Source organism: Pinus tabuliformis, chromosome J (genome assembly GCF_031772625.1).
Source record: "Pinus tabuliformis cultivar Carrire ecotype Pingquan chromosome J, CPIR1, whole genome shotgun sequence".
NCBI classification, from domain to species: Eukaryota; Viridiplantae; Streptophyta; class Pinopsida; order Pinales; family Pinaceae; genus Pinus; species Pinus tabuliformis.
The window spans coordinates 1,320,966,339-1,321,254,696 of record NC_142295.1 but is presented as its reverse complement, the minus strand read 5'-3'; the positions used below and the strand labels follow the sequence as shown (position 1 = coordinate 1,321,254,696).

Genomic DNA, 288,358 nt, shown 5'->3' with positions numbered 1-288,358 from the left:
CATAACTTCCATTATTTTTGAAATAAATTGATATAAATTCACATCATACCTCATTGGTAGCTCGTCAATAAGGTACATTTGCAATCTTGTTCGCTTCCTATCACAACAAGTAAAACTAGCGTATTTGACCAAGTCAGCATATATAAAGATATCACATTAGGTTACTCAAAACATAACCATCAAAATCATAAATTACATGTAACCATCATAAATCAAAATCATAGATCACATGTAATCATCATATACCATAATCGCAAATCACATGCATAATAAAATTGAAAGAATATATTGATACTTATCCTTTAATCAATCCTTAGGTTCTTCCTTTGTTTGTATCTCGTACACACTTTGGATCGGTTGCCACACTAGACAAACACTCAGTTCCTTCTCCTCAACCGTATGTCCATACCCATAGTGTGCATCACACACATACAACCACACAGCATACCACACCATGCAATACATGCATCTACACCTGACATACAACACATACACCTACACCCAGTGTACAACACAGTGCATCCATCTATGCCCGATGTGCAATACCACCCAATACATGTACCTACGCGAAGTACAACATAACGAGTACGCACGCCGCAATACCACGCTACATGATGCACATACATAATACCACATGCCCTCAACACAACATGTATGACATGCACATAATACCACACATGCACCAATACCATATGTACAACATGTACACAGTACCACCGATACATTGCACCACCTGCACAACGTGTGCACAACATCACATGTACACGGCGCCACCTGCACAACACCACATGTACACCACACCACATGTACACAACAACACATGAAAGACATGTACACAACACCACCTGCACAAAGTGCCACTTGTACAACATGTACACAACACCATATGCACACAACACCACTCGTATAATCATGCACACCACACCATATGTAGATAGAACCACATGTACAACATGCACACAACACCACTTGTACATAACATTTCATTCCCAACATGTACATAACATTATTTGTACACAACACTGCGTATCCAACATGCACAAAGCACCTTATGCACAAACGCCGCATATACATCATGAAGACAATACAATATGTATACAACACCCCATATGAAATATTCACACAACCTTATTTGTACCATCTTGTACATAACATTGCATAAATAACATATACACGTGCTATGTATATACAACACTACAAGTGCACACATCATAGATGCAACATGTACAACATATACAATGTATGCACAACAATAGTACCACACATCCAAGACCAAATTGTTCTTACCAAGAAACCTTTCTTCTGGTATCTCATTCATGCTTATCCTAGTATGCCGCAAACCACACTGCTTTCACTTTTCTGATGTATCCCTTGGTATAACCTGTCCATAAAATAGACATAATATAATCACATAATATCAACTCATAACCACATGATACTCACCTCGTATATTTTTCATGACTACTCTTCCCACTTGTTTCCTCATGAACCAGGAACCTTTTCATGCCATTTAGTTGTGTAAGCAATTATTCCTTCACAAGAATGATCCCTGACAATCCCTATCATACAGTGACATAGATACATACATACATACATACATAATCATTAGCATAAAACAATCATCATCTTGTCATAAACAACATACATACATTCATGTATACATATATAAACATCAACATAATCATGATCATAACATAATTACCAGATAACATAAGGTCTAGGTTAAGAGAAATTTATTTATTCATGAAACACATGCACAACATTGAGAACAATAGTTCACAACATAGCCAAGGCATATGATGCCTCAAATCCATTTACTTTACCTTTTCATGTTACCATTCTCATGACTATACGACCACCGTCAATTTACCACAATGGACCCAGCCAGTCCAACTGACTATCATAGTCTTACCTTCCATTGCACTTACTCATGCACTGATCTTCATCTGAACCTTACATTACCTTTCGGGTACGACATAGCTCTCCTCGAGCTCCATCAAATTTCCTCTTTCCCAACCAATTCCCAAGACTCAAAACAATAAAAGACAAGACAAGAAAAAAAACCAAGAAGAAGACCACGAAAGCCCATAACGATATGACACTACAAAAAAGTGGCAAGGCCTTGCACCAGACATAAACAAATCCAAAAATCAAGCTCAAAAGACCAAAAGTACAAGACTGACACCATGACTCAATCCCCATGGTTCCCAAGGAAAGCTCAACCTAAGCCATCTTCAAGATTTCATGGTAACCTATCTTGCCATGCAACGCCTGCATCATGCTGCCATAAACACATAACTATCAATGTATAATTAAGCATAATAATACACCAGTTACCTCATCTAATTGTGCCAAGCATGCTTCTTGCAACTGAATACATCCACGCCATCTCTCAAGGGACTCCAATCCTTTAACAGATCCACCTGTAGTTAAAGACTAGCTAATATACCTGTCAAGTGCATGTTCATGAATATAGCAGATATCCAAATAATGTCAAACAAAATCAAGGTTAAGAAGACTTCTTGTGCACAAAGCACTCATTCGTTCGAAATTATGGTTTCCAAACATAGCCAAAGGAAATCTTGCCCAATTCCTTTCTTTTACCTGTTTACCTTGTTGGAATTGAGGCTTACTATATGTTGTCACACCACCCAACTGTTAGTTATATAGACACATAAACTATTACCTTGTCATGCCAATACCAAGCTTGTTACCTTGCAACTGCTCACACATGTCAACCACATGTTCCAAATATCAAGACAATCATATCTATTAATTTGAAATCAATCATTACCAAGACTAAAAATCATGTCATAATCCATATTCAACTCATAGTCATCAATCATAATACTACAACTATCACCTATTATACTCAATTACATATCAACTGTCTCAACACATATATTTTAGTACAATCATCTTAAAACAAGATCATTTGAACACATACTCATATTATGCAATTCATCAAACATTCATACCATGTTAAATAAATCAACTAGATGACATAATCAACAATCAAGAACCAAATATATGACATAAGCAATTGATACCTTAATGTATCTCAGGAGAGGTGATCTTGTCTGCACAATCAATCTACTTAGCACGATATAAATTGACAACACATCAGCTCAAGCACTCATAAGATCATGATATCCATAACAATTTATAACTAACATGTTCACATCGTAAACTCATACACAATTATCATTCACACATGCAAAGTCAATCTAGATTAGTATGACACCATCTCACAAATATGTCGTTTCATACCTTAATATCGCAACCATAACCATCTGTTGGCATTATGATATAGGTGTTGTCCTTGATGGCAACTCACTCAGAGGTATGATACAGGTGTTGTCCTTGGTGGCAACTCAATCAGATGACAGATCATAGTATAGCAGGTCAAGAGAGAGGTATACGCAAGTTAACCTTGATGAAAGTGCATATACACGTGGCTGAGCAGAACAAAAGGCGCGTATACGTACACATGCAGGTTCACAGAAGGAAATGCGCGTACATGTTGGAAAACTAAGTTTTGGTTTGTGGTATTTGGTCCATGGTATTTTGGTATTGGTCCATGGTATTTGGTCCAAAGTGTTGTCCCCAGATATTGGGTCCAAGGTATTGGTTCTACATGGTTTTGGACCATGGTATTGAGAGAAGCATAAACCTATATAAGGAGAAGATCATTAGGCCAAGAGCGGCAAGTGAGGAAGTGATGGAGATCTGATATGTTGGTTATGGGTTTGTGATGCTTTGCTTGATCTGAACCAAGGATGCACTCGTGTGGATGATGGTGAATGATGGATCAGGATCTTAAGGCTTGGAATGTTTATCATTATATGGTTTGATTATGGATAGACTAGATCTGAATTATTAACGCATGTTTTATTGTATGAATGTTATGATCTGGGTATGACTGATGTCTAGAACAACTGCAAAGCTATGAGTAAATATTTGCAGATCTGTACGCGGGTTGGCTTTGGTGAAAGCGTGTATGTACACTGGTTTGGTTCTTCATAGTAGCGTATACATTATGAGATATGATATTTGAAGTTGCAGTTTGATCTGGTTATTGTTGCAAAGTTTTGTTGTCTGTTCTGTGTTATGGTTATTGTGTTGTTGCCAGGGTTTCAGTATTGGGTGATTCAGAGATTGATGATGCAGGTGTAGTTGATGGGTGTATTGTTGTGATGATTAATTTTGTGCTTCAATGTTGTTGATGGGTCCAGTATGAAAATTGGATGAAGTGTGGCCTTCAGATTATGGTGTTGCGCTTCAGGAGTATCGAGTCTAAAAATTTATGAAACGTGGTCCTTGGAGGAAGAGAGAAGATCGTAGAGTTCTGTAGGTCGGCGCCTACGTACTGGTAAACATATCGGCCAGTACAAGAGCCAGGGGGTTGTAGCTCCCTTCTAGGAGCAGCTGGAAAACGAGTGAAGGTTGGAGCCTTCAGTAGGCTGGCGCCTACGTACTAGTAAATGGATCGGCTAGTACAAGAGCTAAGGGGGTTGTAGCCCCCTTCCAGGAGAAACTGGAGAACGAGAGAAGGTTGTAGCCTTCTGTAAGTAGAAGCCTGCATACTGGTATAAGACTGCACCAGTACATAAATATTGTAAAAAGAAGTTTCTTATTAAAGGAAGATAGAGACGAATTCCAGCAGGTGGCTTTCACCCACATTGGTTTTCCACCTTATATTATGGTGTTCATGTGTGCTCCTTATGTGTGATGATCTATTCTGTTTTACTGCACCTGTTTACTGTTAATATGGTTAATAATGTTTAGATGCACTCATTGAAGATCAACTAACTGAATCATAAGTTTACTGGATATAAGCTAGTTGCATTAAACACAGTTGCATATATACGCGGGTATCCTTAATTGAAGTAGCGTATATGAATCTGAGTATGAAAAGAAAATATTATTGATTTGATAATACTGATTCACCCCCCTCTCAGTATTATTTCCAACAATTGGGATCAGAGCAGGTTCTTTGGTAGAAGCTTGATCGCTTGAACGAGATCCGTAGAACATGGGAAAGAAAGTGCGTCAAAAGAAGAAAACAACTCAAAGGAACAATGACAACCGGTCGTTGAGTGGAAGCAAGTATTCAGATCCTGAATCACCTCAGATTGAAGATGGACAAGCAAATGAAGCATCAAATAAAATCATAGATCAACAAGATCTACCTAGAAAAAGGGAGAGTGCCCTCAAAGAAGAAATTATCAGCTTAAAAGCTCAGCTGGAATGTACCTTCAGAGTTTTTCAAATGCTGCAGGCGCTGAATGAAGAACAAGAAAAGGAGATTCTCAAACTAAGGCAACAAATGGAAGAAGGAAGAAAGTCTGAGGAAATTTTGAAGAAGCAATGTTTGGAAAAGGAAGAACAACATCAGGTTGAGGTAAATATCTTGAAAGGTAAATTAAAATAAAAGGACAAACTATTACGATTTCAAGACAGTACTAAGATTTTAGATGATATTCTTAGAAGTCAAAGGTCGCCTGCTATCAAAACTGGTCTTGGTTTTTATGAATCTATTGAAGGTGAATCTAGCTCACAAGTTGAGGCAAGGAACTCTAATGAGAAATCTAAAATGATCAACAAGGAGATGAGAGGACAACCCCATCAATAGCCAAATAAAGAAATTCCTCAAAGAAAATATGTTGCTCCTAACTATGGAAGTGATAGACAATTATTTCCTCCGATGAATAATGTTGAATGTTATGTATGTCATAATCTTGGACATGTCGCAGCCAGATGCAGAAGTAGAATGGTTCGAGACCGTCACACAGAAAGATCATCACGTTCCAGGTACTTTAAGGGATATTGTTTTGCTTGCAATATGTTTGGTCACAAAGCCATTGACTATTTTAGGAGGAATATGAAACATATAAGATGTTATGCATGCAACAAGCCTGGACATATAGCAAAAGAATGCAGGAGAAGATTGTGGACACCATACCAAAAGGAGAAAACAACATCACAGTTGAAGATATGGAAGAAAAAGGAAGTACAGCCAGAAAGATGTGGCATAGCAGAGTACACAGACATGACAGACTCAGAGGAAGCTGAAAGTGTGGAACATCAGTGTTCTAAAACTCATACGCAGGTTTCATGAAGACAAGTTGTGTATATACGCGAGTTAGACGCTGCACAATCGTGTATATGATATTCTGAAGAAAAGCAGTAGTACAGAAGTCTGATATGGTTTAGTCATTGTTTGATGATGGCATGGCATAGGTTCAGGGGGAGCATATACTTCAAATAATGCATTGATGGCATTATGGTTAGAAGTCTTTGGTAATGATGCTTATGTAGCTAAATGATACATCTTGCTGGTTGATCAAAAGAATGGTATTGCAGGTTACAGAACTGGATGTTGATGCTTATGGTGCAGATCATATATGGTGTTTGATAGCTGCTAATGACTATCATGGTCTTGATTAGATTGTTGGTCTTTGATTTGTAACCCCACTATGCATGGGATGGATGATGTAATGTTTCTTATTTTTTAGTCATGTATAAACTTTTGGTATATCCCCACTTGGTTGGGTGGATGAGTAAAAAATGGTGTATTCCCACTTGGGTGGGAGATTGATGTATGTATAGAGTCATGTTATGCTTTTGCAGACCTTGCATATGCTCAGGGGGAGCATGGAGGGATTGGTACATCTTGGCATATACAAAGGGGGAGCTCAATCAGAGATTTCAGCAGGTACTCAGGGGGAGTATGGATAGTAGAAGGTATACCAAGGAAGAAAACATCTTGGTCTGCCCTTTGCCCTTGATGTCAAGGGGGAGAATGACTTGGAGTGGTGGTTGCCATCAAATCCAAAGGGCGAGATTGTTGGCATTATGATACAGGTGTTGTCCTTGATGGCAACTCACTCAGAGGTCTCATACAGTTATTGTCCTTGGTGGCAACTCAATCAGATGACAGATCATAGTACAGCAGGTCAAGAGAGAGGTATACGCAAGTTAACCATGATGAAAGTGCGTATACACGCGGCTGAGCAGAACAAAAGGTGCGTATACGTACACACGTAGGTTCACAGAAGGAAAGGCGCGTACATGTTGGAAAAATAAGTTTTGGTCCGTGATATTTGGTCCATGGTATTTTGGTATTGGTCCATGGTATTTGGTCCAAAGTGTTGTCCCCAGGTATTGGGTCCAAGGTATTGGTTCTACATGGTTTTGGACCATGGTATTGAGAGAAGACTAAACCTATATAAGGAGAAGATCATTAGGCCAAGAGCGGCAAGTGAGGAAGTGATGGAGATCTGATATGTTGGTTATGGATTTGTGATGCTTTGCTTGATTTGAACCAAGGATGCACTCATGTGGATGATGATGAACGATGGATCGGGATCTTAAGGCTTGGAATGTTTATCATTATATGGTTTGATTATGGATAGACTAGATCTGAATTATTGACGCATGTTTTATTGTATGAATGTTATGATCTGGGTATGACTGATGTCTGGAACAGCTGCAAAGCTATGAGTAAATATTTGTAGATCTATACGCGGGTTGGCTTTGGTGTTAGCGCGTATGTAGGTTGGTTTGGTTCTTCATAGTAGCGTATACATTATGAGATATGATATTTGAAGTTGCAGTTGGATCTGGTTATTGTTGCAGAGTTCTGTTGTTTGTTCTGGTGATTGTGTTGTTGCCAGGGTTTCAGTGTTTCAGTATTAGGTGATTCAGAGATTGATGATGCAGGTGTAGTTGATGGGTGTATTGTTGTGATGATTAATTTTGTGCTTCAATGTTGTTGATGGGTCTAGTATGAAAATAGGATGAAACGTGGCCTTCAGATTATGGTGTTGTGCTTCAAAAGTATCTAATCTGAAAATTTATGAAACGTGGTCCCATGAGGAAGAGAGAAGATCGTAGAGTTCTGTAGGCCGGCACCTACGCACTGGTAAACATATCGGCTAGTACAAGAGCCACGGGGTTGTAGCTCCCTTCCAGGAGCAGCTGGAAAACGAGTGAAGGTTGGAGCCTTCAGTAGGTTAGCGCCTACCTACTAGTAAATGGATCGGCTAGTACAAGAGCTAAGGGGGTTGTAGCCCCCTTCCAGGAGAAACTGGAGAACGAGAGAAGGTTGTAGCCTTCTACAGGTAGAAGCCTACATACTGGTATAAGACTGCACCAGTACATAAATATTGTAAAAAGAAGTTTCTTATTAAAGGAAGATAGAGACGAATTGCAGCAGGTGGCTTTCACCCACATTGGGTTTCCACCTTATATCATGGTGTTCATGTGTGCTCCTTATGTGTGATGATCTGTTCTGTTTTACTGCACCTGTTTACTGTTAATATGGTTAATAATGTTCTGATGCACTCATTGAAGATCAACTAACTGAATCATAAGTTTACTGGATATACGCTAGTTGCATTAAACACAGTTGCGTATATATGCGGGTATCCATAACTAAAGTAGCGTATATGAATCTGAGTATGAAAATAAAAGATTGTTGATTTGATAATACTGATTCACCCCCCCTCTCAGTATTATTTCCAACAATTGGGATCAGATCAAGTCCTTTGGTAGAAGCTTGATCGCTTGAATGACATCCGTAGAACATGGGAAAGAAAGCGCGTCAAAAGAAGAAGACAACTCAAAGGAACAATAACAGCTTGTCATTGAGTGGAAGCAAGTATTCAGATCCTGAATCATCTCAGATTGAAGATGGACAAGCAAATGAAGCATCAAATAAAATCATAGATCAGCAAGATCTACCTAGCAAAAGGGAGAGTGCCCTCAAAGAAGAAATTATCAGCTTAAAAGCTCAGCTGGAATGTGCCTTCAGAGTTTGTCAAATGCTGCAGGAGCTGAATGAAGAACAAGAAAAGGAGATTCTCAAACTAAGGCAACAAATGGAAGAAGGAAGAAAGTCTGAGGAAATTTTGAAGAAGCAATGTCTGGAAAAGGAAGAACAACATCAGTTTGAGGTAAATATCTTGAAAGGTAAATTAAAATAAAAGGACAAACTATTATGATTTCAAGACAGTACTAAGATTTTGGATGATATTCTTAGAAGTCAAAGGTCGCCTGCTATCAAAACTGGTCTTGGTTTTTATGAATCTGCTGAAGGTGAATCTAGCTCACAAGGTGAGGCAAGGAACTCTAATGAGAAATCTAAAATGATCAACAAGGAGATGAGAGGACAACCCCATCAACAGCCAAGGAAAGAAATTCCTCAAAGAAAATCTTTTGCTCCTAACTATGGAAGTGATAGACAATTATTTCCTCTGATGAATAATGTTGAATGTTATGTATGTCATAATATTGGACATGTCGCAGCCAGATGCAGAAGTAGAATGGTTCAAGACCGTCACACAGAAAGATCATCATGTTCCAGGTACTTTAAGGGATATTGTTTTGCTTGCAATATGTTTGGTCACAAAGCCATTGACTGTTTTAGGAGGAATATGAAACATGTAAGATGTTATGCATGCAACAAGCCTGGACATATAGCAAAAGAATGCAGGAGAAGATTGTGGACACCATACCAAAAGGAGAAAACATCATCACAGTTGAAGATATGGAAGAAAAAGGAAGTACAGCCAGAAAGATGTGGCATAACATAGTACACAGACATGACAGACTCGGAGGAAGCTGAAAGTGTGGAACATCAGTGTTCTAAAACTCATACGTAGGTTTCATGAAGACAAGTTGCGTATATACGCGATTTAGATGCTGCATGGTCGCGTATATGATGTTCTGAAGAAAATCAGCAGTACAGAAGTCTAATATGGTTCAGTCACTGTTTGATGATGGCATGGCATAGGTTCAGGGGAAGCATATACTTCAAATAATGCATTGATGGCATTATGGTTAGAAGTCTTTGTTGATGATGCTTATGTGGCTAAATGATACATCTTGTTGGTTGATCAAAAGAATGGTATTGCAGGTTATAGAACTGGATGTTGATGCTTATGGTGCAGATCATATATGGTGTATGATAGTTGCTAATGACTATCATGGTATTGATTAGATTGTTGGTCTTTGATTTGTAACCCTACTATGCATGGGATGGATGATGTAATGTTTCTTATTTTTGAGTCATGTATAAACTTTTGGTATATCCCCACTTGGTTGGTTGGATGAGTCAAAAATGGTGTATTCCCACTTGGGTGGGAGATTGATGTATGTATAGAGTCATGTTATGCTTTTGCAGACCTTGCATATGCTCAGGGGGAGCATGGATGGATTGGTACATCTTGGCATATACAAAGGGGGAGCTCAATCAGATATTTCAGCAGGTACTCAGGGGGAGTATGGATAGCAGAAGGTATACCAAGGAAGAAAACATCTTGGTCTGCCCTTTGCCCTTGATGTCAAAGGGGGAGAGTGACTTGGAGTGGTGGTTGCCATCAAGTCCAAAGGGGGAGATTGTTGGCATTATGATACAGGTGTTGTCCTTGATGGCAACTCACTCAGAGGTATGATACAGGTGTTGTCCTTGGTGGCAACTCAATCAGATGACAGATCATAGTACAGCAGGTCAAGAGAGAGGTATACGCAGGTTAACCTTGATGAAAGTGTGTATACATGCGGCAGAGCATAACAAAAGGCACGTATACGTACACACGCGGGTTCACAGAAGGAAAGGCGCGTACATGTTGGAAAACTAAGTTTTGGCCTGTGGTATTTGGTCCATGGTATTTTAGTATTGGTCCATGGTATTTGGTCCAAAGTGGTATTTGGTCCATGGTATTTCAGTAGGTACTCAGGGGGACTATGGACAGCAGAAGGTATACCAAGGAAGAAAACATCTTGGTCTGCCCTTTGCCCTTGATGTCAAAGGGGGAGAATGACTTGGAGTGGTGGTTGCCATCAAGTCCAAATGGGGAGATTGTTGGCATTATGATACAGGTGTTGTCCTTGATGGCAACTCACTCAGAGGTATGATACAGGTGTTGTCCTTGGTGGCAACTGACAATCAGATGACAGATCATAGTATAGCAGGTCAAGAGAGAGGTATACGCAGGTTAACCTTGATGAAAATGCATATACATGCGACAGAGCATAACAAAAGGCACGTATACGTACACACGCGGGTTCACAGAAGGAAAGGCACGTACATGTTGGAAAACTAAGTTTTGGCCTGTGGTATTTGGTCCATGGTATTTTGGTATTGGTCCATGGTATTTGGTCCAAAGTGTTGTCCCCAGGTATTGGGTCCAAGATATGGGTTCTACATGGTTTTGGACCATGGTATTGAGAGAAGCCTAAACCTATATAAGGAGAAGATCATTAGGCCAAGAGCGGCAAGTGAGGAAGTGATGAAGATCTGATATGTTGGTTATGGGTTTGTGATGCTTTGCTTGATCTGAACCAAGGATGCGCTCATGTGGATGATGATGAATGGTGGATCGGGATCTTAAGGCTTGGAATGTTTATCATTATATGGTTTGATTATGATAAATTCACCTTGTGAGCTAGATTCACCTAAGTTTTGGCCTGTGGTATTTGGTCCATGGTATTTCAGCAGGTACTCAGGGGGAGTATGGACAGCAGAAGGTATACCAAGGAAGAAAACATCTTGGTCTGCCCTTTGCCCTTGATGTCAAAGGGGGAGATTACTTGGAGTGGTGGTTGCCATCAAGTCCAAAGGGGGAGATTGTTGGCATTATGATACAGGTGTTGTCCTTGATGGCAACTCACTCAGAGGTATGATACAGGTGTTGTCCTTGGTGGCAACTGACAATCAGATGACAGATCATAGTATAGCAGGTCAAGAGAGAGGTATACGCAGGTTAACCTTGATGAAAGTGCATATACATGCGGTAGAGCATAACAAAAGGCACGTATACGTACACACGCGGGTTCACAGAAGGAAAGGCGCGTACATGTTGGAAAACTAAGTTTTGGCCTGTGGTATTTGGTCCATGGTATTTTGGTATTGGTCCATGGTATTTGGTCCAAAGTGTTGTCCCCAGGTATTGGGTCCAAGATATGGGTTCTACATGGTTTTGGACCATGGTATTGAGAGAAGCCTAAACCTATATAAGGAGAAGATCATTAGGCCAACAGCGGCAAGTGAGGAAGTGATGAAGATCTGATATGCTGGTTATGGGTTTGTGATGCTTTGCTTGATCTGAACCAAGGATGCACTCATGTGGATGATGATGAATGGTGGATCGGGATCTTAAGGCTTGGAATGTTTATCATTATATGGTTTGATTATGGATAGACTAGATCTGAATTATTAATGCATGTTTTATTGTATGAATGTTATGATCTGGGTATGACTAATGTCTGGAACAACTGCAAAGTTATGAGTAAATATTTGCAGATCTATACGCGGGTTGGCTTTGGTGAAAGCGTGTATGTACGCTGGTTTGGTTCTTCATAGTAGCGTATACATTATGAGATATGATATTTGAAGTTGCAGTTGGATCTGGTTATTGTTGCAGAGTTCTGTTGTCTGTTTTGTGTTCTGGTAACTGTGTTGTTGACAGGGTTTCGGTGTTTCAGTATTAGGTGATTCAGAGATTGATGATGCAGGTGTAGGGTGTACTGTTGTGATGATTACTTTTGTGCTTCAATGTTGTTGATGGGTCCAGTATGAAAATTGGATGAAACATGGCCTTCAAATTATGGTGTTGTGCTTCAGGAGTATCCAGTCTGAAAATTTATGAAATGTGGTCCCTGGAGGAAGAGAGAAGATTGTAGAATTCTGTATGCCGGCGCCTACGTACTGGTAAACATATCGGCCAGTATAAGAGCTAGGGGGTTGTAGCTCCCTTCCAGGTGCAGCTGGAAAACGAGTGAAGGTTGGAGCCTTCAGTAGGCCGGTGCCTACATACTAGTAAATGGATCGGCTAGTACAAGAGCTAAGGGGGTTGTAGCTCCCTTCCAGGAGAAACTAGAGAATGAGAGAAGGTTGTAGCCTTCTACAGGTAGAAGCCTACGTACTGGTATAAGACTGCACCAGTACATAAATATTGTAAAAAGAAGTTTCTTATTAAAGGAAGATAGAGACGAATTGCAGCAGGTGGTTTTCACCCACATTGGGTTTCCACCTTATATCATGGTGTTCATGTGTGCTCCTTATGTGTGATGATCTGTTCTGTTTTACTGCACCTGTTTACTGTTAATATGGTTAATAATGTTCTGATGCACTCATTGAAGATCAACTAACTGAATCATAAGTTTACTGGATATACACTAGTTGCATTAAACACAGTTGCATATATACGTCGGTATCCTTAACTGAAGTAGTGTATATGAATCTGAGTATGAAAAGAAAGATTATTGATTTGATAATACTGATTCACCCCCCCCCCCCCTCTCAGTATTATTTCCAACACCATCTGCATAGGTCAAACCAGGTTAACACAATACATATAACATCAAGATCTTCAAGGCAATGAACAAAACCATCACGCATATGACTAATCCAAATTATAACATCAATATCTCAATGAAATGACATGATCAAGTTAATAGCATATAACAAAGATACGCTATATACCATGCTCATCAACAACATACAACATAATCATCAGGTTATCTAATACAAAACAACAATAGCAGTGCATACAACTACAAGTTACTATCATTCTTGACTTTCTGACACGTGCATATAACCACACTAATCATCTAACATCTATCATGAATGTAACCATAATATCAAATACATGTTCATAAACCTAATGTATATAACCCTAATGCATATAATAATCCTTAACTTACATACATGCATGCCAAACATACACTACCTGTATGACGATATGCTCTTATCCCAAAGTCTAAAGATGTAACCTCATTATGATGATCTACATCCCTTGCTTTATCTCAACTAGCTCATTAGCATCATAACAACCAATAGCATCATGATGATCTAAATTGCATACAATGACTTCACAAGGCATGTTTGACCTACTATACATGCATAATGATGGCCACGACCATACATGCATAACAATAACCATTACTCCATTGTACACATTGCCACATGCAACCAACAATATGCATAAGCAATGCCAAACCAACTACCAATACACATAACCACATGTAGTCGAACATAATTGATCATTTCTTGTAATCAACCTACAAGACTAATGCATGTAATCAAAATATTCAAAAATGTACCTAACATACAAGGATGTAAGTAGGTATCATGAAATCAACATGTAAGCAACATATAATCCATATACAGTCAGTCACATTTTCCAAAAATTAAGACATCGTGTCTATTAATTTGAAATCAGCTTTCACCAAAACTAACAACCTATAAGCATAACCCCTTACTATCCATGGTCCACACTAAGGTAGAAGGAGGAAACTACTATAATGGCCCGATCTCCAATGTCCAATTATGGAAATGGGACCTCCAAAGCTCTACTAAATTTAAGCACACTTGAAAATAAATTGATTTTTATTTATCATACATTTGTATGAGACTAATTCAAAAACATTGCACTTATTCCACTTGTAACATAATAACTAAAAACATGCCACTTTTCCATTTCCTTAGATGCAACTTTTCAAATTCCTTGCATGCAACCTTTCAAATTCCCTACATGCAATTCTTAAAATTCTTTGCACGAAAAAAGGCATAGATCAGCTACATCCATATTATCATACTACATTACTATCCCATAAAAAAATTAACATTTTCTTCACAATTACCATACTTTTACATTTTCTTCAAACAATTACTATACTATTATATCTACATGTAAGCATTTCTTCAAACACTTTACATGCAAACTAATATAGCAAACTATTTGCATACAAGTAAGCATAAATCAACTATAAGAATTCTATTACACATCAATACCATCCCAACCACAAACAGCATACTCATTGGGGCATTTTATCAAATAGTTTTTATGCAATTAATCATTGAACTATTTAAGCATTGCATCAAACACTTTGCATGCAAACTAATATAGTGAATGATTCAATGCATATATCATAAAATACAGTAGTACAAGTTATAGAAACTGAACCACATGATCAATGGTATTTTACCTCACTATGGTTCAAGTTTCAACTTCTAAGATTTCATAAATGAAAAATTATAACAAAAATACCAACACAATCGTATTTGTTGCACAATTCTAGGAGTATCCAGAAAGTTCGACTTCCACTAGTCATATGTCTTAAAATATAGTGAATAAATGTCTGAAATTTTTATCGCAATATCTGTGGGATTTCCCCTCATTATAGACAAAATTTCAGCTTCTGAGGGTGCCCGGAAGAAAAGTTATGAAAAAAAATGTCAACGTGACTTGTTTGATGCCTAATTTTAGGATCATTCAGAAGGCTCGACTCTCTCTATTCATATCTCCTAAAATATTGCGACCCAATATCCGAAATTTCTACCACATAATCAGTGGTATGTTCCCTCAATGTGGAAGATTTTTCAGCTTCTGAAAGCCTACAGAAGATAAGATATTTCAGAAATTCCAACATGACCTGTTTAAAGGTGCAATAAGGAAGGTCATCTTCCTTAGATCATAATTCCTAAAGTATTGTGAATCAATATCTGAAATTTTTACCATGTTATTAGTGGTATTTACCTTCAATATGGACAAATTTTCAACTTCTAATATGCCACAGAAGAAAATTTATAACAGATACAACATAAATGTCTAAAATTTAAACTTTTGTTCTTCATTTCACCTATGATAAAGCCCATTGAGTCCAAGTGTTTGAACCTAGAAGCTCTGATACCACTCTGTAACACCCTTCGGGGTAAATTTGCATATAAAAAACATAACATGAACATAAATACAATAAACGTATCAGCCATCAAAATCCATATATACATAAGTACATTTGCACATGAAAATCAAGGGTAAGAATTTTTTCATTAATAAATGAAATGAACCAAACGGTGAAGGGACTACCATGTTCCACCCAACCATAGATTGGCTAATCCAAGTCTCTCTTCAGCCAAACACCCCCATGCCATATTCCAATCATGAATGTGGGATCTCAGAGAACAAATCAATCAAAAACTCATTCAGGGCTTCCAGAGGCCACCCACCTCAACCCATCAAACAATGATTCCACCTCACAGTCGGACATCATCAAAAACTATCATCAGATTGGTCTCCATCCAAACCTTCCAGGGCTTCCAGGATTTTTTTCCAACTAAGGCTTCTAGAACTAGTAACTCAACCCACAAGTTCTACAGGGCTTCCAGAGCGTTTGTCCAACCAAGGCTTTCAGAACTAGTAACTCAACCCATAATTTATACAAGGTTTCCAGAGTGTTTGTCCAACCAAGGCTTCTAGGACTAGTAACTCAACCCACCAAGGGCTTCGAGAGAATTTTTCCAACCAGGGCTTCCAAGACTAGTAACTCAACCCAAGCTGTTACAGGGTTTCTATAGCGTTTGTCCAACCAGGGCTTCTAGGACTAGTAACTCAACCCAAGCTGTTATAGGGCTTCCAGAGTTTTTGTTCAACCAGGGCTTCCAGGACTAATAACTCAACCCAAGATAAGGAAACATGAGGACCAACCAAAACAAAGCCATGAAAGCAAACCCACAATCACCATGGCTATCCAGGAAATGACAAGTCTAGGCAATCCACTGTCAATCCCAACCATCCTCCATGCCAATTATAGATCATAACCAAGAAGCCACATGCATGTGCCATGTATGCCAAAACTAGTGAAGAAATAATGCATGCAACTTGGTACTTGCAAGTAATATGATGTAGTTGCTGATGTCAATTCCCTCTTGTGCTTTCCTGCTCTTCCTTTTCCTTCTTGCTCCAAGAATCCAAGCATGCCACACCCACCAAGAGTGCTCCAGGAAAACTCTAAGTATCCAAGAGTATGAGAGAGAGAGAGAATAATGAGAGAGCTTTAAAACAGAACTGACAAAAGGCTCTAACTGAAAGGAAGAAGCTTGCCAACTAATCCTTAGAATCCTTTTTATGAATGAGGCCTCTATTTTCTTCATTTTCCATTATTTTCATAAATAAATGTGCCAAAATACCTTTTTACCTCGTTAATGCCTTAGCCATTTCCTTTGCCAATTTCCTTAGTCATAAACAACCAAATGAACACCAACTAGGATGTCCTGCCCACCATTCAGCTTGGAATATGTGTCCCATCATCTGTGGTATTTATATATTTTTACATGGAATTTTCACTAGGGTTGTTACATCCATGTTTTCCACTTCTCCGAAGACCACATTTTATGGTGGTTTTTTACCACCTGGATATCACTCTCTCGCAGAAGCTTATTCAGGAGCTTCTTCCTCAAACTCATCTTCAAACATTTCAACTTGTGTAATTAACCCTGCCAATGAAGGTTTAGCATCTGAACAAGTCATTAATATGATTGCTGGCAATGTTGGTAATCCACAAGCTAACCCAATAGGTGGTTATTATCTACTTGGGACAACCATCATATCCTCTGCCTGAAGGAAAACCTTTTGGTGGACCTTACCCTGCACCTGGGGGAAACCCCCCGCCGGAAACTACTTTAATTATTTTCAAATGCCTCAAACTAGTTTTGGTCAACCTGTTATGCCTCAACCCACTGTTGGAATGCCTTACCCTAGATTGAATACAATATGGAACCCTTCTCAATAGTTAATTCTTGTTGCTTCTCAAGTGCCTTTGTATCAACCTAACCAATCTCTTGGACAACCTATGCACCAACTTCCTTTTCAAGTCCAACCAACCCTCTAGGCTAACGCATCGACACCTGCCCATCAATCACTTCGCCCGCCTACCCCGAGTACTCATCAAAACATGGGGCAGTTATCTATGCCAACGACTGTTCAAAACCCAGGTTCAAATTTGCCTCAAACTCCCATTCCAAGAGTATCACAAATAATTGTCCCAATTATATCACATGTTACTATGCAACCACTTGTTCAATATTTACCTCAGGCATCTGGTGTTCAATCTATTCCTACAATTTCGTTAGGACCTCCAATACATGTTGTTCAACCTAGTGTCCCATATATTCAAGTACCTTTTCAAGGGCTACCTTTCCAAGGTTTACCCAGAGTCAGTTTGTTCAAGGTACACTTTTTCAAACTCAATTTCTCCAAGGTCAACCAAGGACAGTTTGTTCAAGGTCAAATGGTTCAGGGTCTCCCCTTCTAGAATCAACCGTACCCAGGTCATACGTTTCAACAACCTATTAAACTGCAATATGGTATGGCTCATCCTAGATACCTAGAAGGTATGCAGATTCCAACTGCTTAGGGTATCCCAAGATTTCCTGGATATATTCCTCCTAGTATGGGACTCATCCCTAAGGGTTATCAATATCCATCGCAGGACCCTATTCGACAGTTTCCCTTCAATGCAACTTTGGATTTGCGTGACCTCTCTCGGTTAACTAATGATCCACTTATTTATTTACCATACTGGTCAGCTATTCCTACTAAGTTGCCCAGTGATATTCCTAAGTTCTAATGTAATTCAGGTGAATATCCATCCAACCATGTCATGACCTACCATCTTTGGTGCGCATCCAACTCATTAAATGATGATTCTATTAGATTAAAACTTTTTCAACGAACCTTAACCAGTTCAGTAGCCAAATGTTATGTAGAATTGTCGCACGCTTCCTTCAACACGTTTAATGCCCTTGCTACAGCCTTCTTGACCCACTTTCAATTACCCATTCGGTGTGACAATGGAACTGAACTTTTGACTTCTTTGAAGCAGTCAACGTCAACCCATATCTCAAATCACATTTACAAATGGAGATAAATATGTCACCTAGTTAAAGTTTGCATTCCAGACCAGATTTTGGCCGAATGGTTCATAAAGTCGCTTTTACCAGTAATAACTGAATATGTGGCCAAAAGGGGTGTTGTAACTGAAGAGCATGTAATTGCCCGCGCTCAATATTTCGATCTTGTTTGTACTCAGTCAGGTACTTTGTATGAAAAGATCCCAAATTTATCCCGATCTACTCCAAATAATCCACCTCTTCCAGGATCACATGCCACAGATGGCATGATTGGTTATGTGAGCCAGAAATCTAAGAACAAAAAGAAAAATTCTAAGAATGTTCAGGTTTCGGCTCTATCTGATTCACCTGATGAAGATCCTTCTCTTGGAATTACTTCTGAAATTAACGTCGTAGATTCATCTACTGGCAAGGGTAAGTCATTCGGAAATAATAAAAAGGGAAAAGGAAAAACTAAACAAGACAACTGCTCTAAGGATAAATCAACCAAGAACAAACCATCTGACGAAAAGAGGAAACCTCGCTATCTTTGCTTAATTTTTTAGGAATATCATTACACTAAGGAGTGCCCTCATCGATCCAAAGTTTCTAAATTCATCAAAATTTCGCCCACACTCGCTATTTTGAAGGATCCTTTTCCTCCTCAAGACAGTAAAATGGTCTCTCATGACCAATCCTCCTCATCCCCATCAGTAGATATCATGATGATGTCTTCCAGAGTTATGGTAGCAATGAGATCCAAAGATTACATGTCAAAGAGTCCTGTTGAAAATGGAGATGACTCCAGTTCACCTGGTCAAACTTATGCGTCTACTCCTCCTTCTTTTGAACCATTACATATTTAAAAACCAAATCCTGATATGATAATTCATCCGCGTTTTAATGGTATGTTTTGTAAGTCAACCTTTAATCCTCATGCGAGGGCTACCCAAAATTATAGCATCGTCAAAGATCTGGCTATGTCACCTTCGGCCATGTCTGCCCTTGAAGTGCTACAAACTTGTCTAGCACAAAGGAAATTATTATTATCATCCATAGGAGATGTAGATCCTCAAGACTCCCATTTGATTGTTTTCGATCTTGAGAATCATGTCCCTCGTCTCCCACATCAACTAACTTTTGAGATACCAGTTCATGTCAAAACTCAACAAGTTTTTAAAAACAGTGATTGACGAAGGAGCGTTGACATGTATTATTTCCATTACTTGTTGGAAAGCCTTGGGTTCTCCAACAATCAATCAATCTCCCACAACTTTGAAATCCTTCGATGGAAGAACCTATTCTAAGTAAACAAAAATCAACACTCGAGTGGACAACATGGATGCAAAGCACTCGAGTGGATAGGTCCAATCTCCCACAACATTGAAAGCCTTCGATGGAAGTTGGTTGGATGAACATCTGACCGCTTGAGATATCAACGGGTGCTTCTTTAAACAGTTATGTTGGATTTATTGTGTATATTACTCTTCTTTCCCTTTCGCTAGGTGACCAATTAGCACCTTAAAATTCAATTTCTTGGTTATCTAAATGTTCTTATGAGGCCTGGCCACATCATGAAAAACTTAGCTCAAAATAACTAAATTTGGGTCGTGGTGGAGATAATATAGTAGACTATGCTACTACAGGTGTTGGTTTTGGAGTTTCAAGGAATTTTCTTCGATAAATGATAGGTGCCAACATTTGAAGGAATTGAAGAAATATATTCCATTCCCATATAGCCATCTTTTCTTGAGCATCCAATGCTTTCAGTTTTGCTATCTAAATGTTCTTATGAGGCCTAGCCACATCCTGAAAAACTTGGCTCAAAATAACTAAATTTGGGCCGTGGTGGAGACAAGATAGTAGACTATGCTACTGCAGGTGTTGGTGTTGGAGTTTCAGGGAATGTTCTTCAATAAATGATAGGTGCCAACATTTGAAGGCATTGAATAAATATATTCCATTCCCATGTAGCCATCTTTTCTTGAGCATCCAATGCTTTCAGTTTTGCTAAGTACCGTAATTTTTCGATTATGGATGTCTGTTATGGTAATCATTGATCAATTGATGTTTGTTGTTCCAATTGTTTCACTTGATTGAATATTCCTTGCAAATATTCAATGGAATTAGAAGCTTTTAGTTGTGCTTTTTTTCCTTTTCTAAGTGATTATATCTCTTCTTATAGTAACTAGGCATGATCTTTCTTCTCCAGTGAGATATGTTTATCGTGGGCCAACTTTGCTCGAAGTTCAATAACTTTCCCATAACACAATTATCGAATTAGCCCTTCCCGAGTCCTTATGCAAGTACATGTAAAATATAGGTATGTTGGCCAATTATTGAGGACTATGATGAGTGGTGTCCCATGTTCCAAAGTCATTTATAGCTCTTGCTTTGCTTGAACAAAATCCTTATGAGCATTTTGAATCACTCTAGACAATTCTTGATTTCCTTGATTTGATACCCTATTTTATAATTCATCTACTTGAGCAGTCAATTGCCTATTTGAATTGACCAGTTGATGTAGAAGTTGTTGAAATGAAAAAAGTGGATCATCATTCCAGTAGGAGTGTCAATGTTGAGATTTTTCATTGCCCAACTCTTGCATTCCTCCCAAATCTCCCTTTCTCTTTTTTATCTTTATCGAAGTGTTTTATTATCTGATTTATTTCTTTTGAATCTCTTCTGGAATGCTCTTACTAAATTTTATAGGGCTTCGAATAATTGTCTGTAGGAAGCATGCCCTAAGTCAGTTATTAGAGAGGTTGGTTATTGTTTTACCTCAGAAGCAGTATTTCCTGATGTAGTCAGATGGAATGATGGATTTTTTTGATTAGTAGCCGGTGAGGTTGAAGTATCCTAAGTTTCCAGATTAGTTTCCTTTGGCATTTGCTTTATTATATCATTTGACCTTGTATTTTTTGACAATACCTACTGTATATCATCTTGGTTAGTTGGATTATTATCTTTCTTCTCCATTTCTTCCATGACTTCTTTTGGAGGCATAGGAGGTGAATCAACGTTCAAGTCAATGTTTGGAGTTTGATCCTTTTGCTTGCTCATTTTGGCCAACTGACCTTGCTCTTATGTGAGTGTTGAATTTCCATTTAAATTAATTTTGGTTGGGGTTAACTATGGAAGATCCTCTATCTGTTGTTTCGCCATCATCTTCGTCTTAACAGTTTCAATAAACATTTTTGTGGCCTAACCCAAGAACTGAAAAATATCTAGTACTATGGATGAATCTAGGAATCATTGTGACTTCCTAGGCTTCTTGGATGGCTTACCCTTTGCTTGTGTGCTCTCGAGAACTTCTCGAGCAATTGAATCTATCTTTTGTTGTTAATGTGGATCATAGAGTCATATGCTATCAAAATGCCTTGCCATTTTATAAAAGAAGTTGATGTCTGAGTCAGAGTAGGACTTCATGGCTCTTTGAGTGGATTCTTCTTAGAAGACTCTATAACCACTGTTGAGAGATCAAATTTAAACAACCTAATATATAGTTTTGCTTATGTTTCCTATTCATGTTGATATTCCGAGAGGGGTAAAAATATGTCTGGAGGTGGTTCCCAAGACTATTAAGGTGAAATTTTAAAATTTGTGTTAGCCTATCGACTCAATTATGTTAATATCTCATCTATTATGGGCTAATATACTAATTCTTGGGGGTCTACATCCAAATAATTTACACACCATGTCTTGGTATTTTTTAGGCATAATTGAATGTGCGATGAAGGAGGTAACATTCTTCGGATGTGTTTTTCCAACTATTAGACATTGTTTTTACTTTTAGAAACCAATTTCAAATAAAGTCTAGGGGGCTTAGTAACTCAGGTTTTCCCAACCAACTATGACAAAAAAATTTCAAATTTTTCATTAAAGGAATTGACTTCTTAGCAAATTTTGTTTCCCAAACTAGTAATATTTCTTTCATTGCTAACCAAATCAACAAGGAGGGAAACTTAATAGCCTTATTGGAATTCTAACATTTATAATAGTTTTTTTGGACCATGTTAGCGGCGTACTCTGCCTACTTATAAACTTTGCCTGACTTGACCATCTTTCTAGTTGCTTCCAGCACAGAGAGCTTCACATCAGAGGGTTTCCTAGTAGGGTTGAGACACAGTGCAACAATAATGCATGTGCATTTGGTCACTGGATTCTGAACTTGATTAATTATTAATCCTTTAGAATTCTTAGCAGTCGTTCCTCCGATAAATTCCTGAAGCCAAGAATTGACATCAATGGTTTTTGGATTTTCTCTCCTTTATGAGGGAGATCTGTGATATTATATACAATAACTATAGAAATTGGAAGAGGCTTTTCCAGCTAGAGAAAGCCATTATGAAAGCAACTAACAAGGAATTTTGCAGCTTCCTCTTTAAGACCTTGCATGTTTGCAATTAAAGGAGCTTTAAGTATATGTCAAATACCAATTTTATTGAGTATTTTTGTTTCTAGAATCCATTGATCACCAATTTTACCCCAACTTCGAAAATATTCATTATGCTTCTCCCAAGAAGGTTCATATATCTTTGCTTGTTTTATGTTATGGAGTCATCTCCCAATTCTATTTCATATTTCAGTTCGAATCATGCTTTAGTTCTTGGTTCCACTATAACTTCTTCATCCTCGAATAGAACCTGTTTGTTAGTCAGTCAAGCAATTCAAAGTCTAAAATAATAAGACTTTGCAAGTCTGGTATTTCTGCAAGATAACAATCTATATTTGAGGAAATTTCCAGAAGAGTAATTGGAAAGTCTGACGGTTCGCTCTAGTTGATAGGAATCAAATTAATTATGTTATAATTTCTATCCATTGTCACCTTCCTCAAATGTCGCATCACATGTTGATTTAATTTTTCCATATCATTTGGTTTGTGTGAATCACATGGCCACCTTACTTTTGAAAATTCAATGGTTGATTTTGTTATAATTTTAGTTGATGGATGGCATGGTTTTGATTGTGATGTGACCCACAAGATTATGTGGTATGTGTTGATTGGACTTGTCCACTCAACTGCTTTGCTAGCATGTTTTCCATTATTATTTCCCATGACATAATCAGATGTGTTTTCTCTCTCCTCATTAATTCTCCTATTCGAGTAAGGTTTTTCTACTTCGTTTATTATTTTGTTGGTAAATGGAGTAAAAAATGGATTAGTTATTATTAATTTGTTAAGCCCATGGAAATCGATGCATAGTCTAAATCTATTGGGGTTGTTATTTTTCAATTGCATGACCATTGGACTTGCCCATTTTGACTTATCAATAGGGTATATGATACCAGCTGCTAACATCGCCTCTATCTCTTTATGTACTTTGGACTTGTATTGTAGCTAATAGTGTGCATTGATTACTAATAGAAAGGAGATAATATCTCATATGAACATATGCAGCATAAGAATAAAGGAAGAGACACAAAGTAATATACAACCAAAAAAGAAAGATATTATATTATGATCTCTTAAGAAGCAAATCGGAACCAATACATTGATACATCCATTATCATATATATACTCAGTTGATATGGTTACAACTATTTAAATATCATAACCGACTTAACCTATACGACTTAGGTTCTCAACTGACTAGAGAATCAATCAACTTTACAATGTAGATTGCCAACTCAACTGGGCTAGTCGACTAGCCTCTCCAACATGTTCATTTCTCTTTATATAATACATCAAAATTCATTTTTTAGTTATCAAGTAATTGTCAAACTATTAAATAGTATAACTGATTTTCACAAAAAGAGTTTAAAATATTTACATACAAAAAATTTCTGGTAAAAGAGAAATTAGAAATACTAATCTAAATACAGATAAAACTGAATATGATGTATCATAAACTAGCTTTTGGTTCCACTAGCTCCTAGCTCCACTACTACCACAACTAAAGGTGAGATCATCTTCTCGTATATTTTCCAAATTTCTTTGTCTGGATGGGGATAATTAATCATCTATTGGCAAGCTATCTTTAAGTTTGACTGCTTGGTATAATTTAGCTTTGTCATGAATAAGGTCTTCACCAACCAAAGACGTTGAAAGTCATGTTGCAAACAATTAACAATTGTTCGAACCTTAAAAGATTCAGATGATTCATGAGGCTTCCTAGCTTCATTTTTCAAATTCCTTAACTCCTTTTCATATGCTTCCCAAGAAAGCAATTTTCCATTTTGATCACAATAGTTGGGCAATCCAGTGCTTGTTCTTTGGTCAAATTTGTTATTAAACATTGAGATTTCATTCTAAAATTCTTTTTGTCGATTAGACGCTTGGATGCCAAGAAGGTTTTTCTGGACAGTTTTTTTTTACTTCTACAATGAAAGATGTTTTATCAACCACATTTAGTGCCCTGGGCTCATTTGGAGTTTTATCATTTAAATATTTTATCATTTTTTTTTTGCTTTTGAGACTTTGTCTTGCAACTCATTTTTAATTCTTTTGATGACTAGATCTAACTTTCCTAGTAGAGATATGTGTTCTTCCACAATGCATATATATTCCCAAACTGGGTGCATAATTTGTATGATTTTTTTCCAAACTATCCACTTTTCTTCCAATAGGGAAGCATTCCCTTTCAATTTGGCCTTCAGTTTATTGGTTTCTTCATGAGATTTTTTTTCATGTACCAATTTGTTGCTTCTTTCATTTTCTAAATTGAGACACATCTCTTTAATATTTAATCATTCTTTTTCTTTTTCTAGAGTGCCTTGTGTTTTCATAAATTCTACTTCATATACTATAAGATTTGATAATGCTTTGGACATTTGTTCTATAGGATCCCGAGTATCTATGACATTTGAATTGGAACTGACACAGACATGAGTCTTCTGAGACAGTTCTAAATGTTTAATCTTCTCTTTCAGTTTGGTAATTTCATTTTTTCTGCATATAGAATCTTCTAGTAGTTGCTCCTTTTATTTTTCTACCTGTAAAATTTTTGTTGTTTCGACATGTTCAATTCCCAACAGTTTGAGATTTTCCCTCAACAATTGCATTTATGTTTCTATGTTTTGTAAAAGAACCTTGATAGCCTCTTTATCTAACAGATCCGATCCCAACTTCATTATTAACCTATTATATTCTTCTAATTACATATGCTTTTCCCTTGAATTTTTTCTTTCTTGTTTTAATTGATCATTCATTTTCTGAAGTAACTTTTCTGCTTTAGTTCTAACCAAATTAGTTTTATTAAGATAATTATAAATCATTTCTCTTGATTGCCCATGCAAATTAATCTTATCTAGTAGAGGAACTTCATTCATATTAATAGGCACATTCATAGCTTTAAAATTTGGGCCTTTTGGAATAAAATGTGTAGTAGGATAAACAAATGATAATCCCAATTGATTCCTTTCAAGATCCATGGTTGAGGTATGATAATCATGGGTTGACTGCATCCATGTGTGTCTCTGCATATCCTTCTCCATCTTGTTGTTATTTTCTCTTATTTAGCTATACTCCTCTTGTAAGGCTTATGTTTCTTATGGAGCTTTTCCAACAAACTATTCTACTATTTTAGTTACACTCGAGAGAGGAAGTGACCATTCAGGATTTTGTAAATGCATTTCGATGCCAGGTTTTTGTGAAGGTAATTATCTCAACTGAATATCTGGGATTTATTCTTCGAGTTCTTATTATACTTTAGCCCTATTTTCAGATTGTTGATCTTTGATCTCAATATCGCATTGTTATGGAATTTATCTCTTCAAGAATTGTCCTTCAAAGAAGGGGTCTTAATAGAAATACTTTGTTTTTCTTCAGTTTAATCTGAGAATGGATCCCGCAAAAACTTATCACTAATCTAATCATATTGATTAGATAATTTTTCTAGCTCAGTTCTATTGTCATGCATGTAAGGTCTTGGACCCACCTTGAGTCTCATGTCTAAGATGGCATGGTGAGTATCATAACGCCATGTCTCTTTGATTGGAAAATTCATATTTTGCAACATGTCCTCCAGTTGCTTTAGAGCTTGTCTTATATTCACAGTAAATGATCCCACTGCTCTTTCAAGCTTGAAAATATGCTCTTTATGCTTGGAGACAAAATGTGTCTGGTCCACCATTAAACTTTGCCTTATAAACTCCAAAGAGAAGATCCTCATTGGCTAGAAAATTGGGAGTTGGTAGGGTTGAGTTTCTACACCATACAATATAATTTCTGTGTAATATTTGAAAAGAAATCAATCCCCTACCCTTGTATCAACACTGAGCTACAATAATTATTTCATTTGTGGCCAAATTCTAGGAGGAGGTTGATCATTTAGGAGAGTGAAGGAAATAGACATAAAAGAAGTGAGGAACTAAGAGAACACTTAACTTGTCCCCTTCTTTCTAATTACAATGGCTCAATCAACAACTAATTGGGTTTCATTTTGTACATTCAACATATTCAAGCTTATATGAGAAAACTTAGATGCATGTAGATATAGAAACAAGTGAACTAAATACAAAGGATATCTTAAACATCCAGTGTTGTGAAAGTGTTGCAACTGAAAATTACTTGACTTGGATACATAGGTGGGGAAATCCAAGGTAATTTATAGTTGTAACATCATAATAAGAAGGCTGAGGTATTTTTCATTGACCATCTTACTATTATCTTCCCCAAGAACATATAAAATAACTAACAGGGTTTGTTGAGCAACCTTAAAAAATGTATGAAGAGGGTAATAAGCATTTGGTTGGGGAACCAAGGTTTTTGAGGATAGAATAAATTTAGAAATATTTTGACTATCATCTTGAGACAAACACTTATACACCTATACCAACCCTTCATCAATGGTTTGCTGGATTTTTTCATCAACAAGGAATTAGAAATCATCTCAAACAAGGGTTAGAGTAGCTTGAAATACCTTATTGTCCATTCTAAAAATAATGACATCCTATTGAGGGACGTCAGCAGCTCCCAACCAACTAATAAACTAGAAAATCATAAATATTGGGGAAATTATGTGTTACAATCTTAACTGGATGAAATGAAAGAGGTTGTTTTATTGATTAAAATGACCTAGAGCTTCTTGACATTTAGTTAGAATATCAAGTGGACATTGAGAATCATAAATATCTGCTTCTCAATCTATAAGAGGGATTTTACTTATTGTGATTTAGAGCACTGGGGTTCTTTAATTTCCATCATTTTTTAATGCACTGAGGATTAAAAATTTGAAAATATGGGAAGAATTAAAACACTAGGTATGCGTTAAGAATCAGAACAAGATTGTAGCACAAAGAATAATGCAGCAATTCGAACCAAAGGCTCGGATACCCTTCAACCACTTGAAAATAATTTATATGTTCTTCTTAGCTTGAAATATCCTTTTGTGTTTAAAATTATAACGTCATTTCTCTAGGCTCACTTGACTAGTTGTTTTCTCAAAATTGTAAACCACTACGTGGGGACTAGCTCTGGTAGTTTCAAAAATAAAAGGTTTGGGGTGGGAGGGAGTCCCTATGTTCAATTTCAACCATCTATCTAATGATTAATGGTGTCAAAAAACCATTAGCATGGGGGTTCGACTTGTTTTAAACTCTAATACATATGAACCCCTGCTTGTCGTTCAACGATGGGCCTCGCACACATGTGGGGAAATGAGGGCTAGAACTTGCACACTTCTTAAGCTTTAGAATAATCAATATATTTTATTAATGTGATCCACAATGAATATGAAGCCAAAGTATTATAAAGTATTCTTATATTCCTGTTATTCCATTCTAAGCCAACTTGATGTCTACCACATTAGAGGGAAATTATGAAAATGTAATCTACTTTGCCTATTATTCTATGTAAGCTACAGGTGATGTGTGCCACGTCAAAGAATATTATATTGAGGTGGAAACAATCCATTTACATTACTTTTGATTTCCATCTTCGTGGAATTATATTAGTGTTGATGTTGTCTTGTCTTCATTTATGGCAGGTGACAACATTCCAACCCTCAGTGGAATTAATCATTTTATGATAATTATTGACAAAGATTATCAATGTCTCAGTTGAGTCATTGTTCATCTGGTGCCACCAAATTTCCATATGCAATGGGAAAATTAAATTAACAAGTAGAAATCATTCAACTTGTACATTGATACATATTTAGAGCTAATGAACATCGTTTTTACTTGCTAGTAATGATAATCCATGTCCCAATCGAATCACTTTTTGCGCCATGTCATTTATTCTATGTATTTGCAAAGTGCCTTTGCTTGTTTATTTGGATATGATTACGAATATTTAAAAAAAAAACTACATTTTTAATATAACCTATTCATTGAATCTTTATGTTTTTTCTTGTTTTTTAAATTTTAATTTAGCTAAATTTAAACAAAGCAGCAGGGAGTAGCTACTATGTAGCCCTTTTTTTGGGAATGTTTTTGTTATGAATGTTATCACTTAGAACTAAAATTGATATATGTAACTTTTCATCCTAGCCCGATGACAAAGGTCAGTGCTAGTTTATTTTTGTTTTAATTTTCTTCCCTTAGAATCTGAAGTTTTGAAGAGTTTTTGAGTCAAGTTATTCTCAGCTCCCATTGGTTCCCCTCCATCTACCATTGTTTTATATCCACCTGTTATCTTATGTCAGCCACCGTGTATTTTTGTAATTTCGCAGCGCAATCATGATTAGGCAGTTTCGTAGCGCATCATTCAAATTTAAAACTGACCGCGCTGCGAAATCATGGATTCGTACATTTCGCAGCGAATCTTTCCCGAAATGTCAAATCCGTTAGGTGAGTCATAGGCCGTGTTCTCTCATGTCAGCTCATGTACCCCTCTTATCACATTTCACCACTCATTGCCACTATCACCACCACTAGATCTGTTGATACGCATGAATCACCATTTCCAAGAAAGACCACCGTGCATAAAACTTAATGATGGTCGTAAGTCTTGCATGAAATGACAAATCTGCAAGATTGCAACTTGAAAGATTTTAAACGGAAAAGATTTAAAATTCAACTGCAAAGATAATCAAGCGAGGCTGAATTCAAAAAGAAGCTGAATCACAATTCCAACCGGAGCTGGTAGTCATTGTTTGCGAAGATTTGGAAGAATCAATGGAGAAAAAGGAGCACAGATCCGGCAAATGTCTAAGGACTGAGCCTGAAGGCTTAGATATAACGCTGAGAAATAAAGAGGTGGAGAAAGCATTTAAAAAGGCCAGGTGCTGGAATTTTTGCAAAAAGTTACAAGGAGGACACGCACAGGTAACTAAAGAATTTGCACTTAACTTCACAGGCTTGAATTCAAAAGTAGCCATGATAGAATTGCAGGTTTCGCCAGAAGTGATATCTACTGTGACAGAGATACCACGAGGACAAGAGCAATGGTTTAAAAATTTCAAGTTTGACATGAATCCTTGCAAGGAGTTTTTGAAAGATGAATTTGTAAATGAAGATTTAAGTAAGGCAGTGCCCAGGAGTTATGTCAAAGAATATTATGCTCATTTACTCACCTGCATACAGAAATATCTGACTTGTGAAGGAAGGTATAACAAGGTTTACTCTTACCATTTTAAACTCCTTTTGCATTTCACCGGGAAGGTCTCCATAGACTTACCTTTTTATCTTTTCCGTAGTTTGAGTAAAATGTGTGATAAGGTACAGCTGAGGAAAGAGGATTGTGAAACCTCTTTGTTTCATCATGGTTTGATCAAACTACTGGTTTTAGATGGGCTCCAAAAGATAGACAGAGATTGGAATTCATTCATTTTTATGGCTGGCTTCAAAAGCCAGACTGGCCTCACTCCTCTACCTGCTATAGATTCTACAATAGCTGAGCTCCAAACAGAAGCAAGAGCTAAAAGAGTTCCAAATTCACAAGTAGGAAAACAAGTGAAGCCACTCATCATCCAAGATCAACCTCAGCAATCAACTAAGGAAAAAGCTCATGGTAAAAAGACTGTACCTGAAACAAGCACATCTGAAGTAGTCTCAAGAATAAGAACAAGAAGCCAGATGAATAAGGAAAAAGGTAAAGTTGTAGCAGTCGAAGAAAGTCCAGTGTCCAAGCGAAGTTTAAATGCCTTATTACAGGCTATTGACTTTGAGCAGTCTCTACCAGTCCAAATTGAGTTGATACAGTCAGAACAACAAAGCACCAAGAAAGCCAAGGCCTCAAAAAGGCTTAAATTTGATGAGCCAGCTGAAGAGTTTGTTTTAAAACCTAGAAGACCTATGACAAGGAGATTCCAGCAAGTACAGGAAGCACTGTCAAGAACAGAGGAAACAGGGGAAGGGACACAACGTTGGCAAAAGAAAACCACAGGCAAAACAGTTATCACATCTAAAGAAGATAATATAGCAACTATAAAGAGCCAATTAGAATCAGCTAAGCATGAGATCGCCAAATTGAAGAAAGCTACTAGAAGACATGCAGTCATACACGCAAACTATTATAAAGCTCTATGGAAAGGGAATGAAACTGTAGAAGCCCAGTTGAATTCAGTGGTTGATGGCCATTCACAATTTCACACCTGGACAGTACCAGCAATCAAAGAAGCCAAGTACATCAGAAGGATCAATATGCAACTGAGAGTTGGGAATAAGGTTATGAAGAAACAAATTGAAGATCTGAAGGCACAACTAAGCCAGCTTAAAGGACCTGCTAAATGAGTTTTCATTTCAAGTAAGATTCCATTTCAAAATTTTGATAAGTTTGCTTGATCTTATCTTTCTGAAGAAATCTAAATCCCTATTCGGCCTTTGGAAAGTCTAAAGAAGTTTTTGGCAATCAAGCACTCGGTTAATAAAGGTCTCAGGTTAAAAACAAGCTGTTTTAAATAACTCAGCAGTTTCGTAGCGCGCTACGAAACTGCTGAAAGTGATGATTTCAACATAAATCAAACAGTTTTGAACTATAAGCGGGAATTTTGAAAGGGGAATGTCTACAAGGTATGCAAGGCATCAGCTGAAGCTATTAAGATTCAACCAGGTCAAGACACGTGGAGATAATATGCATTCGAATCCAACTTTAGATTTTTGTCATAAAGTGAGCATATTTCATATTTACCACACTTCAGGATATGTGAAACAGTTTGCAAGAATTTTGGCTTTCACGCATGAAAACGGTGGACAGCACATCAAGGACGTGGCAGTCTGCTCCATTTTGGGGTAATTAAAAGATAAAGGATATACTTCGTTGGATCCAGACATGTTAAGGCAAACTAAAGACCGGTACACAGGGGCAGTTTCCTATGTTTCAGGGTATTGGAAACATGTGACATTGAAGACAAACATGGAGCCTTGAAGACCCATCACAGCCAAACTAGAAGGGGAGCAGATGTCAAAGAACGAGAACCATTGTAATCAAGGCTATTATTAGCATAACACGGTGTTAGAATCCTACTTGATTTAGATCTCTAAAAACTCCAGTCAACACTTTGTTGTATTTATTAAGTAGTTAGAGTTTGAGAGTTGTCAGTAATAGAAGTAGTTTTCGAATTCCCCTCATACTGGAGGAGGAATCTCGATCAGTTAGAATAAGAGCTCTATATATAGCTGAAACAGCAATGTAATCAGGGTTGGAAATTTTATGAAAAAAGCTAGTATTTGGCCTATGTAAGACTCATTTTCAGTAATATACATGCTGGACTTTACTTCTCAGGATTCATGAAGGATTTTTTATGTTCAGAATATGTGATATTGTCCTTTTCTTAATTTTTACAGTGGTATGAATGTATAATCACTCAGAATTCACTGAATGTGCTCTGACTTCCTGTATACATTTATGAACTGTGGTCCCATATGAGTTTATGTTCTGAATGTTTAAATGCTGAATGCCCTGACTTCCATGTAAGGTTGAGTTCATTGTTATATTGAGGTGTTGTTGACTCCATAAGCCCAATGGATAGTTTTGTTTAATGTGTTTCCACCATTCATACTTTTCACAGTTGTTCTATAAGAGTTAGCCATCTTATCTTTAATCAAAATCATTAATCCATCAAGAGAGAGCCCTCTCAGGTTGAGGAGGCTAAGCCTCAGCCTAAAGTAGGTTGAAATAGTTACTTAGAGTCAACCTGACCAGCAGCCTATCAGGCCTGATTTTGAGATAACAATGAATATAAAATTGTTCATATATTTTTGGTTCTCACATTATATATTTGAAGAATTTTATTTTATTTTGACCAGAATTATTAGGTTGATATTAAGAATGTGCTTATATTCATCAGGAAAAAAAACACCTAGAGAGAATTACAATTTTCCATTTGATGCATATTAAAAAAAAGAGCATATGGACAGACACCTAAGACCTTCATCAAAAAACCTATTGTAAACATACAATCTGAGAGCTATATTTTTTTCAAGAATAAAAAAACCAACATCCTTTTATTAAAAAAAATGAGTGTTTACATGTAAAATAGATCATAGTTCCTCAAAAAATTGTCCACATAAAGCATGTTGAAATGATTTACATTTATATAAAAAAAACTTCCACATGTGCGACGAAATTTTCATTCTCGTCCCAATGCCCCCAAAGGAATATATCCTCTCTTTCATATGTCAATAATCATAGTACTTAGGTATGTGAAAATAATAATATGATATATAATGTCCTATAATATCCATTATGCTTATTTTATCTGTTGTACCATTTAATATATATCATGATATCCCCAAAAAAGGTAGAAGTTTAAAGAACAAAAATTAACCCATGAGAAAACCATACGAAGGCCACAGCAACTATACCATATGAGTTTTTCCCAGACCATGTAATTTGTCATTTATGAATGATTTGTAGTTGAATCTAAGAGCTATATAGAAACTATAAATTGGACAGAATTGGCCTCCCAAAAAGACAAATTTACAAAAAGAAACCACTCCTCATGCAGGGGGGTCAATTGACATGTTTGAGAGGGCTCCAAAACTGCCACTAACTAAAATTCATTTGTCTTATTGATTCTGTTGATCTTGGATATCAACAATCTGGTGATATAATGCTTCATTCTCATCTTCTAGCTGGTATACACGGGTTTTGAGTTACTGCACTTGGTATGTGAGGAAGTGAATTAAGTTATACAGCTACTGGATATGGTGATGGACATCATCATCTACTTCATGTTGGGAAACTGGAGGATGAGGAAAATATTCAAAAATATTGGAACCTCCTGGAATTATAGGGGCGGAGCTAAAACGGTCCATGTGTCTTGTTGCACTAAGGAGGGGGCACCGAGTCAAGGAGTGTGAGCTTCTAGAAAAAAAGGAGTGGGACTACAATTGCAAACAGAGGAGAGGGGAAGCTTGATCAGAAAAGTGTGTCACAAGGGAGGAGGATGACACAAGAGAAGTGTTAGAAACCAAGACTTTACTAAGAGGGGGTGAATCAGTATTGTAGTAATTTAAAAAAATTCTTTCACTAGTAAATATTTCTAGGACACGAATAATTACTTCAACAACAATTCATATGAGCATCACAAGAATCAACAATTAGAAACAAAAATAGAATACATAAATTCTTCAAACTTCTCTTCAATTTTTCCACAAAGGAAAGATTCTACTTGATGTTATAATGTTCTCTAGTTACAACCAAAAGGAATCCACTACTAAAAGGAGCTTCAACTCCTAAATATTTACCAACCACTACTGGAAGGAGCTACAACCCCTGATCTGCAAGCTACCACTTGCTTGACCTCAATGATTCATCTTTCATACAATTTTCAAACTCAAATCATGAAGGCCACTTCCTTTCATAAACAAATAAATTTATCACTTCAAACACTCACCACAAACACCATACAATCACCTTCAACAATCTTTTATTATTATCAGATCCACCATAAACATCAGTGACATCAATCCATGACCAAAATTTTCAACTACATTCATGCAAATTCAATTATGTTTATATAAAATTTGGACTAATATTTTAATTCTTGAGCTTTAGTCAACCTGCACTTAAATTTCAATTATCAGAGGTTTTGATCTCATTAAATTATTGTTTTTATACTTCTAGAATGTTCTCTTGATGTGTACAATAAGTCTTCAAACTCTAATCTTTTGTCTCTATAAGAAAAATTGAGCTTATTTGTCCAAATTTGTAATTTTAGAATTTTACAGGTTTTAGTAGGGATTTTATATGGAGTTCTAAATTTGGTAAACTGCCATATTTGGATGACTACTAATTTGCCTCCAAATATACCCATTCTTCCATCTAAGCTACCAACTCATTCATGCCTTGATTTACCAAATTTGAGTGCTCTACTAGTTTATTTCCAAACCCCCAAATATGGCACAAACACCAAATTTCAGTCTGCCGACCCATGCTTTCCTTAGTCTCCAAGTATGGTCTGTGGGTGCTTTGTTCTAGCCCCAAAGGGCTTTAATCATAACCATGGAATGGTTTTTGAGCCCAAGCATGAATACACAAAACCTTCACATATGATGTTCATTGGGGGCGCCTTTGTTCCAAGCCCCAAGGGCTTATTCACTGTTTATTCAACCTTTCACACCCTTGGTATTTATGTATGCACAAAACTAGTTGTTAGCCCAAACTTTAGCTCCTAACTTTCATTTGTTGTAAAAATACTCTCTCGGAAAACCTCAGTGGAGCACCCTTGATTATCATCAAAATCGTTTCTTCCGAGATTAGTTTCCTTCGGGGTCATTTCTTTTGTGATGATGTGTCCCTGGGGACCACCTTCCTGACACAAAGACCAATCATATTTCTACCATGATTACATGTCCACCACATACTCTCGGAATGGAAATATTGTTGTCATTTGTTGTCTTTCCTTTCCATCTCTCGCCTTAGTCATCTACTATCAATCTCATAACTTTTCTAATGGTGACTATCGGAAAAAACTTTCGAGGTTATTTCTTTAGCTATTGTTTCTTCCAAGGATAGTTTCTTCTGGGGTGATTTTTCCTTGCCACGATGATGCCACCTATGCTCTAGTGTGTCTTCCACATCTGCAAGGATGTCATGTGTTACTAGTTGAGTGGTGCTACATGTCACCCATTTTGGCCCACTTGTCCACCCAAAAATGTTGAGCCAACATGCGACATGTCACACTCCAATTCATCCATGTCATGATAACATCATAATGCTACTATGTCTCTTTCTGCCAATCAAATCATTTCATGTTGTCAAGTCCTTGTCACAAGTATCGCAGAAGGAGGGTCCTAGTCTTCAGTTTTTGATTAATTTTCTTTATAAAAATAAAACATTGAAAACAAGAATTACATGGTTTGGGGTTGGAGAGTTCAGTGAATATTAACTTTGTGCACCTACCCCTCTTTCAGACTCCCGACTAAGCCAAAGGCTTGAGTCCCAACTGGATCCAATTCCTTGTAGAAATTGATAGAAATTTTCTACTACTAATGAAATCAAACTAAAATCAAGAGATTACAAGTTTCCACTACTATTATGTGGAATGGAAGTCACAATTTAGAAACACATGCAATGACACGCAACCATTAAAACCACAAGAATACAATGATTTATAGGGGAACCCAACAAGGAAAAACCCCTCCGTTGCTTTTCATTAATCAAATGAGAATGAGAAATTATTACAATATCTTGCTTCGATCCTGAAGCACGCCCTGCACTGTAAACATGTTCACCTACTGACTAACCTGATCCGACCAACACTTAGACAATTCAAGCTTAATCCAACCTCCTATTTCCTTGTGCAATCTTAGAGGAATCAAGCTCCTAAATAATAGGGAAATTCCTTGTTTCCTTGCGCAAATCCAAGAGGAATTGATCACCTGCTCATTGCAGAAGCATTGTACACTCAACAATATACAATTATAAATACAAATATTCCTTTCCCTCTACTCCAACTAGGCAATTCGAATTCCAAGCATGATTGGGTCTATTTTTAGTTGATTAACTAATTAACTAAGAGGTCAATGAGTTAACAATAGTGTTAACTACTCAACTGACCTTCACCTGACTCAACCAATGACTAGAGCTTAGTTAACTAAGTTCAACTAAAAATAACTCAACTAGATTTCTAAATCTTAGCAACCAATACATGCACAACTCTACTCTTAGCCTACAAACTCGAATTTACTGATTTAACTAGCAAAAAAGACCATGTCAGTCTAGCTAACTACAATTCAAGTCATCCTGCTCATGTGGAAAATCTAATTTCTCCATTTGACAAAGGCACAAGTCAGATGAAACCTTTTCTTACTACATTCTAACAGGCCCAACTAACTCCTTTCACCATTGACTACTATTAAGCCTTATCTATTAGTCTTTGCCCATAAGACCAAAAGTTGTGACCAAGCCTAAATAAGTTGAAAGGTTGGAGGAGGTTGGAGCTCTACACTTTACTATTTACAGCAGATGGTTTTGCGCAACATCCTCCTTAGTGGTTTCAAGGAAAATAGGGAGGAGGTCCCACTGCGATTTTTCCCGTCGATATTTTGATCAGTTGTTTTGGAATTACCGACCAATGTGGGGCTCCCCCTACAATTAAACCACCAGTGGGAATGGGCCCTTGCAATTTTTCCAATGGGTTAGGGTTGACGTGTGGTGCATGATCTAACTTTAAACTTTCACATACTTTAATACTACTCTGCTCCACCAACTATTCCACTGACTTTGGCCAAAATTCCAAACTAGCGCCAATCTAAGACCAAAACCATTTAATTAATTGCAACCTTTGACTTTAGGGCTTCTGATCTTTGACTAGCAATAAATTCTATTCCAAGGGGTCATTTTCAAACATATATATACCATTGGAAAGATATTTTAGAGCTTTATCCGTCTGAGTAATGTCCAACAACCCTTGAGATGATTTTTTCTACCCTAAATGGCTCTAAAGTCTATGTTCCTTTATCAATCTGGTTGCACCCATCAATGTTTTTACCATCATATTATTTTCCTTTTCCATCAATGGCAATATATTTCTAACATTCTCTCCATTTGGCATGTATGGCAACACCAAAACATAAGCATAAAAGTAAAGGGTACTTCTCATATTTCTCATACTTCTTACTTCTTGTTCTTCTCCCCTGTGGATGTTGTTCACCCTTTCATGCACTTCTCCTTTGGTGTACTTGTCCCTTAATGTAATTTTATCTGGTGTACTTCTTCCCCTTTGACATCAATGGAAAAGAAAACAACATGCTCCCCTTGCAACTTAGATCCCTTTGTGTCGTTGATCCTGTGGACCTAGAAACATTCTTTTGATATGTTAAGTGCTCATTGGTTGCCTTTCTTCCTCTTAATGAAGATATAGTGGAAAGAGTCAAGAGGGAATACTCCCAATATTTTCCTTAAATATTCGAATTGGTCTCTTGGGAGAGGTTTAGTGAATATATCAACTACCTTCTTTTTTGTAGGTACATACTCCAACTTGATAATCTAATTTATAACTTGATCTGAGAGGAAATGGTGCTTGATTGGAATATGCTTTGTCTTTGAATGGAAAACATGGTTGTTGGACATGTTGATGGCACTTGTATTATCACATATGATTGGGATATGTTAATCATAGAGTACTTGTACATCTTGTAAAGTCTACTTCATCCACAAGAGTTGAGTGTAACAAGAAGTTGTCACTATATATTTTGCTTCAGCATTAGAGAGAGGAATTAAAGCTTTCTTCTTGTTCAACCATGCAACAAGAAAGAAAGCATTACCACTAGTGCTATTTTGATCATCTACATCACCTACCCAATCAACATCTGTAAAAACAATTAGTGAAAAATATTTACCTCTGTGGTACCAAAATTCATAGTCCATTATGGCTCTTAAATAGTTGAGAATCCTCATGGCTACTAGGATATGACTTTGTCTAGGGGCTACTTGAAATATTCTAATAATACCAATTGTTTGCATGACATTTGGTCTTAAGGCTATTAAATATAGGAAGCTCCCAATAATATATATGTATGAAGTCTAATCCACCTTTGGTTATGTATCAGTCTTGATGAGCTTTCATCCAGTAACCATTGGAGTGCTTACTAAGGCACATTCCTCCATGCCAAATTTCTTCAAAAGTTCCTTGAGATAATTGCTTTGCGAGATAAATATTCCTTTGGAATACTATGCAATTTGCAAACCAAGGAACTAAGAAAGTTCTCCAAGCATAGACATATCAAATTCGACCTTCATATTGGTTGCAAACTGGCAAGTTAGTTGATTCGAATCACTGGAAAAAATGATATCATCAACATAGACAACCACCACTAGAAATTTTCCATTCAAATTTCACATACACATTGTTATCAATTGCGCCTATTTTAAAAGCCCATTTGAGAAAATAACCACCCAACTTGGAATAATAAGCCCAAGGGTCTTTCTTGAAACCATGCAATGCCTTTTTCATCTTGCAAACATAATCAAGCTAATTTGATAGCTAAAAACCATCTAGTTGCTCAATGTAGACTTCTTCCTACAATTATCCATTTATGAAAGTATATTTGGAATCCATATAATATATCTTGAATATCTTCAAACTAGAAAAATCCAAAAACATGTGTATTTCCTCTAATCGAGTAATAGGAGTAAAGATTTCATCAAAGTAGAAACCTTAAATTTGTGTATAGCCTTTGAAAATTAACCTTGCCTTGTTTCTTATCACTTCACCGCATTCATTTAATTTATTCTTGTAAACCCATTCTGTCCCAATCACATTTGTTATGCGGAATTTATGATTGCAGACAAAAGTATCTTCCCTAGACTTAGTGGACTAGTCTAGAACAACATAAAGCAAAGAATATAGAGTTTCCCTTAGAGAAATTGAAGAATGGGAAAGAGGCTTACTTTTCATCCATCGCAAGGGCTTGTAAGCTTCAATCGTAGCTCCAAATTTTATAATTAGAACCTGCACATAAAACAAAAAAAAAGGCAAGGATCCACAACATCTACATAGCATAATTAAATTAATCTATTCAATGAATCAATGAGGCATTTAAATACATGAATGTAAATGTAACACAACACATATGGGAAAACATGATACTCTTTGTATTAATAGAAATAGGAGAGAGTTTAATAAACTGCTGTTGCGCGGGCGCTTGAGCCTGCGACCGAGCCGTGGCCTGGGACCAACTGATCGAGCTGCATCATGGATCCTCCGGATCCGCCTGGTGGGGATCCGGAGCTGCAAAGAGCTTTCTCCAATCTGGTAAAGTCTCTCCCTCCGCAAAGACCTAGACCAACAACAACAAAGTTTGTGAAGAAGCTTGATGTATTACAGGAAGTCCAACTTCCTCCGACCATTCCACGCATGGCAGCCATTTCCTTAGCAGAGAAAGGGTTAATCCGGCAATTTACAGGACTATGGCCATCACCCAGAACAGTGCAAAGATGGGTTGAGCGAAACTGGTCGGACAAGATCCAGGGTAAAATATCCATCAGATTCTGTGGCAGAGGATATTTTACCTTTCATTTTGAAACCAAAGAGGATAAAGACCTAATATTCAGAAACGGGCCTTACTTTATGGACTCCAGGGGCCTCTACCTCAATAAATGGACTCCGGATTTTGATCCAGAACTTGATATACCAAATGCGGTTCCAGTCTGGGTTAGATTGCCTCATCTTCCTCTTCACTGCTGGGGGGACGATTCGGTTAAAGCAATAGGAAATGCGGTTGGAAAATACATAGACCGCAATGAACCTAAAGACAACATGCAGGCATGTGCGCGGATTTGTGTTGAAGTCGATCTGGGCCGAGGACTGCCGGAAGCGATCAAACTGAAAGTAGATGACTGGTGCCATATACAGTAGTTGGATTACGAGCAGATACCCTTCAAATGCAAGGTATGCCACGAGTACGAACACTTTGCAAATAGATGCCCTAAAATAGTTAATGTTGAATCTGATGAGCAAGATGGGCAATGGGAAACTGTAAAAAGGAAAAAATCATCTCCTCCCCTCAAATCTTTGGATCCTGAAGCCCCTGGTCCTTCCCTTCAACATCCTTCCCACCAGAAATCTTCCCATCAGCAACCTTCCTCCTCCTCCTAGCAGTCTTCCTTTCAACAACCCTCCTCTCCTCCTCGGATTCCCGATCCACCTATCCCTCCATCTTCTAATCCATTTGCGACCCTCTCTGAGGAAGATACTGGGCCTGAATTCCCCTCCTCTGATCCTCCTCTCCATCTCTCTCCCCCTCACATCTCTCAGCCCTCCCCTGATACCCCCTCTACTAGGATTACCAGAAGCTCTTCAAAGGAACATGGAGCGCCTAGCGATATCCAAAAAAAACATGGGCTTGGAAGGAAATCGGCCAAGCAACAGAGAGAAGAAAATGCTCAGAAAGACATTGCCATGGGCTCTCAGACTCCAATAGAGTCCTTCATTCTCGGACACTTGGATAAAGAAAATAATAACAAAGGCAAAGAGAGGCGAGCACCTCTCCATGTAACCAGTAAATCATGATGAAAATACTATCTTGGAACAGTAGGGGATTAGGGCACCCCTCCAAGCTAGTAGCCCTCAAGGATTTAATCCATAGTGAAAATCCTAAAATTGTTCTTATCCAAGAAACAAAGCAAGATCAAGCAGAAATTAATAAAGTCATAAGTCAGCAAAAGCGCTTCAGTGGATGTGCAAGCGAAGCAAGAGGAGCCTCAGGCGGCACTCTAACTATGTGGGATAACAATAAATGGAACTGTGATTCCACCAGAATTCATCAGAACTGGATCCGTGTCAAACTGGAAAGCAAAACTGGTGGCTCAAAGGTAACAATCTACAACATATATGCTCTGAACTAGTACAGAGAGAAAGAAGTGTGTTGGAACACATTGGAAGCAAGTATAGAAGAAGAGCAGGACAACAATCTCATTATAGCAGGAGCCTTAAATCTAGTGATGCACACTAATGAAAAAAGAGGGGGCAATTTCATCCCAGATACTTTTAGAAATCGACTTGAGAGCATTATGCAGGAGCAAGACCTTGTCGTTATCAGGCCCAAGAACCGTAGGTACACCTGGAGTAACAGAAGAATAGGAACCGGCAATATCATGGAGCGTCTTGACAGATTCCTTATAAGTATAGCATATCTGTCCACTTTCACTACAGGTCATTCAAATATTCTCAATGTTTCTGCCTCTGATCACTATCCAATAACACTCACTCTTCATAGTCAATGTCAGCTAGGACCAATTCCTTTCAAATACTGTTCCATTTGGAATCGTTCCCCTGCAGCAAAAGATGTGGTGCGGCAGGCTTGGATCCATCATGTAGAAGGTTCACCAACTTATATTTGGGAGACAAAATTAAAGAGAGTAAGACAGGCTCTAAAAAATTGGGCAAAGAACAATTACCAAGAGCCCGAGGTGAACAAAAAGAAAATTAAACAAGAGCTAGAGGAAGTGCAGCAAAGCATTGAAGCCTTTGGGCTGTCCCAGCAAGCCAAAGAGCAAGAAACAAGAATATACTCTCAGCTGAGTCAAACTATAAGGGATGAAGAAACAAAATGGAGATTGAAATCAAGGCAACTCTGGCTGCAGGAGGGAGATAAAAACACATCTTACTTTCATAAGCAGGCTACAGTTCGAAAGGCCAGAAATACTGTGAGTACAATTAGGGACAATGAAGGGAACAGCTACAATACTTAGGATTCTATAAAGGAAGCAGCCACCAAACACTTTAAAAACCTTCTGACTGAGGATAAAGATGAGGAGGATTACTCAAGTATGCTGCAGCACTTGTCTAAAGGAGTCACACAAGAAATGAACAGCAGTCTCAAGAAAGAAGTAGAAGAAGAAGAAATCCAAAAAGCAATTTGGAGTTTACACCCAGATAAAGCTCCAGGACCTGATGGGTTTCCAATCAGTTTTTATAGAGAGTATTGGCAGATGATCAAAAAAGATCTCTTAAAGATGATACGTTGGGTTTTAAAAAAAGGCAAAATGGGGGGATTTACCAACTCTACCTTCCTAGCCTTAATCCCTAAAGAGAATAGACCTTCCACTTTTTCAAGATTTCGGCCAATATCTTTACGCAACTCAGCATACAAAATAATATCAAAAATTTTGTCATCCAGGCTTAAGCCTCTCCTTTCTTCCCTGATCTCAGAAAACCAAGGGGGCTTTCTCCCCAATAGGCACATTACTGACTCCATCCTTCTTGTGCAAGAGGCCATCCACTCAAGCGTAAACAGAAAGGAGAAAGGGTTTGTCCTAAAGCTGGACCTTGCCAATGCTTTTGATAGGGTTAGGAATTCCTTCCTGTTCGTTGTTCTTCATAAAATGGGATTTGACCCCTCCTTCATCACAATGATCAAAACTTGTATATTGGACCCCTGGATTTCCCCTCTGATTAATGGGAGACCGTGTGTTGCTTTCCAATCCTCTCGAGGCCTTAGACAAGGATGTCCCCTGTCTCCTTACTTGTTTATCCTTATGGCCGAGTCACTCAGTCAAACCCTGGACTTCAACCGGAGAATTGGTCTAATCACAGGCATCAAAATTGAGCAAGGAACAAAGAACATCAACCACTCACAATTTGCAGATGATACTCTCCTAATAGGAGGAGCGTCCACCACTATAGCAAGGCGCTTTAAGAAGATCTTAGATCAATTCATGGATTGCTCAGGAGGGAAGGTCAATCAGTCAAAAAGTTGTATATACGGTTGGAACACATCAAACCATACCATCCATAGCATTGCAAGTATATTTGGAGTCTCCTGCAAACTGGTCTGGAACCATTTCTCCTACTTAGGGATGCCAGTAAGTATGGGACCGCTGAAAGCTGATACCTGGAGCGAAATCCTTGACAAAATAAAGAGAAAAATCCAACAATGGGGCACCATGTGGTTAAACCCAGCAGGACGACTTGTTCTTCTAAAATCAGGTTTGGCCTCTCTTCCCATATACCGTTTTTCTTTATATCAAGCCCCTGTTGTCTTCCATCAGAAAATGGAAAGAGCCCTCAGGCATTTTCTTTGGCAAGGAGGGAAAACGGAAAAAAGAAAATTCAATCTTGTAAGCTGGAAGAATGTTATTCAGTCTCAGGAAAAAGGAGGATTAGGAATAAGATCACCAAAATTGCTAAATTTAGCTCTTGGAGCTAAAATAATATGGAGGATGATCACAGGACCCACAGTGTGGTGGAAGAAGGTTTTAGAAGCAAAATACTTGAATAGCACAAGGCAACAACTTCTAGAGACTAATATACCCAATAGAGATAGTACAAAAATTTGGCAACTCTGCAAGAAGGCCATATCCTTTATGTCTCAGAATATTTCAAAGGTCCCAGGAGGGGGGAGCAGCATCAATTTCTCCACAGACAGAATTCTAGGGCAGCATCCCATTAGATCAAAAATGGAGGCAATCCCTGCCATAAACTGGCTCAATGGTAAAGGAATACTGTACTTGGCTCAAATATCACAATGGGACAATCACTCACAAGCATGGATAGGTTGGAAATTCTCGGACCACCCCAGGGAACTAGACACTAGTCTCACTGCCCTAAAGAATCTCCTACACAGCAAAGCTCCGATCCAAGAAGGCAAGCAAGATGGATACTGTTGGGACCCAACTGGAACCCAATACACGGCTAAAGCTGGACATCAACTTTTATGTGACAGCAATTTCCCACAGGACATATGGAACCAATGGAAACTGGTATGGAGAGCAGAAGCACCCCCCAAAGTCAAATTTTTCATTTGGCTGCTCCTGAAAGGGAAAACACTAACAGCGGAAAATTTAAAGAAAAGAGGCATAATGGGGCCATCCAGATGTCCAAACTGCTGTAGATCCGAGGAAACAATACAACACCTGTTTATAGATTGTCCGGTGGCTGATGAATGCTGGAGAAAGATGGCCTCAATAGGGGATGCTCCCTGGGAGCCTCAGGCAACTATTGCAAAAACGATTCATAAATGGAGGAAGAACTGTCCATGGAAAGAGAAAAGGAGTAAATTGACGCAAAGGATATGGAACACCATACCTCTAACCCTCTTATGGTGCATTTGGTTGGCAAGAAATGGAAAGGTCTTTCAGGAGAAAGGCTGCAACATTAGGGTTATGTGCCACAAGGCAAAGATGTTAGCGGTGGAGACAGTCACAAACCACACCAAAGGCAAGATCGAGGCAGCAAATTACAGCATGGAAGAGAGAAACCTGATCAGCTATGTCCTAGAGAATATTGCTAGCGCCCAGGAAACAAACCAAGGAAGAATACAAACGAAAGAAACAAACAGGGCATGGAAGCTGAGGTTAAAGGAAGAGGAATTTGCGAATTGGTTGAGAAACTGTAACAGGTTTTACTTATTTTTTGATGGTGCTTCTAAATCGAACCCAGGCCAAGCTGGTGCAGGGGGTCTCATTTGCAACGCTAATGGATAAAGAATACTTCAATTCGAATGGGGGCTGGGAGAGATCTCTAACAATAGGGCAAAGGGATTGGCATTGTATCAGGGCCTCACTCAGCTACTAAAGTTAGGGATAAGGAAGGCAGTGGTGTTTGGGGACTCAGCAATAGTTATCAGGCTTATGGTGCAGAGGCAGAGCACGCCGAATATCCTTCTCCAGCAGATAAACCATAGGAATCAGACCCTACACACTTCAATGGAAGAGGTCGTATACTACCACATCCTACGTGGATTGAACAAGGAGGCCGATAAGCATGCCAACAGGGCATGCGAGCGCTCCAAGGGCAGCTTGAGTTGTAACAACAATATCTCTTTCCAACCGTTACCATGAATATTCAATATCTAGTCAACAGCAGGTGTACCACAGGTGATAGAACCAATGACAATAGACAAGCAATCAGTGCCGATGACAGAGCAGGTAAGGCAGGCAGGATTTGGATCAGAAATAAGATTGGGAGATCGATTCAGTGCATGGGAATCAAGAGAAGTTCAGGGAAAAATCGTCCTTGCAAACAAATCTCATACGCAGTTCAAGATATGCATTTGACCATTTTGTGGAGTATTGGGAGATGTAAATGGGCACCTTCCCGCCCTCACAGCCTGCGAATGGACTCTATATATATCCCGGGTGGCATGATCCTTCATTACATAGAGAAAGCTTATTTCCGCGAGCATCAGAATACCATCGCTTCCGCCTATCTACAAGCAGCCCGAGGTAGCTACCATAGCGGCCAGCAGAATCATAACAACCCTGCGCGAGCTGTGGTTGTAGCCTGTTGTAAGCAAAGAGTTCAGAGGTCCCGCGCTAAAGAAGTCGGCACCGCAGACAGGGATTATCCAGCGTCAATGGATCGTTCAGAAGATTGCTTCCACTGCAGAGATCTGCAGGCAGAGTTCGAGGAGTTGCGAGCACAACAGCGGGCCCTGGAGGATCAAGTTCGAAGTCTGGAAGCGAGATTGGAAGACCAGTACAGAATTCTCAATGAGAAGTATCGGGCAGAGATCAATCTTTTCCTGCACAGAGTCAATTCCTTACATGAGCAGTTCAGCAACTTGGCCAACAGATGCAGCCATGCAGAAGAATCGATAGCTGTTCTCAAGTTCATGATGGACAAAAAGTTCAAGGATGCTCCTTCCTCCTCCAGTGCAAAACAGAATGAGCCAGACCCAGGCCCAGAAGAGTCCACAGCTAGGAAGATCAGTCATATAGAGATAGATTAATTATGTTTTGTAGTTGTAAATTTTGGTGTTTGCAGTATGTAAGGATTTACAGTAGCATTAGAAGCCTTAGAGGCAGGAATATTAGAGCAAGGATCAAGGAAGGGACCCTTTTTGTAATTCCTTGGATCCAGAATGCTCAGGAAGCACTATATGTATGGCGAACTGCCTCTTCCTTTTTTCAGATCAATATATAGCAACCGAAATTTGTCTCAAAAAAAAAAAAAAAAAAAGGAGAGAGTTTACAACCAAGAATAGTAGTTGATTTTGTAGAGATCTCCCCAAGTTGACTTGTCTTTCCTTGTCACAAAGCACACCTCAATGTCACCCTAATTCATGAAGATGATAACTCTATTAGATTCAAGGCAGGAGCATGAGGGCATGAATAGTCTCCAAAAGCCAACCCTGATGTTATGGATGGCAGTAAATTTATAAGAGGGATGGTAGTTTAGGATTTACCATAATGAGTTTGAGATCCATTTATGATGGGAGGATGAGCTCAAGGGATAAGAGGTGAAGTATCCAAGGTAGGATCAGATAGGATTCAAGCTTATTATCCATAGTAAATGGTTAAAAATACCCTTGGAATATTTTGGAATAGGAAGCTTCGAAAATATTTTAATTTTCCCTAATTTCTAGAATCAATGCACCCCCAACAAGGAGTAACTAGAGCTGACCAACACTAGTGTAGAAAGGGGAAAACAGTGTTGAACGTTGGTGGCTAAATGGGCAAGGTGCGATGGGGCTTAAAAGAATTGATTTTTGACAGTTAGACATAGAAACTCAGACATTTGGAAAGGTCATGCTTAGGTATTTGTGTAAGGATGATGACAACATGTTCATGGATGTGGATTGATATGGTTTGTAGGCCTATTTACTAGATGTGACAAAATGGCCTATAACAAATTGCCACCTAATGTGCATATGTAAAAATGGTAGTTGATGACTGAAGTGCTTTACCTTGTGACACGTTTAGGTCAAGAACAATTGGTCGTGACCATCATCTATTACAATACATTTTCATCATGATATTTTTGCTGAGGGAGGCATTCCCATGCTCAACACATAAGATAATATTACATGTAAAATAATCAAGAAATTTGTCCACTGATGACAGAGAGTGGACCCATGCTTGGATGACTATATTTATGATCAAGCCAATATTTTGTAATGTTGTATCAATCTTGAAAGCATATCCCAGATGGATGAAACTAGATCCATGGTCTTCTATCTTATTCACTCAATCGTCCAATGTACAAGTCTAACCATGCGAATAAAGGAGTTGGAGTTGAACATGGCATACACCATCTGATTTTCCGACCAATGATGTAATCTGTTAACAAACATGAGAAAAACCATTGATGATGTTAATGTCTCTCAAGGTACAACAATACAATCTGTATGGTGTGAATGAATGAATTGAAGTCGAACACCACACGAAATATTTTGGTTGAAGGCCAATGATGAAAACCTGTTGCCGAGAGTGAGGAAACTTGCCATTGATGTATGCAAGCTCCAAGGTACCAAATGGATTTTCTAGGTCAACTTCCTAGATAATGAGCTGATGTCGAAAAGGAGCGACTTGTCATAGGAGGGCCTTGATGTATCCCCCATCAACAACATGAAATGGGTGTCAATGTTTGAGACAGAATGATATTAACGTGGAACTAGTTCAGAACGAAAGACATGGAATGAAGGCTTAGGAGTATCATAGAAGATATCAAATGAATGAATTATCTTGAACATATCAGTGACACTGAATGGAGTTGGAATAGTTGACCCAAAACTGAATGCAGAGGCTTTGATATGAGGAACCAAAAAGACAGGCAAATTTCCCAACCCAACAACCATGGGGACTCATGTTCAAGAGCGAATCTCTATCATTAATGGGTAGAGTACCCTATTTTCCAAATTTCCCCAACCATTTTTGGTCAGTACCTCTTTATTTTTTAACAAACTTGAGGTGGGTAACATACGCTTTATTTGTAAGTTCATCCTTCAGATGAATTCTTATGAGTATCTTTAATGAACCTTGAGAAGGTGTGGTTTAGTCCCGTCATGTTTTACGAGTCCGTAATTGTTTGATGCTTTTACGAGTCCAACGAAGGTGAAATTTGACTCTTTTTTCATGTTTAGAGAGTTTGAAAAAGAGGTGAAAAGGAAAACTCCAAAGGCTCATTTTCATAAAGTTGTCTCTTAAGTCTGAAAAGGCAGAAAATGATACTTATGAGAATCTCTTAGCCATGTTCGACTAAGGTATTCCTTTTTCATAAATAGTCTATCCCAGTTTAGAAAAGGGTTAAACTTATACTTAGTAGACATATTTTCATTTACTTTAACAAGTTCGAAAAGACAAGTGCTTGAAAATATTTTCATGTTTAGGGAGTCTGAAAAGAGCTAAAAGAGGACTCCTCCTAGAGGAATGAGTGGTATAAAGGGTAGCAACTGGTTCCAATCATCATGGAACTACTCAAAACATGTATAGATGAAGAGGCTAGCTAAGAAGACAATTCATTGCCGCAGTTCCTTGGGAAAAGGGTAAAAACAAGTGAAAGTGAATAATCATCCAAGCAGATGGTGACGATGGATTGATAAAACTAAGGCTCATCTGGAGAAACAAGATGATAAAAAATGGAAATCACATGGGATAAGATGAGAATGGTTTCAATTTTACATAATCTTGACACATTGGAAACTATGCATGAGATTGGTTTCATTTTTACACAAGCTTGAAATAGAGGAAAAGTATGCTTGAATTGGGAAATTTACTTGTCTTTTTGGTTCCACATATCAAAGCATTTGCATTTGGTTTTGGGTCAATGCTTCCAACTCCATTAAATGTCACTAATATGTTCAAGATAATTCATTCAGTTGATATCTACTACAAGACTCCTAAGCCTTCATTTTATGTCTGACATTCCTAAACCAGTTCCACATCAATATGATTTTTTCTCAAATCTTGGTACCTGTTTCATGTCGTTGATGGGGGATACATCAAGGCCCTCATGTGACGGGTCGCTTCCTACTGACATCATCTCATTATCTAGGAAGTTGACCTAGAAAATTGCTTTGGTACCTTCGAGCTTGCATACATCAATGACCAGTTTCCTCTCTATCGGCAACAAGTTTTCATCATTGGCCTTCGACCAAAATATTTTGTGTGGTGTTTGACTTCAGCGCATTCATTCACACCATACAGATTGTAATGTTGTACCTTGAGGGCCATTAACATCATCGATTGTTTATCTCGCATCTGTTAATGGCTTATATCATTGGCCAATAATCAGATGGTGTTTTCCATGTTCGACTCCAACTCCTTTATTCACATGGTTAGAATCATTCATTGGATGATTGAGTGAACGAGATAGAAGGCCTTGGATCTAGTTTCATCCATCTGGGTTGTGCTTTTAGGATTAATACAAGATTACAAAGTATGATGGCTATGATCATACAGAAAGTCATCCAAGCATGGGTCCACTCTCTTTCATCAATGGTTAGACTTCTTGATAATTGTACATGTAATGTTAGCTTATGTGTTGAGCATGGGAATGCCTCCCTTAGAAAAATATCATGATGAAAATGTATTGTAATATATGATGGTATCGACAAATTGTTCTTGATCCAAACTTGTCATAAGGTAAAGCACTTTAATCATCAGTTACCATTGTTGACTTTTTGTTTTTGGGGGGAATTTGTTATAGGCCATTTTGTCACATCTGGTTAATAAGCCTACAAACCGGATCAATCCACATCCGTGAACATGTTGTCATAATCCCTACACAAATCATAAGCATGAACTTTCCAAATGTGTGATTTCATGGGTCTAACTGCTAAAGATTAATTTTTTTAATCCCCAGTGCACCCTACCCCTTTAGCCACCTACATTCAATGTTGGTTTCTCCTTTCTACACCAGCGCTGGTCAGCACTAGTTGCTCCTTGATGGGGGTGCGCTAATTCTAGAAATTCAGGGAAATTAAAAATATTTCTAAAGCGTCTACTTCGAAAATATTTCATGGGTTTTTTTACCATTTACTATGGATAAGAAGTCTGAGTCCTATCCGATTCTACCTTCGAGACTTCACCTCTTATCCCTTGAGCTCATCCTCCCATCATAAGTGGATCTCAAGCTCATTATGGTAAATCCTAAACTACCATCCCTCTCCTATAAATTTACTGCCATCCATAGCATCAAGGTTGGATCTTGGAGACTAATCATGCCCTCATGTTGCTGCCTTGAATCTAAGAGAGTCGTCATCTTCTTACATTAGGGTGACATTGAGGTGTGCTTTGTGACAATGAAGGACAAGTCAACTTGGGGAGATCTCTACAAGATCAACTACTATTCTTGGTTGTAAACTCTCCCCCATTTATATTAAAACAAAGAATATCATGTTTTCCCATATGTGTTGTATTACATTTGCATTCATGTATTTCAATGCCTCATTGATTCATTGAATAGAGTAATTTAATTATGCTACGTAGATTTTGGATCCTTGCTTTGTTTTGGTTGTATGCGTAGGTTCTAATTATAGCATTTGGAGCTACGATTGGAGCTTGTTAGGGTCGGTCTACTAGCCCTTCACCAGAGATCAAAGCTCTTTGCATTTCATGGTTAGGTGTCCCATCAGTGTGATCAGTTGCATTCTGTTAGGCATGCCATAACTCTGGTGGAGTAGTTTTGTGTCATTTATTCCCCTCGTGTTTGGCACTGCTGGTTTAGGTCTGTTTAAGTAAATAAAGTCTTCAAGGGTCATTCATCATCTTGTTTTAAATTTCGAGGTCTTAGGTCTAGGGTTGAGTCAATTTTGTCTTAAGAAGTCATAAAGGACCAGCAGGCCAGAGGGATGTCCTTCATAGAGCATCATTTCAATAATTCTCATCATTTTACAGCGAAATTTGGACTTTGTTTTCAAAACTCTGTTTTTGAAAAACACAAGTCACCATCTCGTTTTTGTAAAAAATTGTCAAAATTTCAAGTTCTCCAAATGTTGAAGCGCAGCCTTGGTTTCCTTTGCCAAAGCATTTCAGAGCTATCCCTACAAAAATCATCAGAAGAAATCATTATTTCAAACAATTTATTTTAAAAAGTGAAACCAAAAGTCAGAGCCTATTAATTCAAAAAAAGTGTCAATACTCAAACATTACAAAGTGGGTTTTGGTCAAGTAAAAATTAAAAAGGAGCCTATATAAGCACATTCCTCTTCATTAACACCTCATTCATCTCTTACAAGCAAAGTGGATCCTTGCAAAGGCGATTTCACAAATCAGTGAGCGAATCGGGCAGTTCCAAGGGCGCGCTACGCATCAGCAGAGGCGCGCTACGCACCCAGGGCGCGCTACGCATCAGTGCGATTTTCTTAGTGTAATTTTGTTCAGGCGCTATGCACCAGAGAGGCGCTACGCGTTGGGCAAGGTGCGCTATGCGTTGGGTTTTTCGCCCAGTGACTTGCCAGCAAGCTCTCAAATTCTCTCTTAACTCAAGAAAAATACAAGTAAGCTTCTTTTCCATGGCTAGTTTCAGTTTTCCAAGATGAATGTGAAAGAAATATGATAAAGATGCCATGAAAATTAGAAGTAAAAACCCTAAATTATTGTGTGAAATTTAAAGACCTAGTTTGTGCTAGGGTTTCAAGGTGTTATGTTGTCCAAGGTTTTCCCATTTTGATCCTTCTTTTTCCCCACATTCACCAGCATTCTCCTTAAATTTTCCCATAAAATTCTATAATATCCCTCCACAAAATCCCAAACCCTACATTATCATAATTTCCTATGCCCTTGCCCTTCCCTAAATTCCTTGTTTATTTTTATTGTCCCTAATTCCCTCATGTTTCCCTTTCCCTAACAATTCCCTTGTATTTATGTCCCCTTGGTAACAACATTTGAAAAAGTCAAACAGCAATCAATTGTGTGCACAGTCAGCATATACATTTCAGCCATCCTGTCTTCAAAAATATGTCAGAAACCGAATCAGATTATGAGCAGAGTTATGACAGTGATTCAACACCAGAGATAGAAGTGCCAAGGAGGCATCACAAGGGCGGTAAAGGTGGTCGGCATGTTAGGGAGGAGCCCACTTCTTTGGCTCATTTGCAAGCTTGTCCACTTGCAATGAACTGTTTTCAGTACCAATCATGTTTTGGATATTGTGAGCGGATCTCACAAATTCAACATCACAGAGAACTAGCTCGCTTGTTTGTCCTACATTTGCAGAATGGTCATGTGAACCTTGCAGGAGTGGACTTCACCCTATCACCCGAGATTGTTGCTCAAGCCACCGGGATACCAAATGTAGGGGAGGAATGGAATAAGCGCCAGCAGTTAGACAGATTTCACTATGAGCCATATATCAAACCCGGGTGTATGAGACACTTAACTGCTATTTTTCCTTTCAGATTCCTAAGGGATGAGTATGCACCGTTGATGAGACTCATTATTCGCTATTTCACTTGTGAGGGCAGATTTTCACGTCTCTATTCGTACCATATTTGTTTGTTGATGCATTTCACAAGGGTACGAATGATGAAAATTCCTTTTTTCATGTGTCGCAATATAGAAAGGATGGTGCCCTTGGTACAAAGGAAGAGCCCAGCACAGCAGCACAAGAGTATTTATCATTATGCACTGATTAAAATCATAGTGATGCATAAGTTGGCATAGCAGGGTATTTCTTGGGAGGATTTCATTTCTCGCGACTTTTTCACGGTACCAAGGCCACCTCCTGAGATTGTCCATGATGAGGGAGGGCTTTCACATCAGTTTGACATTCCAGAGCCCGAGCATGTCAGCACTCCAGCATGTATTACATATCAGAGAGGCCACAGGGCCTTATTTGCATCTGCACAGCGAGTGTTATCTCCACTTCGTGTAGAAGGGGGCTCGCTTTCGACAGCAGCACAGGTACAGGTACAGGACAGAGGCAAGCAACCCATGTTTGATGAGGGACCATCAGGAGATCCGGACATAGATATTATCGACCTTGATATCAGCTCTCCTAGCGCAGAGCTAAAGGAGATCATTCAGCAACAGAAGGCTGAAAATCGCTTGTTGCAACAGAAATTGGAAACGGCCAATTGGACAATCAACTACTTGGAGCAGCGTAACAAGCAGCTAGAAGATGAACACACTCTTGATGAGTTGCGGCGAATCCGAGAAGACCGAAACTTGGCCCGCAAGAGACCCGGTGATTTGACACCTATTGAGCAAGGGTCTATGCTCATCCGGGTGAACACTCATTTAGAGAAATTGTTATCCAAGGCAAACAGAGACAAAGATATGCTCTGCCATATGAAGAATCATTATTGGGCCCGCATGCATGTTTGCAAAGCGAAAATGAAGATCCTTAAGAGGCGATTGAGCAAGGCATTAAAACGGCCAAAAAGGCCCGATCCACTCCAAATTTTAGCCGAAGCCTCCTTGAAGGAGCATGGTACTTGATGATACACCCCCAGCTCAAATCTCAAAAAATTTGGAGAAGTTTTGGTCAATTTTGAAATTTTTGTATTGAAAACAAGTTTTTGCCCTCAACGCGTAGCGCGCCGCGCGCTACCCTGAAGATGGGGAAGCCCAATTCAAGAAAGGTTTGCATTTTTGGATTTTTCATGATAAAATACACCTTTTCAGCCACTTCCAAGACATTTCATCAAGTTTTGGGCCCCCAAAAGGTCAAAAAACATGCAAAAAATGACCTCACTGCCCCTTTTTGGACACACAGGAAGCAGTCTTGGGAGAATGCATTTTTGGAGGGGCAAATGGGCACCAAATTGAAAAATTCCACTTGGGTTGGAAATCAGACATCCAGACCTTTCCAACAAGCCCACCTGAGCCCAATTTGGATGCCGGGAAGTGCCCCAAAAGTGGGTGGAAAGGCGCGCTACGCGTAGGGTTTTGGCGCGCTACGCATCAGGATATTTTCCAAAATTTTCATCTTCAGCTCAGGAAAACGCAGCCAGTTTGACCAGTTTTGACTTGTGGTGGGATTTTTCACCCTCCTTGATGTAATTAATGAAATTTTATGTTGACATGACACTTATTTACCTATTCTAGAAGATTCATTCATAAAATAGCAAAAAATTAATGAATGAATTGGTTTCCTAGCTTATAGAGGCAAGTTGTTTTGATTGCCTAGATTGTAGTGCTTTGTTTAGAATTGGTTGAAACAGCTCCTAGGATGATGAGCTCGACCCCTAGAGGCAAGGAAATGTGTTAGCTTGCCTATATTATGTATCTTCTTAATCATTTTCATGGTTGGACTCTTGAGGGATAAGCTTAGACTGTATTACACATTGTATCTCTGCAATTTTGGCAAAGGAAAGACCAGGGTTTTGCAGCACTATTTGGGATTCCTGTGGTTGTTTGTGTTGATGGTGTGTTTCTCTCATGTACTTTTAAGTTTGTTATGTGTATCATTTTCCTACTATTCTCTTCTGCAAATTAAACAAATGAAGTGTTGAGGTAGAATTCATAATCTTGCATGCTCTGCCTTTAAGTTTGTTTAATATCTATGTTTTCATCTGTTTAAGGAGAACTCCTGAAAGTTTCTTGCTCTCCTTAGCTCCTCACCAGTCATATCTATCCATTCAATTCCTTTAAAGACATCAGGATGATTGCCTACCTTGCCCCAAAAAGACCTCTGCAAAAACTGTGTCACATCCCCGCACCCAAAATTGCCTTTCCCTGTTTTCCAAAAAAACCCTAAAAATCTTAAATCAAACTATCTTTATCAATTTACTAGCCTAAAATTAGTATTCATATCGGTCATCTCAGCCCTTTGAAGACCTTTTGCCGAGATAGACCCAGAGAGAGCCCTCTCCTGTCCTCGTAGGGCTAGCTACAAGGCTGAGCTTGGTTTGATGTTGCCTTGAGTTTCGCCTTCCTCAGCCTGAGGCAAATTCGAGCACTAACAGAGCTTACAAGCTAGGAGGAAAGTAAATCTTGTGATGAATTCCAAGCAATCCTCTTTCCCATTCTTCAGTTTCTCTAAACTTTATATTATTTGATTTTTGTTGTTCTAGGCCAATCCTCTATGTCTAGGGAATATATTTTTGTCTGCAATCATAAATTTTGCATAATATTCTTCTTTTTTGGTCTTGGAAAAAGTTCCAAAATCTATTGTTTCTTGATCTGGCCAAGTTCTTGATGCATAGATTTTAACCAATTATCATCCTGGCTAGCCTACACAACATCCTTTGGTTCCATCATCAATAAAAAGGATACATGTACTTGTCTAGGGGGATTTAACAGTCTTCTTCTTGTATGCACACCTAAATTTAAATCACCAACAATTTTTTGAGTTGTGTGGTTCTTTTGCACATATCTTGGAGGATCCTTAGTTTCAGGACTGAGAGATTCTTCATTGTCTTCATCTAAAATCGGCTCATCAAACTTCTCATCACTAAAAACTGAATCATTTGAGCTGATATTTACTGGCTAATTGTCTTCAAAATTGATATGCTCATCAACTTTGACATCAATGGAATCAACTATCCTCTTTGTATTGTTATTGTAGCATATATAGCCCTTGTTATTATGAGAATACCCATGAAAAATTCCTTCATTAAATCTTGCATCAAACTTACCAAGCTTTTCATCATTCCTTTTGATATATTACTTGCTTTCAAACACTCTGAAATGCTTGACTATAACAAGTTTTCCATACCAAAGCTCGTATGGATTTTTATCACTGTTTAGTCTGAAGTGTGCTTTATTTAGAATCACCACTATTGTGTGAATAACTTCAACCCAAAATATTTTTTGAATATCTCTTTCACCTATCATGTCTTTGGCTAACTGTTGAACTAATCTATTGGCTATCTTTATAGAAATTAATGTGTAGATTAGAAACTACTCACGAAATTTACTAAATCACAAGAACTAAAGCTACTCTTTTGATATGCGGAAGTTAATTCACTATCTAGAAAATAAATCATAGGCATGCAAAAGGAAAAACCACACATGCATATATATTTATCTACGGGAAAGCAACTACTCAAAACCCCTTACTATATATATATTGCATTAGTCATAGAATAGAGATGAAATACATATGCTTGCTCAAGCTTGAGCACACCCTGCAAGTGTATAGTTTATCCTTTTGCCTGCGTGACTGACTCTGGCCAACACTTAGCCAAATTTCAAGCCCTCCTAGATCTTATTTACTTGTATTGTTCCCTTGGGAAATTGGCCCCTATTATTTAGGAATTTCCCACTATTGAATTATGCAATTCCCTAGGGTCCTTACTTTATTGCATGCACAACCTATACACATTGGAATATGCTACAAATGATAGTACACTTCCTTGGAATATCCATCTCAATTGGGTAACTCGAATTATCTGCATGCAACAATTATTTTGGGTTGATTGATCAATTAACTAGTTGATCACTTTCTGTGGTTGAAGTTCCACTTCCACAACTTGACCTCCACTAGTTCTTATGATAGTTAGAACTATTTAAACTGACAATAACTCAAATTAACTAAAATAGATTGCTACAAATTACAAATCAAACATATTGAACCGAACTCAAGCTTCCCCAACTTGAATTAACTGAGTTAAATGAGTGACAAGTTCCATGTCACCTTGGTTAACTACCTCCAAGATTTTTGCTGAAATAGAAATTTGAATTTCTCTAGTTTGACCAAGGCAAAGTCAAACTAATATTTTCTTGCTGCATTTTCAACACTCCCTGTTAGCAAGAAAGGGATTATCAACCACCCCTATCTTTCACCTGTGGAACTCAAACTTCCCTCTTGACAAGGACTTTGTCAAAATATCATCTTCTTGTTCCTTTGTAGGAATTTAGTACAACAACATAATCCACCTCCACACACAATCCCATAGATGGTGATACTAGATATCAATATGCTTGGATTGATAATGAAAAACAAGATTTTCAAAGAGTTTGATACAACTCTGATTATAACAGTAAAGCACATTAGGATCCATCATCTAACCAAACAAACCAACAAGTATCTTTATCATCCAAATCACCTCACATGTTATTTGAATTGCAACCATGTATTCTGCTTCTATCGAGTTGAGTTCCACCTATATTTTCTTCTTGTTGTACCAAGAAATTGTTGTGAACCCAACACTGAAGACTCCACCTAATGTACTCTTCTGATCTGATGGACTTCCTGCCCATTCTACATTTGTAAAGCCACACAACTTCACTCCCTTTTTTCATCTGTACCATATTCCAAACTGGGTAGTGCCTTTGAGGTACCGTAGAACATGATTAGCTTCCCTTCAAAACAGTTTGGTTGGATTAAATATAGCTTGGCTCAAATGGTTGACTGCAAAGCACACATTTGGTCATGTGTTCACAAGATACATGAGTGAACCCACCAACTGTCAGTAAATAGTCGCATCCACTTCCTCACCTGAAGTGGCATCGTCTTTCCTCTAGTTGGTCGCTAGAGGAGTCTCCATGTGTTTGCATATGTCCATGCAAAACTTATGAAGTATCTCATTGGCATATTTTCCCTGAGAGACAAATAGTTCCCCATCACCTTTCCATACTTCCAATCCAAGGAAGTAGCGCATGTGACCCATGTCCTTCATTTGAAACTCTCTTGCAAGGTCCTCCTTGCAAGATTTGATCAACTGCTCATCGCAAATTAAGATTAAGTCATCAACATATAATAAAAAAATCAACAATTTACCTTCTACCAAAATACGATAGAGGTTTGCATCCACTTCACTTTTGGTGAAGCTCAAACTGGTGAGATAGTTATCAATCTTGGTGTACCAGGAATGGGATGCTTGCTTGAGACCATACAACACATGCTTTATTCTGCACACATGAGGCTCTCGATAAAAAGTCTCGAAGCCTTATGGTTTCTCAATATACACCTCCTCCTCAATGAATCAATTGAGGAATGTTGTTTTCACATCCATCTGGGGGATCTTCCACCTCATTTGTGTAGCCAGAGAAAGGATTGGTTTGATGGATCAGTACCTTGCTACAGGATAAAAGTTCTCCTCATAGTCAATCCCCTCAACTTGAGAGTACCCCATGGCCACAAATATGGCCTTGTAAATTTTTATGCTTCCGTCTGCTACATGCTTCACCTTGAAGATCCATCTCGAACCCACAATTTATTTGTTTATTGGTCTTGGGACCAATTCCCAAACATTGTTCTTTACAATGGATTCATACTCGTACACCATTGCATCAACTCATATTGGTTTCTCTACTGCTTCCTCGAAAGAGGATGTCTCATTCTCTACTAGATCAGTCATGAAATCCATGTAGCAAGTGTACCGATCTGGTGACCTTCTCTACCTGCGCTAATTTGAAGGAGCACCCACATTCTCCCTCACATCCTGCACAAGTCTCTCAATTTCTTTAGTCCTTTTCCTACATTCTCTTGATGGTTCTACTTGAGTGGCTATCTCCATCCTCTGCTCCTCAACTTGTGGTTGATCCTCATAATCTCGAGGCTCCTCCTTTAGAGCTAAAATATCCTCCTATGGTGGGATTTGAATCTCCCTCTTAAGAGAGCATCACATGGCTTTGTCTTCATAAAATTTTAGATCCCTTCGCACAACTATCATTTTGAGGGATGACAAATACACACGGTAGTTATGGGGAGTTTCTATGTAACCCAAAAATACCCCCAACTCGATTGTCGACTCTAGCTTCTTCCTTGATTCTTTGGAGACATGGTAGCAAACGTAGGATCCAAACATCCTGAAGTGTGACACATTCGGATTCCTCCTTGAGAAATCCACCTCCATTGTGATCATTCCAAGAATCCGATGAGGAATATTGTTCTGCAAATAGACTATTGTGTTGCATGCTTCAGCCCATAAGTGCAAAGGTAGGATTTGGTCATGCAAAATTGATCGTGCTTCTCCCACAATGCTACGGTACTTCCTCTCAACCACCCCATTCTATTGTGGGTTGTGGGGTGCTATCAACTCTCATCGAATGCCTTCTTTTGCACATAAATTTTTAATCTCATTCGACACATACTCACGTCCTTTACTGCTCCTAAGATCATTCACCTTCTTTCTTGTTTCTTTCTCCACCAATTCCTTGAACTCTAAGAACTTGGAGAGAGTCTAATCCTTCTTCCACATGAAGAATATCCAGCACTTCTGTGAGAAGTAATCAATAAAAAGAAAAAAATAATTGTGCCTAACAGTGGAGGCTATCAATAAAGGTCCAGATATATCAGAGTGGATCCTTTCAAGGGTTGCATATGACTATCCCGATCATGGAAAGTGTCTTGTATACTTCCCCAAGGTACAACCTTTGTATGTATCATGCTGCTCTAGTGCTCCTTTGGGGAGGCTTGTGGTAGTATGTTGCATGATATTCAAAGCGCCATGATGAAAATGGCCAAGTCTTCAATGTCAAATTTCACCAACATCGTGGCTTTTCACCTTCTTTTCCTTTGCGCTCAATGTATCATTATCCTCCATATATAGCTCATAGAGGTTCTTCACACAAACCCTGATCTACTTCATCTATCTCGTGGCTATGTGGCTCGGGAATTCCTTCCCTTTGCTAAAGATCACATCATAACCATGACCTTCAAAAACGCAACAAAGACAAGATTCTTCTTTAGACCTGGAACAAACATCACATCCTTGAGTCTGAGAGGGTGCCTGACTCCCTCTAAAAGTTGACCATACCAATCTCAGCCGCATTGTACCTTCCATCATCTCCCATCTCGATGTGCATCTGGAGATCCTCCCCTCCAAAATACTGAAAAAATCTCTATTACCTGTCATATGGAATGGGGCATTGTTGTCCAGGTACCACGAACTTCCCATCATTGTGCTTTCCATGCATGCATTGAGAGTGAAATTAAGCTCGAACTGTGAATCCAAAGCTTCACCTACCACTCATCCTGAGGTTTTCTTGTTTTCTTCTTGTATGGACACTTCGTGGCGTAGTGCTTGAATTCATGACAGTGAAAGCACTTGATTCTGGAAAAGTCTTTCTTATTTCCCCCTTGACTAAATTTTGCTTTAGATTTGGATTTCTTCGCTTTTCCTTTCTTTATCGTTCCATCCAAGGCATAATTCTCCTCATCCTCACCCTTGGATGAAATCTCGTCTCTGGTAGTCCACCTTATTTCCTCCTATACCAAATTGGACCATAGGTGTTCCCAATTTTGTAGTTTCTCCCTCCCATTCACCAAATCTTGGTAGTTGTGCCAACTCTTGGGAAGGCCTAGAAGAGTTAGGCTTACCAAATCATCCTATTCTATAGTAAGACCAACTTGACAAAGTTCATCAAAACATTGTGTGAACCAACTTAGGTACTGTGGAATGGTCTCGTTCCTCTGCATCTTGATATTTCAAAGTTTTTCCTTGAGCACTAGCTTCCTGTGGTCACTACTATTCTGGAACATATATGTAAATTCTTTCCACATTGCATACGAAGTATCTTTCCTGTGGAGATTTTATTTGAGACAATATGGTCTCGTACCCCCTCCAATATAATTATCCTTGCATTGGCTACACACTTCTTCTATTATGCTAGATCCTTAGCATCAGATGTTATTGGTTTCAGAATATCATTATCAATGAATTCCTTCAACCCATTATCTTCCAGTACCACCTCCATACAGTCCTTCCATGAAACATAATTCAAGCTTCTGTCAAGGTCATACTCAAGCCTTAGTCTATTGGAAGCCATGTTCTCATTCCAGAAGAAAACGTGCAACACTGATTTACAAATTCGAACCTCCTGCAATGACAACTTTGAAATATCTGCTCTACAGTGATTCCTTCTCAGATACCATGTAGAAATTAATGTGTAGATTCGAAACTTCTCATGAAATTTGCTAAATCACAAGACTCAAAGCTACTATATTAATCTGCGGAAGTTAATTCACCATCTAGAACACAAATCATAGACATGCAAAAGGAAACGTCACACATGCACAAATATTTATCTATGGGAAAGAAACTCCTCAAAATCCCTTACTATCTATATTGCATTAATCAGAGAGTAGAGATTAAATACATATGCTTTCTCAAGCTTGAGCACACCCTGCAAGTGTATAGTCTATCCCTCTACCTGACTCACTGACTCCATCCAATACTTAGCCAATTTTCAAGCCCTCCAAGATCCTATTTCTTTGCATTGTTCCCTTGGGAAATTGGACCCTATTATTAGGAATTTCCCACTATTGAATTGTGTAATTCGCTAGGGTCCTTCCTTTGACTGCATGCACCACCTGTACACATTGGAATACTCTACAACTAATAGTACACTAACCTGGAATCTCCATCTCAACTGGATAACTCTAATTCTCTACATGAAACAATTATTTTGGGTTGATTGATCAGTTAACTAGTTGATCACTGAGTGTGGTTGAAGTTCCACTTCCACAACTTGACCTCCACTAGTTCTTATGACAATTAGAACTAATTAAACTGACAGTAACTCAAATTAATTGAAATATATTGCTACAAATTAGCAATAAAACATATTGAACTAAATTCAAGCTTCCCCAACTCAAATTAACTGAGTTAAATGAGTGACAAGTGCCATGTCACCTCAATTAACTGCCTCCAATATTTTTCCTGAAATAGAAATTTGAATTTTCTTGATTCAAGGCAAAGTCAAACTGAGATTTTCTTACTTCATTTTCAATAATATTTGCTGCACCATTCTACTGTGGAGTCTCTGCTACGGTATACCGCCTTTTTATGCCATGTTACTTACAAAAATCATCAAATTAATTTGAAGTAAACTCATCTCCATTAATAAACCTTATGCATTTGAGTTTACAGTTCGCCTCATTTTTAGCCATGACATTAAAGTCTTTAAACTTCTCAAAAGCCTATGATTTTTCTCTTAAAATGTGATCCACATCATCTTGTTGGAATCATCGATGATTATCGTCAAATACAATTTACCTGTGGGTTTTGTAGGTTTTAACCCCGTACAGAAAATACATGCATATGAATTCTAAAACATAGAAAATAAACAATGCGAGAGCATAAAACATAAAACACATATACACAGAGATTTTCCCCTGGATCCTAAAACTGGGACTACTAGCTTGATTTTTCATTATGTTCCTTTCAATGTTATAATACATATTTATACATGCCGAAGCATCCAATAACATGGACCGAAAACCATTGCGTCCAATACCATGGACCGAAAACCATCGCGTCCAAAAAACATGTGCGAAAATCATACACAAAACCATAGGTGGGTTCGCCCAACCTAACATAGTGTCCAAAACCAAAATTTTCCGGGGCGCTGCCCCAGACCCCATAAAGTGGGATTACGGGTACACCTCAAACCCCCTATGACCCCCCCCCCCCCCATCGCTACACAATCGACGCAACAAAGGGGGTGCTCCGCCCCCCCCCCCCCCCCCCCCCCCCGATTAACTACGTGGGCTAGTCGTGGAAAGAATATAACACAACCCAACATTCTCCCACTTGTTGTTTTCTTTCCATAGGGGCCCACAAGAGAGCTTAGTCATTTTTCCAGCCCTAAAACAACCATTGTTTCTCTACACCAAGAGAACTTCTCAGAGCTCACAGATTTTGTTAATGCATCTGTAGTATTCTTCAAAGTGTCCACCTTTACCAGCAATACCTTTTTGTCTTCTATCATATCCCTCACAAAGTGATATTGAACATCAATGTGCTTTGTCTTTGAATGATATGCAGGGTTCTTTGCCAAGAAAATTGCACTTTGGCTGTCACAGTCTATCCTTATAGCTTCCTGTACTAACCCCATACTTGAACACAATCTTTGCAACCAAACTGCTTCCTTGCTTGCATGAGTGGCTGCCATGTATTCTGCCTCTGTAGTTGATAGTGCCACTACATATTGTTTCTTACTCATCCAACTGACTGCACCTCCAAATAAGTTAAACACACCCACTTGTAGATCTTCTCTGATCCATATCTCCATCCCAGTCTGCATCAACAAAGCCATGAATATCCAACACTCTGTCCAATATTGGTCTTCCTTGGTAGCACAAACCATAATCACTAGTGCCACGCAAATACCTGAAAACCCGCTTCACTGTTGTCCAGTGCTCCTTCCCTGGTTTTGATATAAACCTGCTCAATACTCCCACTGCATGTGCAATGTCTGGTCTAGTACAGACCATTGCATACATCAGGCTACCTACTGCACTTGCATATGGAACACGTGACATGTCCTCCTCCTCTTCTTGTGTCTTGGGACATTGTTCAACAGATAACCTCACACCTACAAGAATAGGAACCTTCACCGGTTTACTATCTTGCCTATTAAACCTCTACAGTATTGTCTCGACATACTTCATCTAGTTTAACCAGAGCTTCCTCTTTGTACGATCTCTTTTAATTTCCATGCCCAAAATATATTTTGCAGCACCAAGATCTTTCATGTCAAATTTGGAGGACAATTGGGTCTTCAAATCCTGGATAATTTCTTTTTCATTTCCAACCAGCAACATATCATCCACATACAAGACCAGATAAATAACACGGTCACCAATTAATTTAAAATACACACAGTGATCTGCTTTGCTTATGGTGAAGCCAAGTCCCCGTATAAATGTATCAAATTTTTGATACCACATCCTTGGTGACTGTTTTAACCCATACAGAGACTTCTTTAACTTGCATACCAATTCTTTCTTACCCTTCACCGCAAAGCCTTCAGGTTGCTTCATGTAGATCTCCTCTTCCAGATCCTCGTGAAGAAATGTTGTCTTCACATCCATCTGTTCTACCTCAAAATCAAAAGCAGCAGCAACAGATAAAAGTAATCTAATAGAAGTTACCTTGGCAACAGGAGAAAAAATATCACCAAAATCACTTCCTGACACCTGGGAATAACCTTTTGCTACCAACCGAGCTTTGTATTTCTCCACTTTTCCTTCTGCATTTGTCTTCTTTTTGAACACCCATTTGCTACCAATGGGTTTCCTTCCAGCCGACAACTCCACCAGATCCTAAGCCTCATTTTTGTGCAAAGATGCCATTTCATCAACCATGGCCTCTTTCCAGAGTTTTCCATCCTCTGAATCCACTGCTTCCTTCACAGTTCTTGGATCATCATCAGTAACAGACAAAGCAAAATTTGAACAAAAAGCAGATGGACTATACCTTTCTGGCTACCTTCTTTCTCGAACTAATTTTCTCACAGCCAGAGTTTGTGGCTCTTCATCTTCTGATTCCTCCTCTGCTACAGAGTCTGGTTCTTCCTCCTTTAGCTCAAACTCTATCTTCTCAGGTTACTTTGGTTGGACTTCATGTTTAATAACATCTTTCACCTCTCTGAACACCACATCTCGGTTGTACACAACCTTCCTTGTAACGGGGTTCCAAAGCTTATAACCCTTTAAACCATCTTTATACCCAATAAAGATGCACTTTTCAGATTTACTATCCAACTTGGTTCTTTTCTCCTTTGGAACATGTACATATGCATCACATCCAAATACCCTTAGATGTGAAAGAGAGGGTTTCTTACCAGTCCATACCTCTTGTGGAGTCTTATCCTCCAACGCTGATGAAGGTGACCTGTTGACTAGGTAACATGCAGTATCCACCGCCTCTGCCCAGAATTCTTGTCCTAACCTGGCACCACTGAGCATGCTTCTTGCCCTTTCCATCAACGTCTTGTTCATTCTTTCTACAACTCCATTTTGCTGAGGTGTATATGGAGTAGTCTTTTTCTGTGATATACCACAATTTTTACAAAATTATTCAAATTCCTTACTGCAAAACTCTCCACCATTATCTGTCCTCAGCACCTTTATCTTCTTCTCTGTCTGGTTTTCCACCAGAGCCTTACATTCTTTAAACCTGTCAAAGACTTCAGATTTCTTCTTAAGGAAATATATCCATGTATTCCTTGAGAAGTCATCTATAAATGATACATAGTACATAGACTTACCCAGTGATGGAACCTTCACAGGTTCAAACACATCACTATGCACAAGCTCTAATATCTGTTTCGCCCTCTTACCACCAGAGGGGAAACTCACCCGATTCTGCTTTCCATATACACAATTGTCACAAAAATCAAAATCCAGAGAGATATTACTCATACCTTCTACCATACCTTTACCATGAAGTATTTGAAGGCCCTTCTCTCCAATATGTCCAAGCCTTTGATTCCACAGCATGGTCTTCTCTCCAGAGACCACTAGATTTTCTGCTCCACTTTCAGGAACCATAGAACTATTGCACCCATCAATAACAGTGCTACCTTGCAGCTTGTACAAAGTTCCAATCCAAACTCCCTGCATCAATACTAGTGCTCCCTAAACCATTTTGCACGTATCCTTCTCGAACACTGTTTTTACACATGCATCATCCAGCTTGCTTACAGAAATTAGATTTCTGGCTAATGCAGGAATATGTAGAACACCTGGAAACATTCTAACCCTTCCACCTTGCAACTTCAACTTTACTTTTCCAGTACCAATGATTTTAGCCTTCCTGTCATCCCCCAATAAGACATCACCACCATCATATTTCTCCTACTCGCAGAACCACTCTCTATGGGGAGTGAAGTGAAAGGATGCACCTGAGTCAATCAACCATGCCTCGTGATCTACATGTGTACTTGAAGAAGCCAAGTACACATCCCCACCTTCATTTGAGGTGGTTTTCGCCTCTACAGATGGAGCCTCATCAGATCCCTTTCCTTTGTCAGGAGCTTTAGATTTACAGTCCCTTTTAAAGTGGCCTTCCTTTCCGCATTTCCAACACACCACCTTTACAGGTTTTCCTGGAGATTTAGATCTCCCTCTAGATTTAGATCTCCCACTCGATGACTTATTTTTGTTTATGTTCTGGGACCGTCCTCGTACAGACAAGGCATCACCATTCTGGCTCTCCATATTTTTCCATCTCATCTCCTCTGTCAACAAGGCTGAGACTATTTCATCAAACTGCAAGGCAGTTGCATTGCTACCTATTGCAATAACCAGACTATCCCACGCATCTGGTAGAGAACACAACAAACTGATGCACTTATCTTCACCTGAAATTTTAATATCAACAGATGCTAACTGACTTACCACAGTATTAAATGCGTTCAGATGCTCTGTCACTGAGTCTCCATCTTTCATCCTCAGGTTATACAGCTTTTTCCGCAGGAACAGTTTATTCACCAGAGACTTAGATTGGTACAAAGTCCCTAACTTGTCCCACAAAGCCTTCGTCGTAGCTTCTCCTAATACATTCAGCAATACTGAATCTGAGACACATAATCGTATTGTGTTGTTTGCCTTCCAATCCAACTTCTTCCATTCTTCATCAGACACTCCCGTTGGTTTAGTACCCGGATCTACCGCGATCCACTGATCTTTATCCACCAACAGATCCTCCATCTTGAGTTTCCACAACTCAAAACTCTGACCATTAAATTTCTCGATCTCTATCTTTCCACTGCTCGCCATCTTCTTTCACCACTAGAATCGATCTCGCAGATCTCCCACTGAACAGGGTCTACCACAAGCCCGAGCGAAACCCCTCAGCAACAAAGGCGTCCCTTTGAAGCCAAATCTTCTCTGATACCAAATGTAGGTTTTAACCCTATACAGAAATTACCTGCATACGAATTCTAAAACACGGAAAATAAACAATGCGAGAGCATAACACATAAAACACATATACACAGAGATTTTCCCCTGGATCCCAAAACCGGGACTACCAGCTTGATTTTTCATTATGTTCCTTTCAATGTTATAATACATATTTATACATGCCGAAGCATCCAATACCATGGACCAAAAACCATCGCGTCCAATACCATGGACCAAAAACCATCGCGTCCAAAAAAAATGTGTGAAAATCATGCACAAAACCATAGGTGGGTCCGACCAACCTAACATAGTGTCCAAAACCAAAATTTTCCAGGGCGCTGCCCCGGACCCCATAAAGTGGGGTTACAGGTACACCTCAAACCCCCTGTGACCCCCTCCCTCGCTACACAATCGGCGCAACGAAGGGGGTGCTCCGCCCCCCCCTCTAACCCCCCGGTTAACTACGTGGGCTAGTCATGGAAAGAATATAACACAACCCAACAGGTTTATGAGTTCTTGAAGGTCCACATAAATCCATATGTACAAATTACAATGGCTTGGCTAATGAGTTCTCCTTGGACATGAATGGTACTTGAACTTTCTCACCCAACTAACAAGACTTCCAAATAGTATTCTCAGGCTTTAAAAGGTTTGGCATATATCTAACAACGTTCTTCTTGCCCAACTTGACAATCTAATTAAAATTCATATTTCCATGTCTTCTATGCCACACAGATCTCATCAATATTTGACAAATAACATCTCTCTGTCTTCTCTTTTAGGACATAGACATTATAGTTTATTCTCATAGCTTCAACTACCATTTCTCTAGTTTCAACAAACTTGATTTGACATTTTTTAGCTTTGAAAATCACATCATAACCTCAGTCACACATCTAAGACACACTGAGTAAATTATGCTTCTGCCCGTTAACATATAACGTATTCTTGGATATACCTCTGCCATTTTCTAGGCTAACAATTCCTTTACCAACAATCTTAGCAATTGCATTATTTCCAAAAGTCACATTACCTTTCTCATATGGTTTCCATGAAAAAAACTTACTTTTGTCTCCTGAAATGTGCCTAGAATAGCCATTGTCAACATACTAATTGCTTCCTTCATTCTGAGCCTATAAAACAATATTGTGATTCCCTATTTTTTCTTTTTCCTTCCATACTTTGGGTTACTATCTCATTTTCTTTATAACTAAATCAAGATTTTTATTTTAAAGTTTGCATTCTACTACTATATGTTGGAAATATTCAGAGTGGGGTGAATCAATGTTGGCTTAGGGGGTCCTGACCCAGGTTCAGATTTAGTTGCGCTAACCAACAAAACCCTACACTACTAGCCCTCTCGGAAACAACCCGCATAGCACAGGCTGAAGTCTCACTCAAAGAAGTATGGGGGGATGCAAGAACCAAGTTTCTCAAAACTTTACTTAAAACAAGTGGCTAAGCCCCTTTGACGCTTATTCATCTACGCACTCCGCTTCCAGAAATCATAGAGACTTTACATGTTTTACAAAATTGTATACAAAAAATGACTAGTTAATTCCATTCTGCCCATAGGGACCCCATCCCAACAGGCCCCCAACACAAAGATCATGACTCGTCCTCGAGTCACTCAATTGGTTGTTCTACTTTCTGGCGGAATTCATTGAAGGCCTTGGCCAATGCTTGTAGCTCCGTTGTACTTTGTTCTGTTACATGTTGCACCTCCTGGACCAGTTTCTCTATGGTTTTCCCCTCCACTGCCAGCTGTGTAGTCCGTTGTGTCTGCTACATAGCCTTCAACTTCTCAAGAATGGTCTGTGAGAACTGGTTGGCTTCCTTTGTCCAGGGCTCAAGCCGTGCACTGAGCACATACTTCTTCTTCTGCAATTATTGAATGTGCAACAATTTTTCTTTACCTTCATGTAAGCGGTTGAGACGCTGGATAGGTGCCAACTTCCATGTTGTCGTGTTGATTTCATCGTACTATTGTTGCACTTCCCTAAGTTATGTGCTTAACTGTTGTAGTGTAGGATCCTCCTGCAATGTATCCTAGAGGCCCAGTGCCTGAGTGAAGAGCTTGTTGCACCCTTAAACAACGACATCTAGTCGAGCCATGGATTCTTTAATCGTCACATTCCTTTGTTCCCAAACCTTTGGCGATGTGGTCGGCTGCAAATTTAACTGCAACTTAGCTATCTGCATCCTGAAGTCGAAAGTCACCTTGTTGACCTTCTCCTTCGAAGCACGCACTGTAGCAGCCAATTTCCTTACCTTGGTTGAGGCCTCTACATCATTAGGGATACCTAACTAAGGTATAGATTTGTAGGCCTGCTCGATCAATGTGACCAGGTTTTGACGTTGTGTGTGCAACTCCTCCTGCTCCTTCATGGCCTGAGTCTTTTCTAAGAATAGTTTTTGATTGTTGACTTTGAACTCACTGACGATAGTGAGTTCTGCTGCTTGCTGCACCTTCTGGACCAGTTCCTCCGTGGTTGGCCCCTCTACTGCCAGCTGCGTAGTCCACTATGTCTACTGCATAGCCTTTAGCTTCTCAAGAATGGTCTGTGAGAATTGGCTAACTTCCTCTTTGTAGGCTTTAACCCTATACAGAAATTACCTGCATACGAATTCTAAAACACAGAAAATAAAGAATGCGAGAGCATAACACATAAAACACATATACATAGAGATTTTCCCTTGGATCCCAAAACCGGGACTACACGCTTGATTTTTCATTATGTTTCTTTCAATGTTACAATACATATTTATACATGCCGAAGCATCCAATACCATGGACCGAAAAACCATCACGTCCAAAACCATGGACCAAAAACCATCGTGTCCAAAACCATGTGCGAAAATCATGCACAAAACCATAGGTAGGTCCGCCCAACCTAATATAGGGTCCAAAAACAAAATTTTCCAGGGCGCTACCCCGGACCCCCTAGAGAGGGGCTACCTACATCCCTCAAATCCCCTATGACCCCCCCTCTAATCCCCCAGTTAACTACGTGGGCTAGTCGTGGAAAGAATATAACACAACCCAACATTCTCCCACTTGTTGTTTTCTTTCCATAGGGGGCCATAAAAGAGCTTAGTCATTTATCCAGCCCTGCAATGCCCATTGTTTCTCTACACCAAGAGAACTTATAAGAGCTCACAAATTTTGTCAATGCATCTGCAATATTCTTCAAAGTGTCCACCTTTACCAGCAACACCTTTTTTTCTTCTATCATATCCCTCACAAAGTGATACTGAACATTAATGTGCTTTGTCTTTGAATGATATGCAGGGTTATTTGCCAAGACAATTGCAGTTTGGTTGTCACAATATATCCTTATAGCTCCTTGTACTAACCCCATACTTGAACACAATCTATGCAACCAAACTGCTTCCTTGCTTGCATGAGTAGCTTCCATGTATTCTGCCACTGTAGTTGATAGTGCCACTACAGATTGTTTCTTACTCATCCAACTGACTGCACCTCCAAATAGGTTAAACACATACCCACTTGTAGATCTTCTCTGATCTAGATCTCCAACCCAGTCTGCATCAACAAAGCCACGAATATCCCACACTTTGTCCAATCCTGGTCTTCCTTGGTAGCACAAACAATAATCACTAGTGCCACACAAATACCTGAAAACCCGCTTCACTGTTGTCCAATGCTCCTTTCCTGGTTTTGACATAAACCTACTCAATACTCCCACTGCATGTGCAATGTCTGGTCTAGTACAGACCATTTCATACATCAGGCTACCAACTACACTTGCATATGGAACACGGGACATGTCCTCTTCCTCTTCTTATGTCTTGGGACACTATTCAGCAGATAACTTTACACCTACAGGAATAGGAACCTTCACCGGTTTACTATCCTGCATATTAAATCTGCAATATTGTCTCGACATACTTCGTCTGGTTTAACCAAAGATTCCTCTTTGGCTGATCTCTTTTAATTTCCATGCCCAAAATATAGTTTGCAGCACCAAGATATTTCACATCGAATTTGGAGGACAATTGGGTCTTCAAATCCTAGATAGTTTCTTTGTCATTTCCAACCAGCAACATATCATCCACATAAAAGACCAAATAAATAACACAGTCATCAATTAATTTAAGTTACACATAGTGATCTGCTTTGCTTCTGGTGAAGCCAAGTCCCTGTATAAATGTATCAAATTTTTGATACCACATCCTTGGTGACTGTTTTAACCCATACAGAGACTTCTTTAACTTGCATACCAGCTCTTTCTTACGCTTCACCGCAAAGCCTTCAGGTTGCTTCATGTAGATCTCCTCTTCCAGATCCCCGTGAAGAAATGTTGTCTTCACATCCATCTGTTCTACCTCAAAATCAAAAGCAGCAGCAACAGATAAAAGTAATCTAGTAAAAGCTACCTTGGAAGCAGGAGAAAAAATATCACCAACATCAATTCTCGGCACTTGGGAATAACCTTTTGCTACCAACCGAGCTTTGTATTTCTCCACCTTTCCTTCTGCATTTGTCTTCTTATTGAACACCCATTTGCTACCAATGGGTTTCCTTCCAGCTGGCAACTCCACCAGATCCCAAGCCTCATATTTGTCCAAAGATGCCTTTTCATCAACCATGGCCTCTTTCCAGAGTTTGCCATCCTCCGAATCTACTGCTTCCTTCATAGTTCTGGGATCATCGTCAGTAATAGATAAAGCAAAATTTGAACAGAAAGCAGATGGACTATACCTTTCTGGCTGCCTTCTTTCTCAAACTGATCTTCTCACACCCGGAGTTTGTGGCTCTTCATCTTCTAATTCCTCCTCTGTTGTAGAGTCTGATTCTTCCTCCTTAAGCTCAAACTCTATCTTCTCAGGTTCCTTTGGTTGGACTTCATGTTTAATAACATCTTTCACCTATCTAAACACCACATCTCGGCTATACACAACCTTCCTTGTTACTAGGTTCCAAAGATTATAACCCTTTAAACCATCCTTATACAATAAAGATGCACTTTTTAGATTTACTATCCAACTTGGTTCTTTTCTCCTTTGGAACATGTACATATGCATCACATCCAAATACTTTCAAATGTGAAAGAGAGGGTTTCTTACCAGTTCATACCTCTTGTGGAGTCTTATCCTCCAACGCTGATGAAGGTGATCTATTGACCAGGTAACATGTTGTCTCCACTGTCTCTGCCCAGAATTCATGTCCTAACCTGGCACCACTGAGAATGCTTCTTGCCCTTTCCATCAACATCTTGTTCATTCTTTCTGCAACTTCATTTTGCTTAAGTGTGTATGGAGTATTCTTCTATCGTGCTATACCACAATTCTTATAGAATTCTTCAAATTCCTTACTGCAAAACTCTCCACCGTTATTTGTCCTCAACACCTTTATCTTCTTATCTGTCTGGTTTTCCACCAGAGCCTTAAATTCTTTAAACCTATCAAAGACTATAGATTTATTCTTAAGGAAATATATCCATGTATTCCTTGAGAAGTCATCCATAAATGATACATAGTACACAGACTTACCCAGTGATGGAACCCTCACAGGTCCAAACACATCACTGTGCACAAGTTCTAATATCTGTTTCGCCCTTTTACCACTAGAGGGGAAACTCACCCGATTCTGCTTCCCATATACACAATTTTCACAGAAATCAAAATCCAGAGAGATATTACTCATACCTTCTACCATACCTTTACCATGAAGTATTTGAAGGCCCTTCTCTCCAATATTTCCAAGCCTTTGATGCCACAACATGGTCTTCTCTCCACAGACCACTAGATTTTCTGCTCCTCTTTCATGAACCACAAAATTGTTGCACCCATCAACAATAGTGCTACCTTGCAGCTTGTACAGAGTTCCAATATGAACTCCCCACATCAATACCAGTGCTCCCCGAACCATATTGCATGTATCCTTCTCGAACATTGTTTTTACACCTGCATCTTCTAGCTTGCTCAAGGAAATCAGATTTCTGGCCAAGGCAGGAATATGCAGAACACTCGGAAGTGTTCTAACCCTTCCACCTTGCAACTTCAACTTTACTTTTCCAGGACCAATGATTCTAGCGTTCCTGTCATCCCCCAAGAAGACATCACCACCATCATATTTCTCATACTCGCAAAACCACTCTCTATGGGGAGTGAAGTGAAAGGATGCACCTGAGTCAATCAACCATGCCTCATGATCTACATGTGTACTTGAAGAAGCCAAGTACACATCCCCACTTTCATCTGAGGTGGCTTTTGCCTCTACAGAAGGGGAATCATCATATCTCTTTCCTTTATCAGGAGCTTTAGATTTACAGTCCCTTTTGTAGTGTCATTCCTTTCTGCATTTCCAACACACCACATTTATAGGTTTTCCTAGAGATTTAGATCTCCCTCTAGATTTAGACCTCCCACTCGATGACTTATTTTTGTTTCTGTTCTGGGACCATCCTCGTACAGATAAGGCATCACCATTTTGGCTCTCCATATTTTTCCGTCTCATTTCCTCCGTTAGCAAGGATGAGACTATTTCATCAAACTACAAGGCAGTTGCATTGCTACTTATTGCAATAACCAAACTATCCCATGAATCTGGTAGACAACACAACAAGCTGATGCACTTATCTTCATCTAAAATTTTAATATCAACAGATAATAACTGACTTATCATAGTATTAAATGCATTCAGATGCTCTGTCACCAAGTCTCCATCTTTCATTCTTAGGTATACATCTTTTTCCGTAGGGATAGTTTATTCACTAGAGACTTAGATTGGTACAAAGTCCCTAACTTATCCCACAAAGCCTTCAGTATAGCTTCCCTTGATACATTTAGCAATATTGAATCTGAGACACACAATCGTATTGCGCTCTTTGCCTTCTGATCCAACTTCTTCCATTCTTCATCGGACACTCCCGTTGGTTTAGTACCTAGATCTACCGCAATCCACTGATCTTTATCCACCAATAGATCCTCCATCTTAAGTTTCCATAACTCAAAACTCTGACCATTAAATTTCTCGATCTCTATCTTTCCACTACTTGCCATCTTCTTTCACCACTAGAATCGATCCCGCAGATCTCCCATTGAACAGGGTCTACCACAGGTCCGAGTGAAACCCCTCAGCAACAAAGGTGTCCCCTTGAAGCCAAAGCAACTCTGATACCAAATGTAGGTTTTAACCCTATACAAAAATTACCTGCATATGAATTCTAAAATGCAGAAAATAAATAATGCGAGAGCATAACACATAAAACACATATACACAGAGATTTTCCCCTGGATCCCAAAACCAGGACTACCAGCTTGATTTTTCATTATGTTCCTTTCAATGTTACACTAGATATTTATACATGCCGAATCATCCAATACCATGGACCGAAAAACCATTGCGTCCAAAACCATGGACCGAAAACCATCACCTCCAAAACCATGTGCAAAAATCATGCACAAAACCATAGGTAGGTCCACCCAACCTTATATAGGGTCAAAAAAAAAAATCCAGGGCGCTGCCCTGGACCCCATAGAGGGGGGCTACCTGCACCCCTCAAACCCCCTGTTAGTGCTAGTCGAAACACTTGACTGGCGCTGAGCACATCCTGCACAATGTGTCTTTACCTGTTAGTGCGTGAAACACTTGACTGGCGCTAACATCCACATTGTCATGCTAATTTCATCGTATTGTTTTTGCACTTCCCTAAGTTCTGTGCTTAACTATTGCAACATAGGATCCTCCTGCAATGTATCCCAGAGGCCCAGTGCCTGAGTGAAGAGCTTGTTGTACCCTTGAACAACGACATCTAGCTGAGCCATGGATTCTTTAATCGTCATGTTACTTTGTTCCCGAACCTCTAGCGGTGTGGTCGGCTGCAACTTTAACAGTAACTCAGTTATCTACATCTTGAGGTCGAAAGTCACCTTGTCGACCTTCTCCTTCGAAGCACACACTGTTGTAACCAATTTCCTTACCTTAGATGATGCCTCTGCATCATCAGGGATACCCAACTCAGGTACAGATTTTCAAGCCTGCTCGATCGATGTGACCAGGTTCTAACGTTGTGTGCATAACTCCTCCTACTCCTTCAGGGCCTGGGTCTTTTCTACGAACAGTTAATGATTGTTGACTTTGAAGTCACTAATGGTAGTGAGTGCACGATGTTCTCTGATTTGTGGCTCATCTGCAACCCCATGATGTAGTGCATGAAGGGGCTTTAAGTGGTAGCGCGACAAGGTTCAGTCCCATTTCTTTCACTTCGTGAAGCATCACATGATGCTCATCCGACTCCATGCGAACTGACCCTTCAGCTAAAGGAAAGACTCTAACATCATGCGACTAGTCAATCTCTGATACTACACTCCTTCCCTGTGTCAGAATTTCTTGCGCATTGCTCGCCTTCCCTACATCTACCCGAATTCTATTTGCTTGGATATGTAGCTCGTGCAGATCCTTCTAGATGCTCCTAACCGTCTGCATGTATTGATGCTCGAATTGTTGCATCACATTTGTTGTTGTGTCTCAAATTTTGTCGCTGATATCTTTGAGATTGCCCTCTGTCAGCATCATGGGATCAACATGCAGCTTCTTATTATACTTTTGTTTCTTTCGCTACCCACCTTACTGCTCTTGCGCGCACTTCTTCAGGATGAAAGGAGTGGTTTACTCCTCACTGCCACCTCCTCCTTGCCTTGACAACTCTTATTCATCAGTGTGGTGAGAAGCAGACTTCTTGTTGTCCTCTGCGTCCTTCTTTTTGCGTTATTCATGTGCTTTGTCATCGTGCTCCTTCTCCATGCGGGCCTTCTCTGCAGTTGACATAGCAACCTCCTTCTTCTTTTGCACAGCCAAGGTGCACACAGCTTGCTTCGCAACATCCTTCCGCTTCTGCGTAGTAGAGCTTTCTATGCTTATGCTTGTTCTTGCATCTAACTTCGCACGCGTGCACCATTCCTACGGCCAAAGCCCCACAACTTCCTTGAGATCTATATCTGTCACCATATAAGGCAATGGGTGCCATTTCTACTTAGATTCTTTGCACGCTTTGATAGAGACCCCATGCAAATAGGCTTTGAATTCTGCATAAGCCGATAGCTGCACGCACAAGGTGGGAGACAACCTCGGTCGCTAGTTAACCTCCATATGCATATCCATCTCCATAAGAACCCGAAAGATCTTTGTCTCCTTAATGCGCTCTGGATATTTTGAGGCCCATAACGAGGCAAACCACGTTGCCTCAGGTAATTCTTACTAGCTATCCTCTAGTAACTTCCAGGCAACCAAAAAAATCGACGACAACAGCTGGGCGTAATGAAATGGACTCTCATCCTGGGCCTCATGGCAATTCATGAGGAACTCCTAACATAGATACTTGGCCTAGTTGTACTGAACCCCCTTCGCACAATGAGATGCGAGCGATATGACCGGCATCGAAACTTCATCCACGCAAAATTTTCTCTTTAATTTTCCTGCTAGAATCTGGGCAGCCAATTGTACTATAGGGTTTTATATGGAGGTGATAGAGTACCTGCGCAATATTTTTATTAGACCAAACTCCTTCATTTTATTTGCCAACTCTTTCTCTTCAATTTTTCCTCCAAGCTCCTTGGCAGAGTTTGCACCTTTGTAGGGTAACTTAGTGATCCTATGGATCAACATGTTGGTGATAGGGATAGGCTCTCATAGCCATAGGCACCCATCATGCACCAGAGCAAGGAGTTGTTGCACACAAACCGTATTAATGGGGTTGCGGTGATAATGCGACACCAACAACAGATTGAGAAACCCTGATTGCTCAACACCGCGCACCCACTTCGTGGGCTCCAAAATTGTAACCCCCATGTCATCAAAGTAGGTTTTCTGTATATACTTGTGAGTTGCCAAGTCCGGAAACTTTTTGTGGTTTGTGAGGTCCCAATATTCCACTTTAAGAAATGGACTGTGCACTAGCCTAGGACCCTTGAACACAACTTGCTCAGGCAACAAAGGTGTTGATACTGAAAATTTCCCCGTATTAGGATCCTTCGTGACCTTAGCTTTTCCCTTCCACGGAGGAATTTACTCAAGTAGTCTCATCATAAGATCCACTACTTCGGTATCAATATCCTCAATTCCCTGGAATTATTCCTCCTCTAGGTCCACTACTTTTTCCGGTTGCTTATCTTTTTTCTGCTTTGCCTGTGTTTTGGTATGATTCCTTAGTGACGCGTTCACTGACACCGACTTCTTCAATTTTTCCTTCGCGGTTGGTTTCTTTTCCTTCATAACAGGCTACTTTTCACCGCAAGCGTAGCCTCTACACTAGACACTTCCAATCCTAGCGCGTCGGACACAACTTCTCCCGAACTCAGGGCTTTGGCGAGGTTAGTGGCTGTCATTTTCTCCATAAATAACTCTCGGGCTACGGGAGAATAGTTCTCTAGTGACAGAAATTCTTCCAGAATGTCGACTCATATGCGACAGATAACAAAATTCACCAACAAGTCTTAGAGCGCAAAGTGTTCTCTGTTGGACCGGCACATGTAATTTATAGGGGATTTTGAATTCAAATCCGACCATTCCCCCCAAATTATGATAATAAATGTTGTTTTGGCGACAGATCTTCAAATAAATTTTGCCTTAATTTCCACCACTCCGCTCCTCCTAACTGCTTTCGGGTCATCCCATCATGAATAGTAACTCTAACGATCATATTCCTGTCAGGCTGTGCGATATCTTCCCCCATGGCACAATTTCCTGAGCGCGGATTCATTTGTTGTATCTTCGTCACTCTCCACGCAATCTGCTTCCTTCCTTGTCCTTCAAGCCGGACAGTGTAGTTTATAGTCCCGCACTCCCTTGCAACTACCTGAAACCCTAAGACTATCCTGCTGTCATATAGTCATTGCGCAGGATCCCCTGTATACAACTTCAACCTACTTCCATTCACTCTTCCTAGGAAGGGTTCCCCATTCAGCTGCGCGAGCTGAATTGTGATGCCATCTGTAATTTCTTTGATAATATATGGCCCTAACCAATTTATCTGAAATTTACCTTGAAATTTATTGAACTTACTATCATATAACAAGACAATATCGTTTACCTTGAATGTGTGAAGCTTGATATGGCGATCATGCCATGCTTTTTTGTGTTCCTTCTGTACTTGTTGATGGAATCCTACCAAAAATTGGTCTTCTTTGAGCTCCATGAGCTGCACGAGCCGTTCTTCCAAGGCCTCACGATCCGCCATATCTGTCAAAGCTGTTATGCACAGATTAGGCACAATGTATTCCATCGGCATTATGGCTTCGACCCCATAGACCAATCTGAACGATGTTTGTCCTGTCAGCTTCTTACAAGTAGTCCTATAAGCCCATAGCAATGCAGGTACGCATACATCCCAGTCATTCCGCTACGCGTTGCAGATCTTTGTCAACGCGTTCTCCAAAATCTTGTTAAAGGCTTCGACAGTTCCATTTGCCTGCGGGTGATATGGTGTACTCTTCTGATGGTAGACCTGGAACTCCTCAGTTAACGCGTTGATTGTTTCATTCATAAAGTTCATACCCCTATCACTCATCAACACTTTCGGGTAGCCAAACCTTGTTAAGACATACTCAAACAAGAATTTTGCAGTCGTAGCCCTTATACAATCCTTGACGGGCTGTGCTTCCGCCCACTTGGTTAGATATTTCGCATGCGCCTGTTTTCTTTCTAGGGGGCATTGATAATGGATCACACACCTTACAGTATGCTCTGGAATCCTTATGCAATGTTGGCCACCATAGAACTGCATGCAACATCTTCTACGCAGTTGCTTTGCCTGCATAATGGCCTCTCGCAGCTTCCTCATGAGCCTCGAAGAGAATACTATCACACTCAAAGTCCGACACATATCTTCGTAATATTTCATCAACACCCATTTTGTACAAATATCCTGCAATGACTGAAAATTTGGCTGTGCGTACTACTAATTCCTTCCTATGTTGACTTGTGTATCCTTCCAGCACCATCCCCATAGTTAAGAAGTGAATAATGTCTACAAAATGGTCATCCGCTACGCGCACCGCAAAGAGTTGTGCATCTGGCAACCCTTACTCCAAATTACTAGGTTCTTCACCTATTTCAATTCGTAACAGATGGTCAGGGCCCGGATTCAGCCTCCCTGGCTTGACAATGAATTGAAAGTCATACTCTTGAAAGGTAGAATGATATGTATACATCTTGAAATGTCCTCCTAAAAGATAGTGCTTGAATTTTTACAGCATGTAGACCATGGCCAACCCTTCGCACTCAGTCGTTGAATATTTTTTCTCGACCTTCAATAACTTCCTACTTGCGAAGGCTATAGGATGGTCCAGTTCTCCTTCATCGGCCTTTGTTAGCACTGCACCCAACGCAATGCAAGAAGCATCCACATGAACATGAAACTCCTTTTTCCAATCGAGGAATATCAAGATCAACATAGTGACCATATTTTCTTTCAACACATCTAAGTTGCATTGATACTCTTTGTCCCAACAGAATGTCACATCCTTCATTAGCAGTTTCTCCATGGGCGCAGTAATTTGAGCATAAGCTTTGATAAATTTTCTATATTATCCTATATGTCCCAGCGTTGCGCGCAGCTACATGACATTCCTAGGGGTCTCCAAGTTCACAATTACTGCAATCTTTGTAGGGTCCACCATCAATCCTTGCTTTCACACTACATGACCCATCAAGATCCCGATAGGAATGTGGAATATGCATTTTTCAAATTCAGTGCTATCTGGTATCTACGACATGTATCCAGCATCAGGCGTAGACTTCCTACATGGTGCTTCACTTATCCAAACATCGTCCAGTTATTAAAGTACACTTTCAAAAACTGATGAATGAACTCCTTGAACGTTGTTATGACTACGCAAGAAAAGACTGTATGCACATTCTTTAGTCCAAATGGCATCACAATGTACTGAAAACAACCCCACTCCATCGTGAAGGTCATTTTTCTCCTATCCTCTAGCGCGATCTTGATTTGATGATACCCTGAAAACCCGTCAATAAAGGAATATGCCTCCTACCCTCCAACATTGTTTAACACTTCGTCTGTAAACGACGTTGGAAATGGATTGTGGACACATGCATCGTTAATATTTCGCAGATCTACACGAATCCTTATTTCGCCTTTTTTTTCTTCTCTTGAACCACCATTGATCTCACCCAATCAGATTCTTCAACGGGTTCTATGATGCCTTCCTCTAGCATCTTATCTAGCTCTTGGCAAACCTTTTCCTTATACTTAGGATTAAGGTGATAAGGCCTCTATTTAACAGGCTTCGTGCTCATCTTTAATGTGATCTTCATAACACCCAAATCACGAATTATTCCCTTTAAATCTGAAAACTTAGTGGAGAAGCGATCCTAGTATTCACGAAGTAATTCCGCAACTTTATCTACCGTGGTGTCATCCCAATAATCTCTGATTTTTGTGAACTTCATTCTTCTTCAGTGCCAATGTTTACTTGCTTAGTTTTCAAAGGTGCAGAGATGTCCGGGTTTTCTATTTGTGGGACATCAATTTTGCGATGCCCTTCTACCTCTAGAATGTTGATTTTCCGTGGGTCTTATTCTTCCTCTTTAGCACTCATGTTATAGCATTCCAAGGCATGGAGAAACTAGGTGCTCTAGTCTAGTTGGGTCCATTCCATACGTTCCTTTGGTGCTCTGAAGATAACCTCTTTAATCTCTTGTAGTGCTTCATCGATGCTTGCAAACCCGTCTTCAAAACTGAAAGTCAATAAGAACCCTCCCTTTAAGACATCCCATTCTGTAGTGCCATGGCGGAGTTCCGTTTCAAGATACCAGTTCATGGGGATTGTACCTAAGGTATGTGCACCCATTCAGGCTGCGGTTCAGTCCCCCATGCCTTAGTCCACTTTTCCAGGTGGTCGCGAATCATCCTTTCCGTTATACTCCTCAGTCATTCTGGTATTGGCATGCCAAAACCGTAGCTTCATCATTCTTCTGTAATCTCGCCATCCATCAAAACTATCCTTATGCATACCCCACCATCATGCAAGCATAGCGCGTAGCACCAACTCTAATTCTTGGAAGATGTGGTCTGCAAGGACTTCATGCTCCAATTCATCAAAAAACAAATCTACGTTAGTTAAACCATCATAATAAGGTAATTTTCTTACCTCCAAAGAAACATAGCACAGCGAATTCGTCATCATATTGCATCGCAATGTAGAAACTTCATGTAAGTGATTCTGCCAATGATCTAACTCCTTGTTTGAATGAGAGGTATAGGAACTCTCACGGTACCATGCAATCCACCCATCTGCTGTCAGATTGATCTAGTCCCGATCTCGTGTTGTTATCTTGTAAATTTTATCCATTTCATCGTCACTTTCTTCATAATCGTGAACTGGTTCAGTATAGCGTGCCCCTTTTGCAGGGACTAGTCGCATTATAACCCTAAGCAACTTTCTTTCAAATGACATCGTTCTTTTCTTGAAATTAATGACCCCATTCATATCAATAACCCAATCGATTCCCAAGAGTGCAGGGTAAGGATTACTGTCATCGAAAATTTCTATAACTTCAAAGTCTGCCACTACACTCGCACCTTCAATATCCACCGTTACCCCATATAATCGTCCCATGAGGATGATTTTCTATTGGTTTTCCATCCTGAGCTGAATCGGAGACCATTGCAGCGCAAGTCTCCCCATCCTTTCCCATGTATGTTTTAGTAAAACATTCGCATCAGACCCTAAATCCAAGATGACTTGGTCCATCTCATAATCACCTATATACGTTGTTAGCCTCATCTCTTTCCCTGTTCATGCCTTTTGCTTGCCAATATTTCTGATTGCGTGGTGTTCATCAGGTGCATTTTCCTTACTGGCACATTTATTAATTAATTCCTGCAGGTCTTCTACATCCTTGCTATCATGCAACGGTTTCATGTAGGTCTCTATTGATGCCCCGAAAATCGTTGTATCAACATTGGGGGATAACCACCCGGTCCGGACCTTAATACAGCTCCTTTTCCGTTTGGAATGGTGGCTTCGACTGGGGATAATGGGACCAGTTTCCCAGTAATGAAAAAGGGGTGGATGAATGATTGATTATCAAATCTAATGATAGGCGAATAACTTAATCTATCAGCAAAATAAAAGAATTACTACTAATCCCAGGAACTATTGTACTTTGAAATGTAGCGCTTGATGATCTATGTCTATTGACAGGCATATAGATGACTCTATCTAATAAACATAGACATTTATTCATTCAATGATTACTTTGTTTAAATAGTTAAACAAAGTGATTAACACAATATCGCTACACTTATCATTTATATCATCGATACATATATGATCAAAAGAAAAGCATAATATAAACATCCAATAGTGGAAAGAATAAAGAATGTTGTTAAAACACATACATATATTCGATGATAGCAAAAGCGATCAAATGACAATTCATATAAAAATAATGAATTCAGACATAGATAATAGTACCATATGAGCTGCTTAGCACTCCCAATATCAATCGCTATTTGAAATTCTTCTTCCAACGCAGAAATACTTTCAAACAAAGACAGTAGTGCACATTCGCATAAAAGCTTCTTTGTCAAAATCAGAATAATTGGTCCAGTTTTATAAAAGAATATGCTTGAAGTAAAGTAGTGCAACTTCAGGCTTTAAGTCATGTACAAAACTTACGACCCTTTCCAAATACAATGAAAGGGTCTATAAATACTTAATTAAGCTAACTATCTATGAAACTGAAATCCTACTTAATTGGTATCAATTTGATCTTGAATATCTCCTTCACAGCAATCTGGCAGTCGGCGGCATGAATCATCATTCAGGTTATTTTCCTTTAAACCTGAGCTGACATATCGCAAGCATTGGCTCCACTTCGGGCGGTCTGTTGAGGCGAGAGTTGAGTTGGACGGCATAGGTGGCATCCTGAATATCGGGAATGATATACCCGATTGCATCTGTAAGGCATTTAAGGGCGGCTCTCTGGCTGTGTGGTTTGACTAAGAAGAACCAATAGGCGTCCCATGTCAAACTGTTAATTCCTGTGATTAATCTCCCATTTTTCTCTAGTTCTGGATAACATGACTGCTCCAATGTTTTCGCCGCTGTCAATTTACCTGGAGTACATTGGGAAATCATGTTAGACAAGTAGAGAGTATTATTAACCAATTCAACCAAATTACTTGTGGTTGATTTGCATCTTGAAATTGCTCTCTCTGCTTTCATTAATTGGGACTTCCATTCTGTAAATAATATTTCCTTATGTGATTCTAAAATCTTTGGTAAATTAGCCGCCTGTCCCTGATCGGTATCTTGCCACTCAAGAAAATTAGTTAATGTTTCATCGGCTTGATCCAAGTCTGTTCTAGCTTTTTCTGATTTTTCACTTATTGATGTCGTCAAATCGCATAATGGTTCTGCCTGGGCGATTTGTTGACATATAAGCTTCATCTGTGTTATCAATGCCTTGTTTATCTGTAATGCCTCTACTTTGAATTCGGCTATCTGTGGAAGATTCTTTGTTTTCTCTAGCTGGGCTGATAGTTGAGCAATCTGCTCATCTTTTGACTTCAGCATTTGTTCATTCGCTGCTTTCAATTGTGCCAATGCCTCAGACAACTCTTTCTGCTTTTGGACTGCACTGTGATCAATCCTCTGTTTCTCTTCCTGCAATTGTTGAGTTAATTGATTATTTATTTGCTGTTGTGTTAACAATTGTCGTTCTGCCTGTTCCACCTTCTGCTGTGCTTCTGATAGTTGCGCTTGCAATGAAAAGATCTCCTGGTCTTTTGTTTTTAATAAAAGACTCACCTCTGATGCCTTATCTATTGTTGCTGCCGAATAGGCTCCAGCATATTGTGATAGTTTTGTTAGGTCGTCAGAGGGGTCAAATTCCTCCTTCCAAACCACGTTGCCCGTCACCGTTTGTTCTGGGAATAGGGAAGGTTGATCAGTCCTTCTCCTCTTCCTCTGTCGTTTTACCACAGCTTTGTGTCTTGGGCTATAGAAGACATCCAAGGGAGGAATTTCTTCTATTTGCAAAATAATCTGATCGGAGGGATCCTTTGGGATTATCTCTACTTCTTTCGAACTGGGTAGGCCGCTGGTTCCACTTGGAACCTGTTTTGAAGTGGTCTCCTGTGTATCTGTTGCTTTTGATGTCTCGGCATCTTTAGAGCATTCAAGATTACTGATAATTGAATCGAATTGCTGCCATTCCTGGAGCAATTTCAGGTCAATTTGAGTATCTACATTCACCTCTATGCTACTCTGTTCCTGCTCTTTCGTTTGGGTTTCCTCTTGTCTTTTCATATGCACTTCCTCCTGTTCTTTTGATGTAACAGGAGGTTCCTTAGTATGTCGCTGTTTAGGCTCGCTTGATTCTGTTGTTGGGGTTGTCGCTAACAGATCTAGAGGCAGAGTTTGCAACCTATGTTCTCTAAGTCTGTTGAATTCAACTAACCCTTCATCTTTGTATTCCATTATGGCTAGCAATCTAACTTGGGACATCGACTCAGCTGAGGAGAACAGGTCATCAAACTTATCTTCTTTATGGTCAAACTTTGTCAATTTGGCCTGTTCAAGTGCATTATAGGCGACTTTTTTGGGATCAAATCGCCTATTAGGGAGAGTTGCTAGAGTTAATGACTTCATCTTTGTAGATTCTTTCTCTGCATGTTTGAAATCATGCAAAGTGTAGACACCACATCTCAGAGGAAAAGAGGGCCAGACTTGCTTCTTATTTTTCTTTAGAGTTTGTGTAACTCCTTCGGAGATAATCTGATAGGCTATCTCCCTTGCCAACAGTTTATCAGGTATGTACAAAGGAAGGACATGAGGTTCGGGTTGGCTGCTGAAAATTCTTATATAAGTAAATTTTTCCTCTCCGAACCATCTTCCTATTGATGTCAAATCAATCCCTGCTTGGTAGGAAATCTTGGGAGCGGGTTTATCAAAAATAGAGTAATGAATGGGTAACATAAAGCCATTGCAGACTTGGTATAAATGGTGCTTATAGGAAGTTTTCCACAATTTCTGATGGTATATGTGAATAGGCATGGGGTCTTGTGAAGTCCACCTCCAGCCGAGCACGGGAAATTCAGAATTAAAATGCAGGGTGTCTACTATATAAGCACTGTAGTAGAATGGGGGAATAAGCCTTTCAGTGACGCGGGTTTTGGTTCTAAAATCAAGAACTGTTGTTGCTAGCTTATCTGACAGTATAGTTGCCCAATCCATTATTTCACTATTACACGCCGCTTCCATCAAGGGAACCATTTCTATAGTGAAATTAGCGGAATCGTGCAACCCCCACAATCTACACATCATTATCCCAGCATAACAATAAGGAGAACATAGGGAATCAACAGAGTACTTACCAGAAGATTCATGCTTCTGTTTTGCCGGATTTTTCCTCCAATCCTGAATGGGTTCGGATTCAGTTTCGTTCTCATTTCGGAATTTCTCCAGAAATGCCTTGTTGTACTTCTTCTCTGGCATTAGCAAATGATACATTTGCCTCAAATCATTAGCCTAAAATGAACTGAAGATTCTCCCATCTCTGGTGCAGAAGGTTCTGTCTGTGATTGGGATTTCCTCAATTGCCCACCTCACTACATCCGTATATGGGATAATTTGTTCCCGAGCTGCTATCCGATGAAGGAAAGAGTCGGCTAAGTCCTTTAAAGTAGCATCAGATTTTCGATTGGTATCTGCTGTGGCTTGTACTGCTGTCACCTCTGGTTCTTCGGCCTCAATCAAATTATAGGTACTTTGCCAAGTAGTTCTGCCGAGTCCTGAACATGTAGTATCAGATATCAATCCCTTTTTTTAGGTTCCTGGATCGGTGACGAGTTGTCCTGTGGCTGGTGAAGCGGAAGCGATTGCAGTTTTCTTAGACTTCTTCCCCATTCTGCTTGAATCTATTACTTCGGAAGAGTTCTGCACAGGAGTGAAAATGAACGTAATACAGAGAATTGGTAGCGAAAACCAAATACGAGCGAGATATATTGATTAATGCACGATGAAGGATTAACTTAAAGTGGCCTTGGATACAATCTGTGAAAATATTTTTAAGCCTATTATTTCATTAAATGGCCGTTAAAACCTGCCAATCCTTTAAATGCCCATCATATCGTTTATTGGCCGAATGATTTGTTTAAGCGTGCCTTGGATATTTTGGCGGTTGCTTGCAGGTGAATCATTGTTTGGAAGATAAGGCCTTTAATACGAATTAATCGTAATATCCCCGCTTTAACAATTCTTTGAAATTCGCGCTTTTGGCTTTATCGCAATCGGGTGTCGGGAGAAAACTTAAATTGTTATGTTGGTTCCTTTTGGAATCCCCGATTGCCGATAGCGATATCGCATCGCATCGGGAGTATTAATTGAGCACTTTGAAAAGCATGCATGGTACATCCCCGATCGCCGATAGCGATATCACATCGCATCGGAGCGAAAGGGACTTTATCGCATCGCATCGGAGCGAAAGGGACTTTATCGCATCGCATCGAAGCGAAAGGTACTTTTGCTATGGTAACTTATTATTGCCGATATCCTATAGCCTATTGCATGTTGTCACGTCGGAGAAAACCAACGGGTCTTTAAATTATGCCTCCTTTGTCATTGCGACATGCGATCTTGCGATCGCTTTATCGCAATGATAAAAGATTAATCATTTATATTATAAGACCAAATAATTGGTTTATCAAAAAGGTTTTATAATGTTTTCATTTTGTTTTCGGACCTTTTTGAATAATACAAAGTTGATACTAATTAAAATAAAAAGGGACCCATTTCATATTATAGTATTGTGAATAAAAATGATATGAAATGGGGGGTTGTTGTAGAGCACAACAATTGACGATTCGCTGGAAGAAACAGTTATCTCTGAAAAGTACGGAAATACTTAAACTTTTTCAAAATAGAGTTCTCATCAAAGGGGAAAATTCTAATATAACTAGGTATATATGCATTCCAAATAAAATGAAACTATCTTTGCTAATTTCCTCTCTTGTTTAAAATTAGATACATTCTAAGTTTTAAATTGGCCTCTATTGGTTGATAATGATAAAACAGAAAACTTTTCCAAATCAGCTTTTAGAATTGACTCCTTTGTCATAGGTAGAGCCTCTGCTACCAGCAAACGTTCATAGTTTCGATAGGGATACCTTTTAACCATGTTATTGTCCATTGTCCCATTCATTTCAGAGTATGATTAACAGAATGAATTCAAAACATGCTTTTCACATTTTGCATTTCTTTTCTACATTTCTGTTATTTTGTAAGATAAAAAGCCATTGCCCTGGTTTGGTGACCAGCTGAGTGACAATGCCATTCACTGGTAGTAATTTAACCGAACAAGCTGGCTCGTGATGAGACCCCTTGTCTTATAATTCTAAGCCATTACCCTGTTTTGGTATGCAGTATTGGTAATGTCGGTTAAACTATTTCCCTATGATCATGGTAAGCAGGCTTGTAATAAGACCTCTTATCTTTTATATCAAATATTTTAGAATTACACTCTGAGTAATCATAAGCTTTGGTGAGTGGGATGGACAATTTTCTCCTTAAGAGTAAATGGATGACAAGGTAAGAGTTAAAGATGTTGAAGTTGGATTAGTTCCTATTTGATATTGTTAACCTTTTTAGTGACCAATCTGAAAACATAAAATGATTTACAATATTTCTAAACTTTGAGAAGCGTTCACAAAAATTGAAGTGTGGTTTCAGAATGCAATTACACCTAGTTTCCTAGAAATTATCCCTTTTGTTTAAGACTTCTATTATTTTAAAAGTAAATATCAACCCTACTTGTTTTGAGCAACTTTCAAGTACAGCAAAGGTCAATGGAAGATACCTCACAACTTTATTTTCTAATGATCCTACAAACTACAAAATTAAAGAAAAAAAAGTAGAAGGGGTTACCTCCTCAATTGAAGAATTTTTTTAAGAGAAGGCCATTAACAGGGAGAGAATCTCTCAAACCTGATAAATCTTGTAATATGAAGGTCGAATGGCCTATCTTCTCACAGATCTGAAATGGCCCAAGCCACATCTTCTGGAACTTGGTGTGTTTTCCCTTGTCCTCATGGGCTTTGTCCCATTTCAGAACTAAATCACCGACTTGAAATTGTTTTAAACCGGATGAGACTGAATCAAAGGATGACTTAATGATTTGCTGATGTTTTGCATGAATAACCTTGGCTTTTTCTCTTTCCTCTTCTAATTTTAAAATTTGGTCATGTCTAAGTTGAATAGAAGAAGAAGGGCTTTCCTCAATAAACTGAACTAGGGCTAGAGAAGGAAGGACAAGATTTGTTGGTAGCACTGCTTCTTTTCCATATACGAGGTTGAACGGAGAAGAACCTATGGAAGCTTTCTGTGTTATCCTATCAGCCCATAGTGCAAATATTAAGGGTTTGTGCCATTTTTTATGATTCTGTTCGATAGTTCGCTTAATAATTTTAATCAGATTTTTATTTGTAGACTCTGCTAAACCATTACCCTGGGGATAGTAATTAGCAGAATATTTTAATTTAAATCCTCTTTTAATAGCGAAATCAATCATAGCATTGCCTGAGAAATAAGATGCACTATAAAAAACAAGAGCATTTGGGACACCAAACCTGGTAATGATGAATTGATCTATGAATTCAATAATTGCCTCAAAATTTGTTGTCTTTAAAGGAATTGCTTCAACCCACTTAGTAAAATAATCAGTAGCGGTAAGGATATACTTATGTTGTTTGGAAGAATGTGGAGTAATTTCTCCAATGATATCCAATCCCCATTGCTCAAATGGTTGTTCAATGTTGATTGGTTGCAAAGGGAAAGTCGGTTTTCTTTGTCTTCCACTAGAAGTTTGACAATTTCAGCATTTCCTTACATATTCATGAGCATCTCTAAACAGAGTGGGCCAGTAATATCCAGCATGAATGATTTTGTGGGCTGTTGTATCAGCTCCAAAATGTCCTCCTGCTGGTCCTTCATGTAATTCCTGCAAAACCTTTTGTGCTTCAGGTTTTTCTAGGCATCTTAATAAGATTGAATCATAATTTTGCCTAAAAAGCACATCATCAATAATTGTGAAATTTTTTGCTTTTAATCTAATGGCCCTTTTGTTTTTATAAGACAGGTTAGGAGGTGCATATCCATTTTTCAAATAAAAGATTAAGTCAGCATATTGTGATTCAGAATCAGTAATACTTATCTGGTTGATTTCTTCGGTTTGATCTGTATCACCTGATTCTGGAATGTTGGATGCTCCTGCCAATAACCTGCAAAAACCTTGGCCTCTAACAATCTTTGCTGGTTTAATTTCTAAGTCATATTCTTGAAGTGTTGTAACCCAATTTGCCCTTTTTTCACCTAGTTCCCTTTGGATTAATAGTTGCCTTACTGCAGGGAAAGGAACTATAACTTTTGTATGGGCTTTTAAAAGGAAGGGTCTGTAATGTTTGACAACTTTATATACAGCAAAGGCTTGTTTTTCTACTTCGGAGTAATTCAATTCAGCACCCTGAAGATTTGAACTATAGAATGAAATGGGTGCTTCCAAATTGTGATTGTTAATCTGTGTGAGTACTGTTGCATAAGACAAATCGGATGCGATAGTATACAATGTGAAATGATTAGAAAATTTAGGAGTATTTAAGGCGGGGGCATTAATTATTGATTGTTTGATTAAATCAAACGCTTCCTTTTCTGCTGATCCCCACCTAAAGACTGAATTTTTCTTAATCATAGTTTGAAGTGGCAAAATGATTTGAGAAAAGTCTGGAACGAATCTTTTGACAAAATTGATTTGGCCTAACAATGACTGCATGGATTTTTTATTATGAGGGAAAGGGATTTCAGAGATTTCTTTGATCCTGTCGGGATCAATATAAATGCCATCTTTAGAAACAATAAAGCCTAAGAGCTTTCCTTGGTCAAGAGCGAAGAAGGATTTATTAGGGTTAAGTGAAATACCGTACCTTTTGCAGCGTTGAAAGATTTGATTTGAATCATGCAAATGATTGGATTTCTCTTTAGAGAATACAGTAATATCGTCTAAGTAGACAACTACTGTTTTGTTAATCAACCCTTTAAAAGCTATATCCATCGCTCTTTTGAACGAGGCTCCTGCATTAATAAGTCCGAAAGGAATTTTTTGATACGCATATGTTCCCCATTTTGTTCTGAATGTGGTTTTGAGTCGGTCATCAAGGTGGACCAAAACTTGGTTATATCCTGAAAAACCGTCTAAAAAGGACATTAACTCAGAGCCTGCCACTGATTGGAGTATCTGCTCCATAGTAGGTAATGGGAAATTATCTTTTAGGCTCGCCTTATTCAAATTTCTGAAATCTGTACAAATCCTGATGTCGCCATTTTTCTTTCTGACTGGCACCATATTGGAGACCCAGTTTGAGTGCCGAACGGGAAAAATAATCTTAGCTTTCAAGAGTTTATTGAGTTCAGATTTTGTTTGACTCTCTAAGTTCGGATGTATTTTCCTCAACTTCTGCTGAATTGGTTTCTGTTCGGGAAGCATTGGAATGGTATGCTGGATGATGGATGTATCATATGTCTTTAAATCGTCATATTTCCAAGCAAAAACATGTTTATTTTTCTGTAACAGTCTAATGAATGCTTCCTTCTCTTCCACGGAAAGTCCTAATCCTAAATTAATGTTTTGAGGAGTTCGCTCAGTGCCAAGGTTTATCAATTCAAACCTTAAGGTAGAACTTTGGAGCTTTGTATTGGTCACAGGTTTAAACCTGTCTTTAATATCATAAATATCCTCAAGCTTCACCACAGGCTTTGGGATTGAATTTTCCTCCTGTCTACCTCTCATTTGAAGGTCATGCTCGTTTTCCTCAATGATTTGATCATTATAGGACTTTTCGGAAGTTAAAAACTGTAAAATGTCTTCATCGTGGTTGAATACTCTCCAATTAGTGATATTGTCAGGAATTGATGGCCTAAAAATTAATTCTACTGAAAATCTATCTGGGCTATAATCTTCGGAAGGTAGGAGCTTGGAAGCAACATTGGCTAGCAGGTCGGCTGCTGAATTTTGAGACCTGGGAATGGAAGAAATATTGAATGCCAAAAAGTGGGAGGTGAGTTCCTGTACCAACGACTGATAATGTTTGAGATGGCTAGAAAGACAATGAATTGTATTTCTTACCTGTTTAATAATAATTTCAGAATCTCCAAACACTTTCAAATATTGGACCTTGAGGCCAATAGCTTTATATAGTCCTTGGACTAAGGCTTCGTACTTTGCTGTATTATTCGTGCATTCAAACTCTAACCTACAGGACAGCATTGTTTTTTCTCCCTGTGGGCTAATCAAAATACATCCTGCTCCTGAGCCCTCGCTAGACTTGGACCCATCGAAATATAATGACCAAAATAAAGAAGTATTAACAATTTTATTTACAGTTTCCTCAGTATCATTAAAACATCTTGACCTATCTGTTTGTGAATAATTTTCGATCTGAGATGTAGAATTGTTTACTGAGAAAGGAGATGGTTGGGCAGCGAAGTTGCTAAAGAATGACTCTGATGAATAATTCCCCAAAATGTTGTTATTAAATGCTATTGGTTGGTTTTCTTGTTCAAATTCTGTAACTGTATGGGTCATGTGTTTTTCCCGATCGATTTTTATTTGATTTGGCTTACCCTTATAGGGAAGCCACATATGGGACCAATCGGTAGGAATATACCCATGGAGTTTTTCAGACCAATCCCTACTCAAGATCAAACCATAAAATTCAGGTATATCAACGATTAAGATATCAATTCTTTGAACTACTCTAGGATCAGCTGATAGCCTGATAGTTACTGAGTTGATTTCTCCTAAAACCTGTACTTTAGTCCTGTCCAACTGCACAATATGAATAGCAGACTTTTGGGGTTCAATGTTCAGTTTGGAACAAACTAAAGTTGACATTATATTAGAGGATGCCCCTGAGTCAATCAAACAGTTGTGCAGGTTTCTATTGTAGATCTCGTAGGTTAGAAGGAAAGGTGGAGTATGAGAATTTGACCTATCTCCTATCAGAACTGCATCAGTAGCTTCGACCATACCAGAAGGTGGTTGACCTGTATCATTTGCAGCTTTAGCACTGGGAAGGGGTGAAGTAGGAACAACATTTAATTCTTTGAGAAGCAATTTTTGCTGATGTTTCAATTTACTAAGTTCAAACATGGTAATGTTTGCCTTAGTCCTTTTCATGTCATCAACAATATTGTAATCCATTGAATCGTATACTACCAATGTCTTAGATGTTGATGGGATAGTTGAGGTTGAAGGTTGGTTTTGTGGAACTGTTACAGGTGGCTTCTTCGGGGTACCTTTTCCTTTGTTGTAGTAGCACCTGCACTCCTTTTCTTCAAAATTCTCTGAACAGGTTCGGAGGTACCTTTACTCCTGGTAGTGACAGGAAACGCTTCTTCTTCATTTTCCATATCGGAGTTAGGCAATATAAAATCCCACATTCCATGACATTCAACAACTTCCTCTTCTTCATAAATTGGTGAAGCTGTTTCTTCTTCTCCTTCTTCAAGATCTGAATCTGCATTAGATATAACATTCGGTGGTTTTGATTCAGTTTTCTTGTAATTCCTAAAGGGTCTTTTGGTTGAGGTTTCAGCTACCTGTTTTTTGATTTCAACCATTTCATTTGACATAGTTTTGAGGACCTTTTGTAGACCCTCCATGTCATATGGATCTTTAGGGGTTTTCTTCTTTGAATCATCTTTAAAAGAAACTTTTTTGGTTTTTCTATCTTCAAGAGCAACTTTCTTCTCTAGAGCATTAATACGTTTCTCCACAGCAAGTGCTTCTTTCATGTTTTCAGCTAAAGTTGGTTTTCCAGCCCTGTCTACAAAAATAGCTATATTGGTAGGTAGGGCAGTTATATACCACTCGCTTCAGATTTGCTCACTTGGTTTGGAGGCCGTTGGGATTTTATTCAAGAGTTTATTGAATCGTGCATTAAATTCTTTAATTGGTTCCCTATGCTCTATCCTAAGATTGGAGAGATCATTTATTAGTGTAGCCAAAGACCTATCATCACCATACTTAGTAAGAAACTGTTCTTGGCAAGTCGTCCAACTGGCAATGGAACCAGAAGGTAAGGAAAAATACCAGGATCCTGCTGATCCTTGCAAAGTGTAAGGGAAAAGTCTAACGACAACATCTTGCTCCGTTACTCCCTTCAAATTAACTGCCAACATGAAGTTATTAATATGTTCCTCAGCTTGTGTTCCATCATCTGGATTAAACTTGGGTAGCCATTTCTCAGGTGCATCAGGTAATGCATGCAATGGAGCAGGCATATTGACTGCACCAGGTCTGGTCCATGGATCTGCCATTATAACAGCAGTAGTGGATGATATTACTGTTTAACTTCCAGAAGTCTGGGAAGGAGTTGATATTAAGGATTGTGCAAGTTGGGATGTTGAAGTTGCTAATCCCTGATGAACAACAATGTGTAATGAGGGAGTGGATGGTTGACTTCGCACTGGGGAAGGTGAGATGGAGGATGTGGATGAAAGTTCTTCACGGTCAGATCCTTCAGTGTTTTTCTTCGCCTTTTTCCTTTTGGGTAAAGGGAACTCAGTAGGTTCAATACCGAGCTTTCCACTTCGAAGTCTGGTGAGAGGGTGAGGTAAATTGAACTGCGAAGTCGCACTGCTTTGAGATACCTCAGATTTCTGTGGTGATATCGAGAAACTCTGAAGTTTGTGGATAAGAGACTGGACTTCAGGAGATTCAAGACTTAGTTGTTCTGGAGTATGATGGGCTTGAGCAGTGGTAGTTGATTCCTCTTCTTCTTGTTTGGATACTGGAGAACCAACATGCAATTGGGAAGTATGAGGTGATGCGGAGGGAGAATTACTCTTAGAATGGTCTGTAGATTTGGGTTTGCTTGCCATTCACAGTTGATGGCCCTCCTTCTAGCGCCAAAAATGTTGATGCCCCGAAAATCGTTGTATCAACATTGGGGGATAACCACCCGGTCCGGACCTTAATACAACTCCTTTTCCGTTTGGAATGGTGGCTCCGACTGGGGATAATGGGACCAGTTTCCCAGTAATGAAAAAGGGGTGGATGAATGATTGATTATCTAATCTAATGATAGGCGAATAACTTAATATATCAGCAAAATAAAAGAATTACTACTAATCCCGGGAACTATTGTACTTTGAAATGTAGCGCTTGATGATCTATGTCTATTGACAGGCATATAGATGACTCTATCTAATAAACATAGACATTTATTCATTCAATGATTACTTTGTTTAAATAGTTAAACAAAGTGATTAACACAATATTGCTACACTTATCATTTATATCATCGATACATATATGATCAAAAGAAAAGCATAATATAAACATCCAATAGTGGAAAGAATAAAGAATGTTGTTAAAACACATACATATATTCGATGATAGCAAAAGCGATCAAATGACAATTCATATAAAAAGAATGAATTCAGACATAGATAATAGTACCATATGAGCTGCTTAGCACTCCCAATATCAATCGCTATTTGAAATTCTTCTTCCAACGCAGAAATACTTTCAAACAAAGGCAGTAGTGCACATTCGCATAAAAGCTTCTTTGTCAAAATCAAAATAATTGGTCCAGTTTTATAAAAGAATATGCCTGAAGTACAGTAGTGCAACTTCAGGCTTTAAGTCATGTACAAAACTTACGACCCTTTCCAAATACAATGAAAGGGTCTATAAATACTTAATTAAGCTAACTATCTATGAAACTGAAATCCTACTTAATTAGTATCAATTTGATCTTGAATATCTCCTTCACAGCAATCTGGCAGTCGGCGGCATGAATCATCATTTAGGTTGTTTGCCTTTAAACCTGAGCTGACATATCGCAAGCATTGGCTCCACTTCGGGCGGTCTGTTGAGGCGAAAGTTGAGTTGGGCGGCATAGGTGGCATCCCGAATATCGGGAATGATATACCCGATTGCATCTGTAAGGAATTTGAGGGCGGCTCTCTGGCTGTGTGGTTTGACTAAGAAGAACCAATAGGCGTCCCATGTCAAACTGTTAATTCCTGCGATTAATCTCCCATTTTTCTCTAGTTCCGGATAACATGACTGCTCCAATGTTTTCGCCGCTGTCAATTTACCTGGAGTACATTGGGAAATCATGTTAGACAAGTAGAGAGTATTATTAACCAATTCAACCGAATTACTTGTGGTTGATTTGCATCTTGAAATTGCTCTCTCTGCTTTCATTAATTGGGACTTCCATTCTGTAAATAATATTTCCTTATGTGATTCTAAAATCTTTGGTAAATTAGCCGCCTGTCCCTGATCGGTATCTTTCCACTCAAGAAAATTAGTTACTGTTTCATCGGCTTGATCCAAGTCTGTTCTAGCTTTTTCTGATTTTTCACTTATTGATGTCGTCAAATCGCATAATGGTTCCGCCTGGGCGATTTGTTGACATAAAAGCTTCATCTGTGTTATCAATGCCTTGTTTATCTGTAATGCCTCTACTTTGAATTCGGCTATCTGTGGAAGATTCTTTGTTTTCTCTAGCTGGGCTGATAGTTGAGCAATATGCTATTTTTTGACTTCAGTATTTGTTCATTCGCCACTTTCAATTGTGCCAATGCCTCAGACAACTCTTTCTGCTTTTGGACTGCACTGTGATCAATCCTCTGTTTCTCTTCCTGCAATTGTTGAGTTAATTGATTATTTATTTGCTGTTGTGTTAACAATTGTCGTTCTGCCTATTCCGCCTTCTGCTGTGCTTCTGATAATTGCGCTTGTAATGAAAAGATCTCATGGTCTTTTGTTTTTAATAAAAGACTCACCTCTGATGCCTTATCTATTGTTGCTGCCGAATAGGTTCCAGCATATTGTGATAGTTTTGTTAGGTCGTCAGAGGGGTCAAATTCCTCCTTCCAAACCACGTTGCCCGTCACCGTTTGTTCTGGGAATAGGGAAGGTTGATCAGTCCTTCTCCTCTTCCTCTGTCGTTTTACCACAGCTTTGTGTCTTGGGCTATAGAAGATATCCAAGGGAGGAATTTCTTCTATTTGCAAAATAATCTGATCTGAGGGATCCTTTGGGATTATCTCTACTTCTTTCGAACTGGGTAGGCCGTTGGTTCCACTTGGAACCTGTTTTGAAGTGGTCTCCTGTGTATCTGCTGCTTTTGATGTCTCGGCATCTTTAGAGCATTCAAGATTACTGATAATTGAATCGAATTGCTGCCATTCCTGGAGTAATTTCGGGTCAATTTGAGTATCTACATTCACCTCTATGCTGCTCTGTTCCTGCTCTTTCGTTTGGGTTTCCTCTTGCCTTTTCATATGCACTTCTTCTTGTTCTTAAATTAACAGGAGGTTCCTTAGTATGTCGTTGTTCAGGCTCGCTTGATTCTGTTGTTGGGGTTGTCGTTAACAGATCTAGAGGCAGAGTTTGCAACCTCTGTTCTCTAAGTCTGTTGAATTCAACTAACCCTTCATCTTTGTATTCCATTATGGCCAGCGATCTAACTTGGGACATCGACTCAACTGAGGAGAACAGGTCATCAAACTTATCTTCTTTATGGTCAAACTTTGTCAATTTGGCCTGTTCAAGTGCATTATAGGCGACTTTGTTGGGATCAAATCGCCTATTAGGGAGAGTTGCTAGAGTTAATGACTTCATCTTTGTAGATTCTTTCTCTGCATGTTTGAAATCATGCAAAGTGTAGACACCACATCTCAGAGGAAAAGAGGGACAGACCTGCTTCTTATTTTTCTTTAGAGTTTGTGTAACTCCTTCGGAGATAATCTGATAGGCTATCTCCCTTACCAGCAGTTTATCAGGTATGTACAAAGGAAGGACATGAGGTTCGGCTTGGCTGCCGAAAATTCTTATATAAGTAAATTTTTCCTCTCCGAACCATCTTCCTATTGATGTCAAATCAATCCCTGCTTGGTAGGAAATCTTGGGAGCAGGTTTATCAAAAATAGAGTAATGAATGGGTAACATAAAGCCATTGCAGACTTGGTATAAATGGTGCTTATAGGAAGTTTTCCACAATTTCTGATGGTATATGTGAATAGGCATGGGGTCTTGTGAAGTCCACCTCCAGCCGAGCACGGGAAATTCAGAATTAAAACAGAGGGTGTCTAGTATATAAGCACTGTAGTAGAATGGGGGAATAAGCCTTTCAGTGACGCGGGTTTTGGTTCTAAAATCAAGAACTGTTGTTGCTAGCTTATCTGACAGTATAGTTTCCCAATCCATTATTTCACTATTACACGCCGCTTCCATCAAGGGAACCATTTCTATAGTGAAATTAGCGGAATCGTGCAACCCCCACAATCTACACATCATTATCCCAGCATAACAATAAGGAGAACATAGGGAATCAACAGAGTACTTACCGGAAGATTCATGCTTGTGTTTTGCCGGATTTTGCCTCCAATCCCGAATGGGTTCGGATTCAGTTTCGTTCTCATTTCGGAATTTCTCCAGAAATGCCTTGTTGTACTTCTTCTCTGGCATAGGCAAATGATACATTTGCCTCAAATCATTAGCTTGAAATGAACCGAAGATTCTCCCATCTCTGGTGCAGAAGGTTCTGTTTGTGATTGGGATTTCCTCAATTGCCCACCTCACTACATCCGTATATGGGAGAATTTTTTCCCGAGCTGCTATCCGATGAAGGAAAGAGTCGGCTAAGTCCTTTAAAGTAGCATCATATTTTCGATTGGTATCTGTTGTGGCTTGTACTGCTGTCACCTCTAGTTCTTCGGCCTCAATCAAATTATAGGTACTTTGCCAAGTAGTTTTGCCGAGTCCTGAACATGTAGTATCAGATATCAATCCCTTTTTTTTTAGTTCCTGGATCGACGACGAGTTGTCCTGTGGCTGGTGAAGCGGAAGCAATTGCAGTTTTCTTAGACTTCTTCCCCATTCTACTTGAATCTATTACTTCGGAAGAGTTCTGCACAGGAGTGAAAATGAACGTAATACAGAGAATTGGTAGCGAAAACCAAATACGAGCGAGATATATTGATTAATGCACGATGAAGGATTAACTTAAAGTGGCCTTGGATACAATCTGTGAAAAGATTTTTAAGCCTACTATTTCATTAAATGGCCGTTAAAACCTGCCAATCCTTTAAATGCCCATCATATCGTTTATTGGTCGAATGATTTGTTTAAGCGTGCCTTGGATATTTTGGCGGTTGCTTGCAGGTGAATCACTGTTTGGAAGATAAGGCCTTTAATACGAATTAGTCGTAATATCCCCGCTTTAACAATTCTTTGAAATTCGCGCTTTTGGCTTTATCGCAATCGGGTGTCGGGAGAAAACTTAAATCGTTTTGTTGGTTCCTTTTGGAATCCCCGATTGCCAATAGCGATATCGCATCGCATCAGGAATATTAATTGAGCACTTTGAAAAGCATGCATGGTACATCCCCGATCGCCGATAGCGATATCGCATCGCATCGGAGCGAAAGGGACTTTATCGCATCGCATCAGAGCGAAAGGCACTTTTGCTATGGTAACTTATTATTGCCTATATCCGATAGCCTATTGCATGTTGTCGCGTCGGAGAAAACCAACGGGTCTTTAAATTATGCCTCCTTTGTCATTGCGACATGCGATCTTGCGATCGCTTTATCGCAATGATAAAAGATTAATCATTTATATTATAAGACCAAATAATTGGTTTATCAAAAAGGTTTTATAATGTTTTCATTTTGTTTTCGGACCTTTTTGAATAATACAAAGTTGATACTAATTAAAATAAAAAGGGACCCATTTCATATTATAGTTTTGTGAATAAAAATGATATGAAATGGGGGGTTGTTGTAGAGCACAACAGTCTCCAAAAATGTAGTGAGCACAGAAGGATCAACCTCTGCGGGTGCGTTGAGTTCTTGCATCTTGCCCTAGCTTCCTGAGGTGGAGGCCTCTGCAAAGATCTTCTTGGATTCCATAAAAGTTTCCTTAGCACGATCTAGATCAAAGCTGACTTTTTTCTCTGAAGCTTTGCAGACCCATCCTTCTTCTTCAGGCCATTTACCTTTATCAGCACCAGTCCTCATTCCACTTCTTAGCACAATATTAATGCTTTGATCTTCTTTGTGAGGTTCAGCCCTCGTCATTTGTAAATTTTGTGTCGGCTGTTGAGGTTGTGTTTTCTTCTCTTGCATTTTAATTATTAACACCAGGCATTCTTCTATAATATGGTCAAACTATCTACAGTATTGACATGACAGGTGTGTAGGATTATGGCACTCTCACACATAGTGCCCCTACTGTCCGCAGTCATAGCAGATAATCTTACCACACCCTCTACGAAGTCCTCCTCCTCCTCGGCCCCGTCCTCGACCCTAATAACCTCCGCGCGCTCCTTCGAAATCTTGATCTGGAGGTCGAGTTTCTACTTGCATACGGTACGTAGGGGTTCTTTCCATCATCATCTCATAACTTCGATAGTGGTGCTCATTGTGGCCCACAGATTTGCAGAAATTACAGAACAACTGCTGGGGTGTCTGAACGAACTTCTGAAGTAAATGGAAATTATCCGTCGCATGTTTCCCAGTAACTTGACAAATGGTACACCATAGCACTGCCCCATGCTCGGCCCTCTGGCGAATTGGCCCCCCTCCTGTAATATAATTCACATACATAGGACAATGATCTTTATCGTGCCCATGGCCCTTGCACTTCAAACACCATACTTCTGCATGCATTTCTAGTTTAATCTCCTTGTCTTTTTTCAAACTTTGTAATTCTAGTTGTAATATTTCAAACTGTGAGTGGATCTGTTGTACCACTAGATTTGTATCCTGAATAGGTGATGCATGCAGCCTCATCGCGATCTCCAAGGCTTCTTCCTGTGTATCTATCTTTTGCTGTGACAGAGCGATTCTCAAATGGGGTAGAAGCAACGCGATAAACCAGTCATGATGCTAGCGATCTATGATCTGCATGTTAGCCTGTCTGATTTGGCACTTCAACCTCTGATCAAAGTCCCAAGGCATCTCCTCAACCTTCATCATGATCTCTTTAAATTCAATCACTGACTGTGAGTTATATTTAGGCTTACTAAACTCTTTGTTCAAAGTTGTCTTAGTCTCTGCTAGCGTCGCAAGAGGATTATCAATGCAATACTTAATGTACCAAGTTAGCGCGCGATCCTGAAAAGAAGTAACCAACTGCACCTTCTTTATATTATCATCAATGATCTGTTGTGATGTCCATACAACATTCACAACAAACCAAAACTACTCTAGGTCTTCACTTCCTATGCCCTTGAAGATCGACATCTTCATTACGTTCGCCATGTTGAAAAGTGGAGGCAGAGGTGGAGGTGTGGGTGAAGGTGTATGCGGTGGAGGTGGAGGTGGAGTAGATGGATGATTTTTTCCTAGGAATCCTGTGAGTGATTAGTTGATAAGCGCTTCGCGACGTAGTCTACCCTGCCCCTTCATCGTCACTTGAAGGGGGTCCAATCAATGAACTATACTTTGGTCCTGATCCTTCCCAATTTCTAAAGAATCTTCCACTTCGCGTAGCTCTAAACATCAAGGTAATGGCATCACCCGATTTTCACATAACAACATCTTAATCCAAGTATTCAATGATCCCACATTGGTGTGAATGAGATCATTCACTGAAGAGACCACTTGTCGACAAGACATCCATCTATAAGATGTTTGTAACACTTATCTTATCAACAAGCCTTGTCAAAAAGTACCACATTGATCAAAACCTTGTTGATGACATTTATGTTGACAAACCACTTGATAAGAAACTCGTCATTACCCTTTGATCCTTGATAGACTAGGTTAGTTGAAGGTAGGTTGATGATTGGATCTTAGGAGGAGTGTAACAAACAAGGTTTGTAATACGTAGTGGAATATTCAGAATATCTAAAATATGGAAATATCCATTATAAGACAATAATATTGTATATAAGAATATTGAATGTACAAGTGACATGATATTGATTACAAATGAGGGCCCACTTATATACCTATATTGGTTCCCCTTCATGAATGATCATGTCCTTTAAGACATGTCTTTTCAGTATACTAATCATTATTTGTGATTATTATTATTTATGTTATTTATATTATTTTTATATATTATATTCCTAACATTTCCTTCCTCTTCGAAAAAGCTTTGTCGTCAAAGCTTATCGCTGACAATGCGTGACATCTATTTCTTTGTCTTGTAGTCTATTCGTATCTTTCAAAGTTCTTCAAGTTGTCATCTTCGATGATACAATATGATAGGATCCTCTGAGTGATAAATAAAATTGTTTCACTAAGAAGGGATATGACCATCATAAATCAATCTTTTGTGGAAGTTATTATCGTAAGACTGGATTGTGTAGACATCAATATTCTTCAGAACATAAATTTTTTGTTTTATGTTATGAGCGATACAAATAAGCATATTATTTGAGATGTATGCTCTTGTGATTTGGATGCCGATAAGGAGTTCTTGTGATTTGATTTTCCCTTATCATGTGTGTGACAATTTCCTGATTTATTTGATGTATTGATGTTGTTGAGTTGGTTACATAATCTTCACTTGGAATTTTCATCATCTGAGATGCAACATCTGAATATGTTTTTACTTCAACTAATTTGTCATTTTCTTGAGTTGTGATATTAACTGGATCAATATTCATTCCTTTTTCTTTGCCTTGGACCATTATGTTTGAAGAATTCGATACTTATTTCATGATAAGTTCTTATAATTTATTTTTCAATGATTTCTTATCATTTTTAAGTTTCTTAATTTGAGCGAGTAGACTTTAATTATGATTTTTGAGATGTAAGAGTTCTTCAGTTTCTAATTCATCGAGCTTATTTTTAGTGTGTTGACATTCAAGCTTTTCATAATTTAAATCTCTAATTTGTTCTATTAACATTTGATTAAGGGTTTTTAAGTGCAATTTTTTTTCTTCCTTTTCTGATAGGTTCTCGTTGAATTTCTTCCTGAGACAATCATTTTCTTCTTCTATTTTTTCTTTGTATCTTTGGACCTCTTGACATTTGCAAGTAATTTTTTACTATGGTGCCTTAGATGCCAAATTTCTCTTTTACTTTCTATTGATTCTTTGTATGACTGATCTTTGAGATCTTTATATTTCTTTTCCAATGCTTCATTATTTTGTTGAAATTTTGTGAGTTCTTCCTTTAATCTTTTAATTCCGGTCTATGTATTACCTTGATATTCTTCCAAAGTAAACAATTTATGACATGTTGGACAAAATGTTGTACAATTTTTAAAAAACGATGAATATACAAATTCTGTTTTACAAAATGGACATCAGGTCCAAAACGTAGGATTATGACTCATTCTCTTTTTGTCAACAATTGACAACATTTTTTTCCTTTCGTCAAAACTATCGTAATATCTTACTCAAAACATTGATTTTTTTCCCTTATAACTCAGTACTTTAATCGAAAGTGTTTTAGTAACAATAACTTGACCCCTTCTTCTGATTTGAATTCAAACTTGGGAAACCTTCAATGGTTTGAACGTTAAATATATCCCTTTTAGTTTTAATCTTTTTAATAAAATTACTTTCAAAAGACACTTTAACTTTCTAGCCTCTCTCCTTAATTCAAATTGACCTTTTATAAAACTTTTAAATGCTTATATACATACCTTATAATTCTTTTAAGATAAATTCCCTTGAATTTTGATCATATTCACTGTATAACTCCGATGGATACCGCCTCATAGATATTTGATGGGTGATCTAAATACAATGTTTCTGGCATGCTACTTCGATGGGGCTGCACAAGGTGTATATTGTGGGTGTGGTGTGATCATTGATATTTCACAAGTTCACCAATATCATTTCTATTGGAGCAGTGGAGAAGAGACGAACAACAAAGCTGAAGTGGTTGCCTTCTAGGGACTCTTATACTACACAAAGAGGCTCTGTATTGAGTCTATACACATTTTTGGAGATTCTCAAGTCTTTATCGAGTGGATAAATGATAGATCCTCTTTTGCGATACGTAGGATTGATCAACAGAAGAAGTCATTTAAACACATCACCTTTGAACATGTTTATAGGGAATTAACTCTTCTGCAGACGTGTTATCAAAAAAGGGGCTTTCTGCATTGCCTAGAAGAATTTTCTTTAGTTTTCTTCATCACGAGGTGCAAAGGAGTGTTAGATCTTTTCCACTTGTTTGATTTTACAACATGCACTTTGGCTTTTTTGCCATTGGGTAGGCTATTTTTTGAATGGTTTTTGTGTTGACATTTCAATATACAAGTTTTTGTACTAGTCACTATAAAACAATATAGGCCTTTTATTATTAATATATGGATAACAAACTATTTAGATAAATCATTGACGATTGTCTTCATGTTGACAACCATCTCTTGGTGACAATGTTGTATCCTCTTTTTTTCCCTTTTCTAACTATCTCAAAGTTTTTTCTCCTGGATCCTCTTGATCAAATGTAATTGATTTTCTTATTAATATGATAACCTGTGATTTTTCTTCCCTCTACCCCGCGCCCTCCCCCTCTCCCCCCAAAAAAAGAAAAAGAAAAACTCAACTTCCCCTTCCCTCAAATTTCATAATGGTGATCACCAAATATATTAGAAGGAAATGATTGTAAAATTTATCATACTTATTTAATAATAAATTGTTAATTCAATTGGTAGTCAAATGTGTACGGGTTATTATAAAGTCATGACTTTTGAAATGTGGGTTGTCGTTGCATGAATAGTGTCATACGAACTTGTGAAATATGTATGTATAGGTACATATATGGACAATTTTGTTTAGTGTATGATGGTGTAGTCAATGTAAGAAACAAATGATTCTTGAAATGTATGACAATTTCAAAGTGGAAGAAGTGGGTGTGATTAATGTACGTCTAACAGTGGCAAAGTAAAAAAAATGATAGGGGACATGAACGGTGACTATGGAGATGTGGCAGTCAAGGTTTGATGGAAGAAAAACATCTGACGAAGACTGTCGTGGCAATGGCTGTGTGACGGTGGGGCATAGGCACAGAAGGCATCTGCAGATGAGGTAGTGATTGCTGCTGCAGATCGATGTTGAGGGCAGTAGATGGCGACAATGGTGGTAGTATGGTTCAACTGCGGTTGGTTGGGTGCCAATGACTTTGGAGTGTTGCGGTCAATTATTGCTTTGGGTGCCGACGACTGCAAACGTCAAGGTGGTAGGCTGTCCCCTCATTAATTTTTTTTGTTTTGTTTTCTACTTTTTTGTTTTGTTATTTATTTATTTTTTGGTTTAATTTTTTTAACTCTTTGTTTTTATTTTTTATTTTTTGTTTTTTTAATAATTTATTTATTTTTTATCTACAATTTTTATTTTATTATATTTATACACACACACACACATATTTTTAATGGGAGGGGCCATATTTTATTTATTTATTTATTATTATTATTTTTTAATGTAACAACTAAAGTCAATTTCAACTTTTGATGGCCGAAGGCCAAAACCAAACTGATTATCGAGCTATAAGAGAAACTCTGAAATCTTCGAGTATGTAGTAAAAGCTTGGCAAATGGTTGAGATCAGAGAACACAACTCTGATACCAATGTAACGAACATGGTTCAAAATACACAGTGGAATATTCATAATATCTGAAATATGGTAATATCCATTTATAGCACAATAATATTATATATAAGAATATTGAATGTACAAGTGATATGATATTGATTACAAACGAGGACCCACTTATATCCTTCATGAATGGTCATGTCCTTAGAGACATGCCTCTTTAGTATACTAATCATTATTTATGGTTATTATTATTATTTATTTTTATGAGGAAATATTTGGGCAGATCCACTTGAAGGGATCACATCCCACTGCCTTATTAACAAGGTCTAACCCTAAGGGCATCGAGGATAATTGAATCTGTGACCTCCCTTTAGCGAGGTTCTTTAATGACAGAAACTCAACCAATTGAACTAATTCTTCGGGCTATTTTACTTACGATTATTATTAGTTATTTGTATATATTATATTCATAACAAGGAGCTTAGGGGAACTTGAATTATTGAAGGATAAATGAATAAGAGAATGCCACATAGAGGAAATCTATTTGTACTCGATTTTAGCAACCAAGGGACAATTTGGAAAAGCCCATTAAACTGTAATAAATTATTGATTGAAGCATAAAAATAAGAAGTTCAACACTGAAGAAGGGTACTGATTTTTTGTCACAATTGTTATTGTTTTCAAAAAGAGGCTTATCACTAACATCTCGAGCAGAAGCTCATTAGCAATGACAATTAGAGACACACCCTCGGTAGAAAATTGATTATGTACAATGAAGAAGTTTGAAAGAGGAGAAAATGACTATTAAGATTGTGAAGAAACATTGAACGAAAGAGAGAGCCCAATGCAATGAAAAGTCATGCTAACTGTGTAGAGAAGCAAATAAGGTCTTTGAGAGGATAAACCACCTATTAAAGTAAAATAAATAGAGATAACCTTATAGAAGAAGACATAAGAAAATCCCGAGTCATTTCAGACCAAACAAGCCAAATCTAAGCAAGAGTTAGAGTTCAAGATGAAACCAAGAGTTGAGAGAGCTAGAGCCAAGAGCAAATACAGTTAGAGAGCAAGAACTAAGTATTGAGAGCCAAATCTAAGGCAAAGCCAAGCTTAGTAGGGTTATGGGTATTTATGGAAGAAATCAGTGTGTGGGTTAGAGAACATAGATGATACCCTGGTTAATAAAACATGTGAAAACTTCATGTTTCTTCTATGTATTATTCTTAATCAATATGGATTTTATTCCCTATGATGATTTTTCTAATTCAAACCCTCTTGTGTACAATGATCATATTGCTTTTGCTTATTGTTATGCACATACTTGAATAAATTTGCTAAACCAACTCATAATTTATATACATTAAGAACGCTGAATTTTAAAGGGTTATTTATTTTAAAGAATATGTATTTATTAATCTTAGGAGATTTTGATTCATCCATTAATATAAATCACCATAAAAAAACATTTTTTCATCTTCAATATTATTGTAATGCTTGTAAATAATTTAAATAACTTACAAGATATAATATGAATTAAACATGATTCATATCTCATTATGCTCTCTTTCTCAATCACCAATGAATCTTTGTGAAACATTGCTCTCTTTCTCAATAACCAATATTACTCTCTTTCTCAATCACCAATAAATCTTTGTGAAACATCCTAAGTTCATATAAAATAATAACCAATGTTACTCTCTTTCTCAATCACCAATAAATCTTTGTGAAACATTACTCTCTTTCTCAATAACCAATATTACTCTCTTTCTCCATCCCCAATAAATCTGTGTGAAACACCCTAATTCACATAGGATGGCTTTATAAAAATAGAAAAAAACAAAAATGAAAAACTTGAAATAGAATTTTGCATATAAACATTTAAGAAAAACTTCAAAAACATTTTAAGTTCCTTTGTTTGTCATTGTAATAATGCTAAGAATGCTGAAATATAAATGAATTTATATCAAGAATGTAATAGAAGTGGGTGATAGGCTTTAACGGGTAGTGGTAATATACACTGAAGTGTTTGGCATGATCGTGGCGTGGGAAGGAATGGAAGTGGGTTATGCACTTTAACGGCTGGTAAGATACGCTAGACTGTTTGGCATGATCGTGCCTTGAGTCTTTTTTTAATAGAATGTAGTTTTTCTTTACTTTTTCTTCTTTTTGGATGGTCGTAAACCTCATCACACAGGAGAGAAAGTCCTCTTTGTGCTTTGGGTGTGTTTTGCAATAGGTTTCTCGTCTCTCGTTGGCACCCGCTGCTGCACCTACATAGCCAATCCAATCCAATCGGAGCAGAAAAAATCAGAGCAGAAAGCGTAGCAAGAGGAAGAAGTGAAGGTGCCCATATACCTTCTGATCAACTTTGAATACCGAGCTCTGATCCGTGCAGACAGATCCGCAGTCCCCATATTCTCCGCACCTAAATTGTAAGTAGTAATCGTGCCAGTAACCGTGGTTCAGACTTTCCTTTTGTGTGGCATCTCTGATGATTATTTCTCTATGTTGCCTACAGCATTTTGTAAGGGCTTATCATCCACCAAGTGCCAAAAATGTCGAAAAAAGGGTTAATGGAGCAGGACCTGAACAAGCTGGATGTTACCAAGTTGCACCCTCTCTCTCCAGAGGTCATTTCTCGTCAGGCTACAATAAACATAGGTAATTATTTTGGTGCCCTTTTGTCCAAATGGGATTCTTAAGGAAAAACACAGCGTCCAGTTCAATGACTAGTTATGCATTGGTGAGAGGCAATGGTATTTCTCTTTAAAATCTATCCCTTGTTCTAGTTCTCCTACTGTATCCTTTTAAATCTGTTTTTGACAAAACGAATTTCAGAATGAGCTTGTTCGTTATAGGAATACGTCCTTGAAGGGGGAATTGGTTCGGGGCCAAGGCCTGTGGATTGTCAACTCAAATGATGTGTGACTTGCGGTAGATTGGTGTGAGACTTTGTGGTCTTAAATTGGCCGATTGCCAATTCTTATTCTGCCGAAAGATTCTCCAACAATGATTTTATTAGTAGCATATGATTAGTTGAACATTTCATTATGGGTGTCCACCTCCCACCACTTGAGACAACATTTTCTTCATTCGTGACATATGTTCCCTTTGCGTTGCTAGAATACATATGCACTATGTAAGGCTGGCATGGACACACACTTTTGCAGATTTAATGCTAATCCAACTGTTTGTGGGGGTCACAACCATTTGTTAAAGAAACTGAACAGCGTAGGGTTTACTGCTAGCAAAGCTTAATAATTACTAAATCGCTGTTCTTGTGATTATTAATCAGATAATAAGAAATGCCAAGCAAACGAGTTGAACCTTTGTTTTAGGGTCCACAATTTCTTAGAATATGATGGCACTGAAAGAAAACTTGTCGGAAGGTTACTATTTTGTTAGATTTTGGCAAGCACGACTTGTTTGCAGTCCAAAGGTGGTTTTGGATACGTTATGTATATTTTGCAAAACAAGTGCTAGGAATGATTTTGAAATGAACAAATACTTGATATGATTTTGGAAATGTAACTAAAAAGATTGAGTTTAATTGAAGCATTGCAACTTGGCATGAAACAAGGCACCGAGGCTTTCTTTATATGTTACAGATGTAATGTCCATTTTTAATTGGGGCTCTAATTTTCTATATTTAGAAGTAGGGTCATGTTTAAGAATGTTTAATAAATTTAGAGGGGTAGTCCATTTTTGTTTGTAGGATGATACTCATCATCAACTGCCCATTTTTGGGACAACTTTTGGTTATAAACAAATGTTCATGCCATTCAAATTATACAAGTTTTTGGAAAAGTCTTGTCTTGTAAGTGCTCTGAAATGTCTAATGTGCTATTAGAGCAGTAAGAATGACCGTTGGCTTGTGGGAAGTTAACTCGACTTGAATGGGGGTTGCTGACCAAAGAGGAGAACACAAAACCTTGAGAATCATTGATTGGTTGGTGAGAACCTCTAATAAAGAGAAATGGGTTGAGAATAATGCCAAATTGAGGAAGTCACAATTGTCATTTCAAGGAAAATGCAATTGGAAATTTACCCCACATGCAATTGAATAAAAGTTGTTCCATGAAGTTCACTTCCTTTGAAGAAAAACAACCATCCAACTTTCAAGAAGAAGAAGTTGACATTGTTGCCCTTCTTATTGTGCTAAGAGGCGCTCTTTGGCCCAATATGGAAGAGATGTTGTAATTTCCTGTAATGTAATGTAAACATTTTGACTCAGTCAAATTACATAAAAAAGGAAGTTAATAATTAAAATAAAATTGAGGTAAAATAGTCAATTTATGTTTTTGGGCTTCCGGTTTTAACAACCCATGGTTTTTCCATGGTATTATTAACCAATGGTTTTTACCATGGTATTCTTCTCTAATGTATCCTATTTAAAGGCATATAATTCCAATGGATTTTTCTTTTTTCCGAAGGGAAAGATTTGGTTGGGGCTTTGAGTGCTATTTATCTCTACTCTATCCACGTCCAAAATGAGTTTTGTAAAATTTATACCCCGTTTACTTGGTACTGGGTTTGAATTTGATTGGTAATTTTTTCATAAAACTCAAGCTCATGCTAGATCGCTTAGCAATGATAATCTCAACAAATCCAAGGGTCATCCTCAAAAGATTATCTACGGGAAGCTCTCAATGATGAACATCTCATCGACCTAGAAACTCTTCCCACCATTATTTTCCATTGTGAGGGATCTCTGCCTTCAAATGCTACATAACTTCTCTAAGTAAGCATTCTTCATGCAAAACCCTAATTCTCAGAGTTCGGAAATTAATGTATTGTGTATCAATTCTTTCAAAATGATACTTACATTAGTGATAACGTTGACTTTTTTTTTTGAGTTCTATTTTCCACTGTGAGGGATCTCTACCTTCAAATGCTACATAACTTCTCTAAGTAAGCATTCTTCATGCAAAACCCTAATTCTTAGAGTTCGGAAATTAATGTATTGCGTATCAATTCTTTCAGAATGATACTTACATCAGTGATAACGTTGATTTCTTTTTTGAGTTGTTCAATTATGTTGGCTTAAAATTTTAACAAAGGTTGACCCTGGGTTCGGACACCGGGCACCAACAAAAGAGTCCGCAATAGTCTAGCATTGTGTCGACATTTTCACCTCACTTAAGAAGAAAGAGAGGCGTGCTGAGACTTAGCAAGGTAAGGGATTGCGTCATGGCATCAAAGATCAACACAACAGATAAACCATTTCATGCAGTTATATTATAAGTCTTTCATCTGTAATTGTCTAATACACATAAATAATAGATCCGCAACATAAATAGAAAGAGCAAAGAACATTCAGTTTCATACTAAAGATGATTTTTAAAGGGGCTCTAATCATTCCATCATCGTTCAAACACAAAATCATTCCTGTAACTCCCTTTTGTTAACATACAGATCATTACATCATTACATCCTTTCATCATATCAAGCTTTGTCACAAGCAAAACTGCCAACCATCGTTGGATCAAATTACACCACAAAACCTAGAAAGAGAGAGATAGAGAACAACATGGAGTTCTTCGAACAACATAGCAAAAACATTTTGGCACAGACTCCCGATCTCACTTTCCGCCATCTTCCCTTCAACTTTTATAGATTCGCTTGCTTGCTCTGATCCTTATCGCCTTGGGTTCCTTCAAGCTCCAACGCGCTTGTTCTTCCTTGGTGTCCTCTGTAGAACTCCATCTTGACTGCTCTTTTGCGCGCTTATCTTCCTTTGGCGGTCTTTGCGAACTTTGCCGTGACAACTCTTTTCGTCTACTTTTGTGCACCTTTTTCTCATCATCCTGTATGCGACAGTCTCGTGCGCCGCTGTTTTCTAGTCAAAGCCTGGTCAAAATTTGCCAAAATTTCATTCCCAAAAACGAAGGACCCAACGGGCCTTGACCACAATCTATTGACTCGTCCTCGAGTCAATCCCTTGCTGGCGCTTTTGCTCCCGCTTGCTGTTGTGGTGTCCCTTTCTGTGCTGCTTCTTCTTGTGTCGTGGGTTTGCCTTCAAACTAAGGACCCAACTCAGGCACTGAATGTATAACATCAACTTTGAAACAAGAATATTCATTTATCGCAGACCTCTAGGAATCCAATAGAACTATAGCTTGATCAAGAAATTACACAGTTCGTTAGTAGGGTGTTCCGGCGGTGCACTGATCACGACTTTCCATTGATTCTTTGCATCGGAATTGAGTTGCCTCAGCTTCTTAAAATAATTATGAGCAGGTGGCTTAAGGTCTTGCAACACAACTTTAATGACGTGCGAGTCCTCTTCGAAGTAGCGAATTTGTTTTTCCAATGAATCAACACGAGCAAATAAGTCCTGTTGCTGGCTAAGATCTTCCACGGCTAGAGCTTGATTGAAAAACTGCTGTGCTTTGCTTACGCAACTTGTATTCTCGCTGATGCTTCTTTGCAAGCAGTTTGACCCAGTCTTGGACTTGCCGAAAGACTTCTTGAGTATCTTCAGTATGTTGGCAGAGAGAATCTTTGAGAGAAGCAACATCTGCTATTTTCTTCTCAATCTTTGCGGTATATTGAGTGGCTGGGTCTGGGAGCGCTTTTTGAGTGGTTGCAACATTATTACGCAACTTTCAGTTGATGGCAGCGAGTTCAGTAAAAGCTACTCCAATATGTTCGCAACATTCAAAAAGGGAACAACTAGGAAAATCCTCTGGTGCATTAGGGACCACGTTAGTAATACCTGACCATAATTTTTGGAATTTGTCGCTAATATCTTTTATTCGGTGCTCCAATTCGTCCTTGTCATGAAGTAATTGATCCCGCTCAGTTGTAAGAGCAAGGATTTGCTGCTGTTGCTTAGAGACTAAAGTATTGTGCAGGCCTTTCGCTTGACGAGTAGCAACCTGAATGAAATTGAACAACTGTGAAGAGGCCTAACTTTGAAGATCACCATATGATATAGTACTGGGCAAAGGGAACCGTGCTTTCAGAGGCTGGCTACTAGCCACCGACTTTTTAGAATGACCCTGTGGGGAGGTCCCGTGTTTTTGACTCTGTTCCTTGTGGAATTGGGTATGAATCTCATCCATAGTCTATGATGGTAACAAAGAGAGGAGTTGGGAATTGTCGTGGATCTCCTCGTACTTGGTCTATTGCTGATTTAACTGAGCTACATAGGCTGGATACAAAATTGACAAGGGCTGTTGATTTCTGCGTACAAGCAACCCTAGAGAGTTACATTATTGAATTCACTGTAGAAGATCATTTATCCTTTTCCAAAGCTGAGGCTAAGTTTAGATACTGGTTGCGGTGAAGGTTTTTAAAGGAAATCCCCCTCTGGATTAAAGTTTTGATGGTGGAAGAAAATTTACTGCTGTTTTAGGGACAAAACATGGCAACTTAAAACTTTAAGTACTAGGGGCAAGATCTAGGGAGGGTGATGCTACCTGGTTGCGGAAAATGAAGTTGTTGTTGCAATGGATCCAAAAAAGTTGTGGTGGGCTCAAGATTTAAGGGCGCAAAAGAGGGCCCAGATAGTCGATGAATGGCGAGAGAAAGCTTTACGTGAAATCCGAAGGCGACAAAGGGAATTACACCGAATAGGTTAGGTGTGGAGTAGTCCAAGTGTGCGGATAGGTGGGCCAAGTCGCTTGGAGTTGCCACAGATGGAGGGGATTGATGAGGAAACTGTTCTCCGAAGATGAGGTGTCCCTTGTAAGTGACACTTCATTGCCTAGCAGATAGGTAGCACCTTCCCTAACCTCCCTTTGGTACCCTATCAGCATCTTGCTCATTTTATTTCAAAGCTAGCTAAAGTCATAAAAGTTCGGAAGGTTTATAGTACATATATAACAGGTACTTTTAGTGGCGGTAGTATTTTCCAATTAGGTTCTTCTAGGTCTTCACAACCTGGTTCGCAGGGGTTTATACTCATATCTCCTAGTCAATTTACAATGGCCGGTAACATAGCAGGTTCATTCACCCGATACCTTGAATTTTCAGGATGGGGGAATGAACATGTCAAACAACACTGGTATTTGTGCGAAACAATTTGGAGGGCTAGACAAACGCCTAACACTACTAATCTTATCGAGTTTCATACTACCACGAGAGAAAGGGCACTCAGGTGGTTTATTAAATGGTCTGCTATGCATCAAAATCCTACTATTGATGAGGTTTAGCGAGAATTTGTTCAAGAGTTCAAGCTTCCGCAAACAAATCAACAAGGATTTGTTGAGAAATCTAGGGCATAGAGATTAAGTGATTTCTCTTCTATTAGTAACTGCTTGTGAGTGCTTTTTACTTATTTAGATTAGGGTCTTCTTTTACTTAGGTTATTAGTGTTTTTCTTCATCAAACAACTACCAATGCGTAAGCCATAAATGAACGAGAGACACAGAATATAGGCTATCAGCCAGGGCCAAAGCCTCTCACTCTTTGAGAGGAAAACCCGAACAAATTCTTCTTCTTATAGAGATTCCAATTGACGAATACCAAGATTAAGACCAAGACCCTTGACCTACTTGCCACTCCAAGACCATGTCACAAGATCTCTTTCACTGCTTCTCTTCCATGCCCAAATCAATACTTGGTCAAACAGGCTTCAAGCAAGGTTAACTTCAGCTACTTCAACTTTTCGGCGTTCTACCACAGTCCTACAATTCTCGGTCCAACAGTACTTCTGCAATTCCCACCTGTGAACTGATTTGAGACAACTTGGAGACCTTTTCTTCTTCGCTTGACTTGGAGATTCCTCCTTGAGGCTTCGGCTAGCAAGAATGATGCTTGACAACTTCCTTAAAGGCTTCTCTAGAGACTGTCATATCCCTACTGCAGAAACCCTGTTTTTTTGCCACACGTGTGAGGAGAATTACCCAAAACAATGCTGAACCTCCTCGCTCTTCGTGCCCTTCACTTCGCTGGTTATGAGGCTACTCCTTATCCTCTTCGCACTTCATCCTATTGCTGATTACTTGACTGAAATCCTTGCTCTGAAATAAGGCCAAGCTGTCCTATTTATAGTTGTTTCCCAGTATAATGAGCGGACATGTCCTTTGGAGGAGATAATTAATTCCACTTTGAAGCCGACTTGAGGTTAATGCTTGTGCTTGGTCTTGGAAGGCTACTTGAAATTTTCATTGACTCATATACAAATATAATATGCCCAAGAAGGGTCCTTCATACATGACATAGACTCAAATTGACTTGTATGAATAGATGAGAAATCCTAAAGGCTCACAATGGGAGCCATCAATAAAAATAAAATTCCTTGCTCATGAAACCCATGAGACAAGCATTAATAATAATTTAATTTTTCTTCTTTTCATCAATTACATAAAATCATATTTCCACATGTCATTATGAAGACCGAACCTAGTTACACTTTTCAACACTCCCTCTTAACTAGGGAGGTATTCATAATGGTACTTGGTCATTCTCAATCTGAAGAATTTCTCATAAGAAGAGTCAGATTGGTAACCCATCTGTTTAACATCATATCAACCAACATTGTCACATAGCAAGGCCTTGACTAACAGCTCTATCTCTCCATGAGATCTGAGCACAATGCTGGCGAGACCAATGATGTATAGACGTCCTCATCGTTGTCTCTCTTCGAACATACCCCACCTGGGATCTCAGGGTGTGTTCCACTAGCGCTATTCTTATCTTGGATTCCCAGTCCTCAAAGAATATCGGTCCTCTACCACTACTCTCATCTTGGATGCCCTAACTCATTCTCAAAGAGTATCAAATGCCAGATGTTTACCCAATCCTCCATTCTATCTTCCCAAGTGAAGACAAGAATGATGTGTATCTCTCCCTCTTAATTAGGGAGGACATATCTATTCCAATAAAGGAATGTACTCATTCCTACGAAAGGAATGTACCTAAGCTCCCTCTTAGCTTAGGAATTTCCAAGTTTCTTCCCAGTAAGAAACTTGTTTCCAGGCTACCTCTTAATTAGGGACCTACAACAACCTCAGGTGGAGACGATGGGACAACCTTCTACTTGAAGAATTCCTCCTCATGATGTCATGAACTTTTTTTTCGTTATCTAGGAGTCTTCATGTTTGGGAACTTCTACATAGGGCACCGACAATCCATCACTTTCATTCATGAGTCAGCCATGTCATCATCGGAAAGTGATCCATCAATCCATATTTGTCCTTCCTTCATGCCATGCTGCTTTCTTCATGCCATGTTTACTTAAGGATCTTTCATCCTACTGCATTGGTGGTGGAAGACATCCATAGATCTTCCCTTGGCAGCTCTGCATAAACCCATCCAGATATTTGTTTCAAAAATAAACGAATGAACATTACCTTTGTGATGGTCTTTCATCATGACATCTTCTAGTTTGCATCAACATTCTGCATACATATCAACACATCTCCCAAAGATATATATTGTCAAGGGTCTCTTTTTTCAGACTCCATCAGAGTCTTCATATCTTCCACGGAGATATCCTAGTCAAATCTTCTTGGTCTTTTGGATGTTGATTGCCTTTACCATGGTTGCATATTCCATGATCTCTTCCTTCCTTTCTTCACACATTTCATTCCGAGAAGCTTTCAAGCAGAGTTCCTCAATTGTAGTCAACCACCTCATACTTCATATGATGACATATTATGTTGATTTCATTTAGTGAATGTGTGACCCATGCATTTCTGCATTCCCTTTGAGGGAGGAGATCCTTTCTTTTGGTCATGCTCTTAAGATAGAACATTGGTCCATGTTACATGCAATCATATGACATGACTCTTCAATATAGACTGTAAGCATACATACCTCATTTTCCTTTGGGTCGTCCATACTTCCTATAGCAACTTCCTTGATTGAAAGAGCTTCAATCCCTTGATCTGCTTCACTTTTATGTCATCATACCATCATCCCATGAATTCCACAAGTTTGAAATTCTTGATGAAACACTTGCTTTCACTCATGATTGATGAACCTTTCAATGAAGATTCCATCAGAGAATCTTGAGGATCTAAAGTATCCCCATCAACAGATGTTTCCATTTGACAAATGTATGATGAACCTTGTATTAGATGACCTTGCCACTTGTGTTTTCAATGAGATGCCCAAGGGCTATATCCTTGACTTCCATAAATTCTAGCCGTCTCTCATGCTTTTCTATGATGATGTCCCGAGCTCTCGCTTTCAATGCTTCTATGATGCCATGATGCATCCCATAATTTATTATAGCCATATCTTATAACAAAGACTTAGGAACTATGAAAAGAACTTCGGTGAGGAAGATTATCTCAGTCATAGTAGATATCTCTTACTTCATGTTGGCCACTTCTTCGGTGATATGAGCTTCTTCTCTTCCTCTTTTATTATCGTCCTTCTGGAACTTAGGACAATCTCTTTTGTAGTGTCCATATTCTTGACACCCATAGCATTGGATCTTAGCCATGTTCCTTTTTTTTTTTACTCGAGAATTAGACTTACCAAATTTTCCTTTTCTTCTTGTCATTGTAGCATAAGCTTGATTTTGCTCACCTGCTCCCACATCAGATTTGGCCTTTAGTCTAGACTCTTCAATCTTGCACAGTGACCATAGATCCTGGAATGGAGTAGCTTTTTTCTTCTCATAAATACTTGAAGTAAAGTTACCCCACTCTTTCGGTAGTGCATTTAATACAACTATAGTCATTTCTCTATTAGACATGACTTCTCCCAGATCTTGTAGTTGATCCCAGATCTCAGACATCCTCATAAAGTATTAGGTTATTCCATCTTCCCTTGACATCTTCAGCTTGTAGAGTTCTTGCCTTAATGAGATGACCTCTCCAGTGGAGCTTACAGAATACAACTCTACTAGTTTGTCATAGATTTCTTTTGAAATTTCGAGTTTAGATACATATGGGATGAGGGGATCCTTGATGGATTCTATGAGAATCCTTTGAGCCCTAACTTCCCCTTTCATATACTTGGCAAGAACTTGAGCATATTCCTTTCTTGGTTTAGTGATAAAACCTTTGACATGTTCCATAACCTTATTTTCAATGAGATTCAAATCTGTCCTTTTCTTCCATGCAAGATAGTTTGAAGTCCCAACCAATTTGTTGATTTCCTCGCAAAAATCCATTTTGACAGATTTAGATGTGGACATAAATATACTTACTTCTCCTTGCTGCTTCCTTGATGTTGATGATGATATAGAGGATATAAAACGTCTCCATGATGAAGGTAGTTTTCTTCAAGAACGAACCTTGATCCCACAAAGAGTGAGATGACACTGCCGTTTGATCTAGCTTCCTTTGGATGAATAATTGTCAAAACACTTTAACTCGAGTAGATGTAGGGTTTTGGCCTTCTCCCTATTGATGATGATCCCAATACTTCTTTGTAGACTTGTTTGATCTAGGGTTATGATGCTTCCTTTGACTTTAAGATGATCTTCGCTTTGATGCCTTCCTTGAGTTTTGATCCTTGAGTGTCCCTTGATAAGATGCCCTTCCTTGACTTAGTCACCTTAGCTCCGATACCATGTTGAGAAATCTAGGGCATAAAGATTAAGTGATTTCTCTTCTATTAGTAACTGCTTGTGAGTGCTTTTTACTTTTTAGATTAGGATCTTCTTTTACATAGGTTTGTTAGAAAATCAGAAAGGTAGAAATATTTTCTTATTCTTGATAATTACTTGTGATGTTTCTTGTTATTATGATTCTTTATATCTTCTTTCTTTTAGTTCATCAAGCAATTACCAAAGCAACAACACATAAACAATAAACACTAGATGTAGGCACTATGCCAGGGAAAAATGCCCCTCAAGGGGAAAACCCAGTCAAGAAATTCTTCCCTTCAATAGTATTCTTTGAGACTCTTCACCCTAGACCAAGACTAGACCTTCCCTCCACACCAAATCAGCGTCCCAAAATTTTGACCCCTTTCCAACAACTTCCACTAGGCAGCAACTTCCAGCAACAATGAAACTTGGAAGACTTCGATCTCCTAATCTAAGGCATGAAACAGAGAGAGAGGTACCAAAATTTTGATTTTCTTCTTCTCCTTAGGCTCCACCCAACTCGCACTTCCTTTTGACTTCCTGGCAACAGACTTCACAATTTTCCCAGCTACAAAAGATATCGAACTTCTTGTGAGACTGCGTGTTCCAAATGAATTCGATGTGTTTGTATTTATAGGCTCCATTTGAGGTCGAATAGGGTCCTTAGGTCGACTTGATCTCTTCTAGGCCGACTTGGTGTGGAGGATACATAAATCATATTTGACTCAATACTTAACCTTTTTACATGATTCAAAAGCCCAAGAAGGGTCTCTTTAAAAGTACAATGACTCTATTGACTCAAAATAAATCCTAGAAGTCCTCAATGGGGACTTTGACCTAAAACATGGTGGCCAAGCATGAAACCCATGCTTTAACAATTCACAATAATAATAATAAAAATTCTTTTCTTTATTCTTTTGACAAGTACATTACAAGATGACTCAAATACATTAAATGAAGACCGAACCTAGTTACATTTTCCAACACTCCCTCTTAACTAGGGAGGTATTCATCATATACAAGTATAATGGAAGATCTTAAACTATATGAACAATGCAGAACTTTAGACACGACAATGCCATGTACTAGATTCCTGATCAGGGCAATCTATCTGGTCTCTCAACAATTTAGGCACCGCAATGCCATAGACTAGATTCCTGACCAAGGCAATCTATCCAAGTGGGAATAAGGTGGACTCAAGCTTTCAACCTCTCTAGATACCAGTAGGCTTACTTGCTAACCACCAACCCAAAGATCCAAGTGTGTATCCAAAACAAAGCTCTATGATCAACACCACCTTTCCAACTTTGGGATCTAGACATCAACACAAAGTGTCGACCAGATGTCCTCCCAGGAAATGCTTCACTCACAAAGCCTCAACACTCCTTGATCCAGCGGATCAAAGATGACCAATCTCTCCCAATCAACTGATTGGTAACGAACATGCTATCAAATCATTCGAGAGATTCACCTATACAAACACAACCCCAATCAATAATATACTTTGACATGTACATAATCAAATACAAACCTTCGGGGTCTTGATGTTGATTCTCAACTTTTCATAGTAGGAGTAACAACCGAATCTCTGACAGAAGATTCCTTAATCATATACTTTCCTTTCCTACTTCTCATGCAACAACATATCCTCCAAAACTCATTCTTGAATCAAGACCAAGCTATGCCCTCCCTCTCAACCAGGGAGCATCTATTTATCCAGACTCCCTCTTAATCTTAGCGAGATCTCTTCTATTCAATCTTCCTCAGGGATATCATCTTCTTCTTTTCATCATCGAAGAATCTTTCATGGCTTCCAACCATTTCATCAGAGTTGTCATCATCCCCATCATGCTTATCACATCAACGAACAACAAACATCTTTATCATATTGAAGATTGTGTACCTGCACAACTTAGATAGCAAGTATACCCAAAACTATAGAAGCATGAAGTTAGCTATATCAGAATTCCGAAAGCATTTCAACTTTATACATATCAGATACCCAAACTTAATTACAAACAAGAGACATATACTCTTCAACATCTTGCTAGGGACTTTGTCATAAACCCTAGACTATTTCATAACAATTTTCATTCCATCTAGGGTTTCAATGTGTCTTTCAAAGATGTGACACACCCTACTACAACATATAGCAAACCCTAGAAACAACTCAAACAAGTATATATCTACAAGGCATCTAACAACTTTCAAAATTCATATGTTAGACTTTTCACTAAGGTTTCATACAAATCCTAGATTTCATACAAAAGAATCAACCAAAGTCAATCACAACTTAGTCATTAACATGACCAAATTCCACTAGGGTTAGTTGCAAACCCTAGATTTTCAATCAACCAGCGATTCTCAACCAAAACCCAGATTTCGACAATCTTACACAAATCTCAAATCATATTGTCATTAGAGATTTTAATTCTACTAAGGTTCAACTCCATAAGCCTGGAATTTCATTTTTACAATCTCAACAATCATTATATAAATAGATCTTAGATTGTTATATCACACATACTAGAGAATTTAATTCCTACTAGGGTTTAGTTGCAAAACCCTAGATTTCCAAATATCATCATCCTAGAATCTTAGACAAGGACCATCAATAACTAGGTCAACACACATATCTAGGAATTCATAATCATACATAAGCATATCATATGTTTGACAACATTAATACTGACCTAGACCAATCTAGGGTTTCGACCAAAAGGACATCTCTATAAATACTTAGGGTTTCATCATCTGCAAAGGTATTTCATATCATGTGATATTCAAACCCAACTTTACAAAATATCAATAAGAGTTATACAACAGGTTTGCTCAGATAAACACACACATACCAAGGAAACCATTTCTAAGACATTATAAGGGTCTTACTTACACATTCCACCAAACCCTAATGAGTTAGATTTTCAATATAGGAATGTAGTAAACCCAAAAATTACAAAAACTGCAAAGGTTTGGGATTTTAGACCTTATCATTCAACCCTAAGTTAGGTTTTCTTGATCATACCAAAATCCCAAACATGACATCATCAATGAAACAAGTAGTTTAGGGTTTCAGACATTCACATTAGCATACCCTTAGGTTAGGGTTTTCCGGAGAACCTATCTAGGGTTCTATAAAATCAGTTAAGAATAGGAGTGGGGTAGATTTATCAAGTGATGAATCACCCAAAATAAGAATCAATGTGATTCACTATAGCTAGACACAACAATGTTAGTAATAGATTTTCAAATGAATAAACATTTATTATAAAGAAATCAATGTTTTAAAGCATACCTTTGTTCCTCGACAAACCTTGTTTTGAGAGGTCCTCTTTCATACTCCATGAGAATATATCAGATGTTCTCCTAATCAAGACAATAGAGGGAGACTGATGATTAGTATTTAATATAATCAAAACTAAATAAGTACATGAAACGAAAAAAGGGAATGAGATACTTATCTTTGGGAGTTGTTGGGGGCTCCCTCCAAAGCTTGAGGGATACCTACAAACTTATAAAAACAATAAAAATGTCTTTTCCAAAATATGTTAAAAACCTATAAATTCTAAAACCTATAAAACAAGATATCTAATGCTAGAAGCAAAGGACTCAGTGGTGTAAGTCGCTAATGTCAGATTCTTCAGGCTTGCCTTTCTTTAGGTCTCCTTCTTTAGCAAAGTTGGCTTGTTCTCTTTCTCTCTTCTTGTTTCTTAGATTGTCACGACAATCACACCTATAGTGACTTTTCAGATGACATTGATCACATTCGACCTTAGACATGTCAACTTTTTTCCTTGGTCCTTTTGATTTCTTTCCTTTATGTTGAGCAATGTAGGCATTTGATACTCCTTCAGGATTGGCAACAAGAGAGATCCTCAATTCTTCTTGACTACAGGCAGTCCATAATTCTTCAAAAGTGGGAGCTTCCTTCCAACTGTTAAGTCTGCACCCCAAGTAGGTGACAATCCTAATAGAGCAGTGATCACGAGTTCTTTGTTTGGAACAATTTCATCAATGGCCAAAAGATCATCCCTGATTCTTGCTATCTTCACAAAGGAGGTCATTGTGTCTTCTTGAGTCATCTTTGTGGTCCTTAGCTCATTCATCAATCTTGCTACTTGACCAATGTCCTTAATAGTAAATAACTTTGGCAAGGCTTCATACATTTCCTGAGCATGATCGATGTTAGCTATGAATGAGACAAGGTTGTCCTTTATTCCTTCTACCATCAGAGTCATGGCCACCAATTCTAGTTCCTTGAATTTCACTTTGTCATCATCATTGGAATCCTCTGTAGGCTTCTTTACTTTTCCTTTGACCAAGTCTAGTACCTTGTTCTTTTCAAGGATGAGGTCAATCCTCTTCTTCCAGGACCTGTAGTTAGAGGCTCCTTCAAGTTTATTCTCTCCCTTGATTGTGTTAGACATCTTCCTTGAATATAGTAGATTCCTTCCTTGAGATAATCCTTTCGAATTGTTCACTGAGAAAGTGCTTGAGGCTACCTTTTTCTTCCTTTTTCACCAAAGCTCTGATACCATGTTAGAAAATTAGAAAGGCAGAAAGATTTTCTTATTCTTGATAATTACTTGTGATGTTTCTTGTTATTACGATTCTTTATATCTTCTTTCTTTTAGTTCATCAAACAATTACCAAAGCAACAACACATAAAACAATAGACACCAGATGTAGGCACTATGCCAGGGCAAAACCCCCCTCGAGGGGAAACCCCAGTCATGAAATTCTTCCTTTCAATAGCATTCTTTGAGACCCTTCACCCTAGACCAAGACCAGACCTCCCCTCCACACCAAGTCAGCCTTCCAGAATTTTGACCCCTTTCCAACAACTTCGACTAGGTAGTACCTTTCGGCAATTGGCAGCTTTAGGCAACAGTGAAACTTGGAAGACTCCAATCTCCCAATCTAGGGCACGAAACAAAGAGAGAGAGGTACCAAAATTTTGATTTTTTTCTTCTCCTTAGGCTCCACCCAACTCACACTTCCTTTGGCTTCCCGACAACAGACTTCAGACTTTTCCCAGCTACAAGAGATATCAAACATCTTGTGAAAGTGCGTGTTCCAAATGAATTTGATTTGCTTGTATTTATAGGCTCCATGTGAGGTTGAATAGGGTCCTTAGGCCACTTGATCTCTTCTAGGCCGACTTGGTGTGGAGGATACATAAATCATATTTGACTCAATACTTAACCTTTTTACATGATTCAAAAGCCCAAGAAGGGTCTCTTTAAAAGTACAATGACTCTATTGACTCAGAATAAATCCTAGAAGTCCTCAATGGGGACTTTGACCTAAAACATGGTGACTCAAGCATGAAACCCATGCTTTAATAAGTCACAATAATAATAATAAAAATTCTTTTTTTTTATTCCTTTGACAAGTACATTACAAGATGACTCAAATACATCAAATGAAGACCGAACCTAGTTACATTTTCCAACAAGGGTATTAGTTCTTCATTAAACAACTACCAATGCATAAACCATAAAGAGACAAGAGACATAGAATATAGGCTATCATCCAGGGCCAAAACCTCTCTCCCTTTAAGGGGAAAACCCGAACAAATTCTCCTTCTTATAGAGATTCCAATTGACAAATACCAAGACCAAGACCCTTGACCTACTTGCCACTGCAAGACCAAGTCACAAGATCTCTTTCATTGCTTCTCTTCCTCGCCCAAATCAATACTTGGTCAAACAGGCTTCAAGCAAGGTTAACTTCAACTACTTGAACTTTTCGGCCTTCTACCATAGTCTTGCAATTCTCGGTTCAACAGTACTTCTGCAATTCCCACGTGTGCACTGATTTGAGACAACTTGGAGACCCTTTCTTCTTCACTTGACTTGGAGATTCCTCCTTGAGGCTTCGACTAGCAAGAATGATGCTTGACAACTTCTATAAAGGCTTCTCTAGAGATTGTTATATCCCTGCTACAGAAACCTTGTTTTTCTGCCATACGTGTGAGGAGAAATTACCCAAAACAATGCTGAACCTTTGCGCTCTTCTTGCCCTTCACTTCGCCGGTTATGAGACTACTCCTTATCCTCTTCACACTTCTTCCTATTGCAGATTGCTTGATCGAAATCCTTGCTCTGATATAAGGCCGAGTTGCCCTATTTATAGTTGTTTCCCAGCATAATAAGCTGACATGTCCTCCGGAGGAGATAATTAATTCCACTTTGAAGTCGACTTGAGGTTAATGCTTGTGCTTGGTCATGGAGGGCTACTTGACATTTTCATCGACTTAGATACAAATATAATATGCCCAAGAAGGGTCCATCATACATGACATAGAATCAAATTGACTTGTATGACTAGATGAGAAATCCTAAAGGCTCACAAAGGGAGCCATCACTAAAAATAAAATTCCTTGCTCATGAAACCCATGAGACAAGCTTAATAATAATTTTATTTTTCTTCTTTTCATCAATTACATAAAATCATATTTCCACATGTCATTATGAAGACCGAACCTAGTTACACTTTTCAACATGATTGTCCAAGTTGTGGGATATTAAACAACATGAAGAGGAAACTGCATGGGAGACGATGCAACGATTCAAAGATGCTATTGGCAAATTAAGTTATCCTATTGATCCTAACCACCAGCGGGTCTGGTTTATTAAGGCCTTGTTGCCATTAACTCATACACCGGTAACTTAGCAAAATATCGATATGTTGCAAGATGCACTTGAACAAACCACGCGGATTGAACCCATGGCAAGGTATCTGCAAGAGCATCGAGGAGGATCTGTTTCCAATGATCCTGCCCTTATTGGATTACAACATCATATTGCCGACTTGACAAAAAAATTAAAAGATATGCATGCTGCATGACTTGTACGTCCTTAGGTGTGGTGCACCAATTGCCATGTTGAAGGACATCATGCTACGGAGTCCCTGGGACTGAGGGGTCTGGGGGCCTCCTCGATGCCTGTGGGTCCATCTCCACCCTTGTATACTGTTGGAGTTGTGCTAGTTGGCACAAATGGTTTATACCAAGGTCACACTCAGTTCCATGCTTTCTCCAATCAACAAAATACATCTCCGACTGAGTACTGTGAAATATGCCTTACGTATGGATACCTCCCCCTTTTCTGTCCTGTCTTACAAAAAATATTATTTGTAACATTTGAATATTTCTGTAAGACATGACAGAGATCGGGGAAGTGTCCATACGTACGACATATCTCATAGTACTCAGTCGGAGATGTATTTTGTTGATTAGGAAAGCATGGAACTGAGTGCGAGCTTGGTATAAGCCATTCGTGCTGACTTGCGCAACTCTAACAGTGGACAAGGGTGGAGTTGGACCCACAGGCATGGAGGATGCCCCCAAACCGCTCAGTCTCGGGTACTTCGTAGCATGATGTCCTTCAACATGGCAATTGGTACACCACACCTGAGGACGTACAGGTCGTACGACATGCGTATCTTTTAATTTTTCTGTCAAGTCAACAATTTGATGTTGTAATCCAATAAGGGCAGGATCATTGGAAACAAATCCTCCTCGTTGCTCATGCGGATACCCTGCCATGGCTTCAATCTGCATTGCTTGTTCAAGTGCCTCTTGCAACGTATCTATCTTTTGCTGAGTTAGAGGTGTCCGAGTTAATGGAAACAAGGCGTTAATGAACCAGTCTTGCTGGTGGTTGGGATCAATAGGATAACTTAATTTGCCAATAGCATCTTTCAATCGTTGCATCATCTCCCATGCAGTTCCCCATCACATTGTTTAATATCCCACAACTCGGACTATCCTTGCTGATTTGTCTGCGAAAGCTTGAAATCTTGAACAAATTCTCGCTGAACCTCATCAATAGTGGGATTGTCATGCATAGCGGACCATTTTAATAAACCACCTGAGTGCCCTTTCTCTTAGTGTAGTTTGAAATTCAATAAGCTTAGTAGTGTTAGGTGTTTGTCTAGCCCTCTGAATTGCTTCGCTAGAAGTACCTGTTATATATGTACTGTAAACCTTTCGAACTTTTATGACTTCAACTAGCTTTGAGATATAATGAGTAGGATCCTGATAGGGTAGCCAAGTGGAGGTTAGGGAAGGTGTTACCTGTGCTGCTGGGCAATGAAATGTCACTTACAGGGGACGCCTCATCTTCGGAGAACAATTTCCTCATCACAAAATGCATTTCTTGATCAGGACGGATATCCTGGTTCACTATTCCAACGGTAGGCCATAATCCTTTTGGCGTCTTTACTCCTTCTGGTGCATGGGGACTTCTGCTACTTCCTTCCATTTGTTTCCCGACAGGGGTTCCGACACTTCCCATTTGGCCAGAGCCCGCATTGTCATTCCCCTCCATCCACGACAACACCAAGCTACTTGGCTCTCCTATCCGCACCCTTGGACTACTCCACGCCTCCCCTATTCGGCATAATTCCCTTTGTCACCTTTGGATTTCACGTAAAGCTTTCTCTTGCCATTCATCGACTGTCTGGGCCCTATTTTGTGCCCTTAAATCTCTATCCCTTCGCAACTCCTCTGCATCCATCGCAACAACATCTTCATCTTCCATAACCAGGTAGCATCACCTCCCTAGATCCTACCCCCAATACTTGAAGTTTTAAGTTGCCATGTTCTGTCCCTGAAACAACAGTAAATTTTCTTCCACCATCAAAACTTTAATCCAGAGGGGGATTTCCTTTAGCAACCTTCCCCGCAACCCATATCTAAACACAACTTCAGCTTTGGAAAAGGATAAATGATCTTCTGTAGCGAATTCAATAATATAACTCTCTAGGGTTGCTTGTACCCAGAAATCAACAACCCTTGTCAATTATGTATCCAGTATATGTTGCTCAGCTAAATCAGCAGTAGACCAGGTATGGGGAGATCCACGACGATTCCCAACTCCTCCCTTGATCTGCAATCAACTTAACCAATTGTGAAGTTCTTCAAGGAACTTACACCAAAATATTTTGTATTGGTCGCCGATAAGTTCTGCGTACAAAACCTCCTCTCTTACCCACTCTAACTTCTTTTGGCATAATTGCGCCTATTGGAGAACAAATTGATCAACTTGTTGATGCCAAAAATCTTGAAGATCTCCTTTAAGGATCCTTGATACCATGTTCCAGACCCTTGAGAATACTCAGGATGCCGACAATGGAACCATTTGTTAGCTTAAAATTTGAGCAACGGTTGACCCTCGGTACGAACACAAGGCACAAACAAAAGAGTCTGCAATAGTCTAGCATTACACCGACATTTTCACCTCACTTAAGAAGAAAGAGAGGCGTCTCACTTGAGGCGTGTTGAGACTTAGCAAGGTAAGGGATTGCGGCATGGCATCAAAGATCAACACAACAGATAAACCATTTCATGTAGTCATATTATAAGTCTCTCATCTATAATTGTCTAATACACAGAAATAACATATCCACAACATAAATAGAAAGAGAAAAGAACAACCAGTCTCATACTAAAGAAATTTTTTAAAGGGGCCAATCATTCCATCATCGTTCAAACACAGAACGTTCCCGCAACTCCCTTTTATTAACATACAAATCATTACATCATTACATCCCTTTCATCATATCAAGCTTTGTCATAAGAAAAACTGCCAACCATCGTTGGATTAGATTACACCACAACACTCAAAAAGAGAGAGATAGAGAACATGGAGTTAACCTGGTAAAAATTTGCCAAAATTCATTCCCAAAAACGAAGAACCCAAGATATTAGCATATTGTTTAAGATATTATGATTCAAGGGGAAGTCAATATTGAGAAAAGTTTTATATAATTTTGTGTGTTTAGACATAAATTTAATTGTGATTTCGATTGGTTCCTACAATACTAACAATAAGTAAAATTAGTTAAAGAATATAGTCAAAAAAGGCTTTAAAATCTAGAAAAGTTAAATTACAATTCAATTACTACACAACCCCATATGAGAATATGTTCCACATTTTAAATCAATAAAAATGATTTAAAACATTTTTGAATATATATATTCTTTTAAATATAAAATGGAGAGCAATTTATGCACACATATCATAATAGGTTTAATAAAAACAAATAATTAAACCATCCTAGATCCATCTTAACTCTGGGATCAAATCTCTTTTCACTCTAAAAGAGGTTTGCACCTCAAGAGATTTGATCCCTCCTGGCGCTTAGTAGATCTGGAGTAAAGATGGATCTACATTGGTGTTTAAATACAATAAAGGAAAAAAGTGCCTCTAGTTTGACATAGCTATTCGGCATGTCTCATTGCTAAGTGGTGTTGTTGTAGTGTTCTTGAGCAAGATTCCGTTATAGGAAACTGAAGGTTATTTGCCTAGTTTGAATTGTTGAAGACGGTGTAACTAGGTTCGGTATTCATAAATGTACTTTTGATATTTCTATTTTTTCAAGAAAATAAATATTATTTTTGTTATATTTATCAATGAGTTTCTTGCTCATTGAAATAGGTCTAGCACATGTTAAAGTGCTATAGGAGAGTCAAATAGTCAAAAGAAAATGTTGAAGACCTTAAGGGAATGTTACACCATGTATATATTTGTATAAGAGTCAAAGAATATCTCTCCATGCAACGCCATCATCAGAGAAGCAATTCCGATGCAAAAGAAGTGAAGTCGGCCTAAAGGAGGGACAATCCTCTATATATAGAGGGTGTCCATTCCTCCAACGAAAAGCCTGCAATATCTCTGAAATTAGCAAGAAGAAATACGAGTTAAGGGTGAAGGGAAAGCGAGTTTAAGGAGCCTCTAGTGCAGTGAAGAAGGAGAATTCTAGCCGAAGTTGAAGGGACTGTTTTTAGGGTGAAAAACAGTCACACGTGCGAGAAAAGAAGGGGTGTTTGCGGTCATAATAACAACAAGATCACAGTCATACATATATTTTCGTTTGGGCTAGTAAATTAGGCCTATAAGGCCTCCTACTCAAGCAAAGAAGAGGGTCTCTCAAGTGAAGGAGAAAGGAGCCAAAAGTATAAGGGAAACCTCCCACACGTGCGAGAAACTAGGGCTGGAGTGTTGTCACATCAAGTTTGCAACTACACATCAAGTCTGCAACTACACATCAAGAAGAAGCTCAGTTGGACAAGAGAAGGAAAGTATCTTCATAGGTGAAGGATCTCACTAAGGATCAAAGATAAGTATCTCTTCTGGAACTCACATAACAAGGTCTATCACCAGTTGTCAGAAGAAGGAGGATGAAGTGTCAGGGAACGAAGTGCCGGGAGACAAAGTGCAGGAAGAAGGAAGGACTTGACTTGTGCTTGGAGGATATTCTTGTCAAGGGTCTAGGGTTTGGCATTGATCAATAAGAAGCTTCAATAAGAGAAATTTACGAAAGGGTTTTCCTCTCTAAGAGAGAGAGGTTTTGCCCTGGTAGAGAGCCAACATCTTGTGTTCTTGTTCTTATGTTTTTGGTAGCAGTTTGATGAAGTGAACACACATGCATTAATAAGAAGAAGAAGAAGATTAAGCTAATAAGATAAATTGTAAAAGAGCTTCACAAATTGTTATTACATCAAAAAGAATCCTACTATACCTAATTGCCCTAGACTCTTCAACATGGTATCAGAACTAAGGTGACATGTCAAGGAAAGGGCATCTCAAGAACACTCATAAGGTGACTCATCAAGGAAGAACATCTACAAGGTTGAAGCATCAAGCCAAGAAGTCTCAATCACATCAAGGACAAGAATGTCTACCATCTATCATTCATCAAGGAAGACTACAAAGCAAGAAGAAAAGCCTTATATAAAGGCACCTACAAGAAGAGAAAATCAAAGAGGGACCTACATCAAGCTACAAGTCATCAAGCAAATCTCATCATCAAGCAAGTCCACTTGGAGAAAGCAACTTGAAGAACATCAAGATCTAAGGAAGGCAAACCATCAAGTCTTCAAGAAGAGAGCAAGTCCACTACATCTCAAACTCTATCAAGTAAGTATATGCCCCCTTCTGAATATATCTCAATGTCTACAAGGAAAACAACAAATTGGTTGGGACCAATAACTTCCTTGCATGGAAGAAGAGGACTGATTTACTTCTCAAAGAGAATGAACTTCTAGATCACATCAAAGGGAATATCACTATCCCCGCTAAGGAACAAACTCAAGCCTTAGCCAAGTATAATAAGGATGAGACAAGAGCTCAAAGGATTCTAATAGAATCTATCAAGGACTCTCTCATTCCTTATGTCTCCAAACTTGAAACATCAAAAGAAATCTATGATAAACTAATAGAGCTATTCTCGGTAAGCACAGCTGGAGAAGTGATATCTCTACGAAATGATTTGTACAAGATGAAGATATCAAAGGAAGGAATAGCTCCATACATCATGAGGATCTCTGAGATGAGGGATCAACTTCAAGAGCTAGGTTAAGTCATGTCTGACAGAGAAATGACAACTGTAGTACTTGATGCTCTACCTGAGGATTGGGGCAACTTCACATCAAGCATATATGCCAAGAAGGAAGCTACCTCACTAAGTGAACTATGGTCTCTATGCAAGATAGAGGAAACTAGACTCAAAGCAAAGGATGATGTGGGATCAAAGGAGCAAGCATTTGCAACCATAGCCAAGAGAAAGGGAAAATTTGGCAAGTTTGTTCCACAAAGAACAAGCAATAGAGATATGTCCAAAGTCCAATGCTTTGGATGCCAAGAATACAACACTACAAAAGGGATTGTCCTAAACTTAAGAAGGACAACAACAACAAAAGAAAATGGGAAGAAGCTCATGTAACTCAAGAGGTGAAAGAAGAAGACAAGAAGCAAAAGAAGGAAGATCCTCCATATCTCTACTATGACTAAGTCAAACTCTTTACTTAAAGTCTTCTTTCAAAGTTTTGAGTTGTATAGGAGCATGTAGAAATAGAATAGAATGCATGGTTAAAAATATCTTCTAGAATATAGGAGCATGGTAGATATAGCTCAAGATATTCATGTAGAAGGAGCATACCTATTATAGGACCTCATCCACAATGAAAGAATAATTGATCATGATTAAGAATCTTATAATGCCTCTATCATCAAAAGGAAGAAACATTTGCAGGGTAAGGGTCTTCAAGATCCTCTGATGGAATCTTCAAAAGAAGATTCATAAACAAGAGCATATGTCTCATTGGGAGTCCCATTCATGGGATTCAAGAAAAGGATGATATGCAGGCAAGAAAAGATGAAGCAAGAAGGGCCACACCAAGGACAATCAAATGAAGTCAAGATGATCAAAGGAGAATCAAGATGAGGTATGTATGCATCAAAGTTAAGTCATGTCATCATATATATATTATTGAGTCATGGGAATAGCTCTATGACATGATCAAGTATAAAAGGATCTCTTTCACCAATGACATGCTCGAAGGCATGTACTACAATGCAATAAAGGTCAACATGAAGAAGTTCTTCCACAAGGACTATAAGGTGGTTGACTAATCTATCCAAGAAGAAGCAAATGAAAAAAGAGATCAAGCATGTGAAGAACACCATGGTCACAAAGAATCACTATTTGACTGTAGAAATTTCTCATTTCCCACCCTGGTTTTCAGTTTCACCTTATTTTTCCAAAATAGTTAAATGCCCTTTCCCATATCCATACATTCAACTACTGGAAAATAAATTTTGTTGAAAACACAAATTCTGGAAAAATTATAGAATGCTGGAAAATGCAGAAATAAATATCAGCACATACAAATAGCCATTCAACACATTTAAACACAGTGATTTTTGGTCAAGGTGACCCTGGAAAAACCCCCTACAACTCTTGGGGAAAACCAGTTTGAAAGCTCCTCCTTATTTATGGAAAATGCTTTTACAGTAAGAAAAATATTCAGCGAAAAATCAACAAGCAAACTTTTACAACTTATCTCGTTTTCCATTCCTCACAGCCAACTGGAAAAACTTGCAAACAGCAAAACAGAACAACAATAAATGCTGTACAGCCTCCTCGATTTTTGTGCCAAATTTCAGCATTAAATGCTGCTGTACGGCCTGCCTAGAAAAGCGTGCAAGCTGCCATAAATGCTGTTGTACGATTTTCTCGATTTCTGTGCAGAAAAAAACAGTAGTACAACGTACGGATTTCTGCCTAGAAATGTGTGCCAAGGTACAACCACTCGCTGTATGGCCTCCCTTGAAAAACGTGCCAGCAAATTTCAGACTTCTGCTCCTCGATTTCTGTGCTAACTTGCTGTATGGCCTCTTTGGAACCTGAGCCAAAACTGCTGTACGACCTTTCTAAAAAATTGTGCCCAAGACCTGCTTTTCACTGTGTGCTAACTCAGTTGTACGGACTCGCTGGAATGCTGCCTTGGAATGTGTGCCAAGCTGCTGCCTCCTTCTCTTCACTGTCCAGAAATCTCCCTTGCTCTCTTGCTCCCCCTCTCTCAATCTGCTCATGAAAGAATGAATGACCTTTTCCTCCTTTATTCTAACCCTAAGTGACTTTTGGGGAATCCCTAAATCCAATGGCTGAAATAGATTGAGATCTAGGGCTGAGATTAAATGCTCATTTAAATCTCACTTTCTATTTTTTAATTCACCCCACTTTAATAAAGACCCACGTAGTCATTTATTTCCAAAGTCACTTTTCCTTTCAAATTTTACATTGACTTTATTAAAGTCACTTTAAAATTAGGCTTTAGTAACTTTATCACTTAAAGTCACTTTTAAATTAGATTTGACTTTATAAAAATTATAAAGTCACTTTAGGAGAAAAATTAAATTCTTTTGGACACTTTTCCCTAGGCCAAAGATCAAAGCCTTAGGGAACCACCTGTCCTTCGGTACCAAATTTCAATACTCCCTCTTACTGAGGAAGGTGTTCCTCACCACACCCATCTTTTCTCTGAAGTAGACATACTTGCCCCGTGGTAAGGCTTTGGTAAGAATATCTGCAACCTGCTCATCAGTGGGAATATACTCAAGCTTCACAACTCCCTTCTGAACATAGTCTCTGATGAAATGATATTTGATCCCGATATGCTTTGACCTGTCATGAAATACTGGGTTCTCCGTGAGTTTAATGCAACTCTGATTATCACAGTAAATCACTGAAGGTCTCAACGGCTGACCAAATAAGCCAAACAACATCTTGCGAAGCCAGATGGCCTCAAAACTAGCTAGACTGGCTGCCATATACTTTGCTTCCACTGAACTCAATGCTACTGACTGCTGCTTCCGGCTAAACCATGACACTACTGCCGAACCCAACCCAAAACAGCACCCTGAAGTGCTCTTCCTATCAGAAGCACAACCTGCCCAATCAGAATCAGTATAACCTGCCAATCTCACTCCATCCCCCTGCCTGTAGTCCAGACCATAATCCACTGTCCCCTGCAAGTACTGCAAAATGTGTTTTGCAGCCACCCAGTGAACCTTCCTAGGCTCACACATAAACTGACTCATCGTGTTGACTGCAAAACAAATATCTGGTCTAGTGTTGACCAAATACATCAAGGAACCAATCAGCTGCCTGTACAATGTGGGATCCACCAACTCGGAATCCGAAGCATGAAGCTTCTTCTAGTGGGTGATCATCGGTGTCGACATGGGTTTACTATCCTCCATGTGGAATCTGCCATGGATGTCCACAATATACTTCCCTTGCCCCAGGAAGAAATGCCCCTCCTCCTGCCACACCTCCAAACCCAAAAAGTAATGCATCAAGCCGATGTCCTTCATCTCAAACTCCGCAGCAATATCTCTCTTGCAGTGCTCTATGAGTCTCTCTGCACCTGTAATGACCAAGTCATCCACATACAGCACCAGAATGAGAGGCTCCTCACCTATCACAATATAGTAAAGGTTCGGATCTGCCTCACTCTTTGTGAAACCCATCCCCTGCAAGTATGTATCTATCCTGGAGTACCAAGCTTTGGGAGCTTGCTTCAGGCCATAAAGGGCCTTCTTCAGTCTGCACACATGGGACTCCTTCCCATGCACCTCAAAGCCTTGTCGCTGCTCAATGTACACCTCCTCCTGTATGAAGCCATTGAAAAATGCAGTCTTCACATCCATCTGGTGGATCTTCCAACCCATCTCTGCTGATATCGTTATAATGGAGCGGATCGAAGTATATCGAGCCACGGGAGCGAAGGTCTCCTCATAATCAGCTCCCTCTACCTGGGAGAACCCTCGAGCCACAAACCTCGCTTTGAGTTTCTCAATGCTGCCATCTGCAGCATGCTTTACCTTGTAAAGCCATCTGGAAGTAACCACAGATTTGCCCTTAGGCCTCGGCACCACCTCCCAAACATCATTCTTCATGATAGAAGAATACTCCTCTTGCATGGCCTCTCTCCAGACCTGCTGGCTAGCCGCCTCCTCATAGCTAGAAGGCTTAGAGTCAAGGATGCTGGTAGCCATTGCCATATAGCTACAAAACCTCTCAGGTGGTCTACTCTCTCTGACCGGCCTCTTAGGCTCAGCAATAGATGTGGCATCTCTCAAGGTGTCCTGAAGCCACTTGGGCTTCCTCTTCCCTGAGCGTACTTCTCCCATTGGAGAATGAAACTCCTCCTCCTCATCATCATCAGGAGCCTGAACTCCTGACTGTCTGTCTGCTGTCCTCCTGCCTGCACCTGAACCTGTAGAAGCTGAGGTACCGTGTGAACTGTCCATCAGTGGACTCCCTAGTGAACTGCTCTGCATGCTGCCCGGAGCACCACCCCTCTGGCTCGGCGAGCCACTGCTCACTAACGGACTGACATCTTCATAGATGTACCTTCGGATCCTCCTGATCCCTGCCCACTGGATCCTTGCGACTGTCTCAACTGCTGCTGAGGGTCTGGCTGATCCAGATACTCTAACTCCCGTGACCTCCTAAAGGCCCTGTCCTCCTCGAACTTCACATCCCGCCTGACAACAACTTTCCTCTGTGCAGGAATGTAAATCCGAAAGGCCTTTGAGGTCTCACTGTAGCCCACAAAGATACCTTTCTCTGCGGTGGGCTCTAGTTTGGTCCTCTTCTCGTTGGGTATGTAGGAGTATGTAATGCACCCAAAGATACGAAGATGACCAATATCGGGCTTCTTCCCAGAAAAAGCCTCCTCCGGAGTCATGTGCCCCAAAGCACGATGCGGACTCCTGTTCTGCAAATAAACAGCTGTGTTGCAAGCCTCTGTCCACAAGAACAATGGCAACCCCTGATTATGTAACATGGCTTTGGCAGCCCCTCCGATGGATCTGTTCTTCCTCTCCGCAACCCCGTTCTGTTGGGGGTTGTAAGGAACAGTGAACTCCCTCCTAATGCCTGCCTCCGCACAATAGTCAACAAACTCTCCAAGGGTGTACTCTCCCCCATTGTCCGACCTCAGGGACTTGATCTTCCGACCTGTCTGTGTCTCCACAAGAGCTCTAAACTCCTGAAATCGCTTGAAGACCTCACTCTTGCTCTTCAAGAAATAAATCCAGGTCCTCCTGGAGTGATCATCAATGAATAAAACATAGTACTCATATCCACTCAAGGAAACATGAGACATTTGACCGCTCACATCGGAATGAATCAAATCAAGTATCCTAGTCGCTCTGCTGTCACTGCTGGGAAAAGGGGATTTGGAAAACTTGCCCATCGCACATCCTCTGCAAGTATCAAAGTGATCAGTATTGAAATCTGGCACACCTGTAGTGATCTCCCGCAAAGTCCTCAAGGATCCATGATACATATGCCCCATCCTGCGGTGCCAAATCTCACACAGCTCAAAACTGCTAGCTCTGCTGTCGGTACTACTGCTCAATGCCAAAAGGGGCTGGAATGCAAACTTGTACACCTTTGCATGGCGTACACCTATCACTTTAGCTGAAGCAGCTGGAGTGCCCCTGGGATACATCAACACCTGTCCTCCCCAACAGTACCTCATATCCTTTGTCCTCCAAAGCTGAGACGGGTATGAAGTTCTTCCTCATCCCTGGCACATAAAGAACATCTGACACCTTCAAGGGAGGTTTGGACTCCCTCTGAAATGTCAGTGTCCCCACACCGACTGCTCTAACAACTCTGTCATCACCGAGTACTACCTCTATATCAGTGCCACTCTCTGAAAGCTCTGAGAAGTACTCACGGACTCCTGTCATGTGACGTGAAGCCCCACTGTCCACATACCAGATACCCGAAGATGCTCCGCTAATCGAGGGAAAAGCATGCTCCCTCTGACCTTGTGTGGTAGGTGATCCTGCACTAGAGGACTCACATGCAGTGAACCCAAACTCCCGATCAAAACGATCTGCAAAGTCCTCAACCTCTGCTGAAGCTGCCATGCTCTGGTTCTTCCCCTTCTTCTTCTTCTTCTCCGGACACACAACTGCATAGTGTCCCATCTTTTGACAATTCCAACACTTCACCTTGGAATAGTCCTTCTGTGTGTTACCCTGTTTACCTTTACCTTTGCCTCCACCATTGCTTGTGGAAGTCAGCTTCTTCCCTTTGCCTTTCTTGCCTCCTGCCAACAGTGCTACATCCTCATCCTGCTCAACTGGCTTGGCTGCCCCAAGTTGACCTTTCCTGATCTCTGTCTGAATGCAATCATCCCAAAACCTCTCCCATGTGGGAAGGGTCTCACGTGCACAAACCCCATCAGCAAAGTTCATCCATGAACGGGGGAGGCCATTCACTGCAATCTGCACCAACTCAGTGGGTGGAATGACCTCTCCAACTGCTGCCAACTCATCTCTCACATTAGTAATCTTTGTGAGATATCCAGCTGCACTATCATTACCCATCTTAATGGTCTTCAGCTTCTCCTTCAGGACCATTTTCCGGTTCTCATTGGTACTCTGGTAGAGATTAGACAATGCTGTCCACATCTCATGGGCATTTCTCTTTCCTCTCACATGAGGAATGCAATGGTCTTTGACTCCGTCTAGAATTAGTCTCTTACCCTTGTTGTTCTTTCTATTATAAGCAGCCAACTGAGTAGCATCAGTAGGCACAACAACAGGGTTCTGTGTGGTATGCACCATAATGTCCCAGACTTCTGCCTCTTCAAAAATACTCTGCATTCTCTCCTTCCAAACGCTGTAATTGGTATGCCCATCCAACCTATCCTCCACCCTCAATCCCAATGACATCCTGCTGTCCTAAAACTGAAAAATAGCACTGCTGTAGTAAAGATAAAACTGCTGTTTGTGAAAAATCAGCTTGCTGGAATTTTCAGAGTGAAAAATCAGCAGGCTGTAATTTTCCTCCTCTCTGTCTCAAACTGCACTTCAGCACTCAAGCTCTGATACCATGTAGAAATTTCTCATTTCCCACCCCGGTTTTCAGTTTCACCTTATTTTTCCAAAATAGTTAAATGCCCTTTCCCATATCCATACATTCAACTACTGGAAAATAAATTTTGCTGAAAACACAAATTCTAGAAAAATTACAGAATGCTGGAAAATGCAGAAATAAATATCAGCACATACAAACAGCCATTTAACACATTGAAACACAGTGATTTTTGGTCAAGGTGACCCTAGAAAAACCCCCTACAACTCTTGGGGAAAACCAGTTTGAAAGCTCCTCCTTATTTATGGAAAATGCTTTTACAGTAAGAGAAATATTCAGCAAAAAATCAGCAAGCAAACTTTTACAACTTATCTCGTTTTCCGTGCCTCACAGCCAACTGGAAAAACTTGCAAACAGCAATAAACGCTGTACGGCCTCCTCGATTTTTGTGCCAAATTTCAGCGTTAAATGCTATTGTATGGCCTGCCTAGAAAAGCGTGCAAGCTGCCATAAATGCTGCTGTACGGTTTCCTCGATTTCTGTGCAGAAAAAAACAGCAGTACAGTGTATGGATTTCTGCCTAGAAATCCGTGCCAAGGTACAACCACTTGTTGTACGACCTCCCTGAAAAACGTGCCAGCAAATTTCATACTTTCTGCTCCTCGATTTCTGTGCTAACTTGCTGTACGGCCTCTTTGGAACTTGAGCCAACACTGTTGTACGGCTTTTCTAGAAAATCGTGCCCAAAACCTACCTTTCACTGTGTGCTAACTCAGCTGTACGGACTCGCTGGAATGCTGCCTTGGAATGTGTGCCAAGCTGCTGCCTCCTCCTCATTGTCCAGAAATCTCCTTTGCTCTCTTGCTCTCTCTCTCTCAATCTGCTCATGAAAGAATGAATGACTTTTTCCTCCTTTCCCTCCTTTAATCTAACCTTATGTGACTTTTGGGGAATCCCTAAATCCAATGGCTGAAATAGATTGAGATCTAGGGCTGTGATTAAATGCTCATTTAAATCTCACTTTCTATTTTTTAATTCACCCCACTTTAATAAAGACCCACTTAGTCATTTATTTCCAAAGTCACTTTTCCTTTCTAATTTTACATTGACTTTATTAAAGTCATTTTAAAATTAGACTTTAGTAACTTTATCACTTAAAGTCACTTATTAGATTTTACTTTATAAAAATTATAAAGTCACTTTAGGAGAAAAATTAAATTCTTTTGGACACTTTTCCCTAGGCCAAATATCAAAGCCTTAGGGAACCACCTGTCCTCTGGTACCAAATTTCAACATTGACAAGATCCATTAAAGACATCTCCCGAAAGAAGGCATGACAACTCTAACAAAGGAAGAAAACGATCAAAGGACCCTTGACACCTATGAAGGCCTTGGAGATATGAAGAAGCAGAGAACTGATTCATCTCTACAAAGATGTCATGATGAAGAAGCCATCTAGCAAAAACACCATTTGATGTTGAAGCAATATCAGGATGAATTCATAAAGGGCTACTAAATCAAAGTATGGGAGCAATCAAGTACAACTAAGCATCCATGTGATACGTATTCTGAAGCATAGACAAGATGACAGAGGAGTAGCCAGATGACAAAAGGACTTGATATATATCAGGAAGGCCACCTTCCATGAAGGGAGCAATGACATGACAAATTAGGAAGGAAAGTGATCGATGGCCGGTGCCCTACCAAGATGAAGTTCAAACAAAGACTTCATGACATCGAAGGAAAGGAGATCAAGCAGCTGAAGGACCCACGAAGAAGAAGTTGCTAATGAATGGACAAGTCCCTAGCTAATAGGGAGTTCTAACAAGTTCCCAACTACAAAGGAGCTTGGGCAAGTTCCTTATCAAAGGAAACTTGGGCACGTCCTCCTCAATTAAGAGGAAGAGATAGACACAACATTCGTGTCTTCACTTGGGAAGAAAGAATGGGAGGATTGGGTAATCATCTGGCATCCAATGCTCTTTGAGGATGTGTAGGGCATCCAAGACAAGAGTAGGCAAGAGGACCGATATTCTTTGAGGGTTGGGAACCCAAGACAAGAATAGTCCTAGAAGGTCATACTCAGTGAACACCTGGGTGGGTATGTACCTTGAGAGACAATGACTAAGGTGTCTATAAGCCATTGGTCTCGCCAACATTGTGCTCTGATCTTATGAGAGATAGAGCTGTTAGTCAAGGCCTTGCTATGAATAATGTTGGTTACTATGATGCTATAACAGATGGATTGCCAATCCGGTTTCTCTTATGTGAATTCTTCAAGATTGAAAAATAGCCAAACACCTTGTAATGATTTATGAATACCTCCCTAGTTAAAGGGGAGTGTTGAAGAAAGTGTAACTAGGTTTGGTCTTCATAAATGTACTTTTGGTATTTGTATTTATTCAAGAAAAGAAATATTATTTTTGTTGTATTTATGAATGAGTTTCTTGCTCATTGAAATAGGTCTAGCACATGTTAAAGTGCTATAGGTGAGTCAAAGAGTCAAAAGAAAATGTTGAAGACCTTAAGGGAATGTTACACCATGTATATATTTGTATAAGAGTCAAAGAATATCTCTCCAAGCAAAGTCAAAGTCCTCTCCATGCAACGACATCATCAAAGAAGCAATTCTGATGCAAAAGAAGTGAAGTCGGCCTACTGTCCTCAAGTTAGCCTCAAGTCGGCCTAAAGGAGGGACAATCCTCTATATATAGAGGCTGTCCACTCCTCCAACGAAAATCCTACAATACCTCTGAAACCAATGAGAAGAAAGACGAGTTAAGAATGGAGGGAAAGTGAGTTTAAGGAGCCTCTAGTGCAGCAAAGAAGGAGAATTCTAACTGAAGTTGAAGGGATTGTTTTTAGGGTGAAAAATAGTCACGTGCGAGAAAAGAGGGGCTGTCTACAGTCATAATAGTAGCAAAATCATAGTCATACATATCTTATCGTTTGGGCTAGTAAATTAGGCCTATAAGGCCTCCTACTCAAGCGAAGGAGAAAGGAGCCAAAAGTATAAGGGAAACCTCCCACACGTGCGAGAAACTAGGGATGGAGTGTTGTCACATCAAGTCTGCAACTACACATCAAGAAGAAGCTCGGTTGGACAAGAGAAGGAAAGTATCTTCATAGGTGAAGGATCTCACTAAGGATCAAAGATAAGTCTCTCTTCTAGAACTCACATAACAAGGTCTATCACCAGTTGTCGGAAGAAGGAGGATGAAGTGCCGGAAAGAGGAGGACGAAGTGCTGGGAGGCGGGGAAAGTATCTTCATAGGTGAAGGATCTCACTAAGGATCAAAGATAAGTCTCTCTTCTAGAACTCACATAACAAGGTCTATCACTAGTTGTCGAAAGAAGGAGAAGGATGAAGTGCCGGAAGGTGGAGGACGAAGTGTTAGGAGGCAAAGTGCAGGAAGAAGGAATGACTTGACTTGTGCTTGGAGGATATTCTTGTCAAGGGTCTAGGGTTTGGCATTGATCAATAAGAGAAATTTACGAAAGGGTTTTCCTCTCTAAGAGAGAGAGGTTTTGCCCTGGCAGAGAGCCAACATCTTGTGTTTTTGTTCTTATGTTTTTGGTAGCAGTTTGATGAAGTAAACACACATGCATTAATAATAATAAGAAGAAGATTAAGCTAACAAGATAAATTGTAAAAGAGCTTCGCAAATTGTTATCACATCAAGAAGAATCCTACTATACCTAATTTTCCTAGACTCTTCAACATGAATAGAACATTGAGAGTGGCTTTAGTAAAAGATGAAGATTTGAACATGGTAATGGTTGAAGTCTTTGATTTGGTAAATTTGTTTTTGTTACTAGATTTTTATAAGGAATAAGATTTTGAAAGAATATAAAGTTTGTCAAGGTGTATTAAAAAGTATGCCCTAAGTACACATTAACATTTCAATTAGAGTATTTTATTCTCAAGTTGAGCTTTCAAAAGAGATGTTCAGAGGGTCATTTTCAAAGTCAAATTTGTTAATTGAAAACACTTTTTTCTAATTTGTTGGTTTTTATTGAAAAATTAATTTGTTTAATTGCAAGAATTACTCTCCCATATGAATGCGAGTGTATTGAAAAAGCTTATGTTACTTGGAATCTTACGAAGTAAGAATATCCTAGACATTACTTGTGGATTATAATAGGGACTCAAAGAAAGCATGAAAAGAGAAGATTATTAATATCCAATAGTGACCAAAAATAGGTCAATGGTAGTAGTTTCTAGTTCGTGTGAGTTAATAAGTGTACAAACTCAACCTTTTTGGTGAGTTTATTTCTATTTGATGAGGTAAACTCAACCTTGATCTACTCATTTTTTTCAAAATTCCAATGATCTAGGCTGCCTTAAAAAGTGCCAAAACCCTTAAGGGTAAAGTTCCACTGAATCCAGAACTATACTTTCCAACAAAATTCCTATCTTGTTTGGGGAAGAATTTTAATGAAAAAGAGGTTGAATTTGTTTAGTAATTAACTTTCTTTTTCTAGCTTTCGTAGTAGGATGAGTTTGATTGCAATGGTTCAAGTATAAGTGCATTAAACGTTGTTTTATTGATGTTTTGGACCACATTTGGGTTGATTATGATGGTCAATCTATATGTGGTTTGAAATGCCTATACAAGAATGTCTAACATAGCTATACTTGAAACATTACAATAAAATAAAGTGGGAATGCTAAGGCCACTCCTATAAAAGCAAAAACATAACTAACCTAAAAGATCTAAGCTATAAGAGCACAAAGCAAAAGTGAAATTTAATGCTTTGGACGAGCGGTCAAGGAAAAGAGAGAAGTAAGCCTTGATAAGGCAGACATGTAAGCATTGGCAATCATTGCAATGTTAGTGTTAGAAAAAGTGACACAACACATTTGATGTGTGTTGCATGGGAAAAATTGAAGTCCTTGTACAAAATTCCCAATGTCACTAGGTTCCTTAATTTGAGGAACTAGTTATGCAATTCAAGGAAGGATAAGGGTGAGTCAATTATAGATCACTTACATAAATTTAAATAATTGAAAGATTAATTTATTAACATCGGGATAAATTGATAACAAGGTTTTAATCATTATTGTGCTTAACAATCTGCTTAGGTCCTTTGAAGTGATTGTTACAAGTCAGAATCCATCATATAGCGCTGAAGAGTTGACCTTTTATGAACTTGGAGGATTTCTTATGCACTAGGAACAAAGGAAAATCAAATAACTCTATAATAATAGTGGAAGTTTTGAACATTGCTTTGTAGTGAAGCACGAGCAATGAAGGAAATAAAGCCTTGGCTATTGAGGAGATAGAAATGGAGGTTAAGAGTAATGCACACTATAAAGCAAGAAGACTCGAAGAAAGGTAATAATAGTCTAGGTAAACCCAAGTGCTTTACTATTTATTGTGGTAAACCCTGTCATTGAAACAATGTCTAGAATTGAAAGAATGATTCAACATGGCAAAAGAAGAAAAGACATGCGAGTCATTGCGCTGAAGAAGAACAAGCTAGTAGTGGTGGAGCTGGTAAAGAGTATGAAGTGTTTACTATCTCACAAAAGAATGAGAATGCATTTGGAGATGCATGGCATGTAGGTCCAAATGCAACTACTCATATGGAACAAATATACGGAATCATTGCTAAATTGAATAAATGAAAAGGTTAGGGACAAAACGTTGCTTTGGTAAACAATAGTGTAGAATGCCAACATATTGCACCTATAGATATGCTTGATGGCTAAGTTGCAGGAAACGTGGGGGTAGGGGTCGTTTCCCCTTTGAAACGAAAACGAAACCAGGAAATGCGTACCGTACGACCTGGAAATGGAAACGTAGGAAACGTGGCAGTACGGCCGGAAACGCGTTTCCAGGCCGTACGAGCCACGTTCCCCTAATTTAATGTGTTGTTTTTTAATTTTTTTTTTTTTAATTGGTTTTTAATTTTTTTTAGGTTTCCGGAAAATTCTAGAAACCTATTCTAAAGTTATAAAAGAGCAGTTTGTCTCATTCTCTCATCACACTATTCAGCAAGCTCTTCATCAACAGAAAGGAATTGGAGCACTTATGGTTTTATTCATTCTGTGAAGCGCAATAGGTTGGGCTCATAGAAAGCAGAGGATCTTGTTTATGTGCACTCCAACCTTCGCCTTGCATCTCGTAGGGGTCCAGAATACAACAGTGGTCCTTCTAAAGAATGGGATGTGGATGCAGAAAATCCTGATTTGGATCTCTCTCTTGCTGCCCTGAATATTGAGGCCGAATCTGGAAGTGGAATTGGTGCATCATCTTCTTTAGCACCACCATCCACTGTTGAGCATTGTGCTGCTTCTATTTTTGATGAGGATTGTCATGATGAGGATTAGTCTTTTGTGACTTGTCTCTATAGTTCTTGTAGCCTTATAGTCTTTATTGTACTTGCATCCTCATATACTAATATAAATAAAGGCTGATTTTGGATTTTCCTATATTTTTATTTTCATTATTTGATCATTCATGACTCATGAGTAAATGTGATGTAAATTTAATCTTAATGTTTAAATGTAATAAATTATAATCATATAATGTAAATGTATCATTAATGCTTTATAATTGCACATATATATATATTAATAATTTTTAAATATTTTTAATATATATATATATTATATTTGCGTTTCCCCATTTCCAAAATTTGGGGAGGTCGCGTTTCGTATTGCTTCCCGTTTCGGAAACTCGTTTCCGTTTCCCCGTTTCGTGCAACTTAGCTTGATGGTGGATTTAAGGAGGTATAAGATGTGTTGTATGTGGTAGGATTGGCAAAGAATTTGCTTTTGCAAGCTAGAGCATAATTCAATAGTTTAAGGTGGAGCTTGATGAAGAAAAGTACTTTATAAGGGGCATAGGAACCATTATAAGGTGGTGGCTATATGTATCAAAGAAGGTGGTTTATATAAGTTTTCAAGTAAACCAATATGTCAACAAGCCTTGGTATTTGGAGACAATGCCAAAAGTCAACTTTGCTCTTAGAGATTTGGCCACATTATTTATTGCATCCTAATGTTTTTGAAGAAATTTCATATGGTTTGTGGTGTTGAAGAATTTTACTAGCTTCGGTCTTCATAATTGTACTTGTCAAAAAGAAAAATTATTATTAATGAAATAACTTATTAAAGCATGGGTTTCATGCTTGGGTCAAAGTTTTCTAGGTCAAAGCCTCCATTGAAGGCTTCTAGGTTTTGTCTTGAGTCATTAGAGTCCTTGTCATTTTTGTTAGACCCTTGTGCTTTTGTATCATGTAAAAATAATTATTTTTGAGTCGAAAAGGTAATTTGTCATCTCCACACCAAGTCGGCCCTATCCCCAAGAAATTGGCCTACATAAGGTAATTCAACCCAGCGAAAAGGCTATATAAGGAGAAGCGATTCGACCTATTTCACTCACTCACTCAATAAGTTCGATCTACAAGAAAGAAAAGCAGAAAAAGAGAGCGAAGAAGTTGGAGAAGGGCGAAATTTGCTGGGAAGACCTAAATCAAGTTTTGGGCTATCTTTCTCTCACATGTGCAAAGGTTTATGGGCAATTGCTGGGGCCGAAAATCTGTGTCTACTGTAGGTCCGAAATTCTGAAGCTGGGGGTCGAAGTTTTGCTATTGGGGGCCAAAATTCTGGATTGAAGCTACTGCTGGGAAGTTGTCACTTGGAGTATTTTGTCAAGATCATCTATTCCAGAGAAGGGCTGACTTGGTGGTTGGAGGAGGTCTTTGTCTAGGTCTAAGAAGTCTGGAAAGTGTCTCATCTTGATTTGAATCTACTAAAGGAAGAATTTGTAAATGGGTTTTACCCCTATATGTGTTTTGCCCTGGCTGAGTGCTTACATCTTGTGTCCCTTGTTCTTGTGATCTTCCTACACATATAATTTGGTAATTGCTTGATGAAAGATAAACTAATTAAGAAGTAAAATAAGCCAACATAATTCACAAGTAATTATCAAGAAAGAGGAATCAAACCCTAAATCCTACTAGTATTGATTTCTCAACATGGTATCAGAGCTAAGGTCGAAGAAGGTTGGAGATCACTTTGTTGGCTTGGAAGAAAAGGTTACTCCCTCTATGGCAAATTACTTGAAGATGGGATTCAATATCATAAGAATTGTAGGAAGTTGGATTGGAAGGATCATCTACAACACTTCTAGGAAAGTCAAGAGTGAAGGATTCTTGGCTGCACTTGCAAGTACTCTTGATGATGACAATACATGGATCATTGATAGTGGAGCATCAAGACATATGACGAGAGAAAGTGGACAACTTCATACTTTTTCGTAGGAACCATCATCTCATGCAGTGGTGCTAGGAGATAACAACAATTATGCAGTCAAGGGCCTTGGATCTACATCATTTTAGATGGAAAATGGAGCAAAGTTACACCTCAACAATATACTCTATATTCCAGGTTTGGCAAAGAATTTAATTTTAATTTCTTGTTTAGAAGATAAAGGAGATAGGGTTGCCTTTGTAGATGGTAAAGTTTTGGTTTGGAGAAAGGATTCAGGCATTGCTAAGGCAAAAGTTATTGGAGTTCGTGAAGGAAGGCTATATAGAGTTATAACACCATCCCCTCAAGCCCTAGTTCACATGGAGATCAATCCTATCGAATTATGGCATAGAAGATATGGGCATATTTATTACAAGATAATACCCTCTTATTCAAATGGTAAATGGCATCCCTAACATCGAAGAAGATCGTGAAGGAGTATGTAAGGGATGTGCCTTGGGAAAGAATACAAGAAAACCTTTTACAAGTAGTGACACAAGGTCTAAAGAAATATTAGACCTCATTCATTCTAATGTTTGTGGGCCAATGTCTAACAAATCTCTTGGAGGCCATCTTTATTATGTGACCTTCATTGATGATCATTCTAGAAAGACATGGCTCTACCTTCTCAAGACAAAGGATGAAGTATTTGAAAAGTTTAAGGAGTTTAGATTTGAAGTGGAGACCTTAACCGAAAGAAAGATAAAGACTTTGAGATCCGACAATGGTGGGGAATACACTTCAAAAGAACTAATTGCATATTGTAAAGAAGCAGGTATTAAGAGGGAGCTCATTGTTCCCTACAATCTCGAGTAGAATGGAGTTGCAGAAAGGAAAAATAGAACAATTGAAGAATGTATATGAACTATGATATTTGATCAAGATCTACCAAAGTTTCTATGGGGAGAAGCAACAATGACAATAGTATATATACAAAATAGAAGTCCTCATAGAATCCTTGAGAATATGACACCTGAAGAAGCATTCACAAGGAAGAAGCCATGTGTGGACCATCTCCGAACCTTTGGGTGTCCTGCATACATCCATGTTCCAAAGGACAAGCGAAAGAAATTTGTTTCTACAAGCATTAATGAGATCTTCCTTAGCTACAATCTTTCTTCAAAAGCATATAGAATCTACATCAAGGAAGGAAGATAAATGGAAGTGAGTAGGGATGTTATATTCGATGAAATTCATGCCTACAAAAGATCCAAGGATATTCCAATCGATTCCAACGACGAAGATATACCACTATTTGAAGAAGAAGATCACCATGGTTAGCCAACTACAAACCAAGAAGAAGAAGAAGAAGGACCAAGTGAGCCTATTCAACCTGTAATTATTCTCGAAACAAGGAAGAGGCCAAATTGGTTAAACGCTACACTTGAAGATGCCAAAGGACATGGAGCTACTAAAGGAACTTTTAGAGAAAGCAAAAGACCAAGAGATATTCAGGATATGTGACATATATGAAAAAAATAACGGACGTTGAACCAACTACATTTGAAGAAGGTAGCTGCTCATCAAGAAGAATGGAAGAAAGAAATGCAAGAAGAGTATCAATCCATCATGAAGAATGGAGTTTGGGAAATCGTTCCTAGGCCAAGTAACAAATCAGTTGTCACCTCAAAGTGGATTTACAAAATCAAACATGCTGTCGATGGAAGTATAGACAAATACAAAGCTAGATTCGTTACAAGGGGTTTCTCTCAAAAAGAAGGTATAAACTATGAAGAAACCTTTGCACCTACTGCAAGATATACTACTATAAGATCTTTAGTTTCGCTAGCTACTACAATGGGATGGAATATCCATCAAATGGACGTAAAAACAACGTTTCTGAATGGAACCATTGATGAAGAAGTATACATTGAACAACCGAAGGGGTTTGAAATAAATAGCAAGGAAACACATGTTTGCAAAATTAAGAAAGCCCTATATGGATTAAGACAAGGTCCTAGGGCATGGTATGCAAGGATGGATGCATATCTCTTAAGAATTTAGTTTGTCAAAAGTTCTGCAAATCCAAACCTCTACATCAAGGTGGTGAAAAATGAACCAATCATTATACTACCATATGTGGATGATTTGTTTATTACAGGTGTGGAACGTAGAATACAAGAATGCAAGAAAACGCTGGCAGCGAATTCAAAATGGAAGATCTGGGACTTATGCATTATTACTTGGGTTTGGATGTCTGGCAGAAACTTGGAGAAATATATCTGGGTCTAGGTAAATACATAATCGAGATATTGCATATATTCGATATGATGAATTCCAAGCCTATGACTACTCCCGTGATCACTAATCTCAAGAAGTTGAGAAGCTACGACTCTAGTCTTGTCGATCCTACTAGCTGTCATAAGTTGGTGGGTTCTCTGATGTACTTGGTAAATATGAGACCTGATATATGTTTTGCCGAAAATGTTCTCAGTCAATTCCAGTTGGAGCCTCGTCATGACCATTGGATAGCTACCAAACATATCTTGAGATATCTACGTGGCACAATACATCATTGCCTGAGGTATGATAGTAAGGAAGTTAAGTTAACAGGTTTTACAAATTTAGATTGGGGTGGCTGTGTGACTGATGGAAGAAGCACTACCGGTGGATGTTTCAATTTAGGATCTGCAATGATTTCATGGATGAGCAGAAAACAAGATCCCATTGCATTAAGTAGCGCTGAAGCCGAATATGTTATTGCATGTGAAGTAGGAAAGGAAGCTGTTTGGTTAAGAAAACTCTTGTTAGATTTGTTTGGAAAGCCTCTAGATCCTAGAGTGATAAATTGTGATAATCAAAGCAACATCAAGATGTCTGAAGACCTGTATTTCATGCAAGGATGAAACATATCAACAATAAGTACCACTACGTTAGGAGCCTGGTACAAGATGGGGTCGTGAAGCTACAATATATTCTGACAGATGAATAGGTAGCGGATGTGTTGACGAAGTCTCTTCCGAATAAGAAGTTTGAGTATTTTAGAAGCATGCTTGGGCTGGTTGATATTAGATGATGCATCTAATGGCGGATGCTTGGGAGGACGTTTGACGGACATTTGTGTTGATGTCTAGATCGTGAAGAGGGAGGGTGGCGTTGGTCTTGGAGCTCTGACCTTGGATACACACTTAGATCCTGGGTTGATGGTTAGCAAGTAAGCTTGATGGTACCTAGATTGGCTAGAAGCTTGAGTCCATCTTAGTCCCACCTGGATAGATTATCCTGGTCAGGAATCTAGTTCGTAGCACTGAGTGTGCTAAACTCTTCGTAGTTCATTTCATTTTGAAAACTTCCATGTACTCTTATATTTGTAATTATGAATACCTCCCTAGTTAAGAGAGAGTGTTGAAGAATGTAACTAGCTCCGGTCTTCGTAATTATGCTTGTCAAAAAGAAAAATTATTATTAAAGAAATGACTTACTAAAGCATGGGTTTCATGCTTGGGTTAAAGTTTTCTAGGTCAAAGCCTCCATTGAAGGCTTCTAGGTTTTGTCTTGAGTCATTAAAGTCATTGTCATTTTTATTAGATCCTTTTTGGGCTTTTGTATCATGTAAAAAGAATTATTTTTAAGTCAAAAAGGTAATTTGTCACCTCCACACCAAGTCGGCCCTATCCCCACGAAGTTGGCCTACATAAGGGTAATTCGACCCAACAGAAAGGCTATATAAGGAGAAGCAATTCGATCTATTTCACTCACTCACTCAACAAGTTCGATCTATAGGAAAGAAAAGCAGAAAAAGAGAGCGAAGAAGCTAGAGGAGGAAATTTGTTGGGAAGACCTAAACCAAATTTTGGGCTATCTTTCTCTCACATGTGCGAAGGTTTCTGGGCAGTTGTTGGGGCCGAAAATATGTGCCTATTCTGAAGCTGGGGGTCGAAGTTCTGCTGTTGGGGGCCTAAAATTCTAGATTGAAGTTGCTACTGGGAAGCTGTCACTTGGAGTATTTTTTCAAGATCATCTGTTGCAGGGAAGCGCTGACTTGGTGGTTGGAGGAGGTCTATGTCTAGTTCTAACAAGTTTGGAAAGTGTCTCATCTTGATTTGAATCCACTGAAGGAAGAGTTTGTGACTGGGTTTTCCCCTTATAGGCGTTTTGCCCTGGCTGAGCGCCTACATCTTGTGTCTCTTGTTCTTGTGATATTCATACACATATAATTTGGTAATTGCTTGATGATGGATAAACTAACAAAGAAGTAAAAGAAGCCAACATAATTCTCAAGTAATTATCAAGAAAGAGGAATCAAACCCTAAATCCTACTAGCATTGATTTCTCAACATGTGGGCTCCATCTTGTTCAATGAAATGAAGGTGCATGTGAAGCTTGTTTTCTAGGCTAGCAATTCAAGGAGAAAAGTGCAAAAAAAGGTGTATGGAGAGTAAGCAGGTAGTTAGAGTTAGTGCATAATTATGTGTGTGATTTGATGAGAACAACATCATTGGGTGGTGCAAAATATTTCATGATCTTTGTTGATGGTTTTTCTAGGAAAGTGTGGGCATACATTCCCAAGGATAAGTCAGATGCCCTTTAAACTTTCAAATAATTCAAGGATATGGTTGAAAATTAGAGTGGGAACACATTAGAGGTGAATACAAATCCAAGGATTCTTCACAAGTACTGTAAGTTTCATGGCATCCACAAACAACTTGCTATTGTACTCTTTAGCATAATGATGCTGCAACAAGGAAGTATATATTGATTGTGAAGATGACAAGAAGCATGCTCAAGGAAAATAATCTTACTCTAGTACTAGTGGAATGATGTTGTAGAGAGGAAAAATATAATGATGACAGAGACGACAAGAAGAATTCTTAAGAGTAGAAATATGACAAATGAGTTTCGACTTCAAACAATGAATACAATTGAATAATTATTGAAAAAAAGTTGAATCAACCAATTAGAACTACACTATGAGAGAAGCATAAAGTGATAAAATATCATAGGTGAATCATCTCAAAATATTTGGGTGTAATGCTTATGTTCATGTTAGAGGAAAAAATGACACAAGTTGGAGGACAAAAGCAATGAATATACTTTTATGGGCTATAGCAAAGAGTCTAAGGCATATAGGATCTTTGATTGGGATAAGAAAGATATAGTTATGAGTAGGGATGCATGATATTTGGTGAAGAACATAATTATGGACATTTAGATAGATTTATAGTGTCATAGCCTATTGAAGACAATAAGAAGATAACCGAAAATGGTGGTCGAAGTTAGGAAAGCAAAATTCTAGAGTTAAGTGATGAAATAATGATTGCAAGATTAGCTATGAAAAATTAACACCAATTTGTAAATGATACTTGAAGATGTTATAAGACTTAAAGCTACAAGAATTCTTGAAACTAATGAAAGAAACAAAAAACCAGGGAGACTATGACTCATTGCAACAGAGTATAATTTTGGTGACTATTGTTTTGAATTTAGACGAACCTCTTTCATTTGAGGATGAACATGGAAACGAGGATTTCGACAAAGTGTGTAGGTAGAGATTGATTCCACATAGCAAAAGGAATATAGGAGTTCATGTAATTGCTAGAGAACAAGTTGAGATTATTAGTAAAATATTTTACATAGAAAGAAGGCATTGATGATAAAGAAACCATTGCATGTTTAACAAAAATGTACACATCAATTTGGTGTTAGTCTTATTAGTGCAATTCAGGTGGACCATTCATTAGATGGATGTCAAGAGTGTTGTTTTATTTTTATATGGAGATTTGAAAGAGGAAATTTACATGGAGCAACTTAGAGGCTTCTTTCAAAAAGGGAACGAAAACATTGTGTGCAGGTTGAAAAAGGCATTATATTAACTTAGGTAGGTACCCAAAGCTTGATATGCGATGATTGATAATTAGTTGGAGGTAAGCTAATCTTGTAGCAAAGAGACCCTTTTTTCTGTTAACAAATTTGATAAAAATCAGGTGGAAAATTCGGGCATGAGTAAAGTTCTACCATGATCGAAGATTAATGCATGGTGGAATGATGTCCTTAAGGTTTTTTTCCCAATTTTGAATTGACCCAGGTTGTCAAAATTAGATTAGAATTTTGGATTGATTGGAAATTTAAGTTTTCAGATTATTCAATTTTGTTAACGAGAGGGACATTTGTTTGTATTTTGGGCATTTTGGCATGAATCATGGGGTTTCTTGGAAGATAGAAGGGTCTTGGCCATAGTCTTATTCCCTCACCTTAAACGGGGGGTTAATTTTCTCTTAGTCCACCGGGACTGCCCCTAATGGCCTATCACTTTAGGAAAGGGCACTACTTGGGAATCCATGATTGAGATAGTGTGTCCCATCTATCCCTTTTCCATGCTTATCATTTCTGTTCGTACATCACAAGCGCTTATTTCGGGTCAATTAACCATTGGTCTATTGGGATTTAGCACACCCCCTCCCTTTTTCGCATATCTGGGTTGGGCTTGGAAATTTTACCTCAGGAGGTTGATGCAACTAAAAGAAAAGGAAAGAACATATCGTGGCCACAAGAAAGAAACAAAAGAAGGAAAATTATAAAATGCAAAAGATGGCTGGGACAATAACATTAGCACGTGGGCAAAAGCCAAGCATGAGCTCTACCCTTTATCATTATGGCCACCACCTGGTTCCCGGGGCCAATGTTGCCTTACCACATCATGGAAAGGAACCCTTGCATATCTTGACCCTTGGTGGGTGATGAATTGCCCCACCACTAAGGGGGTAACCATTGCTACACATCATTCAAAACATGCTCTCATTTCCTAGAGCTTTAGACAATAATACAAAGATAAATAAAGAAAAGCAAAAGAGAATAAGAGGGGTGGAAAAACAAAGGTCGGGGTAACTCATGCATCCATGGTTGCTACCTCCTCACATTTGTACGCCCAAAATGTGGAATTCCTCATCATTGCTACCCCTTTGATAATGGCATTTGGCCCTGAGACCCCTTTTCCCCTCCATTCCATCATTATTTACATGACAACTATCGTTTGAAGGGAGGACTAAGGACATCTCACTTCTCTTTGGGGATTGGAAACGCCTAATAGGGTCGTCTATTAGTCCCTACCTAGGGTGGTAATGCCATTACACGACTAAGCCCCCAATTTTGGAAAAGGAACCTTGTATGAAGTGTCACATTGCCCATTACTTGCAAGCTTGGTTCACTTAGATGCAAAAATGATTAAATGTACTTGATGATATAAGTTGCAGCACTGGATATTGTGTGTGATTGGTAGGTGGTTTCATTATGGGTTGGGCAACTTAATTGGGGCCCAAGTTCACCAGAGGATCATATTGACACCCACAGGTGCTGCGTTGAGAGCCATGGGTCCTTAGACAGTCATAGAGCATCATTTGCATTCATGGGCACCTTCAACACCCCAGAGCTTTTGCACTTTGCCCTACATTATTCATGGGATGATGCACCTGGACTAGCATGTCCCAATCAGCTTAGCAGAGATCACATGGTTTGGTAGTTGATCCAGGGCCTAGATGAAGTTTGTCTCACCTTTGGAGACATGGGAGGGCTTGCACCATCTTCAGTGCCCTCAGCATTGGAGCAAACACAAAGATTTAGCCACATGGAGACCCATGAGACCTAGTTTTGTGCCCCAAACCATACTTGGGGGTCCACAGGATGATTTGCACCGAGACAGAGGGGCCAACCCCTCCATCATGATTTTAGAGACCCTCTACATCACACATGGCACCATTTGGCCTCAATGCCTACCCTTGGGAAGATTTATGATGCAACCATACGGCTGCTACACCTTCACACCTTATTGGGACTATTTCACCCTTAAAAAACTTTAAAGTTTCATGCCCTCATATACATATATTGGATGTGTAATTTTGGTGCTTTTTCCTTAAAATCGGGACCACTTTAACTATCGAAACCATTACAATATCGGGAATGGTTTATATCGCTTTTAGCCTTAAAAAAACCCCTCGCAACACTTTTATTTGAAATACACAGGAATGTGGAAAATACACGGGAAACCCCGCTCCACACAAATAACCGGATATCAAATATTTATAAGCCTGCTTCTATATATCGGCGGGTCTGTCCTTTGGTCCATCACCTTCCTATTGCGCGCTCTGATCACCGATCTCCGCCGTTCATTCCCTTTTCCAAATCAACGGTCAGCATTCACTTTGAACGTTTAAATAGACACGCCGATTCTCCACTGTCGATCTATGCAGAGTGGATCCGACGGGCCACATTTTATTTCCGGTGGACAACTAACATGGGGATTAACTGCCTGATAAAGCGGTTTCCCTGTTCACCCTCGTGCCACGTGTCAAATGGTGAATGGGATTGGGCGACTGTCATTCAATACCACTTACAGTCCTTCCGCCACCTGAAATACCATACACTGTTACAAAATCGCTTCCGCGATCCAACGACCACGGTTTATCGCGATCTGACGATTACGATTTAATTGCATGTCGCATAGTCGCAATCCTCCAAGCCAGGCTCTGTCTGCTCTAATGCGCCGATCCGATCAGTCTTTCGGACCCGGTATGAATATAAGCCACCCTTTATAAAATTTCAATTCCGGATTTCAAATCCGACTATGGTTTGCTCTCATTTTTAGTTAATTCGGGTTTTTAGCTTACGAGAGCAAAACTATGTAAAAAGACTTCGTCGACCCGCATCAAACAGTGATATTTAGAATAAAGCCCCTGACTTCTATCAATCATACATTTAGGCGTTAAACATAACAAAACTAAGGGATATTCACTGGCCTGAATACAAAGAAAACTAAAGCACAACGAGGGTTTTCGCAGGCCCGATAATCAATCATATACACAACAATCATTCATTCATACTAAGATAATTACAGAGTCTCGCCTTGGCTCGATTGCACAAATTAAAAGACCTCTGTTTCAATTACAATCCACACACTATTCTGCGCTCTTGAATCTTTCTTCTCTGGCCTGATTCTTCAATTAGTGGCCTCTGTTCCTAATCTGCCCATAGGCTTACAAGTTACAACTCCTTCGTGAATCCTCTCTCTCTGTTCCCTCTCGACTTCCCCTTACATATATGTTCCGTCTAACACTTTCCTTCCACAAATGAAGGAATTCACTATATTCTTAGAAATCAAATCCTACTCTAACTAATCAATATAGCTAATTGGCTTGATCTCCATGCAGGGAGGATCACTTGCCATTTTATTCCCAATTCTGTTCAGAATTAGGCAACAAATTAACCACTTACATAATTTGAAATTAATACAATTTAAATAACCAATTCTTCCTCCAAACTTTCATTAGCCACAACATGTGACCACACCATCACATTGCTGGCTAGGTCTAGATGCTCCTGCATCAGACTCCCAAGGTTAAAAATAATCATGATCTCCTGATCATGTGCTTCTGATCTGTGTCCTCCTGGATCCCATACTTTGTTCAGTAGTCTATCCTTGGTTACTGCTGTTGTTGGTTGTCCTTCAGATTTCCATACTTTATGCTGCATTGTCTCATTAGCTATGCTCTCACTGTCTGTTGCTGTTTTCTCCATATATGTTACTGCTTTTTGTTCATCATCATAATTTATGTCAAACTTCCACATTTTAATTTGCAGTTTATCATTACCTTCACCTGTATTATTCTTTCCAGCCAATCTTCCTTCCTTCTTTTGTCCTCCATTTAGTTTATTGGAATGTTGTTGTATGAGTCTCCACAACTCATGAATTTCTTTGTCCACTTCACTTCTCTGATGATGAATACTATCTTCCTGCAACTGGATGTGTTTTTGCATAAGAACATCATAATCCCTGTGCCAATATTGTTCCATATACATTTCTGAAATGTACAAATGCCTTCTCCACTGATCCCCTGCGATAATTCCAGTTCCTCCTTCTGGTTTCTCATTCATGGCTTCACCTCTTCTTACTTCAATGCTCAGTATACCTGCAACTCCACAAATTTCTTGAAAACTAAGAATTCTTCCTGCTTACTTAGGTACTTGGAATATGTCTTCTTCTAGTAACTTAATTTCTGCACCCTTAAGGATCATGGCATCATATTTGTCTGCTTCTGAAATGTCATCTTCAGCGTCTTCATCAATAACTCTTTGTGGTACAATAGTAATCCTGTTACTATTATCTCTTGAACTCATCTCCAGTTCAACAACTTCATTTTGTAAATTCAACATCATTCCATCTTTCTAAGACATTCTGATCTCATCATTCCTTACTTCGATCTGATCTTTAGAATCAACTCCTTGTTTCAATTTGACTTCACGTTGTCTTGTTCCTGCATACAAATATTCACCAGAATCAATCAATTCATCAAACGCAAATGCTTTACCTTGTTTCCTCATTATGCCAACATTTCTGACAACTTCTTTTCCATATAGTCCTTCTTTACTTTGGCTTTCTTCAAGGTCAATAATCTTCAATAACTGTTTAATATCTACAAAGTCTTCTATATCAACCTTCAGTAGCTGTTCTCCTTTGGCTTCAGTCTTCAATAGTTGTCTAATATCTGCATAATTCACTATAGCTATGTTTAACAACTGCTCTTTCCCCTGCATCACAAGATTATGTGAATTTCCTTCTTCTAACTTCTGAAAAATCATATCTTTGCTTTTCCCTTCACTTATGACAACACTAAACAATTGCCTTACTTTAGTGTATCCTGCATTTACACACAAAATATTAGCTTCAAAATTATGAAACACCAAGGTCTTCATAAGATTCTTCATTTGGTTTGTAATAGCTTCATCAATTCTCCTGAGAAAACTCTGTGTTCCATATTCATATGAATGAATCTCTCCCTTTCCAAACATTTCTTTGACCTCAATAATTCCTTTGCCATCCTCCTTTTGACTTATCCTTTGGATGTCATCTGACTGGACATCTTCCTTCGCTTGACTGTAACTTTTCTCCTTATTCTTCCTATGACTGTGAGTAGTCATCTCTTTACCTGTTAATATAACAGTTTCCAATAACTACTTGTCTTCCCTCAAGTTTACTTAACCTGCAAACACACAACAACTTTCAGTTTTCAAAATACAATACCTTTCATCCTCTTTTGATGCTTCAAGCGCCAATCTTCCATCATAGATCTTCCGGATTTCAGCAGATCCTTCTTGCCGTGACTCCATTCCTTTGAGTCTCTCGTTCTCTAACAAATCAATATGAACTTGTTCAAGGTCCCTGAACTCATTCACCAGCTTGTCATTCCACCTTTGTTGCAATAGCTTCCACTTGACCCTTTTCTTCATTCTCCATCTGTATCTTCGATCTTCACTTGTCTTTCTTTGTACTGCCAAACTAATCTTTTGTTCTTCATTCTGCTGCCAATTGCTATACTTCTGCAATCTAATGCCTTGCTCAAATTCATTCTCATGTTGCTGATCATCTCTTTTAAATCGTTGGTTCCTTCCATCTTTATCTTGCTGGATTAATTCTTTTGTTTCCTTAATGTCTCTGAGGACATAACTTCCTTGTTGCTCCTGATCTTCCATTTCACCTTCAAACAATCTTTGCTCAATTTCTCTGATTTCAACATCATATTTATTAATGCTGTCTTCCATACCTACAGTCACATCATTAATTGAAGAGTCTAAACATTTACTTAACTCTATAAATGTTAGAGACATTTCATCCTTATCATGCATAGTAACCATATCCTTTTCTTCATCAGGTTCTGAAAGCTTCATTTCTCCTTCAGGTTCCTTGAGCAATCTTTCCAAGAATTCTATTTCCATGTGAAATCTCTCCAGCAGTTCATCACAACTTTCATTCTCAACTTCATCCTTTTTTCTGGCAATCCTCCTGAGTTATCCTGTTTTCTGCACTATCATATTGCAAAGTTCTTTCATCAATTTCATCAAACAAATTCATTTGTTTACCTTCTTGGAATATCACTATGGCATTTTCATTAGACTTCTGGTCCATATCAGCTTCATCTGACTGTCTTACACCAAACAGAGTTTCATCTATGAACTTTCTATGCTGCAATAAATCAACACCTTCTTCCTCAAAAAGGCATTCTCCATCATACTTCACCTCAAGAGCTTCATTCTTGTTTGTGATAGTTTCATCAGACTATCCATCATCCTCTGCATATCCTGCAAACATACACAAACTATGAGAATTAAAATCACAAGGCTTCATTGCCTCATCTGCTTCCCTTGTCATCATATCTTCTAATTGTTCTAAACTATTCCAATAGTTCATGAGATCTTCAGCTGATCTCCCATTATCCTCTTCACCCAACATTTCACCCTGTTCTGGTCTACAAATGGAAACTTCCATTTTTGTTTCTGCTTCTCTGAGGTTTTTCATCAACCACTTTACCTGTTCTTGTTGCAGCCTTCTCTGCAACTTAGGCCACTTCATTGGCTTCCTCTTCAAGACCCAACCTTGTCTTTGGTTCTCCTCTAGCAGCATTTCTAACACATCGAGTTCTTCTCTTATCTCAGCCATTTCCTTGTCAATCTTTGCTTGACTCATCTGTTTCCTATGGATTGTTTGAGCACTCTTCTCCTCCATCTTGTAGCCTTCTTGTGAACCTTCCATATGACTTTCCATAGGCATCTTCATTTCTGTGTGAGCTTCCACACCTGCAACCAATCAACTTCCTTCTAAGTTGATCTTCTCCCCAAGCTTCTCCTCTGCCTGGTCTCCAAGTCCTCTTTCCTTAGAACTTGCACTGAGCAATCTTGCTCTCTCTCTGGTTGCTTCACTCACTTCTCTTAAGGACTCCTCTGTCCCTATCTATTCCAAACCTCAGTTGGAATGAGCTTCTGCTACGATCTCTAAGAACTTCCAAAAGTTCTTCTACAGTCTTACCACTGTAGTCCTGTGCCCAACATTGTCATTCATTCACCTGCTGCAACTTTCATACCTTTTGTATCATAAATATTCATAAGAAAAACATCCTTCTCGCAGGAAATTTTCTTCCTTTTTCCTGCTCTGATACCAAAAATTGATGCAACCATACGGCTGCTACACCCTCACACCTTATCAGGACTATTTCACCCTTAAAAACCTTTAAAGTTTCATGCCCTCATATACATATATTGGAAGCGTAATTTTGGTGCTTTTTCTTTAAAATCGGGACCACTTGAACTATCGGAACCATTACACTATCGGGAATGGTTTATATCGCTTTTAGCCTTAAAAAAAACCCCTAACAACACTTTTATTTGAAATACACAGGAATGTGGAAAATACACGGGAAACCCCGCTCCACACAAATAACTGGATCTGAATTGTTTATAAGCCCGCTTCTATATATCGGCGGGTCCGTCCTTTGGTCCATCACCTTCCTATTGTGCGCTCCGATCTCCGATCGGTTGATCTCCGCCATTCATTCCCTTTTCGAAATCAACGGTCAGCATTCACTCGGAACGTTTAAATAGACGCGCCGATTCTCCACCGTCGATCTACGCGGAGTGGATTTGACGACCCACATCTTATTTCGGGCGGACAATTAACATGGGGATTAACCGCCCGATAAAGCGGTTTCCCTGTTCGCCCTCGTGCCATGTTTCGAATGGTGAATGGGATTAGGCGATTGTCATTCAATACCACTTATAGTCCTTTTGCCACCCGAAATACCATACACTGTTACAAAACCGATTCCACGATCCAACGACCACGAAGCGCCGATCCGATCAATCTTTCAGACCCGATATGAATATAAGCCACCCTCTATAAAATTTCAATTCCGGATTTCAAATCCGACTATGGTTTGCGCTCATTTTTAGTTTAATTCGGGTTTTTAGCTTGCGAGACCAAAACTATGTAAAAAGACTTCGACCTGCATCAAGCAATGATATTTAAAATAAAGCCCCCGACTTCTATCAATCATACATTTAGGCGTTAAACATAACAAAACTAAGGGATATTCAACGGCCTGAATACAAAGAAAACTAAAGCACAACGAGGGTTTTCACAGGCCCGATAATCAATCATATACACAACAATCATTCATTCATACTTAAGAAGATAATTACAGAGTCTCGCCTTGGCCCGATTACACAAACTAAAAGACCTTTGTTTCAATTACAATCCACACACTATTCTGCGCTCCTAAATCTTTCCTCTCTGGCCTGATTCTTCAATTAGTGGCCTCTGTTCCTAATCTGCCCGTAGGCTTACAACACCCTCTTGAATCCTCTCTTTCTGTTCCCTCTCGACTTCCCCTCTCCAGAAAAGAAAGGAAATTACATATATGTTCCGTCTAACAGTTTCCTTCCAGAAATGAAGGAATTCACTATATTCTTAGAAATCAAATCCTACTCTAACTAATCAATATAGCTAATTGGCTTGATCTCCACACAGGGAGGATCACTTGCCATTTTAGGCAACAAATTAACCACTTACATAATTTGAAATTAATACAATTTAAATAACCAATTCTTCCTCCAAACTTTCATTAGCCACAACATGTGACCACACCATCACATCGCTGGCTAGGTCTAGATGCTCCTGCATCAATTTATCATTTATCACATTGGCTACTAGGTCGTCCTGTGACCTAGAGGTGTTTCTTGCCCATCACTTTATGTTTAGGGGTTTGTAGGCATAATAACACATGTTAGGACTCATATATATTGGATAGATGTCATTTCATCTCTCATCATCACTCAACTTGGGATTTTCGGTCTCCTTAGAGAGACTCACACTTCTTGTTCTGTTGGATCATTGGATGCATTTTGACATTTGAAGCTGATTCTTGGATATCTTTCGGAGCTATAACTTGGCACAATGGGTGTATTTCTTGCATAATTGTCTTGTAAGCACTTCTAATTGTTGAATGATCTATTTTCTATGTCTAATGTATGGAAATATTGATTCTAGATGATGATAAAATTGTGCCCTAATTTGTTGAAAACTTGTTAATTGGTTATCTAGATGAATTTTGCATGCATTACTCATACATGACATTGTAAGAATTATCCTAGTGGTGAAACTCTTGGAAGCTCTTCCCATAAAACTCCATTATTCCTAGAAGTGGGTAAATGCTTGAAATGTGTGCTAGGGCATCAAATTTTAGCCTCCTTAAGAACAAGATTGGCCTATTTTTGATATCCTTAGCTCCATATACCCAAGGGACAAGGCATTAGTCCAAGTCATTGGTGATCAATCATATTTTTCATCCATCTTTTCCCCTCTAAAATTTCGGTCCTTTCAAGGCTAAAGGAGCAATTAGGGCTTGGAGCGAAATTCTAGGGAGAAGGGTTTGATGATTTGAGAGCCTAAACACTTGGTTTGCCACAAAACCTATCAATTTAGTGAGCATCTGCTCAAGTTTCATCCATATATTCTTTTGCCCTAAGAGGGAAACCCTTGTCTTTGTTCTCTCAACTTAAGGACTTATTTGAAGGTTTCATGAACCTTGGCTTAGCTTATTTCATTATAAGAAACCTTTTCTCTTTGGTCTCGACGTTTGGGACCTTAGGTCTTGCACCTCCATTTTCTAGGTCTTTTCATTGAGAGCAAATTGCTTCCTTAAAATAGCCTTTGAATTTATATTGTGTCTCTATCTTGAATGAACCCTAGTGAGATCATCTCATTACCTTATCTATGGCTTATCTACTTTTAATTGATCTCTACCTCTCTTATCGGGATTCCTCCCATTGGTGAAAATCCGTAAAGAGTACGGGGTTTTGGCTGAGGTGACATTGGGCCTCTACCCCATTGTTGTCCCATTGTCTAGTTTACACCTTGTAATGTTTCCCTCTCCAAGGCTTGCTAGATTTTGTGGCAACAAGATGGAGTTCAAAGCATCATTGTATCTTCAACCTGAAGTCTCTATTTTTGGAGGGCAATTGATTGTTTGGGGCAAGAGAAAAACACTATCTTCTCGAAGTTATAATTATGCGAGGCCATTGATGAGGAGGGGCCTCTAATGTCATGCAAGTATCATAAACGCATGTCTTCTCTGCAAAATAGGTATGCTGGTTCAAAATTAGTAACGAACATTCTTTTTGGATGCCATGTTGTGTACATGAATTAAGTAATGCATTAAAAAAATGAGATATTATTCGATTCCCAAGTGAATTGAAAATGGACATAAAAAAATGACATATTATTATATTTAATATTTCATCATCACCAATCACATACAATTTACCATAGATTCACAACTGGAAGGTTGCTAAACCTACCTGATTTCATCTTTGCTTCATTTTCATCAACAATTGGGGAGGGGGGTGAAAGGGGTTTTATTGGTCACTAATACCAGTGACATGCGAGCATCATGGAGGCAATCTTAATAAGATGCTACACATAGGGTGAGACATAAGTTCTTGATGGGTATTTTTGGGATGATTCTAAATTTAAGGTTCAGTTCATTGTCCCAAGATGTGATATATATGTAGATAAAGTAGCCCATGTTTGGGAGAGATACATGAAAGCCTTCACTCTGTTTGGGAGGATCAGATCCATCACAAATAAGGGAGGTCCTAATTTATATTTACAAGTAGAATTATATATACATTGGAGGTAGAACAAGTTGAACACACCTGTTCATATGTCATATTCTGCCTTGAATAAAAAATAATATCATCCTAAAGTAACACAGAAGAGGCCTCATTCCAATGGGAAGAAGGTGATGAAAGGATTCATGAATGCGATTAAGACGATTTGTATCTAAAACTTAGTGAGTTGACCCAAGTTTTATTTTGGCAAGGTGAGTTTGGCTTGTATGAAGTTTTGTATTATAGGTGTATCTGTAGGGTTCTGATAAGCTAGTGGGCACCTCATGGTAGGCATGCCCTAGAGCTACAAGCATTTGGTATAGAATTATTCTCGCAAGTATCCATCTTCAATCCCTCAGAAAAATTAGAGTTCTTATGAGCGTACTCATGTAGTAAAGAGAAGTCATTTGGGATCAAACTTGAAAGAAGGTAGAAAATCTGGTTTACTTTCACTTGTGACTGCACCCTTTGGTTTCTTTCACAGAAAGACTGGGGGTATAGGTATGATCTTTCCAAGAAACAACACCAATTGATAGATGATACTCTATGGATAGATTAGGAGATTGAGCCAGATGGCCTTGTTTGGCCACACTTACAAACCCTGCAAATTAGCCAGAGCTCGAGAGCAATGAGGACACAGAGAACATGTTACTGAGAATACAGAGGATGCAGAAGACACTAACATCGACATTAGTAAATGTTAATTAGGCTCTTCTTGTTTTGATTGATTTGGATCATCTTATGTCCTTTGAATTCAACTGACCTTTCTTGGAGATGAAGCTGTAGTGCCTTTTTATATGGATTCTCCCTTGTATCCTGCTTTCCAATCCTCCCAGTCAGAAGATGCCACTGAGAAGCTGCCTTTTCCCCCTAGTGTTTGAGGAAAGAAAGTGCCCGAAAGAGTTGAAGTGAATGTCAGTGCCCATCCTCTTTCAGAAAATAGGATAAACCTTTGAAATTATGTTTAAGAATTATAAAATAAAGATAAAATCATTATAGTATTAGACAAAAGGCAGTTACTTGCACTCACCTTGTCAAACGTTATGAACTTTTCCTGTATCAATGAAACTTTAAGAATTATGAAATAAAGATGAAATCATTTATAGTATTAGACAAAAGCCAGTTACTTGCACTCATGTTGTCAAAAGTTATAAATTTTTCCTGTATCACTGAAACTAACTTCAGATTTGAAATGTTATTCCATTCATCTTCTCTAACTTATTCTTCAAAATGGTCAAGGAAGTTATAGATCAGTACCTATCATGTTTTCATTGTTTTTCTTTCCACATTTGTCGAAGGGGAATGCTAGATCTCAAAAGGAGGTTCTCAATGACAAGTATGATGACCTTTGCTTAGGTACAATTGGGCATGTGGCACATGGGAAATCAACAGTTGTTAAAGCAATATCTGGTGTCCAGGTAACTTTCATTCTATGCTTTTCCATTTCAGAATAGGTCTGTTTGAAGACTAGTATGGAATGAACTGAGTTATCATGTATGTTTTGTTGACCAATGAGGTCAAACGTATCTACTTCTACTTCTATTTGTATGTTATTTTTCCATTTGGGCAAATTTATGTTTTATTGTTCCGCTTTTTTTGTCCAAACACATGTTTCCATGTTTATATATTCTTCTAAACACTATATGTTTAAGCTTGAGTAACCATATTTGCCATCTGCCTTCAAATGTTCTTCTCAGCTTCCTTCCATGTTGCCAAATCTGAATTCCATTAACGTTGCCATTTCCTCTGTTCATATCTAATTTTAGAGTTCAGATTGCAAGAACATGTTCCCATCAAAATTATCTTTCTATGCTGTTTCGTGATGTTGTGTTCTTGCTGAAGATAATGTCTGCCTTCACTCTCATTTATACTTGATCCTTGCCTGCTTTTGGAATATAGCAGCAATACATTCTCAATAATTTTTTTTGTCTTATTTATTACCGTTTAATGCTGCTTTTCCCTTAGGAAAATTGTAGATTATTCAAAATGAAGAAAGATTACATTCTATATTGTTGAGAATTGTAGCTTGAGCAGGAACTTCTTGCACATGTTAGGCATGCACGTGCGAGAAGGGGTTCAAGACAACTTCTAGTGACCACTTAGTAAAAGTGGGAAATAATACCATCTTGTATTCTCATGTTTTAAATAAAAGTGATAGTTTAATTTCCCTAGATCTCCTAAATCTTAGAAATCTAAATGAAATATTCTAGAGATCTCCTGAATATATTTAATCTTAGTGGTATACCATGGAAGGGATATGATGGACAGCGCATCAGAATTCGAGAAATTAAGATTATCCAGAGCTAAACTTATCTAAATTTTCTTAAAAATTGTGTAACCTAAAGCTAGCTCCTGGATACATCAATAAGATCTGGAGAATATCTATTGACGCATCCCCTGATGATGGACTCACTTGGTAGTCCGAAATATTGGGTTCACAAAAACTCTATAACAGGTCATTCCTCCTCTATTAAAAACTATCCTCACTTGTATGGATTCATTATTTAACAACATCAAATCCTACCATGGAAGGAATATGATGGACAGCGCATCAGAATTCGAGAAATTAAGATTATCCAAAGCTAAACCTATCTAAATTTTCTTAAAATTGTATAACGTAAATCTAGCTCCTAGATACATCATTAAGATCTGGAGAATATCTATTGAAGCATCCCCTGATGATGGACTCACTTGACAGTCTGAAACGTTGGGTTCACAAAAACTCTATAACAGGTCATTCCTCCTATATTAAAAACTATCTTCACCTGTATGGATTCATTATTTAACAAGATTAAGAAGATTAGTATAAAGTAATTGCTAAGATAGGGGAGATTAGTTAAATTGAAGAGATCAGTTATCTCACTCAAAGCACAAATATGACAAGATGGAAGTTGTTACACACATTGTGGACATCAAGAAGACTTAGGAGATCAAAGAAAGATTGTTTGAGCAGATTCAGAGCATAGGAGAGGAGTCAAGGTCAGATCAGATCGAATAGTGTTGTACAACTCAATAAAGTGCAGATCTGAATATCCAACAGGTAGATCTAGTAGATCTGAGTGATTAGCAGGCAGATCTAGCAAATATGAGTATTCAGTAGGCAGATCTAGTAGACTTGAGTGACCAATAAGTAGATCTAGTGCAGATCTGAGTGTCTAGCAGGCTGAAGACTTCAGTTTTGAGGTGTCCTTGTAAGTTTTTATCATTAATGCTAAGCTGATTACTTGAAAAATTATTTTGATTCTCCTGTTTATGTTTTTCAGTTATATGTGTGACTGTTGCATTTTCAGAATTTTAATTCTGTTGTTAAAGTAATTCAAGGTTTGAGTTATTTGATAAAGAAACATAGGACAACAGCCATCTTGAGTTAGGAAAATTTTACATGGTACTAGAGCATTGTCTTTGATTGAGATCTTTGAGGGTTTACAATTGTGGATCAGCTGTCGGAATCAAGGACCAACAGTTAGAGGGTTTCATTAATGTTGCTTGAAGGACTCAGCACACTTGCAAGGCATTTTTTTTTGTTTTATTTTCAAGTCTGGGATGTTTGTGCATTTGATCTCAAAGATGGCAACAACTAACCTCACATTTGAGGATAGATTGGATGGTGCCTCCAATTTTTTTCCCAGGGAAGTCAAGGTGACATTGTTATTGGAAGAGAATGATCTTTGGGATATTGTCAAGGATGTGCTTCCAACTACAGATTCACAACAGTTGGCAGCACATAAAAAATAGAAAGTGAAGGCCAAGTGGATGATTTTGGATGCCATGAAGGACCACCTAACTCCTCACATATCCATGAATGATCACCTACTCTTGCTGTTTGGAAAAGCAATCTGGGCATTCTTTCTAAGTGCACACCCTCTGCACATGCCCCACTACTCAATGTTGAAATCTGGGAGACTAGTGACAATTTCCCTCAAGATTGGCAACATGCTATAGTGCAAGTGTCCCATGCCCCTAGGCCATAGCTCACACATGATGTCACTATCATGTACCAATGCATGAACAATTTTGCCCGTCAACTTGTATAAGTTGCTCTCTCTAACCCCAGTAACCACTGATGTGTCTAGTTTAGACTTCCTCGGACAAATGAGCACCTACCCATTCCTAAACATGGCTACATATCCTCTTTCATGGATCATCGAGTTTGAGAGCAAGTCCTTCTTTAGTCCTGGTATCAATAGCATGTCTTTGGCTTCCAATGTCCCTCCTAACTCTAGTTGCAACTTAATGGTTCGTACCCACTTCATTGCATACTTGGCATCATTATCAAGCTTCATAGATAAATCTAAGTCACTCTCCATCATACTATTAAATAGGTCCCATGCCTCTATCATATAACATGATGCACCACTATCCAAGTATTGATGGAACAAACAAAGTTCATTCTTCAAGTTATATACTCTAGAAGACTTGGAATATGAAGATATCCATTGAGGATAGAAATGTTATATATTAAATGTATGAATTAGAATGATGCTACAATTGAGAGTGAGGGGCTTGCTTATATACCCTAGGCAGGAGTCCCTTTATGAACGGTCATGCCTCCTTAGACATGCCTCTTTGTTTAACTAATTATTACTTTTATTACATATTATTGTGATTATTATTTATTATCTGTATTTATTACTTTTACATAGTTATATTCATAACATTGCTTTCCTCTTCAAAAAGCTTTGTCCTCGAAGCTTGTTGATGAAAGGGCTTGATATCTTTTTTTGCTATGAATGTTATGAATATAATTATATTCATAATGACTGAGCACTCCTTGTGATAGTATTGGTAGATAGACAAGAGACAAATGTTAAGTCATTCTAGAACTTCACTAGAAACTCATCAATCTTTACCTTTATTGATGCTGCTATTTGCCATGTCTTCGTCTTCCCTTTTTCTTTTCCTAACACTGTGATGCATAGTGCCCACTCTTGTGGCAAATGAAACACTTGAGATTGCTCAAGTCCTTCTTCCTAGCTGAGAGGTTCCCCCCTCATTATTACCCTTGGAATCCTTTCCTTTTCCCTTCTTGGCCATATCGGCCAGGTCCAGGTTCTCTTCTCCATCTTCATGCTTGTTGGCTTTTAGACTCCTCTAGAGTCTCTTCCTATAATTCTTTGAAGTCTTGTTTTATCCCACAAATAATTACCTTATGTTCTAAAAGCTCCAACTTCTTCCTCTTCTCCATAGGAACATGGATGTATACTAGACAACCAAAGATCCTCAAGTGTCCTTGTTGCCGCCTAATCCACACCTTCGGTTACGTAGAAGAAATCTTTAATCCATTAGGTGTGGCCTTGGGGAAAAGTCTCGAATCGAGTTGCTATCACTCAATTGCGACTCCTCCCTCCAGGCTAACTCCTAGTGAAGCCAAGGGGTTAGACCCTAAGAAAATAAGCTAAGGCTAAGTAAGCTATTAGCAATGTTAAACAAATTATTCTAGGAGTTCTATTGAATTACCAAAAGCATGAAATTAACAACATGTAACTTACAAGCATATAAATAAACAATTCATAAGCAAACAATATGAAATGACAATAAAGACTAGTGCTAGAAAAGTAATTCCGGACAAATGGTAATTGTGGCACAAAAGATATTCTCGCGAAAGGTTTTGAATTGTGCTCTTAGTTAATTAACTTAATTTTATTAAGTTTTCACTTGGATTATTAGTGGGTGCAATGAAAGGATGAATATGGGATCTATGTGATTGCATGAAAAATACCTTTATCCTTCAAATGAGATCAAGAAGGTTGTTTGGAGATCCAACGGGAAGAAGCTTAGCTTCAAGGCATTCCCCTGATTTCACAAGTCAACAATCCTTTCCCAAACTCACGATAAATGGCTAAAAAGGTTTTCCCTATTAAACTACTCAACCAACACGAGTCCTCTTTGAATCATGCCAAAGATCGAGCTTTTGCTTGCGATGGTTGAGAGCATAACAGGACCCGGTGGGAAGGTTCGCTGTTTTATGCGGAAAATAATCTAATCTAACACCAAAATGAAATCTAATTTATTAAATAAAATAAATCTAATCTAAGATGTTTTGCGGTGCATGGGTTGATTTTAATCCAAATAAGACACACCACAAAAATTGAGACAAAACACAAAAGACCCCCTTTGGGTAGGGGGAATGGGATGCCTAGGGGACTCCCCTAGCTCCCTTAACGTTACAATGGTTGTTATGAATGCTAGGTATCCCTTATGAAAATAGCAAAATAATGGTTTTTAATTTTCTTTTACAAGGAGGAAGATTATGGGTTTCTTTCGGGTTCTTTGGATGGTTCAAATTGGAGAAAATCCAGTAGCACGTCCCCTTGTATGTTCACGAACCTGCAAAAATCAGTGAAGAAAGACTTGTGAAAGATGCCCCAAAACATTTTGGGAACACCCACATTGTAGATGCCCCAAACACTTTGGGAACACCCGCATTGTTAGTAGAAAAATACCGGAAATTCCAAGTGAAATTTATTGAAGAAAAGAAGCAAATTCTACTCTAAAACAACTAAAGAAAAGCCAAAATAAATTAACCTTTCCTAGCTGCTTATTGTTGCTTCTAGGACAACAGCAAATTAGCACTTAATTTGTTGGATATGACAATGAAATTTCATAAAAATAAACAATGATTTTTGTGAGATTTTTCTAGAACTTGTAAGCAAGAAGAAAGGAAAGAGATTGAGTGGAATCTTTAGGCAAATGGAAACTATTGTTGGTGCTTAGTGGGAATGTAGCTCCTTATGTGTTGAAGGACAATGGATACTCTATCCAAAGAGGACCCAATCCTTCAATTTTGAGATACCTGCAATTTCTTAAAGACTTGCCAAGAAAATGGTTAAAATAGGTGCAATCTTACATATGAAACTTGGAAAACATGGCAATCAAAATAGAAGAACATGTAATCTTTAATTTCAAATGTAAGACAACAAGAAGATAAACAAATAACCAAATTTGTTTATCTACTCCTATGGGCAACAACACCCCTTTAGAGGCCTATATAACAAGAAATTCAAGACAATACATTATAAACAATATTACCTCATGTGAAAATCAAGCCACCACACAAGACAAATTCAAAGCCTTTCTTTCATTCCAATACAAATTGATAAAACAATGAACAACAACAATCTCTTCCCCACTCTTTCCAACCTCTAACCAATCACTCGCAATAGAGGATATTGCTTTGTTTTATAGACCAAGAGGGAGGAGTTTCCATAGAGTAGTGCGAATCTCGTCAAACAGTTAAACTTGCCACATGCCCACTTACTCCCCCTAACTTGTCACTTAACTCTTCCTGACTTGTCTCCAACTCATTATTAATTGATTGAATCTAAGTGAGACGGAGACAAGTTAAACATATCACTTAACTCCCCCCTAACTCGTGACTTATCTCCTATCTTGTCTCCAACTCGTTATTAACTGAATATGAGTCTTAGTAAGACTGGAGATTCTTTAAGAATAGGGAGCTAATTTATTCACCTTTTTTGAGTGAATAATAGATTTTCATGAGGAAAATTTAATATTTTTTCTCAAGAAGGGGGTACTAAAGTAAAGTGGGTACTCTGAGCTAGAAAAAAGGTACCTACATGTCATATGAAACCTCCTAGTACAACTTTTATTTGTTACATGAAACTTATTTAAAAATTTATGTTTTATAGGAAATTTTTAATTATTAAAAAATCCTATAAAAACCTAATGAAATTTCACAAGGCTCAATATAATGCCTAGCATGGTAATATAGATTGACCCTAGACTTAGATAACACCTTTAGGGCCTAGTTATTAAGACACACTCTAGCTTTGGAGAATATGAGTGAAAAAATTCAATTAATTATTAATCTCTAAAAAGCAAAAAATAATTAATTAAGGGAAAAAAACACTCTAGAGCAACTTCCTTAATAACCAAGTCCCAAGGGGCTAAGTCTTTTACGTAATTTCATCATGCTAGTAACATTTTTTGAAATTCCACCATGGGGTATGGAAATTGCATAGAGAAAGAAGAGAGCATAAGGGGACAAATTTCCCTGTAGGACTTCTGGACTTGAAACTTTGCCCAGTGCCTTGTTCAACTTCGATGGTTCTCTTCTTTCTCCGCTAGGTACATCTAGCAGGTAACAATCCTCTCTCTGGTTTCACCATTGTGAAAGCCTCCTCAAGAGTCTTGTCCCCCAATATCCTGTGAGGACTCCACTTCTACACATATATTGCATTGTTACACGCCTTTTCCCAAAGAAACATATGCAGCTCCCAGTCATGTAGCATAGCCTTGGCAGAATTGATGATGGATTGATTATTTCTCTTTGCAGCCCCATTCTGTTGGTTCTACGAGATTGTCATATCCCTCTTGATCCTTGCCTCCTTGCAGAAATGCTTGAAGTCATTGGAGGTGTACCCTCCCTCATTATTTGACCTCAAGACCTTGATCTTCTTGCTTGTTTGGTTCACATGCGCCTTGAACTCCCAAAAACAATTGAAGACCTCATCCTTGGTCGTCATGAAGAAGATTCTGTAATATCCCCAATTTTGATTTTTCATTTGAGGAGGTCAGCGAGGATCCTTAGGGTGGTGCTAAGCATAGCATAATTTTGCAATTCGAGCATTGGAGTCAATTTTGATATGGGATACATGAGGACTTAGGAGAATAGGAGAAATTACAACGTTAGTGGAATGTGGGGACCACAAAAAGGAGGTAATTTGACCTCTAGAGATAATTCACACTTGTGGAGGAACAAAGAGAAAGGAAAGAGGTGCGAGTTAGTGGAAAATGGAGTCCAACAAGGGAGAGAGGATCAACTTCTATAAATAAGACAAGGAGGCCTCCATTTGGGATCTTTTGACAATTTTACTTCTGAACACAAGTTTTCTTGAGCTGTTTAGCCAAGTCAACCAACACTGTTTAGCACAATGAATTCCCAAGCGGGAATTCCACCTCTACCTTCAGTGAACTTTGAGTGTCACCCTAGGAGAGTAGAGAGAATTCCATCCCGGGATTTTTTGAAGCCACATCGTAGATCATTTCAGTTGGTGTGTGCTTCTCCTTGGGCATAAAAGAGAAATTTGTGGGGCTGAGTAGAGCTAGCAAAAAGGGGTTGCTTAACAAGAGTTTTTGTAGCAAAAGTGCCTACTAGAAGAGCAGGCTTCCTTTGGTAATTTGCAGGGGTGAGGGTGTGGTATTTTGGAGAGCTGATTTGTCCCAATTTGGCATGCACGGGGGTTGCTGGGCATTTTCAGAGCATCCATTGAGAACAAGAGAAATTTTGAGGGAGTTGGCTAGGAGAGGTAAGGAAATTTGGGGGAGTTTGCAACTACAAGAGGAGAATTTCTAGCCAAGAATTTTGGGCTTCCTACAACATATTTTCTTTTTGCAGCTCACACTGGAAGCTAGTAGGGCCACACACACTTCTTGGGGTCACCGAGTGAAGTTGGAATCAACCCAAAGAATTCCTGAGTTTATTTAGAGAAGGCTCAAACTAATTTTATAGAATTTTCCAGGCGGTACTCGGGCCAAAATCCTACATTCTTATCTCAACGCGTATTGCTGGTTAGCTGGGTAATTCACATCACTTTGTAGGTTCAGTTTGGCTTGGAGTTGAGTGGAACCCTTTTCTAGGTATGGTATTTTTGGGTTTAGGATGAGGAGCTCGTGGCGGCAATTTTAGAGCATCCAGACATTATCTTGAGAAGAAAGTTCAGTTCCAATTGGCAGCTTGTAGCAATTTTTCTGGGTAGTGCGCATTATCAGTTTGGAGCCATTTCGACAATTAGGTCAGTGAGATTTCACCTGGGATTTGCCTAGCTTGCATAACAGTCCTAGGCTCTATCATTCTTTGCCATTTATTTACCCCAATTTCTGTATTCATAAAATGACTCCGTTGTTTGGCTTAGTTTCTTGTGTATTTTCATGTCATGCTTGGAATTTTTTTTATTGTCGTTGCTTCCTTGTACATATCTTTGTTATTTGCTGTAAATTTCAATTTGGTATATTACAGTGGTATTAGAGCATGATCTTGGCTAGCTATGGGGAAGCTAGCAAGATCATGGAATTGTTAGACATGCATGCACAATGATTGGTGAATTTATGGGCACTCCAATGACGCAAAAAGGGAGTATGCAGGAAATCCAGGATGGTATCCACAGGAAAAATGAGATGTTGGCCCAGTTGAGGAAGATAATGGACCAATGCCATATTCTTCCTTATGACAGAGACACTAGATGTGTGCATGTCACGGGGGTGCAGCCATTTACACCATGTGGGGAAATCAACAGAATCAGGGCAACAAAACTCCTCAAAAGGAGTGGAAAGGATAGGGGTAGTTAGAGGGTGAAACTGAGAGGCGCTTTGCCTGGTGGAGACCTGGCTTTAGATATCAGGAGCTTGAGGAGGAGGTTGAGCATGAGGCTGTTGGCACGCAAGAGGAGTACATAGATATACCTAGAGTGACGTAGGAGTCACCCTTGTTGGAGATTCCTTTGATGGCTCCGGTTGATAAGTTAGTTGAGAGAGTAGAGCTTACACTCAGAGGGCCATTTATTGATGAGGTGCCAACAGTTGATGAGGTACCTAGAGCTGTGACTGAGTTTTCAGACGATGGCCATCCGTTGTAGATTGATGAGGTGCCAGGGGACATATTCACCGTTGATGAGGTGGCAGGAGACACAGAGGTATCCAAAGCTGCGATCACGTTTACATATGATATCAACCCACAACAGTTTCATCAACTCTAGGCCAACCTTCTAGCATTGAAAAAGAAGGCCACGATAGTCCAAGGGACCATTCTGCAGTAGAACGAGGAGCTGGAGTGCATGAGAGTGGTTGGTGTCGAGGTAGCAACCAAGCTGACTCGCATTGGGGAGTGGTTGGATTACCTAATGGTATAGCTAGAGGAGTACACATTAGAGCATCGGAGCAGCCCTTTCCAGGCACACATATATGGGGCTAGAAACACTGTTAGGTTACCTCAACACATTGGAGAGAGGGAGGTAGAGTTACCTAGTTAGATCTCACGTGTTGACTAGGATAGTGAGATGGGGCGACATGAGTTGCATAGGGTGCAACATTTGCATGTTGAGGTTATTGTGCATGTGGGTACACGTGCATTGATCTTGCCCTTGGGGTTGGATGGCAAGAGATTTTGAGTTGGTACCCGGAGTCATGGGCTAGACTTATGGAGAGGTTGTAGTCGAGAGTGAAGCTCAATAGGAAGTCCCAGACATTGGGGATACTAGAGGCCTAGGTTGGCATTGGGATCTAGGTGGGGCTTCCTACCATATACTCTAGACGTTGGACGATGGATGTTGGGATCTAGGTGGGATTCCCCACCACATCATGGATTTGGCTGGCGGGGTTATTGGCAGTGTGGCAGATCCGGTGACTAGTCATCCACACACTTTCAGACCTCCATTAGCATTAGTGATGGGTTGGATTGTCAAGGGAGCATGCATACTTCGCTTGTTGGTTGTGTATGGAGTCACAGGATGATTAACATACTATGGCAAGAGCTTTTAAGAGGAGGTGACATCAACATGCCATCAGACAAGGCATTTTATGGAGACGATATTCTCCCATTGATGTATTGGGTATTAGAATCACTGAGGATTGACACAGTAACGATATTTACCCTATCATATGTGGAGTTAGGCTGCTTAGGTCTACCAGGACATATGTGGAGATATGACCCACATTATGGTGGGTTCACTAGCAGAGTGGCAAATACACTGGCACATGTGAGATGCCTCATGATGCGGGGTGGTACAATAGTAAGCAATGGTACCCAATGGGAGCACAAAGGTGTATGGTGGTGTACCTTGATGTGTGGGCTTGCCCTGTGGAGTAGGAGGAGCGATTCTCACCACTTTGAGTTTCTGCATGGAAAGACGATTGCTTCAACACCGAAGGGATGCTAATTGATTCAAGATGATAGGCCAGTTGGTAGCGGTATCCAACAGTGCACAGAGGGGTGCAATTGGGTGTAGTTGTGTGCCAAGGGGCACGAAGATACATGTTTGTATGCGGGGATGCTTGGCCGCGTGTAGTGCTGTGTGACTCTGCCCATTGGGATCTCGGAGCATTACCTCTAGGGAGACCACATGATAGGTATGACAGGTGTGCCATTGGGTGTAGCTCACCCAGGATTGATGAGGATGCAAATGAGTATCATTTGATGATATCCGTGGGGACTCTTGCGCTTGTCCCACTTCTACCTTGTTTGCAGACACACAGGAGTTGGAGGTTGCCTCTTGATGCCTCCATCATGAGCAGCAGGACGCGTGAGGCTCACTCGAGACAGTTAGTTGGGACACAAAGTATCTAGGGAGAGACTTCTCAGCGGATGTGTTTGGTCAGGGTACGAGCTAATAGGTACAGGCTTGGGGAGTGTGTGGCTTGCTGCAGAGGTAGTGTATGCTCTACCCCTGAGTTCTTATTTATGGAGGTGGGCATGAGGGAGCTGTATGGCGCACTTTTGGCAAGACCGTCTAAGGCGTTAGGTGGGCTTGAGGTACAGGGGATGGTAGACTTCGTCTACAGGAGGGTATCCAGATTCTAGGCAGTGACTGGGGGCATGATCAGGAGTTGGGGTAGTAGATTTCGCTGTGGTTTGGCAGGAGTGGAGTAGTTTGGCATATGTGGGACAAATTCTTGATGCTTGGTGCCTGCTTATTGGATACATACATGGGTCGGAGACAAGGCACAAGAGGGTCCCAATAGCTAGTAGTAGGTCACAACAGCAGGCAGGGAAGTTTGGGAGTTGTGGACCTCTAGTGTGGCTATGGGATCCAGGGATCTAGTTGATTGGTGGGACACTCCACTTATTGGTGACTACAACCATGATAACAGGGGATCCAGTTCATTCTCCGGTTGGCACATGGGGAATTGCTGAGGCTTTCATCTTATGCGAGGCAGGTTTTTTCTCATGACTGGGACTAGCCATGGAGTGGTAGTCTCTGGAATAACTGAGTTGCTTTGGTAGGCTGAGCAGAGCTTCCATCATTACGATATTATGGCTGAGAGTTACAGGAGAGAAAGCTCCAGTACACGCATGTTGGACAGTCAGTCATGACCAGGGTGTTGTGGTACCAGCAGGACAGTTTCACACTACAATGGGCATGGGATCTTGGCATCACAGGGCTTAGTAGGACAACTACCCTTAAGGATGAGCTGGTTCTTACAAGGGAAGATCATTTAGATCTTCGATTGGGTTTTAGTGGTTTGTTGTTGGCTTGGGGGACCTCACCAGCATGGCAAGATGATCAACAGAGGGAGATCACGGGGAGCTCATGTGGGTGAGGATTCATCTCCATAGGGGTTGTATTGTATCTTCAGGAGCCTACTCCTGAAGTGCATGATATCAACTACTCAGTAGGGAAACTTCATGTGGAGATGATCAAGATTTTATATTATCGTGATGCTCTACTCTTAGACAGTATGCAGAGGGCTTTTGTAGCTTATACTTGGTTGGGCATTGGGTGGAGCAAGGGGTGCTTCATGCTGATCAGGATGTCTTGGGATCTTGGTATCGAGGGATTCCTTTATGATAAGATAGTGCATGGGGTAGGGATGATTCAGTGGCACATTTGCGAACTCGGTATTGTTTGCAGTGATCGTTTGGGCTAGTAGATAGTGGGGGCGCTTGTTTAGGCATTGCTTGAGGACAAGCAATTTTTGGCAGGGAGGATTGTAATATCCCAATTTTGATTTTTCATTTGAGGAGGTTAGCAGGGATCCTTGGGGTGGTGCTAAGCGTAGCACAATTTTGCAATTCGGGCATTGGAGGCAATTTTGATATGGGAGACATGAGGACTTAGGAGAATAGGAGAAATTACAACCTTAGTGGAATGTGGGGACCACAAAAAGCAGGCAATTTGACCTCTAGAGATAATTCACACTTGTGGAGGAAAAGAGAGAAAGAAACCAGTGCGAACTAGTGGAAAATGGGGTCCACCAAGGGAGAGAGGATCAACTTCTATAAATAAGGAAAGGAGGCCTCCATTTGGGATCTTTTGACAAAATTTACTTCTGAACACAAGTTTTCTTGAGCTGTTTAGCGCAAGGAATTCCTAAGCGGGAAAGCCACCTCTACCTTTGGTGAACTTCAAGTGTCACCCAAGGAGAGTAGAGAGAAATACATCCCGGGCTTTTGTAGAGCCACATCGCAGATCATTTTAGCTAGTGCGTGCTTCTCCTTGAGTGCAAAAGAGAAATTCATGGGGTTGAGTGGAGCTAGCAAAAGGGGTTGCTTGACCAAAGTTTTTGCAGCAAAATTGCCTGCTAGAATAGCAGGCTTCCTTTTGTAATTTGCAGGGGTGAGGGCATGGTATTTGGAGAACTAATTTGTCCCAATTTGGGCCTGTGCAGGTGTTACTGGGCATCTTTAGAGCAACCATTGAGAATAGGAGAAATTTTGAGGGAGTTGGTTGGGAGATTTGGGGAAGAGAAGTGTTCAACTATAGGAGGAGAAATACTAGCCAAGAGTTTTGGGCTTCCTACAAATTTTCTTCTTACAGCTCACACTAGTAGCTAGTAGGGCCATACACACTTCTTGGGGTCACCGGGTGAAGTTGGAATTTGTTAAATTTGGCAATTAGGGCGAAACATCACTTTGGATAGCTCTTATGAGGCAATTGATATTTTTCTTGGATTCCTCTTTCCGAGATGTGTAGGATTGATCTAAAGATCATCCCATTTTGACATATACAAATGAAGTTATGAATTTATTTTGATTATAGACAAATTGTCAAGGTCGGCCAGCGAACTCATGTAGGCTCAAAGGCCCAATAGTCACGTCTATTCATCCTCAACGTTAGCCTATAAATACAAGGAGCCGCCTCTTCATTTTGGCATCACTCTCATTCATCTTTCTCTCTCTCATCTTGATTGGGTACAGATTTCTGGGCTTCTCTCTCTCTCCACACGTGCGAAGGAAGGTCTGATTTTCTAGCTGTTGCGTTGACCAGATTTGACTGAAATTTCAGGATGTCGATTTTGACCAACGTTGACTTCAGTTTTGTGAGGGAGACTTCTGTTTGGGTAGGCCATTGTTTTGGGCACAACAATCGAGGTAGTTTAACCCTTGCGTTGACCAGCGTTGACTTCCCTAGTTTTGGTTGCTGCGTTGACTTTAGTTGACCAAGTTTGACTGGTTAATTTCACACTGTTTTGGACTGCATTATCTCGCTGTTGGAGGCCGAGTTGACCAAGGTTGATCGAGCTGCTTTGGATGTCAATTTTAGCCTTGTTGACCAGTGTTGACTTTCTGGTTAGGGCTTTTTGTTTCTACTATTTTGACTGATCAGTTTGGGCAAGTGAATATTGTAAATTGTACTCTCTCTCTCTACTGAACTTTTGAAGAATTATAAGAAGAATTGATCAAGGGTTTCCCCAAATTGGGGTTTGTCCTTGGTTGGTGCCATATCTTGTGTCCTCTTGTGTTGGCTTGTCTTCTACTATTGTTGTTTATGTTCTATCTGCATTTTACTATCATGATGATGTGATTGCTGAATTGGATATTGATATTGGGCTAATAAAGAAATTGAAGTAAAATTGGTCTAAGCATAGAACATACCATTGTTATCTTAAAAGTAACATGGTATCAGAGTTGAGGTGAAGACAAAGCCCAAGCAAGAGTGAGAGAAGCAATCACTGATCAAAGACAAGATTCAATGGCTTCCACATCCTACTTCAAGTCTGATGATAAGCTTCATGATAAGTCTGATTATCATGCATGGAAGATGTCTCTTGATTTGACATTAGAAGAACAAGATGTGATGGATTATGTACAGGGAAAGATTTCAGAACCTCCTTCTAATGCACCGGCTACTGCTAAAACCAAATACAAGAAAGGTGAAGTCAAAGCCAAGAAGATCATCAGGGATTCTATTCATAAGCATTTAGTTGCTTACATTTCTGATTTGAACACATCAAAGGAGATATATGACAGGTTGGTTGGCATGTTCAAATTTGGCAATGCAAATCAAATTCTTTTCCTCAAGAACAAGTTGAAGGATATAAAGAAGGGAAAAGGTGACAATATTCAATTCTACTTCATGAGGATTACCGAGATAAAAAATGATCTTCTTTCGATTGGTGAAGTTATTACTGACAGGGAGTTCACTCTCATTGCCCTTCGAGGTCTTCCCCCTGAATGGAATGTGTTCAACGCTACTATTCTCAATAACGACAGAATTTTAGGTTTTGAAGAATTGTTGACTAGATGTTCTAAAGAAAAAATGAGGATGATGGAATTGGAGATGCGTTCGAATAGGAATAATCCTACTGCATTCTCCGCTCATGCCAAGAAGAAGAACAATGCAGGTTCAAAGAAGCAAAGTCAAGGAAGACCGAGATTCAAAAATGGAAGGAAGGGAAGATGCGTCGTTCGCAACAAGTTTGGTCACTATGCTAGGGAGTGTCCAAATAGAAGGGACACATCTCATGACGATGATCACAATCATCCCACGGGCAACATCAACAATTAAAGGAATGGCAGGTTCAACAACAAAGGGAAAATAAATGCTACCGTTACTCAACTTGGAAATGATCGAGCTTCTAAAAGAACAAGAAACTCCAGGTATGATGAGTCTAATGCTGTAAATTCTAAGCAAAAGGAATTTTATCTTATATATGCCCTCTCTACTACCCCTCCTTCGGATACTTTGGGAAATTGGTTGATTGGTAGTGGTGCCTCAAGGCACTTCACCAGGTATAAGGAAGCTCTTTCAAATCTGATAGAGAAGGATACAAATTTGGAAATTATCCTTGGAGACAATGCCACCTATCCCGTGAAGGGAGTTGGGAATGTTACTCTTCAATTGAATCAAGGCAACACCATTCATCTTCAAGAAGTACTATATGTACCTGATCTAAAGAAGAATCTTGTGTCTATCTTGACGATGGAAGACAAAGGATTCAAGGTGGCATTCATTGATGGAAAGGTACGTGTATGGAAAAGAAATTTCAAAGAAGCATTTACTCCTGGATTCACGGTTGACTGTTTATATCAAGTTGGAGGAAGTACACTAAAAGCTATGTCTTGCGACACATCTCTTCATTCGAACTATGGCACCAGAGGTTTGCTCATCTTCACTATAAGGCTCTACCCGATGCAAGGAAGGTGGTTACAAGTATGCCCGAATTCAAAATATAGCATGAAGGTGTATGTTAGGGATGTGTCGAGGGAAAACATACAAGGGGACCATTCCCCTCCAGTGATAGCAAGACCACAAACATTTTTCAATTGGTTCATTCTGATTTATCTGGTGCAATGCCCGTGAACTCAGTGGGAGGATACTTATATTATGCAACCTTTATAGATGATTTCTCTCGCAAGACTTGGATATATTTCTTGAAGAAGAAGGACGAAGTATTCTCATGGTTCCGTTCTTTCAAAGCTTTGGTCGAAAATCAAACCGGGAAGAAAATCAAAATATTGAGGATCGATAATGGAACCGAATACGAATCAAATGAGTTCAAAGATTATTGTAGAGAAGCTAGCATTAAGAGGGAGACTACTACCGCATATACTCCTGAGCAAAATGGTGTTGCTAAAAGGAAGAACCGTTCTATCGTAGAAGCCACTCGTGCCATGCTTCATGATCAAAGCCTTTCGAAGTTTTTATGGGCCGAAGCTGCAAACACCGCTGTTTATGTTCAAAATAGATGCCCTCATCAAGCGTTGGACTCCAACTGTCACGCCCACGAGTTGAGCGTGCACGATGTGCAACGGTGGGGCGCAGACATCTTCAGTTAAAGGCAACGAGTCGGTGTGTGACGAGTTGGGCAGTTGGTTAAACGCGCCTGAGTCACATGCAACGAAAGTTGCGATGACAGGACGAGTCGATGTGCGATGAAATGGGCAGTCGGTTAAACGTGCTCGAGACACGAGTTGCGACGAGTCAACACGGGGGTCGAAAACCAAAAGGTCGAAATTTGGCTAAGTGTGGGGAAGTGCGACGAGTTTATAGGAGGGTCGAAAAATTGAGTGGTTGGGTGAGCCGACGCATAGTTGGGGGCGAGCTGACATGACTTGGTGGTGCGACGACCGAATTACATGGTCGGCTTGGGTAGGCCTACCCACCATTAACCTTGGAGAGTTTGTATATATTGGATACGACTTCGAGGAGTTAAGCAACAAGTTCAATCACTCAAAGCAAGTTCAAGGTGTACTCAATACTTGGGCAAGCAAGAAGGGTGAGCGAACAAGAGGCCAAAAGTGCAGGCGGGCCAGGGGCCGCAGCACTTGGCCGAAAAACAGAGAACAGAACTAGGGTGGGGCGCGTCTGAACAGATGAGTTGCAGTTGGCGCGCGTCTAAACGGATGAGTTGAAGTGGGGTGCCTCTGCCCGGACGAGTTGCACGCGGGGCGTGTCTGCCCAGATGAGTTGCACGCGGGGTGCGTTTGAACGGACGAATTGCACGCGGGGCGCGTCTGAACGGACGAGTTGCACGTGGGGTGCGGCTGAACAGACGAGTTGCAGTGGGGTGCCTCTGCCCGAACGAGTTGCAAGCGAGGCGCATTTGAACGGACAAGTTGCAGTGGTGCGCCTTTTACCCAGACGAGTTGCAGGCAGGGGGCGTCTGCTAGGACAAGTTACAGTAGGGCGCAGCTGAACGGGGCGACCCTGAACGATAGAAGGGTTGGACTGAATGGGGCGACTCTAACCGACGGAAGGGTGCGGCTGAACGAGGGCCACCCTGAACGAACAAAAGGGCGAGGGTGAACGAAGGGCGACCTGGGGTGGGGCGACCTTGAATGACGACTCGAATTGAAAATTGGCAATTTTGTAAAGGTGAACTTAGGGTTGCCTGGCAAAGGCTATGATTGTAAAAATACTTGTAAAAGTTTATTATTATTATCATTATTTGGGCAGACTCTAACCAGGGAGTTGCCCCTCCCATTGAAAAAAGATTGTATCTGTTGTGCATATTTTTATAAATGATGATGATGAATGTATTTTCGCTGTGTTAAAAAAATGAATGCTTAGTAAAAGTTGAAAAATATTCTAAGTATTGAATGTTAGGCATAGTCCATACTTGAAAGTATTGGTGTAAAGAAATCGGGTAGCAGTGCCACACCTGCCTATGTGCGGTTGAAAGACCACCGCTAGGATAGGGGCGTGACACTAAGACTCCCAAAGAAGTTTTCACCAGTAAGAAACCTGATGTTTCTCACTTTAGAATTTTTGGTAGCCCCATATATTTTCATGTGCCGAAAGAAAAGGGAGGCAAATTGGATGCTTCTGGGAAGAAAGGAACATTTGTGGGCTACAATGAAACTTCTAAGGCATATAAAATCTATGTGCCTGGTCAAAGAGAAGTGGAGATAAGTCATGATGTCACTTTCGATGAGGATGCTGCTTGTGGGAAGATTAGTAACCTTCCTCTTCCAAGGAAGGACAAAGAAGGAGATTTCAGAAAGTAGGGAGAATCACAGGATGAGCACATGCCCGATGTTGAAGGACCAGTGGATCCCATTGATCCACCTCCTCACGAGCCCTCCTCGAAAAGAAGACCCTCGTGGCTTAGGGAGACTCTCAAAGATGCCGAGAGACATGTTGCACTTAGGGGGACATTTTGTGAAAGTAAGAAGCCGAATAGGTACTAAGGGTACTTAATTGCTATGAGCACCATTGTTCAATCTGAGCCTTGCACATTCAAAGAAGCTGCCAAATGCCAGGTGTGGAAGGATGCAATGAACGAAGAGTACGAGTCAATTATGAAAAATCATGTTTGGGGTGTGGTCCCTAGACCCAAGGAAAAATCCGTTGGCACTTCGAAATGGCTCTTCAAGATCAAGCATGGAGTTGATGGAAGTGCTGAAAAGTTCAAGGCCAGATTTTTTGCTCGAGTCTTCTCTCAAAAGGAAGGTGTAGATTATGATGAGGTATTTGCACTTGTTGCCTGCTACACCACCATTTGTTTGATTATATCCCTTGCTGCCTCGCAAGGATGGAATCTTCATTAGATGGATGTAAAGACTGCCTTCTTGCATGGTTCACTTAAGGAGGAAGTCTATGTAGAACAACCTGAGGGGTTCGAAGTTCAAGATCGTCAGTCACATGTATGCAAGTTGAAGAAAGCGCTCTATGGGTTGAAGCAAGCACCCCGAGCTTGGTATGAGAGGATCGATAACTATATAATGAAGTTGGGATTTACGAGAAGTGAAGCTGATCCAAACCTTTATTTTAAGGTTGAGAATGATAGACCTCTCATCTTGGTACTCTATGTGGACGATCTCTTTTTGATAGGTGCAAACCCTCTTATTCATCAATGTAAGAGGGAGTTGGTTTCCAAATTTGAGATGAAGAACCTAGGACAGATGCATTACTATCTAGGGTTGGAGGTCTGGCAAAAGCCAGGCGAGATTTTCCTTTCTCAAGGAAAATATATTGTGAAGATTCTTGAAAGATTTGGGATGGTCGACTGCAAGTCCGCGACTACTCCAATGGAACTTGACTTCAACAAGTTATGCGGAAGTGCTGTTGGGCCCGATTTGGGAAATCCTTCTGAGTATTGTCAACTCGTGGGGGCCTTGATGTTCTTGGTGAACTCTCGTCCAGACATATGTTTTGTACTGAGTACATTGAGCCAGTTTATGGTCGAGCCTCATCACATACATTGGATTGCTACCAAGAATCCCTTGAGATATCTTCGGGGCACAATCACTTATGGACTGAGATACATTGCCGAGAATGTAAGGCTCCATGGTTACTCTGATGCAAACTGGGTTGGCAGTGTGGTGGATTGTAAAAGCACATCTGGATGTTGCTTCTATCTAGGTTCTACTTCGATATCATGGATGAGTAGGAAGCAGAAGTCGGTTGCCTTGAGCACTGTTGAGCTTGAATATATTGCTACTAGTTTGGCCTCCTGTGAAGGTGTTTGGTTGAGGAAGCTCTTTAGTGAGTTGTTTGGACATTTGCTGGATACCACCGTGATCTTCTGTGACAATCAGAGTGGGATTCATCTTTCGGAGAATCCCGTGTTTCATGACCGCTCCAAGCATATTGATATCAGGTACCACTATATCCGAGATATGGTACAATGTGAAGCAATAAGGCTCCAACACATTGGGACTGATGATCAGGTCATCGATATTTTTACAAAGCCCTTGGGAAAGGTCAAATTCTTGACCTTCCATGAACGACTGGGAGTCGTGGAGAGACCCTCTTATGAGGGTCCCATATGAGATGGATGTTGAGCTCTGGGAGCTCTGGGGGGGCTTGGGGTACTTCTTGGAGCGATGAGCGACCATAGGGTGAGTGGTTCACCCTCCCCTATTGGTGTGCGATGTATAGAGTCCGTGGTTCACCTTCCCTTGTGATACCCCATGGTGGCATATGCATAGGATGAGGGGTTCACCTTCTCCTATGGCATATGAGTAGGATGAGTGGTTCACCTTCTCATGCTGGCATATCCTACCCATGCAGTCTGGGACTCATGGGAAGTACCACTCATCTGGCCAATGTGTAGGGAAATGAGGATAGGGACCATAGTACTATCGATGGACGTATCGTGTACTATCGTACTCCCTATGCTAGGATGTTGATATTGATATGGGATCAATGGAAACTGACTTCGGGTTAGTTAAGAGTGGTATGACACATTCTCTATTATTGGAGACTGACTTCAGGTTAGTGGAGAATGGTATGATACATTCTCGATCATTTCTTCTTTCTTCATGGTTCAACATAGTAGAGTAGAGCAGTGAAGGGATGGTATAGATTGTCAGACAGTTTGGCAGGTGATGTTCTCCCTAGTTGAGAGGGAGTGTTAAATTTGGCAACTAGGGCCAAACATCACTTTGGATAACTCTTATGAGGCAGCTGATATTTTTCTTGGATTCCTCTTTCCGAAAGGTGTAGGATTGATCTAAAGATCATCCCATTTTGACATGTACAAATGAAGTTATAATTTATTTTGATTATAGACAAACTGTCAAGGTCGGCCAACAAACTCATGTAGGCTCAGAAGCCTAATAGTCACGTCTATTCATCCTCAACGTTAACCTATAAATACAAGGAGCCTCCTCCTCATTTTGGCATCACTCTCATTCATCTTTCTCTCTCTCAATTTGATTGGGTACAAATTTATGGGCTTCTCTCTCTCTCTCTCCACACGTGCAGAGGAAGGTTTGATTTTCTAGCTGCTGCGTTGACAAGATTTGATTGAAATTTCAGGAGGCTGACTTTGACTAGCGTTGACTTTGGTTTTGTGAGGGAGACTTCTGTTTGGACAGGCCGTTGTTCTGGGCACAACAACTGAGGTAGTTTGACCCCTGCGAGGACCAGTGTTGATTGCCTTAGTTCTAGTTGTTGCCTTGACTTTAGTTGACTAGGTTTGACTGGTTAATTTCAGACTATTTTGGGTTGCATTATCTTGCTATTGGAGTCCGAGTTGACCAAGGTTGACCATGATGTTTTGGAGGTCAATTTCAGCCCTGTTGACCATTGTTGACTTTTTGTTTTTGTTGTTTTGACTGATTAGTTTGGGCAAGTGAATATTGTAAATTGTACTCTCTCTGCTAAACTTTTGAAGAATTATAAGAAGAATTGATCTAGGGTTTCCCCATATTGGGGTTTGTTCTTGGTTGGTGCCATATCTTGTGTCCTCTTGTGTTGGCTTGTCTTCTACTGTTGTTGTTTATGTTCTATCTGAATTTTACTATCATGATGATGTGATTGTTGAACTGGATATTGATATTGGGCTAATAAAGAAATTGAAGTAAAATTGCTCTAAGAATAGAACATACCGTTGTTATCCTAAAATTAACAGAATCAGCCCAAAGGATTCTTGGGTTTTTGTGGGTTTATTGAGAGAAGGCTCCAGTTAATTTAATAGAATTTTCCGGGCGGTACTCGGGCTAGAATCCTACATTCTTATAGCAGGGCGTATTGCTGGTTAGCTGGGTAATTCACATCACTTTATGGGTTCAATTTTGGCTTGGAGTTGAGCCAAACCCTTTTTGGGTATTTCTGGGTTTGAGGAGAGGAGCCAGTGGCTGCAATTTCAGATCATTCCGGGCATTATTTTGTGCAAAACATTTAGTTCCAATTGGCAGCTTATAACAATTTTTCTGGGTAGTGCTCATTATCAGTTTGGAGCCATTTCAACAATTGTGTTAGCAAGATTTCATTTGCAGTTTGCCTAGCTTACGTAACAGTTCCAGGTTCTATCATTCCTTGCCATTTATGTACCCCTATTTCTATATTAATAAAATGGCTCTATTGTTTGGCTTAGTTTCTTGTGTATTTTGATGTGCATGCTTGGAATTTGTTTATTGTTATTGATTCTTTGTACATGTCTCTGTTATTTGTTGTAAATTTAAATTTGGGATATTACAGATCCATGTTTCCTTGGAATAGTGTTAATTTTAGGTATGTTCTATGCTTAGAGCAATTTATTTCAAATTTCATAGTTAGCTCAATATCTTTTCCAGATTAGTAATCACATCAGCATTAAAGTAAACTGCAGATAGAATATAAACATAAATCGCAGAAGACAAGCCAAGACAAGTGGACACAAGATGTGGCGCTAGCCAGGGACAAACCCCAATGTTGGGAAACCCTTGATGAATTCTTCTTATATGTTCTTCAATAGTTCAACAGAGAGAGAGAGAGAGAGAGAGAGAGAGAGAGAGAGAGTACATTTACAACAGAAGTCAACACTTTGACCTATCTAGATAAGAGCATAGATCATCTCTAAGAAGATGATACATGAGATCTTGAAGACACGCTGCTTCCACTGATTCTCCAAGTTGACTCCTTCACCTATCATTGTGCTGCATCTCGTCATCATGCTGCACCTCGCTGTGCTGCACCATGCTGCACCCATCATCACAATGCTGGACCTCATGACGATGCTGTACACATCATACTGCTGCACCTTATGTTGCACTGCTATCCCATGTGCCATTGTTGCACCATGATAGCCACTGTTGTCCTATGTGGCATACTGTTGTCCCACTATTAGTGACATAGCCATTCCATGTTAGCTTGTTGTCCCATTGTTTTGCTGTTGTCCCATCACAACTTGCTATACCTTGCTGCTGTCCCAATAGCCTTGCCATACCTTGCTGTTGTCCCATGTGTCTTAGCAGCACCATGTAGCCCAACTGTCCCATTTACTAGCACTGCTGTCCCTTCAACACTGTTGTTCCAAGTCTGCCTACACTGCTGCTTATATTGTGACTGGTTAGGGTATCTGGCAGACCTCACACACCTATCTATCAGTCCACAAACAACCCTCAAGGATTGCAACACACCTTCATAGTACACCTCCCCTAGCACGCTGCTGTTCTGGGCATGTTTGAGCCCTCAAACTCTCCACGTTGTCCCTATTTTGAGGTGGTAGGGATTGCGGCCTACCACAGTCCCACGCTGTCACCTACAACCCACTCAAAACAGTGTTCCCTTACCTGTTCGCTGCCCCAAACATACCCACGTTCATCCTTCTTCAACTCGGCCTCCAAGCTCAGCTCCTCGGCCCTCTAACAACAGCTCAGTTAGCCCTTATCTCCCTTGCTATCCTAGCCTTCTTGCTGCGGCTTCCATATAGTTACCTTTCTCCCTTAGCCGAGTTCCTTGGGTTCCTTTGATGCTTGCTTGGACTGCGGCTAGGGCTGCTTTCTTAGGTTAGCGTTAGGGCTGCCTTAGGTTAGCGTTAGGGCTGCCTTAGGATAGCGTTAGGGTTGCCTTCTAGGATTGCGTTAGGGCCGCCTTAGGATAGCGTTAGCGCTACCTTCTAGGACTGCATTAGGGCTGCCTTAGGATAGCGTTAGGGCTGCCTTCTAGGACTGTGTTAGCGCTGCCTTAGGATAGTGTTAGGGCTGCCTTAGGATAGCGTTAGGGCTGCCTTCTAGGACTGCATTAGGGCTGCCTTCTTTTCCTCCAACGTCTAGGGCTTCCACTCCTAGATTTCTCTTCCACTAAAACCCAAGACAAGTGGAGAGAAATCAAGATAGAAGTGTGTGTGAAATGACTCTCAAGTCATCTCCTTTTATACTAAAACGTTGAGCACATGTGGGGTTTATTTGGTTGCTGGCCGACCTTAACGAATTGTCTTATAACACAAATAAATTCATAACTCCATGAATACTTATCGGAGTCGGATGATCTTTAGATCACCTCTCGATGAGAGGGATCCAAGAAAAATATCAGCTGCCATAAATAAGATGACCCACATGGAGTTTGGCCCTAGTTGCCAATTTTAACAAATAGTCATCAATGAACATGACATAGTATTGTGCTCTCTATATTGATGCCATTGACATCGATCCACATACATCTGAGTGAATGAGATCCAAGATCCCCTTGGACCTACTCTCATTGCTTGGAAAAGAATCCTTGGTCATTCTTTCCAAGAGCACATCCAGTGCACGCGCCATGTTGCTTAGTGTTGAAATCTGGGAGATCACTGACAATCTCCCTTAAGATCGGAATGCCCTATAGTGCAAGTGTTCGATCCTCCTATGCCATAGCTCACACAGGTTGTCATTGTCATGTACCAATTCCTTAATATATTTTTCCATCAACCTATATGAGTTACTTTCAAACCCTAATAACCACTGATTTATCTGGGATAGGTTCCTTTGGATGAATGACCACCTGCTCATTCCTGAACATGACTGCATATCCTCTTTCCTCAATCACTGAGACTGAGAGCAAGTTCTTTTCCAGCCTTGGTATAAATAGCACGTCTTTGGCCTCCAAATTTGCTCCTAACTCTAGTTGGAACTTAACAGTTCCAACTCCTTTGATCGCACACCTGACATCATTGTGAAGATGCACAAATAAATCTTAGTCACTCTCTATCTTACTACTAAATAAGTCTCATGCCTCTGTCATATGATGTGATGAACCACTATGCAAGTGCCAAGCACTCCTTTTGATGGTGCTGGTAGATAGACACGAGATAAATGAACATTAATTCTTGAACTTCACTGCAAACTCATCAAGCTGCACCTCTGCTAATGTTGCTATTTGTTGCGAGTTCCCTTTCCCATCCCCCTTCTTCTTCTCAAAACACTATGATGCATAGTTCTCACTCTTGTGGCAAATGAAGAACTTGAGCTTGCACAAGTCCTTCCCTAGCTAAGATGTTACCCCCTCATGGTTACCCTGTGAACCCTTCCCTTTTTCCTTCTTGGCCATACTGACCAAGGCCAAGTTCTCTTCGCCATCTACTTGTTTGCTGGCTTTAGACTCCTCCTAAGTCTCTTTTTGGATGCAGTCGTCCCAAAGCCTATTCCAATTGGGAAGGTGTTCTTGAGCACATATTTGCTTGACAAATGGTTCCCATGACTTGAAAACCATTTAGTGCCAATTTTACGAGCTTTATGTCCTCCACTTTTTCCTTAATCGCTGCAAGCTTATCTTGTGTCTAGGTGATCCTCGTTAAATAACTGGTAATGTTATCAAACCTTGACATCTGGATGCGTTTGAACCTTTTTTTTCAAGATCATCTTCCTGTTCATGTTGTCACTTTGGAATAGGTCCACTAGAGCCTTGAACATCTCCATGGCCAATTTTTTTTTGTCAACTATGGTATCAAATGACCCTTTACGACATCCATGATAATCCTCATGGCTTTGATGTCTTTCTTCACATGAGCCACCTTATTTGTTGGATTTGTCGGTTTAGGAACAACATTTTTTGCAAACTCCGAAAGTTCATGTTCCTTAAACAACAAGGTGACTCTTAGCTTCCAGGGTAGGAAGTTAGATGCTCCATCCAACTAGTTCTCAAATCTCAAACTGGTTGCTGCCATCTCTAGATCTGATAGTTACGCCTTGTGCTATGCCCTTTTAGCGCTCACAAGAAAATAAATGTCTTTGGTTTATAGATCTGCAATGATCTCCTATGGATCTGTGTTTCAATCTTTTGAAACAACCACAAAAAAGTATATTTTTTTTGCCAAAGAGTATTTATTATGCAAATCTACTAAATAAAGGCACGACTGGTATTTTAACATGTAAATAAACTAAACAATAGAATCAAATTAAATTACACACCAATCTCACTATGCACATAGATTTTTTGTGCTCTAAATCCATGCTTCATTCAAATAACTTCAGGATATACAAGGGCTTCCTTCCTGGAATAATGGCCCATACAACAATAAACCTAGAATTTGATCCAATTGATCAAACCCTTGAGTTGTCCTTTAGATTTGTTGGATGATCTTAATCCTTCCCTTGCTACTCCTTACACTCGACATCGAACCCTACACACTAATAGAAGTCCTTCTCTACCAAATCATTGAGATCTCACTCTTACTGTGTCTTGTGCTCAAGATGTGTCAGCTCCCTTAACCTAGCCTTCCTTTTATAAGTTCGAGCTATTGAATGAATCCACAACTATAATCTCAAGATGATTGATGGTTAAGATTAGATCTCAACATCATTTGAGATTGACAGTTGGGATTCGTCTAATTCACTAATGCAAATAACCTTTGCATTTTATTAGATTAACTCACTTTAACTTATGAAAGTTGATTATCTTAATTATTAAAGTAATTACTAAGTTCAAGGGTCAATTAAGAGAATTACATACACCTAGACTCCTAGGCCTATGCAGAAGTACCTGCCTTTGCTACTTCATCTATACTACCCCCCTCATTATCCCTCACCCAATTTTTGGCTAATGCATGAGCAATCAAAATGAAAGGAACTTTGAATATCCCAACCCCAATGGACAATAAATCGCCTCATCTTTAAGTGTTAAATGATGCATAAATGAAAACTTGTATGCCAAGCTATGCATTAAAAAGAAAATATATGAAGAAAAAGGCGCGCAAGAGGGGTGGTAAAATAGGTTGAGGAAAGGGGTAACTCAGGTCCCATGATTGCTCCCTCTTCACCTCATAGCGCTCAAGGATGATAGAATTTCATAGGTGGCACAAAGACTATGGCATCCTACTTGAATTAAAACTCCACCATGCCACTCACCACTTGCACCTACTGATTGATGGGTCAACTTATGAATTATTTCTCCCCTTATAAGGCCTTTGGATAACCTTCCCATATCTAAGCATGGTTACTTGTTTACAAACCCTAATCTAGGAAGACATTTGAAGATGATACTTGTTCGACCCACTTTGGTGACTTTTGCATAAGATATTGCCCATTGTGATGCTCTTATGGTTATTTTACCTAGGATGGTGATCCACTTGATTTTGGGAGTATGTTTCAGATGCTTACATCTAGTAACATTTTCCATCCCTTAAGAGATTGTTTGATGACTTCTTTAGCACTTTAGAAAGGATGTATAGCCCCACTAGATGACTCTTCTAGGCACCAGAGCTAGGGCATTGACCACTTTATGTCGCGCGTTGATCTTGGGATGTATCCCAAATTGATGATGACCTTCTGCTCTCCCTTTAGAGATTAGAATGCTAGACATTGAAGCCAAGATGATGCATAGAAGACAAATGTACCCCAAAGACCACATGACACCCCTAGGCTACCATTGTACCTTCGTGATGGACGTCTCCATGTTCCTCGACCAATTTGATAATGATGATGACTTGAGATCCCTCTTGAAGGGCTGACACACCTTTCTAGATGGTGGTGTCATGCCCTAGGCTTGTGACTTCACCCTCATTTGGCTTCGAGTGATGACATGGGTTTAGTTGATGATGATATGTAGTGAGGGTTTTGCTTAATAAGTGGACACCTTGTTGATGAGGAGATGGCCTTTGAGTGAAGAACACACTTTTGACCCATCCATGGATTTTAATGGAGATATTCACCTTTGGAGAATGATGTCACCCTTTGAGGACGTTTTCCTCACACGTGTGGGCAAGGAGATTTTTTGTTATGTTTTATCATTGAAATAGTTATATTTTAAGTTGGCTTATGACCTACTTAACTTGTAATCACATATTTTGTTATTTTTAGGGCTTTTAGCCATTTTAAGAGTTAAATCGACTTGGTTGCCCTCCTATAAATATGGGAAGTCAATCTAGGAGGATTCATTGTCACCACTCATTTTACTCATAGAGAGAAAAGGAGTGCACACTAATTCTTTGCTCTTATACGCAATGGAGTATTGATGTAGCAGATTGTTTTGGGAGGATATTATGCTTGGAGTGATTTTCTCTTGGATTATGAAGTGATTCTATGCTGATTTGTGCAACTTTATTACGAGTAATCTTCTTCCATTTTGCAATTGTTGTAGAATTAGGATTTCACTAAAATTTTCATCTTAATGTATTGAATCTTTTATGGCTTTAACATCTCCTTTTGCAAAATTTTCACCAAGTATCCATTAAGGAAACTTAATATAGCTTCCTTGGCCTTAAATCTTCAATTGATTGAAAATCACTAGGGTTTTGATGAAAAGATTGTCCTCTCTTAACTCTATCCAATTAAGTCTTCATCCCTAGACCACCCTTTGACTCCATTAGCCCATGGAATGAGGAAGGAATTTGTCTAATTTAGTGTATTGATCCTTAATTAAAAAAAATAAACCATCAATTTTTTATTCTCTTTTTTACTTTTTTAGGTAAATTTGGGTTAGGTGATTGCAAAATATGCATTTAATAGCATAAAATATCCTGGACCTCATAGTCATAGTGTCAGGCTTTGCGTCCACAAAATTGTAAAAGCAAAATATCATTTATATGCATTTTCAGCCACATTGTTAGGGCTGATGTCTATGGTTTTGTCGCTATTTATGCATTTTCAGCCATTGAAAAATTGTTGCAAACTTTTCCCTTGTTTACTCATCCAATAGCCTTTGCTTATTTATTGTTTATCATTAACTATAGGTTGTTTTGTTATTGCTGTCATAAGTTTTTGCATGCTATAAATTGTTATTATTAAAAATCCTAATTTATAACAACAATCATAAATTTAATGGTAACATGTGTTTGTGATCTATTTGAGTCTCTCCAAGACTATCTTAGCCCTCTAGAATTAGCCATAGGTGTTTTGAACTCGTTACCTCATTCATCCAGAGCCTTTCTTTATTGAACATTATCTTTGGGTGTTTTATTTAGTGGGATTGTTGGAGCATATTTAGCCTAGGAGTTCTTGTGTTACTTCATATCCAAGATTTGTTGGGGAAGCCTCCCTTATGGGGATACGATGCATCCACAAAACAACAAAAAACTACTAAGGTGGCATTGATGGCTGATCCCATTGTTGCCCTTAATATAGATTTCTTATTGAGGCTTTGCACTAAGGTGCTAGATTTTGTGGTAATAGACCCCTTTGTGAATATAGGCCAGAGAGCGACAATAAACTAGAATAGTTTCTATTATTGCCTTCACCAACATTAACCTTCCACCTACAGACAACCACCATTTACACCCCAAGTTAATCCTTTTTTGTACCTTTTTCCACAAGTCATCTCTAGTGATAAATTCCATGATCATTGGGCTTATTGTTAAAACCTAAGTACTTGAACACCCACACCCACCCCCCAACAAAATTAGACAATTGATGGGCAAAGAGTTGAAGGATTAGTTAACAAGGTTCTCATCTACCCCATTAAAACAAGTAGAGGATATTTGCAAAGCAAGTTTTGTATTAGTGGCTGTACAATAAAAATCTATGATCTTTTGAACTTAAATGCATCTTTCCATGAACCATCATAAAATAACAATACATCATCCACAAAAGGCAAATAGGTCAAAAAGAGAGATCTTCCATTCTTGGTACTTTTTTTGAACTATATCTTTTTGGTTCCATGATAACCTTGTTGAGACCTTCTACTATGATTAAAAACATCAAGGAAGCCAAAGGGCACCCTTGCCCAAGCCCTTTAAAAGGGTATATAGAAGCTAGAGGTTAATACATTGAGGAGGATTGCTAGGGAAATTGAGCTTAGATAGTTCATGATTTGATTAAGTAATGGACGTGAAAGCCAATGTATATTAACATTAATCTTAGGTAAAGCTAGTTTTCCCTTTTGTAGGCCTTTGTAAGGTCCAATTTCAACACCATGGTTGGGAGATTTTTTGTTGAATGTAGCCCCACTTGGGCCACCTCGATAGCATCATGAATTTTCCTTCCATTCAAAAATCCATATTGTTAAAAAAAATAGCTTAAAAAATAAAGTTCTTCACCCTTAAAGTAATGAATTTGGTAATGATCTTCAAATACAATTGCACAAGGACATGGGCCCTATTTGGGATTAAAGTAATGAACGTAGCATTGAAAGCTCCAAATGCTTTCCTTCTGCATTTTGACTCAACCATCCTTAACAGGTCCCCCTCTAGAAGTTCAAAGAAACCCAAGAACTGTTTTGTCCACCCACCTGAACTAGATTCTAGAAGCTATGGAGTACCACTTGTAGTTCTTCCTTGGAGACTTCCTCCATTAATCTTGCATTAGCTTCCTTATTTATAAAACTAGGGAAGTAGGAAGCCTTTCTGACCACTTTTGCTATATTAACTTTGGCCTCTTTATAAGTCCTTTAAAATTTGGCAACCCAAAGATTAGGTATCTCCTTAAATGTAGTAGCTTTAGATCAATCCTTTGTCCTCCTCCCAAATAATGTTTAAATTTTCCCTAGGATTAACAAATTGGTCGAAAATTTTGTATTTTTGTTTCCCTTGGCCACCATAAAGCTCAACTTTGTAGCCTCCATTGGGATTCAATTAGAATTGTCCCTTTCTTTTCTCTAGTTCACTTAGGTTGGCCCTGGCATTGTCATCTATATAACTTGCTAGGTCATTCTAATAAAGTTTATAAATATTTTGTTTAATTGAAACTAGATCTTGATCATCTTTCAACTTCAACGTGTGTCATCTCCCTTTCCAAAAGAATTTGTAACAGGCTTTGTCTCTACACAATTTTGGACAATTTTGCCAAGGAAAAGGACCCAAGCAGTTTCGACTTAGGGACTTAGGAGAAATACGACCATATTATTTTGCTAGTGGAAGGTGGGGGCCACCCACGTGGGAAAGCGTACTAGGCAATTCGAATTGCTTGGAGGGAATTCGTATAACTGTTGGAGGGGCCCACATGAGTCAAAGGGAAGCCCACAAAGTCATAAGGAGGAAGAGTTCCTCACTTGGGGATTCATTCACTCTTACATATCAAAATTCACTTGACTATTTGCTCGAGCTGCTTAGCCAAGTCAACTAGCTGTTTAGCCATGAATCCCTTAAGTGGGAGATTCAACCTTACCTTCGAGGGACTACCAGTGTCACCCTAGGAAGGTAGTTCCATAGCATTTCGAGGAGCACCAGGGAGTATTCACAGCCCATCCATTCAACCATCACCCAAAAGTGTGTATTTCTGGGCCAACAGGAAGAGAACACACAGTGGAGGGAAGAGCTTCATTGGGCCAGCCATTAGCCGGAGAAACCAGGGAATTCAAAGGACATCATTGGGTACTCAGGAGGAGTTTGGAGCAAGGGAGTGCAACAAACAGGCAGTTCGAATTCTAGTCTTGGAGGACAGTGTAGAGGGCCAGTCCAGGCAACACGTGGGTCTTGAGGGAAAGAGCTACAACCTAGAATCACAGTTGGGAAGCAAGGAAATTCATAGGAGGGCTCATCCCAGTGATTTGGTGTAGTTTTTGGGAGGTTTTCCAGCTTCATTCCAGTAGGCTGAGTTTTGCAGTTGCAGCAAAGGTTGGGCTCCTTGGGGGTCGAATTTCAGAAGTCTGAACTAGGCCAAACCCTTCCTGGGTTTTGGCTGAGGAGCCGGGAGCTGAAATATTATAATTTTCTAAGCACGGGAAGCAGTGATTCCAACCCTTTGATTCCAGCAGACAATGTAGTTTCTGGGCAACACAAATCAGTTTTGGTGCAACAGTTGGGCAGCCTTCAGATCAACATTTGCTCACCTGGGTTTTGTCACGCTTGTCCTTAGAGACAAGCCTAGGTGCACCATTCTATTTTATCATTGTATTTTCCCTTGAAGATTTAATAAAATGGCTCAGCAGTTCTCTATTTCCAGCGTTTTCATGGGTGCCTGATGTGTATTTCATTTTTCTGATTGTTGGACTGTTTGCTTGCTTTGTTTATCACTTAATTTCCTGTTTAGGAATGTTAGAACACGTCCCCAAGAAGAAACTGCATTTTTTACTTTCTTGAGTTTTGCAACAAACAAAACATTGGCAAACTCCCTTGAAGATATATGATAATGCTTCCAAATATATTTAACCAAATTAACAAAATCTTCCTTTCCAAACTGTTTAGAGCTGAACTTTAAAGGGCTCGAAGGCTTCCATCCCCCTTAGTAGTTGAAGAAAAACTGGAAAATGGTCCAAGTCCCCACATGCCTCTACCCAAGTTTTGATTTTAGCATGATCATACATGAAAAAATGAGAAACCATTAACCTATCTACTCTCTTTGATACTTTGGAATATTCAATCCCCAAATTCTTCCATGTAGCGATTGGTTTAAAAGGCTCGACGTTTACCACTCTAGCCTCCATTTTTGTCAGAAGAAAATCAGCTAAAGGACAAACTTTTGTAGCATTGCCCCATATTTTAGCTTTGCAGAAAGCAAAATTTAAATCCCTTTCTAAAATGACATTCTTCTACCTAATCAGATCATGAGCTAGTAAGAAAAAATCACCCTGTTCTCATATGGACCATAAATTTTGATAACATGGAAAGCATCACCCATCTCCTATGAGATGAACTCTGCTTTGATACCTGAATCAAAAATATATACAATTAAATCTTGTCCTTCTCCTATTGGATCATTGATGAATATGTATTATGTCACAATTGTATTTGTATGCATAATGTTACTTTGTAATTTTGTAAAACTTACATCTAGATGAAGATCTATGTTTGAATCAATGAATTTGTATCATGAATGAGAATTTGTGTAAGAAATATCTAATTTTTAATATATATATATATATATTTAATACAATAATATATAATGTGTCCTAATGTATCCTGTTCTGGGGGGTTTCGAATCCTCGTGTCCTTCGTGTCAGTTAATGCATTAAAGGTTCCTCATGAAGGATTTTTTTTTAATATGTTTAAAGCTAGCTGAATGCTTTAATGACACTATTGTGCATGGGCCTTAATAATGGTGTAGGATTTGGTCGTTAAATTCTACGAATATTAGAAGGGACACCTTTGCTCTGTACACTAAGGTTTTTCACATGTTGAATGTTGAATGCATGTTTTGGTAGAGAGCAATACTATTTATATGCATTTCAATGCAATGATGTTGAATTTAAGGTTTTTATGTTGTACTAGTCTTTACTGACATATCTCTGCTTTGGATTTTAAATTTAATGGGTCTGCAGTAGATAGATGGTTATATACTACCAATGTGTTGCAAACCACAATTTTATTCAAATATTGGATATGAAAACCCTTGCTTTTTACCTAATGAGCTGGACATTATCTACAACTACAGGCACCTGCAAGGTTGGGTTCTGTATAAGCTTCCATTTCTGTTTCATTTCCAGTCTATATGTAGTGACACATTTCTGCTTTGGTATTTCTGGGGAAGTAGTGAGTGTGTGTTTACATTATACGCGTATTACAGGAGAAATGCACAACATGTAATCATATTATACATCTATTCATTTATTCGTGAAAGTGGCTTTGATTGACAACTTTATTTACATTGTATCTTGTACACAGTTCAATTATTTCCTACTGTGAAGTTTCCTTGTTTAGTTGACAAGAGTCGCTGTTGGATTAATCACGTTGCTAAGAAATTTATTTGGCAGAAAATATGAACCGTGTTTACTCTCAATGAATAATTTGTGCTTCGTGAATCTACAGAATTAATTTTATTTCTATTCTGTCATTCAGTTAATGTACAATACTACAATCTGTCTTCTCTGCATCAGCAAATTGATGCTTGAAAATGTAAAAGAACAGTATGCATGATTTCTTCTTAGCATATACTTTAGCTTTTATTGAGTGTTTAATAGAGGTTTGGAGAGCCTTGGTTGATTTTAATGTTTATGTTTCTTGGTGTTATACACAGACAGTTCGTTTCAAGAATGAACTAGAGCGAAACATCACTATTAAGCTGGGATATGCTAACGCAAAAATATATAAATGTGAAGATGATCGCTGCCCTCGACCGATGGCCTACAAGTAAGATAATTTTCTGTTGAAGAATCTAGGGCAAATTAAGTTAACAAGTTTCTTCTTTCCATGATAACTGTTTGTGAGGTATTTTAAATTTTTCTTAATAGCACAATCTTCTCTTGATATTATTAGAGTGTGTTTTCTTAGTTCATCAAATAGTTACCAACACAAAAAGAGACAAGAACACAAAAAGTTGGCTTTCTGATAGGGCCAAAACATCTCACTCTTTGAGAGGGAAACCCGCACAAAATTCTTCTTATAGAGATTCCAATCGATGAATACCAAGACCATGACCCTCGACCTATTAGGCCACTCCAAGACCAAGACACCAATCCTCTCCTTTGTCACTGCTGAGATCATCATCATCACTGCTGCTATACCGAGGTCATCACTATTGAACCACTGAGGTCATTACAGCTGCACCATTGTTGCACCTTCACCGAGACGTTTACCATAACAACGAGATCTCTATACTGAGATCAATGTTTTAAAACTTCGACTCTGGTTCGGAAACGGACGAGGGTCGGCTCCGACTCGTCCAATTTGATTTCAATGACTTAGTCGTTGTAAAAAATACATTAATATTTTTTTATTTATAAAAAACATAATTTTAAAGATTTTCATTCATGTTTCCAAACACAAAGCTTTAGAATATAGAGAGAAGACAACATATGATCAAAGTAGGCTCATGAATATATCCATTATATCGAAATGGCACCCAGTGACAATATTGTTTAATACAAAGTTCATACTTAGCCACCAATGCCAGGATTCTTTTCTGCCTCAGCCTAAGGACAATCACTAGACTACAACAACAATAATACCAATTCTTTGCCCCTAATGAAGTCTCAAAACCCTTGATTTAATTCTGGTCAAGCTCCAGAACAATCAGAGGTAAATATGTATTTATTAGTCCATTGCCAGAACGTTTGCCTTTTTAAATCCATTGTATGGCTCAATGCATTGTTTCAGTTTTCTAATTCATGTCACTAGGATAACCATACTTCGGCCTTGTAATTTTCAAAACTTTCTCACAGTGATAGATTACTTTAGGGCTATAAATATGCAATAAACAACAACCCAACCATTGATATGTAGGAGGCGGAACAACTTTTGACAAATGTGCTTCAGGATTTTTGTCAAAGAGTCGTCGTTTTTTAAAACAATCACTGATATATATATATATGAGAGCTGCACCGTGATCTTCATCATGACCTTGTCTTCAACAAGACTATGACCAAGACCATGATTACCACAATGCCGAGATCATGACCGTGCCTAGTATGCTGAGAGTGTATTACTGTGGGATCACTGAGATCCTTCTCATCTCAACTATGCCGTTTTTTAAAACAATGACTGATATCTATATATATATATATGGGAGAGCTGCACCGAGATCTTCATCGTGACCTTGTCTTCATTAAGACTATGACTGAGACCATGATTACCACAATGTCGAGATCATGACCGTGCCTAGTATGCCAAGAGTGTATTACTGTGGGATCACTGAGATCCTTCTCATCTCAACTATGCCGAGACTGTGACTGTGTCCTCTCCCTGCACCGAGATCTTCATCATCACAACTATGCTGAGACTGTGATCATCATGATTGTGAGGATGCCGAGACTTCATCCCTGCTCTGTACCTATCCAAAAAACACAGAGATGTTGTCCATCCGAAAATTTGAACCTCACTGTAATGTGAAGAATCTCAGACCTGTACCCATCCAAAAATTACAGAGAATCCGAGTTCTATACCTTCTACTTTTGCGCAGACCCTAGCTGGGTATTTATAGTAGTTTTTCCTCCATAAATTAGCCAACCTGAGAGAGGGAACCGTTGTGTCTCTTTATATGAGCTGACATGACTTCTTTTTATCTTATTTGGAGGTCGACTTCTTCAAGAGGGATTGTGCTTGTCTTTGGAGGGCTTTTAGACATTTCTATAGACTTGTATACATTGAACATAGGCTCAAGAAGGACATTAATTCCAGACTCTAAATGACAAATCCTATTATTCTAAAATCACTTGCTCATGAAACCCATGAAGCAAGTTTACAATAATAATTTTGTTCTCTTTATTACATCATTTACATCAATCATAATTACATGTCATTATGAAGACCGAACCTAGTTACCCTTTCTTCAACACTTCCTCTTAACTAGGGAGGTATTAATAATGGTACTTGGTCATTCTCAATCTGAAGAATTTCTCATAAGAAGAATCGGATTGGTAACCCATCTGTATAACATCATAGTAACCAACATTGTTTCCACAGCAAGGCCTTGACTGACAACTCTATCTCTTTATCACATTAGAGCACAATGTTTGCGAGACCAATGACTATAGACACCTTCATCATTGTCTCTCAAGGTACATACCCACCCGGGTGTTCACTGAGTTTGACCTTCTAGGACTATTCTTATCTTGGGTTCCCAACGCTCAAAGAATATTGATCCTCTTGCCTACTCTTATCTTGGATGCCCTACACATCCTCAAAGAGCATCGGATGCCAGGTGGTTACCCAATCCTTCATTCTTTCTTCCCAAGTGTAGACAAGAATGTTGTGTCTATCTCTCCCTCTCAACTAGGGAAGATATGCCCATTCCTGTAAAGGAATGTACCCAAGCTCCTTCTAACCATGAACTTGCCCAAGCTCCCTCTTAACCAGGGACTCTCTTTTCATCAGCCTCTTCTTCTTCGTGGGTTCTTCAACTGCTTGATCAATTTCCATCCTTGATGTCATGAAATTTAGTCGAGGTTATTCCTTGTAGGGCAATAGCCATCATTCACTTTCCTCTTGGTTTGTCATGTCATTCTTTTCTTCATGGAAAGTGGCCTTCTTGATACATATCTAGAACCTTCGTCATATGGCTACTTCTTCCTCATCATGTTTCTTTCAGGAATTTCCATCCACCACATGAATGCTAGTTGTACTTGTACTTACAACTCTTGTTCTAGTAGCCTTGCATGAACTCATCCAGATATTATTCAAGAAATCAAAACATAACATTAAATCAAATAGTACCTTACGAGATGGCTCTTCATCATGACATCTTTCTGTAGGTATCAACATCTTGCATACATATTGACACATCTCCCAAAGATATCCATTGTCAAGGGTCTCCATCTTTTTCAGACTTTCATTAGAGTCTTCATATCTTTTCGGAGATTTCCTAGTCAAATCTTCTTGGTCTTTTGGATGTTGATTGCCTTTATCAGGGTTGAATATCTCACGATCTCTTCCTTCCTCACTCATTCCATTCCCATGAGCTTTCAATCAGAGTTCCTTAATTGTAGTCAACCACCTCGTTCTTCATATGAGGACATATTATGTTGATTTCATCTAGTGTGACTTATGCCTTCTTGCATCTTTTCAGAGGAGGATATCCTTTTTATCTTGATCATGCTTCTCGAGATAGAAGTAGTGATCCATGTTACCTGCAACCATACGGCATGACTTTATAATATTAAGCACATGCATACATAGGTCATCTAGGCTTCTTTCAACAACTTCCTTGATTGAAAAGATCTTCAATCCCTTGATCTGCTTCATCATACCATCATCCCATGAATTCCATAATTTGGAGTTCCTGATGAAACACTTGCTTCCTCTCTAGATTAGTGATCCTTCCAATGAGGATTCCATCAGAGAATCTTGAGGATCTCGCATATCCCCATCTGACAGATGTTTCCTTTTGACTTGATGTGATGACTTCATCCTTTCCTTCAATGTCCATTGAGGTTCACAAGAGCTATATCCTTCATGTTTGACTGCCATGGATTTTGTTCTTCATGATTCCCATGGTGATGTCATGAGCTCTTGTTTCTAATACTTCCATGATGCCACGATGCATCTTACTATCATGGCCATATCAAAATATTGAGGAGCTTATGATAAGACCCCTTTGTGAGGGATATCATCTCAATCATAGTAGAGATCTGTTACTCCCTCTTTCCTTGGCCCTTTTCTTCAACTTCCTCCATCTTTTCGGTGATATGAGCTTTCTTTCCATAATCTTTACATAGCATTGAATCTTAGCTATACTGTTTTGTCTTGTTTGAGGACCAAACTTCCCTTTCCTTTCTACAAATGTTTGAGTCCTTTAACCTTCAACACTTTTTCCCTCAACTTGTCTTTTTCTATCTAGCATAAAGACCACAAGTTGTCAAATGAAGCAACCTTCTTGTTCATGGACATTTGTTACCTTGCTTATCAGTTAGAACAATGATGATTATCTTCTTATCATCTCTCCCAGATCTCCCAATTGAGATCTCATGAAGATATTCCTTCATTCTTTGATATCTTCAATTTTGTGTAGATCAGGTCCAAGTGATATGACCTTCTTTATTGCATTTTTAAAAATACTTCCACACTGTCCCATAATCATTAATGAAAAGGAGATACTTGGCACTAGTGATGGATTCCATATTCGTTGGCTTACACACATCTCATGAACTAGCTGAAGGTCTCCCTTTGGTCTCCAAGCTCGTCCTTCATCAAAAGTAGCTTTATGTTGCTTCCTTGCCTAGCAAGTTCTGCAAGCACTGTATATCTGTTGTTGAAAATTGGGAAGTAGACCTACCAAATTCTCTCAAACTAACTATAAGAGAGATAGGTCAAATTTAGGCGCCCATACTGCTGATGCTAAAGTGTACCGATGTTTGATGCACTCTTGGTTACCAATGCATGATTCCTGACTTGTCATATGTCAACCAATCTAAATTGTCCATGATCTTTTACACCAAGAGAAGTAGTTTTCTTGGTCTCCTTGTCAGCTATGTAGCATCTGTGATTGCTAACGGTGACATCTAGATGGGGCAGTGCCTCAGAATCTGATTAACTAAGAGTAGATTAAGCTCCATTTCTAACACATAGTACACATTGAAGAAAATCAACATGTCCTTGCCAAAGGAAATCTGCACATCCCCTTTGCGTACTACTGTAAATTCTTCCTCACCACTGAAGATCACTGAATCCTTAGAGGAATTATAAGCAATGTGCTTTGTGAACTAGTCTTGCCTATTGGTGAAGTGTCACGATGCTTGTGAATATATGTGCAAAGTAGATAAGTTGGGCTGATTTGCTTGTCTCTTGGTAACAAATGCATAAAAAGCCGACTCCTCCTCTATATGCTCTACTACATGAACCTTTTGCTAAGTTTCTCCTTGGCTAGTTTTGTGATTGTCTAGCTTCTTTCTATAGTACCTCTTCATATGGCCCACATTGCCTTAGTAATGACATGTGATGTTCTTCAACGTTTAGACTCTTAGTTGTATCCTCACCATTGTGTTTCCCTATCTCTTTTGCCCACTTGCCTTTGTGCTTGACATTGGCTTCAAAGGCTTGTTCTATACCCTCTACCTCACTACTTCTACCAAATTGTTTCTTCCATTTGTCCTACTATAAGAGCTCATTGCACAACTCTTCAAACATTACATCAACATCGATAGTGGTGATGTTCAATGTCTCAATAAAATGCTTATAAGCACGTGGTAAACTTTTCAACACAGTTACTGCCATACCTCCTTCCATTGTCAATGGCCAACAACTATTATCTAATATCCTTGATCTTGAGTAAATGTTCTTGCGATGATTGATTCTCGTCCATTGTGATTGAAAACACGTTTTTCAGGAAGAAAGTTTTGACCTTGCACAATTCTTCAAACTTTAGGTCAACATTCATAGTGGTGATGTTCAAGGTCTCAATTAAGTGCTTATAAGCAAGTGGTAAGCTTTTCAATGCAATTACCACTGTTCCTCCTTCCATTGTCAATAACCAACCACTGTTCTCTAATATCCTTGATCTTGAGTAAATGCTCTTGCAATGATGCATTCTGATCCATCATGATTGAAAACAACATTATTTTCAGGATGAAGGTTTTGACCTTGCTCAAGGTCTCATGCAACTCTTGCAAATTCTTCCAAATTACTGCTAAAAACTTCCTTGTTTGGAATTCGGGAAGCATTTCATCTATTATGGACAACTTGATTAGCATTACTGCTTCTCTGTCTTGCTCAACATACTTGTCTTCGTCTTTGTCCACAGAATTTGGTTGGATATCTTTACCTAGGATGATATCAGTCAAACACATTTACACAAATATGGCCAACATATGCTGCTTCCACGTATTGTAATTCTTAGTAGAGAATCTCTGGCTCCTTTCAGCATGATGTTGGGTAAAGAGGCCATTGGTACAAGTCAAAAATGTAAAAATATATATTGGAATGGAGTAAAATATTGAAAATTCATGTTCTTCTCTCCCTCAATCTGCAGTCCTGGAGTAAGAACACCTAGATACTAGCTCTAAACAATTGTAGCAGTCACATATTGTTGAAAACACATATTTCTAGTATGTTAATCTCTGAACCCAACAACTTGGCAATTAATTCCTAGCCTAAGTTGCACGAAGCGCCAAAATGTTTCGGAGTTTCCAAAACGGATACGTTTAGAAACATCACCTCCCAAAACTGCTGAAAGCCTGAAACGTCATATATGTTTATATATATATAAATAAATTTATAAATAAGTGAATAACACAATATCTTGCAAGAAAAAAGGGAATGAGACCCATAGATGACAATTTAGAAGGAAAACCAAAGTCTATATTAACTCTCATAGATGATTACATTATGGTCGAGTTTCGACCGAGTTTCGGGGTTTCGGGTACGGGTAACGTCCTGAAACGCCGGGTTCCTAGAAGTTTCGTGCAACATAGTGAATACTAGCAGATTTATCACAGATCTACTGAATAAAACACACCCGGGTTCTTAACATAAACAAAACTTATTCAGTAGAAGCATAACCAATCTCAATCACACATGCATACACACAAATTTTTGCCCAATCAAATCAGTTATTCATTAATAATAATCAGAATCTAATTGAGCTCTTGTTCTGGTATAATGGCCAACCGAGGAAAATACATACAATAAATCTGGATTTGATCCAGCTGATCAAGCCCTAGCCATAGCTGATGTGGATCTTGCTGCACCCTTGCACCTTGGACCCAACATGTTGAGAAATCAATGTGGATGGAAATTAGGTTTTTGATTCCTCTTCACTTGATAATTACTTGTGATTATGTGTTGACCCTTACTTCTTTATTATACCTTCTGTTGGGCACCTAATCCTCGAAGGGTTGGTGTGGAAGTTGAACAACCAAAGGGAGTCCAACAGACCACTTGGAATATGAATCCAAGGGTCACACCATGTACTATAAATGTATATCATTGTCAATAATAGATGTACTCTCATGCTTATCATTCATATTCTGTTGCTGCCATGTATGTGTTTAACATGGTATCAGAGCCACGATGTGTGGCCTTCTCCCACCGTTAATTGTGTGGTCTTCTCCAAACTAGGTGCTTTGCCATTCAACCGATGCTTTGTGCACTATTTTAGTTGTCCTCTCTATCTTCTGCACTGTCCTTCCTGCAGAAACGTTACATTTACCTCAGAGTGAATCATGTCAGCTATTAATCCGTCACCTATCGCTGCACCTTATTATAGCCTGATATAATGCTCCGATGCACCATCCACCACAACAGTCGACTCCCCTCACATATCTTGGCAACCAATCAAAATGCGTAGGTCCTATTTTTAGCCAAAATGCCCTGTTCCTGCCTCATTACTGACTTGAGTAACGCTTAGTAAGTGAGTCATTGTAACGTTGATTCTCTGTCCCATACGCTGCTGAACTCTTCCAGGTCCAAATTTGGAAGGTGCCTGAATGCTGAAATCTTGCCATGATTTCTGTCTGTAAATTTTCAGCGAAATCTATGAGAATGTTTCTGTGGAGAATCTAGCGGATTTTGTAGGTTTTCTTCTTAAAAGAACAAAAAGAATTGGTATAGTGTAGATTATTTGTCTGATTTTTGGTGGATAGAAGAGCTTCCACGCTTAATGGAGGGAGTTCTTGTGGCGAATTTGTGAATTTGCGAGGTTCTCGTTTCAAGTTTTCCTTTATAGTGTCCGCGATCTAATTTCAGAGCTCAGACTCGCAATTCGCATCCTTCTTAAGAATACGTGGTTTGAAAATTTTATAGCATGCATCCAAGGTGAAGGATCTCCTGAGGCTACTAGGGTTTGGAGAAGTTGACCGCAGAATAGAATATGTAATTCTTCGTTTATGATATAAAAGCATTCGGTGATGTACAAGCAAAAGTCAACTGATTTGAGGATTTGTCGAAAAAAATAGTTTTGCAGACAAAAGTTTATGACCATCACTTCGGAGATATTAGAAGAATTATATTGCTTCCTGCGTTTCGAATGGGATTTATGATGCTTTTTCTGCTTCTTCTTGGGTAATGGGGAATGATTTGAATCTGAACTGAATTCTGCTCGGAGTTCATCCCTGGGGATGAACTTTACACTGCTCAACATTTCCTATAACTCGCAATCTTCAATTGACTGTTGATATATAATCTTGTTCAATTGAAATGATAACATCAAAGTTTATGAAAAAGCAATGTGTGCACTCATTGTATAGATATATGCTTCGCCGTCCTCCCTCACTTCAATATGTCTACATATTGTTTCGGGTGCGAGACAACCATTCCAATACACCAGTTTTCCCGCTTGCGCAGATGTCGCCCTAATTTCCATTGATTGGGTAAGAAATTCAAAGTTCCCCAGAGACCTATTTCATCAAACTCGTTACGCCGAAGGTGTTATTTTAATGGGAGGTTCCTCTAGAGCCCTTCGTTGTCTTTGCGGAACCTATGAGTGAGTGAGTGCACATATTTGTCTGTCTCTGGATCGATTCCCTGCTGGATTATCTTCCAGGAGCTCATAGACACAGCGATTCTGTTTCCAATTCCTATGAATCGATGGAATATTATAGCACTAGCTCCGGAATGTCGAGATAAAACACTGGAAGATAAAACACTCGTCGGCCTTCTCTATTGCTAAAACACTCTGTAAAGAACACTGCAACGCCATCAACTAGTATCGACACCTCCTGTACAGTAACTAATAATTAATTTGTGTGAGAGTGTGTGGTGGCTCACACTGTGCCCATGAACGACACTTAATTTGGCTGTAACATCTAAAGGTTCAAATTCGATATTCATTCAGATCTATCAATTACCGATTTGTAGATTTGAGATTCAGATTTGAGGTTTTCGGAGGGGTGAGGCACTCTATGTGTTATTTTAATATCTTCCTCTTCTTAGAATTATTACAACACTATTGAATTCGAGGAAAAATCATTGTTAAGAAGACAATAGTATAAAGGAACGAGCTGCAAAGGCATTTGGGCATGTTTGTGGTAGGGAAGCTAGCATGAACAACAAGAAGTTGTCCTCTCTCTCATGTTAAATGTTACAGGTGAGTGTGTTAAAATTGAAATGGCCCGTGGACTGTAAATGGTGTGTTGATTTTATATGCCATTGTTTTTGAAAGTTGAAATAGCAAGGAAGGAATTCGACCCAACTGTTCAAATCCTTTGAGGCCTTTATTTTTGTTGAGACAATGTCCAAAATTACTGAGGTATTAGAGTTCCTAATAACTCTGATACAGTCCACTGATCATGATACAGTAAAAATAAATAAGGACACACTTTTTAATATTCAAATATGTTTACAAGATGCACAGGAAATGATCGAGTTTCTGCAACTTGAATCTAAATTCCAGTGAGATGAGTTACAACAGCATAAGCATCATGACACCCATCAATAGCCAACAAGTGATCAAATCAATAACATTGAGACAAACTCCCATCAGCGACAAGAAATGGCAGATGTAGTACCCATTTCAGGAGCAGATGTGCAGAAAGATGCAAAGGTTCAATCTGCACTTCCCAAGCCAATCATCAGACTTTGGGAAGATCTTGTCCATAACAAACACAAAACCGGTCTTGGATATGAAAAGGACGTGTCCTTTCATATTCCAGATTATTCAATGCCCATTCAGTTTCAATGTTGGATTCTTCATGACAGTTCACCTTCAGCTGTTCCAGATTCTGCTCCTCTTCCACAACAACAACAACAGATTGTTAAATGCCAACATTGTGATCGAGTTGGCCATATGAAAGATCATTGTTTTGATCTTCATCCATGTAAGCACTGTCATAAAACTAGTCATTCTTCAAACAGATGCTTCAAAAACAAGCCTCCTGCAAGAACAAAGATTCATCTTGGATGGATCGCTTCTTGGCAATGGGCATCAACAGCCAAGAAGATATTTCAGTCATATGTCAGAACTTGTTCTAGAGTATTGAACAGTCTTGCAGTTGAGTTTTCTCCATCATCTCACCTTGTATCTAACAGGGGGGGAAGTGATGGTCATCTACAAGCTTCAAAGCCACATCAAGTGAGCCTGAGCCACAACCTGCCATACCAGATTCAGAGTTGTAGCCAGAGACAAAGATGCCCCTGAGCATGCCTTCAGTCGGTGATACCTCTTCAAAGAATTGGGGACACTTCCTCTAGCAGAAGACTTCAGCTTCTTGCCAGTTTTGGAAGAGTTCCAGGAATTGCATTAAGCATTCCAGAGTTGTTGGTCATCCTTAAACCATCACAGGTTGAGACCTCCCTTTTTAGGTTGAGGTTCTCCCTTTTATGCGGGGTGAGACCTCCCTTTCATGGTTGAAGGTTTCCCTCTTCAAAACATCAGGAGCACTTCCTCTAGTAGAAGACCTCAACTTCTTGCCAGACTTGGAAGAGTTCTGGGAACTGCACTAAGCATTCCAGTGTTGGTGGTCATCCTTAAACCACCTCCCTTTATACCAACATTTTAGAGAGCACATTCAACCTAGTGCTGCCATGCATTTTTTGCACGTTTTGTATTACAACTCTCTTCTTGGACTCATACATAACCCTTCGGATTAAGGGGGGGAATGTTGGACATCTAATCCTCTAAGGGTTGGTGTGAAGGCTGAACAGCCAAAGGGAGTCTAAGAGACCACTTGGAATATGAATCCAAGGGTCACACCATGTACTATAAATGTATATCATTGTCAATAATAGACGTACTCTCAAGCTTATCATTCATATTCTGTTGCTTCCATGTATGTGTTTAACATCTTCTTTCATCAAGCAATTACCAATTCATAAATGTGTGAAGATCACAAGAACAAAAAGACACAAGATATAGGTTCTCAGCCAGGGAAAAACCCCTCTCCTAGGGGAAAATCGAGTCAAACACTTCTCTATATAGAACCAAGTAAAAAATGAGACATCCAAGACCATCAAGGCTATCTGCCAAGGTACCAATCCAATAGGGGTCCAAGTGTCATCTAGGCTACCTGCCAAGACACCAACTCAACAAGGATCCAGGTGTCATTTAGGCTACCTGCCAAGACACCGAATCAACAAGGATCTAGGTGTCATCTAGGCTACCTGCCAAGACACCAACTCAGCAAGGATCCAGGTGTCATCTAGGCTACCTGCCAAGAGACCGACTCAATAGGGATCCAGGTATCATTTAGGCCACCCACCAAGGTACGAACCCAACAAACATCTAGGTATCATCTTGGCTACCTGCCAAGATACCAACAGGGATCTAGGTGTCATCTAGGCTACCTGCCAAGACACCAACCCACACAAGGATCTAAGGATCATCTAGGCTACTTGCCAAGATACCAACCCTAAGTACCATCATACGAGCTAATTAGCCTAAGTTACAATAATTCATCATCATGATCTGGTCAGTGCCTCAACCTTATGGTATACAGATTAGCACAAATCTGTCATTACCAAGATCAAACTTCTAGGAACATATATCCCCAAGGGGTACCAATCACAGATGCTTATACAATCCTCCACCATTCTCTCTCCAAGGCCTTCACTTAGACTTACGGCAGTTAGTCTTGGTCAAGTGCATGACACATGAAAAAGAGAATGCACACGTGATATTCATCATCATTCCCTCTCAACCGGAGAGGATATTCCATATTTATTTAAATTTGGGAAGTCCACACCACAAGCCTATGATAGCTTGTCTTCATAAGTGTATCAACTACCTGTTTTTCATAGCTACATGGATCCTCTTTCCTTCGCAATTCTTGAATCGAGCTTGCTTCCTTTCGAGGTATCATGGAGCCATTTAGGATCCAGGTCATCTATCTTGCATATCACTTTCATCTTGTCATCATCGATGAAGGCATTATATTGAGCCTTTTCAAGTTGATCATAACTTCCTTATGAAAGCAATCTCCTTGTTTGTTGAACTAGACCTTCAAGTTATCTTCTTGCATTGCTACCTCTTGAACATATCTTGACTTCATAATTGTCAAAATCATATGTTGAGCTTTCCTCAACATTCATCACATATTCCTTATTATGATGACCTTCTAATCAACACCTTCATTGCCCTCCTTCATGCAGCAGAGTGCCCAAGGATCGAACTTGATTACCAAGTTACACTTTTTCTTCCGGAGACTATACTTGATGTTGATCAATATTACTATATGCCATGTAATATAGTGAGAGAGCCTTGATCTCTATTCATTCCAAAGAATGTCAAACTTCTTTTGAGCATCATGTAGCCATATGGAAGACTTTGTTTTCATGTAATTATCTAGTCATCCTGAGATTGCTTCTTGCACCTGTCAAAGATAAGTTTCTCTTTTAATCATCAATGAACTTACAGTCCCCTCCTTCCATCATGCTCATCATTTTCACGAAGTCATCATCAAGCACGAGATCTGCTTTTGTTTTGTTCTTACATCTTTCTCATCTTGTTTCCATAATCATGTAACTGCAATTCTTATCAACAAGTACAACCAAGCAAAATATACACGTACAAGAGCATGATGTCAATTTTTGTCAATCTAGGGTTATCATGACTTCTAAAAAGTGTGCATCTAGGGTTTTGGTTATAAACCCGAGGTATCATGACCTAACGCTTATTAGGGTTTTATTTTTGGCAGAAGCATCTACATCTAGGGTTTAGACTTTCAAGCCCTAGGCTTCACTTTCACTTCAACCCTTATTAGGGTTTTACCACAAACCTTAGATTCTATTTGCAAACCCTAAAAATCAAGAGCTAGGGCTTTATTAGAGGAACAAATAGTTTATAGTTCATAGGGTTGATTCATTTTAGGGTTTAGAAACCCTAAATATCAAGAGTCTTTTACGACTCCTTGGATTATGCAAATTCTACAAACCCTAGATTCTAGGATAAAAAAATGTGATTTTCACACCATAACACTTTTATAGTTATTTAGACCTATCACAAAGAAACTGCAAGGACCTTCAAACATGCTGCAAAAAACCCTAACTATGGACATACTTTTAAATATCACTTTGTACGTACCTTGTATTACCTTTACTTGTCTTCCAAGATTACGTGGAGTTGCATTATTGAGTCGATCAACAAGTATTTTGCCCTTCACTTCTTGTCACGACTTCATGCCATCATATGCCTCTTCTTCATGCTTCCAAAAGATCATATTGTAGAGACATAACTTATTATACTTCACATTTTTCACAAAAGATCATTGCCACAAATGGCATCTTCTGTTGTGAATAGTAGGTTTCATTCTATGCGTACAAAACTTGAATTATATCCAAGTATCCTTCCATGATCAATAGAATCTCTACTAGTCACTGAATATATGATATACTACTTTGATGCAGTTGCAAATGCTTAAGACTTATCTAAGGATTTTATATCATCTTTGGTGTTCAACCTTGAATGCATAGGGACGAAATCAAAGTTCGGAATTCCCTGCCTGTAATATATACTTGAAGAAAAATTGCTCCAATCTTTATAAAATATGAGGTCACATCTTCCTCTTTTGGTTACCCATGCTTTGTAGAGTTGATTCCTGAGAGTTATCTTTTGTCCTGCAGTGGTGACTGAATCTTTCATAGATATCCAAATCTGCAGCAAATGGAATTAGCTTATCTTTGACAGATAAGAATATTTTGAGCTATAACTTCTACCTTGAGGCTTCGTCTTCGAATGGTTTTTCACCTTTCTTTTTGGCAAATGCCATTACTTCATTTTATGTTAACGCCAAGTCTATTCTCTTCTTTCATGCTTGGAAGTTTGATGATCCTTTCAACTTATTGCTTTCCTTAGAGTATGAGGCCATTTGATTTGAAGGCATAGAGATTAATTTATACATAAAATTGGCAACTAGGGCCAAACTCCATGTGGGTCATCTTATTTATGGCAGCTGATATTTTTTTTGGATTCCTCTCGTCAAGACGTGTAGGATTGATCTAACGATCATCCGATTCCGACATGCATTTATGGAGATATGAATTTATTTGTATATACTTGACAATTTGTCAAGGTCAATCAACAAGATAAAGTGGGTGGCACACCCCCAGCTTAACCTCAACGATTCATATAAAAGGAAGATACCTTGTGGCATTATTTCACATCATCTCAACACTCATCTTCTCTCTCCTCATCTCATTGGGCCAGCATAGGAGCAGTTTCTCTCACATGTGCAAGAGGAAGGGCGAATTTTCTGTTTAGGGCAGCGTTCACTGTTTCTAGGGCAGTGTTGACTTTCTGTGCAGCGTTGACTTTTTTTGGGCTGCGTTGACCAAGGTGCAGGGCTGTTAAATGATGCGTTGACCAAGCATTGACCTGCGCATGCTGTTTGGGTGCTGCGTTGACCAGCGTTGACCGAATTGTTGACCAATGTTGACTAGTTAGGGCTGACCGCAGGTTGCTGATTATTGACTGCTGTTTTGACCGTTGACTGAGGGTTGTTTTGGGTTGCCGAAGTTTGCTGTTGAAGACTGAGTTCTTCAAGGTTGACTAGAGGTCAATCCGGGGTTGTTTGACTAGCTTTGACTTTGCTGGTTGCTGATTTATTATTGCTGATATAAAATATTAGACTTGTGATATTGTACTATCTCTCTTTCTCTTTGTTGAATTATTGAAGATCATAGAAGAATTGATCAAAGGGTTCCCCACATTGGGGTTTGTTCCTGGCTAACCGCCACATCTAGTGTCTCTTGTCTTGGCTTGTCTTCTGTCGATTTATTTATGTTCTATCAACATTTTACTTTATGTTAATGTGATTGCTAAACAATGAAATTGACATTGGGCTAATAAGAAGAAATTGAAGTAAATTGCACTAAGCATAAACATACCATAACTTAACATGGTATCAACGCTGAGGTGAAGACAAAGCCCAAGCAAGAGCTAGCAAGAGCAAGAGAAAGAGCAAGAGCAAGAGCAATCACCGAAGACTATTGGAGAAAGTCAAAAGACTTCATGGGTTCCTCATCACACTTCCTCGCCGAAGACAAGCTCTGTGAGAAGTCTGACTATCACGGATGGAAGATGTCTCTCGATTTGGCATTAGAAGAGCAGGAAGTGTTGGACTATGTGAGAGGCAGAATTACAGAGCCTCCATCAAATGCACCGACTGCTACAAGGAACAAGTGGACTAAGGGTGAAGTCAAAGCGAAGAAGATTATCCGGGACTCTATTGACAAGTGCCTAGTGGCCTACGCTTTCGAGCTGAACACCTCCAAGGAGATCTACGATAAACTGGTAAGCTTGTTTAGAGTTAGTGATGCAAATCAAGTTTTGTTCCTCAAAAATAAGCTGAAGGAAATTAAGAAGGGCAAAGATGAGAATATGCAATCCTACTTCTTAAGGATCACCGAGATCAAGAATGATCTTGTTGATTTGGGGTAGCATCGGATGTGCTCTAGCCACGAAATTTGGTGGAGAGGTTGGGGCACATGAGATCTCCAATACCTAGAAAGGGTTTGGGCAAATTTTAAACAGATGAGGAGATATTAAAATAATTAAAAATTTTAATGGTGTCCCTAAGTCAAAACTTAGGGAAAATACAATATTAATGTGTATTAATATGAATCTGCGTTAAAGTGGTCCAAAAGACATGGATCAAGCCAGATCTAATCTTAGTCATTGATTAGGGACTTAATCTCGGTCGTTGATATGTCAACAGGAAAAGTATAAGAGGAGGCTTGAGGGTCACTTGGAGAAAACACCAGAGTGATCAGTCGTTCTATTCTTTAGAGCGAGGTTTGCTAAGAGAGATAGAATCAGTGATCGGGAGAGCAGCGGAGGGGCATCGAGTACAAAGAGACAGAGAGGCAGAGATAGTGCCGGGAGAGCAACAGAGCAGCCAAAGAGAGACGCAGGAGTAGCTAGTGCTCACGCAGGGCCACGCAGAGGCAGCTAAGTGCTGTGCAGAGCACCAGAGAGGCCAGCGTAGCTGACGCAGAGGCTTAGAGAGCTGACGCAGGGCCTCCTTGGGTTGACGCAGGCCAAGATAGGTTAATGCAAGGCCAATGCTGGGCTAGGAGAGGCTGACACAGTCCAAATTGGGCAGATGCTGGGGTTTCTGGGGCAGATTGGTGCTGAGTAGCTGCCGGAAAGATTATCCGGGGTTTCAGCCAGTAGATTTGTCAGAAACTGAGAGGTATTACTACCAAGGAAATTCTTTGTTGGGTAGGCTAGTTTCGGCACCCAGATTGTACTCTGATATTGCTTAATAAGAAAACCCTCAGATAGCTGCACTGGTTTTCCCGCATTGGGTTTTTCCGAGGACATTAGTCCAAAAATAATGGTGTCATATGGTGTGTTTGTTCTTGTTTCTTTTAGTTGCTGATCTGTAATATGTTGAGCATGCACTAGTGTTTATTTTTAGTATTTACATTGTAAATAACTTGTTAAGGAAAAATAACAAGTAGGTAGGAATAAATCAGATAAAGTGCATGGAGGGTTTCTAACTAAGTAAACTTAGAAACTTCAACAGATCTCCTATCAATTGGGGAAGTCATTCCTGACAGGGAACTGACTATCACAACTCTTGGAGGGCTCCCATCCGAATGGTATGTATTTAGAACCACTCTTCTCAACAATAATGTAATTCCGGGATTTGAGGAATTGATGGCGAGATGCATTCAAGAAGAGACTAAGGATGGAAGAGCAGGAAATGCCTTCATTTAAAGGCAACCCCACTGCTTTCTCCTCTCATGCTAAAAGGAGAAATAATTCTGGGTCTAAATCCAAAGGAAAGGCCAGATCAAAAGGTGGAAGGAAGGGAAGATGTTTCGTTTGCAATAAATTTGGCCACTATGCGAGGGAGTGTCCAAATAGAAAAGACACATCTCATGACGATGATCAAAATCACTCTCGGGGCAATTCCAACCACAATCAAAGGAATGACAGGTTTAATGGAAAAGGAAAGAGGAATGCCGGAAATCAAGGAAGTGGTCAACCCTCCAAGAAGGCAAGAAACTCCAATTATGAATCTAATGTTGTTAACAATAAGCAAGATGAATACTATCTGATATTGGCCCTCTCTACTACTTTTCCTTCGGACTTGTTGGGTAATTGGCTTATTGATAGTGGTGCCTCAAGGCACTTCACTGGTTACAAGGAAGCTCTCTCTAATTTGATAGAGAAGGAGACCAACCTGGAGATTATTCTTGGAGATAACTCTACCTATCCCATAAAGGGTGTAGGGAATGTTACTCTTCAATTAAATTAGGGCAACACAATTCTTTTGCAAGAAGTCCTATATTTACCTGATCTCAAGAACTTGGTGTCCATTTCGGCAATGGAAGACAAAGGCTACAAGGAGGCCTTCATCGATGGCAAGGTACTTGTATGAAAAAAGAATTTTAAAGATGCTTTCACTCTTGGGTTTCGAGTTGACTCTCTATATCAAGTTGGAGGAAGTCCGTTGGGAGTCATGTCTTGCGACACATCTCTTCAGTCCGAACTATGCCACTGGAGGTTTTCCCACCTTCATTATAAGGCTCTACTCGATGTGAGACAGATGGTGACCAGGATGCTCGAGTTTAAAGTAGAGCAAGAAGGTGTATGTCTGGGATGTGCCGTAGGAAAGCTCAAAAGGGGACCATTCCCCTCAAGCCATAGAAAGACCTCCGACATTTTGCAGTTGGTTCACTCCGACATATCTGGTATGATGCCTGTGAACTCTTTAGGAGGATATTTATATTATCTCACTTTTACAGATGACTATTCTCGCAAGACGTGGATATACTTCTTGAAAAAGAAGGATGAAGTGTTCTCTTGGTTTCGTCACTTCAAAGCCTTGATCGAGAATCAAACCGAGAAGAAGATCAAAATCTTAAGAACTGATAATGGGACTGAGTATGAATCCAATGAGTTCCATGACTTTTGCAAAGAGGTTGGCATTAAGAGGGAGACCACAACACCATACACTCCTAAGCAGAATGGTGTGGCGGAAAGGAAGAATCGTACGATTATGGACGCTATTTGTGCTATGCTCCATGATCAAAGGCTTCCAAAGTTTCTATGGGTTGGAGCTGCGAATACCGACGTATATGTTCAAAACCGATGCCCTCATCAAGCATTGGGTTCCAAGACTCCCGAAGAGATGTTCATTGGTAAGAAACTTGCCGTCTCTCATTTTAGAATTTTTGGAAGTCCTGTATATTTTCATGTGCCAAAAGAGAAAAAGAATAAATTGGGTGCATCTGGAAAGAAGGGAATCTTTGTGGGCTATAGCGAAAATTCTAAGGGCTATAGAATCTATGTGGCTGGTCAAAGGGAAGTTGAGATTAGTCATGATGTCATCTTTGACAAAGATATGGCTCTTAGCAAAGTTTACAATCTTCCTATACAAAGGAAAACTAAAGAAGCTGACACTAGGAAACCGGATGAAAAGGAAGATGAGGTGATGCTTGAAGTGGAAGAACCTATGGATCCTATTGATCCCCCTCCACAAGAGCCTTTCTCTTCTAGGAAGAGGCCCTCATGGCTTAGGGGGACACTTGATGATGCTGAAGGACACATTGCACCCAGAGGGACTTTCGTGCAAGTAAGAAGCCGACCAAGTATCAGGGATACTTGACCATTATCACGATCATTCAAAATGAGCCTTCATCGTTCGAAGAAGCCGTGGAGCATCAAATATGGAAGGATGCTATGAATGAGGAATACGAGTCCATCATGAAGAAAAATGTCTGGGATGTGGTCCCCAGATCCCAGGACAAAACAATTGTCACCTCGAAGTGAATTTACAAAATAAAGCATGGAGTTGATGGAAGTGCTGAAAAGTATAAGTCTCATTTTTTCGCTCATGGCTTCTCTCAAAAGGAAGGTATAGATTATGACGAGATATTTTCACCTGTTGCCCGATACACCACCATCTGCTCGATCATAGCCCTTGCTGCTTCGCAAGGATGGAACCTACATCAGATGGATGTCAAGACTGCGTTCTTGCATGGTTCGATTAAAGAGGAAGTCTATGTGGAACAACCCGAGGGGTTTGAGATTCATAATCGGGAATCTCACGTATGCAGGTTGAAGAAAGACCTCTATGGGCTGAAGCAAGCACCCCGAGCTTGGTAAGAGGAGATCGATAGCTACTTGATGAAGCTAGGATTCACTAAGAGTGAAGCCAATCCAAACCTTTACTTTAAGGTTGAGGATGATAAGCCTCTCATACTGGTGCTGTATGTTGACGACCTCTTTCTGACAGGTGCAGACTCTCTCATTCACAAATGTAAGAGGGAGTTGGCTTCCGAATTGGGGATGAAGGACCTAGGACTGATGCACTATTTCCTAGGGCTGGAAGTCTGGCAGAAGCCAGGGGAGATTTTCCTATCTCAAGTAAAATATGTGGTGAAGATATTGGAGAGATTCGGTATGGTGACTACCCCGATGGAGCTTGACTTCAAGAAGTTATGTGGTAGTGCTACCGGACCTGCTTTGGGAAATGTTACCGAGTATCATCAACTCATAGGAGCATTGATGTTCTTAGTGAACTCCTGTCCGAATATATGTTTTGCAGTCAACTCGTTGAGCCAACATATGGTTGAGCATCACCACTCACATTGGATTGGTGCCAAGAATCTTTTGAGATATCTTCGGGGCACAATCACTCATGGGTTGAGATACAATGCCGGAGATGTGAGGCTGCATGGATATACCGATGCTGATTGGGCAGGTAGTGTGGTGGACCATAAGAGCACCTCCGGGTGTTGTTTCTCTGGGTTTTGCCTCGATATCCTAGATGAGCAGGACGCAGAAGTCGGTGGCTTTGAGCACTCTTGAGGCATAGTATATTGCTGTGAGTATGGCCTCTTGTGAGGCTGTTTGGTTGCGGAAGCTTTTCAGTGAGCTGTTTGGATATACATTGGAGTGGTGGACCGTAAGAGCACCTCCGGGTGCTGCTTCTCTCTGGGTTTTGCCTCGATATCCTAGATGAGCAGGACGCAGAAGTCGGTGGCTTTGAGCATTGCTGAGGCAGAGTACATTGCTGCGAGTATGGCCTCTTGTGAGTTTGTCTGGTTGCGGAAGCTTTTCAATGAGTTGTTTGGATATACATTGGATACTACTGTGATCCTTTGTGACAACCAGAGTGGGATTCGATTATCCGAGAATCCCATATTTCATGATCGCTCCAAACATATCGATATCAGGTACCACTTTATCCGGGATATGGTACAACGAGGAGCAATAAGGCTCCATCATATCAGTATAGATGAGTAGGTCGCCAACATTCTGACGAAGCCCCTGGGAAAGGTCAAATTCTTGACTTTCTGAGAACGACTTGGAGTCGTTGAGAGACCCTCTTATGAGGGTCCTGTATGATGCATGCATTGAGCTCTGGGAGCTCTGGGGGGCTTGGGGTACTTCTTGGAGCGACAAGCGACCATAGGGCGACTCACCCTCCCCTAGTGGTGCGTTGTGTACAGGGTGAATGGTTCAACCTTCCCATGTGTTACCCCGTGGCGACTTATGGGCAGGATGAGTGGTTCTCCTGCCAAGGCATCCTACCCATGCAACTTGGGACTCATGGGAAGTACCTCTCATTTGGCCAATGAGTAGAGAACTGAGAATAGGGACCAGAGTAGTACCGATGGACGCGTCGTTTATTTATCATACTCACTATGCTAGGATGACCGACATTGATCTGGGATCATTTGGAATTGACTTCGGGTCAGCAAGAGTGATATAGCTCACTCTCTTTTGGAATTGACCTGGGATCAGTAAGAGTGGTATGACACTCTCTGGGATTGACTTCGGGTCAGTAAGAGCGCTATTGAGCGAGTACTCTCTTTTATCTAGGATTGAATTTGGGTCAGTAGAGGATGGTATGATACATCCTCGATCATTTCTTCTTCGTTCAGTAGAGCCGAGCAGTGCAGGGCAGTGCATTTGATGGCAGAGATAGTATCGACGGACAGATTGATTAGCATATGGAGTTCTCCCTAGTTGAGAGGGAGTGGTAAAATTGGCAACTAGGGCCAAAGTCCATGTGGGTCATCTTATTTATGGCAGTTGATATTTTTCTTGGATTCCTCTTGTCGAGAGGTGTAGGATTGATCTAACGATCATCCGATTCCAACATGTATTTATGGATATATGAATTTATTTGTATATACTTGACAGTTTGTCAAGGTCGGCTCGCAAGATAAAGTGTGTGGCACACCCCCAGCTTAACCTCAACAATTCATATAAAAGGAAGATACCTTGTGGCATTATTTCACATCATCTCAACACTCATCTTCTCTCTCCTCATCTCATTGGGCCAACGTAGGAGCAGTTTCTCTCACACGTGCAAGAGGAAGGACGAATTTTCTGTTTAGGGCAGCGTTGACCAAGCTGCAGGGCTTTTAAATGATCTATTGACCAAGTTCTGTTGTTTGGGTGCTACGTTGACCAACATTGACCGAATTGTTGACCAGCGTTGACTGGTTAGGACTAACTGCAGGCTGCTGATTATTCACTGCTGTTTTGACTGTTGAATGAGGGCTGTTTTGGGCTAACGAAGTTGAAGACCGAGTTCTTCAAGGTTGACTAGAGGTCAATCCGGGGCTGTTTGACTAGCTTTGACTTTGCTGGTTGCTGATTTATTATTGCTGATATAAAATATTAGACTTTTGATATTGTACTATCTCTCTCTCTCTATTGAATTATTGAAGATTATAGAAGAATTGATCAAAGAGTTTTTCCACATTGGGGTTTGTCCCTGGCTAGCCGCCACATCTGGTGTCTCTTGTCTTGGCTTGTCTTCTGTCGATTTATTTATGTTTTATCAGCATTTTACTTTATGTTAATGTGATTGCTAAATAGTGAAATTGACATTGGGCTAATAAGAAGAAATTGAAGTAAATTGCACTAAGCATAGAACATACCATAACTTAACATAACCAAATCTGCAACAAATGGAATTAGCTTATCTTTGACAGATAAGAATCTTTTGAGCTCTAACTTCTACCTTGAGGCTTCGTCTTCAAATGGTTTTTCACGTTTCTTTCTGACAAATGCCATTACTTCATTTTCTGTTAACACCAAGTCTATTCTCTTCTTTCATGCTTGGAAGTTTGATGATTCTTTCAACTTATTGCTTTCCTTACAGTATGAGGCCATTTGATTTGAAGGCATAGAGATTAGTGTATACATACTTGTCATGAGGGAGACATCCTTGTATCTGCAAATGGTGTTTTCAAAAGAAGTTCTTATCTTTCTTTTACCCCAATAAGGTGATCTTTCATCTGCCTTCTTCAACACTTTGTTACCTTAGATATAGTTCGTAGTTGACCACATTCTCCTATCATGTGTCTTGAGGCTCCATTATTAATTATCCATATGTCTTCATCATCAAAAGTACCTGGAAAAGAATCCTTTATCTATGATATCCTTAGATAGTCTTGAGATAAACTTGATCACACAATCTTTGGTAGATATCAAGAATCTTCCAATAGTCTTGATGTCTTGCTTCATATAGCTTAGCCATTGTAGATAATTGTTTCAAGGAATGCTTTAAGGGAGTCTTCAAAGAGATGGCCAATGAGGTGATATTCAAAGCGTTCTTCCTTGACCTTAGCTCTGATACCATGTTGAGAAATCGTTGTGGATGGAAATTAGGGTTTTGATTCCTCTTTACTTGATAATTACTTGTGATTATGTGTTGACCTTAATTCTTTATTATATGTTCTTTCATCAAGCAATTACCAATTCATAAATGTGTGAAGATTACAAGAGCAAAAAGACACAAGATATAGGCAATAAGCCTAGGCAAAACCCCTTTCCTAGGGGAAAGCCCAGTGAAACTCTTCTCTATATAGAACCAAGTAAAAAATGAATCACCCAAGGCCTCAAAACAAGACCAAGAACTTCAACCAAGCACCAAGTCAGCCCTCCAAAAGATCTCCTCCAAGGGAATCAAAGTCAACAAGAGTCAAAGTCCTTCCAATATGCAATAATCAAATTTTTGGCCTCTTGCTTTGGGTCTACAACTCGTCCTGCAATTTTCGGCCCTGCAACTCGCACAAATTCCCAAAAATTTCGCACGTGTGAGCTAATGTACGTCAGATTTCAGACTTGTCCTTCTTTGCTTGAATTCTCTTCTTGTTTTCTTGGCTTCACTCTTCTTTTGGTTCTTGTTTTTGGTGTAGATCGAACTTGCTTGTTCATGGATACCAAATAGGTCGAAGTCTCTTCCTATTTATACCTTCTTCATGTGAAAAATTTCCACTGCAGTGACTGATTAAGTTCCTTCTATTTGTTTATTACTGAACAAATTATTTACTGTTTTCTACAGTAAACACCGAAACTAATACACTGCAGTCTTCACCAATTAAATTATAAGCGGAAACAAGAAACCGAACAGGAAAGAAATACAACACAAATTACACTGTTGTGTTTGGACAAATGTCATTGGAAAAACCCAATGCAGGAAAACCGGTGCAACAACTCTGAGGGTTTTATTATTATGCAGTAGTAATTTATGAATACAATCTCTGGATGCCTTCCTGACAATCTTGTTACAAAGAATATCACTAACAGAGAGATTTGTGAGATTACATCAAACTATCACTAGATTTCTTCTAGAAATTACACCCATAGTTTAGATTAATACTCATTAATTATTTTAATTTCCTAAGTTTAGACTTAGGGTCCCATTAAAATTAATTAATTATTTTAATAAAATTGTCTCTGGGTGGAATTTCCCAAAACAATTTCTGGGTATTGGAGAATGCATGCGTGTAAGCCTGCCTGCAAATTTTGAGACTTAGAGCACATCAAATGCTACCAAAAATCAACACTCCCTCTTAGTGAGGAATGTGCTCTAACAATGCAACTTGTTGAGGCATCACTCTGTTCTGTAACATCTCCTTCTGCGCTGCTGATGTCTGACATCCTGTCCACCAATTACTGCACAAATGCTGCATCTATACCGCTGTTGACCCTGCCACTGTCAACACTGCATCCGTACTGCAACTCCCTCTGAGTTTTGCATCCATGTTGCTGCTGGCACTGCCACTGCCAACTGCATCTGCACTGCAATCTTCTCCAAGTGCTACTGCTACTGCATCAACAACGGAAAAGCATCCCAAATTACTGAACAAGTGTTCAACATGATGCATCTCGTTGCTAGAGTCTGACTGCTGCTAGTCTCTACGCTGACCCTCTAAAGCCTCTGCGTTGCTTGCTGATCTCTGCTTTGTGCCATTTGCACTGCTACCAACTCTGCTCTGCACTGCTTAGTCTCTGGCGCTACTAGCCACTACAACTATCACTCTGGCACTCCTTTGCACCAACTGATACTAGTCCATCCTGCTACTACTAATTTGTGCTCCCGTAGCAAGGAATTGATCCATGAGGTGGGCTCCTCAAGGATCCTGCCCATCTGTAGCTCTTCCGAACTACAACTCTAAATCTCCCGACCTCCCTCCTGGAGATGTTTGGGCTGTCATGGTGAACTCATCCTCCTCGATCTTCGCAGCTGCAACCTTCGGATCATGTTTCTCATGTCTTTCCTTCTTCCTAAGAGCACATTGTGTTGCGTAGTGACCGAGTTCACCACACCTGAAGCATTTGATCTTCGAAACATCTTTCTTCTTCTTCCGTTGCTTCTGCTGCCCCTTGGATGCGAGGGCTACATTCTCTTCCTCCTCCTTAGGCTTCAACCCACTGCTGTTGCTTTCGTCAAGTTTACACTTGACCAAGTCCCTCCTCAACTCCTCTTGCTTAAGAGTTGCCCACATCTCATCCCAGTTTCGTAGAGTCGCTCTGCCTAGGATGCTCTGGACAAAGGCTTGCCACCCCTCAGATACTGAATTTATGGCCAGTCTTACCATCCCGGAACCTTGAGGTGTTGATCCCACAACTACCAACTCATCTCGGGTCTGCTAAAGCTTTGCAAGGAACGGATCAATGTGTTCCCCCTTCTACATCTGCATATATCTCATCTTCTGCTCTAAGTACATCTTCCGTTGCTCATAAGATCCTTGATACATCGTCGACAATGCATCCCACATCTCTTTGGCAATGTTTCTTCCAATGATGTGACAAACTATATGATCCTTCACTCCGTTGAGGATCATTCTTTTTGTCTTCGCCATTTCTCCCTTGTACTTTTTGAGCGGATCTGGATCTGCGGGCTCAGCTACCATGCTGTCGACGTAGACTTTGAGAAAATGTTCATCCAGAAGGCATGGCATTCTTGCCTTCCAGATCACATAGTTAGATGCCCCATCCAACCTATCCTGATCTCTCAGTCCACTGGCTGCCATCTTTGCCAATCGAAAAAGTCGAATAGCCTCCTCTCTCCTTTGTGCAACACTAGGCTGGCCTACGCACTCCCCGTTAGAGCTTGTAGATCTGCCCCTCTCCGCTACTGCTAGAGAGAATTCAGAGTCCTTGGCTAGAAGTCCTCTGAGGAATAATCCCCTCACTCGTGTCTCCCTCTCACGTCTTTTTGCCCAACAACTGCCTGCAAAAACTGCGTCCCACCAGAAATCCCTCTTTGCTGAAGCTTCTGCTACGCTGCTCCCTTTGTTGCTAAAAAATCTCGATCTGGAAATCCTACCTCTCTGTCGACTCACTTAGAGAGAGATTTACCACGAAAATCTTGCTCTCTTAGCCTAACTGCGCAAACCCTCAGGGGATTCGATTTGTTGCCTCTGCAGGAATTTCGAACTGCCTTCCTCCTTAGTGCTGGGTTCTTCCGACGCTGTTTTCTTGTTTCACCTACACCTCTGATACCATGTGAAAATTTGGATGCCCAAATTTTTACTGCAACAACTGATTAAGTTCCTTCTATTTGTTAATTACTGAACAAATTATTTACTGTTTCCTACAGTAAACACCGAAACTAATATATTGCAGTGTTCACCAATTAAATTATAAGCGGAAACAAGACACTGAACAAGAAAGAAATACAACATGCATTACACCATTTTTTTTGGACAAATGTCTCGGGAAAAACCCAATGCGAGAAAAGGGTGCAACAGCTCTGAGGGTTTTATTATTATGTAGTAGTAATTTCTGAATACAATCTCTGGATGCCTTCCCGACAATCTAGTTACAGAGAATATCACTGGCAGAGAGATTTTTGAGATTACCTCACACTATCATTGGAAGTCCTGGCGGATCCAACCCTTGAATGAACAACCCCTGGCTGCCTTTGCGCTACCTTTGCGTCAGCCCAAAGTCACAGTCTCTAGGATCTGCGTCACTCTTCCCGGTTGATTGATTTGCCTTTGAGATTTTGACTTCTGTTCTCCTGGTCTCACACCCCGACTTCCAGCTACAGAAATCGAACCCTCCAGCGAATTTCAGACTCCCTCGAGGCTTTTGCGTTGCCTTTGCGTCAGCCTACGTTGCCTCTGTGTGGCCCTGCGTCAACCTCTTTTGGCTCTGTGCTGCCTCTCCTGGATATCTCTCTGGCTCCTCTATTGTGTATTCCCGGATCAGGAGAAATCTCCAACCAGAACTATCCCTGGCCCTCACTGCAAAAGCTCACTTCGAATTTCTCTCTGGCAGATGCTCTGCTTCAGAAATTCGATCTTCTGAACTCTACTCGATGTGTTTTCCAAGTGCCCCTCAAGCCTCTTCTTATATCTTTCTGTTGGACAACCAATGACCCAGATTAACTTCTAATCAATGGCTTAGATCATTTTGGCTTGATCCTCGTCTTGTTCTAGAAATTACACCCACAGTTTAGATTAATACTCATTAATTATTTTAATTTCCTAAGTTTAGACTTAGGGCCCCATTAAAAATAATTAACTATTTTAATAAAATTGTCTCTTGGGTGGAATTTCCCAAAACGATTTATAGGTATTGGAGAATGCATGTGTCTAAGCATGCCTGCAAATTTTGAGACTTAGAGCACATTTGATGCTACTAGAAATCAACACTTCAAGGGTCGAATGGTCCTCTTCTAGGCCGACTTCACTGGTAGGGCCGACTTCGTCTTGGGAGTCCAAAATTGACACTTTAAACTCAAAATTAATATTTCTTTCTTGATACAATTTTCCCATAAGGGTCTTAAACATATGACAATGACTCAATAAACCCTAGAAGCCTGAAGAACATGCTTGACTTATTTGATAAATAAAAGGAGCATGAAACCCATGCTTCATTTTTTTTGTTTTTTGTTTTACAATAAATATATAATGATACAAATACAATAACAATTATGAAGATTGAAGATAGGGACATTTCTCAACACGACACACTTGAATGGAAGTCCTCCACTCTATCACTGAGATCTCCTCTCAAGTCTTGTGCTCATTGTATGGTGTGTCTTCTCATATCCTTAGCCTTGCTTTTATAACTTCTCATTGAGCTAAATCCCTAACCCTAATATCCAAAGTGATTGACGTCTGAGATTAGATCTTGCCTCACTTGAGAACAACAATTGAGATTAAAACATAATTCACTAAAGTAAATACTTTTCTTTAGTTTCTTTGGCTTAATAGCCAATGTAATTAATTATGTGTTTTTTGTAAGTTAGACTCGGGGTAAATTACAAAAACAACTTACTCAATACTTGAGCAAGTATCCTAGAGAGACTTTGGATGACTTTTGTATGCCCAAGCTATAGTCACCAACATAGTAATGTGCCCAAAAACAACACCAGAACATGTTCTTGTTAATTTCTCCTTGGATCTGCTAGACATCACCAAAAGCGCTGCAAAATCTTCCAAATCTGCAAATCTGGGTAGCAAAAGAGGCAGGAACAACTTAATGTTCCTTCCAATTCGTTTTTTTTGTCAAGAAATTTGAGAAACTTTAAAGTATTGTTGATGAAATTATCAGCGAAGTGAAATGGAAACTAGTAATGAAATATTTCCTAAAACCTTTAGTAAATGTGTTTGTACACTATTTAAAATCAAAGGATCACTGGCAAGAAGAGATATTATAATCTTTACTAGTCCTACTGAAGAGAGTAACTATGTTAGTCCTAAATGTGCTACCAATTAGTGATTCCTGAATCAAATATAATTGAAACAAATTTTGTTGACACAAGTGTCAAACAATATGACATAAACAATCTACAACTAAGTATTGGAGATTATACTTTTATCTTGGAATTCACTGTGGAAACCTTATTTTTTGATAGTGACATTATTTTGGGCTCACCCTGGATGGAAACTCTAGTGTCCTTTATCCTAAATACGAAAAATAAGTTTTTAACATTTACCACAAAAAGAAAAAAATAACGTTACAATATGTTACTTTGAAGCCAGATTAAGTGTTGCCAAAAGACATACAAGATATCTCAAAAGTAATTCTTCAATAAAGTAAAAAGGCTATACACAATATGGAAAGAGAAGTTGACAAGATCACCACTGACAAAAATGAAGAAATTTCTCAGCTTAAAGACCATAGTGAAAAACTAGTGACGCAAATTAAGAAGCTTAAGAAGGACAGGAAGTCTAATCAATGAATGGATTGAATTGATTTACAATGAGCAATGAAGCTCAATATAGAAACAACAAATTTCTTCTAAGAAACTGCTAATAAGATCACATACGATCTTATCCGAATGAGCGTTAAACACTAAAATAGCATTTTTTCTAATACCCTCCTTTAATGCTCAATCTATTTACAACACCTATAGACCTCTAAATTTTACAAACTTATCAGTACCAAGGGGCTTGGTGAAGATGTTTGTTGGCTGCTCCGTTGTGGGAACATACAGCAACTGAATGGATCCGTCTTCAACAAGCTGTCGAATGTAGTGACAATGGGTTTCCACATGCTTTGTTCGTTCATGGAAGATTGGATTCTTGGCAAGTTTGAGCACTCCCTGATTATCACAGAACAAGGGAGTAGGACCTGCCTGGGAAACATGCATATCCGCAAGCATACGTCGAAGCCAAACTGCCTCACAAGATGCCTTAACTGCTCCCCGATACTCTGCTTCTGTCGAGGAGAGAGCCACTGCCTGCTGCTTCTTACTAGTCCATGTGACAGCACCGGATCCCAGACTAAACACATACCCAGCTGTAGATTTACGTTCATCAACCGAACCGGCCCAGTCGGAATCTGTGTAACCACTGAGTGTAGGATCAGAACTCCCGAGTGTATAGAAGTCCATATCAGGAGTGCCACACACATAACGGAGCACACGCTTCGCTGTTATCCAATGATTAGCCTTAGGAGCTGACATGAAGTGTGAAATGTAGCTCACTGCAAAACTGATGTCAGGTCTAGTGGCAGTAAGGTAGATGAGGCTGCCCACTAATTGCCTGAATAAAGTTTCATCCACAAGTGGTGAGCATGACTGAGTTGAAAGTTTGAGCCCTGGTTCCATAGGAGTCGTCGCAGGTTTGCAATCCTGCATTCTGAACCTGTCCACAAGATTTATGGCATACTTGGACTGAGAGAGAAAGATGTTGTTCTCAGTCTGCCAGACTTCAGCCCCCAAACAGTAATGAAGAAGTCCCAAATTTGTCATATCAAAAGCGCTGCACAAATCCTGTTTGATCCCATGGATCAAATGTGTTGAATTGCCAGTAATGATAAGGTCATCCACATAAACAACCACAAACAGAATATCATTACCAGTATGCTTGATATACAGGTTTGCATCAGATGGACTCTGCTGAAAGCCATGATCTGTGAGGTACTTATCAATTTTTATGTACCAAGCCCGAAGAGCTTGTTTCAGACCATAGAGTGCTTTGACTAATCTACAGACTTTCTGTTCTTGACCAACAACCTTGAATCCTGGAGGCTGCGTCATGTAGACTTCTTCCTGTAAGTCACCATTCAGAAAAGCACTCTTTACATCCATTTGATGGACTTTCCAATTGAACTGAGCTGCTAAGGCAAGGACGAGCCGTATGGTACTCATCTTGGCTGTAGGAGCAAAGGTCTCCTCATAGTCTATGCCTTCCTTCTGTGAGAACCCTCGAGCAACAAGGCGAGCCTTATACTTGTCTAGGGTTCCGTCAGCTTTGTATTTTACTTTATACACCCATTTGTAGCTAATGGGCTTCTTCCCTGTAGGAAGATCAGAGAGGGTCCAAGTGTGATTCTTTTGAAGACTCTGGAATTCAACTTCCATAGCCTGTTCCCACTCAGGTATACCCTTAGCCTCTGAATAGCTTTGAGGCTCAAAAACATTGTGTAGGTTAGCCATAAGAGAAAAATTGACGATAGGCTGTTGTTTGCTCTTATTTCTGGAAGTTCTACCTTCAAGGAGCTCATTATCCTGGAGATCACCAATAGTTTTAGCCCACCATTTAGGCCGGAGAGTAGAAGAACTAATATCAGGAGTAGGTGGAGGAGGCTCAGGAACAACAGGAGCAGCAAGAGGAGGATTATTTTCTGGAGGAAGCTCAGGTAGTGCATCATCAAATACTGATGCTGCATCATCCCTCCCATCAGGGGGACCTAGCGGAAGAAGAACACTGTGAGGCTGAGTTTCAGAACACTGCTCAGAAGGTGGAGACTGAAAGAACCCTCTGTCCTCATCAAATACTACGTCCCCACTGAAGCTAAGATGACCAATGTCTATATCTATCAGCCTATATAGGCCTTGTGGTGATCACTGTACCCTATCATCATGAGTTTTTGGCTTTTGGAATCCAACTTAGAGCGCTTAACAGCTAGAATTCAAACATATGCAACCGAGCCAAACACTTTGAGGTGACTGATCTTAGGCTTACGGCTAGACCAAACCTCTTCTGGAGTCTTCCCCTTAATAGCCTGAGTAGGTGTGATCGATTAAGAAGATAGACAACAGTAAACACTGCTTTAGCCCAAAATTTGTTCGGAACACTCCCGTGTTGTAACATGGAATGAGCCATTTCAACAACCGTATGGTTACGACGTTCGACAACACTGTTCTGTTGAGGAGTGTAGGGTGTAGTTAACGGGCGTTTGATGCCATGGGTATCATAGAAGTTGGAGAAAGCAGAAGAACAAAATTCCCCCCCGTTATCTATCCTAGGAGTTATGATATTACAGCCAGATTTGTTTTCAACTAAGGACTTAAACTTCTAAAAGATACTAATACATCAGATTTATGTTTTAGAAAGTACACCCACATCTTTCTACTGAAATCATCTACAATAAGCAAAAAATATTTGCAACCAGTAACTGAAGATGTATTCATAGGTCCACAAATATCAGCATGAAATAACTGGAGTACCTTAGATGCGCGCCAAGATTCTCCATCCTTGAATGAAGACCGATGTTGCTTGCCAGCTTGACAGGGGCCACACACTCCCAACTGCTGAGTCTGAATATCAGGTAACCCTGACACAAGCCCCTCCCGAGATAGCTGAGAGATATACTAAATGTTTAGATGCCCATATCTCTGATGCCACAGAGCGCTGATGGGAGAAACACGAGCTGCTAGAGCCACTTCTGGAGAATCACCAATGTCAAGAAGCCTGTATAGGCCATGATCTTCTAGGCCAACAACAATCATAAGACAAGTGTCTCTGTCAATAATGGAGCACTTGTGTGCACTGAACACCACATCGCGCTGAGGAGAGTTCCTCATAATCTGGCTGACAGACAGCAGATTAATTTCCATACCAGGAACATAATACACATTTAGGAAGATGAGTGTGCGCCCACCAGACTGGATCTGAACTGTACCTCTGCCAAGCACTGTGTACTCCTCACCTCCACTGAATACCACGAAATCACTGAAAGATGAGAAGTCAGTAAACCAGCCACGCCTGTGAGAGAAGTGACGTGATGCACCAGAGTCAATGTACCAGGCAGAAGACGGGGCATGATCTGAGGACCTCTTAGCCATAAAGGCATAAAAGGCAGATTCCTTCTACTCAGAATGTTCTGCAACATTCGCTGTCTGATGAGACCCTCCCTATTTCTTCTGTTCAGAAGAAATCCTCTGTCGGCAATCTTTCTTCATGTCGCCGAACTTGTGACAGTAATTGCACTGCACATTTTTCTTCTTAACGGGATCATAAGGCTGAGAAGAACCTTTCTTCCGAAAGGATTGAGGGGACTGATATTTGGCAGCAAAAGCATTTTCTGAGGAGGCTGATGAAGCACCACTACCAAACTGTTGTTTGCAATGATCTTGTTGCAGGAGTTTGGTGTTTGCAATGATCTTGTTGCAGGGGTTTGTTTCATAACTCCAGAAACTTCAGATCAACATTAGTGATGGTAATGTTGAGTGTTTCTATGAAGTGTTCATAAGGTTTCGATAGACTTTTCAGAGTGATGACTACCATATCTTCTTCCTCCATGGTCCGACCAATGGCTTCGAGCTAATCTCCAATGTCTTTAATCTTGTTAAGATGTTCCTGTAAAGACATATGTTCTTCCATCATGATGGAGAACAACTGATTCTTTAGAAAGAAAGCTCTGCTCTTGTCGGATGTCTCTTGCAGTTCCTTCAAATGTTGCTAGATTTCGGCAGCTGTCTTGCCAGAAGGAATCTGTGTTAACTAATCATTAGTCACAGAGAGTTTGAGAAGCATAACAACCTATCATAAATAATGATTAATTAGTGATTAGTTAATGAAGCGATATGTCCATAAGGGCATGACCTTTGATAAAGGGACACCTGCCTAGGGTATATAAGCATGCCCTCACTCATTTGTATCATCATCATTCTCATTCATACATTTTAATATATATTGTTGTATCTTCATATTCCAAGTCTTTTGGAGTCTTTAACCTGCTATAACGAACATTTTTTGTTACACTCTACGGTTTGGGGTTTTTTAAATATATTTTCTTCATTAAAACTTTAATATGTTATGTTCTTTATTAGTAAACTGACTCATAAAATTAAACCGGTTAGAATCTGAGGTTGATTATGAGTTTTAAAACATTGCCTCGTGCATCTGGACAACAAATCACTTGAACTTAAAATTTGTTCCTTTGAAATCAACAATATTTAATGTTGTTAAGAATCTACAAAAATTGTCAACTAGCTCCATTTTCCACTTTTAAAAATCATTGACATGCATGCAGCGCCCAATTTTAGTCACATGCTGTAGACTTGTAGTCATAAGCCAAGATCATACATCTTGGATTATAACGCTGCTTTGGTAGCCTTGCGGAAGGTTGATTGAGCCGAGAGGCTCATTCTTGTTGAAGAATCTAGGGAAAAATAAGTGTAGTGTGATTCTTCGTTACTTGATAACAATTTGTGGAGTCTTTTTACTTTTTCTTGTTAGTTTAATCTTCTTCTTCTTCTTATTAATGCATGTGTGTGTACTTCATCAAACTTCTACCAAAACATAAGAACAAGAACACAAGATGTTGGCTCTCTGCCAGGGCCAAAACCTCTCTTCTCTTGAGAGGAAAACCCTTTAGTAAGTTTCTCTTATTGAAGCTTCTTATTGATCAATGCCAAACCCTAGACCCCTGACTTGAATATCCTCCAAGCACAAGTCAAGTCCTTCCGACACTTTGTTTCCTCGACACTTTCTCCTTCTCCTTCTGGCACTTCGTCTTCCTTCTTTCAACTATTGATAGATCTTGTTTCACTTGCTCTAGAAGAGACACCTTTTGATAAGTCCCTTTTCTTGTGATGATCCCTTCCTTCTACTTGACCAAATGAGCTCTTTCTTCAAGGTGTAGGTGCAGACTTGATATGACTGTCTTGCAGCCCTAGATTTCTGCACGTGTGGTGACTTCCTTTATATGGTAAGCTCTTTTCTTCCTTTGCTTGAGTGTCCTTCTCCTTCTCTTGATTGGGAGACCTTATAGGTCTAGTTTCCTAGTCCAATTAGATAGATATGCCAACAATGAGTTTTTGCTGCTATGGCTGCAAGCAGACCCTTCCCCTTTCACATGTGTGGCTGTGTGTTCACCCTAGAGACAATCCTTAATATTCAGCTTCTTTCTCTCTTCCTTCGCTGCCCTAGAAGACCTCCTTTTCATCCTTTTTCTTAGCCTCTTCTTCTCTCGGATTTCAGAGCTCTTAATTGCATTGTAATGGAGTGGACAACCTCTATTTATAGAGGATTGTCCCTCCTTTTAGGCCGACTAGAAGGCCGACATGTTAACTGTTTGTAGGCCGACTTGTTGAGCAGACTTCGGATGGTTTCTATGGTGGTGTAACATGCTTGAAGGAGCTTCTTTGATGGTGCCTTTGCATAGGAGGAGACTTGACTTTGCTTGGAGGTATTCTCTTGACTTTAATACATAATCATACATGGTGTAACATGCCCTTAAGGCCTTCAACATTTCCTTTTGACTATTTGACTCACCTATAGCACTCAACATGTGTAGACCTATTTCAATGAGCAAGAAACTCATTGTCATATGTTATAAAAATAATATTTCTTTTCTTGAATAAGTACAAATATCAAAAGTACATTTATGAAGACCGAACCTAGTTACATTTCTTTCAACACTCCCTCTTAACTAGGGAGGTATTCATACGACATTACAAGGTGTTTGACTATTTATCAATCTTGAAGGATTCACATAAGAGAAACCAAATTTGCAATCCATCTGTTATAGCATCATATCCATCAACATTGTCACAGTGCAAGGCCTTGACTAATAACTCCATCTCTTCATGAGATCATGAGCTACAATGCTGGCGAGACCAATGATTTATAGACACCTTCATCATTGTCTCTCAAGGTACATACCCACTTAGGTGTTCACTGAGTATGACCTTTTAGGACTATTATTCTTGTCTTGGGTTCCCAACCCTCAAAGAATATCAGTGCTCTTGCCTACTCTTCTCTTGGATTCCCTACACATCCTCAAAGAGTATTGGATGTGAGATGATTACCCAATCCTCCCATTCTTTCTTCCCAAGTGAAGACAAGAATGTTGTGTCTATATTTCCATTCATGGCTTTCATCTAGACTTACGGCTTTAGTCCTGGTCTAGTGCATGACCCATGAGATGGAAAAACATAAATGTCACTCCTTTGTAATCAGGGGTGATCCAAAACTCCCTCTTGATTAGGGACTTGTTAGAGATCCCTCTTAACTAGAGACTCTTTCATTCATCAACAACTTCTTCTTCGTGGGTCCTTCAGCTACTTGATCTCCTTTCTTGCTTGATGTCATGAAGTCTTTGTTCGAACTTATTCTAGGCAGGGCACCATCCATTGATCACTTTCCTTCCTTGTTTTTCATGTCATTGCTTCCTTCGTGGAAAGTGTCTTTGTTACATCAGGTTTTCTTGTCATCTGGCTATTCCTTTGTCATCTTGTCCATGCTTCAGAATACTCTTCTCATGGATGCTTCACTGCACTTGCTTGTTTACATGCTTCGACCTAGTAGCCCATTATGACTTCATCCTGATATTGCTTCAACGTTGCGTTTTCTTTTGCTGGATGGCTTCTTCATCACAACATCTTTGTAGAGTAGAGTCGGTTATCTACATCTTTGATATCTCCAAGGCCTTCATAGGTGTTAAGGGTCCTTCCTTCCTTTGTCAGAGTTGTCCTGCCTTCTTTCGGGAGATATCTTCAGAGTATCTTGTCAGATAGTGATTCTCGGTGATCATGGTGTTCTTCACATGCTTGATCTCTTTCTTCATTCGCTTCTTCTTAGATAGATAGGTCAACCATCTTATGCTTCTTGTGAGAGCATTTCTTCATTGCTTGCTTCCTGGACTAGTCAGCATTTCTTCTTGCTTCGTAGTCAGCAATCTTATACTCCTTATGTGAGCATATTCTTTTGTTGACCTTCATTGCATTGTAGTACATGCCTTTGAGCATGTTCTTGGTGAAAGAGATTCTTTCATACTTGATCATGTTATAGAACTATTCCCATGACTCAATAATATACAAATGATAACATGACTAAACTTTGATGTATACATACCTCATCTTGATTCTCCTTTGATCATCTTAGCTTTTATTTGGTTGTCCTTGGTGTGGCCCTTCTTGCTTCCTCTTAGTTTGCCTGCATATCATCCTTTTCTTGAATCCCATGAATGGGATTCTCAATGAGACATATGCTTTGGTTTATGAACCTTCTTTTGAAGATTCCATCATAGCATCTTAAAGATCTTTGCCTTGCAAATGTTTATTTTCTTTTGATGATGGAGGTCTTCTAAGATTCTTTTTCATGATCAATTTTATTTCATAGTGGATGAGGTCCTATTCTAGGTATGCTCCTTCTTCATGAATATCTTGAGCTATGTTCATCATGCTCCTATATTCTAAAAGATATTTCTAACCATGCATTTTTGTTCTCATTATAAATGCTACATCTTCATGAGTATCTAGAACTCTATGTACTTCATGCTTCTAGATTCTAGAAGATGTTTCTAGCCATGCAATTTTATTTTATTCCTACATGCTCCTATCCTACTCAAAACTTTGAAAGAAGACTTGAAGTAAAGAGTTTGACCTAGTCATAGTAGATATCTGGAGGATCTTCCTTCTTTTGCTTCTTTTCTTCTTCTTTCACCTCTTGAGTCATGTGAGCTTCTTCCCTCTTTCTTTTGTTGTTGTTGTCCTTCTTAAGCTTAGGACAATTCCTTTTGTAGTGTCCATATTCTTGGCATCCAAAAAATTGGACTTTGGACATGACCTTGTTGTTTGTTCTTCGTGGACCAAATTTGCCAAATTTTCCCTTTCTCTTGGCCATGGTAGCAAATGCTTGCTCCTTTGATCCCACATCTTCCTTTGCTTTGAGTTTGGTTTCCTCTCTCCTGCATAGAGACCACATTTCACCGAGTGTGGTTGCTTCCTTCTTGGCATATATGCTTGGTGTGAAGTTGCCCCAATCCTCAGGTAGAGCATTGAGTACTAGAGTTGTCATCTCCATGTCAGACACGACTTCCCCAAGCTCTTGAAGTTGATCTCTCATTTTAGAGATTTTCATGAAGTAGGGAGCTATTCATTCCTTTGTTATCTTCATCTTGTACAATTCATTCCTTAGAGATATCACTTCTCCGATTGTGGATACCGAGAATATATCTACTAGCTTATCATAAATTTCTTTTGATGTTTCAAATTTGGAGACATAAGGAATGAGAGAGTCTTTGATTGACTCTATCAAAACCCTTTGAGCTCTTGTCTCATCCTTATTGTACTTAGCTAAGGCTTGAGTTTGTTCCTTAGCAGGGATAGTGATATTCCCTTTGACATGTTCTATGAGTTCATTTTCCTTGAGAAGTAAATTAGTCCTCTTCTTCCATGCAAGAAGTTATTGGTGCCTACCAATTTGTTGCTTTCCTTGCAAAAAGACATTGATGTATATTCAGAAGGGGACATTTTGTTGCTTTCCTTGCAAAAGACATTGATGTATATTTAGAAGGGGACATATAGTTGATAGATTTTGAGATGTAATGGATTTGCTTCCTCCTTGAAGACTTGATGGCTTGCCTTCCTTGGATCTTGATGTTCTTCAAGTTGCCTTCTCCAAGTGGACTTGCTTGGTGATGAGATTTGCTTGGTGACTTGTAGATGATGTAGGTCCCTCTTTGATCAACTCTTCTTTGTAGGTGCCTTTGTATAAGTCTCTTCTTCTTGCTATGTAGACTTTCTTGATGAATGATGGATTGTAAACCTTCTTGTCCTTGAAGTGATTGAGACTTCTAGGCTTGATGCTTCAACCTTGTAGATGTCCTTCCTTGATGAGTGTTCTTGAGTTGCCCTTTCCTTGATGTGTCACCTTATCTCTAATACCATGTTGAAGAATCTAGGGCAAAATCAGTGTAGTGTGATTCTTCGTTACTTGATAACAATTTGTGGAGTCTTTTTACTTTTTCTTATTAACTTAATATTCTTCTTCTTCTTATTAATGCATGTGTGCGTACTTCATCAAACTGCTACCAAAACATAAGAACAAGAACACAAGATGTTGACTCTCTGCCAGGGCCAAAACCTCTCTTCTCTAGAGAGGAAAACCTTTTAGTACGTTTCTCTTATTGAAGCTTCTTATTGATCAATGCCAAACCCTAGACCCCTGACTTGAATATCCTCCAAGCACAAGTCAAGTCCTTCCGGCACTTTGTTTCCTTGGCACTTTCTCCTTCTCCTTCTGGCACTTCATCTTCCTCTTTCAACTGTTGATAGATCTTGTTGCACTTGCTCTATAAGAGACACCTTTTGATAAGTCCCTTTTCTTGTGATGATCCCTTCTACTTGACCAAATGAGCTCTTTCTTCAAGGTGTAGGTGCAGACTTGATATGACTGTCCTGCAGTCCTAGATTTCCGCATGCGTGGTGACTTCCTTTATATGGTAAACTCTTTTCTTCCTTCGCTTGAGTGTCCTCCTTCACTTGATTGGGAGACCTTATAGGTCTAGTTTCTTAGTCCAATTAGATAGATATGCCAACAGTGAGTTTCTGCTGCTATGGCCGCAAGCAGACCCTTCCCCTTTCTCATGTGTGGCTGTGTGTTCATCCTAGAGACAGTCCTTAATCTTCGGCTTCTTTCTCTCTTCCTCGCTGCCCTAGAAGACCTCCTTTTTGTCTTTTTTCTTAGCCTCTTCTTCCCTCGGATTTCAGAGATCTTAATTGCATTGTAATGGAGTGGAAAACCTCTATTTATAGAGGACTGTCCCTCATTTTAGGCCGACTAGAAGGCCGACATGTTAACTGTTTGTAGGCCGACTTGTTGAGCAGACTTCAGATGGTTTCTATGGTGGTGTAACATGCTTGAAGGAGCTTCTTTTATGGTGCCTTTGCATAGGAGGAGACTTGACTTTGCTTGGAGGTATTCTCTTGACTTTAATACATAATCATACATGGTGTACCATGCCCTTAAGGCCTTCAACATTTCCTTTTGACTATTTGACTCACCTATAGCACTTAACTTGTGCTAGACCCTATTTAAATGAACAAGAAACGCATTGTCATTTATTATAAAAATAATATTTCTTTTCTTGAATAAGTACAAATATTAGAGTACATTTATGAAGAGTGAACCTAGTTACATTTCCTTCAATAATTCTACAGCCCAGTGTGAAGGCAATAAATAAGTATGTCCATCCCTCCTAAAATAAAAATAAAATATTCGCTAAATAAAAACAATGTCGACTATAATAAAAAAGAAAAAAGTCCGCTTGGGATAGCTCAATTGGCAATGGCCGTGGAAATGAAGTCTCACTGAATCGGAAGTCTTGGGTTTAAATCTTGTGCTATCCCCCCGATCGGGGTGAGAAGTTGGACATGATGAAGATGTAGTCTTACAAATAAAAAATAAAAAAGAAAAAAAATATGCTATGCATATTTAATTAGTTGTCCATGTAAACTAATATAATTTCATGTAAAATAATTAGAAGTAAAAATACTTTCCAAAAATATTTTAACACGTGATATCAACTTCATATATATCTATATAAAGAAAAAAATGTTAAAAAGGAAATATTTTAATGCTGTATAGAATAAAATATCCAATGTGGGTTATGAATTAAATATTTTAGTATGAATTAATATTGACATATACTTAAAAATATATTAATAACAAAAAAACAAGTTCAATGCACCTGTTATATAATCTCTATAACATTAGAAAATACAATTTAAATAATAAAAAATTACGCATTGTTTTTTGCACTCTAAAATAAGTTTGTACCTGAAGAAATTTGATCCCTCGGCTCATGTTAGATCTATGGTTACGATTGATCTATGTTGGTGTTATGTAATCTGAAGTTCTGTGGATAAAATTGTGATGTTTCGAGAAAATAGATCTGGGTTTCTTACAATTATGTGAGTCATTGATTTAATTTATTTGGAGATCTCAATCATGTTTCTCATTATCATGGTTAATTTTTCTGAGATTCAGTGATTTGAAACTCAACTCCTGATGCATTGTTATATCATCCCAATAGATAGTAAATCATGTATTGTGGTGGTTAAGTTTGGCTTCATCTCCTAATCAGTGTTGAGGCAGTAATTCTGAATTTGAATTTGGAATATTTGGAGTTTTTTAGTGATGTTGGCATGGTGAAAGGACATAATGAACTTGAATATATATATATATATAAGTTTTCACTTTTATGGCTTTTTTTTTCAACTAATATTGGGCTACGACAAGGAATATCAAGGTTTTTGTTTCTCTGATTCTGACATAAGTAATCACATTGATTGCTCTGTGCAGGGCATACGGAAGTGGGAAGGAAGATAGTCCTTTGTGTGATGTCGCTGGATTTGAAACCACTCGTATGAAGCTTTTAAGACATGTTTCTTTTGTTGATTGTCCGGTGAGAGTCAGTGGAAGAACAACTTCAATTTGTTTTGTAATTCATTTTTTTGAAATTCAAACATGATAGACTTGCATGCTTCCGGCTATGAATTACATTGTTATGGGTGAAATACAAAGTGTTGGAAAATCTTTATTGATGCCCAATGGGCATAAAATCAACATCTTTAACACCTTATTATTGCTTCGTTCTTTCTGTCTTTGTGAGGATGTAGATAGGTCATGATTGGGTGGGCAATTTTAAAAGAAAAAACGTTTTACAATTTACTTGAAATTGTGTTAATAGTGTTTTTTTACATGCATATTTGTTCTGAATTGTTCTAATTTCTCCTATTTTGATTTTCTGTGTCATTCTATATAATGTTGTCTTCATAATACATTCTTTTCCCAATCACTGTCTGACGGTATTTTCCCAATTACTATCTGACAGGGTCATGATATTCTCATGGCTACTATGCTCAATGGTGCGGCTATCATGGATGGGGCACTGCTTTTGATTGCTGGAAATGAGAGCTGTCCTCAACCTCAAACTTCAGAGCATCTTGCAGCGGTGGAGATCATGCGTCTTAAGCATATAATTATTTTACAAAACAAAATTGACCTTATCCAGGAGAGTGTAGCCATGAACCAGCATGAGGCAATTCAGAAGTTTATTCAGGTTCGTCAAGCTTTGTTGTTTCCATTATAGATTGTGTGTATTTTTTTCCTCAAAAGGAAAACCTTGTGGGACATGGGATCCCCTGGTTCTTCGGCAGAATGTCTGGATGTAGGGAGGCTCAACTGCAACCCTTGATAGTGGCTGGTGACCAAGGGATTCCATTGGATTTGATCTTGTGATGCCTCCCCATTGGCAGCATGCTTTGGGTGGATGGTTCAACTGATTGATCTAACACTTTGTCTGTTTATACATTATATGTGGTAGTGGTTTTTGCTTTCCACAAATTCCAAAGTATTTTTAATCTTGTTTTTCACATTTTTTTAATTCCATTATATTGGAAATGTTTAATTGCGAGTTTAGGGTACCATTGCGGATGGAGCACCTGTTGTACCGATCTCTGCACAGCTGAAATACAACATTGATGTTGTCTGTGAATACATAGTAAACAAGATTCCCATTCCAGAGCGGAATTTTGTTGATCCACCCAATATGATCGTAATCAGATCTTTTGATGTGAATAAGCCTGGTGCTGAAGTTGATGAAATAAAAGGAGGTGTCGCTGGTGGAAGTATACTGAAGGTATGGTTTCTTTTGGATTACCCAATTGATTTTTAAGGTTGGTTAAATATTTCATGTCTTGTATACTTTGCAAGTTTGCCTCAGCATGTTCCTGCTGCAAGTCATGAGAGGAAAATTATTCTTCCCAACTGATTTATGTGCTTGTTGTTTCTTAGGGTGTGTTGAAAGTGAATCAAAAAATTGAAGTTCGCCCTGGCATTGTTGTCAAAGATGAAAGTGGTAGCATCAAGTGTACACCTATCTTTTCAAGAATAATTTCACTTTATGCTGAGCAAAATGAGTTGCAGTTTGCTGTTCCTGGAGGCCTTATTGGTGTGGGTACAACAATAGACCCCACACTGACACGTGCTGACAGGCTTGTGGGGCAAGTCCTTGGAGAAGTTGGAGCACTACCCGATGTATTTGTTGAGCTTGAGGTATATTTATTCTTTAGAGCAGTGCATTGACTTGAGGGATAATGTTCATTTCAATACAATCTTTCTTGTGCTTTCAATCTTTTTTTAAAGCTTTAGGTGGTTTGCTGACGAGTGGTTTTCTTAGTGTTTTTTAAATATTTCTAATAGTGTATCGATCCTTCTTTCTATTCTCTTACCAGACCTGTCATCTTGTTTGTTACCTATCGACCATAAATTTGTCAATGGAGCTAGATTACAGTTCTGTCACCCATGATTATAATATTATACCATGTTTGTCTTGGTAAAGATCCAATTTAGGTTATGGTGCATCATTGAACAAGTTCTTGAGATTGTGGTGTATATGCTAGCCTAAAAATATTGGATAGACTCATTTTGCTTGTGTTTTTGAAACATCCGAGGTTTCTGCTTCTGGGCTTTTTTATATACATGCCACTGGTCTGTCCTTTTCAAGTATCATATTGCTTTATCTGCCTAGAATTTGTTTATGCTTTGCTTTTTGCCTCCTTTCTGAATACATCGGCTTGGTCAATAAATGATTGTGTGCTTCAGATATTATGTCTTCTGCTGTAGCTTAGCTATGAATTCTGCAATTTTCTGTGTTCCTCCTTGGATTCCAGAAGTTTCGTGCTGTCTTATCATCATTCTTCCAATTTTGAGGTGCCCTTTTAAATGGTGAATTAAAGTATACTTTTCCAAATTGACATGAAGAGTGTTTGACAGCATTGAAGCGCTGATCCTGTATCTTTTGTTTTTTCAGGTTAACTTTTTCCTCCTCCGCCGACTTCTCGGAGTTAGGACAAAAGGAACAGAGAAACAGGGGAAAGTTTCAAAGCTGGCCAAGGGAGAGGTCTTGATGCTTAATATTGGTTCAATGTCCACTGGAGCTCGGGTGCTTGCTGTCAAAAATGATCTTGCAAAGCTCCAGCTGACTTCTCCAGTCTGTACGAGTAAAGGGGAAAAGATGGCACTTAGTAGGCGAGTAGAAAAGCATTGGCGATTGATAGGATGGGGCCAAATTCAAGCTGGGGCAATACTGGAAATTCCCCAGGGGTCCATATAAGATAGTAAATAAACAAAGCAAGTTATATTTGAGAAAAGAAAAAGGGTACTTCAGTAAAAGGAAGAATGTGGATAGGGAGAGAATTACTAGGAACAATTTTTGTTAGATGGAGAAGAAAACCTATTGGGCTGAATGTTTTTTGGTATTTTGGTTGTTGTAAAATCATATTTATGAAAATTGAACACCTAGATTATATTTTTATCCTCGTCTTATTTTTTACCTGAGTTTTTAGATTGGTTTTAGAATGAGCTCATTTGCAGAACATTAGAATATTTTAGATTTCACTATAGTCATTGCTCATGTTTTACTACAGTCTAGAACTTACTGACCATTTTCTTAAGTCAATCCTTTTCCCTTTCTGAAAGTGGTTCCAAAAGCATGCCCCAAGGGCTAAGGGCTGCATCGCAAAGAGCCGACTTCCTTTATTTTAGTTGCCAGGTCTGAATGCTAGAGATTCTTCCAAAATTGCCTGGAACATGCGCCTGGCCACATTTCTTTGAGATTCATGCTATGTAGGTGGGAGAGAGTCACAGACCACATCAAGAAGGGAATCCTAGTAGATTGCTTAATGCTCTTTGTCTACATGAGCAATGAACGGACACCGTGTTTGCAGCATTTGTTAATTTCCAACTTGTTCAATACAAGGTCATTAAACATTCATCCACCAGGTTATCAATTTCCGTATAACCATTGGACATCTTGGGAGAAGCACGTGACTTCATTTGTATGTTAATGGTAAAAGAAATTGATTACACAACTTAAAAGGTCCTCTGATACTGCTGTCTTTATCTTGGCAAGACTTTTTCCATTCGTCAAAACCTGAAACTTCCAAGAATTCTTATATCTACCTTTCATGTAAAACTGACAAATCCATGGTCAAGAACTGAAAAGTCACGCTTAAGGGGCCAAGAAGAGACAAGTAGTGTTCACACAAGAGACGGAGGTCATTCCTTCCCAGAATTATGTTTTTTCTTTCTTTGAATGGAGAGATTTTGATTTCTCAATTGCGTCGTTTTAAATCACCGTTGATGGATCCTACCTTAGTAATGTCTCAAATATATTTTAGGTTGTGGTTTGACATTGCAGAAGAATAATTTGTTTTCTGTTTGGCTTAAAACTAACGCTCTAAAGAATGAAAGTTAATGTCAAAAGATACAAGACGACATTTGCTGATATCTTCACTTGCTATCCTACAAAACTCACCGGGTTTGTATTTGACCTGTCAATTTGTACTCACCAGCTGGGAGTCTGACTTACAAGCACTCTCAGGTTAGAGTTTTTCCGAAGTTCTTCCAGTCTAAGTTATTCCCAAGTTTTTCTCAAATGAAATTATATTATGTTATTTTATTTTTTAATTCGTATTTTGCACAGCCAAATTTTGTAACTGTTCCCGTGCACTGTGACCTAATTTATTGGACTGGATAATTGTTTTTGTGAAACCATCATAAAGGTCCATGATTAAGCCAGGAAACATGCTTTCTCATCTTTAGAAAGATGAATGCAATAAATATAGATTATTCCTTCCCCAAAGTTGAGAAGGATGTATCCAATAAACGTAGCTTACGTGCAATCATATTTCTGATTATATTCTTTTCATTATTTTATTTTGGTTGGGCTCGCTATTTAGCGAAGCATTGTTTGGAGATAATTTATGTTTGCTTTAGATTAAATTTATTTATTTTAAAAAATAGGGTAGTTTTTAATATTATAATAATAATAATAATAATAATTTATATCAAATTGGCCTATAATATTTTTTTATTGGTAAGATTTATTTGTGTAATAATTTAGCTGTTAAAGTTTATGGAGGTGTAAATACTTTATTTTTTTTGAACTATACTTTTTGAATTTAGACTCAGCGTATGCTTTTAACTATTGTGCTCACTAAATTTTGAAGTAGAGTAAAGTTGCACTTATCTCTGTCTTAGTTAAAATGAAATTGATTTTTTAAAATGTGAACTTTACCTTTTTGAATGTAGACCCAGCGTATGCTTTTAACTATTATGCTCACTAAATTTTTGAAGTAGAGCAAAGTTGCATTTATCTCTGTTTTAGTTAACATGAAATTGATTTTTTAAAATGTGGTTTCCAGATAAATTAAAAATAAAAATAAAAAAACCAAAATGCTCTCATTGTTATCACATAATTTATTATTTAATTACACGTAGTTTTTCTATATAATCCATAACAGTAATAGCTATCATATAAGTTAAAATTAATTATTATCCAATTACAATGCACTGCATAAACCTATATTAATCTATCTTTGTTTTAATATATTAATTAGAAAATGAAATTGATTTTAAAAAAAAACCAAAATGTTCAAAATGTTATCCCATAACTTATCATTTAATTACATGTAATTATTCTATATAATTCATATATAGTAATAACTATCATATAAGTTAAAATTAATTATTATCCAATGACAATGCACTGTATAAACCTATATTAATTTACCTACCTTCGTATTAATATATTAACTGATAAATTAATTATAGTTATAAAATTATTATATTAATATATTAACTAGAATGCGATAAATTAATTATACAAGTATAGTTATAAAATTACTAGTAAATATATAAAAATAGTGTTTGTATTATCAGTTAAATATTTAGATATATTTTTTATTAATAAGATGTTAAATAACATATCTAAATATAATATTATTATATTTAACTAATTATTTTATAAATATAATTATGTATTCTAGTTAGTATATTAATATAATCCTAAATTATCCTAAGTCAATATAGTCCAATGTAATTTAATAATAATTAATCTTATAGAGTTCAGGCTTTTGTGATCCATATCAAGTTTATTAATTATACAAGTATAGTTATAAAATTACTAGTAAATATATAAAAATAGTGTTTGTATTATCAGTTAAATATTTAGATATGTTTTTTATTAATAATATGTTAAATAACATATCTAAATATAATATTATTATATTTAACTAATTATTTTATAAATATAATTATATATTCTAGTTAGTATATTAATATAATCCTAAATTATCCTAAGTCAATATAGTCCAATGTAATTTAATAATAATTAATCTTATAGAGTTCAGGCTTTTGTGATCCATATCAAGTTTGTGAGAGATTTTTCGGCAAAAATCACATGGAATAATCTGTATGATAACTATTTTACTCTACATGGATTATATAGAATAATTATAGTATATGTATTATATAGAATAAATGTGCAATAAGTTATATTTGTAATTGTAATACTATGTTTTTATGAGTTTTTATTCACAAATGTTTTGTTTTTGATAAATAAGAAAATCATATACAAAGATTATATTTTATATTTTTATTTTCATTAATACAAATATATATAGTAAATGAAATTTTGATGATTACTGCATGTTATTATATGGAATGTGTTTTTGGATTATTTTGTGTATGGGAATGCTTGACCAATAGTATATTAACCAAATTTATTAGTTAAACTAATAACTAATACCTATATATTAAAATTTGTAATGAATTTTTCTTTTTAAATACGATTTTCTAACAATAACATAAACTAAATTATTTATTGAAATTATAAATTGAAAGGATATTTTAATATTATCAAAATGTGACCTAATAAATGAAAAATCTGTTAATTTTAATCTTATATACAGTGGTATTAGACTAGTTTATGATACTAAACTATAAAGCAATAAATTATTTATTGAAATTATAAATTGAAAGGATATTTTAATATTATCAAAATGTGACCTAATAAATGATAAATTTGTTAATTTTAATCTTATATACAGTGTATTAGACTAGTTTATGATACTAAACTATAAAGCAATTTCAAATTCTTGATATGCATGACTTTGATATCAAAATGTCATCAATGCTACAATATGACATGGTTATGATACACACTATTATAATAACACGAAGAATTGAGGATAATATTAATTTTAATTCATTGTATGTATGTAATATGAAACTATTATCAACAAACTTGTATGTAAAAGTTTTTCCAATTATTCATTAAGGGTGGATATGCAAACTTGCAAGCTTAATTGTCGATTCACATGAATTAATAAAATTGTATTCAATTCAAGCATACATAAAACTAGAAAGTTTATATTCCATGGTTAGAGGATAATCACTACGAATGAATCAATGTTTTCCATTGACTTCCGAGATAAAATATATATATATATATATATATATATATATATATATATATATACACAAACTTTCTTCAATTAAGACCCATTGTTCACAACCTTGTCAATGTTACTTCAGTATCTATTTATATTCACAGGAAAATTACACTACGTTGGGTGTTAGGTTGTCGAGGAGAGCATGCCAACTAGATATAAAAAGTGTATCATTTGTTTTGGTTTATGAGCGTACTTGTTGCTTCGTCCATGAACTTAACTAGTAATATTGTAAATACAAATTGAGATTTGCTATTGCTAATTCTAAACATGTGCCCAAAGAGGCTATAACCTAAGAATCTACATAAACTAGGAGAGACAATGACAACACCAATTGTGATGTTTGGAATCTAGTCCTCTAGGTATGGGTCCACCCAATATGAGTTGTTGGGTGCCTCCTATGCCCCTAGTCTAGGTTGCTACCTCTAGATCCTTTTCATTACTTCCCTAGCCTCAGATGCTTCCCCCTGTGCATGTGCATTAGGCCCCTCTTTCGTGAGCTCAATTCCCCATAAGCATTGATCAAAGCATCTCCAATTGGTTTAGCCTTTGTAGCATTACATCCAATTGACACTTTCCTCTTAGTTTGCTCTTAGTTCCCCATGCAACAAATTCCTTTGTGTGCCAATAAAGATTATATTCTTGGTATGCTTTCATTGCTTGCACTTACAGAAAACAATATTAGGAATGTGTTACCTAATTCCATCATCTTCTTTATCACTTGAGTTTTTTCCCTTCTTAATCTTGATCTTATCTTCCACTTCCTTCTATTTTCTAACAAGGTCAGAGTGCTTGCAATGGTGCATTCTATCAAGGGGCTTTGCAGCATAGTTGTCTTCTTTCAAGGACGAGATCACCATTTTGCTTGCAGTCTCATTCTATGTGGTTTGCTGCTCATTTCCCCCCATTGAACCAACCTAAAAGCAATGTTATTCGTTCCATTACACGGAGATTTAGCAATGAGAAAGGAGATTCCTTCTAACCACTCACACTTCAAACTATAACAAACCTCTAGAACCATTTGACACTTTGTATAACTGCATCAACACATTTCTTATACAAACTCGAGCATTCCATCATAGAAAATGGTGGTGTTCATGGGAGACTTATGTCGAATTTTCTACAAGATGCACAGTGGAATACATTTTTTTGCCAGATAATTACTTCCTAATGATTTACACAATATATTTATGCCACTGATATCATTGAACAATTACACTTCAGAAAATATGAATAGTAAATGTAGTGGAAACAATAAATATCATAGAAAGATAGTCATGCACAATAGAGACAATATTTTTACCTTGGGAAACCCAACAACTTTTCTTTAGGAGAAATTATTCTTCAACAAGGTTTACAAAATCCACAGTTTTGTCTAGAAATCTATGCCCATAATCCAAGTCAAGTACCAATCAAACTTGGTCAAATTTCAGCAAGTCAATGCTAGTAAAACTAGCCAAAATAATCAAGAGTCAACATTGGTCAAATGATGAGCCTGTAGTCAAATTCGGCCCTGTGGTTAGTGATGTATGGTTCTACGGTCAAACTGCAATCAAATTAGCTCGATCAACGCCCATTCAACTTGATCAACTGCTCCTCCACAGGTGTGGCCAAGAGAAAGAGAAAATGATGATCTCTAAAACTGATTTTTCTTGAACAGACTTCCTTTCTTCTATGGTGTAGAAATGAGGCATCACAATGCCTATTTATATAAGTCGAATGGGTTGAAATACCCTAAGGGACACATCCCTTCATGAGTTGGGTTGACTTGTTTTCATGGGCCAACTTGATGCTCGAAAATCAATTTTTTAATTTAACCTTTCATAATTTTTCTTGGTTGACTTAGGCATGTGGGAATACCTCCTCATGCTACACAAAAAATCAACACTCCCTCTTAGCAAGGGAGGTATTCTCTTTGGTTGCGAACAAATTTCTCCTTAGCTGTAATTTCTCCTCCACAAGAAAAGTGTTGAAATGTAACTAATTTTGGTCTTCATAATTATTGTACTCATTACAATATGTATCCTATGTAACAAACAAGAGAAGAAAAGAAAAAGTTATTATTATTAAAGCATAGGTTTCATGCTCATTATTGATGGTCTTCTAGGTAAAAGCATGTTCTTCATGCTTCTAGGGTTTGTTAGGTCATAGGATTTATTGTCACGAGTTAAAGGAGGCAACATCATGTTTATAAGACCCTTTCGGGTAAAATGTAATTGTAAAAATAATTATGTTTTGAGTCTAGAAAATCTTGGAAATTCCAAAAGGTCAAGTTGGCCTAAAGGTGGGAATTGGACCCCTTGAGAAGGCTATATAAAGGAGCAGTTCAACCTCACTTGTACTCATTCATCCACAAGCTCGATCTATCAAGAAAGAAGTTTGATCTGAAGCTGGGAGAAGTAGAAAAATAAGAGTGAAGGTCTAAGAGAAGAAATAAGGATGAACTATCTTGTTTTTGGGATCTATCTCTTTCACATGTGCAAAATACAAGGGTTTCTGGTGTTGCAAAAGGAGGCCGAAGTTGCAGGAGGATGAAGTGCAAAACCATGTAGCTGGAAGGAAGAATATCGTACGTTGGCCTCGTTGACCTTAAGGTAGAGCTATATTGCTCTAGGAATGGCTAAGGAGGAGGCTGGATTAGGGTTTCCACAAAAGCTGCAAGGATAAAATTGCAGGACCTAAGTAGAAGTATGAGTTGCAATATTGAATATGGCAGGTCAAAATTGCAGTGTTGAAGCTAGTTGGTGCAAAATCGGGGAAAGACTTGTTGGAGGGTTGACTTGGTACTTGGAGAAGGACTTGGTCTAGGGTTTGGTTCTTTGAGTCTCATTTTGAAGCAGATTCTATAAGAAGAGAAGAGTTTACCAAGATTTCCCCTTAGAGGGGTTTTTCCCTTGCTGAGAGCCTAATATCTATGTCCTCTATTGTCACTGTTTTCATTCTTGATATTTGTTTAATGAAAATATATAACTAAAGAACAACATAAGATTAACTAAGTTCACAAACATTAAGGTGAAGGAACATAAGTTTTAATAAGTTGCCACAAAAAGTTCAAGAGCTTGCTATGTTGATGCTGTGTTTTTCACATGCACATCTATAGAACACTCCATCCTGGAGTAGGCAATGTGACCCCTCACATGCACGTCTATAGATTAGTCCATCTTGGAGAAAGCAATGTGAGTATCTTGGGCCATTTACCCCTAGCCAAATCAGCGTGGCCCAGCCAAAGTCCTTTATGGTTTCTCAGGTAAATGTATCAATCTCCTTTGGTCAAATCAACATGACCCAACCAAAGTCCTTCATGGCTTGTCATGAGAGGATCTACGCTCGGACCATTCACCCTTGGCCAAATCAACATGGCTCGACCAAAGTCCTTTATCGAATTCTTAGGTGAATTACATCAATCTCCTTTGGTCAAATTAACATGACCTAGCCAAAGTCCATGGATTCTCAGGAGAAGATTTGTCCAATCCTGCAATTACCTTGGGCCATTCACCCTTGGTCAAATTAGCATGACCCAACGGAAGTCCTTCATGGCTACTCAAGTGAATGTATCCATCTCCCCTAGTCAAATCAACATGACCTAGCCAAATCAACATGACTTCTTAGGACACGGCTTTCATGGTCCTACAAATACATCAACGGTCTCTCAATGAGGGAGACATTCTACATCACGCCAAGCTTGTCTCTGAAGTATACAAACTTAGCTCTAGACATAGGCTTGGTGAGAATGTCAACAATATTTTCGTAAGGGGATAAGTATTGGAGCTTCATTGCTCCTCTCTACACCATATCTCTGATGAAGTGATATTTTATACATGCTTGATCAAATAGCCCTGCGAGTGGCTTTCGAAGCCACAATGCTTCTAGACTTGCGGCACTAGCTGCAATATTATCTGCTTCTACTGTCTTGAGTGCGATAGAAATATGCTTCCTACTAAACTAGGATATCATAGTTGATCCTAAGATGAAGCAACACCCTAAGGTGATCTTTTGTTTTTTGCACTCCTAGCCCAATTTGAATATGTATATCCCTGCAGCGTCACTTCACCACCTAAGATATATCTCAAACCATATCCAATTGTACCATGCAAGAACTTCAACACATGCCTTGTTGCATGCATCGGCTCAACCATAAGATGACTAGCTTTCTTCATTGGATCCATCACCATAACTTCTTTCTAGTCACCCTGACTATGTGCTCCCTTTGACACAAAAGAAAATCCTCTTGTGGTAATCTTGGTTTCCCCTCTGCCACTATTTCTCCCTCCATCACTAAAGCATATCCTCCTATCTGGCATGGTCCCCTCATATAAGGCATACTGCTCCTAGAGAGCTTCCGCCTCTAAGCATCATGTCTGACAATCTCAACCAATGACATCCTCTTGAAAGGTTTCTCCTTCCATTTTTCCTTACCATCTGCTTCTTTGAAACTAGAAGCTCTTTCGGTCATTTGGCACATTCTTGGATGTCCTAACAATCTGTATAATCCTCCCTCTCGAACATCAATCACTTTTTGCTGAGTCTATGCTCGAGCCCTTAGGCCATACAAGAACCTGACCATCTGGCAACTAGAGCAAAAATCTCCTCATAGTCCACTCCCTCTTTCTAGGAGAACCCTCTTGCCACAAAACTCACTTGTATGCTTCCATCTAATGTGTGAATCATCACGTTGGAAGCCTCCACAATGGACTCGTTCTTCCTTTCCCTATTTAAGAAGCCATGGAAAAGAATGGAAAAATTCATAGCCAAGAAAAATACAAAGACAAGAGGCTGACTAAAAAATAAAATTAGTAATAATAATAAAGGGGGAAAAATATAAAGTACTTATCCCTTGATCCGAGGATTGTAGGGAATTGTCAACTTCCTCTCCTGACAATTTATAAGAGAGTCTTGGAAACCGATCATATGCCTTTTTCACAAACTAAATATCACTACTATTGGTAATAGTTTCTAAAGGAAAAATTTCTTTGACTTCTTCTGAGGTGGATGCTCATCATCATCATCATCATCAACATTGGTTGTTGATGCATGCTACTTTCCCTTCCTTTTCTTCTCAAGACACTAGGAGGCATAGTGTCCAAAATCATGACAAATAAAGTAATGCACACTTGACATATCCTTCTTCTTTTGATCCTGAACAAGAGCAAGTCTTCTACATGTATTATTCTTATCAAACTTTCCAAAGTTCCTTCTTCCTTTTCCTTGTGTGAGCTACAAGAGATTGAGTTTCTTCATCTGCATATTTTGCAAGATATTCTTGGACAACAATCTGGTTTCCTCTTGGACACAATCAATCCATAGCTTATCAAACATGGGAAATTTTTTTCGTGCACAAATTCCCTGAATAACTGGCTACCATGAGGAGGAAAATCCGTTGAGGCTCACTATAACAAGTTTGGTATCATCAATGTTATCTCCAATGGCTACAAGTTCATCTTTGATATGCGAGACTCTCATAAGATATGAGGTAACATAATCTAATCTAGGCATCATGACATTACAGAATACAATTTCTCAAGGTTAACTTCCTACTAGTGTTGTTGCTCTCATACAATTATACCATAACATCATATGCTTCCTTGGCAGTGTTTAATGCTACAACACGAGGAATCAAGTGGTTCTCTCTGGAATCTACCAAGATTCTCTTCACCTTGGCTTCATTCTTCTTATACTTGGCTTTCTCCACATGATATTGAAGCTCATTCTCTTCCAAGATAAGGACTATCCTGGTCTTCCTAGATCTGAAGTTGATGACACCATCTAACTTGTCTTCAACTTTGAGACTTGGTATCATTTTGACAAGCGATATCAAAACCAAGGTAATGAACACTTTTCTCTTAGGCTAAATTCAATGGCTACTCTTTCAACAAAGCTTTGATACCATGTTGAATTTTCTACAACATGCACAGTAGAGTACAATTTTTTGCTAGAGATTACTTCCTAATGATTTACACACAACATTCATATGCCATTGATATCATTAAACAATTACACTTCAGAAAATATCAATAGTAAATGCAGTGGAAATAGTAAATATCATATAAAGACAATCATGCACAATAGAGACAATATTTTTACCCTGGGAAACCCAACCTTGGGAAAAAACCCAACAATTTTTCTTTAAGAGAAATTATTCTTCAACAAAGTTTACAAAATCAGGAATTTTGTCTAGAAATATGTGTCCATAATCCAAGTCAAATACGAGTCAAACCTGGTCAAATATTCAAAAGTCAATGTTGGTAAACCAACCAAAAACATTAAGAGTCAACATTGGTCAAACAATCATACTACGGTCAAATTTGGCCATGTGGTTTATGGTCAACCCTTTGGTCAATGTTGTACAATTCTGTAGTCAAATTGTAGTCAAATAAGCTCTGTCAACGTCCATTGAACTCGATCAAATAGAGATATAATTTGAACAATTTCTCCACAGTTGGAACCAAGAGAGAGAGAAAAGGATGATCTCCAAAACGAATTTTTCTTACTTAGATTTCCTTTCTTTGATGGTGTAGAAGTGAAGCATCACAATGCCTATTTATATAAGTCGAATGGGATGCAATACCTTAAGGTACACACCCCTTCATGATTTGAGTTGACTTGTCTTTCTAGGCCGACTTGATACTCCAAAAATTAAATTTTTAATTTAATCTTTTATAATTTTTCTAGGCCGACTTAGGCATGCGGGAATACCTCTTGATGCTACACAAAAAATCAACAATCTCTTGCAATTATGGCTATAGGACCAACAATTCACTCTGGATGCCTAGCTAGACCTTTGTATCCCCTAAATTGATGATGATAATACTTCCTTGAGGTTTTCTCATTACCTTGGTGCATGATATGTCATCTCACTTACAAGTGGTAGCATCCACTGCTTCAAACATTGACACCCCATTTGGGGAGTTCCAATATTTTGTGTGGAAATTTAGATAATCCTTATGAATGTTGCATTCCTTGATCCCACCCATTTTATATCCATATCATTCCATTCCTAATTATTCTCTCATTGGATAGCTTGCGAAAGGAGTCCATTAACAATGTGTTTGACATGGGTAGGAGGGAAGGAGTCTAGTGATTTCCTTGCTTAGGGAACCAATGATCTTTAAGCCAAAGGTTAGGCACCATTTTTTATTATCTTCCCAATCTTGGTCCGATTTGAAGTTCTTGTGAGGAAATTATTAAGAGTCATGGAGTTTCCATAAGCACTAAAGGCCCATATACATGGTGAATTGCAATTTAAAAATATTGTCAAGGGCCTATAATTTCCTTGAATTATTTGTATCATACAATCTGGAACCAACATGAATCTATAGTATGCTCCCTTTCTCATATGTGAACACTCCCCCTATCATAAAGGGCCCAAGGTTTTCTTAAGGCACCATCAATCTAGTTTGATGAATCCTTATAGGAGGTTCCATTTCTATAGTGAGTGTACTCCTTGGATGTTGTGTTCGTTGTTTCCAGCCAAATTTTTATTATCAAAACTAGATGTTGTGAGAATATTTTGTTCCTTTTACAAGATTTATTGTCATCCTCATGCCAATTTGTTGAATAGATTGTTCCCTAGAGGTTTTGTTTTGATGGTATCCCATGTTTCTTCCATCCTCTTTACTTCAAGTCTTGAAGATTTTGTGATTTTGTTCTTTCCTTATTGCCTATAGGTAAGAGCTTGGAAATAACTTCCACTTCTTATTCAAAATAGGGTTCTCAAACATTGTACGTAATTAGGCTTCCATTGTGAGATTAAGATATTTTTTTCTATATGATTGACGTAACAATTTAGCTCCTTTATCCCAAAGTGCCACTAACATATTGAGAATTTTTAATAGATACTTTGGATTTTCCTCTTTGCATCCACACATTTGACAACTTGAGGATCCTTCAAAGTTTCATTATCTCAACATATCCCAACTTAGGACTTTTTGTTGACATAATTTCCTCAAGAACAAAATGATTTTAGGTTGCAACACACGGTTCTAAATTTATTTCCAAAGTAGTTTAGGATCCCTTCCCTTATTGACATGGTCAAGGGCATAAGATTCCTTGTTTGGGGAGGTTCCTCCTACTTGTTCATCCCATTGGCGAATGCCTTCCCCCTCTTTGTAACAATTTTTTGTATCCTTGAGGATGTTCCAAAGAATATATTCATTCTCAAATGAGATACCTGCCAGCTAGAGGGATGTTGGTCTCAAATTCTTCAGTGTATTCCTTGGTATTTCTCTCCTCTTGTCCAATAATGATGGAGGTGATCCTAATTATATGGAAGGAAGGTGTCTTGGGCCTTATGAACACTAAGTGTCATGCTTGAATTTGGTTTTGTATCCATAGGTCATCCCAGATAAGTTCCAAGTCCCTATCTTTGACCTCCCAAAAACATTATAGTTGAACCAAAGTTGTGTTTCCAACCATTTTTCCATATAATTGATATTGAGCTATGAGAGTTCATTCTAGTTAGATAATTTTCCATTTTTGTAGTTAAGTTACATCATCTAAAGCCTACTCCATAACTCATTTTTTCCCTTTAGCTATCTCCACCATATGTTTCCAGTGAAAGATTTGTTTAAGGCTTATTGATTTTGCATGCCTTGCCCTCTCATATGCTTCAAGACATTGAACTTATCTAAGTCATTTATGCTCATTTTATTTATTGTTTAGGACCTCCCAAAAGAAATGCCCCTTGCAAGTCTTTGTGGCTTTGATTACCTTAGAATGGGTTGCCATCACCAAGAAGAGGTAGAGAGGCATGTCTTGTAGGATTAGTTTAATGAGATGATCCTTTTAGATAGAGTTAGAAAGAGAAAGGTCCAATGGTTTAGTAGATGTTCTATTTTTATTGGGTTATCCTCCTATAAAGGTTTCTAAAGGCATTCTCAGTTAAGACCCCTCTAAGTATTTAGAGGGAAGGACTCCCAAAGGAAAAACTAAGATATTCATAATAATTTATTTAATGGCCCTATGAGTGTTGAAGAAGATTTAGGATTTACCTTGGTTGATTTCAGCCCTCGGAGCAATGAGAAATGTGTTCGGGATTTTTTGGTAGTAGCACCAAATGAATTGTATCATCTACAAATTGGAGATGTGAGAGGGGTTCTAAGTTTGGAGAGATGTAGAGTCCTTTTAAGTACCTTGCTCTTTTTCTCAACATAAACTTTGTGCCAAATTCTCTGTAATTTAGATAAAAAGAAACTACAAGAGAGGCTCTCCTTACCTTATTATTAAAGCTTTTGTGAAGTTATTTTTTCCTATGCCATTACTATATGTAATGTTTATGATGTTGAATGGACAATGGAAATGCTATATTTTCTTGTTACTATTTAAAATAGTTTATTATAGTAGTTTAGGTGTTATCCTTACTAGTGGCTATCATGTCCCTGCAAAAGTTGCAACAATTGTACATATGTTGTACTCTCTCCTATGTGCGAGCTAGTATTAAAACTTTAATTTCTGCTATTCAAATGTATTAGCTAATAGAATGATTTTGAGAGTTTCCCTTTATTTTTCATTTGATTGGTTGAAAATTAGCACATATTTCATTTTTATTTATTTTTGCATGATTGTTATTGGAAATTATCTTTATCCTTTGCAGAAAATGTGACATGGATGGACACATGGATGATTAATGATAATGTACAAGATGATAGACAACTAAATAGATGTCATATTTGAAATTTTGAAATAGTTTTCACAACTCAGAAATATTCATCTCCTTCCATCTCTTCTATCTCTATGAGTTGAGCATAATATTTTTCCTAAATTTGTTTGACATGTAAAGCCTTAACATGGAGTTGAGCATAATGTTTTTCCTAAATTTGTTTGACATGTAAAGCCTTAACATGGAGTTGAGTAAGAATGTTGTTTGTGACCTCAACACATGAGGTTCAATAAAAATATTTTTTTTACATGTTGTACACTTCAATTTTGACAAGATACATCCCAATGTGAGTGACTATGTGTAATGTTGGCATTGTTATCTCCTTGGCTTTATGCACTTAGAAAGTGACTTTTAATGGGGGGATAATTACCAATAATATAAAACAACATTATTTTGTTTAGATAGAAGGGGAGAACCTTTTGAGATATAGCTTGTGAGAAGCCTATATTTACTTCTTCTCCAAATACTAAGTTGAGGACTTGATTGAATTACGAACTTGATAGGGAATTCTAGTCTAGTCAAGTAAACTGCCCCATCAACGCCCTCTCAACCCAATATAAGTCACTTTCTAAGTGCAATGCTTTTGAAAGAAAGAAAGAAAATGATAATTACATCTATAATAGTTACCTCGAGTAGGATTAGGAGAAAAGGGGAAAAACAAAAATATAATTAAATAAACACGAGGAAAAAAAGATAGATAGTTATTTAGAGAGTTAGAGTATTGATTGACAACGTAAATGAAGTGTTAGAGAATTAGAGGATTTATTGAACAACATCCATGATGATAAGTGTGAGAGAGTTATAGATGCGTTTTATCTATAACCCTTGGCCCATGTCCTAAAGGCTATGGGTGTATGTGTGCTTGGGATTTATTTTAGAGGATGGTAGAAATATATATATATATATATATATATATATATATATATATATATATATATATTCTTTAAGAGATAGATTCTATCTTGCTAGCCTTTCCTTATCTCACTTTTTCTCACTTCCACTTAATGGAATAGGAGTAGAGAATGATAAGGGAGGGGATATTGGGTGTTGGATAGGTGAATGACTAATACTCGGCATAACTCTTGTTTGTAGGAACAAATAAAAGAGGTCTTGGAAAGGAGAGGGAAATAATGGTCCAGTTAAAGGGTTGAATGCCTTATTTTCATATAGATATACTCCACATTAGAATACTTTGGACCCAACCAATACATGTTCTCCCTCAAGTGTCCCCTTCTTTATCTTCCACATTCCCTTTCAAATGCCTTTATTTAACCAACTACAAACCCAACAAAACTAATACAACTCTTCGCGACTATGAGCAATACCAATGACACATTTGGTAACCATGCATTCCTCAATTATAATATACTAATACACTAACATAGCTGCAATAATATGAACTAAATGAGATTAGTACATGATGGAGATACACTTGCATGTATTTCATTGTGTGAGTAGGAGTGGATTTAAAAATTGAGGTACATTGTAGTTTTTGAATTGAAGGCTCTGATATTTAGAAGGCTATTTACATGGGAACACATAAAATGAGGGAAAAACATTCTCTTTTTATGTTCTAATTTATTTAGAGTACATTTGTATTGATATGGGAACCTTAACAATTTGTTGATTCCATTATGATTATGCTATTCATCATTAACATGTTGTGTTGTGGAGGATCGATAAGATTATGAGAATAAGTTGTCATTTTATTTATGATTATGCTCATCATGGATAACTTACCTTTTATATAAATGCATGATAAAAAAAATATTGATAACGCATAAGTCAAATAAGACAAGTAAAGTTATTCCTAATTATAAAAAGGATATGGTTGCAAACTATATGAATTAGTAATGTGAGTTATAAGCTCTATATTTCATAATTGAATCATCCATGACTTGAAACAATAATTAAACAAGGTCAATGTAGCAAGTTGAGCTCTCTTAAGTGCTAGTACAAATGATTGGTACATTATATCTCATGAGAAATTGTATGTTATCTATGTCGAAAGAATGACATAACCTCTACTAGTTTGGCCATATGTGAGATTTACATTGTTGATTGCTTATGAGTATACAACTCTATTGTTATATGTGGCAGCCTTATGTGTTACTTATGCCAAGAAAGAACTTGGGATTTTGCTAAAATTGTGATTACACTTATGATTATGGCATTGTGAAGGAGCTTGGGCTATTGTTAAAAGTATGATTACACTTATTATTATGGCATTGTGAAGGAGCTCGGGTTCTTGTTGGAAATAAAATGATGCTTCTTTGTGACGAGGAGTTGAATATTTGTTTAAAACGAAACGGGGCTTTGGCATTATGGTAAAATAACAAGTGATATTATTGGAATTGAATTGTAGTTCAACATAGCTTATCAATGAAAGCTATTATAGAACTTATGACAAAATGAAAATTGTTCATCCATGTAAATAAGTATTTGTCATCTCCTTTGGTTTATATTTCTAATGTGTTGGAAGCTCAATTTTCGTATATAATATTAGTAAGGTAAGTAAGAATGTATTATATAATTGAATTCAACTTATATTATTTGATATGATGCAATATCGCGTGTTCTTCTATTCTAGTAATGGGTTATTTATCATTCATGGGTTGTCACATGAAAAACATATTATTACTTTTTGCATAATATTTCCTCCCATCCCTACTGCCAATATGAGGGAGACGGTGAGGGTGAGGGTGAGGGTGTGGGTGAGGGTGAGGGTGTGGGTGAGGGAAGATATTATGAAAAACATATAATCATGTTTGCATAATATCTCCCCTCACCATAATATGCATATACTCTTAATAAACACATGGTTATCTTTAATATTGATCGTTTAATGTAAATATGTGTTAATGTAAGTTGGTAATAGTCATAGGAATGATTGCTACAAGAATCTAATGGCTTAGGCATATTACACAAAGAAAAAATCACTTATGTATAATGATATGATAGAATATCTTCCTTTTATTGATAGTAGAGTGAAAACATAAGAATCTTGTATGAAAGTTTGATACTCTCTAATCATTATTTTCTAATAACCTAAATACAAAATTACAAGGGGCAAAGACACAAACTATCATGATTATGTCTCAGGCATTACAAAAAGTAACTCAAGAAAATATGGGGAAGTTGAATAAGATATGGAGATAGGAGGACTAAAAATCAATAAAAACAAACAAATATCCTTAATGTATCATCAATTCAAGGTTTTTGTGGGTGTTTTCTTTGTATCTCTACCCATGCTCTTTCTCTTCTTGATGTGTTATTCTGCATATTTGGTCTCCTTTTAAGGAATCACCCACTTGTGCAAGCTAGAATAATTGGCATAAGGTTGCATCCTTTGATACCATTTTGGCACCCATTCTTAGTCTATTGGGATGGCTTGCTTGGTACGTGCTTGGATACCACTTGGCCAATTTGAGCACATACATCCTTGAAAGGGAGCATGTATATGGTCACTCTCCTTTATATAGATTATAGTTAATGAAATAACGATACGATGTTACAGGGGTGAACCAATCAGGCTTCTAATATCCATTTGGAAATTTATTTATGCCTCTACTACCCTCAAGGTATTCTTTGGTGCACCTTTTTCGAGCCAAACCTCCACTATATCTATGTTAGTTCTTGATCTGATAATGAGATCTAAGACATTTATTAAGGTATTACAGACTCATGTGCATGGATTTGCCTATGTTACTTTATGCAATGGATCGATAAGATTGCGAAATACATAGACAATGAAGTAGTAAAAGACCATAATAGAAAAACACATATAAAAACAGCAAGTTTAATAAGGAGTTCACCCAATACTCCTGAGCTACATCTCTTGGTCCAGCCTTCAGTGGTGACCTCTCTATTATGTCTTCAGAATAGAGGTTTTACAACAGTATGAGCTCAACTTGAGTCTCACACACACAATAGATACAACATCAAGAGTTTTACTTGAACCTCTCAAGCCTCTCTGAGTACACAGACTCTCTCAATCACTCTCTGTCTCAGCACTGCCTTCAATGCGGATTTCCTCTGTTTGCTCTCTGTTTGTGGCTTTAAAGCCAATCTTCTATGTCTGTTCATTCTCCTTCTTGGGCTCTCTAGCTTCCCAACCTCTATCTGCTTAGATCCCCCTCTGAGCATTAGCAATCATTGCTATACGCTTCCAGGGATGGTGGCCACCTGTACTATAACGGAATGGGTCATCGGGCCTTTGGAATCCCAAAATTGGTCATTTTCTGTTAACACAGGGAAACGCTGCAAAAACACAAAAATTCCCCCAAAACGATGTTCATCGGATTTGAAATATTATGAATTCCTTTATGACTCTTATCGAGTCCACCTTTGTAGCAATATCACATCTCTACCGTTCATCTGGGAGATACAGATCCAACAATTGAGATCCATTTCGGGCGGCTCTTTCGTATGGGAGTTAACCGCCTAACGAGGGTGGTTTTCTCTCTCCTCAGCCTGGACATGTGGCAATCGTTGTATGGGATCGGGCAGAGCCCAACCCAAACCACTTACTGCCCCTGGCCTGCCCAAAATCCCGCTCATATCGCGATTTCCCTTTGTATTCAAAATACATCAAAAACATTGAAAATCCTGCTTTATCGGACTTGAAATAATCTTGAACAGTGTTAATAAACCCTTTTGGGTCCGTGACATTGCATCGATGCTTTCCTTTGTATTTCGTTTAATAAACGAAATACACTAAATACACAAAAATATATCGTTTGACGGATCTCAAATCATATCACATAGCATTTATATTTGTTATCGGGTCCGACCGATCCCATCACACACACACACACACACATATATATATACATATGTGAATATAGTCCACTCCTTTGTGTAGCCCCGATTGCGATATTGCGATGCAACGTGGGCCATCGATCTGCGCGCTTTATCTATGGTCCTCGTTGACCCCGCTCATCGCAGTCGCATATGTCATGGGGTCTCCACCGATAGCCTCCCTTCGCCACTGCCAATTGTGATTCTCCGATTGGATCTAGACCGTTGATCAGCCAGATCCGACGGCTGCTGTGCATTCACTGTTCAAGCCTCCAATAAGCCTGTTTTCTACTGTTTCTTGGTGTTTTTTCCTCTCAATAGTGTAATCTGACTCTTCCATAGGTTTTCCTTATGCGATAGTTTTGATCTTTTAAGCGATTTTGAAGACTTAGAGAGTATTCTAGGATCCACTTGGATCAGTTCTCATATGGCCAAGTTCCTCGAGGATATTTTGACCTGAAATCACCTTGTATTTTTAATGTAATTTCCATGGGAGACCAAGCTTAGCCAACTTCCTGACATTTATTTTGATGAATATTAATTCCCTTATGCAATTTGATTTCTTATTTCCATCTCTTTTACTATTTTTCTTAACCATAACAAAAAATATTTATAGTAGCGGGAAAATCCATGTTTGGAGACACAGTCCTAAATCAAACTTAAAAAAATGTATCTTTTCTCTCCTTAAACTACAAGAAAAGATTGGTACTTCTAGCATCCACCTCCAAAATTCTCAATTTGCATCCTAGACAAATCTAGTGAAGTTTACAATATAATGGCTCTGAAAAAACCCCAAGTACTTAACACATTTAAACTACATTCTAACTAACAGAAGGAGAAGGGATAAAAACAACAAGCTAATCAAACCCTTCATAGGGAACAATATTTACTGGAAGACAATCCATAATAGGAGAAGATGAGTGCGCCCAAGAGGAAATTTCCTAAGGGATATAGCCTGAAGACAACTATGAGAATTGTTAATAAAAAGTTGCCAACTCATCCGCAATACCATGCATTTTGACCCTAGGTTCTACTAAAATTCCCATAGAAACAATCGAGGAAGACACTATTTTATTGTGCTAAAGTTGAAGGTGCAATATGTCATGTTACAATGGAGCAAGGGATTCCGCCTAGTCCAATTTTTCCATGTGAAAGAGACTCAAATAATCTCCAAATAAAAGGGTTATTGGAAACCACCACACCACTATAACTACACTTGAATTTTCAATTGAAATTTCCATTTTGACTACCCTAGAAAGGAAACCTGAGAGGATCTGAGCTTCCCCATCGGATCAATTCACGGGAGGAGAGAACCCAGACAAAAAAGACATATTAGCCCCAAGTTCCAAGACTCCACCTAATAAATAAAACAAATATTTGACAAATTCAAAGTGTAAATAGACCATACAAAAATAGAAGGGTATGCCTTGGAGGGGACATGATAATAACAAAAGCCACAGAATTCCCCAAGAGGGAACTACCCCAACGGTTGCAGAATCCAGTGGTCTCACAACTTCCCTAGAAAGAACTCAAAATTCCTAGTTACTCCATTCCCAAGGAACAAGGGATTACCAAATGTAGAGACGGATTTCACATCGTCATCACGAAGCCATGAAACATACATCATCCCAAATACAAAAATGAAACCATAAATACAGGGAAATTGATTATGCTAGTACATAAATACTCCATTAAACCAAATAATCATACCTTGGAGAGGACATTTACTAACAGATTGACATGATCTTTCACACACAAAGCTTTGCAACTAAAGGAACTCTTGACCTACAAAGTTACATTCCTCTTACCATTTCCTAAGGTTATGCTCAATTGTTATGTCTTAGGTCACTAACATTATGAAACTCATTTGTTGTAGGTTTAATTCATGCCAAGGGATGGTGGAGATGTGAAACTCCATCACTTGCCAAGGAAACCGTATCATCCCAATTTACAAAATGAATGCCACAATAACCCATCTCTTCTTCCCACATAGGGCAATAAACCTTGTCACCATGTGTGCAATGAATTTCCATCCCGTGGTCAATGGGATTTGTATAATGCGCATGGAGGGCACATGGAGGGAGGTGAGCCCATGTCTCCAAGCCCCTTTCTCGACCACTTGAAATGTCTCCTTTCTATATGCCACCAATTTCCTTTTTTAGGATCAAGGGAGGGCATGCCAACTCCCATTTTGTCCTTTGGGGGATGATAAAAAATTCATGAGACATGAGAAAATATGGCTATATCATTAACTAATAAGGATACCTCTAATGACATAACTTCTTAAATTTCTATTGTGTCATCCTAGATATTATTGTTACTTAAGACATGATAGCTTTGGAATTTGAAGAATTGAGAGAGAATATTTTTTATTTGATTGAATATTGAATTAAGAAGGGTGTCCTTAGAGTTGGATCCATTGTGAAGGTGGCTAATTATAAGTTTAGAAAATTCTATAATAATAATATTTTGAATGTTGCTTTCTTGGGCTAAAGAAAGACCTTGAAATAATCTATAGGATTTTTCTTAATTATTAATAGTTGTCCCCAAACTCCGAGCGAAACTTTTTTTAATTTGTCCTTTTAGGCTAATTTAGATAACTCCCCAAAACCCCCGCCGCCCTCCCCCCCCCCACCCCTTCTATCTATTTTACTAGTACTATGCAATTATTTACCACAATTCTTGAGCATCATCTCATAGTACAAATTGTCCTTGACCCTTAATGTTGTTATCTCCCTTTTAGAGAGTGTGTGTCATTCTTCTTCAAAATAATTTGAATTTTTTTGTGTAACTCCAACATTGCTTGCTTTACATCTTGGTCCACCTAAACTATTTTGGATGGTTTTTTCCTTTGTTAAGCGCTATATAAGCCCCATTTAAATCTTAAAACCACATATTAAGTCCTAGATATTGAGTGATTGCATTCATATTGATATATTGTTATGTAGGCTATAACCTTTCATGGTCCTACTTTATTATAATTGTACCCATTGTCTCCTATATATATACACTAAGGAGACCTAACCTTAAGATAATCAAATCTTGTCTTGAACATTTTATTCATAAGTTCCTTGACTTACTCCCATGAAATTTTCATGGTTTGCAGAATTTCAACTTTTAAATGTGGCCTTAACAATTTTCTCCAACCTTCGATTGATTTTATCTAATTACTTAAGGATGCCACACTTTTCTGAGGCTTCTTGTCTAGACTTAGCCTAGAGTGAAGCTAATTTGGATGTCATAGCTCCAATTTTCTAATATTTCCTAAACACACTAGACATGAGCTAGTTTATATCTTTGTCCTTCTTTTGAATATCATCTTTGAAGGGTGCTAACTTAGTTGAATTATCATTTTCTTGCAACCTCTTTTCCATCTCTTCAATTCTATTTCTTCAAATATTACCCTCTAAAATTTGGTTTGTCAACTTTGTAGACTCAATCTCTTTCAAAACTCTAGTTACAATAGATTCTCTCTTCTGTAATTCTCCTCTTAATTCCTACAATGGTTTCTCTAAGTTTTCTTATTTCTCTATGATTTGTAGATTTTTATCTTCCATGGCCTGGATAGTATGTGATCAAATGAAAAATTTCTTACACACATGATTATCATTCCTAAATTACTTAATTTTGTTTTCCATTTACTTGACCAAAGTTCTCATTGTCCTCAATCCATATTTCTAACCTTGTTTTGCAAATTTCAAACTTAGTAGAAGTCTTGGAAACACACCTTTACTTTAAGAATGTCATTTTTTTTAATAAAAAAAAGTGAGTACTTTTTTCATTAAATCCACGTCTGGCTGTAGCTGATACCTTGGGAATTTACACTGCAATTGTGTCTGACAATAACAGATTAGTTGGCAGGATCAACTAGGCGGTTCAGGTCAATGCCCAGGCTCAATTCTTCTGGTGGATTGGTTGGCTTGGAAATCTATAGCTGGAGACCCACTACTATGCTTCTTAGAGCCTCAGCCTCATCCTCTAAGTGCATGATTCATTGGCTTTGCTTTTCTATAGTGTCCATATTTTCACTTTCCAAACTTCTTTATCTTTGTAGCATTACTTGCAAGTCATATATCTCTACCTTTAAATTTACATGCTCCTTGTTGCATTTCTCGCAAACAAAGGGGGCTAAGGATGTAGAATCAGGAGAGCTACCATCAATGGTGAAATTCTTGAAGTTTCTTCTTGCCACCCGACCCAAATGCACTTGAGGTTGAACCTAGATACTAGATGCCATGACGAAGGATACACGCTAGGGAGAAGAACCTGAAACTCGAATGGAGAGATAGAAAGCTTTAACAATTCCAAAAGTTCTCTCTAGTTCTCTAAATAGGATTACACCAACCTTAATTCTCCTTACACAGTAGAGGGTCATATTTTGACCATCCCCTAAGTCGATCACACTAAAAAAGGAGGCATAATTGAGAACAAGTTGGAGGGTTTTCCTAGGAACAGACTGCAACCTTCCAACATTCTCCATAGGGAGAATTATATAATACCATACTCTGGCCAACCCAAGACCAGGATTTTCTTTAACCAGCATATTGAAGAAAATTAAACAATCCCTTGCTAATTTATGAATTTTACCTCTTAGATGCCGCATGCGAAGCTAAAATGTGGTACCTGGGCCACTAGGATCCTAAGACACCTCTATTATTATCCTATTGATTGAAAGGACTCTTTCCGCATTCAGCCTAGTCATCAAACTATTTAGCAATCTAATCCTTACCGGTGGGAGTAAATGTGACTCACTAGTGGAGTAGACTCGCAATAAGAGAATTTGATGTCTCCCGATATGATCCTTGGTCCGAGAGGAAGACAATAAGTTCAACATGCTTAAATGCAATTCAGGCCAACATAATGCCACGTTGAGCCGAAAGATGACTCTCAGCATCATCATGATGAGAGAGGGCTTGACCAGGAAATAAAGGAATATGGTACGGGCCGTGCTATCCGGGAGATTAAGATGTAGAGAGATGATGGTGTTTATTTTTGTAGATTGAGAGGTAATCCAAGCCCTGAGGATCGAGGGTTCGGAGGAAAGAGCACCACAAATGGCCTTGTGGGCTTGAAACCAAAGCTTTGGGTTTTGAACCCATCAATGTCGGGGAATAAAATATGGAAATATTTCAACATGTGATGGGTGAGGATGATAGTAATCTTGGAGATGAATCTGAACATGTGAACCTGTGAGGATGATAATACTCTTGGAGACGAATCCGACGCATCGAGATGGGTAAATTTGTCTAGTTGGGCAGGGTGGCTTGAGGTTAAAGTAGTGCCCAAAGGAAAAGTTTGTTGGAGCCACTTGATTCCTATAAATATAGGTCAAACATGAGGCATTTAGACACATCCAAGAAGCAAATTTCATAGTCTACACATTGATAAAAGTAGCACAAGTGTGGGTAGTGTGAGTGCATGAATGCAAGTGCAAGAACGTGCGAGTTCATGAACGCGAGTGCAGAAACATGAAGTGCATGAACATGTGAGTGCAAGAACGTGCGAGTGCAGGAATGTGTGAGTTAGGAAAATGAGTGTAGGAATGTGTGAGTGCAGTAACGTGCAAGTGCAGGAACGTGAGTGCAGGAAGTGTGAGTGAGGGATGAGCATGTAGCAGACTACACCAAGGTGAAGCAGAAGCATTGTATTGATGCTAGTGGATGGTTTCCTAGGAGAGGACAATTCAAAAGTCTATTAGCAGCCAAGAGGAAGGGTTTCCTAGGTTGTTGGATGCCCTAACTAGGAGCAAATGCTACAACAAGGATTGGTCACTCGTGGTCTGTTAGAGGGCAGCGTGAGAGTGGACCAAGTGTGAATAGTGGATTGGGAATTTATGATCTGTTGGAGGACAGCGTGATAGTGTCCAAGTTGGAGCTTGATGTGCAACACTTTGATGGACAAAAGTAGTTTCTAGAGTGGCGGTTGTTGAGCTCAAGGGTTGACGAAATAGAGGAGCAGTTGAGCATCCCTAGAATTGTATGTGGAGAAGGACTTCAGTAGATGATGGGCAGTCCTCCTAGCCCATGTTCATTATGGGAGATGGACATCTTGTAGTGATAGGTGGTAGCCCTTCGTGCCTATGTTGGTATTCATTGGAGTAGTGCAGGAAGACCATAGTGGGTTGAAGTCCCTACGTCACTGAGGAGCAACAATGGGAAGTGTTTGGTCAATTTAGTGTTGTCTAAATTGCTATCATTAATTGTCAACCCGGGGCTCGTAAGCTGATGAAGTGAAGTGTACAGTATATACTTAAGTAACCTTTCCTAGTTCTTTTTGTCGTTTTTGGATGATGTTTGTGGTTGATTTAACTTCTTAAGATGGAGTGATGGATTTATAGACAAATGAGTGAGTGTGTGCATATGGTGGTTTCTAAATGCTTCTAGAACTTTTTAAAGAGAAAGCTTGAAAAGTGACTTGCAATGGAATTGAAACTTAAATGAAAGCAAAGCATTAAACAAAGTGACTAATGGCACTAGTCCACTATCTATGCTGCTGATAAGAACAAAAATAGCATCTATGTTAACTCAATGGAAAGTGAAAAACACTACTTTAACTGCAAAACTTAAATGACAAATCATAACACTTCATTCTTTCTTAACACTCTGCCTCTAGCTGAAATTGTTCATGTGAAAAATAGTTAAGAAGGAATCAGTAATATGAGTCCAAAAGCTAATCAAACCAAGCTGCCACTCAATGATATTTTGGTCCAATAAAGGTTAGTCAATTATGATGAGAGGACCATCAAAAGGTTAGTAAGCAACTTGTCAAAAACTTGATAAAGTAAACTAGCAATGAAACTAAGTAAGCAAGGTAAAAATCAACAGCTAAGACAAGACAACTTCAAATACCATCAGTGATAAAAAGAAATAAAAACACACTATCCCGGGCTCCTAACACACCTGCATAAACAAACTGATCAGTTCTGAAAAGTGCTGGAAATGTAAAGGCATGAAATCAAACTGTACATTATTATACATGTTCAAAGAAATGAAAAACTGCAGAAATCAAACTATACATTATTGTACATGTGAAAATGAAAACAAAGAAAGGCAGGAAAATAAAGTTAAATGCTACTGTACATAGGTTGTGGTAGATGGGGGCCCTCCATCCACTCAACCAGCTAAAGATCAGCTACGTAGAGATGAACAGGAACAGTCTTCTTATATTAAATCAGCATGTCAAAATACAGTGAAAAAGTGCTGTAAAAACAGTCTTTAAAACAGAGTTTGATAACCAAAGTAATTACAACAATTACAATATCAAAAAGCTAATCTCTAAGCGTTGGCAAACGCTTTATTTATAGGCACAGGGACAAACTGTCCTCTGCGTAAACTAAGCAACTACAGTCTTGACTAATTAACTACGCAGCAACACGCAGGCAACTCCGTGCACGTTTGGAGGAAACGGTCATCATGGGGAGTAAATCTATGGTTAGATCCTGTCCCTTGCTGTCTTCGTGGCATGGAGGAAGTGCCAGCTGTGGTTCCGTGTCTCAGTTGCTCACGCAGAGCCGTGCCACCGTCTGGAACTTGACTGTTTGACCGTGGATGCACCTGCGTTGACCGGGGGTATATGTGACCGATTTGGCCCAACTAATAGCATACGAACCATGTATACATCCATACCAACGTGCCCATGTGGCCCGTTCCTTGAGAAGACACGTGGAGTATAGCAAACAACAAAAAGGCTGCGGAATCTCTGAACAGCTGCGGAATTGCTGAATAGCTGCGGAATTGCAGAACAGCTGCGGAATTGCTGAACATGTACCAAAATTCTAAACAAACAGTCAATCATTAGCACAGTCAACAAATCATGTTAAAAAGACATATAATGCAATGAATTGAACAAGTTGATGGAGGAAATGATGTCAGAAGAGAGAAGTGAATAGGGAAAAGCTGTTGGGAGGACAGGTAAATGAGTGCAAGGTTGAGGCTCAACATACCCCCACTGCGAGGGTGTTGCATGTCCTCATGCAACCAAAACTTTGTCATAATCTTTCAGTTCACATGTTCAGATGCCTCTGCCAAGACATCCAACCTTCTCCTTTTTCTCCCTGTTGTCAAATGTGTTCTTGGTTTCCTAACCAAGCACCTGAATTTCAAGTTGACCAAGGCCCTGCTTAATTTCTTGCATTTCCTCTTCAATTTCCTGTTCTTTCTTTGCCAAAGACCCAAATGAAGCATTGTGTTATCGTGGATCATTTTGTCCACTTTGCTCTGTTCTTTCAATGTTTCGTTTTCCTGTTTGATGTGGCGATTCAGGACCTCTAGCTCAAATACTTCTTGCTTCAGAGATTGAACCTGCTGTTCAAGGGGCAAGACAGTACTAGGACCAGCAACAGATTGCTCTAATGTTTCCAAATAATCATATGCCTCCTGCTGGACAGGGTCAATGTCAGGTGTTTGTCTTGGCTTAAATTCAAATCCTTGAAAACTGCTTTCTCTCTCTTGATGGAAAGGACTTTCCTCTCTTGGAGGACTTAGCTCAATATCTAGCCGAATTGGAGTCTTCTCAGGTGTGCCCAAATCAATGAAATGGGACTGTTTCTCTTTAGTCACACTCTTCTTCCCTATAAGTCTACTGCTTCTTCTTACTTGCAGGCTAGTACTCTTTGGCTTTTGCTGTTTTTGCTTTTGTTTCTTTTTGAAGATGGCAGTTTCATGAAGCTGAGCAAGCCTATGAGCTAATGTTTGGGTATCTTCTTCACTTGAGGGTTCAGGTGAAGGGTATGACTCTTGCAAAATGGCTTTCCCTTTATCCCTCTTTTGTCTTTTTGTTCTGCTTCCCTTTTGAACAGTTTCTTGGTTTCTTGGGCAATTTCTTGAAGAGTTTTTGCAACAATTTCTTGGGCAGTTTCTTCAACTTCTACAGCAGTGTCTTGGGCAGCAGTCTCTTCTTGGGTAACCATTTCTTTCCCTTTTCTTCTACTTCTTTTTGGTACCCTAGGAGAGCTACTAGAGGCTTCAGCTGCCTCTTGAAAATGGTTTCTAACAAGGAATTTCTCCCATGTATCCTTTCTAATTTTTAACTGCTCCTCAATCAAGATTTTAATGAGTCCATGGTGATATAAGTGGGGCTCAATGTTTCCCACGTGTTTCTGAACAGTGGCACTCATTTTTCTTAAACTAGCTAGCAAGAAATAAGGGAGATTGATGGTATGTTCACCCATAAAATGCATCATTATCTTTGTATGATAAACATACATTACACCAAATCTGCCTTCACATGTAAAAAATTTCTGAACTAGCAAAAGTAAGGCAGTCCATTCCTTTTTAATGAAACTTACAAGTATTCCTTTGGTGAAGATAGTGGTATCCATACCTGGATTTTTCAACATGTTCTTCCATTCTTGGCCTTCAACAGTTCGATTTTTGAACCAACGTTCCCCAGTACGAGGCAAAGCAGTTGCTTAAGCCAAGCTGCTCTCTGTGACAGTGAATTGTAGGTCTCCAATCTCCACAGTATTTGTTTTTGCATCAAATGACTGAGCAAAGGCTTTGGTAACTTCTTTGTGATATCCTTTGAACTTCTGAATAAATTTTAACCACTTGGCCTTCTGCAGGGCATTCTTCATTTGTGGGTAACCATCTAGAAACTTAGAACCTTCCGGCTCTGCTCTTAATAACTTGCCCATTTCGGTTACCAGCTCTCTTGCTGCTCTGACAGCGCTGTTTGAATACTGGAGAGAGAGCTATACGGGAAAACAGTGCTCAGCAGTGGGTATTACGGCTGCAACAGAATGGCCGTGATGCAATTACGAGATTGGTGTTCAGGGTTTTGAACGGAGAGGTGAGGAAAATAGAACAGAGTATGTTTACGGTGAAACAGAGTAGTGAATGAAACCGAGAGTGAAAAACGATGAAATCGAGGGAGTGAACAGCAATAGAAATGGGGTTATGCATGCGTAGAAGGGTGTTAAAGGATGAAACGGCCGAATCCCATGGACGTCGGGTGGCTGTGTACACCTGGCTGCGGAATGATCAATTGGAGAGCCGTGGTACAACAGTACACGTCACTCTGGTACGAAGAATTAATGAGAGAGCAGGCCGTATTAAGTTCAAGTCAACAGCAATTAGGGAACCGTTAGGAAGGTGGTGAGGTGGATTACGCAGTATAATGGATGAGGAGTGGACGGGGGTCTCGTCAATCATTACATTAAGTGCCTCATACCATAATCCGAAAACCATACATAAATGATATAACTGTTAGTTAGAAATTTAGAACATACCTTCGTGTATTTGCATTTTGATCCCTTTGCTAATTATGATGCTAACCTTTGATTTATTGCTGCCTTTGTATATGCTATGTGTCCTTGCTCTTTAATGATGCTGGTGCTTTTGACTGCAGATTTTTCTTTTTGAAACAGAGTTTGTTTTTGTTGCAGGAACAGAGTGTATTAGCTGCGGAATCTTGATATCAGCTGCGGAATTGGCTCCTAGCTGTGGAAATTGCAGCAACACTTTTCTGCCTGCACAAAGAGGATTAAAACAAGTTGACTGAATGGAATAGTCCTGAGAGGGACTTTATTTGGTGAAAATGAGATGGAATGAATGGACTGGAAGAAAATGAAGTGGAATGAAAATGATGAGATGGATGAGATGGATGAGATGGACAGAGAAAGAGAGAGAGATTTTTTTTTTTGGAAAATATAAAGTGTCAGGTGACCCTGATTTTCACTTCATATTTTCTGCATAAGACCGCCAATCCAAGATTGGTTTTCAGGCTTATACAAGAGATTTTTTTTTTTTTTTTTTTTTTCAACTGAAAGAAACAAAGGTTAGGCTGATGGAGGAGAAGAATTCTTCTCCACTAGCCTCATTGCAGAATCTTCTTGGAACATTTTAACAAATTCCTCCCTTGAGAGTGGCTTGTGGTAGACTTTCAATCTATGGCCATTCACAATGAGAGGAGTCTGAAGCTCGTCAATGGTCTTCACTCGAACTACTCCATTTTTAAAGACTTCATCAATCTCATATGGCCCGAGCCAATGAGTTTGAAATTTTCCTTTGAAGTCCTTAAACTTGGAATCAAACAATAGTGCCCAATCTCCCTTTGAAACTTTCTTTCTTTGATGTGTCGATCATGCCACTTAGTTCTTTGGTGCTGAACTAGATCGGTCTTTAGAATTGCATCTTGTCTTATTTCATCTAGCTCATTTAGCTGGTCCATTCTGTGCTTTTGGGCTTCTGATAGGCTCATCCCCAATTGAACTGCCATCTTGAAGGTCTTGATTTGGAACTCAATGGGAAGTAGGACTTCTTTCCCATAAACAAGTTCATAGGGAGAATGTCCTGTTGTGTTCCTCCATGTAGTTCTATAGGCCCATAAGGCTTCAGGAAGCCTTTCTGCCCAATCTCTTCTATGAAGATGAACAGTCTTGGTGATGATGCTTCCAAGAACTTTATTTGTAGATTCCACTTGACCATTTGCTTGCGGATGGTATGGAGTAGATGTTCTGTGCTTGATTTTGTATTCCTCCATCAGCTTCTCCATCAATTTAGATGTAAATTGACTTCCCTGATCTGTCACAATTTCTCTTGGGACACCAAAACGAGTAAAAATATCCTCAAAAAGAAATTGAACAACTGAATTTTCAGTGGCAGAAGGCAATGCCTTGGCTTCTACCCACTTAGTAACATAATCAGTGCAAACCAATATATACTTCTTTTGCTTAGATGGTGGATTAATAGGTCCAACGAAATCTAGAGCCCACTTCTCAAAGGGTTCGATGCATACCTGTGGCTGTAGTGGCATTTCATTTGAAGGAGTTGGTCTCCCAACGCTTTGGCAACTGTCACACCTTCTAACATACTGCTTTGCATCTTTAAAGAGAGAAGGCCAATAATATCCTAAAGAAAGGATTTTATAGGCTGTCCTCTTGTCAGCAAAGTGTCTGCCGCACGGTTCATCATGACATGCCTTAAGGATGTCAGGCATTTCATCTTCCCGAACACATCTTCTAATCATACAATCTGGCCCTGTTTTGAACAATTCATTAGAAATCCAAGAATAATGTGAACTCTCCTGAATGATTTTCCTTTTCTCATTAGGAAATAAGTGTAGAGGTAGCTTCCCTGTAACTAGATAATTAGCAATATCTGCATACCAAGGAGTCTTGGTAGTTACTGCAAACAAGTATTCATCTGGAAACTTATCCTCTACAGGAGAATCTTCGTTAGTGTTTTGGATTCTAGACAAGAAATCAGCTACTGTGTTTTGTTTCCCTGGTCTATCTAACACAGTAATGTTGAATTCTTGTAAAAGTAAAAGCCATCTTGTAACTCTGCCATTAGTAACAGGTTTGTTCATGAGATATCTAATTGCAGAGTGATCAGTATGGACAAAAGTTTCATAGCCGGTTATATAATGTCTAAACTTGTTGATTGCATGAACAACGACTAAGAATTCTTTTTCAGTCACAGTGTAATTTAACTCAGTGGGAGTCAAATTTTTACTAGTGTAATAAATGGCATAAGGGACCAAATCCTTTTGTCCCAAGACAGCTCCTAGAGCTGTATCTGAAGCATCAGTAGAAATGTGGAAAGGGAGTTTCCAATTTGGCCCTCTCAAAATGGGTGCTTCAGATATTCTAGTCTTTAAAGTTTCAAATGCAGACTGACATTCAGGATCCCATTTGAACTCACAGTCTTTGGTAAGTAATTTGAAAAGAGGAGATGCTATCTTGGTGAAGTTTTCAATAAATCTTCTATAATATCCAGTAAACCCAAGAAAACTTCTAACATCTTTCTGGCAATTTGGAACAGGTAACTTGGAGATGACTTCCACTTTGGATCTATCAACTTTAATTCCATCTCCTGAAATATGATGTCCTAAAACAATTCCTTCAGTAAACATCATAAACCATTTTTCATGACTTAATGAAAGATTTGTTTCTTTACATCTAATTAGGACTTTTTCCAAATTTTCTAATGCTTCTTCAAATGTGTTACCATAAACTGTGAAATCATCCATGTAGACCTCTACACAATCATGAATTAGATCTGAAAAGATTCCTAGTACAGCCCTTTGAAATGTAGCGGGTGCATTGCATAATCCAAAAGGAAGTACTCGGTAAGCAAAAGTTCCCCAAGGACAAGTAAATGTGGTTTTGTCTTGATCTTCAGGTGCTACCTGAATTTGATTGTAACCACTAAAACCATCCAAAAATGAGAAATACTTTTTACCTGCTAAAGTATCTAATACTTGATCAATAAAGGGCAAAGGAAAGTGATCCTTTAAGGTTGCTTTGTTTAATTCTCTGTAATCAATGCAAACCCTCCATTTACCATTCTTTTTAGGTACTATAACCAAGGGAGAAACCCATTGGCTATCTGAAATAGGGTAAATGAAGTTTACATTGAGTAACTTCTGGAGCTCTTCTTTCACTATCTCCCTAAGATTTGGATTCATCCTTCTTTGAGGTTGTCTGATTGGTCTACTGTTTTCCTCAATGTAGATGTGATGAATGCAAGTCTTAGGGTCAATACCTTTCATGTCGGTATACTCCCATGCAAAAGCAGTAGAATGTCTTTGCAAGACTTTGGTTAGCTCTTCCTGTTGGGATTTTTCCAAGTTTTTGTTAATGTTTAATGTTTTTCCTGGAAAGATCTCAATGGCAGAACTACCAAATTCTTCCATAGAGAAAAGAGACATTTGTCTAGATGATAGACACTCTATGTCAGAATCCAACTGAAATTGTGTAGAGTCATATTCTGAAGATGGTTCAAAATTTTCTAATGTATTCAGAATTTGACTATCTTCACTAATCTCAGAAATGGTAAAGACAGGTTGTATAGTATCTTCATCATCAACCCACTCATTATCTCCTATTTCTGTAATTGCTTTCGCTGGAGGATACAGATTGAACTTCTTTGTTGAATTGCCATCAGAAATATACATATCCCCAGACCTACAACTTATGAAAGCATCAGCTGTGGCCAGCCAAGGTCTTCCTAAAATAAGAGGATGTCCTCCTAGATTGTTCTTGGGAGTTAAAATCATAAAATCAACTGGATATTCCCAAGAGTCTAGGGAGACTGGAATGTCTTCCAATACACCATCAGGTTTAATGATTGATCTATCTGCAAGTTGCAGTAAAGTAGGTGTAAAGAGAAGGTTATGAAGTTTTAACTGGTCCATGGTCTGTCTACTCATAATGTTGATAGCAGCCCCTAAATCAATCAAAGTATTTGGTATTTCTACCCCATTGATATGTGTTTTGACAATTGGACTACCGGGATCTACATATTTCTGCATGGTAATCTTTCCCATCATAATGTCTGCAATTTTTCCTACCAGGTGGATCCTTCTGGTATCTCTTGGTTTCCTTCCTGGTCTTTTAAGGCTCAACTCCTTTATTGTTTTGGCTAGAATGGGAATTTCTTTAATGGCTTGTAACAAGGGAATCTTGATACAGACATTCTTCAATTCATCTAGAAAATTATAGTCAGGCAACCAAATTTGCTTTTCCACTCCTTTGTCGATTTGTAACCTTTCAGGAAAAGGAGGTGTGGATGAAGATGTAGGTTGCTCAACTATGGGAGTTGTGGGGGTCATTTCTTTTTCTTTTTATTTTTGAGTGTTTGGGTTTTGAAGGGATGCTTCAGAACCCTTATTAGCTTTAAGAGATTCTTCCTCAGAAATGCTTGGTTGTTGAACATTTATAGAAGGTTGATCTAGGATTCTACCTGATCTGAGTTGTACTTCATTGAGAGGAACAATCATATAGGTAGGGAATGGTTGACCTTCCATCATGTAAGCATTTTGAGGGTTCCTATTATTGGGGTTTAGCAATGGCTGAGAAGGAAGTTGATTTGACTTCTGTTGGAGCAAGAGTTGAGAATTTTGATTTTGTGGAGAAGGTTGTTGTTGTTGAGGGAATGGCAATGATAGTTGTTGACTTTGGTTTGGAAGTTGTGGAGCTTGCTGGTTCTGAAAAGATGGAGGATATTGATAGAATTGAGCAAATCTCCCATAAGGATTTTGCATGCTTTGCATCCATGATTGAAAAGGATTTTGAGGTTGAGGCCAAGGTTGTTGCCAAGGATTCCAATTTGGTTGGGGTTGAAAATTCATAGAGTTGTTAAACCCTTGATTTTGTTGCCCCTGCCAAGGTCTCCTTGCAACAAAACAGAGAGATTCAAGTGTATTTGGATCTTCTTGAAAGACTGCTTTGAGCCCAGGGATTGAAGGACATTCCTTGGTCTCATGGTTTTCTGAGCAAATTACACATGTTTCCACAACTTGTGCTTCCAAGGGACATTCCCTTAAAGCATGTTTCTTCCTACATTTCGGGCAAAAGATGGCCAAGGCCTCGGCTTCTGCTTTTTGTTTATTGTGGATCTTAAGGGTGTCTAATTGTTCACTAAGACTCCCTAAGATGTCAGTTTTGAATTCATCAAGCATATTGCCGATCTCAGCCCTACTTACTGATCCAGTTGCAGATTTATTTGCCCTGAGGAGAGAAGGATCTCTAGGCCCTTTTTGAGTTTTGGATTTCCCTCTTGAGAGATGGACACATAATTCTGCTATATCAGAAAGTGGAAGCTGAGATATATCTCCCTTCCCCATAATATTCAAAAGATCTATCCATTCATCTCTAATGGCTTTTAGTAATAGGGCTTTCAAGGTCTCTTCATCCAAGTTACTCATTTTTGCTCTTTTCAAATTATATTGAAATCTTTCAATCAATTCCTCCAAGTTCTCATCTTCTCTTTGTACCATTTTAAATACCTCATCCTTGTGATTGGTGGGCATACAATAGTCCAGGTACCTATCCAAAAATGTCTGTTTCATATCATTCCAAGACCTAATGGACTGAGTGACTAACCCCATGAACCATTTCAAAGCTTGTCCTTTCAATGTGGAAGGGAACAATTTGAGTTTTTGAGTGTCATCCAAATAGTCATAAGTTCTACATACAACTTCAAACTCAAATAAAAATGTTTCAGGGTCCTCATTCCTTGATCCATGAAAGTTCGGGAGGACAGATGGTGAGATGTTCTTCATGGTGGCTCGGGAATCCTCATCGACTATAGGGAACCCGAATGAGTTATCCCCATCCCTATTTTCTCCAATATTACCTCTACCTCCTCCATTATTTCCTCCTCCTCCTCTACCTCTACCTCTACCAAATCCAGGTGCTCCTTCCTCTGCCATGGTAGTTTCCCCAGAGACTTCAGAGTCTTCTGGTTCTTCTACTAAGGGTGTATGAGAAGGATTCCCTCCTTCTTCTTCAGGTGTTTCTACTTCTTCAATTATAATTTGCCTCTCTGGAGAAAGAAGGAAAGGATCTCTTTCTAATTCAGACTCGATGGAAGGTATGGGAGAGTCGACTCCTGCTTCTTGAATTCCGGGAATCCTAGGGCTAGGAGTGTCAGTTGGAGATAAGGGAGGTGTCTCTTGTCTATCCCTTGAAGTAGATGGACTTGTAAAAATCGAACTCTTGGCTCTAGCTAAAAACCTTCCCCTAGAATCTCTAGCTCTATGCATGTCATTTTTTTATTTTTTCTTCAAGTCAGGCTAATAATTCTTTTTCTGATCTTCCAGGTCACTCTAGGTGCAAGAAGAGAGCATACTTAAGAAACTATTAAACCAATAACTTTCTCTTTTCTGATCCTCCAGATCACTTTAGGTGCAAGAGGAGAGCATACTTTGAGAGGTTATCAATTTCCCTTTCTTGAAATTTTCTTAAATTTTTTTTTTTAGAATTGGCTACCTAATTTCACTTCCCTGGCAACGGCGCCAAAATGTTTGGTCAATTTAGTGTTGTCTAAATTGCTATCATTAATTGTCAACCCGGGGCTCGTAAGCTGATGAAGTGAAGTGTACAGTATATACTTAAGTAACCTTTCCTAGTTCTTTTTGTCGTTTTTGGATGATGTTTGTGGTTGATTTAACTTCTTAAGATGGAGTGATGGATTTATAGACAAATGAGTGAGTGTGTGCATATGGTGGTTTCTAAATGCTTCTAGAACTTTTTAAAGAGAAAGCTTGAAAAGTGACTTGCAATGGAATTGAAACTTCAAATGAAAGCAAAGCATTAAACAAAGTGACTAATGGCACTAGTCCACTATCTATGCTGCTGATAAGAACAAAAATAGCATCTATGTTAACTCAATGGAAAGTGAAAAACACTACTTTAACTGCAAAACTTAAATGACAAATCATAACACTTCATTCTTTCTTAACACTCTGCCTCTAGCTGAAATTGTTCATGTGAAAAATAGTTAAGAAGGAATCAGTAATATGAGTCCAAAAGCTAATCAAACCAAGCTGCCACTCAATGATATTTTGGTCCAATAAAGGTTAGTCAATTATGATGAGAGGACCATCAAAAGGTTAGTAAGCAACTTGTCAAAAACTTGATAAAGTAAACTAGCAATGAAACTAAGTAAGCAAGGTAAAAATCAGCAGCTAAGACAAGACAACTTCAAATACCATCAGTGATAAAAAGAAATAAAAACACACTATCCCGGGCTCCTAACACACCTGCATAAACAAACTGATCAGTTCTGAAAAGTGCTGGAAATGTAAAGGCATGAAATCAAACTGTACATTATTATACATGTTCAAAGAAATGAAAAACTGCAGAAATCAAACTATACATTATTGTACATGTGAAAATGAAAACAAAGAAAGGCAGGAAAATAAAGTTAAATGCTACTGTACATAGGTTGTGGTAGATGGGGGCCCTCCATCCACTCAACCAGCTAAAGATCAGCTACGTAGAGATGAACAGGAACAGTCTTCTTATATTAAATCAGCATGTCAAAATACAGTGAAAAAGTGCTGTAAAAATAGTCTTTAAAACAGAGTTTGATAACCAAAGTAATTACAGCAATTACAATATCAAAAAGCTAATCTCTAAGCATTGGCAAACGCTTTATTTATAGGCACAGGGACAAACTGTCCTCTGCGTAAACTAAGCAACTACAGTCTTGACTAATTAACTACGCAGCAACACGCAGGCAACTCCGTGCACGTTTGGAGGAAACGGTCATCATGGGGAGTAAATCTATGGTTAGATCCTGTCCCTTGCTGTCTTCGTGGCGTGGAGGAAGTGCCAACTGTGGTTCCGTGTCTCAGTTGCTCACGCAGAGCCGTGCCACCGTCTGGAACTTGACTGTTTGACCGCGGATGCACCTGCGTTGACCGGGGGTATATGTGACCGATTTGGCCCAACTAATAGCATACGAACCATGTATACATCCATACCAACGTGCCCATGTGGCCCGTTCCTTGAGAAGACACGTGGAGTATAGCAAACAACAAAAAGGTTGCGGAATCTCTGAACAGCTGCGGAATTGCTGAATAGCTGCGGAATTGCAGAACAACTGCGGAATTGCTGAACATGTACCAAAATTCTAAACAAACAGTCAATCATTAGCACAGTCAACAAATCATGTTAAAAAGACATATAATGCAATGAATTGAACAAGTTGATGGAGGAAATGATGTCAGAAGAGAGAAGTGAATAGGGAAAAGCTGTTGGGAGGACAGGTAAATGAGTGCAAGGTTGAGGCTCAACAGGAAGATTGGGAGATTTTCACAAGTGGAGATGTGAACAAATCGAGACGAGTCTCGACGTGTTGATGCGTTAATGGACGAATGATAAACTAGTGAGCAAATTGACAGTCAAGGTTCATTGGCCAGATGGACTTGGAGCATTGATAAAGGCAAGAGCTGCAGATCGAGAGTCGAATGTAACAACCCTGGTGAAAATTTCACGTAATAAAAGTTAATAAAGGAAAAATAAGACCATGGGTAAGGGACACGTATTCCAAGCTAAATGTTGGACAAAGATATCCTAGTGGGCATCATTGGATGTGTGTTTTTGACTAAGGAAATTAGCAAAGGAAAAGGAAAAGGAATTAAAAAGGAAAAATACATTTTTAGCACATTTATTTATGAAAATGAAGAAAAATAGGAGAAAGGAAGCTAAAAGGTCACAAGTTGCACGTGAGGAGGAAATTGAAGGAAAATAATGGAAAATCAAGAAAATAGAGGCCTCATTAATAAAAAATCTTATGACGATCAGTTGGAAAGCTTAGTCAATGTTAACCTTTTGTCAGTTCAAGTTTGGAGCTCTCTCATTATTCTCTCTCTCTCTCTAACTCTTGGTCACAGGAAAAACAAGAAACAGGAAAGGAAGGGAAGAAAGGATCAAGGAAGGAAAGCAAGATCAAGCAACTTCAACAGGAATACTTGCAAGTAACCTTTTACATGAGTGATTTCCTAGCTGGTTTGGACGTGCACGAATTTTCATGTTGGTGTATGGTTCTCTTGTTGTCGGTGGCATGGTTTTGTCGGGTTATGACAGTGGTTTTCAGCCTAGGCTTGACTTTTTACAGATGCCATGGTATGTTGTGATGTTTATTTTTGTTTTGAACTTTGGTTTTCCGAATGAATTTCAGAATTCAGGGTAGAGGTGGTCTCAAGTTTCATTCCCAAAGGCCCGGGAATCCCTTGATTGGTTTTAGCGGGATACATGGTAAAGCCTAAGGGATAAGTGTCAATTTAGGGCCTAGTGTTCTAGGTTTGGATTGACGTAAAACCTAAGAGACTGATCTTGATTTAGGTCCTAGTGATCCAAGATTGGATTGTGGTAAATCCTAAGAGACAAGGAGACGGAAAATTCCTCAAGTATAATGATGGATTTTGGATGGCATTCCAAGTTCAGTTCGGGTGTGATCGGAGCACTAGTTTTGGTGTGATCACAGTTTGATGAGGGTGGAGGTGGTTTAACCTCTAGATTCCCTTGGTTGTTCTATGAGATCCCACAATCATGCTTGGAATATGGAATGGGGGTGACTAGCTGAAAGAAAGATTTGGTTTAGCCATGTCTACGGTCGGGTGGAACATGGAAGTACCTAACTTGGTCGGATTTGCTTATGATTAATAAAATCTAAGTTATCTTACTCTTTCACTTGTTTATATGTGGATTTAATGGATGTCATATCTCTAATATTTATATGGTTTTATTGATGAGCCTCGGTATTAAGAATGTTGCAACTCCCAAGGCTACCAACTTTTAATTATCAACTCGGGGTTCACACAAACTTAAGAGGTATCGAAACTATATGTGTAACATACAATGTGTCCTTCCTTTGCTGTCATGATGTAATGGAGTGCCTGTACTTAAATCACACCCTAAACTAATTCCAAAAAATGAATTGAAATGGAAACCCTAACCTATTGCAAGAAATAAAGTACAAGGAAAGAAACATATTCTAATTGCATAAAGATCATGAACTAAATGTAAAAGAAACCTAACTTAACCCTATTTATCACATGTGATGATTTAAACTAACTAAGCATGGAATTTGATCTAGAGAGTGCTAACTGTTGTTTGCATGAATAAATATAAAATAACTTTTTCCTTTTTATCCTTTTTCTTGAAAAATGTAAATGCTAATCTTGCTTGGTTCTTTGGAAGGGGAGACAGGTGTGGAGGAAAATGAGTACAATGGTTCACATGGCTTAGAGGGAAAGTAGGGGCCCAATCCTGGCTTATGGTGATGATTTTTCTCAATTCTGGCTCAAAACATGCCACTATAGGTTTTCCTATAGGATGCCTACAGGAAGTACTAGTTGCTATAGGATGTCTACAGGATTCCCTGTTTTGTTACAAAAAGCAGGCCGAAAGCTTAGGAAGTGGTCTAGAAGGTGGAATGGAGCTTGGGAAAGGTGGATAATGGAAGAATAAAGCATGGAGGTGGTGGACACTACCTAGAACTCAAGCAAGGGATTCAAGATGGGTATATTTGCTTAATGGAAATGACAATTTTTGCTTTGGTGACATGGGTGGATGAGGCTTGGATGAGGCAAATGGGATGAGGTCTCCCTACAATGTAGAAGTTCCTGCAACAACAAACATTATTGTCTGCATCTATCCACAAATTCATCTATACATGGGAGAGATTTATTAAATAATGGAAAATTAATTATTCTAAAAATCAGAAATTCAAGAACTAGTGAGCTAGTAAATATATCAAATGCCTAACCTAATCAAGTGCAAATGCAATGGGGTAATTTTTTGTATTAAATAGAATGTTTTTTTGATCTAATGCAAGTGGAACCAACTCGATTAAAGCTCGTTAGCATGCTCTAAAAAATAGATTTATTATTCTTTGCTAAAAAGGAGTTCTAGAAATCTAGATTTGGGAATAAGAAGACTAATCCAAGTAGCTCAAGGATTTTTTTTATTTTTATTTTTATTTTTTATTTTTTATTTTTTTCATGGAAAAAGTCATAATTTCTATTGAGGTAAAGAAATTACATTTTTTAGATGTAGATGCATATGCATATGGAGGCAGGGATGCCTGATGAGTTCAAAACTTTCAACCAAAAAGGATCTGATTATGTCTCCACGTAGGGAGTCTGTTATCTATTTTTTTTGCTTGCTAACTTAGAGTGAGCAAGATCAAAATTATATCCGTCTCTTCGCAGAGAGAGAAAAAACTTTAAGTATCAAAATCTAGTTTGTAACCAGTATCAAGTAAGTAAATATGTGCAATATATACAAGGATAATCAGAATAGATATGGGGCTTATAGCCCATTGACTCTGGGTTCCTCAAAGGGTCTGTGGTAATGCTGGTAGTAGGTCCCATCAATCTCTTCTTGTATCAACCAGTCGTTTCCTTGTCTAAGCGCTGCCTCTTTGGATAGGTGATCTGCCCCTGTGTTTTGCTCCCTGTAAATGTGTCGACAGACAAAGGAGTCAAAAGATGATATCAATCTTTTTGCTTCTTCTAAAATATGCCTCAATGAAAATGCATTGCAGTGTGATGCATCATTCAACCAATTGCAAATGATTTTAGAATCACCAAATAGCTGTAGGTGTCTGCATTGTTTTTCCAATGCAAAATGTATAATATGTTTTGCTGTGCATAGTTCAGCAAAATTATTAGTTCCCCTGCCTAAATTAATTTGGATCTTGAAGCAATGATTTTCATTAAGGTGAAGGATGGCTCTGCCCCCACATCCTGCCTCCTGTGCAGAGCCATCAAAGTATGCCCAGGGCTTAGATTTGTCAATGATTTCAGGAATGATGGTGCGGGGAGGGGTGTTGGAATCCTCTTCAGGAAGTAGGTTGAAATCTGCAATGGTATGTAGCAAGATGGCAGACCAATGGGGGGTTCTGTGATTGAAGATAGATTGATTTTGGGCAATCCATAATGACCAATAGGCAAGAAGAGGCATGTTTTTGGATTTTCCATTGTGATTTTGACACCATGTAGTCTAGGCATCCATAATATTGTGCCCATGCCAGTTATTTAATGAAGGATAGTGAGCAATGATGGAATTCCAATATTCCTTAGAAGTGGGGCAGTTTAGAAAAAGATGTTCTGTGCTTTCTTCATCATTGCGACATAGGTGGCACCCGAATGGGCCATGCAACGATATTTTCATCAGATTTGTTCCTGTAGGAATATTGTCAAAAAGGATGTTCCACATCAGTAATCGAGAGCGGGGGGCCGCCTTCAGCTTCCAGAGCAATTTCCAAGTCGGAAGTATGTTCTGAGGTTGTGAGGTTCCATTAGTCTAATATAACCATGTTTCGGAGAATATACACCATGTTTGGCAAAAGCCTAGATGATCTCATCTGGTCCTTCGGTGAGACGAATGTGTGCTTGGGTAAGGGCATCCGTGTAGTCCTGCCAATCCTGCTGCCATTGAACTGGGATGTCCAATTCTCGAGCCGATTTCCATGCCTGCTGAAGAAAAGGGGAGTTGTTATTGTCACCGATGTGTTTGATGTGGGTGATACCCCTACTATGCAAATATCTTATTAAGTCTGCTGGTAGTCTATGTGCATTACCACAACCTACCCATGGGTCCAAACCGATATGAACAACATTGCCTCCTTGATACGGCACGTAATGCCTTCACGCAGGAGGGGTAGTGTACTGATGACTGCTTTCCATATATTGGATATGTTATTTCTCATTCCATGCTGCTGTCTAAACCAGTCCATCAGATTCATAGGCCAGATATACTTCACTTGAGCAACTCGGGACCAGAGACTATTAGTGGTAATAAGCTGCCAGCCAAGCTTAGTCACTAGTGCTTTGGAGAATAGATCAAGCCTCTTGACGCCCCATCCTCCCCATCTCTTGGGTTTTGCAATTGTATCCCATTTGACCCAGGCGAAAAGCTTGCTCGATTGATTACCCTTCCATAAGAATCTGCAACATATACTTTTTAGTCTGTTCAAAATACCTTTCAGTATCCAAGCCAGGGTCATCCAGTAGATTGGGGTGGCTTCTATCACATCTTTGATGAGGATCAATATGCCTGCACGAGATAGATATTTATGGTACCATACCTGAAGTCTCTTTTCCACTTTCGCAATGAGCCATGTCCAGTCCGCTATCCTGTATCCGAGAGGCTTTAATCTAAAGCCCAGATATTTTATACTGTCTGCCAGATTCAGAGAGGTGAATGGGAAGCACTGTGATGTATATATAATCTCATGCTGTGTGCAGCCAACCGTAGTAATCGTGGATTTACTATCATTTATTAACATCCCAGTAGCCTGTTGAAAAAGATTGAAGATGTTTTGAAGGGCCGTGGTGTCCCCAATACTGCCATTTAAAAAAATGAGAATGTCATCAACAAACAATAGATGAGTGAGGAAAAATTTTTCAGATATCTTGATGCCTGTCAGTTGATTTCTATCGTGAGCAGATGTAATGGTCCTACTTAATCCTTCCATGATAAGTAAGAAAATTAAGGGTGAGAGTGGACATCCCTGCTTGAGTCCTCTCTCCGAGCTGAAGAAAGATGTAGCTTCCCCATTAAGTAACACACTATAAGATACATCTGTTATACATCTCATAATCCATTTAATATATGCATAAGGAAATCCTAGGTGGGTCAGCAACAGTCTGATATAGAGCCAATTTTCTCTATCAAAGGATTTTGTGAGGTCCACCTTCAGTATCATACCCTTCTGCTTTTTTATCTGCAAGGTGTGGAGGAGTTCCTGCACTGTGGCAATGGCTTCATGAATCTGTCTGTGATGAAGGAAAGCAAAATGTTTCGATGATATGTGTTTAGAGAGGATAGGATTTAGGAGATTAGCGATGATCTTTGCTATAATATTATACAGATAGTTACAAAGGGAAATGGGACAAAAATCATTGTAAGAGGAGGGATTTTCAGATTTCGGAATAAGGGCAATGAAGGTGGATTTGATGGCTGGGGATATTCTGCCACTCCTTCTGCTATTCTCCACTATCTTGAGTAGGTCATCCCCCATGATTTCAAAAAAAAGCTATGAAGAACTCAATGGTCCACCCATTTGGATCAGGGCTCTTGTCTTTCTTGAACCATTTTATAGTTGCCTCAAGCTCTTCCTTCGATACTTCCATCAACAGGTCTTCTGTGTCTTCCTGTTGTACAAATCTGGGGAAGTGTTCAGCAACTCACATGATTTCCAAGATGTTCGCAACTCGCGGCACCTTATAGATGCTTCTGAAATGCTCAATGGCTAATCTAGCCAGGTCCCTCTGAGATGATACTAAGTGTCCCTGATCATCGCGTAGTTCCCAAATAGTGTTGATGGCTTTTCGACTGTTGGAAAATTTATGAAAGAACTTAGTGTTGTCATCTCCTTCGGTGAGCCATATTTCCCTACTCTTGAGCCTCTAACTTTCTTCCCTTTCCTTCAGAATTTGGGAGCGCTTCATAATGTGGGAGGTGTAGAGTTCTTTACTCTCAGGTGTAGGGAAGGTGCCATTTGAGGTGTCCTCATGTGCAGCAATGGCCTTCTCTGCCTCCCTCAGAGAGTTGTCATCATTCATACGCTTCTGGTGAGCCCAAATTTTAGAGATCCTCTTTAGTTCAGAAAATTTCTTGATAAAGCCTTCAGTATGATCCTCACTCTCTAGAATAGGGTTGGTCTACTAGTAATTGATAACCATCTGTATATACGAAGGATCTTTAAGCCAAGAGGCATTGAATTTGAAGGGGCTCCTAATCTTCTGGTTCACATCAGCCAATTCCAAAAATATTGGTCGATGATCTGAGATGCCTCCAGTACCAACCCATTGATGGATGCGGGGAAGACTGCTTAGAAAAGCTTCCTTGATGAGAAATTTGTCAAGCCTTCTAGCAAGACTGTGGTCACCACTGCGATTATTAGTCCAAGTGAACTGAATCCTGGCAGATGGAATGTCCACCCACTGATGTTCTTCTAGAAGGGTAGAGATAGTATTAGATAAGCTATCCACTTGGGCTGAGTGTCCCCAAGATTCACTGAATCCCAAGGAAAAGTTTAAGTCCCCTCCTAGAATGATGCTGTCTGCCTGAAGAAGGTCTGATTCCAGAAAAGTTCTCCAAAATTTTGCCCTGTCTACGCAAGGACCATAAACATTCATAATACGGATTTCCATCTCAAGAGGGTGGGAAAAATATCCATGTCGATGAAGCCTCTACCTCCCCAAAAGTTCCTGATCTCCAGAGCTTTATTACATATCCCAATAGCAGAACCCCCAGATCTCCTAGACGTGTCCAGAGCATGGAAGGTCCAATTAGGCAGCCAGGAATTTAGTGAGTGAATAAGAGGTTCGGCCAAATAGAGCATTTCTTGTAAAAATATTATGTCCATCTGAGACGAAGTGAGTAGTCTTCTGAGCGCTAGTTTTTTGGGCAGGCTAGCAAACCCTCTGCAATTGAATGATAGGATCTTCATAAGGGATGAGTCTGCGGGCCATTCCTAGCTCTAAGGGCCCTGAAAATGGTTTGTTTTCGCCCGAGGGAAACTTCTTCTCCCACTGTGTGTCTGACTTTAGTGAGGCGTGAAGGTCGGCCCCTTGAGGTCTTGTGGGAGACAGGGGTAGCCTCAGGGTCCAAACCAATTGTATCATAGCTTCTTTCCTTCGATCTGGAGCGGAGTGAGTACCAGGGGGATACAATAGGGGAGGGGATGGAGAGGGAAGGAAGGGAGGAAGATGATAGGGATGGAATGCAAGGGGAGGTGGAGGGTGAGGGGAGGGGGAGGGAACAGATAAGGGAGGAGGGAGTAGCAAGACCCTGGGTTCTAAATATACCCACGGAGGCCATGAGTGATGACAGGGGGGAAGATGTGAAAATGTTTGAATGAGATGCAAAAATTTCAGATATGCCAGACACAGGAGGAGTGTGAGAGGAGGATGAAAGTAACATACCTGACATCGAGTTGACCTCCGGAATAGGACTGGTGCATTCTGGTGGAGGAGGCGCTGGAGGGCTTGAAGCTGAGGGCTCTTTGACCGCGCTCGCTTTATCAGGTGTTCCCTGGGTGTCCCCTGCAGCCTTATCGCGCTCCTCTAGTTCAATATCTTTATCTTGCCGAGAGGGGTTTCCCAAGGGATGCTCGGTCTCCAAGCCCTGTGTAGTATCCCTGATCTTCTGTAGGAGGGGGCAATCCTTGTATAAATGCCCCACTTTGTGGCATCTATGACAACGATATAGAATGCCTTCATAGTCAATGATCTGTTTGCGGGATGTGTCCCACCATTGGATAGTGATGTACTCTTGTAAGCCGCCCCTGGTGTCCAGATTGATGAGGATCTGAGCATAAGTCATCATGCCTGTGAGCTGATAGGACTTATCATAATCCATATAGGAGCCTATTGCATTGCCAATCCGCCGGAAGATGTCTTCAGACCAGTATTGCAGGGGAAGACCGGGGAGCCGAATCCAAACTGGTCCAATGCCTATCTGCTCTGTCTCAGGATTAAAGAGGGGCGTCCATCGCTTGAGGAGAACCAGGGCATGTTCAAAATGCCAGTAAGAGGACAATACCCAATTGGTATGGTCAACATGAGCGAATCTCAAAGCGAACCATCACCTCACAAAATTTTGCACGAAGGGAATGTCAACCAGACGGTGACCCCAAACTTCAGTTGCCCAAGTCTTCAAGCGGGCGGCCTTATAATTCCGTCCTCTGATGCGCCCAACCAGGACCCTGTCAGCGAAATCCATAGTCTCCCCCCACTGTATGTCCTCTTCTAATCTGAGAAAGATATCGTCCGCCTTGGACATGAAACACTTGTACTTCTTCTTAGATCCCTGTGGAGGTGGCTGGGAATGAAACCGGCTCGGAGGAGGGTCTGAAACAGCTGGGTGAGGGTAAGGGTTAGACGAGGGAGGGTTAGGGATGCCCACAGAGATAGGGAAGGGGCCGGAAAGCGGTGGAACGACTGTAAAGCTACCAGAAGGAGGGGTGAAGGAGACTTGTGGGGTAAAACCGGCCGTGACTATGGGAATCGATGGCGGAAAATACGGCCGGGTAATTGCTCCAGTCGCAGGGAGGTCCAAACCAGGGTTAGGGTTCAAATAGCCGGAAACAAAACCAAGGGTTGCCGGGGAGTGAGGGGGGTTGAAAGTGATGGCCAGGTAGGAGGGTCATCCGGGAGGACCACAGGTTGTGTCTGTGACGGTTCCATGAAGGAATATGAAGGATAATTCCCGGTTAGGCTAGAGCTGTACATACCTTCCGATGTGGAGAAAGAGGAGCGCCAGATGGAAACCCCCTCTAGCAGGTCTTTAGAGTAATCAACGGCTTCAAGATAATCCATGACGACAGCTGCTTCTTGGAACGACAGACACCTTGGATAGCAGGAATAACGGAGAGTAAAACAGTGCATAGAAAACGGATAGATTGCTGCAGGTAAACTCAAACCGTCGATGGGTAGACAACCGGGAGATAAAAAAACAGAATAACCCCCCCACCCAAGGTCCTGGCAGGTCAACCAGCGCGAAGAAGGAGGAAGGTGATGGATGGGGCACGACAGCAGGCAGCGAAGATACAGGTTACCGGTGGCCTTGCATGGTTACTGTGACCTGCAGTAGCTAGAAACCCTAATCCAAACCCTCGCCAAGTAGCTCAATGATTACTATGACCTTCCAAAGATTTTCCAAGGATGAAATGATGCTTGTAATCTTGAAAAATAACTTACAACAACCATTTAACCCAATCCTACAACAAGAAATCATTATTACTAAATGCAGAAATAGAAAGAAACAAAAACAAGAGATGCATGTGAATAAGAAGTGAAAAGAAGGAAAGAAAATGATACAAAAAAGGGCTTTGAGGATCTTGGGATGGCCAAGCCCAAGGAAAATCAAAGATCTATGGAGGAGAACAATATTTAGAAGCTTAACATGACACCAATATTCATTATTCTCATCAATACAATTACATCCATGCAAGAAAATACAATGGAGGTGCAAAAATACAAGTTCTCTCCACAATAAGACTAATCAAAATCTATCCCTAGTGGCAAATTTGACTTGGTACTTATACAAAATGATTAGGAATCATTCCCCATGAAAAGAGGAAGCTTTCTCCACCAAAATCCCTTGATTAGTGGATCTGGTTCCCAATACTAGGAATCTGCATTAAATGGCAGGGAACACATTCCTAGATTTTCTCAATCATTGGAGTTCCACAATCTGTGCCATAATTCCATAATATCTTGTTGATTTATTATTTAATATTGATCATCTTGTAGTAGGGAGTAAGTCCCTAAATTATCTCCTCCTCCAAATCTTCATAATCTGCCCAATATTTTCATAATATTCCACAAAAATAAATAATATTAGGCACAAATATGAAATTATTCATAAACCTTCCTAATGAATATATTAAAGTTAAAAATACATTATCTAATGCAAAAAGAGAGGTTTAATGTGCTAAAGGATAGTTAGATGGGCCTTAATTTATGTTTAATTTAGAGGCACGGGCCTTAATTTATGTCTAATTTAGAGGCCCATCATACCCCCCTTCTAAAAGTGTTGTTCATCCTTTGAGAGACTTAGTGACCTCATTGTGCTTCATTCATGGCCCTGGTGGCCTCTCTCTTGTGCATTAAGAATCTTGGCTGTAAGTTCTGCAAGGACAAGCCCAAAAACATATTTGTGCAAAGAAAAATCATTGTTTCTTGAGACCATTAGCTTGCCTTCTTCTTTTCTTTTGTGGCCTAGATGATTTCCTAATGGCCTTGGAGTTTTTTGTTTTGATTAGGTCTCTCTTAGGCACTGCCTTTTTTTTGTTTTTAGCACAATTTGTTCCTTTCTTCCTTCTTGTAGCAACATTCTATCTTCCTGTAGCAACCATTCCTTCTCTTTCAGAGCTTTTTAACTGTATGGTAGTGATGAGAAATGATGTAGAGGGTTTGGAGGATGATGCTAGAGCTCAGAGGGAGTAGTCTAGGTTTGTGAAAATGGAGAGGATGATCTGTTTGTTTTTTCAAGAAATTTTTAGGGTGAGACAAGTGTAGGGTTTGTTCTTGAAATTATGAAATAGGATGGATGAATGATGGATAGATAGTGAATATGACGTGGATGGAGGGCTTGGAGTGCTGTGGTGACTTGACCTTTGCAAAAAATTCTTCTTTTAACTGTTGTCCTCATTCCTTGAAATCATCACCCTTTATAATTTGACTTTTCAACATTGCATGAGTGAAGGAGTGAGCTGCAATTAACTAGTTAAAGGTGGCTGAGACTGCTGACCCATCCTTAGCTTATAAAACCCCATCTCTCATGCATTGACAACAAATTTCTTACTATAATACGCTCAAGAGAAGAGGTCAAGAATATTGCATACCTGTACCTACCTGATGGTTATTGTAGAGACATGCATGTTGCTACTGAGTTGATGTTGCTGTGTTGCTAATGACTCAGGTACATCTTCTTGACTGCCTTTTTCTTTTTTGTTGATCTCATTTTGCTGATGGGTTGTTTTCTTGTTGATGTGCAGGTGTTGGGAGACCTATATAAACCTTCCCTAAAGAATACCTGACCTTTTGACCCATTTCTCCATCATATTACCTCTTGTAGCTTCTTCTTCGCCTTCCTGTAGAGATCTTGTAGTAATTCAGAACTTCATATAGAGATCCTGTAGTATTTCACAACAACCTCTTGTAGCAGACTTGTTTTGTCCATAACTCCCAAATGGTATAATGGATTGACCTAAAATTTTCTAAGCATGTTGCCATCATCATTTTTCACCTCCTCGTGAAAAAATAATGGCCAATGGATGCACAGATATCGAGAAAAAATAAAAATGGATAAGGTGATGGAGACTAATCTCTTAGAAACCGTGCACTCGAATTTTCAAAAATTTCTTGGGAATGTTACCATCATCCATATTCATCTCCCCATGAAACAAAGTTTCAAATGGATCCATGGATATTGAGAAAACTCAAAATTTGTTGTAGGTGATGGAGGCTAATTTCTTGGAAACTTTGTATTGGAATTTGCTGAAATTTCTTGAGCATGTTACCATCATCCATATGCATCTCCCCATGAAACAACTTGGAAAATGGATGCATTGTTTTCATGTTACGACAAAAATAAATGTCTGCTCTATGTATTTTTGTTTCCTGTGGTAAAACATAGCATTCCTGTAGTTTTTTTGGACATCAAGGTAACTGAACGGGAAAATTTTGAGAATGATGAGTGGATGGTGGAAATAGATGAGGGTGATGGATTTACATGGCCTTGGCCTTGTTGGAGCATTTGAGCAAAGGAGGAGAAAGTCAAAATTTGACATCATTTGACTAGGCTTGACCAATTTTTTCTTTTGGTAGCAACTTGTTTTTGTTGCTTGCAAATGTTGGAGAATACATGCATTCATCAGAGAGACACATGGGGAAAATATTCATTATTTTTTGTTTTGTTTTGTTTTGTTTTTGTTTTTCTTTCTAGGCCTACTAGCCACCTCAAGGAGGTTTTCAATCAATGAACCAATCTTAGGCGCCTCAAAGGAGGTTTTCACCTGAGATTTTTTTTTTTCCTCTTATTTTTCATGTTTTTTTTTTTTTTTACCTTACCCTACTTGAAAAACAAAATCAATTTCAAGTATAAGAATACTTCCAATGGAGCCATGTGCACATCAATATGATAGACAAAATTATGTGTAGGATTGAAATGTATGCTTTGACATGTACCTAAATTTGAGTGATCAAATGGTTTGACTTTGATGATATCAAACACAATTGAAGAAGAGAGTGTC

General features: G+C 39.0%; 2 protein-coding genes across 2 annotated transcripts; both read left to right on the top strand.

Moving 5' to 3' along the window:
• The first annotated feature begins 41,456 nt into the window (after positions 1-41,456).
• On the top strand, positions 41,457-42,206 carry LOC149232139 (uncharacterized). The gene has a single exon (XM_089381839.1). It carries the CDS (start codon positions 41,457-41,459, stop codon positions 42,204-42,206), a length of 750 nt encoding a protein of 249 aa, XP_089237965.1.
• Positions 42,207-106,441: 64,235 nt separating this feature from the next.
• Positions 106,442-238,914, top strand: LOC149232138 (uncharacterized). Its single transcript, XM_089379369.1, has 9 exons — positions 106,442-106,712; positions 106,799-106,941; positions 162,021-162,082; positions 195,574-195,686; positions 235,899-236,001; positions 236,431-236,658; positions 237,019-237,237; positions 237,393-237,653; positions 238,411-238,914. Exons 2-9 carry the CDS (start codon positions 106,836-106,838, stop codon positions 238,711-238,713), a joined length of 1,395 nt encoding a protein of 464 aa, XP_089235495.1. The 5' UTR covers positions 106,442-106,712; positions 106,799-106,835; the 3' UTR covers positions 238,714-238,914.
• Positions 238,915-288,358: the final 49,444 nt, after the last annotated feature.

Bases quoted from the DNA above. Each gene is read 5' to 3' on its own strand.
- LOC149232139 (XM_089381839.1), top strand. From the start codon at position 41,457: ATGCACACTAATGAAAAAAGAGGGGGCAATTTCATCCCAGATACTTTT.
- LOC149232138 (XM_089379369.1), top strand. From the start codon at position 106,836: ATGTCGAAAAAAGGGTTAATGGAGCAGGACCTGAACAAGCTGGATGTT. The intron at 195,687-235,898 runs GTAAGATAATTT...TGCTCTGTGCAG, and splicing joins CCTCGACCGATGGCCTACAA to GGCATACGGAAGTGGGAAGG. The intron at 236,659-237,018 runs GTTCGTCAAGCT...TTGCGAGTTTAG, and splicing joins CAATTCAGAAGTTTATTCAG to GGTACCATTGCGGATGGAGC.